The sequence below is a fragment of the Pongo pygmaeus genome, chromosome 19 (genome assembly GCF_028885625.2).
Source record: "Pongo pygmaeus isolate AG05252 chromosome 19, NHGRI_mPonPyg2-v2.0_pri, whole genome shotgun sequence".
In the NCBI taxonomy this organism is placed as follows: domain Eukaryota; kingdom Metazoa; phylum Chordata; class Mammalia; order Primates; family Hominidae; genus Pongo; species Pongo pygmaeus.
The window spans coordinates 12,516-276,565 of NC_072392.2; the positions used below are offsets into that span (position 1 = coordinate 12,516).

General features: G+C 52.5%; 3 protein-coding genes across 15 annotated transcripts; 1 reads left to right on the plus strand and 2 right to left on the minus strand.

Moving 5' to 3' along the window:
* Positions 1-2,842: 2,842 nt before the first annotated feature.
* DOC2B (double C2 domain beta) lies at positions 2,843-38,904 on the minus strand. 3 transcript variants are annotated; one of them, XM_054457154.2, is made up of 9 exons: positions 38,352-38,904; positions 29,994-30,073; positions 24,253-24,327; positions 22,172-22,281; positions 21,505-21,631; positions 15,749-15,906; positions 8,166-8,247; positions 7,199-7,295; positions 2,843-6,603 (listed from the first exon to the last, which is right to left on the minus strand). In XM_054457154.2, the coding sequence occupies exons 1-9, from the start codon at positions 38,722-38,724 to the stop codon at positions 6,467-6,469; spliced, it is 1,239 nt and encodes a 412-aa protein (XP_054313129.1). In that variant the 5' UTR covers positions 38,725-38,904; the 3' UTR covers positions 2,843-6,466. The 3 variants fall into 3 exon arrangements, with proteins under 3 accessions (XP_054313129.1, XP_063512262.1, XP_054313130.1); XM_063656192.1 differs by having other exon boundaries at positions 7,199-7,298; XM_054457155.2 differs by lacking the exons at positions 2,843-6,603; positions 7,199-7,295 and adding an exon at positions 13,983-14,114.
* Positions 38,905-70,083: 31,179 nt separating this feature from the next.
* Positions 70,084-231,126, minus strand: RPH3AL (rabphilin 3A like (without C2 domains)). Of its 10 annotated transcripts, none has more exons than XM_063656193.1 (10): positions 230,960-231,126; positions 166,508-166,620; positions 160,572-160,715; positions 157,790-157,919; positions 126,103-126,189; positions 105,603-105,785; positions 97,080-97,254; positions 75,751-75,864; positions 73,358-73,503; positions 70,084-71,640 (listed from the first exon to the last, which is right to left on the minus strand). In XM_063656193.1, the coding sequence occupies exons 2-10, from the start codon at positions 166,582-166,584 to the stop codon at positions 71,569-71,571; spliced, it is 1,128 nt and encodes a 375-aa protein (XP_063512263.1). In that variant the 5' UTR covers positions 166,585-166,620; positions 230,960-231,126; the 3' UTR covers positions 70,084-71,568. The 10 variants fall into 10 exon arrangements, with proteins under 10 accessions (XP_063512263.1, XP_063512266.1, XP_054313136.1 ...); XM_063656196.1 differs by lacking the exon at positions 105,603-105,785 and adding an exon at positions 201,176-201,340 and having other exon boundaries at positions 230,960-231,003; XM_054457161.2 differs by lacking the exons at positions 105,603-105,785; positions 230,960-231,126 and adding exons at positions 201,176-201,340; positions 203,581-204,354.
* Positions 231,127-253,206: 22,080 nt separating this feature from the next.
* LIAT1 (ligand of ATE1) lies at positions 253,207-257,582 on the plus strand. 2 transcript variants are annotated; one of them, XM_054458315.2, is made up of 2 exons: positions 253,207-253,752; positions 256,289-257,582. In XM_054458315.2, exons 1-2 carry the CDS (start codon positions 253,440-253,442, stop codon positions 257,134-257,136), a joined length of 1,161 nt encoding a protein of 386 aa, XP_054314290.2. In that variant the 5' UTR covers positions 253,207-253,439; the 3' UTR covers positions 257,137-257,582. The 2 variants fall into 2 exon arrangements, with proteins under 2 accessions (XP_054314290.2, XP_063511424.1); XM_063655354.1 differs by having other exon boundaries at positions 253,431-253,752; positions 256,286-257,582.
* Positions 257,583-264,050: the final 6,468 nt, after the last annotated feature.

Genomic DNA, 264,050 nt, shown 5'->3' on the forward strand with positions numbered 1-264,050 from the left:
CCCCTTTTCCTCACGTCCCTCTGCAAATGATGAGATGGGAGGGTAGGCTTAGTGAGGCTCCGTCCGGGTCCCAGTCTCCTTCCCAGAAGGAAAGAGCAGCCCTGCTGGCTGGAAAAGGCTGTTGCCACGGGGCCATCCAAATATTCTTGCTTTCTTGGCAGGTCTTTGGTCTGAACCAAAAATCCATTACTACCAACCCAAGACACCCCAAATCCTGGTGCTTGGTTCACCTCTCAAATATACTCACTGAACCCTCCTCTGGCCACACGATGCCCTTGTCTCCAGCTCAGCTCCTGGCCCTGCCACACAGTGACCTCGAAATGCAAAGGGACAGCCACAGCTCTGCCTTCCAGCCGGGCTGGAGGTTTTGTTGTTTGGGGGCAGGGGGACTTGCCCTTCAGATGAGCTTGACAGCTAAGCAGGTGTGCAACTGGTTTGCCAATCGCTGGTGTTGCCAAACATCCTTTTCCCAGTGCATGGAGCCAGCCCAGCTTCCATTCCTTGAGCACAGGAGTGCGCAGAGGCGGCTCTGACAGCTCATTCCACCGAGAGAGGGAGCGGGAGCCCAGCCGAGCCTCTGTGCGGACAGCGGGGATGGCACTCGGTGCACGGTGCCCTGGAGTCCGGAGCAAATGCTCGGGGAGGCAGAGAGCGCTCGGTGTGGGCGGGACCCGCAGGCACTGCCTCCCCAGGCTGCCCCCATCCCCGGCCTGCGCGGTGCCGGCGGGGCCATTTGTGCAGCCGCCCGCACACGTCCCGCCGGGCGGGCCCTTGCTCCACCCAGACAAAGCGCCCAGGGCCACCCTGAGTCCCTGCAGGGTCAGGGTCTGCGGAATCGCGCGGCCTTTGCCCCACAAAACCACTGTGTGGCGGAAGAGCACTTTGGCCGCGTCGCCTCGAACCCTTGCTCCACCCAGACAAAGCGCCCAGGGCCACCCTGAGTCCCTGCAGGGTCAGGGTCTGCGGAATCGCGCGGCCTTTGCCCCACAAAACCACTGTGTGGCGGAAGAGCACTTTGGCCGCGTCGCCTCGAATCTGGACACGCACATCTGAGCCTGCGTTTCCGTTTCCTCGAGAGACCCCGGTCTCCCTCCTCCAAGGACAGGAACGCAACGCACTGGCAGAGCTCGCTGATTGGATGGGGGAGAGAAGTGGGTGGGGTGAGCACTAGGAGGTCCTGTCATTGGATAAGAAAGAGAAGTGGGCAGGGTAGGCACTGGTAGAGTCTACTGGTTGGATAGGAGCGAGAAGTGGGCGGAGCTAGCACTGAGATCCTGCAATTGGACAGGCATGAAGTAGGTGGGGCGAGCACTGAGGAGACCCTGCCAATTGGACAACAGAGAGAGGTGGGCGGAGTAAGCGTTGATAGAGCCTGCTGATTGGGCAAGAGACAGGAGTGGTAGGAGCAAGGACTGCAGAGAAGGCTGCTATTGGATGTTAGGGAGAAGAGGGCGGAGCAACAAGGTGGAGAGCTCTGCAGATTGGACAAGAGAGATAAGCAGGAGGAGCAAGCAATGAATGGAGCCAGCAGTGAAAAGAGCTCTAACAATTAGACAGGGGAGAGCAGTGGAACCAGAATTACGGTTACGGTCACGGTGACAGCCAGAAAGGAAATTCCAGCAGGGATGCCCACCGCACCAGCCCAAAACTATGACCCGAGTCCTAACCCACCCTAACCCAGCCAAAACCGAACTCCAAACCCTGACTAAATGCAAAACGCTGACCCGGATCCGGAACTGGACCTAGTGCGAACCCAAGCCTGAACCCAAACCCCTAACCCATACCCCTAATCCTGATCCTAGACCCTAATCCCGACCCTAAACCCTGACCCTGACCCTGAGGGGGGACATAGAGGAAAGAGATGGAGAGGTTTGCCCATTCAGTGACATACATTTTCTTCGTTAGTCGATGTTAGAAAGCAAAGGCTTTTATCTCTTGAGAAGTTTCTGACCTGAAGAATGATGTACAATAAACTATATTCAACAATTGATCAACATTTTCTAACAAGGTGGAATGAAAATATAGTGTGGAGATTGCTACTAGTCCTCATACACTTATCTGTTGTTAGGAAGGTTTATTTTTTTCCCCTCAAAACCTAAGCAGTACATGTCTTAAGTTACCTTCCAAAATGTAAGACTCTTGGAGCCTCAGACAGGCTGGCGTTAGAGTCAATACTCCACAGCTGTTTGTTGGATGAGTGGACAACAGCATGGCCGACAGGTCCTGGTGCAAAAAGTCTTGGGCTGCCTCAGTTTGAATCCTGCTTCTGCCATCGACCAGCCGTGTGATTCTGTAAAAGTATTTTAACCTCTCTGGGCCTTAGTTTCCCCATCTGTAACTTGAGGGCCTACTTCAAATGGGTTCTTGCTGAAGAGTAACAGGACTATATACGGAGTAGGTTTCAGTTGCCTTTTCCTCCATCTTTCCACCCTCCCCTCCAACCCTTCCAAATCTTTTTTTTTTTTTTTTTTTTTTTTTTTTACAGGGTCTCCCTCTGTTGCCCAGGCTGTAGTGCAGTGACATGATCTCGGCTCACTGCAATCCCCGCTTTCCAGGCTCAAGCGATCCTCCTTCTCCTACCTCAGCCTCCTGAATAGCTGGGGCTACATGTATGTGCAACCACGCTAGGCTAATTGTCATCGTGTGTGTGTGTGTGTGTGTGTGTGTGTGTGTGTAGACGTGGTTTCTCCATGTTGACCAGGCTGGTCTCGAACTCCAGGCTTCATGCAATTCTCCCACCTCCACCTCCGAAAGTGCTAGGACTTACAGGCGTGAGCCACCGCCCCCACCCCCTTCAAATCTATTAAAAGGTGAGAGTCTCGCCAAGGCAATGAGATCGCAATATGATGTTTCCATTTACTTTGGATTATATGTCATTATAAATATTAACAAATAAGACTTAAAAAGGACACCTTCGGGTAGGTCAGACCAAAGTACAAAACTTGTGTGTGGGACTGCAGTTTGAGGACAGTGTCTGCAGCCGTCACATGGCAGCAAAACGGTGTTAAGCAGTGCACGAGAGTCTGCGTCGACGACAGCCAGAGTCCATGCATCGGGAGGTTCACTCGGTTTGCGAAGGAACAATGGGCAGGTCATGCACGGCCCGGGCTCCGCGGGCGGACAAGCAGTTCCCCGCGCTCGCCACTAGAGGTCAGGAGGTGACCGCTTCGGGGCTGGAAGACGGGCCCGTCGGGGATTGGCGCTGGCGGCGGGCGGGGCGGAGAGCGGGGCGGGGTTGGATGCAGCGCCTGGTTACTGACACCTGGAATGAATTCTGTTGTTTTTTTTTTTTTTGCATCAGATTTCCTGTCTTTGTGGGGCTGATGGACCCGAGTAAAGATGCCCATTCGGGGTCAAAGGCAGAGCCGCTTCTCAAAGCGTTTTGTTTTTTTGTTTTTTTCTGAGACAGAGTCTTGCTCTGTCGCCCAGGCTGGAGTGCAGTGGTGCGATCTTCGCTCACTTCAACCTTCACCTCCCGGGTTCAAGCGATTCTCGTGCCTCAGCCTTCCTGAGTAGCTGGGACTACAGGCGTGCGCCACCATGCCCGGCTAATTTTTGTATTTTTAGTAGAGACGCGGTTTCGCCATGTTGGCCAGGCGGGTTTCGAACTACCGACCTCAGGTGATCCGCCAGCCTCGGCCTCCCAAAGTGCTGGGATTACAGGCGTGAGCCATCGTGCCTGGCCTCAAAATGGTTTAACAGAAAGACAATCTGCTTGGGATCTAGAAGGGTGCTGACATCCTGGGGAAGGAAGGTTTCCAAACTTCCTGGGGAGTTCCTGCCCAAGTGCCCGTGCTGCCCCTGGGCTGGCTGGCCAGTAAGCCCGCCTCCCAACCTGACTGTCCCCATCTTTCGGGCCCAGCCACATTTGCACAGCCTGGGCAGTAGAGGGCCCTGGACTGGGGGGCTGGAGTTCTGGGTTCTTGTCCCAGCTCTGCCCCTTCAGGCCCCTTTCGCCCACAACGCCCCACATTCCCCACGTGCCTAATAAGGAAGTCATGCTAGGTGGAGGGTACAGCCTCTTCTAGCTTTGCCATTCACTTCTGTGTCTTCAGAGAGGCTGTCAAGTCTCTTCTCTGAATGAGCCCCCAAAAAAGCAAAGCTAAGAAGATACCCAGAGCTTACCTAGACACCAGGCCTTTTAGAAATAGACCACCTCTTACCTTAGGCCCCCAAAGGGTGCCCATTCTGTGTGGAGAAAAGAGGAGCCCTTGCCTCAGCCCCCAGAGGCTAGGGTGGGGTGGCTGAATTTTGGGGCCGGGTTAGGCACCTCTGGGGAAGCCTGAAGTAGCACGGATGGTTTCAAAGCCAGCGGACGAGGTGGCAGGACAGTGACAAGACCCCAGGTCTCCATCATGCACCTGAGCTTACTGAGCCTTCACCTGGGGTCACTGCTGAGTCTCCGACAGACCAGGAGGGAAGAGACTGGGGGTACCGACCCCCAGGGAGAGAAAGTGGCAGTCAGAGGACCTGGGTTTGAGTCCTGGCTCACCCCTTCCTGGCTGTGTCACAAACTACTCAGACTCTGGGAACCTGTTTCACCTGCAAGATGGGGATGAGAATCAAACCCACCGTGCAGGGCTGTGAACATGCGTTCAGACAAGTGCATGAAAAAACTTTCACACAAAAACCCTTCCTGAAGGTGGGGAGACAAGGCTCCACGAGCAGCAAGTGGCCAGGGACTGTGTGGGGGCTGGGATCCTGTTTTCCCTGCAACCTGGGAAAGGCCTGATGGGCACTTGGTAGGATTCAAATCATGACCCTGGATCTCAGGTGGTGATGTGCTTTGCGTCTGCAGTGGAAGGTCCCGCCGTCGTGCCTGTGAGTCCCTCTATCGGTGTTGAAGGGGTGGGCAGCAGGCAGGTGAGCCCCAGGCTGGCAGCTAGCAGGACCTCTCTCATGTGAGCGCAGCATGCCAATTCCCCTGAAGTGTGGTGTCCAGCACTCTGGGCTGGGGGCTGTGGATCCTGGTTCCAGCTGTGTGGGGGCTGGAAGGCCCTGGGCAGGTCACCTGACCTCTCTGGGCCTCTGTTTCCATCACACACTAATGGGCTGAGCACACTGGGACTCTGGCTGCGCAACTCCTTGGCTCCGCATTTGTTCACCCAGCGTTCCTGAGGGGCCCCTTGGTAGGCAGGGAAAGTCTGCGGGCTTCAGGCATGGGCCCCAAGATTCAGATACTCTCAAGCCTCCTGGGGAGTCTCACTCAGGGGAGCAGACAGGCCCACAAGGCAGGGTGATTCTTGCTCAGCTCCTGGGGGTTGGAGCCGGCCCCACAGGCCTCCCCAGAGACAAGGCCCTGGACTGCCACTGATTACTCCCAAAAGGGACATCTGTGGCGGTAGTGGGACCAAGATGCCATGAGCAAGCACCCAGAGGCCCCCAGTGTGAGCCACGGAGTGGAGGGTTAGGGAAAGGGCAGAGTCAGGATGTGCAGGAATGCTTGCTTTTTTTTCCAAGCACAAGGGACCCTTTTCTCCACTGCAGCTGACCTGATGCTTATGCTGGAAAGGAGGAGGGGCGGGCTCCATCCTCGAGGTCCCTCAGTAGAAAGAGATTCCTAACACACCCTCCCCCGGAGAGGAGACCCTGGGTCCACAGCACCCCGGCCCCATTGGCTTTCTCTCTCCAGGCCTTTTTAGACCACTCCCACTGCCTGGACTGCTTTTAGAACCCTCCACTCACCCTCCAAGGCCTTACAGAAACAGTGCCTCCTCCAGGAAGCCTTCCCTGACTTCCCGGCAGAGTCAGCAGAGCCCACGGTACTTGCAGACTGGCCAAGCTGGTCTCGGTATTTCTCACCCCAGTTGGAATGGTTGTTCCCAGCTTCCTGACTAGATGGGAACTCCCTGAGGGCAGGCCCTGTGTCTCATTCACCCCCAGGGCTTGTGGAATCATTGAGTGAAGCATGTGCCAATTTACCCGTCATCAGGAGCCTCCGGGAACTCTGGCAGACTTTCAGCCAGCAGGCCCGCTTCTTCCGTCTGCCCAGCAGCGAAGGAGATGAGGGATGCAGTCAGCCTTTCTTGGGCTGGAGCAGCCAGTCTTCAAGGTCCCATCCTCCACCTGTCTGTCTGCTTACCACCTCCCTCCTCTGTTCCTACTGTCCCCCAGGGCGCCCCCACACTCCTGTCCTCTCAGCCTGGGCTGACCTCTAGAAGGGTCTTTGCTCCTAGATGGGCCTGTCCCCTTCCCCTGGGCAGGTGCTGAGGTCTCCTTCCACCACCGGCCTCTTGGGCCCAGAGGGCTGAGAGCCTCCCCCACCGCCCAGCTCCCCGCCCTCCCCGTCCCAGAGTAGCTGAGCCCTCCACGTCCTCTGAGCGGGGACTGCAGTGGCTCTGTGTCCAAGCAGGGGTTCTGGATCTCCCCCAGTGTGGGGGCCACCGGCCTTGGTGGCTGCTGGGGAAGCCCGGGGCCGGCCGTGCTGGGCGCAGGTGGCGGCAGGGGTAGCAGTGGCGGGCGGGCGTCAGTCGCTGAGCACGGCCCCCGGGAGCTCGCTGGTGAGCGTGTGCCAGCGCTCAATGCGCTTGTCCTTGTTCTTCAGGCAGTCAAACCAGTGCTTCAGGCGCTCCCCCTTGGCGTTGATGCCCAGAACCACGCCACCTGCGGGAGGACAGGAGGGGCAGCTGGGGCACAGGGACGCGCGACTCCCAGGCGTGGGGCCCGTGCCCCTTCCCAGGTTCTGTGCTCCAAGGCCAGACTCTCCCACTGCCCACTGGGTTCAGAGCATGAACAGGACCTGACCTCCATGCCACACTCTGCCCCCATCAGGGCCCAGCCATCCTGACTCTCTTCCACCAGGGCAGGGATAGGGGCAGGGTGCAGAGGCAGCATCAGGGGTCAAGGAATGGGGACCTGAAGAGGGGAGAAAGAGCCAGGCAGCCCCACTATGCACAGCCACCAGGCCCACCAGGAATCTGGGGCCTCTAGGGCTCAGAGTCCAGCCCGAGGCACTGCCCATCATCGTCTCTTGTCTGTGCTCCACCACAGAGTTCTGTGTGACCCTCCCAGAACTCCTTCCGTCTCTGGGTCTGTCTCTTCCTGGGGCACAAGGGTCAGGCTGGAGAAGGTCTGAGGCCCCTGACCTGGGGGCAGGTGGTCCGTGGCTCCAGCTTTCCCCAGGGGACAGGAAGGAGGGGCTGTGGCCTGATCCAGGACAGGCACACAGCAAGACAGCGTTCCCACTATGCCCCCTTACCAATGAAATCGTTGGATTTTCCAATGTCGTAATCCCAAACGGTGACCTCCAGGGACTTCTTGGCCAGGTCCCCATGCTTAATCTCGTAACAAAACTCCTGCTGGCAAGAAGGGAGTGTTAAGGCTGATGCCACGAGGCCTGGGCCTCGGCCGGGGGCCAGGAGGGGTATGAGGTGTAGGGAAAGAGGAGGGACGGGGTGATCGGTGCTCAGAGTGGATGATGGGTGAATGCTCACATGTCTCGCCCACTTCTCCCTGAGCTCCACTGGGGTCTTCAGGGCCCCTGTCCCCTCGCCCGCTTGCTCCTTGTCCCTGAGCCTGCTCTCTCCACACCCCGGGAGCCTCCTGACTGCAGAGGCACTGCACGCCCCACAGTCCCTGTCATCCTGGGCCTCTCTGGGGCCTGGCTTTGCTGACCCCTCCCTTCTCTGTGGGTGCCTCTTTCTCGCAGCTTCTGGGACCCTCCCTTCCATACGGGGTTCCCCTCACTCTCTGGAAGCATCTTCTCGACCTCCCCTGCCTGCCTCTGGATCACTGGTGTGGCATGGGCTCTACCCAAGGCCCCTCTGCTCTTCTCTCCTTCTTGTTCCTTGGGGGGAATCCGCATTTCCAGCCGTACTTGCCACCTTGGGCTGAAGACCTTCCTGGGGCCCCGGGGTGTCTCAAGTCCCCTTGCCCCACAGAGAGCTTCTCCCCATCTTCCTCCCTCCCTCTTTGCCCTGTTGCCGCCAAGAGGAACCCAGGATTCCCCTCAACACTTCCCTCCCCCCAGCCCTACATCCGACAAGTCCTGCCAAGAGCTTTCCAGGGGTCCCCCAGCTCCCCTGTGTCTGTGGCTTGGTGCGGCCCCTCCCCACCGTCTCTGACCACCCTCCCCATTCCGCCAGGACCTTTTGAAAACCCAGCCACACCCCCACTGCCCTGGGGCAGAGGAGTGGCCTTCATGAAGCTTCCCCAGCCCCTCATACCTCATTAAACTCTGGGTTCAGGGTTTTTTTCTTCACCGCTGTCTTATGTTTGGATTTCTTGTCCACATCTGGCCTCAGGTATCTGGAATTACACCCAAGGGACAGGCAGAGGATGGGGACATGCTATGGGGTGTAGATCAAGCCAGCAGGTATTCGAAGAGCTTTCTGTCCCTGGAGAGAGATTCCTGGGCCCTTCTTTTGTCCTAATCATTGGATTATCCCAACGCTATTTTGGGTCAAAGGCGAGACGTTGTTTCCGAGAAGCAAGTGGCCCCTTCATCCACCGCACTTCTGCTCACACGCACATTCCTGAAGTTAACCCTGGGGGGCGCCCTCCCTCCCCCTAGGAAAGGCGTTTTTCCTCATTTCTGGAAGTCTAATTTTCATAAGGCTCATGTTTCCCACCAGAACAGAGTTTTTAGCAGAGTTGGTCTCTTGTTCAAACTTTTTTTTTTTTTTTTGAGATGGCTCACTGCAACCTCTGCCTCCCGGGTTCAAGCGATTCTCCTGCCTCAGCCCCCAGAGTAGCTGGGATTACAGGCACCTGCCACCACGCCCGGCTAATTTTTGTATTTTTAGTAGAGACAGAGTTTCACCAAGTTGGCCAGGATGGTCTCGATCTCTTGACATTGTGATCCACCCACCTTGGCCTCCCAAAGTGCTGAGATTACAGGTGTGAACCACTGCGCCCAGCCATTTTTTTTTTTTTTTTTTTTTTTTGAGACGGAGTTTTGCTCTTGTCACCCAGGCTGGAGTGCAGTGGTGTGATCTCGGCTCACTGCAACCTCCACCTCCTGGGTTCAAGCGATTCTTCTGCCTCAGCCGCCCAAGTAGCTGGGATTACAGGCACCTGCCACCACGCCCGGCTAATTTTTGTATTTTTAGTAGAGATGGGGTTTCACCATGTTTGCCAGGCTGGTCTCGAGCTCCTGACCTCAGGTGATCCACCTGCCTCAGCCTCCCAAAGTGCTGGGATTACAGGCATGAGCCATCACCCCCGGCCTCAAGCTTCTTTTATAAAATAGCAGATTTACTGAGATATAATTCACATACCATAAAATCCATCCTTCTGAAGTGTAAAACGCAGTAACCTTTAGTAGACTCCCAGAGTTGTACAACCATCACCACTACCTCCATTGGAGCTTTGAGGAAGGACAAGACCTTTTGTGCAGTAACAGGGAGGCCACCTAGATGTTCTTCCCTCCACAGCCACTAAGGCCTTAGACTTTGATGCAGAACAGCTGTCTTCCTCTGAGGCTCAGAGAGGTGCAGTGACTTGCCCAAAGTCACACAGCCGGCAAGCACAAGTGTGGTGCTTGGAAGCCATGCTCAGGCTCCTTTCTCTATGACAGAGAAGTCATGTGCAGGCTGGAGAAAGGGACAAGAGGTCCCCAACTTCTTTGCAAAGCTTCTCACCCTGTTCCTGCATAGATAATTGCATGACAATTGCCTTGTCCCTGCTGAATGTGCTCTGGGGTCTCTGGGGTCTCACCTACTACCAACTCCCTGGGCCTGGCACCAGGGAGCTTAACAAACATCTGTCCAATGAATACCTGCATCCCTAGAAGTGAAGGCACCGCCCAAAGGCACACCCATGTCCAGCTTATTCTGCCCAGTTCCTCTCCAGAAAGGCTGCATGATTGACACACAGTGCCTACGACAAAGCTGAATGCTATCATTTAAAAAATCCTTGCTGGTTTGAAAGGCCGAAAATGATATCTCATAGTTGCTTTACTTTGCATATTTTAAAATTGTGACTTTCATGGCATAAATATTACTGGTTAATTACAGAAGCACTAGAAAATGCATATGAACAAAAGTTGGGATTAGGAGAGAGAAATGAAGACATATGTCCACACAAAAACCTGTTCATTGCAGATTTCTACCATCACCAAAAATTGCAAACAACCACACGCCCTTCAACTGGGGAACTCATCAACAACAAACTTGTGGTTTACCCACACAATGGAAGACCACTTAGCAACAAAAAGGACCAAACTCCTGGTACATGCAACTGACAGATGAATTTCAAACGCATTCCTCTGTGTGAAAGAAGCCGGACTCACAGGGCAACACACTATCTGACCGTTTCATGGGAAAGTCTGGAAACGGCAACACTATTGGGACAGAAAACAGGTGAGTGGTTGCCTGGGGCTGGGGAAATTTCTGGGCTCATATTCTCTATGTTGATTGTGGTGGTGGAAACAAGACTGTACCAGCCTGGGTGATACGGCAAGTCCCTATCTCTACCAAAAAATTAAAAATTAGCTGGGCATGGTGGTGCATGACTGTAGTCACAGCTATTCACAGTGCTGAGGTGGGAAGATCGCTTGAGCCCAGGATTCAAGGCTGCAATGAGCTATGATTGCACCACTGCACTTTGGCCTGGACGACAGAGCAAGACCCTGTTTCTAAAAAAAGAAAAGAAAAGCTCACTGGATATGAATGATACAGGTTGAGTATCCATTATCTGAAATGCTTGGACCAGATGTTTTGAATTTTGGATTTTTTCATATTTTGTAATATTTGCAGTATATTTACCAGTTCAGCATCCTTAATTCAAAATTTCAAAAATCTGAAATCCCAAACACTCCAATGAGCATTCCCTTTGAGCGTCACGCTGGTGCTTGGAATGTTTGGGGTTTTGGATTTACGGATTTGGGACGCTCAACCTGTACCTCAATAAACCTGATTTAAAAAAAAGTTTGGGGGGATGCCCCTAAGCCTGCCACCCGGAGACAGCGGATTTCCTTAGTTACTTACTATGCTCCTTGGCCATTTCTCTACATATTGGTATTGTGTCTGCTGTGAATTGTCCTTGGCCTGTTTGGTGACGGGTGAGGAGCAGGGACAGAAGGGTCCCGCATGCCCTGCCTTCACAAGCCCCTGGAAGGAAAGTTGTTTTGGGATCTCTGTGCCCTCAGCCTGGACAACTTGTGCCCATCTGCTGACCCCTCACTCAGCCACCAGACTTCCACGACAGGCACCAGCCTCGGCACCTTCAGCCATGGACAGTTCCGCCAGCGTTGCCCTCTGTTCTGCTGTTTTCTCTACCAGAAGTGCCCTTCCCTCCTCACCTGACCACTCTGGGGAGATCCCTGAGCACCCTCCCTGAGCACACCCTGCTCTGGCACAAGCCCACCCTGCAAAGCCCCTGAGGCCTGCCCTGTGGCGTCTCTCCCTCCCTTGCTGTCAGGACAGTGGTCCTGGCCACCGGGGCTCATGGAGCCACCCTGTGCCATGTACCTTTGGGCCCTCTGCACAGTGCCTTCTGCTTGCCTGTGGCTTCGAGAAGAAACCCCTTCTGGTTATACATAAGAGAGCCAGAGAAGGGAGACTGAACATGCTGCTGGGCGTGTCACACGCAGTCATCGCACAGCTCAGGGATATTACGTGTAACTCGACATGTCAGTGATTGTCACAGGCACTGTTACTCCTGGGGTTTTCCATCAAACCCTCAAGAGCTGGGCCTGGGGTCAACTTCCAGCCTGGGGAAACCGGGGCAAGTATCACCAGAGATGAGGTTTATAAAAATAATGGTGCACAGCTGGGCATGATGGCTTGCACCTGTAATCCCAGCACTTTGGGAGGCCGAGCTAGGAGGATTGTTTGAGTCCAGGAGTTTGAGACCAGCCTGGCCAATATGGCAAAACCCAGTCTTTACAAAAAATACAAAAAACAACTAGCCAGGCGTGGTGGCGCACACCTGTAGTCCCAGCTACTCAGGAGGCTGAGGGAGAAGGACTGCTTGAGCCTAGGAGTTTGAGGCTGCTGTGAGCTGTGATCGCATCACTGCATTCCAGCCCAGTGACAGAGTGAGTCACTGTCTCAAAAAAGAAGAAATAAAGAAAACAAATAAATAGTGCAGACAAAAGGCCTCGACCCGTCTAGCTTTGGCCCTCAGCATCAACCGCTGGATACGTCCCTCCCTCTCTTCTGGGGCACAGGTCACACTCTCTTCCAGGTCTAGGATGCAGCTGAGGGGTGCCCCTCTTACCAACTAACCTGTGCCCTTATTTCCTCTGCTTTTAGTGAGGAAGAGGCCCCTGGTCCATGAAGGGGCCTTTCAGAGATGAGGACCCCTGAGGAGACCTGAGCAGCAGCCCTCGTGTCTCACCCAGGGAGTCTGAAACAGACGTGAAGTCTCAGGTGAGGTGTGGCTCAGATATAGGGAGTGGCCCACAGCTCAGCCTGTCTTTGAAAGGCCACGTGACCTGGCCCACGGCTGGCAGGTGGGACCCAGCTGCATGGGTCCAGCGGCACCCACAACAGCCACCTGTGGCAGGGAGGAGCCTGTGGTACAGTGGACAGACCCTGCCCAGATGGCCCCCCGCCTGCCTGTGGAAGTCGACCAGACCATCTGTCACAGCAGGTAAGACTCTGCTTTCTGGGAAACCCAGCAGATGACTCTGCAATTCCTGTCCATCTGGCAGGTGGGCATTCAAACTGGTTTAAAAATTTCACACCATAGGCCGGGCACAGTGGCTCACGCCTGTAATCCCAGCACTGTGGGAGGCCAGGGTGGGTGGAGGAGTTCAAGACCAGCCTGGCCAACATGGTGAAACCCCATCTACTAAAAATACAAAAATTAGCTGGGTGTGGTGGCGCATGCCTGTAATCCCAGCTACTTGGGAAGCTCAGGGACAAGAACTGCTTGAACCTGGGAGGCAGATTTTGCAGTGAGCTGAGATCACACCACTGCACTCCAGCCTGGGCAACAGAGTAAGACTCTGTCTAAAAAAAAAAAAAAAAAAAAAATGCAGGATTGCATATCCTCCTGCAAGGACATATACGCATGAGATTCAAGTCAATGAAAAATCAGAAGAAAAAACATATAGACGCAAACCAGTATCCTACTGTGTGTGTCGTTTGGTGTGTTTTCGACAGCTGTCCATGTTATAATAATTCATCTAGTTCTACTTTATTCCTTTTCAACTGCATAGCACCACATTCTACACATATGCCACATTTTATTAATCTATTCCTCTGATGATGAATGTTTGGCTATTTCCAGTTTATAGCTATTATAAGCAATGCTGCGATAGTTACCTGCCTGTGCCCAGGTTTCTAGGAAATAAAGCTGGAAGGAAAGTAATGTGGTCACAGGGCACACACATTTTCCACGTCGACTGGATATTGCCAACTTTCTCTCCAGTGGTTATTATGGGAGTCTCCTGAGTACCTTCTAAGCATTCACAGAGCTTCCCCCAACACTCGGGTCTATAGTGCACTGGGATACTTTGTTTTGCTAAATTGTTGAGGCTGGGGTCCACTTTAGTGTTTTCCACATAGAAAACCAGTAGTCCCTGCACTCTTTGGGAGACTAACTTCTCCCAAAGATGGAGCAGGTCCTGGGCTCTCCTCCTGGAGCCTGGTGTGATTGGATTTTTTAAAATAACAGATTTTTTTCAGACATAATACACATACTGTACAATGCACCCTTTTAGGTGTATAATTAGTGTATAATTTTGGTATATTCACAGAATTATGCAGCCAGCATCACAATCAATTTTAGAACATTTTCATCACCCCAGAAGGAAACCGAGGACCCTTCAGCAACCACTGCCCACGTCCCCTCAAGCTTCCCCCAGCTCCTGCAACCACAAATCCACTTTCTGCCTCTGTGGGTTGGCCTATTCTGGACACTTCATAGAAATAGGGTCCTGCAGTATGAGGCCTTCTGTGTCTGGCTTCTCTCACTTAGCATCTTGCTTTCAAGGTCCTCCCACAGTGTAGCACGCACCTGCTACACTCCTTCTTAGGGCTGATATTCCACGCACCTGCTACACTCCTTCTTAGGGCTGATATTCCACGCACCTGCTACACTCCTTCTTAGGGCTGATATTCCACTGCAGGGACAGACTTCATTTGTGTATCCATTCATCAGTGGATGGACGCTTGGGCTGTTTCCACTTTTGGCTGTTGTGAATAGCGCTGCTATGAACATTCCTGCACAAGTTTTAGGATGGACATGTTTTTCTTATCTCTTGGGTATATAACCAGAAGAGGAATTGCCAGATCAAATGGTGACTCTGTGTTTAACTTTCGGAGGAACTATCAGCTGCTTCCCAAAGTGGCCATCCCATTATTATCACATTATTTTTATTTATTTGTTTATTATTATTTTGAGACAGTGTCTCGCTCTGTCACCCTGGCTGGAGTGCAGTAGTGCGATCGCGGCTCACTGCAATCTCCGCCTCCCAGGTTGAAGTGGTTTTCCTGCCTCAGCCTCCCAAGTAGCTGGGATTACAGGCACCCGCCACCACGCCCAGCTAATTTTTTTATTTTTAGTAGAGACGGGTTTCCCCATATTGGCCAAGCTGGTCTCAAACTCCTGACCTCAAGTCATCCGCGTGCCTCGGCCTCCCAAATTACTGGGATTACAGGCACGAGCCACTGCACCCGGACTAATTTATTACTATTTTTAACTGTAGAGACAAGGTCTCAGTATGTTGCCAAGGCTGGTCTCAAATTCCTGGGCTCAAGCAATCCTCTCAAGTAGTTAGGACTACAGGGACACGCCACTACGCCTGGCTAATTTTTAATTTTTTTGTAGAGATGGGGGTCTCACTATGTTGCCCAGGATGGTCTCAAACGCCTAGCCTCAAGCAATCCTCCTGCCTTGGCCTCCCAAAGTGTTGGGAATGTAAGTATAACTCACTGCACCTGCCACATACAATTTTTAAAGTGACAGAAATATGATCATGGCCATGGGAATGGGGCCCCTTGAGCTGTGCCACGAGGAGTACTGGCCTCTTCATGGTGCCAAGATGTCCCTGAGGCCTTAGTCACCTGGGTCCTTGGTGTCCCCTAGGTCAGGGCCATCCCTCTGTCATTCCCCCTCCCTGAAGCACCTGCCCCTCCTTTCTGCTGAACTAAATTCCTCCCCAAGTCTCACTTTTCCAGAGTCTCCCTGTGAGCTCACACTCATACCTACCTAGTTTCTGAAGAGCCCCGAGCACTGATGATAGTCACTGTGGCACCTGTGGCACCCCTCTCCAAAGGGTCGCCAGCTCCTGCCTGGCTCTCAGAGCTACACAGCCTCTCCTGACCAGGCTCACAGGTCCCCAGCTCTGCGGCCCAGGCCACCTGGCATGGCCCCCTGAGTTAGTGTCTCTCCCCAGGCTGGTAGAGCTGGGTGGACTCTTATCCGCATCTGTGGCCCCAGTATAGGGCTGGGCACATGTGGGCAGTTGCTAAGGCCTGGCAGAGTTCCTCTGCAGCCTCTCCCAGCCTCCTGGCTACCCCCGGCACTGGCCCTGCCTTCTGTCCCCTCCTCTGACTCATGGCCCCTCCTGGGCCCCTCAGTCACAGAGAGGCCTGGACATAGCATCAGGTGATAACGATTATCTGCATGACCCTGGGAAGCCATTCAGCTTCTCTGGGCCTCAGTTTCCCCATCTGTGAAGTGAGCTGGCCATGCTTAACCCCTGGAGTTGCCAAGGTAGCCCATCAGGGAACACGGCGCCCCTGTACCTCAGGCACTCCCTGGGTGCCTGCCACCTGAGACCACGGAGCCGGCACACAGACCTCGTCCTTGGAGGTGAAGAGGTGGCAGGTGGTCACATGCACGGCACACTCACGTTTTCACGTAGGGGTCCGAGTAGCCATTGGCGTCCATGGCGGCCAGGTGTGCGCACCGCACGATGCCCACCAGCAGGCCCTGCTTCTGCGAGCTGTACTTGAGGGAGATGAGGATGCGGCCCCGCTCCTCCAGGGACTTGTCTTCAGTCTTGTCCACCTGTCGGACGGGACGGTCACTCAGTCCTCACCTGCTCCCACCCCTGTCTTGGCCGTCCTTGGCCTCCTCTTCCTGAGGCCGTCCACTCCGGCTGCTGCAGCCGGGCCTGGTCAGGGTCCCTGGTGAGTGGTCTCCCTGTGAACTCACAGCCCTTCCCTCCCAAGGGTTTTTCCAGGGGTGGATCTGACCCTCACCCTCCCTGTTCTTGGCTGCATGGCCTGGGGTGGACTTCACAGCCCAGCAAGGGCCAGCCCAGGGGTTGGCAACTGCAGCCCGGGGGCCAGATCAGGCCCAACGCCTGGCTCTGTGTGGGATGTGAGCTAAGAGTGGCTCTTGCCCTTATTTTAAACAATTTCTTTTTCAAAAAAATAGAGACAGGGTTCTCACTATTTTGCCCAGGCTGATCTCAAACTCCTGGGCTCAAGGGATCTTCCCACCTTGGCCTCCCAAAGTGCTGGGATTACAGACATGAGCCACCGTGCCCAGCTGGTTCTTACTTTTTGGAATAGCAGAAAGAAAAATGAAATGAAAAATATTTTGTGACACATGAAAATGATATGAAATTCACACTTCAGCTTCCGTTAACACCCTGTTATTGGAACACAGCCTTGCCGGCTCCCTGATGCTTCTCTATGGCTGCTTTTGCCCTAATGACAGAGCTGCGTGGTGGCCACAGATCACGTGGCACACACAGCCTAACATTAGTGCTAACCGGCCCTTCTCAGGTCTGCAGCCCCCAGCCTGGCGCGCTCGGCTTCTGCAGATGGTCTTCCGCCAGGTCCCCCTCACAGCCTGCCCTGACTTTCTCTGCAGTCCCTCGGCTTTGAAGCCGGGTCCCACCTCCATACCTTTGCGCACGCGTAATCCATAGCTCCAGCACCCTCCTCTGACCTCCTCAGTGTTCACCGCTGATAAATTCCTGGTCCTTCTGGGCCTGGGGAGCTTTTCTGACCCTCAGGGTGGGTTGGCCAACCCCTCTGTGCGCCCACTGCCTCGGGTTTATCCTGTCATGGCCGGGTGTGGCCCCCTGCTTCCTCAGGGGTCTGCCCCACCCTTTAAGTTCCTTGAAGTTGGAACCCTACCTGTAAATTTTGATTTTGAGACAGAGTCTCACTCTTGTCACCCAGGCTGGAGTGCAGTGGCACGATCTTGGCTCACTACAACCTCCGCCTCCCAGGTTTACGCGATTCTCCTTCCTCAGCCTCCCTGAGTAGCTGGGACTACAGTCTAACTTTGTATTTTTTGGTACAGACAGGGTTTTGCCATGTCTGCCAGGCTGGTCTCAAACTCCTGACCTCAAGTGATCCACCCACCTCAGCCTCCTAAAGTGCTGGGATTACAGGTATGAGCCACCGCATCCAGCTAATACCTGTGTAATCTTTAATACCTCAGGGCTGGGCAAGGCCTGGCACTAAGGGCCCACTGGAGGCTTGTACTAGTGAAGGCAGGAATGGAGGGACAGATGGTCCCCTGTGTGTTCAACCTCATACAGGCAACTCCAGCCTGGGGGGTTCAAAGAAAGGCAGAAAGGTCTGCCCATGCCAATGGAGCCTGGTGGATGGAAAAGAGTCACCCTGTCCCCAGTTCCCTGAAGGTGCTACCTGGAGCCTCTCAGGGTGCTGGATGTGGCTCCCTCAGGAGAACCCCGAAGACAGAGTTCTGGTACATTTCTCACCCTGGAGAAGCTGGGAGCCAGGTAGGGAGCCCATCCAGTGCCTTCCCCTGCCTCAGCAGCTGCCCGGTGCCTGCGTCTCAGGGTAGATCTCAGCTCCAGGCCTCCCCATCCCCAGCCAGCCTGATGCTTCTCCATTCCTTGCCCTCCAGAGACTACCCAGCTTCTTCCTTCTGGCTGCTGCACACCCCAAACCCTCTCTCCTAGGCCCTCAGCCCACCCAGACATACCCAGCTTAAGGCCACCCAGACACACCCAGCTTGAGCCCTGTGTCCCCCTGGATCCCCTTAGGACTCTACCGGGATCCTCTCCTAAGCAGCCCCAGCCACCTCCTTTTACTCACAACTGTGTCCCCTAATCAGCCCTAGCCACCTCCTTTTACTCACAACTGTGTCCCCTAAGCAGCCCCAGCCACATCCTTTTGCTCACAACCGTGCCCTGCCTAACACCAAAGTGAGTCCCTCTGGCTACATCTAACCCTTTCTGGAGATGAGACTCCTGTGAGGTGGGCAGGGATGTTGAGCAGGGAAGACATACATGCCCTACCGGCCATCTTCGCCACCTCCCACGCCCAGAGCAGACATGGCTAATCCATCCTAGCATTTGCCCTGAGCTCCAATGCCACCTCAGAACCCTTTTCAACACAGTGCTCAGGCAGCCATTCCTGGTGGATCAAGCCAGGCCTGCGAGATCTCGCTATCTGCCCCTCAGGCAGAGCTTTGTGTGTGAGGGCCTCGATGCTTGTGTCAGTGTGTGTGGTGTGAAAATTAAACAATATAAACCAGCAGGGGCCGGGCACAGTGGCTCACGCCTGTAACCCCAGCACTTTGGGAGGCCGAGGCGGGCAGATCACCCGCCAGGATCATCCGTCAGGAGTTCAGGACCAGCCAGGCCAACATGGTGAAACCTTGTCTCTAGTAAAAATACAAAAATTAGCTGGGTGTGGTGGCATGCACCTCTAATCCCAGCTATTGGGAGGCTGAGGCAGGAGAATCACTTGAACCCAGGAGGCAGAGGTTGACGTAAGCCGAGATTGCACCACTGCACTCCAGCCTGGGCGACAGAGACTCCATCTCAAAAAAAACAAAAAACAAACAAAAAAACCAACCAGCAGGCATATTTTTAGCTCTTTTTTCAGGGGTGGGATATTGTACTTCAGGTTGTTTCATACGAAGACCACTGGGTCTTGCTCAGTATTGACTTAAAACAGATAATGTTCGCAGACTGTAAATTCTAAAACATACCACCAGAGGCCTGGCACAGGGGCTCATGCCTGTAATCCCAGCACTTTGGGAGGCCGAGGCAGGAGGATCACTGGAGGTCAGGAGTTCGAGACTTGCCTGGCCAACATGGCAAACCCCCGTCTCCACTAAAAATACCAAAATTAGCCAGGCATGGTGGCGCACACCTGTAATCCCAGCACTTTGGGAAGCTGAGGCAGGTTGATCATTCGAGGTCAGGAGTTTGAGAAACCTGGCCAATATGGTGAAACCCCATCTCTACTAAATACACAAAAATTAACCGGGCATGGTGGCGCATGCCTGTAGTCCCAGCTACTCGGGAGGCTGAGGCATGAGAATTGCTTGAACCCAGGAGGTAGAGGTTGCAGTGAGCAGAGATTGTGCCACTGAACTCCAGCCTGGATGACAGAGCAAGACTCAGTCTCAAAAAATAACAATAAAAGTACCACCAGAATGTGGCTTTACTGCCAGGGGTACATCCCAAACTGCACTCCTGCGGTCACTGTGAGTCCCCGAACTGCACCAATGAGCTGGTAGCGCATCCAGCAACGCCCTGATCATGGCCACGCACAGGGACGCACAAGCATGCACATGCGTTCATGAACACACACCACACATGTAGACACACACACACTGTCGCAGACGCGCACTGACATACGCTCTCATACACAATTCACACACGAGCACCGCACATGCAGACACACACACACTGTCACAGACACGCACTGACATACGCTCTCATACACAATTCACACATGAGCACCGCACATGCAGACACACACACACTGTCGCAGACGCACACTGACATACGCTCTCATACACAGTTCACACACGAGCACCGCACATGGAGACACACACACACTGTCGCAGATGCGCACTGACATACGCTCTCATACACAATTCACACATGAGCACCACACATGCAGACACACACACACTGTCACAGACACGCACTGACATACGCTCTCATACACAATTCACACACGAGCACCGCACATGCAGACACACACACACTGTCGCAGACGCGCACTGACATACGCTCTCATACACAATTCACACACGAGCACCGCACATGGAGACACACACACACTGTCGCAGACGCGCACTGACATACGCTCTCATACACAATTCACACATGAGCGCACACACACACGCTGACACCCCACGTACATACCCACGTGGTTGTTTATGCCAGTGATCAAAACTCAGGAACACTACGGTAGGGCTAGTGTTGCCTTTTTTTTTTTTTTTTTTTGAGACAGAGTCTTGCTCTTGTCACCTAGGCTGGAGTGCAATGGTGCAATCTTGGCTCACTGCAACCTCCGCCTCTCAAGTTCAAGCAATTCTCCTGCCTCAGCCTCCTGAGTAGCTGGGATTACAGGCACGCGCCACCACACCTGGCTAATTTTTGTATTTTTAGTACAGACGGGGTTTCGCCATGTTGGCCAGGCTATCTCGAACTCTTGACCACGTGACCCACCTGCCTTGGCCTCCTAAGATGTTGCCTTTCTTAAGTGACATAGATCATGTGGAAAAACTGGGTTACCTGTGGTTAGCGACTAATAATAAAACAGAAAAGGTTATATCCATCACACAAATCTCTGAGTGGGAGAGAATGTGACAAGGGAATAAAATCGCATCAAATTCTGCAAAAGTAACGGGGATTCTGGGAAGAAGCCGTGGCCTCAGGCTGATTTGCCCCCGGGGCTTGACTTGGGCTAAGCTGGAGGTGAGTCCACGTCCCCAGGCCCCACTGGGGCTGGGTACACTGGGGACAGCCACCGGGCTTTGTCCTCCTGAACTTGCCCCTTGCCAAGCCCTCTTAGGGGACAACATGCCAGCGAGGGGACCATGCCTCCGCCTGTGTCCTGAACACTGGGAGGCTGAGGCCCCAGCATTTCTCTTGACCCCAATGGCACTGGGGACTCCTGGCTCCACCAGCCCTATGAACACTGAGAGGCTGAGGCCCCAGCATTTCTCTATGAACCAGGCGAAGGTGAGGACAGAGACAAGGCAGGATGGGGGAGGGAAGAGGGAAGAGGGACATAGAGACCAAGACTCGGGAGGGCACAGCTGCTGGAGCAGGCCGGGGGCAAATCTGTTCTGACATAATGTCCAGACAAATGCCATTTCTAGGAAAGGATACTCTTCTGTCTCCTCTGCGTATCTCACAGGCACTCAGGTCTAACACGTTCCAGGTGTGCTCCTTGCGCGTCCCATCCACCTGTGGTCCCTGCTGAGTCCTCTGAGCGCAGCAAACAGCCCCTCAGGCTTCAGTGGCTCAGGCCCCAAACCTCGGATCTGCCCTTCCCTCACCCAAGGACGTCCTATCTGCTGCCTGCACATCCGGTTCAGAATCAAGCCCTCCTACCGCTGCCAAGGTCAGGCCAGGGCTGCGCCCATCTCTCCCCAGCCCCCCGGGCCTCCTGACCTCTCCTCCCTCTTCTTCAAGCCGTCCTGAGCCCAGGCCAGCGAGCCTGGTAAAATGTCATCCCCCGCGCTCCCTCGGCTTAGCACCCTCCCGTGGCCACTCAGAGTGAAAGCCAGGGTCCTTCCTCACCTCCACCCCCTTGACTCTCCACGCTCACCTCCCCCTCATTAGCCCCATCGCAGGCAGGAAGTTCTGCCTTCCCAGCACCTGCCACCGAGCCAGGTACACAGCAGGTGCTCAATCAATCCTCTCACCGGCAGCTGCTTCTCCAGGCAGATGCTGAAGGTCTTGGTGTGGTTGGGTTTCAGCTTCTTCAGGGGCACACGTGTCTCCCCGATGAACTCATTGTGTCGGAATTTGTCCTCGTCGCACACAGAGATCCTAGTGGGGGTGGTGGTGAGAGGCAGAGCCAGCGCCTCAGACGCACTGGGCGTGGTGGGGATGTGCGCGGGTAGGGCCAGCCCTGGCTTGTCCTGCCCCAAGCCCTGCCCTGGTCTGGGGTGGGAGACGCACAAGATGCCTGGGCCCTGACAGGGCCAGAGTGTGGCATGATGTCAGGCACTGTCCTCATGGACAAGTGTCCTCAGGTTGGAAGAGGGGACAGGAGAAGGCAGAGCCAGTGCCAGGAATAGCCAGGAGGCTGGGAGAGCTGGTTCTCTGGAGGGAACCACCTCCAGCACCCTGAGAGGCCCCAGGAAGCACCTTCAGGGGACTGGGGCTAGGTTGCCCCTTTTCCATCCACCAGGCTCCACTGGCATGGGCAGACCTTTCTGCCTTTCTTCAAGGCCCCCAGGCTAGAGTTGCTGGCATGAGGTTGAACCCACAGGGGACCATCGGACCCGCCAGTCCTGCCTTCATTAGGACAAGCCGGGTGGGAGTGGGGGTTGGGGAGGGAGCAGGCGGCCCGGGACTCTCACCCACCGCAGGGTCTTGCGGATCATGTCTTCATCTGTGATCCCGTAGTAAGTGAGGGTCTCGTTCCATGTGGGGTTCAGAGTGTTACGGAGAGTTTTTGTTCTGAGCTTATTTGCCTGGAGAAGAGAAAAATGATCTTATTAGCATCAAAGGGTGTGTCAGACAGAACAATGGCCCCCAGAGATGGCCACGTGCTCATCTTGGAGCCTGTGAAGGTGTTATCAACATGGCCAAGCGGACTGAGGCTGCAGGTGGACTTAGGGTTGGTAACGAGCTGACATTAGAATAGGGAGATTATCCTAGATTGTTGGGTGGCCCAATGTAGTCACAGGGTTCTTGAAAGCAGAAGAATGGGCAGAGAAGAGAGTCAGGGATGTCACCAAGGAAGGGGGCCAGAGAGATGCAATGGGGCCCAGTGTGAAGGTGGAGGAAGGGGCCACGAGCCCAGGAGGGCCGATGGCCTGTAGAAGCTGGAAAGAGCTAGGAAACCGTGGGCTCCCCAGGCTCCAGAAGGAACGCAGCCCTGCCGACACCTTGATTTTAGCCCAGAGAGACCATGTTGGACTTCTAACCTGCAGAGCAGTCAGAGAGTAAGTGTGCTGCTTTAAGCCACGAAGTTTGTGGTCATTTGTTGCAGCAGCCATAGGAGGCTCATCCAAGGAGGACCCCACCTCCAGCCCGATGCCACGGGGTAGGTTCTACAGGAGGCCTGTGTGGAACTGGAGTCTCCTTCCCAGGGCATTCCCTGCCTTTGCGGACTGTCCCCTCTGCCTGGAACCCGTCCTGTCCTCGGGCTTGCCTCGGGGGTGGCCTCTCCGAGCTGGAATATTGCCGCCACTCCCTCCTCCTGTGCCAGCGACTCTGAGCTCCTTGTCTGAATCGGTCTGATGCCTGCCACACCCGGCCCAGGCTGGGAGGTCAGACAGCCTGGGCTTCCAATTCCAGCTCTGTGGCAGCATCAGGTTCCCCACTGTGGAAAGGGCACAGGAATCCCTCTCTCCCATTGCTTTTGGGAGCTTGTTTATAAGGAGGCTGCTTTTTCTAAAACACTAGGGAAAGTCCTGGGGACTTCCTACAACTCGGCAGCCAGGCACTGCCGGCTCCAGTCCCACAAATGAAGGGTCGCTGAGCTCCCGCGTGGGGCACACTTCCCTGGTCATACTCGCCCTCGGCCCTCACATCCCTGAGCCCCTCTTGCAGCATAAGGGCATCAAGGCCCGGTGTGGGGAGCCCATTTCTTCCCCAGGAGTAGGTGGTGGGGCACTGCCCTTTCTCCTACAGCCCTGCCTTCCCTAGAGAAGGGGGAAGGGCCCCTTCTGGGGTGGTCCTCCTGGGCTGCTGTGGGCCCCAGGCCTACCCATTTAGGCCCCCAGGTAAACTCAGACTCTGCCCCATGAAATTAAAAATAAAACAGCACTGAAGTGTAGGATGCACACAAGGAAGTCTAATTAAGTTCTGATTTTCCATGGCTCAAGGTCACCTTGATGCTTTTATTTAACAGCAATTTTTCTCTCTCCTCTCCTAGATGCACCTGTTGTGCTGGTGCCCTGAGCACATGTGCGGTTGGACGCTTGGGTCATCGGGCGTAGGAATGAGCATCCTGTGGTCAAATATATGGGGCAGATTCTGCCCACTTCATCCCCCTTACAGAGAGTCAAGGAACAGCCCATCAACACATTAAATGCTCTGATAACTCCTATGGTACAGAAACCTGTTTAACAATGTTTCCCAATGTTATTTAACCACAGAGTCCTTTGTTTGCACTTAATAGTAACTTCCAGATGAGAATGCTTCTTATAAAATGCTGGCCTGGAAATTCTCCAGGGGTTTTCCCAGATCAGCAGGTAGGTAACGCTGACTCGTGAGGTCCCCAGGAGGCAACAGGGTGTGGGGCAGACTGGGTGCTCTGTGTGCAGTTGAATGGCTGAGGTCCCGTCAGCTTGCTTGGGCTCTGAGGGGAGTGGCAGCTGTGGGCCTCCCTGGGTGCCCCCAGCCCAGTCCAGGCCCCAAAGCAAAAGGACCAGAGTGCATTGCCTGAGGTGGTGGGTGGGTGCAGCTGGTGGGCAGGCCTGGGTGAAACCCCTCACCTTACTGGCTCCCGGCAGCAGGTGCAGCTTGACGTAGGGGTCTGCCAGCCCATTGTGGTCCATCGGCTTCAGGCCCTGGGCAGAGAACAGCAAAGGGTGTGAACTGGAAATCGGGGAGGTGGGACTGACAGGGCCGGCAGGTGCCCTTGTCCCCTGGGTCTCCTGGCTGGGTCCCTTCATGGCCCTTTCACAGAAGCCCCCAGGCCCCACACCTCCAGATGGAGGGAGTGAGGATGGCTCAATGCCGGTGCAATCTCCCCTCCCCAAAACATCCTGGCCCAAGGCAGCTGTCATGCGGCCTCCGTCAGGACAGACTTTCTCCTCTTCTCCTCATCCTGGAAGCCAGGTGGCTCCCCCTCCTCTGAGCCTCCCTCTCCATCCCGCTTTGCTCAGGCCCTTCCATAACCCTGACTCCCCTCCCCCATCTTCCAAGCATGGCCTCCTGAGTGGCCACGCCCCTCACTGACCCTAAATCCCTGTAACCCCGGGACACGGTCCCAGACTAGGCCCCATTTCTGGCCATATTTGCCACAACTCCCAGTCAGTCCGCAGAGATCACACAAGCAGACTGGCCACAGAGGGTCCCTCCACAAGATGGCACCCCTCTCTCACTCTGGTTCTTTTAGAAAACCCAGCCACGCGTGCACAGCCAGAGGCACACAGAAGCATGGACAGAGAGGGGCTTTGCTGACCTCAGCAGGCTCTTGTCTCTGAAAATTGCATTTGTTTCCTTCTGGGATGGTGCACAGGGATGCAGGGAGGCAGCTGCGGCATCTGTGGGGGTGCAGCCAGCAACCCCAGGACAGTATTCAAAGGTGCACCACAAGGCTTCTACCCAGCTGGGTCGGGCAGGCAGCGTGGCGGCTCACACCAGGCCCATCTCCAAGGGGAGGCTGGGGCTCCCTCCCAGGCCCACCCCACCTTGGTTTGACGGAGCTCTGGGGGATGTGGCAGGGGCTTCCAACCACCTACTTTCCTGCCATTGCCAAAGGGCAGAGGTTTGGGGGCCTGGCTGGCTTGGGTTCCAGGCTCAGCTCCTGTGTTCACCAGCTGGGAACTGGATGAGTTACTTTGCACACTAAGCCTCAGCTTTATCGTCTGTTAAAGGGGTTGCCCGGGCACGGTGGCTACGCCTGTAACCCCAGCGCTTGAGCCCAGGAATTCAAGACCAGCCTGGGCAACATGGTAAGACCCTGTCTCTTCAAAAAACTAAAAAATTAGCTGGGTGGGGTGGCACGTGCCTGTGGTTCCAGCAACTAGGGAAGCTGAGGTGGGAGGATCGCTTGAACCTGGGACACGGAGGCTGTGGTGAACCGTGATCACACCACTGCACTCCAGCCGGGGTGACAGAGTGAGACCTTGTCTCAAATTAAAAAAAAAAAAAAAAAGGGCAGGGGTGTAAAACTCTCACCTTCCTAGGGCTGGAGGGAGAGGGAGGGAGACTGTGTGGACACAGGGCCTGGCAGGCAGGGTTTACTCCCTTCCCTGCACGCCAGGCCCCCGTGAGACACCGGAGAAGTGGTTGAGGTCTGGTGGGTGCATCTGAGCTGTGCCCTGCACCGTGGGGCTGCCTCTGGGACAGGGCCTGGCTCAGTGGCCCAACACGTGCTCAAGGTGACAAGGCTGCTCTTCCAAACCCAACTCCCTCACCCTGGCCTTGCACCTTTCCCACCAAGTGCCTGAAGCGCAGAGTTCTGGGAATCTGGTGGCCCAGCCTGACCAGGCGGTGCCTGACTGCTGTGTCTTATTCTTACAGTTCTTATACATTTGTTTGTTGTAGCTTAAAATGTTTCCATTTGGGCCACGTTTCTTGACGCATTTCACTTACAAACCTTTGGGCCACCAGAAGTTCTGGCGTGTCTTTCCAGTGGCTCTGGTGGTCCCACCTCCGTACCCCGAGACACCCGTGGGAGCTAGGCTGGGTCGAGGGGCGCTGTCATGCTGGGACAGGAGTGATGCCTGCTCTGTCCTCCAGACCCCGGGACTGTGACGAGGCCCCTGCTGCAGCCTCTCTACTCCTCCACCTGGCAGGTCCCTGAGCACCCTGGGCAGCCACACATTTGGGCAAAAGCAAAAGGACCAGCAGGTACTGCCTGAGGCCGTGTCACTGTGCTGCTACCAGCTTCCGTGCCCAAACAGGCAGCTTCCCTGGCCCTGACCCGGGGTTCCGCCAGTGCCTCCACCCTCTGTGGGGCTGGCCTCCCACGGAGCCTGACCTCTGTCCACGGAAGGGGAAGGGCGGGAGGCCGTTTCCAGGGCAGGGAGCTGTTAGTGGGGCCCTTGGGCACACCCTCCCCAGCTTGGGAGTTGGCAAGAGACATAAACTGATCCCATGGTTTAGGGGCGGGCCTCACAGGAGGTGATGTGGTTTGGCGGTGTCCTCACCCAAATCTCATCTTGAGTTGTACTCCCATAATTCATACAGATTGTGGGAAGGACCCAGTGGGAGATAGCTGAACCACAGGGGCAGGTTTCTCCCAGACTGTTCTTGTGGTAGTGAATACGTCTCTCACGAGATCTGATGGTCTGATAAGGGGAAACCCGTTTTCCTTGGCCCTCATTCTCTCTCTTGCCACCAAACATGTGAGAAGTGCCTTTCACCTCCCACCATAATTGTGAGGCCTTCTCAGCCACGTGGAACAGCAAGTCCAATAAACCTCTTCCCTTTATAAATTACACAGTCTCAGGTATGTCTTTATCGGCAGTGTGAAAATGGACTAAAACAGGGGGGATGGGCGGAGGCGGCCCCGGGGGAGGCCCTGGCTGGTACTGGCACTGAGGGAACAGATAGGGGGTCTGGCTTTGAGAGGAGAGCCTCTCCCCAAAACCCTAGCCCTGCCCTGCCCTGGGCCTCTCAGAGGCCGTTGCTGGCGAAGTGTTCAGAAGAAGAACTTTCTAGTCTGAAGTATCATTCAGCCTGAAAAAGGAAGTTTTGACACGTGCTGCAATGGGGATGAAACCTGAAGACATTCTGCGGAGTAAAAGAAGGCAGACTCAAAAGGACAGATCCCGGGGACCGCAGGCTCAAAAGGACAGATCCCGGGGACGGCAGACTCAAAAGGACAGATCCCGGGGACCGCAGGCTCAAAAGGACAGATCCCGGGGACGGCAGACTCAAAAGGACAGATCCCGGGGACGGCAGACTCAAAAGGACAGATCCCGGGGACGGCAGGCTCAAAAGGACAGATCCCGGGGACGGCAGGCTCAAAAGGACAGATCCCGGGGACCGCAGGCTCAAAAGGACAGATCCCGGGGACGGCAGGCTCAAAAGGACAGATCCCGGGGACCGCAGGCTCAAAAGGACAGATCCCGGGGACCGCAGGCTCAAAAGGACAGATCCCGGGGACCGCAGGCTCAAAAGGACAGATCCCGGGGACCGCAGGCTCAAAAGGACAGATCCCGGGGACCGCAGGCTCAAAAGGACAGATCCCGGGGACGGCAGGCTCAAAAGGACAGATCCCGGGGACCGCAGGCTCAAAAGGACAGATCCCGGGGACGGCAGGCTCAAAAGGACAGATCCCGGGGACCGCAGGCTCAAAAGGACAGATCCCGGGGACCGCAGGCTCAAAAGGACAGATCCCGGGGACCGCAGGCTCAAAAGGACAGATCCCGGGGACCGCAGGCTCAAAAGGACAGATCCCGGGGACTGCACTTACATGAGGTCCCTAGAATAGTCAGATCCATAGAGAAGGAAGCCAAATGGCAGCCTCCCCAGGGTCCAGGGGAGGAGGAAGGGGGAGCTGTTGTTTAATGGGTCCAGTTTAGTTTTGCAAGCTGAAGAGGGCTCTGGAGATGGGTTTCACAGCAGTGTGAAGGTAGAAGGTACTTAGCACAACTTAACTGTATGGTAAAAATGGCTGAGCGCTGAGGGGAGGAGTAAAAAAAAGTGGTTGAGATGGGAAATTTATATCTGTGTATTTTACCACAATAAAAAAAAAAAGTCTCCCAGAACCGGCAGTGCCAGTGGCCACGTGTTAACTCATTTAATGCTCACAACAGCCATGTAGGGCAGGGACAACCAACCCTATTTACAGACGGGCAAACTGAGACTGACCCTTATAAGGGGGGGACAAGCAAGGGTGCACCCTGGGGTGTCCAGCCCCCACCCTGGCCCTCCAGAGGCCAGCCCTGCTTCAGCTGGCCCACCCTGGGCCCCTCCCCACACCCCAGTCCAGAGCCCCAGCTCTTCCCCAGCTTGCACCACCCCTTCCCTACAGAACTGGATTTACACAGAGAAGGAACTGGGCCCCCCACCCCCACTTCTGATACCTGAGGGATACAGCCCAAAGTGGACACACACTTACATGTGTGCACGCACAGTACCACACATGTACACACAGAGACACACATACAGCTATGTATGTGCACACACACACGCACCTGGAGCTGGGAAGGGAAGGCCCTGGTGTCTGGCATGGAGAGAGGAAGGGGTGGGCTTTGGACAGACTGGCCTGGCAGCCAGCACCTCTCCAGTCCCCAGGCCTGGACCACCGCTACAAAGTTGGACAGAGGGAAAGGGGGAAGGGTCTAGCTTGGTCTGTACCGTGGCACAGCTGGGGTTTGACAAATGCTCAGTTCTGCTCCTAGGGGCGGGCTGGACATGCCCTGAGTCATAGCATGGGTGGTTCTAGAGGGGAAGGCAGGGGTGGGATGGAGCGTGCAGGCCTCTCAGTGCCCAACCAGGGCCCTGAGGCTGGCGTGGGTGGCACTCACACCCACCCATGGCAGTCCACATGTGGTGGCCCAGTCTGGGCTGGGGAGCAGCCTGGGGTGGCATGCAGTAGCCTGTCCTGCTGGGTGGGCACGGTGCCAAGGGCAGACCTCGCTGCCAGGCTGGGAGGAGGGGGTGGGGCCTGGGCCCAGGCAGCTCTGCGGGAAGCCGCTGGATCTGAGCTGGGCTGGCTCAGGCCCTTCGATGGCGCTACTAGGGGGACTCCACTGACCATGCAGGCCCTTACCTTGCGAGAGAACATCAATTTTGGCACCTTCCTCCCACAGGGAGCGATGGGGTGAGGGGGAAGGAACAGGACAGTTGACAACATGGAGCTCACACATGCTGGCTCAAGCAGCAGAGCCAGAGGGCAGCACCAGGGACCGGGCCAGGCTGCAGAGGGCAGCACCAGGGGCCGGGCCAGGCTGCAGAGGGGAGCACCAGGGGCCGGGCCAGGCTGCAGAGGGGAGCACCAGGGGCTGGGCCAGGCTGCAGAGGGGAGCACCAGGGGCTGGGCCAGGCTGCAGAGGGGTCCACAGGCACCCACAACCCCAGCCCACGTAGTGAGGCTCAGAGGGCCTCTGGGCTCAGGCCCTGGACGCCCTGCCTGGAGTGGAATAGGCCTCCTCCAATGGCTGAGCTTTCAGGGTGCAAAGTGGCGTCCCCACTCCTCAGGGCGTCTGGGAGGCCTGGAGACACCAGCACCCAACCCCCCCTCCCTTGGCTTGCAGGACAGACATCACCCTGCCCCTCTCTTTCCCTCTCAGCAGCCCCTCCCCAGGCTCGGGGGTCCTCAGTCCAGGCCTTCATCTTCCCATTCTCATCTGTTTCTTTGCTCCCCCCACTGCCTGACTGTCCAGGGCGTTTCTTGGGGTTGGGTATTCAAGAAGGTTTAAACAAGAATTCCTTCCTGGCCCCGCACCCCACACAGCACAGACATCCAAAAGTCTGGACAGGAACCTGGGGGCTGGTGTGGTCTGGCCTCCCTGACCTAGGGCAGGGAATTTGGGGGCAGGCTGGCGGGGCCTACCTTGGCCTTGGTGATGGTGCAGTGGAGGGCGTTGTTCTCCTGGTCGTACAGCAGGCTGAAGTCCAGCGTGCCCAGGGCGGCTGCGGACAGAGGAGGGCACAGGTCCCACCCTGGCCGCATCTTGGAGAGGCTTCGCCTGCCCCCGTGAGGCCGGATGAGCCTGGCCTGGGCAGGTGCCACCGTTCCATGGCGGCTGCCGCCAACCAAGCACCTGCTCTATACCAGACCCGCACCCATCCTCCCAGTCCCACCCAACCCTGGGAAGTCACAATATTCTCCCCACTTTCCAGAGGAGGAGCTGAGACCCAGAGAGGTCAGGTGGGTCACTCCAGTTCCCTGTCTGGCCCAGTGTGCGGCCCACCTGAGCTGGGCACCCAGCCAAAGGAGTTCCTGCCCTCCTGGTGCAACTGCCAGTCTGGGCCCCATGCCTCAGTTTCCCTCACCTGTGAAATGTCACAAGGATCACATGAGAAGGCAGAGGAGACGAGGCTTTGAGAGGGACAGGCCCTGGCCAGGAAGATCAGCTGATTTGCTCACCAGTCCCCCAGCCAACACACAGGACTGCAGCTCCTCTGTCTCTCTGGCCCCTTGGGGACCCCGAGCAGGCTGTGAGGAGCCAGCTGGGTCCTCATACTGCTGCCCCCAAGTCTCTCAATGGCAGTGGTAACTCCCAAAAGCCAGCGGGGAGGGTGCAGCCATAATTGGGTGCAGCTGCCTCCCTCCCCGGGGGCAATCACTCACAGCAGCTGTGGCTTTCCATGCAGAAGCAGCTCCCAGCATGAAGGCCGAGGTGATGGTGGGGGGCAGAGCTTGGGGGCAGTCCCCAGACAGCAAGATGCACATTCATAGATGGCTTCAGAAGCCCAGAGCCTGCTCCCAGGCTGCAGGGCTGGTCAACTGATGTCACATTCCTTCATTATTTACCAAGTGTTTACAAAATGCCAGACTCTAGGGGATGGACATCTGTGAGGCAGAGTCCCTACCCCAAGGAAAGCACAGCTTAAGGGGAGGAACAAATGGAAATAATTTGCCGCAGTAGAGTCTGGTGAGCCAGGAGCCATGGGGAGCCCATGTGAATTGGGACCATCAGGGAAGGCTTCCTGGAGGAGGTGATGCTTCACCTGAGCCTTGAGGGATGAGTAGGAGTTGGCCAATGGCACAGAGGGGCTGGAGGAGGTGACGATTCCAACCACAGGCCAACCAGCATGTGCGGGCTTAGTGGCTGGTGTGATCCTGGGATAAAGGAAGGCCAAACTTCAAAGACTCTGTTCTTCAGGCTCTGAGCTAGGCTCCCAACATGGATCTAGATCCAATTATGGCCACACCTGACCGGGCCCATCATTTCCATCTCGTCTGCGGCTGCTTTCCTACTTCAGAAGTGGACCATACGGCCTGCACAGCTGAAAATATTTACTATCCGGCCCTTTATAGAACAAGTTTGCAGATCTCTGGGCGAGTGCTGGGCCCAGGCATAACAAAGTTTCTTGGATCTGCAGGGAAATTGGCTAATGACAGGTCACGAGTGTGGAGTGTCCTTTATTCTGAGCTGGTGATGGGAGTGGCATTTGTCTAGACCATCCCCTTCTAACACGGATCAGGCACATGTCTCTGTCTTGGCAGCAGTGTGGGGTGCAAGACCTGCCCTCTGACATCAGTCTCCTCGGTTCAAATCCCAGTGTGCACTTCCCTGCTGTGTGACCAGCTTATCTATAGTATCCACCTCACAGCACAGTGTGCCTGGGGTGTAGGAGGTGCTCAGCAGATCATTACAGAAGGAGCAGATCCCTGTGGTGGGTTTTCTAGCTAACAGTACTGGCTTCCATGACACCCATTCTGGAATGAAACCATCCTAAACGGGCTCATTTCCCTCCCTGCCTTTGGGAACAGAACATACAAATGGTCACTTAAACTTTTCTGAATAACCTGAGTCATTGCTATGGCTACGATGACTCTTCCGTATGTCACAGTCATGGTCCAGATGCAAAAGGGGACATGAAGCAACCCCTCCACCAGAGCGTCCCGGGTGGCCCTCTTTTCGGTTTTCTTCATTTTTCTGCCTCTTCCTTTGACATCAGCCTGAAACTCCTGTTAGATGACTTGTCTGTGGTGGTGCAGACAGCTCTCGCCTATTCAGTAATTGTTTCTCCCATGAGACCAGGTGATGATACTTGTTGGAACTGTGTGCAAACTAAGAGCCAACAGGCCTTGAGTGGCTGGTGTGGTGGCTCACGCCTATAATCCCAGCACTTTGGGAGGCTGAGGCGGGTGGATCACTTGAGCCCAGGAGTTCAAGACCAGCCTGGCCAACATGGCAACACCCATCTCTACAAAAAATACAAAAACAGCCGGGCATGGTGGCGCATGCCTGTGGTCCCAGCTACTCAGGAAGCTGAGGTGGGAGGACCGCTTGAGCCCAGGAGGTTGAGGCTACAGTGAGTGTGATTGTGCCACTGCATCCAACCTGGGCGACGGAGTGAGATCCTGTCCCAAAAAAATAAATAAATACTAGGTCTTGAGTGAAGCCTGGGGCATGTTCTCCTGAGCAGGGTATGTGTGCCTCAGCAATAGCTGTAGCTGGCCTTCAGCTGCCTGCATGCTAGTTGCCATCTCCACACCAGGCAGGTGAGGCTGCTGGAAGGGAGGTATATCCCACTGCTCCTGCAGCAATGAACACAGCCACACCCCAAGATGCACCAATCTGTGCTTTTGTAACAATATTCTCCAAAGCCATTGGCTTTACGTGATAGTAAATGGATCTGCTGTTCAGGTCAGGCCTACCTGGGGTTTGTTCCCCCAACGAATTAGCCTCCTGAGCACAGGGACCATGCCTTGGCCACACCTGTGAGACCAACAAACAGCAGATGCAGACACACATGGCTGGTCCATTCAAACCAACTTGCCCTCCAGGTGCTCCCAGGAGCTGGGATCTGGTGTGACATCCACGTGTAAAAATGCACACTCTGATTTCTGCCTGTTTACCAACCCCAGAGAAGGACAGCCAGAAGACAGAGCGGCTGCCTGCTCCCCGTGGGACACCCAGCTCCTGGAGGGGAGGAGCTCCTGCACTGGCTCTACAGAAACCCCTGTTCAAGGAGGGCAGCGATCTGCTCCAACTGCCTGGGGGGAAAACTGACACCTGTCACCACCTCCTGGGAAGGAACAGCACGCCCAGTGTGTCACCAGGAAGGGACTGATGAATTTCTTTGAACTCCACTGGAAGGTCTGTAAGAAATGATAGTTTATAAATAGAAGCTCGGTCACAATTTTGAGAGGCTGGTGAAGCTCTCTTATGGAGCACATGGCCCAAACTCTTCATTTCCCTTTAGAGAAATGAGGCTCAGAGAGGGGAGATGAGCTGCTCAGTGTGGCCCAGCAGACCCGGGTACAGAATCTAGGCCTCTTCACTTCCATCCTGATAGTTTCTCCCTTAAAGCCTAGTGGCTCCCAAGAAGTTTTTTTTTTTTTTTTTTTTTTTTTGGAGACAGGGTCTTGTTCTGTTACCCAGGCTGGAGTACAGTGGTGCGATCACAGTTCAGCCTCCCAGGCTCAAACGATCCTCTCACCTCAGCCTCCCAAGTAGCTGGGACTACAGGCGCCCACCACCATGCCCGGCTAATTTAAAAAAATATTTACAAAAAAAGAGACACTGGTGTGTGTGGCGGGGGGGGGGGGGGGGGCGGGTCTCACTATGTTGCTCAGGCTGGTCTTGAACTCCCAGGCTCAAGCAATCCTCCCGCCTCCACCTCCCAAAGTGCTGGGATTACAGGCACACAGGGGCCACTCTGCCCTGGTCCAAAAAGCTTTTTTTTAGCCACTTTGCTTAGCCGAAATCTTAGGAGGATGCAACTAAGAAACAAAAAGAGAGAAGAGCAGAGGTGCTCTAGGGGAAGGAGAGTGGGGGCTCAGCCGCTGCCCTGGAGACCCCTCCGAGTTGGAAAAGCACCTTGGGCTTGTGCTGGGAGTGAGGAGGGCCCTAAGGGCAGAAGAAGATGCTTCTCTGTGAGCCACAGCGCCCTGCCCTTGGAGCGCTCAAATCACATGACCCCACTGAAGTTTACATCTTCGGAAATATAATGAGGGTTGGTCACTAATGGGCCTTTGAGAGTTGTCACCCGCTTGTCGATAATTATAGAGCTTTAATGGGGCTAATTCAGAGAAAATCAAGCTCAAGCCCCTGTTGGCTCCTCTAAGGCCGAACACCCCCTGCTTGGCTGATGGAGGCCTGACAGCATCATCATAACCTTGGTTTGCGCCTGGACTTTCCTGACACCCTTGGGAATAGGAAATCTGCCCTGGTTTTTTTTTTTTTTTTTTTTTTTTTTTTTTTTTTTTTTTAAGAAAAATGTCAGGCTCTCAAATAGTTTAAAAAAAAAACAAAACAACTGTGGCAAGGACCATAGAAAATCATCAAGCTTGTGTTGAAAGCATTTTATAGTTGGGGAAACCAAGCCATTGAGCCAGGCCGGCACTGCAGGGGGGACGGAGAGAAATGAGCCATCATCCTTACTTCCCAGGAGCTTAGAGACGAGTGTTAAGATTTTTATAAACATCTTCATTCACCTGCTTTAAATTGTTGAAAGGTTCTCCATTAACTCCCAGACTCAGTTCAACCTCCTTGGTGTGGCATTCAAGACCTTCTGTGATATGACCGCTTTGGCCTCCTCATAGGTCTCTTCCCCTTCTTTGAGCCACTTGACTCTATTGTTTTGCCTACACTGGGCTGAGTTTCTGACACTTCAGGACCTGTGTATGCAGCTGTCCCTCTGCCAGGAGCACCTCCCTTTCCTCTTTCCCCTCTGCCAACCCACCTCCTCCCTCCTCCCAGTCTTAGAGCTGAGCCCTCTCTGTGAGTGACCTCTCTGTGAGTGACCTCCGCCAGCCAGAGCTTTCCATCTGGGTTCTTGCCTCCCTGTCCCTCGCTGTGGGGTCACCTGTTTGTCTTGGTTTTGATGAAGACCCTCAGGTCAGAGGTTGCCTGTCAGCATTCTTGTATCTCTGTGCCTAACACAGAGCCTGCCACATAGTTGGTGCTGTAACATTGAGTGCATTACAAATATCACAGGTCCAGGTAGAACATGACTGGGGCCAAAGAGGTTCTGGGGTCAAAGGAAGGGGCACCACAGCCAGTGGGGGCTGGAATATGCCCCTGACAAGGAGAACCTTTGTGGTGGACTGGTCCCGGGTGAACCACACGGGGCAGGTTTAACACGGGCATGTGATGCAATTCTGGCCAACAAGACAAAAGGACAGGTCTCCTGGGGACTTCTGGGAGAGGTTTCCTCGCTCTTAAACTGAGACACGAGAAAAGGAGTCGGTCCTTACCCAGTCAAGGACCGATTACTTGTGATTGTTACATGTGATGCCTGGACCTGCTGCAGCCACCTTGGACCTGAGGGTCCTGCTTGGCTGATGGAGACTGACAGCCTCATTCTGACCTTGGTTTGCACCTGAACCTTCCTCACCTAGACACCCTTAGGAATAGGAAACGGGCCTTGATTTTGCTCTATAAGGAAAAGCGCACAGCCACGAGCAAAGATGGACAGAACCATCACCCCTGACAGTGCTGAGGGGCTGCCGCATTGGTGCACCTGGTGCAGCAAGACCTCAGCTGTCCTCATTGTTTAAGCCACTCTGAGTTGGTTTTCTGTCACTTGCAACCCACAGCACTCTAGTGATTACAGCTTTGAAGAATGGACTGGGCTTCCACAGGTGGGGGCCGGGCAGGAGAGCATCTCAGGTAGGGGCAGTGTGTGGGGTGTGTGGCCCACAGCCCACCTGGAGGGCAGCACGCCACAGAGGCCACCCTAGGAGAACTGGCAGGGCCGACACTGGGTCCTGCTCCTCATTGGGACATTCACTGCCTTTCCTCCCTGTCATCGCCCCTCTGCGAGATCTGCTGGGAACATGCGAGTTGTGTGCTTGTGCTTTGACATGACTTAATAAAGGAAGGGCTTTAAAGAGCCAGGAGAAAAGGCTGAGTAAATAAACAGCACTTCACTCTCTGCCTTGGACAACAGAGCAACCGCCCTCATTTCTTTTTGTCAGAACAGAGATAATCCAATAATTAGGGCAGCAAATAGCATAACCCTGGCTAAAGCCATAATGAACCATCTGGCTTGAATCATTTAGGCTTATTCTAGGGATCTGGTTGTCACAGCCCAGAGGGGGGCACGGCCTGGGGTACTGGGTGGAAGGCAGTCCCACCCCAGAACCTGTTCCCCCACCATGGACAAGAGCCAAGATTTCTGGGCTCCTGTGCCTAGGATGTTTGTCAGCCTCCCATAGGATCCAAGCCTAGGGTGGGGCCCCCCTCGAAGGGGGCGACAGGGGCCCAAGCTGGCCCTAGCTCAGTGGCACACCGTCCTCCTTAGCTCCTCTGAGCCCATTTTCAGAATTTCTTTGGCGTGTCCTGGTAATATGGGTGTGGCCAGCCCACAATTCAAGCTGGCAAAGCTGCATCCAGCTCTGCCCTGCACTGCTGACCCCATGTGAGTCTGGCCCCTGTATGGCATGTATCTCAGGCCAGGGACCCAGCCCTGCTGCCAGGACATGCTCCGTGAACGGCTGCTGAGCTGATGGATTGGAGATGGGGCTGGCTGGCCTGAGTTTCTAGTTTCCTGGTCCCCTCCTTGCTTTGTGGGTTCAGAGACAACAACAACAACAACAAAACAAAAAGCCTCTTGGCCATTCGCCATCCAGAGGGGCCTCTGTGGCACCAGGAGGGTGGCCTGAAGCTCTGCCCTCCCCTCTTACTTCCTTAGTGCAGCAGCAGAGATGCCGGAAATGGGAACAACTTTCCCATCCGTTCTTCTGGGGGAGGCTTTGGATTCAGGGCAGCCAAAGCAGTGACTTGGGTCCCACTCAGGGACTACCCAGGGGATCAGCAAGTCCGGGGTGAGCTTCGCACAGGGTGCCAGGAGCAGAGGGGAGAGGGGTGGATCCAGGGCACAGCCCTGAGGGCAAAAAACTCTTCCGACCCAATTTCCCCCAAGCTGGCAGGAAAGTGGAGGGACAAGACTGCTCCCCAGCCCCCACGCCCCAGGGCAGGGCCTTCACATGCCAGGCGCTGGCCCGAGGGCCGTTGTCCAGGCCTGGAGAAAGTGTATAGCAGGCAGTTTCCCCTACAGGGGCCCTGCTCTAACCGGCCACTGCTGATGGGCCTCCCCATGTGGGGCGATGGGGGGGGGTCTGTGCCCAGGGGGGCACTGGTATTCCCTACCTTCAGCTTCTGGTGGCACATCTGATGCTTGGGAAACTCCAGGCCCGCAGCCCACAGGCCCCGGTGAGTGCCCAAGCCAGGCGCAGACATCCCTGCTGCGCAGGGGAGGGGCAGCCCCAGCCCGGCAAGGGCCACATCCCGGGAAGGGCTGGGGTTTGACGCTGGTTTTCCAGGTCTCAGTGACGAGTCTGGAGCTACAGCTGGGCTAGGAGGGGGTTCTCACATCCATCCCCACCCCGCGCAAACCGATTCCTCACTGGACTGCGACCTCTTCTGGCCTCGGTTTCCCAGCGAGTCCCGGCTCGGGCCGGACAGGCACCCTCGGGGACGGGCAAAGGCGCCAGGAGCGCCCACCGGCCGGGCCTCGGTCCCGGGACTCCGGCGCTTGCCTGCTCCCAGGGGCTCAGGGCTCAGGCCGGGAGGAGGGGGAGCGGGCTGGGGGGCCCTCTCTGTCTGGGGGCCACAGGCGTAACAGGTGGGCGAAGGTGCGCGGCCCTGGCGAGGGCTGCGGCGGGGTCCATGGACACCGGAGGAGGAACCGCCAAGGTTTTTCCAAAGGACAAGCGGCCCCGCGGTCCTCCTGGTCCTCGGCCCGCGCGCCAGCAAAGCAGCTGCGCTCTGCGGGCCGCCGGGCCCACGCGGGAGGCCGGGCCGCTCCCAGCCTCGGGCCCCTCCCCAGCTCGCCCCAGGCCCGACCCTCGGCCGCGAGGCCCTCCCGGAGCGGCTGGCAAGCGCGGAGCCACCGCGCGGCCGGCAGCAACTGGTGTCTCCCCGGGACGCAGCTCCGCCCTTCCCGGGAACAAAAGCAGCCGCCCGCGCCGGAGCTCCGGGAGGGCGGGCTGGCAGGGAGGGGGCGCGGCGCCGGCTCCGGGGAACCCGGCCCCGGAAATGGGACACCCCGAGGGGGTGCCCCCAAACTTCCCTCCTCTCCGGTCTGGGTCGGGGGAGGGCTCGAGGCCGGTGGGCAGGGCGCGGAGAGCGCACCGAGTGCGCGAGGGGCCCGCAACCCCGCGGCGGGGTTGTGAACCGAGGGAGAGCGCGGCCGCGCGAGGGGGACCGGCCGAGGGAGCCCGCGAGGCCGTGGGGGGCCGAGCCCGAGCCAGGGGAGGGGGCGCGAAGTCGGCGAGTTGGAAACTTACTGCAATCGTCCGACTCGTAGCCGTCGGCGTCCGGCTCGTCCTCCGGCGGCTTGGCTGGCGGCCGCGCGGGGCTGGGACCCGGGCTGGGGCCCGGGCTGGAGCCGTAGGCTCCGAAGAGCTGGTCCGCATCCTCGTCGTCCTCGCGGGCGCCGTCGGAGGGGCTGCGGCGGCCGGCACCGGCCACAGCCGGGCGCGCGGGGGCGTCCGGGGGTGCAGCGGCGCGGGGCCCGGAGTCCGGGGGCAGGCCCCGCGGGAAGCGGGGGAAGTAGTCGGAGATCTGCTTGATGGGACGGATGGGGCCGGGGCACACGTCGATGGCCATATGCTCCTGGATGCTGATGGTCGCCTTCTCCCCGCGCCGCCGGAGGGTCATGCAGGCAGCGCCGCCCCGCCCCGGGCGCGGCCCGGCCCGGCGCGACCCCGGCCCGGGGGCGGCTCAGCAGGCCCGGCGGGGCGCGGCGGGGGCTGCGGGCATCGCGGGCCGCGCCCCCGGACGGCCCCGACTTGGCTGCTGCCCGCTCCGCTGCGGACGGCGCGAGTGAGTGCCAGAGGCCGGCAGGCAGGGGGCGGGCCCAGCCGCGTCACCCGGCAGCAACCAAGCAGGGTGAGTGTGCGGGCTGCGCGGGCGGCGCGGAGCGGAGGGAGCCGCGCGGCGCCACACTCACTCGCACTCGCACTCACACCGGCGTGCGCGCCGGCCCGGGACCCCGCGCGCGCACACTCGCGGCCAGGCGGGGCCGCCGGGCGCCTTCCGCTCAGGCACGGCCGCGGTGGGGACCCGCAGGACGCGCACCCACACGTTCCCGCGCGTGCCAGCCCACGCAGGGCTCTGCTCGCTCTCTCGGGACACGCAGGTGTGCAAGTGCACACCTGCGTGTGCAGAGACACGTGGTGGAAGCATCCGCTCGCTCGCACCGTAGGACACACACACAAACGTCTGCATGCGCACATACAGGGTTGGTTTAGGATGCTGTGACACGGTACACCCCCAATGCACAGGCGCGCACACCTAATGGAGCACACACACAGGTGATCAAGGGCACCCAGGGCACAGGCTTCCATACCCCCAAGCAGCCCTAACAAGACGCACAAACATGCGCCCATAGAAGTGATCAGGGGACCCTGGGCACAACTCCTTCTCTCCTCCCCCATCTAGCAGGACATGGAGTCACACTCCTAGCGTGTAGGGACAGGCTGCCTACACACGGGCAGGACATGTACACGCTCAACTGTACAAGGACACCAGGGCACAGTCTGTGCACACATGTTCTCAGGTCACATAAAACACAGCACTCTAACGTCGAGTCAGTCCCTCACTTGGTCAGTGAGTAGTCTGAAGGACCCACCGGGGCAGGGTGGCTGAGAACCTGCACAGGGCCTGGTCAGGAGCGGGTGAGGGCAGGGCCTGGGCGATGAGTGATGCCATGAGGCTGGGCGGCACCCTCCCCCCACCCCCACTCCTACTCTAGGCCTCACACATGGTCAGATCACTAAACAAATCCCAGAGGGCCCAGCCCTGGCTGTCCGGCTTTCCAGGACCAGAGCTCTGTTGGGAACTGCTGCTGCTTGGACAGGTGTGTTCCCGGAAAGCCCTGGGCATGGATGGAATCCTGTTTACCCTCTGGTTTCCACTGACGTGTAAGACACTTAGCTTCTTAGCTGGGTGCCTTTGGTGAGTCTGAATGAGGGGCTCCAAGCCTCTCTTTTTCCCCCACCATAACCCCTGCAGAGTGATGGGGAGCAGAGGAAAGAGAGGCAAAGCCTTGCCCTATGGCTTCCAGCTGCACAGTTCTGGCAGGCTATTTGACCTCTTTCAGCCTCAGTTTCCTCATCTATGAAGTGAGGCTATTTCCAACCGCACAGCATTGTAGCAAGGCCCCATCCAGCACAGAACGACAGGTAAGAGGTGCTCAGCTGGCTTTCCCTTCTCCCTTCCTTTAGAAAGACAAGACTCATGGTGAGAAGTGATGAGAAATTCATGTTTTGTGGTGAGTTCTGAACTGGGTGGTGGCGGGCACTACCGGCCTTTGAAAACACTGGAGAAACACATGGCATATGTTGTACTGCGCCAGGAACATTCACAGCTGTCATCTCATTGATTCCTTAAACCACCCCAGAATGTAGGCAGGGCCTGCTGTTCCCATTTCACAGGGGAGAAAATTAGCGCTCAGGCACAAGGATGTGCCCAGGCAGACTGCTGGCTGGCGGCAGAGCTGCAATGAGAGCCCAGTGTCCTGGCTTTTCGATGCTTGCACTTTCCCTCCCTTCTGCCTTTCCTCCCCTCCACTACAGAGCTCAGGGGCTCAGAGCAGAGTTGGAAACACAGGTAAAACCTTGTTCCCAAAGCTCATCCTGAGGCTTCTTGGACAGGGGAAGCCCAAACTGAGGAGGAGGAGAAGGAGGGAAAAAAAGGAGGAGGAAGAGGAGGAGGGGAGGAGGCCAAGAGCCTCAGGGGGTACAGTGGGAATGAACCGGCCGGGGTTCCCTAAAGATAGTCTCAGGTCCTGGTGGGAGAAATATTCAGCCTTCCAAGAGCCAAAGGCCAAGGGAAGGACAGAAGAGCCTGGAAGGGCAGCCTGGCACAGAGGGGTTCTCATTTCCAGGAATGCTTAAGGGGATTAATCCTTAAATAGGCACAGAGTGACTTTTTCAGTGCCAGAGGTGGCTGCATCACAAAATGATTATATAATGATGCAGACATTAAAATACAGATGCTGAACCGTCATTTTATCATTCCTTTACTAAGGAGCTAGAGGGGGTGTCGTCATCATCTTACAGATGGGAAAACTGAGGCTGCAGGAGGTCAAGTGACTAGCAAGAGGCAGACTGGAGATGAGACCTGGACGTCCTGACCTCTGAGCCTGCGCCCTTTTAACATCAAGGCCCTGTGCCTGTGTTCACCAAGAGCTGGCTGCTCCCTCCTGGCCTCTTGTCCTGTGGGTCTGGTTTTTGGAGGATCAGCTCACGGCTCTTGGCTCTGCAGGAGCTGGCTCTTGGGGAGGGTTCTGAAGAAGTCAGGTGGAGGGCCCAGCCTCCTAAGCGTGGAGCCAGGGAACCCAAGGATGCCCACTGGAGAAACACATGGCATGTTGGGGTCTACCCTTTGGCAGATGGCAGAGTTGAAATCCACTCTAGGTCTGAATTTGCCCAGCTCTGAGCCCAGTTGAAATGGGGTGGGGCCTCCCCAAGGGATAGAAGTGGATAGAAGTGGTGTTATCTGGGCAAGTGTCCACTTTCTAGAAACAGCATAGGTCAGAGAGTAGGCAGACGTAGAGTCAAAAGTCAGGTGTGCCTCCTCCTAAGGGTGCTGGACTTTGGGCAAGTTGCTTAACTTAGGCCCTTGGTCTCATCTGCAATGGGGGAGAATAAGAACAACCTTGTGTGAGTTAAAGGTGAGGATGGGTATACAGTGCTTAGCACAGTGCCCAGTGTGCAACTGGCTCTCAGGGAATTGTGATTCTGTTGCCCCTGCCTTCCTGGTGCAACCCGTCCCAGTGCAAAACTTCCTGGTGCAAATCGTCCTGGTGCAAACCTTCCTGGTGCAAACTGTCATTGCACTCCCAGTGCCTGCCTCGATTTCTCTACCAGTGACATGTGGTTGGCTGCTCCCTGTCTGCTGCCAGGACCAGGTGAGAAATGGATGCACTTGCCAAGGCTGGGCGCTGGCTGGCATGTGTGGGCATCTCTAAACAGTTGGATATGTCCAAAGCCTCATCAATCATGTTGCCTTCCATTCCGCATGCTGAGGTGGGCAGCTGGGCAGCTGGACCAGCCTCTGGCAAAGTTAAGTGGATGGAGTCTGCCCTTGGTCACAGCCCTCAGAAGCCCTGTGCCCTTGCCTCTCTGCCTCCTGCTTTTCCCAACAAGCTTCTGAGCTTTCTCCCAACTCCCCACAGACCCTCTCAAAGGCTCCTGTCAGATGAGATAAAGTGGGTTCTTTAAAAAATGGTCCCGGTGTCTGTAGCACTAGCATGCCTATTTACTTTGTCACTGAGGCTGGAGTGCAGTGGTGCGATCATGGCTCACTGGAATCTCGACCTCCCGAGGCTCAAGTGATCTTCCCAACTCAGCCTCCCAAGTATCTGGGACCACACGCATGCACCACCATCCCCAGCTAATTTTTAAAGTTTTTGTAGAGACGGGGTCTCGCCATGTTACCCAGGCTAGTCTCAAACTCCTGGCTTTAAATGGTTTTCCTGCCCTGGCCTCTCAAAATGCTGAGATTACAAGCATGGGTCGCCACACCCAGCCCAGGATGTCTATCAATAATGCAGATTCCAGGCCCTCACCTCACACCCACTGACTCAGAATATGTGTGTGCATATTCAGGAAGCATCTTAACAAGTTCCCCTGATGATTCTGGTGCACAATGAAGGTTGAGACTTGCTGGGTTAGAGGGTGCTAATGGTTTAACAGTGATTTTCAACCTACTGGGCTGCCTCTATGCTGTTCACATGTGTAACATATGCCCATCAGTGACATCTCTCAATATTTAGTGATTCTTCACTGGGGAAGCGAGTGCCTAACCCAAGGCAGGTGCTGGAATTTCCAGAGAGGTTTGGCAAAGCCACACTGGGGAGTCTGATCTCCTCCTGTTTGGGTATTCTGACCTCTTTCCTGGTGGGGAAGTGTTAGGAGTAGGCCCCCCAAAATCTAGCCATAAACTGGCCCCAAAACTGGCCATAAACAAAACCTCTGCAGCACTGTGACATGTTCATAATGGCCTTAACGCCCACAATGGAAGGTTGTGGGTTTACCAGAATGAGGGTAAGGAACACCTGGCCCACCCAGGAAAGAAAACCCCTTAAAGGCGTTCTTAAGCCACAAACAATAGCGTGAGCGATCTGTGCCTTAAGGACACGCTCCTGCTGCTGTTAACTAGCCCAACCTATTCCTTCAATTCAGCCCATCCCTTCGTTTCTCATAAGGGATACTTTTAGTTAATTTAATATCTATGGAAACAATGCTAATGACTGGTTTGCTGTTAATAAATATGTGGGTAAATCTTTGTTTGGGGCTCTCAGCTCTGAAGCCTGTGAGACCCCTGATTTCCCACTTCACACCTCTATATTTCTGTGTGTGTGTCTTTAATTCCTCTAGTGCTGCTGGGTTAGGGTCTCCCCGACCAAGCTGGTCTCGGCAGAGAAGGACCAGTTAACGGCTCTTCTTAGAGTAGGTAACGTGTGTTTTTGAGGAAATGCCCTCTGTGCAGCACTTGGCTGGATGTTCCTTGGTTGGCATCTTGGCTGGTGTCCATGTGCCCGGAGAAGAAGGGCCCTCTCTGACCCAGGCCTAACATGTGTCCCCCGTTTCCACCTTCCCTGATTACCGGAGGAGATCTTGTCCTGCTATGCTAATAGAACGTTCTCTGTATTAACAGAAAATTTTAACCCAACAGAGGCGCTTGGATGGAGGAAATCCAAACAATGTTGCTGGTTGATGGAGAGGGGCCTTCCAAGGTCTCTTGTCCATTCATTTATTCATGAAGCCACATTCCAACAAATATTTATTGTGCACCTGCCCTGTAACAGGCCCCGTGCTGCGGTCTGTAGGGGGCCCAGTGATAAACGAAGCCCATTTTTCTTTAGATTCCAGATGATGGAGGGGAAGTCAGGACGGGAGGTAGGAACCACCACTCTGGGGTCCCCTGCCTCCGTCTTGGCATACACTATGGCCTCAGCATGGAGAGCATGAGGGAGCGCTGACACCAGCAAGTCAGTTCAGCATTTGCAATATAGCTTGTGGCTGCTTAGAGGCCAACTTGATATATTAAGCGATATTAAAAATGCAGCCTATTTCTGATAATTTATTATGCACATTTTCATAAACACATTACACTCGTCACAGTCCATTTACGAGCACCAGGCCTACCAGTGGGGAAAAGTTAACACCTACCTAATGATGTTGTTTTGCAGATGTCAAATGCTCTGGTGCTGCAGTGATGGGCTCAGCGGTGCAAAGAAATGTGAGTCTTTTTTCTATCCTGGGACACCAGAAGGCTGCCCAGGGCTGGGCGGAAGAAGCAGGCTCTCTCCCTCCACACTGCCAAGGTCTGTGCTGTGGGATTTGAAAGAGGCTGGGTGAGAGCTTCCCCTGCCAGGAGAGACTTAGCCCAGGATCAGGCTGCCTAAGGCAGGAGATTAGATGTCACAGAGGGATAATGCTGAATCCTCTGGGGAAGCTCTAGAAATGACCTCTGGGAGAAAGAGGGGCAGAGGCTGAGGCTTATATCACAGCACAGACGAGCCTCCCTCCCACAGGCCTAGGGACCACTAAAGCCCAGGGTCTTCATGATTGGAGTGCACTTCTCAGCATTATACGTGAATTAGAATGGGTAGAAACTCTAACCAGCCCAGGGCTGGTGGAAACCCAGGGCCAACAGCCACAAATGTTCCCTCCAATCGCTTTGAATTCATGATGCAATTCAAAGGTATTAACAATGCAAGTGGTAGCTTTCAATGATAACGTGTTCCACCTTTTGTGTTTGAGACAGAGTCTCACTCTGTTGCCCAGGCTGAAGTGCAATGGCGCAATCTCGGTTCACTGCCACCTCCACCTCCCAGGTTCGAGCAATTTTCCTGCCTCAGCCTCCTGAGTAGCTGGGACTACAGGTGACTGCCACCATGCTTGGCGGGCATAGTTCTTTGTATTTTTAGTAGAGATGGGGTTTCACCATGTTGGCCACGCTGGTCTTGAATTCCTGACCTCAGGTGATCTGCCCACCTCGGTCTCCCAAAGTGCTGGGATTATAGGCGTGAACCACCACGCCTGGCACCCCCCCACCATTTTTTTTTTTTTTAAGAGTCTGGACCTTGCTTTGTTACCCAGGCTGGAATTCAGTGGAGTGATCATGGCTCACTGCAGTCTTGAACTCCTGGGCTCAAGTGATCCTCCCATCTCAGCCTCCTGAGTAGCCAGAACCACAGATATGCACCACCATGTCCAGCTAATTTTTTACGTTTTATTTTTTAAAGATGGGTCTTGCTATGTTGCCCAGGCTTACATGAACTGGGTTTTACATTTACTACAAATGTGTGTACCTATAAACAATATATGGTATTGTTTTGCATGCTTTAAAACTTTGTAAAAACGGCATCATACTGTATGTAACCTCATTAAACTCATTTTTGACTTATTGTTTGTGAAGTTTTTTCCTGTTGATGCATCTAGCTATAGTTTGTTTTTATTGCTGTCTACTGTTCCACTATGTGAATACGCCATAATTTCTCTTTTCTCCTATTGTTGAACATTTAAGTTGGTTCCTATGCGTAGCTATCATCAACATGCTGCAATGGCTATTCCTGTTTCCTGGTCCATATATGGGATTTTTTTTTTTGAGACAGGGTCTCACTCTATTGCCCAGGCTAAAGTTCAATCGTGCCATCTCGGCTCACCACAGTCTCAACCTCCCTGGGCTCAGGTGATCCTCCCACCTCAGCCTCCCAAGTAGCTGGGACTGCAGGTGCACACCACCACATCTGGCTAATTTGTATAATTTTTGTAGAGAGAGGGTTTGCCAGGTTGCCCAGGCTAGTCTGAAACTCCTGAGCTCAAGTGATCCTCCCACCTCAGCCTCCCAAAGTGCTGGGATTACAGGCGTGTGCCACAACACCTGGCCAGGGAGAGTTGCTTTAGAGTTTCTTGGATAGGAAATTTACTGGGCCTAGGGTCTGTATATCTTTAGCTTGACTAGAGAGTGCCTAGCTGCTCCCCAAACTGGTTAGAACCATCGCCATTCTCACCAACCATCTGTAACAGTGCCAGTTCCTCCATGTCCTTGTCAACACTTGGTATTGCCAGACTTGAATTTTCGCTAGTCTGGTAGGTTTTTTTTTAAGTTTAATTAGTTCTCCTTGCTAACTAGGTGCTACTTCATTTCTGCTGCTAAGGGTGGGCATGTGCTATCAATAGATAAATGCAACAAATTAAAAATTGAAGAGCTTCTATCAATAAGGGATTGGCTAAATACAGTATGCCTCACCTATGCAATAGAATACTGCATAACCATTAACAAAGATGTGTGTGCCGATATGGAAGAGATATTGATATTCTGATGTACTAAATATCTTTTCATCTCCCAGATTTATTGTTAAATAAAAAAGCAAGAGGCATAAAAAGCATATTCCCTTTGTAAATAAATGAAAAGATATGTATACACATGAATATTGGTATGTATATGCACAGAATACCTCTGAAAGAATGAACAGGAAACTGGTAACAACAGTTCATCTGGGAAGAGCACTAGAGGACAGGGAAACTTTTCTGCTCTGTGAATTCTTACCAGGCATGTGTATTAGCCTGTTGGAAAAAATTAGCCCTAGAATAGGCAAATTCACAGAGACTGAAAGTAGAATAGAGGTTGCCAGATGTTTTGGGGTAGAGAATAGGGGGTTTTTATTTGATAGCTGCAGAGTTTCTGTTTGAGATGATGAGAGAGTTCTGAAATGGATAGTGGTGATGGTTGTACAACATTGTGATTGTACTTAATGCCACTCAACTGTACACTTAAAAGCGGTTGAAATGGGCTGGGCACGGTGGCTCACACCTGTAATCCCAGCTCTTCGGGAGGCCGAGGTGGGCAGATCACCTGAAGTCAGGAGTTCACGACCAGCCTGACCAACATGGTGAAACCCCGTCTCTACTAAAAATACAAAAATTAGCTGGGCGTGGTGGTGGTCGCCTATAATCCCAGCTACTCAGGAGGCTGAGGCAGGAGAATCCCTTGAACCTGGGAGGTAGAGATTGCAGTGAGCCAAGACCATGCCACTGTACTCCAGCCTGGGCAACAGAAGCGAGACCGCATCTCAAAAAAAAAAAAATGTTGAAATGGCCTGGCACAATGGTTCACACCTATAATCCCAGCACTTAGGGATGCCAAGGCAAGAGGATCACTTGAGCCCAGGAGTTTGAGACCAGGCTGGGAAAGATGGTGAGACTCTTTCTCTACAAAATGTTTTTTAAAAATTAGCCGGGTGCAGTGGCGCACACCTTGTGGTCCCAGCTGCTGGGGAGGCTGAGGCAGGAGGATTGTTTGAGCCTCGGAGGTTGAGGCTGCAGTGAATCATGTTCTCAGCACTGCACTCAATCTGGGCAACACAGTGAGACCCTGTCTCAAAAAAAAAAAAAAGAAGGAAAGAAAGAAGGAAGGAAGGAAAGAAAAGAAAGAAGGAAGAAAGAAAGAGGGAAAGAAAGAAAGAAAAAGAAGAAAGAAAAAGAAAGAAAGAGAGAAAGAAAGAAAGAAAGAAAGAAAGAAAGAAAGAAAGAAAGAAAGAAGAAAGAAAAGACCAAGTACAGTGACTCACACCTGTAATCCCAGCACTTTGGGAAGCCGAAGTGGGAGATCGCTTGAGGCCAGGGATTCGAGACCAGCCTGGGCAACACAGTGAGACCCCATCACTACAAAAAATTTAAAAAAAAGCAGTGGGGTAAGGTAGCATGCACCCGTAGTCCCAGCTACTCGGGAGGAGCGGGGAGGATCCCTTGAACTAGGGCGATCGAGGCTGCAGAGTGTATACCAGCCTGGGTGACAGAGGAAGACCCTATCTCAAAAAAAAAAAAAAGGAAAAGAAAAGAAAAGAAAAATGGTTGGAATGGTATATCTTAGGTTATGTCTATTTTACCACACTAAAAAAAGCAGGTAAAAATAAGCTCACAATAAACAAATTTAAATTGCACCGGGGAGAGCACTTGGTCCATGAGCAGCTTCCTCATGCTCCCCTGGAGAGCAACTCTGACCCCTCTCCCACCCCCTAGTCTGTGCATCTCTGCCTGCCTGGAACCTTCTGGGACTCCCAGGGTCTGGGGAACAGTTCGAAGACCACTGGGTCTAAGGAAAACCCCAGCTGGCATTACCTTAACTTTCATCACTTACGAATCAGCTTCCCAACTGGAACCTGCACCATTATTTACTTAGTACTTTTCTTTAAACAGACTTACTTAAAAATCCCTTAAATACCCAGGTTAGCTTTGTCCTAACAATAATATCTATGATGGGAATTGATGTGCTGATTATGTCTCTCTATGGCACATTGAAATAAACATATAATTATTACCGTAAAATAGGGTGTGTTGAGTCAGTGAGGGTTAAGCAAATGGCCAAGTTCTCATAACTAGAAAGAAGCAGGCTGGCCCTGAGGCTTGACAGTCTGGCTCCAGAATTGACACCCTTGACCACTGTCACCTACCCCTGGCCTGTGACAGTTACCTGTTCCCCTGCCCCCGTGACAGTTACCTGTTCCCCTGGCCCCGTGACAGGTACCTGTTCCCCTGCCCCCGTGACAGGTACCTGTTCCCCTGCCCCCGTGACAGGTACCTGTTCCCCTGCCCCCGTGACAGGTACCTGTTCCCCTGCCCCCGTGAAGGGGCATGCTTGCCCAACATGTTAAGGCTGCAGGTGGCAGAGCATAGTTCTTTGTGGGTGAGTAGGGAGGGCGAGCTGAGCTGAGCTTTGCTTACCATCCTTGGTGGCACCTGCCAGTGCTGGGCCAGTCCTCCGCTCCCTTGAACCCACAGGACAATGATCCAGGGGTCCCGGACTCCCTACAAGGCCTGGCCTTCAGGCTCATGCCCAGCCTTCCTCAGAGGGCTGGGGGTCTGCATCAGGGTGACCACACGGCAGCCCCTGCCTCTGCAGCCCCACCCGCTGTCTCCCTAACCCCTCTTCTGCCCTAAGGCAAGAGCAAGAAGCACTGTGTTGGCCTCAGTCCTGGAACCTCAAGGCTGAGAAAAGGTTAGCCCAGCAAAGAGCTGCAGGAAGCAGGAAGGGGTCCGGGCAGGGGGAACAGCACATGCTGAGGCCGGGCATGGGGAGGAGTGTGGTGTTTGGGGAGCTGCTTGTGGTTGAGCCTGGCTGGAGCTCTTGGTGGGAAGGGGCCCTACGGGGCACAGGGTGGAGGCCCGGTGGCTCCTGTTGCACCCGTCCTGTGGCCTTGGCATGTGGTCACCCTCCTATCACACTCCCCTGCAGGCTACTGATGCTGTGGGCTCCACCTGTCTTATGGGTCAATGCAGGGAGCCCTTTGCTGTCTGCATTCAGAGTCAAAGACTCAGGGATGAAGTGTCCTTATAACTCATTCAGTACCCCCCATCTCCCCACTCCCACCACAGCCCAGCGCCCAAACACAGCAGTGAGCTCCAGCCACCACGCCCCTGCTCGATCGCTCTGCCTGCTGGGCAGCCTCATTCACCCTTGACCGCCTGGCACACGCCTATGCTGCCCTCAACACCCTACTCAGGTGTCGCTTCCTCCAACGAGCTTTCCACAATGGTCCCCTGGCAGGGCCACATCTGTGCCACCCTTATGGGCCTTACCACACTTGGTGATTATTGTTCAAGTGTGTCTCCCCAACAGTGTTGAATTTCTTGAGGACGTGAATGGGGCATCACCATCTTTGTGGCCCTTGAGCTGTGGGGTCCAACTTGATTGCCTTGGGACCCTCTGGGAGATTCACAGGACCCATTCCCAGGGAGCCCAGGCTTCCGGCCCAGGGTAGGGCCCAGTATTCTGAAGCGGGAGTTCCAGCAGAGCTTTCACCAGCTTTGCGAATGTGGAAATGGAGACCGACAGGTGGCCTGAGCTGTCCAAGGTCATACAGTAACGGTGAGGCAGGGCCAGGGCTCCTGGCTCCCTCTGGGGTTCTAGCTCAGGGCTCGAAGTCTACACCAGTGCGGCCAGCGGGGAGACTGTTCCTACCCCACCTGGCTTCCAGCAGCCCCGGTGGTGACTGTGGCTAACCCCTCCCACAGGGCCTTGCTAGAAAGTTCTTAGTACTCAGGAAGAACCCATTTCATGCTTTTGTCCTACCCTCCCCACTTTCACACCTGCCCAGGCTCACAGCCACACCTATCTCAGGGCCTTTGCACTGGCCAGGGCCTCCTCCTGGAATATTCTGGCACCAAACCATCCCATGGGGGGCTCATCCTCACTGAAGTTCTCACTCGAGGCCAACTCCTAGAGAGGCCTGGGGAACCGTGGAAAGCAGCTGTGTTCAGGTCCTGCTCATTTCTGGTCTGCAAGGCTCCTTGGAGGCACAGGCCTAGCCTGGTGCCTGGCTCACGGAGGGCAAGCACTCAATTCACGGAGGTGGAAGGGAGGCAGCCATGGGGCCGACCACCGGGTGACGGGACAGCTGGGTGGGAGGAGGGGGGAGGCCAGCCCGGCTCCTCCCTGCCTGTGCGGCTCCCACTCTGGGCCTGTGGCCTTGGAGACAGCAGCGTTTAGAGGGAGGAGGGAGGGCGAGGGGAGGGCCAGCCATCAGCGGGGAACGTGTAGAGCCTCGTAAATCAGGGAGGCTGTCTGAGGCCCCTTTGCCAAGCATCTGATGGCGTCTGGGAGCCTGGGGGGGCAGGCTGCTCCTCCGGGGAATGGAGACAGCCACGCCTCGGGGCTCCCCTAGTTGAGGAGGGCGGGCAAGCCTCCCTCCCTTTCCCCAGGCACTTCAGTGTGTTATCCCAAATACCCAACAGCCCCCACCCCAACCTGCAAGGCAGGCCATAATTTTGTTTTAATTATTTTGAATTTTAATACACAAGACTGTAGAAAATAACATAACAAATCCCAAAACATATCCACCCAAACTAACATTTTTATTTTTTATGGAGGGTTTTGTTTGGTTTGCTTTTCTTTTAAGAGTCAGGGTCTTGCTCTGTCGCCCAGGCTGGAGTGCAGTGGCGCAATCACGGTTCACTGCAGCCTCCACCTCCTGGGCTCAAGTGATCCTCCCACCTCAGCCCCCTCAGTAGTTGGGACTACAGGCACATCCCACCACAACCTGCTAAATTTTTTTGTATTTTCTTGCAGAGACGGGTTTTCACCATGTTGCCCAGGCTGGTCTCAAACTACCGGGCTAGAGTGATCCTCCCCCATTAGCCTCCGAAAGTGCTGGGATTACAGGTGCGAGCCACTGCTCCCAGCCTGAGATTTTTGAACTCATAAGATTGTGAACGACAGCATATAAAACTGCATAAAACACAGTTGCCTAAAATGATTAAAGCAGACATCAGCACAGTCACCACCCAACTCATGAAACAGGAAGTTGCCAGCCTTCCCCACCCCCAGCGTGTGTTTCTCTCATTAGGCACCTCTCCCTGCCCCCATGATTATTTATTTTTTTAGAGGTGGAGACTTGCTATATTGCCCAGGCTGGACTTGAACTCCTGGACGCAAACGATCCTCCTGCCTTAGCCTCCCGAGTAGCTGAGACCGCAGGCCCACGCCATTGTGCCTGGCTTTGCCGTTTTTATGTTATGACTTTATGTGACATCATTGCCCAGCTTTCCTCGTCTTTTAAAAGTATAAATACAATAAAACATTAGAGATAAAAATTCCCTTCTTGTGTCTCAACCCCATCCCAGGGGCAAGCATAATTATGAAATTTACATATATTATTCCAGGCTGCATTTGATATTTTTACGACATATATTTGTATTAGAGAAGTATTGTTTTACATAGTTTAAAACGTTTCATAAATGACAACAATACTGTGTATATTATTCTGCAAGTTGCTTTTTCACTAACTCTAAATGATTTTAAAAAACAGCTGTATTGAGGCACAATTTATACACCATAAAATTCAACCATTTTAAGTGCACAATTTAATGATTTTTAGTAAATTTAAAGACTTGTGCAACCACCAGCACAATCCAATTTTAGATCATTTCCATCCCTCCTAAAAACTCTAAATAGGCTGGGCATGGTGGCTCATGCTTGTAATCCCAGCACTTTGGGAAGGCAGGGTGAAAGGATTTTAAGAGGAGTTCCAGACCAGCCTGGGCAACTAGTGAGATCCTGTCTCTACAAAAAAAATTTTTTTTCAAAAATTACCTGGACACAGTGGCTGCACCTGTAGTCCCAGCTACTTGGGAGGCTGAGGTGGGAGGATTGCTTGAGCCCAGGAGTTCCAGGATGTAGTGAGCTAGGATCTCGCCGCTGAACTCCAGCTTTGGGTGGCAGAGCAAGATCCTGTCTCTAAAGAGAAAAAAAGTCCAAATGCTTTTTTGCTTTCTCTCTTTTTTTTTCCTAAGTGCTTTTGATACACATTTTAATAACTGCCCCTTATAAAGCTCCTGCTATGTGCCAAGCACTGCTGTAAGGTGTTAAATATGCCACCACATTCACTCCTCATAGCAGCTCCACAGGTGACAGTCTTAGGGATGCTGACACGGAGGCACAGGGGGGTAACAAACTGTCCACGGTCACCCTATTAGAAACTCACACAGCAGGTGGCTGCAAACCCAGTCTGACCCCAGAGTCAGCCACTTAGCCACCCACTGCACAGCCACCCACTCTGAATTCACGCACTCTTACTGTCGTGTGCTATGTCAGGCAAATGTTTTTATCCCACGGTATGAATGAGAAACTGAGGCTTGGAGGGGTTAAGTGACTTGCTCAGTATCACTAGACAGAGAATAACAAAGCTGGGGTTTGAATCTAGGTCTATGTGACTTCAAGCTCGCTGGCCCTTTGCTCGTCTCCTTGGCTGCCTTTCCTTTTTTCCATTACAGCAAAGGAATAAAAGAGAGAAAAGAGGAGGATGGGTGGAAAGGGGGAGAGAGAGATGTCAGAGAAAGCTTTTTTTTTTTTTTTTTTTGAAACGGAGTCTGGCTCTGTCGCCATGCTGGAGTGCAGTGGTGAGATCTTGGCTCACCACAACCTCTGCCTCCTGGGTTCAAGTGATTCTCCTCCCTCAGCCTCCCAAGTAGCTGGGACTACAGACGCCTGCCACCACGCCCAGCTAATTGTTTGTATTTTTATCAGAGACAGGGTTTCTCCATGTTGGCCAGGCTGGTCTCAAACTCCTGACCTGAAGTGATCCACCATCCCAGCCTCCCAAAGAGCTGGGATTACAGGCATGAGACACTGCGCCTGGCCAGAACAAACTTTTAAATTCTTTTATGCTCAGCCTATATCCACAGATACTTACATATATACATGTGCAACACAGGATCTCTGAACACCAACTCTAGTCACTTGAGTGTGTGCACAGTTCTGTGTGTGTAGGCTGTACATGTGTGTGCACACACATGCATATATGTACCCAAGACCACATGTGTGTTCACACACCATTCCAGATGCACACCCACGCAGGTGTACACACCCTAAAAGGCACACCCACACAGGCACATACAGGTGCACACCCACACAGGCACATACAGGTGCACACCCACACAGGCACAGGTGCACACCCACACAGGCACAGGTGTACACACAGAGGCTCATGTGCACATGCACACACACACACACAGCTGTACACACACAGCTGTACACGCACACACAGCTGTATACACACACAGCTGTACACACACTGAAATGACTAGAATTGGTGTTCACAGATCCTGTGTTACTCAGGGTGAGGAAAATGTCACTGTGTATGTGTGCTTATGCGTGTGTGTGTGTACGTGTGTGTGTGGTAGGAGACAGGAGTTCAGTCTTCCGGGGTCCCCTGGTGGCCCATCTGTCAGGGTGCAGATCTGAGAAATGCTCCATCAGGGACAGACCCCTTCTCCAAAAGGCACTCTCAGCCAGAAGGGCCCCATGCCCCACCACCCTCTCTTTATGCTACCAAGTACCTGCTGAGGTCCTTAGATAAACTTTCAGGACCTGGAAGACGGAGCTGGGCATGATCTCTGGGGACTGCCTGGCCCCGTGTGGCCACGTCGAATCCGCCGCGTCTCTTTTCACTGGCCTGGTGCTTCCATCCCCAAAGCTCCTTTCTGCCCCCCGACTCCTCTGAGTCTACACAGACCTGCAAGGGCCTGTAGGAGCCACATCTAACAAGCAACCACAAGCAGCAGCCAGTGAGCAGACACGAGAGCCAGACAGGGGGACTCACCACAGGTCCATGAGCAGGGCACAGCAACTACTGCCATTTTACAGATGGGGAAACTGAGGCACAGCGGCCTTCTGCAGGGCCCCGTGGCTAGATTCAAACCCAGGCTGTGTCTGCACAACTTGGACTGCACAACCCAGCACAGAGAACACCCGATCCCCGCTCACGCAACACAGCAGGATCCCGAGCCTGGAACCCAGGCGTCCACAGCAGCATCCCGAGCCTGGAACCCAGGCGTCCACAGCGGGATCCCGAGCCTGGAACCCAGGCGTCCACAGCGGGATCCCGAGCCTGGAACCCAGGCGTCCACAGCGGGATCCCGAGCCTGGAACCCAGGCGTCCACAGCGGGATCCCGAGCCTGGAATCCAGGCATTCTAGTATCCGGCCTCCAAGTCTTGGTCCTACCCTGGTGGTTTACAGAAGCCGAGAAGCTGACAGCTTTACTCACCCAGGACAAAATAAGAAAAGCACAGGGCAATGTAGGAAGTTTTTCGTAAAGTTAAATCCCTTTAATTAAAAAAAAAAAAATCCTTTTTTGTTGACTTTTCCCCTCTCTTTTATAAAATAAGGGTGATCTTATCCAATGGTTATTATTTTATATTCTTAATTTAGCAAGATAAAAATGTGAGCAGCTGCACGGCAGCCCCCAAACTCTAGGGGAGGTTTTTCTGGTTTATAGACTGTCTCAGGTTCGAGCCTCCTTAGGGCACCCCCTTTCCGTCCACCTTAGCCTGGAACTGAGACTTCTTTTTCTTTTGTATCTGTCCTTCTCAGATGTCATATTTGTGTTTTCCAAAACAATCTAGTTGAAGAAATCCTATTCAGTATGTTTGAAATCTTTATGCTCCCAGCTCAAACTCTGGATTGAGTTAACAACAAAATAGAGGAAAACTCTTTTTCTTATTCAGCAGTCAAACTTCAAGGCAACTTCAGCCCTGGGAACTCAGCCAGTTGCTGGGAAGTAAAGGAATCAAAGGCTTCTAAACAGTAAAAAAATGTCTTTAGAATAGAGCTTGGCTCAGAGAGAGCTTTGGCCTTCCTGCAAATTAAGAATAATGATTTGGTGAGCTTGTTTATCTCCCCTCCACCAGCAAGGCTTGGTCTCCCCAGGGGTAACTGGCTGCAGATTCAACAGGAAGCTGGGAGAGCTGTCTGGGGCTGCAGAAGGAGGCAGCTCCAATATGCCGGGGTCAGGCAGTGTGGGGGTAAAGAGGTCTCCTTACTTCCACAGCACCGAGTCATCCAAGTTTACAAGACGCTTCTACGTTGATCCGGAAAAAGGAGGTGCTCCTAGTACATCTTAGAAAGAGTTCCATAAAACGGGCTAAAAAGCAATCATAAAACCACAACAAAACACAAACAGGCAAGGGAAAGGATAAACTTCCATTATCTGGAAGCCTCAGAGAGAGGAGAGGGTGCCCAGGTGAGGGCCTTGGCTGGGTGGGAGGTAGGGGTCAGACTGGACCCTCTGCAGAATTAGCAGTGGTGTGCGCTTACCTCTGGAGCTGTTCCTCTGAGATGGGCCTGGCCCTCTAGATAATTGGAGGGTCCTGCATCTCATGGCAGTTTCCACCGTGCCCTGAAGCAGCTCACACCCAGAGCCCTCTGATCACGGGAGTGGGCAGCTGCCATTTACTGCTGCACCGTTCTGACTATGTGCCCCACATTATTTCATGTAGCCCTCGCTACTGCTGTGTCCAGGAGGCTCAGAGAGGTCACGTTACTTACCTAAGGCCACACAGCTGGTATGTGCCAGCGCTGGGAAGAGAACGTGCCTTTGTACGACTCCAGGATGTTGGCTTTCTGCCTTGACGCCCCAGCCTCTTCAGCCGGCTGGTGGCAGGTCCTGGGCCTCTAGGGAGGACGTGCCTGCTCGTGGCCGGCTGGGAGCCCAGCCTGGGATTGACCTCACACCCTCTCTCACACCTGGGGCTGCACTGACAGCGGCGGGCACAGTGCCTTCCTTTCTCTTTCCCTAGACACCAGCTCTGACCCCTCCAATTTCCACCACGATCACAGTGTTCTCAGAGTCAGGCAGCAAAGGAGGAAAATTACCCTTTCCCTGGAATAATTTATCCCCTTGTTATTTCCATTACCTGACCCTGTTGGAGCCTATTCCGTGCCGAGCTGTTTGAATTTCCAGCTTGGAAATCCCCAGGCTGGATGGGAAATGCTGTTTCCTGAGGGAGGAGCAGACGAGGGAGGTGCTGCCTGCAGGCTTGGCGGAGGGTCAGGGGGTGTTTGGGACAAGGACCCAGTGGGGAGGTGGCTGAGGACAGAAACCAGGCAGCATCTGTGATTCTTCTGAATCCAGAGGGGGTTGCGTGATGAAATTCCACAGGGCTCTGCCGGGCTGATACGTGGGAAGGGTGGCAGAGGGCCACTGCGACCTACAGCCAGGGGGTGGTCCTAGGAAGGCAAAGGCATTGGTAGGAATGCAGAGAGGGCTACAGAAAGCGAGGGGACTCCTGGGCCAGGCCCTGGACCAGGGCACAGAGTAAGGCTGTTGAGGGTGTTGATTTCGGTTTTTGACAAGTGGAGGATCCTCAGGATACCACGTGGCAACACACGGCTTAAGAGCACGGGCCTTGGGCTCAAATCCTTGCTCTGCCACTCGCTGTGTGCGGTCGTGTGCAAGCTGATGGACTTCTCTCAGCCTCAGTTTTCTCCTCTGTGAAGTGGAGGGAATGGTGTCCACCCCCCATTATTCCTTTAATGTGAGAGCTAACTCAGGAGAAGTGTGTGAAGACCCAGTCTGGCCTCCAGCTGGGCTCCATCTGACCCTAGTGGTGGCTGTTTACAGTGATCAACTCTCTCCAGTTTGCTGGAAACTTTCCTGGTTTCAGCCCTGAAAGTCCCGCATCTTGTGAAACCCGTTGGTCCTGGAAAACCTGGATGGTTGCTCACTCTGCCTGTGGTCTCCCGCTCCTCACTGCACTAAAAGTGCCAGGTCACGTCTGTGTCCTGGGGAAGCCTGAAGCCCTTGCTAAGGTTTCTGTAATATCACCTGTGGCTCTGAGGCCTGCTTTGGCTGAGTTAATTCAGTGTTGAGATGGACGCGTGCGCTTGCACACGTTTCTGAACCACAGAGACTCAGATGTGACATTCGGCCCCCGTTCCCCCCCAGATCCATAGGCACAAGGCATCCGGGTGTGGGAGACACTGCAGACGTTTGTGTTGGGATGGGGGCGCTGAGATCACTGTAGTGCAAACAGCATCAAATGGAACATGACACACAAGTCCTTTGGCCGCCCCCTGAAAGTGTGGGGGATGCAAGGGTGGAAGGGAGCTTCACTCAGGGACCTCCTGCCTCAACTCCTCGCTCTGACCTCTGCTCTTTCCTTTAAATTCTGTTCGTTTCTAACGTCTCTTTTGTGGCCTTGGCCCCAGGTTGAAATGTGCCCTTTAAAAGCATTTTTCCTAAACGAAGACAATTCCTCTCCAAGAGGAGCTGCTCTCTCCCCAAGAGGAGCTGCTCCCTCCCCAGCTGTTCAGAAATGGCAGGTGTGTTCTACCTGCAACAATGCTGAGCTATCAGCTTAGACTTGGAAGGCCCTAAGAGCTGGGGAAGGCCACATTTGGGGTCTGTTCCAGGCCTTGCAGGTCACCATCCCTGGCTGTATCAGTCCTTTCTTGCACTGCTATAAAGAAGTACCCAAGGCTGGGTAATTTATAAAGAAAAGCAATGTAATGGGCTCACGGTTCCTCAGGCTGTACAGGAAGCTTGATGTTGCCATGTGCTCAGCTTCTGAGGAGGCCTCAAGAAATTTACAATCATGGCAGAAGGCGAAGGGGGAGCAGGCATGCCACGCTGTCAGAGCAGCAGCAAGAAGAGTGAGGCGGGAGGTTCTACCCACTTGTAAATGGCCGAGCCCGTGAGAACTCATCAAGGCGGATGGTGCTAAACCAGTCATGGGAAAACCGCCCCCAAGATCTAGTCGCTTCCCACCAGGCGCCACCTCCAACACTGAGGGTTACAATTGGACATGACATGTGGGTGGGGACACAGATCCAAACCACATCATCAGCTCTTTCAGAGGGAGATGGCTCTGGACCCCAATTAGAGTCTGGCTCATTTGCTCCCCCAGGTGGGCCTGGCACAGCTCTCAGGTTCTGCAGGAGCCGCTGGGCTTGGATGAAGGGCCCTCCCCCAGTGTGAGGAGCCTGGCGACCTGGCCTGGTCTCACCCCATAGCCTAGGGCAGAGATGCCACAAAGTCACAGACTTTCAGGGCCAAGAGACCCTGGAGTGCATCTGACTCAATCTCGTATTTAACAGGGAATCTGAGGCCCACACTGGCCAAGTGACCTGTCTGTACTTACACACTCTGGAGGCGGCGAGTGCAGGAGAGTGGTGCTCTGGCCTATCTGAGTGATTTATTTTAAAATACAGTCATGCATTGTATAACGAAGTTTGTCAGTGACAGGCTGTATATCCAGCGGTGGTCCCATAAGATTACAAAGCAGCTGAAAATTCCCATTGCCTAGTGATGTTGCAGCTGTCGTAATGTCACAGTGCAACACGTTATCACTTGTTTGTGGTGACGCTGGTGTAAACACACCTACTACACTGCCAGTCACATAAGAGTGGACAGTAACGTCCTAGGCCCTCACACTCACCACACACCGACTCTCCCACAGCGACTCCAGTCCTGCAAGCTCCATTCATGGTAAGTGCTCTATACACCTGTGCCATTTTAAAAAATCTTTTATACCGCATTTTTACTGCACCTTTTCTATGATTAGCTAAACACATGATTCCACTGCGTTGCAGTTGCTACAGTATTCAGTACAGTCACATGCTGTACAGGTTTGTAGCCCAGGAGCCACAGGTTCTCCCACATAGCCTAGGTGTGCTGTAGGCTCTGCCATTTAGATTTACGTCCGTGCTCTCTATGATGTCTGCACAATGATGAAATCGCCTGAAGACACATTTCTTGGAAGTATCCCTGTCATATCCTGGTTGTTAGGTGACACATGCCTATACTTCTGTGTGAATGAGTTTGAGTAAGATCTAATCTGCACACACATTAAGGGCTGGCTAATTAACAAGTCAAGTAAATCAGCTAATCCTCATCTGTAAAAACACTTTAGGGTTGCCTTATTAGCATAAGGAATGTGGCAGTGAGTTTGCTTTCATTTATTTACTTTTTTTGAATAGGGTCTTGTTTTGTTACCCAGGCTGAGTGCAGTGGTGAGATCATGGCTCACTACAGCCTCCAACTTCTGTGCTCAAGCAATCCTCCTGCCTCAGCCTCCCAAGTAGCTGGGACTACAGCTATAGTGATTTTGATAGGGGGGAATTTGTTGGGGGTCACTGAGGCAGGCTGGGGCACACAGACAGGCTCCGCACAAGGGCCCTCTGAGGCACACAGACCAGGCTCCGCACGAGGGCCCTCTGAGGCACACTGACCAGGCTCTGCACAAGGGCCCTGGGACCTTTCACAGCCCCACTCTCCTTCACCAGTGGCCTGGCCTGGGCAGTGAGTGGGCAGTTAGAGGCTGGCAGGCCAGAGCTGCTACTCCCTCCCTGGGTGGTGGCTGTTCGGGGCCTGGAGGCCTGGCCTGGTCCCCAGGCAGGGCACTAACTGAGGCCCAGAAGACAGTCCCCAGCAGCTGGCGGGCTTCAAGAGCTGCTCTGCCCAGGATTCCTGTGGCTGCTTTGAACTGAGTGTCCCTGGCCGAGGACCCACAGCTTGGGGGAAGTGTAGGTTGGGGCTCCCGATCTGCTGGCCCCTCCCTAGGGATGCAGAGCACACAGGCCCTGGGCCTGGAGTGTTTCCATCCATCCACGCATCCTTCTTCCCATCAGGACAGCAGTCCATCCTCTGTTCATCTGTCCATCGTCTCAGATGTCCTTCAGCAATCGGTCCATGCAGAATATCTATATCCTCTGTTCATCTGTCCATCGTCTCAGATGTCCTTCAGCAATCGGTCCATGCAGAATATCTATGCACCTGTCTCTCCATCCATCTGTCCAATGATCCATCAGTCTGTCCACCATCCATCCTCCCATCTCTCCTCCACCCACCCACCCCCACCATCCCCCACCCAATCATCATCCATCCATCCACCCCCTATGCCCCCGTCACCCTTCCCCCACCCAGCCATCCGTTAACCCCTCCCCCACCTATCCTTCCCCCACCCATCCCCCACTCCTCCACCCACTCACCCATCCATCTCCTCACCCATCCCTCACTCATCCATCCCTCCATCCATCCCCTCACTCACCTGCCATCCACCCATCCCCCAACCTTCCTCACCCCTCCACCACCCACTGACCCATCCCCTACCCCTCCATCTACCCATGCATCCATGCGTCCATCGATCCAGCAATATTTCTTGACAGCTAACTAGGGACCTAAAGGTGAATAAGCCTTGACTTCGGCCTTCAGGAGCCGGGCTCTAGGGAACCCAGCCTTGCCATGCCACGTCTGGAAGCAGAGCCTGGGAAGAAGGTGCAGCGACTGATCTGGGCAGGCCCCTGCTGTGGGGGCAGGGATGACACGGCCCAGCTTTTGGTTCCCTTTTCCCCATGAAAGAGCCTGGGCAAAGGTGGAGGTGATGGCAGTCAGGAAGGAGGGAGCGGGGAGGGAGAAGCTTCACTTGTCAGCTGCTCAGCAGGTACAGACAGACTTAAAACGTCTCCAAAGAGCAGCCGCTGAGAGGCAGGGGGTAAGCACGCTGAATTATTTTCTGGTAATTGGCACTGAAGAAGCTGCAGACATCCTGGGGTCTGCATCAAAGGCTCAGAGCTTTGGCCCGTCTTGGTGGAGACTGGGGGCACCTTGTCGGGGGCTCCTAAGGCTCTCTGAGCTCCCGCCTCCTCCTCCTCCTGCCTGCCTGCTCTCCTCGGTACTGTGGGGTGAGGAGAGGCACACTCTGCTTTGCTTTCTGCACAAGACAGCCCCGGGGGTGGGGCCAGGCGCTGCAGGTCAGAGCCCTGACCATTTGCAGAGGAAAGGAAACAGACAGGAAACTGGAGCGTCAAGGCCCTGCTCTACAGGGGATGCCAGGACTTAGCCATGGCAGGGGCTCTGCCAATGCTCTTCACACATGGCCTGTCAAGGTCCTTCTCCTCACATACTCCGGGCAATGCCAGTGCCAGGTTTTCCTTTGGTCTCATCCCTCCCCTGTGCAGAAGAGCATTTGCTGGCACTTGGATGAGCAATTTAAACTCACTGGTCCTCCACATATATTCGAGACAGGGTCTTGCTCTGTCAATCAGGCTGGAGTGCAGTGGCACAGTCACAGCTCACTGCAGCCTCAAACTCTTGGGCTCAAGTGATCCTCCCTTCTCAGCCTCCTGTGTAGCTGGTACTACAGGCATGCACCACCACGTCTGGCTTTTTTTTTTTTTTTTTAATTTTTGTGGAGATGGCATCTCTCCATATTGCCCAGGCTGGTCTCGAACTCCTGGGCTCAGGTGATACTCCTGCCTTGGCCTCCCAAAGTCCCGGGATTACAGGCATGAGCCACCGCACCTGGCCTCCTACGTATTTTGTAAACAGGTGAACCTCTCTGTGTTTGTACATATTAGTGCATGCACACGTGTGTGTGCGTCTGTGTGCCGTCCATCTCCCCTGGCGAGGGCCCCTTCTGCCTACTACCTCCAACAGCTGGACCCTCCAGCTGGTCACCTTATGTAGGAGGCTTCTCTCCCCCATGGGCGGAGTGCAGGGCAGGGCAGCCTGGGGTGGAGGCTGCAGGCAGGCCAGTTCCCCACCCAGCCTCAGCCTCCTTCCTGCTGGGGAACCAGTCATAGGGGAGGAAACTGAGCTTTTTCCTTGTAGCCACCTCAGGCTCATTGGCTGGGCCCCCTGTTAAAAAAAAAAAAAAAAAAAGGGCAGATTAACCACAGAAAAGTCTGAGCATGTATTTAGCATGTGTTACGTCACACAGAAGCGCCATGAAGAAGTGAACACCTGAAGGAACCACGCGGAGCCCGAGTGTTTCTTACGGCAGCTCGATGGGGAAACGTGTTGGGCGAGTCTTTCTTACGGCACCTCAATGGGGAAACATGATTGGGCAAGTGTTTCTTACGCCACTTCGATGGGGAAACGTGATTGGGCGAGTCTTTCTTACGGCGCTCGATGGGGAAACATGATTGGACGAGTGTTTCTTACGGCAGCTCGAGGAAGGTAGAAGGTGGCGGGGAAACGTGATTGGGCGAAGAGAACAAGGTCGGTGGAGTGAGCGGGGACCTGAGCCAGGCATGTTGTTCCGACCCCACTCCATGGTCTCGCGATAAGATGCTCCTTTCCTCCAGGTACCAGCAGGGCGCTTCTCGCACGAGGTGTTTCCGGTCGACCTGCTTCAGGGGAAGGTCAAAAAGTCCTTCCTGCGCATGCTCCTTCTCTTTCTCAGGTTTCTTCAGCTGAAGGCATTCAGTTGCCAAGGTGCTGTGTTTTGGGGTAGTGTGTCCTGAACCCATCGCAATACAGCGAACAGGTCAGCGGCAGCCACTCTGTGGGCGGCATCCCAAACTGCCCTCCGGAACTTCCTATCTCCCACCCAGGGAGCTCTGGGGAACACAGCGAGGGACTCTCTCATCTCACAGACGGGGAGTGACAAACACGGAGGGCTCGAGGCAGGGCCAGGATGTGAACCTGTGTCCCAGACGCCCGGTCAGGCACTCCTGCCACCTCCCCAGGCTGCCCCTCCACAGAGAGTCAGAGGACTCATCCCAGGCGGCATGGACTGTTGATCTGGCTGCACTTACAGAGTCTGCGCCCAGAAGGACAGCCAGGCCAGGCAGGACCCGCTCTACGATCACAGGGCCTGGTGCAAAATGAAAATGGGGGGACCTCGTTATTCAACATAACAAAGCATTTCCAGATGGCGACAGCAGATCACTGAACCGAGCCGAGGGCCCTGTGTGCTTGCCCAGGGCGCATGCCCATGCGGCCGGCACGGAGGCCAGGAGGACTCCAGACATCACGGGAACAGCTGAAGCTCCTGGGGCAGGGGATGGTGCTGGGGGCCAGTGAGGGGCTCAGGAGGATGGCATCCTGCATTCAAAGGAAAGGCAAACCCTTGTGTATCGCTAGTGGGAGTGTAAAGTGGTACGCCTCAGTAGACTATGGTTCTAAAAGCAATTCAACTTAGAATTAACATATGATCCAACAATTCCTCTTGGGTATTTTTTTTTTTTTTTTTTTTTGAAGACAAGTTCTGGCTCTGTCACTCAGGCTGGAGTGCAATGGCATGATCATGGCTCACTGCAGCGTCCACAAATATCATTCAGCTGTAAAATGGAATAAAAATCCGAGGGGTGCTCCAACAGAAATGGGCCTTGAAAACACGATGTTACGTGAAAGACACCAGACAAAAAAGGACAAATATATGATTCCACTTATATGAGAAACCCAGGTTAGTCATCAATAGAGACAGAAAGTGGAAAGGTGGTTACTGGGGCTGGGGGAGGGGAAACGGGTAGTTGTTTATGGGATCACGGAAAGCTCTGGAAATGGATGATGGTAATGGTTACACACTGTTGTGAAGGTACTTCATGCCGCTGAACTGTACACTTAAATCTATGTAATTTTGCTGCAATTTTTAAAAAGGGGAGGCAGGTGCTTGTGGGAAAATGAGACAACTGTGGGAGCCTGTGAGCGGCGCCGGGGGCCCAAGGGATCAGCTCCCCTTCTTGGAGTTCAGGTGCCACGTTCCATGGCGCGGCTCCCACACCCTCCTTGAGGTTGAAGGTCAGCCTAGAGACAGGCTCTGGGCTCCAAAGGCCCTGAGAGCCCACTTGATCCATGGAAGCTACTGGAAACTCTCCCAGCCAAAGCCACCCCTGCACCTGCAAGGGCGGCTGCTTCAATGAACCCACCCCCAAGTGCCGACAAAGGAAGGCTGAGATCAGAACCTGGGGCTCGCAGCTGGGTGGGGCCACGGACATGAGACCGTTTTCAGAATGGGGGCAAAATCTCTGCATTGACTGAGACTTACTCTCATTTGTTACATTAGCATTGGGAAAATACCCCAGTGGGACAAGGGGCTGACTTTCCCACATTCATCTAGAAGTTTCCACCTGTGCTGCCGACATAGCTGGCTGTCCTCTGCCTGCATCCTCTGCCCTTGGAACCCTAACTTTTTTCATATCAAGCCCTGGCCTTGCAGTGCAGCCTGCGGGGCGTGGTCTTTGACATCCGACTACCCCGATTCCAATTCGGGCCCTCTTGACTTCTCTGGGCCTCAGTTTCCTCCTCTTAAAGTGGGAACAATAAATGTCCCTGACTCACAGGTGGGCGGCGATTCCCCAAAGCTCATGCAGGTGCCTGACTCCACAAACGGTGGCCGTGATGGTGATGGTCATCCCCGCACAGCAAGATGCTTCCTCTCTCCCCGGCCGTGGCTCCGTGGAACTGAGGCTCTGTCTGTTGTCAGCAAACAAAGCCCAGTTGGTGAGAGGAGGTGGGGGCCGCGGCGAGGGAAGCGGGGGACCCAGGGAGGGCGTGGCCTGGAGTCCTGATAGGCCTCCCTCCCGGAGCCAGGCAGCTTCCCTCTCCACAGCCTGCTGCGCCCTGCCCGGCAGAACACGCCGCTGCCACCGCCGGTTCCCAGACAGGCTGGAACAGGCAGGACAGATACTGCCGGCTTTTGAGGACCGTGAGAGGCAAGGGCAGAAAGTGGGCGTTTTCTCATGTGGGAAAGATGCCAGCCCCCACTGTTTGGGGTGGAAATCCTCTAACCCTCTGGGCCTGTGCGCCAGGGCTGAGCAACAGCGCGGAGCCCTGCATCTGTCGGGGGTGGGACGCGGCAGCAGGGCTGTGAGGGCTGCGTTTTCTCTGCCAGCCGGATCCTCATCCCCTGCCCCTCGGTCGTCTGCCAATGTCCGTGTATCTTTTGCCCCAGCTGGTGCGGGTTTAGGGATGTCAGCCCCAGGAGTCACAGGTGAGCTGGTTCCAATGGGAACCTCAGCATCACCTGGGAACTGAAATATGCATTGTCAGCCCCACGGCAGACCTCTGAATCAGAAACTCCGAGGTAGGATTAGCGTTCTGTGCTCTAACAAGTCCCTTGGGTGGTTCAGATGCAGCGGGGGGGCGGGGCCATGTCCGTTTTGTCCGCTACCAAACCCAGGGCCTAGAACACTGAACCTGCACCAGCAGCTGCCCGATTAATGCTCGACAGAGGAATGAATGTGGATAAGCACCATTATTCCAAAGCCCCAAAGGGAGGAGCGTGAAGGTTTACTGTGCCCCGGGTACCAGGCAGCCACCCTGCTCACGTTCTTATGGCATGTTGACCACTCCTGAGACACGTGCCTCACTGAATTCTACCGGAGAAACAGCTGGTAGCTGTTGACGTGCTGGTCACGGTGGTGGGAGCTGTACTGGGGCTCTCATGTTTTAAATTTCCAGGCATCCTGGGATGGAAGTGTTATCCCCATTTCACAGATGAGAAAACAGAGGCACAGAGAAGCACCCATACTTTCAGGCACTAAGTAGCAGATCTGGGATTTGAAACCAGGGTCCAAAGTTCATGAGCTCTCCACTTCCTGCCTCTTTTAGGAACCACTTGGGTTATCTGGTATCTGGGACAAATCCAGTCCCTTCCGTATGGCCTGATTTTTATGGATGTCACAGAACACCTTCCACCTTCTACCAGGAAAGGCTCAGTTCTGAAAGCTAATTTGTAAGGTGGTTGCTTGGGACTAAGAAAGCAGTTTCATAAAGAAAGGATTTCTTGGTTCCCAGACCAGCCCACAAAGAACTCTTGACTCCAAGGCAGCCGCAGGCTCCCGTGAGGGATCTTTATCCCACCTCAGCTCTGAAGCTGACACTTCCACAATGACGTCGTCTTAATGAATGCCTTCCAGGAAATGCATCTGGAATCCACCCTGGGGCTGCAGGGACTGGGTCTGGCCCAGTCATAGGGTTCTGGTGGGGGCTGAGTGTGAGGGCTCATCTGCATCAGGTCTGAGAGGGCTTTGGTCCCACAGAGGCATGGGGAGTGCACCTGCAGTTTAGAACTTCGGGCAGAGGCCCAAGCCACTCCCAGGCTGGTGTTCCCAGGTCGGGTGTGGACCCAGGGACTGCGGGGTAGCCCATAGGCTGTCTTTTCTCTGCCAGGCAGGTGTTTACTCACTCATCTGCTATGGCCTCGGGCTCACTGCTGCCGCCCCCACCCTATGGGTTTGTCAGCAGTTTGATGTGTATTTTTCCATAAAAATTCATTGTTATACATGAAATATAGTATATTGTTTTAAAAGGGTAACTGTCCTACAAAGTTTATAACGTAAAGTAGGAATCCCCTGCTCACCTCGAAACACCTTAGAACTCTTTTAGTTCCCTGGTATCTAAAACCTCATGTGGATTCCATGTCTTGATTTTGTAATTTTATAGAGCATTATGTATTATAAAATATGATGTAGCTCTCATATACGATCTCCCTGACACACATATGCTTCTTGTATATCCTCGTGCACCTCCTCTGTCCTCATCTGGGCTGGCTGGACCAGCCACCCAGCTCCACCATCACCCTGAGGATTCTCTCCTGTGTCAGCGCTCCAGTTTTGTGTGCCCCCCTCTCTTGGTTTTCTCCCTTGTTTGGTTGGAGCACATCCTACAGTAGCTGCCTGAGAAAGAAAGCAAGGGAGGTGATATTTTTCAAGAACTCACATGTCTGAACATATCTTCATTCTACCTTCACACTTCACTAAGTTCTAGCTGGATAGATAAGTCAACTTAGAAATTGTTTGCCCTCAGAATTCAGAAGATCTTGCTTCTCTGCTCGGACTTCAAAATTTGCTTTGAGAATTTCAGCGCCATTTGAATTCCTGATTCTTTGTATCTGACTTTTTTTTCTGTCTTTGGAAGGCTTTGGGATATTTTCTGATTATCCTGGTGTCCTGAAATTTCATAAGAAGGTTTGGTGTAGTTCCTTAATTTACTTTAAAATATTTCTGATATATAAAAAATACAAATCTAGGCCGGGCGCAGTGGCTCATGCCTGTAATCCCAGCACTTTGGGAGGCTGAGACAGGTGGACCACAAGGTCAGGAGTTAGAGACCATCCTGGCCAACATGGTGAAACCCCATCTCTACTAAAATACAAAAAATTAGCCGGGCATGGTGGCACATGCTCGGGAGGCTGAGACAGGAGAATTGCTTGAACCCAGGAGGCGGAGATTGCAGTGAGCCAAGATCGCGCCACTGCACTCCAGCCTGGGTGACAGAGCAAGACTCCATCTCAAAAAAAAAAACAAAAACAAATCTATAATAAACATATAAATATACAATATGAAGTAAAATATAAATATTACAAACCCATCTACCTATCACTGAGCTTAATAAAACATTAAGATTCCTCTTTAATTGTATTTCTCCTCTTCCCAAGATGTGTCCTGAGTCTGTTGTTTTGTTATCCTTCCTGTTTCTGAATTCTCTTGCTGCATAAAATATATTTTAATATATAATATTCTTGCATGTTTGTGAAATCTCTATATAGATGGTGTCACGTATTTTTTTGCCACCTGTCTCTTTGTCAGCATTATTGGTGAGATACACATACTCTGAGGGTGGTGACTGAATTTCACCACTGCATAATATTCTATTGTTTGCATATATCACAATTTATGTACCTATTCTTCTGTTGAACGCTTTTTGGTTGTTTCTAAATTTGAGCTGTAAATATTCAGTGCATGTCTCCTGGAGCCCATGTAGATGAGTTTCTGGAGGGAAATAGTCCTGAGACCTCCCAGCACATTGGAGTCATCTGGAGAGCTTTACAAATCCCGATGCCAGCCAAGGATACATGCAAAATCGATTCAACCAAAATCTCTAGTGGTGGGTCTGCCAGGAGTACTTTTAAAGCTCCCCAGGTGATTCCAGTGAGCAGCCAAGGGGAACAACCACTGTCCCAGACCAATGCTACTCAAGGAGTGGCCCTTCAACCATGTGTCACCTGCCAGTGCGTTAGATGTGCACACTGGGGTCCCGCCCCAGAGCTGGCGAGTGAGCATGTGTGTTTCAGGAGGACCTCAGGGATGGATGCAGGCCGCGCCCACCTTCGCCTACTGGGCATCACCAAACTGCTGCTCAGGATGGTGGCGGGGGCCACACCAGTGTGGAGGCTTCACATCCCTGTGCTGGGAACTTACAGGCTTTCTCTATGGAAGCCCATTCCCTTCAGTCCTGGGAAATATTCTTGTGTCATTTCTTCAACAATCTCCTCTCCTCTGTTTTCTGTTTCTCGGGTTGAAATTCCTATTTGATGGAGGCTGGATCTTCTGTGTTGAGCTGATCTTGTTGTTGTTCAATGTTATTGACTTTTTCCTCTTTTGCTTTTATGCATTTTACTTTCTGGGAGATTTTCTCTCCTCTTCCATCCCTTCTCATGCATTTTAAATTCCTGCCATTATATTTTTAATGTTCAAGAACTTTAACACTGCCTTTAAAAAAATAACATTCTTTTCTCATTTCACAGGTCTAATACTTCAGGGGATTTTCCTGATTCTTTTTTTCTGTGTACTGGAGTCTCTGTATTTTCAGGTATTGGATTTCATCAAACGTTGGGTGCCCTTGGCTGTCCCCACTATGAGTGAAACACAGCAAAGCTAATAGGCAGCACTGAACATGTGGGTGAGGCTTGTGGACTGGAGGTCTCACAGTGGACTGGGCAGAGACCCACTGTTTGGGGAACCCCCAGTGTCAGGATCTGTCCATCTGTTCTCTTTCATCAGTTTCCCAGAGAGAAATTCAATAATGTCCTGCCAGCCAGGTGCAGAGGCTCATGCCTGTAATCCCAGCACTTTGGGAGGCTGAGGCAGGTGGATCACAAGGTCAGGAGTTCGAGACTGGCCTGACCAACATGGAGAAACCCCATCTCTACTAAAAATACAGAATTAGCCAGGTGTGGTGGCATATGCCTGTAATCCCAGCTACTCACTTGAAGCTGAGGCAGGAGAATCTCTTGAACCCGGGAGGCGGAGGTTGCGGTGGCCGAGATCATGCCATTGCACTTCAGCCTGGGTGACAAGAGCAAAACTCCGTCTCAAAATAATAATAATAAATGTCCTGCCTTGGGGGTGGATGGATGGGGACTAGGCCTGGCTTTTATCAGCCTCCATCAGGAATTTTAAAGGGGTATGAGGGCTTCCCCATTTACATCCTGATTTCAGTAAGGCACCTTGTCCCAGCCTTTGGCTACCCTTGGGGTCCCCAATCCAGGATCTTTTCAGATCACCGTTGGCCGGCAGTAAACCTGTCTCCTGCCATGGTCAGAGAAGGGCAGTCACCAGGCCAGGAGGGGACCTGAGGGTGTAAACACTTCTTTCAATCAAGACAATTCTCAGACCCACCCTGAACTTCTACCTTCGGGACACCTGGCCCCTCCAAGTTCTGTGCATTTGGGGGATTCTGCAGAGCAAATGGGCTTGTTCATGCTTGGCTTCCTTCTTTGTAGACATTTTGGGGCTGACACTAAGCAAATCATACTGTTCCAGCTTCCAAAGCTCTTCAGATATTTGCATTCACTGCCATCTTCTTTCCTGTTCTTTTTGTCTTTGTGGTTTATGTCATTTTCATTCCTTTATGTCATTCTAGTAGGGTTTTGAGGGACAGAGGAAAATATGAATATATTCAATGCACCATATGTAACCAGAAGTCCTCGTGCATTTAAAAGACATTTTTGCATACATACATGTATGTTTGCAGAACTCATTCTGATTATTTGTGTGTACTTCCTTTTGTATGTAGATGGCCTTGCTTATCCGTTCAGCATCAGGTGTGTGAGCTGCATGAACACACACAGCTCCAGCCCCTCCTTTCACTGCGGCTTAGGAAGTGTTCCAGCAAGTCAACGCACCACAGTGTTTTCCATCCATTTTTCCACTGATGCATCTCAGAAACACAGGCAGTTGGGGTCTTTTGATCAACACACTGGCTCAGTGCAAATTTTAATCTTCATTGTTTTAATTCTGAAGCATAACGTGCCACAGGGAAAGTGAGTTTCTTTACTGTTTGCCAGCAGCAAGGACAAAAAGTGAATGGTGGGGGCCCAGGAGCTCCCAGCTTGGAGAGGAGGCCCTTCCAGACCCAGGGACCCGAGGGTTGGGGCAGGAGGCAGGAAGAATAGGAGGGTATGAACACCGACACACACACACACACACACACACACACACACACACACACACACACACACACACACACACACACACACACACACACACACACACACACACACACACACACACACACACACACACACACACACACACACACACACACACACACACACACGTTCTCTCTCTTCACGGAAGGGTTTTCCAGAAGCATTTGCCCATACTCTGAATGAAGTGTTTTCATGCCAAGCCAAGCCTCCGGAAGAGAAGTGAATTCATGGCTGAGGGAGCCACGTGCCCTGGCCGGGGATGCACCTGAAGGCTGCTCTTCAGCGAGTGAGTTCATAGCATCCACCAGAGCTTCCCAACTCCTCAAGCTGAAGACAGGCTGAGCAAAAACCAGGAAGGCCATGAGGGGATTCAAAGAAACCTAATAGGGCTGGGTGTGGGGGCTCACACCTGTCATCCCAGCACTTTGGGAGGCCGAGGCAGGCGGATCACTTGAGACCAGGAGTTCAAGACCAGCCTGGCCAACATAGAGAAACCCCATCTCCTCTAAAAATACAAAAATTAACTTGGTGTGGTGGCAGGCACCTGTAATCCCACCTACTCAGGAGGCTGAGATGAGAGAATCGCTTGAGCCCAGGAGGCGGAGGTTGCAGTGAGCCGCGATTGCGCCACTGCACCCCAGCCTGGGCAACAGAGCGCGACTCTGTCTCCGAAACAAACAAACATACAAAAACCAAAGAAACCAAACAGAGCCAGGTTTCACCCGCGGTCCTGGGCCAGCCCACGGGAGGGGGGCACTGCTCCCGCCTCCCAGAGCTGAAGGGAGAGGGAGAGGGTGGGTGAATCTCACCCTCACTGCTCTGGCTCCGATGCTCGCCTCTAAGGGGCCACACGCAGCTTTGGAGGCCGTACCCTAGGTTTCATTTAGTCTTACCATTAATACAGCCACGGAGAAAGCCCCGCCGGGCAGCCCCTCTGACACTGCATGTGGGAAACCCCCCCAGCCCAACCCAAGACACACGCAAACTTAAAATCATCAGCAGGTAGATTGGGGGTGTGGGAGGAGGGCAATAAATAAGGTCAGGGGCTGAGGGCAGTGGGTGGAGGGGATGGCGGATGCAGACAGCTCCCCAGGAGAGAAGGGGTGCAGAAAGGCACTGAGTGGGGGAGGCAGACAGCTCCCAACACTGGTTTGTCGAGTCATGGCCAACAGGGTGTCTCACGAGGGCACAAGGGCCGGTCAGGGAGGAGCCGGGCAGGGTCTGGCAGGAATCCTCCACAGGGAAGTCTGTTCCAGGCAGCAGACACCTCAGCCCAGGCAGCTGGAGGGGCCTGCTGGAGCTGCGTCAGCAGCGGGGGCTCGTCCAGGTGCGTCTTTTACCTTTGGAGGAAAGAAAAGGTCACCGCGTGGTGAGCAGGGGTGGAGTCCCTCCTTCCCCGGTGACAACTTGGCCTTTGGGAATGAGATGGAGGAGCGGGTGGGGAAGGCAGGCTTCTGCTGACAGCACCCGTGCCTCAGCCTGAGCTCGAGACCAGCGCCGCTCTGCTCTGCTGTGTGATGGCAGGAAAGTCACCTGCCCCTCTGGGCTTCAGGCCCCCCTCCTAACCCAGGTGATCAACATGGCAACCTCAGGATGCCGGAAGGAGCAAATGGGCACGGAAATAGAACATCCTCCTCTAAGCCAATCCTTCCCAAGTTGTTTCTTAAGCCCAGGAACCCTCTCTCTGCACTGGGCCACACAGCTTCCCCCTTTATTACCAGACATTTACTGAGGACCTCCTAGGGGAAGGCAGTCCATGTGACACTGGATTTTGTCTCCCCGGAACCCTGTGAAGGACACTGTACTGATAATAGAACTGGGCGCAGAGAGATCAAATATAAGGGTGAACCATATTGAACTGCTGGTATTTCACTGTTTTTGAACCACAAAAATGCAATTTCAACTGGGCGCAGTGGCTCCTGCCTGTAATCCCAACACTGTGGGAGGACTGTTTGAGCCCAGGAGTTCGAGACCAGCCTGGGCAACATAGGGAGACCCCGTCCCTTTGAAAAATACAACAACATTAGCTGGGCATGGCAGCACTTGCCTATAGTCCTAGCTACTTGGCAGGCTGAGGCAGGAGGACCGCTGGAGCCCAGGAGGTCGAGGCTCGGTGAACAGTGATCACACCAGTGCACTCCAGCCTGGGCTACAGCATGAGATCCTGTCTCAAAAAAAAAAAAAAAAAAGCAATTTCATATGGTTCAACCTGGGGGTCTGCTCAAGGTCACATGGCTGTGGGTGGCAGGGCTGGGACAAGAACTCAGGGCTGCCGGATTCCACACTGTCCTCTGTGGAGGACCTTCAGGAGGCTAGAGGGAGGGGGCAGGGTCCGCTCCACAGCCAAAGATGCCTCCCGGATGCTCTGCAGCTCCTGGGGAGCTATCGAGTGGGGAAGGAGAGAGGTGGGGCAGGCGTTCCTGTGGGTGGCTGCCGGGTGCCCTCCACACCCCGGGGATGGGGATCAGCTGCCGCCCTGGTGCACGCGTGTACCCATGAATCCTCTGGCCAGGGAGGGGCCCAACCTGCCCAGGGCTTCTTTCTTGAAGGAGACAGGGCTGATCCTGCACCTGCGCAGTTTTCTCTGGCTTCAGTTTAAGGAGAACCCTCACCCCCACCACAGGATGATCCTGAGCCAACCAGGGCTGGGCCCAGCAGGTGCAGGGCAGGGTGGGAGCCCAGGATTCTCCCCTCACTCTCTCTCTGTGCCTTGGTTTCTACACCCATCAAATGGGGACAATAAGCCTCCCAGCCACTCTGCCAACAGAATGAAAGTTCGCCCCAGGGGAGCCCGGCACATTTTATGTAGCAGAGGATGGTAACCACTGCTGTGATTACCGAGAGTAGCTAGGGATGGTTACCAGTCCCATTCTGGGTCCCTCTCTCTGTTCCTTGCGGGCAGGGATGGGGTCTGGCTCACCTTGTTCCCCCGCACAGTGCTTGGTAAACATGCAGAATTGAAAATGTCACCGACCAGTCTCCAGTTTGGGAGGAGTGAATGAGACAGACACGGCCGTGGGGGCAGGAGAGGGGAGAAGGCAGCAGCTGGGTACTCACCGGGGCCCTTCGGGTCAGCACAGGGCAGGGTCCCCCCCGCGGGTCGGCGGAGCCCGTCCCCGTCTCACCGGCCAGGCTGCTCTGGCTCCCGGAGAGGTGGCCCAGCGGGTGGGTGAACCCCATCCTGGGGGCCTCCACGCTGCCACCTGTGGGAAATCACGTGTGGGCCCCGTGGATCTCCAACCGAGACGGGGTGATCTCAGTCCAGTTCCTCATTTAGAACTGTGTAGGTCTCTGTGGGGTGTCTGCTCCCCACCCCACCCAAATGGCTGCCAGGCTCTCGCCCGACCTCACCCACATGGCTGCCAGGCTCTGGCCCGACCCCACCCACATGGCTGCCAGGCTCTGGCCCGACCCCACCCACATGGCTGCCAGGCTCTGGCCCGACCTCACCCACATGGCTGCCAGGCTCTCGCCCGACCTCACCCACATGGCTGCCAGGCTCTGGCCCGACCTCATCCACATGGCTGCCAGGCTCTTGCCCGACCCCACCCTCTGGCCGTTGCTGGTGGGTCCAAGAACGCGCCTGCAGGTCGTTTCACTAAGTCACAGATCACCAACATGAAAGTCCACAATTATCACAGAATGGGGGTGGGGGTGGGGGATATATTTTGGTTAACCTAATGAGAGAGAGGTGTTGACTGCTGCCTTAACTCACTAAAGGGTCTTCACTCAAACACAGTTTCTGGTTCTTGCCTGGCCAAGAGAGCAGACGTGGAGCCTGCTACTTCGCTAACCTTTTCTTGTCTCCCAGTCCTGCTTGGCCAGAGCTGAGGGTAGGTGTGGAGAGAGGGGACAAGAGCCTGCGGTGGGAGGAGGAGGGGAGTATAAAGCCTGCCCTGGAAACCGAGGCTGGCAGGTAAGTTTCCTTTATGCTCTTCTAAATTTTCTCTAGAATCTTCAGCCTGAAGGAGCCTGGGAAGTCACTGGTCCGGAGACAGTTTTCATCTCTTGCACCATCTCTACCTACTGACATTGGCCACTTAGAAAACTGCACTGAGGAGGATTCTGAGGGCACATCAGGGCTCTGTGGAAAGAGTATCATGATCACCTAGTAAGGTCTGCCATGGTCACAGGAGAGGGGGGTGTTGGTACGTGTGCCAGGCCTTTGCCGGCTCTGATTTAGCTCAAACTTCCATTCCCAACCCAGTCTTGGTCCCAAGACAGGACCCCCAAGGCATTTCATTCCCGTCTGGGGCAGTTATTACAGAGCCCTTCTTCTTCTGCACTAAAATTGGCCTCGCTGAAATCGGGACCCCCAAGGCATTTCATTCCCGTTTGGGGCAGTTATTATGGAGCCCTTTCTTCTTCTGTACTAAAATTGGCCTCCCTGAAATTTCTTTCAAGGGTCCAGTTCTGACCTGTGGAGTGACCGAATGAAGCTGGCCCTTTTTCCAGAAGTCCTTCGTGTGTTTGAAGGACAGGAAAATGTCTTTCCTTTCCTCTCCCAGGCCTTCTCTGTACCAGTCTCAATGCCCCCGTTAACCCGCTTTCCTACAGCAGTTTCCCAGAGGGTGAGCTCAGGGATGTCCAAGTCAGAAGGGGCTTTGGGGGCTGCCTGTTCTGTCTCACCTGCTAACGAGAAGGAAATGCAGGCCCAGAGGTCACAGCAGGTCCTGGGGACCCCATGGTGGTTTCATGACAGGACTGACCTAGTGCAGGGAGGTCTGCACCTGATTTTCTCAGCTCTCATGATTCAAGAGGCAAACTCTCAGTTGGGGAACACTCACAGGTGGGCACGGGTGGAGTCCCAAGTGTGTGGGCCAAGGGCACGGGTGGCCTGGCTGGCCCTGGCTCCTGTCCTTTGCCTGCCCTCCTTCCCCCGCTGTGTGTACAGAGGAGCCTCAAGGAGCCTGTTGTCCCATCCCTAGGCCTGCTCCTCCTTCCAGATGCAGAAGAACTCCTTGGACACCCACTGGGAAGCAGCAATCTGAGGAGGCAGCAAAGCCACTCTGTCCCTGGAGCTTCGGAAATAAACAGCACTCTTTTTTTTTTTTTTGAGATGGAGTCTTGCTCTGTTGCCAGGCTGGAGTGCAGTGATGCAATCTCAGCTCACAGCAACCTCCACCTCCTGGATTCAGGCAATTCTCCTGTCTCAGCCTCCCAAGTAGCTAGGCTTACAGGCACCCACCACCACACCCAGCTAATTTTTGTATTTTTAGTAGAGGTGGGGTTTCACCATGTTGGGCAAGATGGTCTCAATCTCCTGACCTCATGATCCGCCCACTCCGGCCTCCTAAAGTGCTGGGATTACAGACATAAGCCACTGTGCCCAGCCTAATAGTTTCATTTCATTTCATTTCTTTTTTTTTTGAGATGGATTTTCGCTCCTGCTGCCCAGGCTGGAGTGCACCACGCCCGGCCAGTAAGCAGCATTTTACTCCCGACCTTACCTGACCCCCTCCAGGGTTTGTCACCTTTCCGGTCCCTGACCCCAGTGGGTGGGAGTCCGTCCTCTAGGCTGGAGGAGCTAAGATCCGAGTCACTGTCACTGTCGCTGGAAACCACTGGAAGAGACAGACCACAGCACGGGAGGTCACCCAACCAGCCCCTGCCTGCAGGCATGGACGGAGGGGCCAGGGCAGGCCTCCCCAGCTCATGATCAAGTGGCGTAGCAGCTCAGCTGGCCCTTTCGCTTTGGGCAGAAGAAATAATGGCCTCAGGATGGGAGGACACGCATTTCTGCTGGCCAAAGAGGGGAGTCCTGGTGTGAGGAGGCTGGGACTTGGGCTCAGCGTGACCAGCAGAGAAGAGTTCACCTGTTGGCAAGCCACCTCCACATGCCACCCCCATTCTAGTTCCTCTGGTGGAACAAGGACCCACTTGCCATGGTGGAGGCCGATTATCACCATGGTGCAGACGCGACAACTCTGAGGCCTCCACTCGGTGAGACAATAGACCCAAGCACGACAGCTCTGAGGCCTCCACTTGGTGAGACAATAGGCCCAAGTGCAACAGCTCTGAGGCCTCCGCTCACTGAGACAGTAGACCCAAGCGCAACAGCTCTGAGGCCTCCAATCGGTGAGACAATAGACCCAAGTGCATCAGCTCTGAGGCCTCCACTCACTGAGACAATAGACCCAAGCACATCAGCTCTGAGGCCTCCACTCGATGAGACAATAGACCCAAGCGCAACAGCTCTGAGGCCTCCACTCACTGAGATAATAGGCCCAAGTGCGTCAGCTCTGAGGCCTCCATTCGGTGAGACAATAGACCCAAGCACATCAGCTCTGAGGCCTCCACTTGATGAGACAATAGACCCAAGTGCATCAGCTCTGAGGCCTCCACTCACTGAGACAATAGGCCCAAGAACAACAGCTCTGAGGCCTCCACTCGGTGAGACAATAGACCCAAGCACATCAGCTCTGAAGCCTCCACTCAGTGAGACAATAGACCCAAGCACAACAGCTCTGAGGCCTCCACTCACTGAGACAATAGGCCCAAGCGCATCAGCTCTGAGGCCTCCACTCGATGAGACAATAGGCCCAAGAACAACAGCTCTGAGGCCTCCACTCACTGAGACAATAGGCCCAAGAACAACAGCTCTGAAGCCTCCACTCAGTGAGACAATAGACCCAAGCACAACAGCTCTGAGGCCTCCACTCACTGAGACAATAGGCCCAAGCACATCAGCTCTGAGGCCTCCATTCGGTGAGACAATAGGCCCAAGAACAACAGCTCTGAGGCCTCCACTCAGTGAGACAATAGGCCCAAGAACAACAGCTCTGAGGCCTCCACTCACTGAGACAATAGGCCCAAGAACAACAGCTCTGAAGCCTCCACTCAGTGAGACAATAGACCCAAGAACAACAGCTCTGAGGCCTCCACTCACTGAGACAATAGACCCAAGAACAACAGCCCTGAGGCCTCCACTCACTAAGACAATAGCCCAAGAACAACAGCCCTGAGGCCTCCACTCACTGAGACAATAGGCCCAAGCACAACAGCTCTGAGGCCTCCACTCGGTGAGACAATAGACTCAAGCACATCAGCTCTGAGGCCTTCACTCGGTGAGACAATAGGCCCAAGAACAACAGCTCTGAGGCCTCCACTCGGTGAGACAATAGGCCCAAGAACAACAGCTCTGAGGCCTCCACTCGGTGAGACAATAGGCCCAAGGCAATGCTCTGCAGGGATGTGGGGACAGTCAGAGCTGACCCTTAGGGAGCATTCCCTGCACTTTCCAAAGATACATTCACTTAAGTTTCAGAACAACTCTGTGAGGTAGGAAACAGCATTAACCCCATTTAACAGGCAAGAAAATAGGGGCACGTGCCCAAGTTGTAAATAGAAGAGCCGGATTCTCATCCCGGCAGGCTGGCTCCGCGGCCCCTGCTCACAACCCTCTGATTTCACTGCAAGAATTGAACTGGGAGGCAGCAGGCAGGCTCTCATCCCAGTTCATCCAGTAATGCACAGTGGGGTCTCGCAAATGCGGAAGGGAACCAGACAGATGGGGCTGGAATCCCAGCAAGTGGAGGTGAGGGTGTTGTCACAGTGAACACCCACCGTGGGAGAAACTCTCTTTTCTGGACTAAATGGAAACCGTATTTGGCTGGGTAATCAACAGTGAGAGTCATAATACAGGATATAGCTACCCTTTAAACATTCTATTTTAATTTTAAACACAGAAATGTACATCCATTTGCCAATCTTTCGATGCCAGGCTTGGGTACTTCTGCAAGATTGGCCCACACAGTCTCTCAGGTATAAACTGCACCCGTATTGCATTGTCTGCGACCCCAGGTGCAGTTTCTCTGAATTGCAGCGGGACCCACAGACCCTGGCCAAGCAGGACAACTGCAGAATCCTCCTTTTTCCGTTTCTTCCTCTTGGTTTCCACGGTTGTCCTGCCCGCCCCTAATTCCATAGATTTTTATAAAGCAAGTTGTTTCCATCAAGACTTTCCAGGGCTGGGCGTGGTGGCTCACGCCTATAATCCCAGCACTTGGGGAGGGCAAGGCGGGTGGATCACTTGAGGTCAAGAGCTCAAGAGCAGTCTGGCCAACATAGTGAAACGCCATCTCTACTAAAAATACAAAAATAAGCTTGGCGTTGTGACGGGCACCTGTAATCCCAGCTACTCGGGAGGCTGAGGCAGGAGAATCACTTGAACCTGGGAGGCGGAGGTTGCAGTGAGCTGAGATTGCGCCACTGCATTCCAGCCTGGGTGACACAGCGAGACTCTGTCTCAAAAAAGAAAAAAAAAAAAAAAAGACTTTCCAAAGTCTCGGTTTTCATGAAACAATTGTCTCTTTTCTGCCTCTTTCCGTCAATTCGCATAACATTTAATTAAGTGATATCATTGCAATACCGAGTACAACAGCACAGAAAGGTCTGGATCAAGGGTAACCAGCTCTCACAGGCGAGAAACTCAGCAGATGGGGCAGGAGTCAGGGGCGCCTGTCAGGGTTTTCCTTGGGGAATGCAAAACGCTGGTGGTTACGGAGGAAGGTTAGGGCGGGTTGAGCTCTTATGCCAGGCACTGTGCTGGGCCCTTAGTGAGCATCGTCTTCCAAACAACCCTGAGCCACGGTAGCCGCTGGTGGGAGGTAAGACTGGAAACAAAATCCATCTATACTGAGGTGGCTAGCACGTTTCATGTGATCCAGCGAGCCCTTTCTGGAGCAGTGTGTAGGGAAGAATTCAGAGACCGCATTGAAGCTTAGTGGGAGGAAGTGCCTGGTCAGTTAGGGAAATCCACCGTGGGCACTGGGGTGGGGAAACGGAAGCTTCCATGTAGATCCAGAGGCTTCTGGAAAGTCTTCATGGCTCCAGCCTCTGTCACCTTTCAGCTAAGGGAGCCACAGGAACAAGCAACCAGAGGCTGGAGCTGGCTGCCGTGAAGACCCGGAAGACTCTCAACCCTGTGCACCCCCAGCACGGCAGCCAGCACACAGTGGGTGCGCCCTCAGCAGACTGGCCAGCACACAGTAGGTTCACCCCCAGCAGAGCGGCCAGCACACAGTGGGTGTGTCCCCAGCAGAGCGGCCAGCACACAGTAGGTTCACCCCCAGCAGAGCGGCCAGCACACAGTGGGTGTGTCCCCAGCAGAGCAGCCAGCACACAGGGGTGCACCCCCAGCAGAGCGGCCAGCACACAGTAGGTTCACCCCCAGCAGAGCGGCCAGCACACAGTGGGTGTGTCCCCAACAGAGCGGCCAGCACACAGTAGGTTCACCCCCAGCAGAGCGGCCAGCACACAGTGGGTGTGTCCCCAGCAGAGCAGCCAGCACACAGTAGGTTCACCCCCAGCAGAGCGGCCAGCACACAGTGGGTGTGTCCCCAACAGAGCGGCCAGCACACAGTGGGTGCGCCCCCAGCAGACTGGCCAGCACACAGTAGGTTCACCCCCAGCAGAGCGGCCAGCACACAGTGGGTGTGCCCCCAGCAGAGCGGCCAGCACATAGTAGGTGCTTCATGAAGGTCAGGGACTCGTGGTCTTGCCTCTTTTCTTCTCATGTCTTGCCAGTTTCACTCAAATGGTTCTTAAATCAGTCACTTCCTCACCATTGTCACTGCCTTGTTTAACTCGAGGTGTCAGCTCCTCCAACCTGGACTCCTGTGACAATGCCCCACCAGAGCCTCACCTGCACGCACTCCACTCTGTGTTCTCTGCACAGCCAGGGGATGCTCCAGCAAAAGCACAGATCCCAGCTTCACCCTCTTTAAAGGCTCCCCACAGCCCCAGGACCACACTGGGCTCCTGCCCTTTGTCTACTTTTCCACCTGTATCCCACGCCACCTGCTGTCTCACCCCGGGTGCCTCCAGCCTCCCACAGCTTGTGGCTCCTGTCACCACCTCCCGCTGGGACCGGCTTGCCTCTGCCCAGAATGCCCTGCCCACCCGTCTTCTCTTGGCTCAGAAAACTGCCTCCTTCAGGAAGCCCTCCGTCTCACCTGTGCCCTGGCTGGCTGAACGCCCTGTGCTGTCTGCTACCCCTGCACCAACCACTTTCTGCTCTGTTTGCGTGTCTGCTTCCTCTAGCGGGTCGTGAGGCTCCTTGAGGGCAGGGACCAAATTGCACATGCAAATGAGGCTGGTGTGGCTCTCCTCTCTGTGGACCTGACCTGTGCACTGAAGCAAGAGTGATGAGCATGGACTATTCACAATAGCAAAGACTTGGAACCAACCCAAATGTCCATCAATGATAGACTGGATTAAGAAAATGTGGCACATACACACCATGGAATACTATGCAGCCATAAAAAAGGATGAGTTCATGTCCTTTGTAGGGACATGGATGAAGCTGGAAACCATCATTCTCAGCAAACTATCGCAAAGACAAAAAACCAAACACCACATGTTCTCACTCATAGGTGGGAATTGAACAATGAGAACACTTGGACACAGGAAGGGGAGCATCACACACCAGGGCCTGTCGTGGGGTCGGGGGATGGGGGAGGGATAGCATTAGGAGATATGCCTAATGTAAATGACGAGTTAATGGGTGCAGCACACCAACATGGCACGTGTATACATATGTAACAAACCTGCACATTGTGCACATGTACCCTAGAACTTAAAGTATAATGAAAAAAAAAAAAAAAAAAAGAGTGATAAGCATGGGATCGGGCCTGGCCTCTCCTTCCTCCATCTGCTCAGAGGCTCTGCCTTTTTCTGTCCTGCTCTCCAGGAAGAGTTCTGCTCTAGCTCCTCGGACTTTTGTGATGCAGCAGCAAGAGGAGATAGGGATGGGGCATGGTTGTGGTCCGTGTGCCCTCTTCATAGTATTTGAGAAATGCAAGGAAAACCTGCCTTATTTTGCATTGTTTTTTGGGTCCTGGACTGAGCTGCTCTGATCATGAATCCACCAAGACTGGACCTCACGGGCATCAGTTTTATAAGCATTTATGTAGTTTTGACTCACTGATTAGATGCCAACCTCATGGGCCCTGTGAAAAAGGGAGAGGAGGTGGGAAGGAGCCAGGGATTCCTGCTAGGCTCCTGGAGCAAGTTGTTCCCATGTTGCCCTTGGGGCAGCTACAGTGAAATTAGAGGCCTGTGGCTCATACTTCCCAGGAGCAGGGAGGTGTCCAGCAGGAAGACAGTCCTGCGGAGGGCGAGGTGGCTCGCCTGCACACCGGTTTCCGCCTCTCTCTGGCAGAGATGCTTACGGGAGGTCTAGTCGTGCTTCCTGACTTGGAATGTCCCATCTCCCGCACGGCTAATATGGAAAATCTACACAGTCTGGGGCTGGGGGTGGGCATGGGGCTCCGTGATGTCACACAGTGCCAGGCTCCTTTGCTGCAAAGGGGCAGATGTCAAAGGACTCGGAAGGAGACGAGGGGATGGGATGTCCCAGGACTGGGGTTAGGGAGGCGAGCTCACCCTCCATCTCCCCACGCTTCCCTGTTCTGTCATCTGTCACGCATGGCCACGGAGTTGGGCTGGGGGCAGGCGAAAACCGAGGACAACCGTGAACCGTGCCGTGCCATGGCGTGAGGATGGCATTTGTTATGAGTTGTACATTTTATCCAAAGCAGCAACCCTGGAGGTGGGGTTAGGGTCAGGGTGCCACCTGGCCTAGTCCCCATTTGGTGCCCGTGTGCACAAGGATTCACAAAAAATAGGTAGAAATCCTCCCTGAGTTACAGTCACCTTGTTCTTCATCTCCGTTTATAGACCCCAAAGGGCCACAGCTGTCAAGAAGGGGGAAGAGCCTCTCGTGACTGGACCCTTTCTGCTAACTGTGTCGGAATTTCAAGCTGGGGCTTAGAGGTCTTTGTGGTACAGACCCAAATCCCATTTCTAATCCACTCTAATAAACACCACTCGAAAGAAATAAACCAAAGGAGGTCAGCAGTGCCCGCACCGGCCTTGGCATTTACTGGCAGGGCGGAAGGGCCACACCGAGCAAACCCTGCTGAGAAGCCCTGGGCCCAACACAAACACAGTGTCCCCAGATGTTCCTGGCTTCCTCAGGCTGCAAAGGAAGAAGCCTTTTCTTCTTCCTCCCTCCATTGAAATGTCACCGTAAAACCCAAACCTCGGCTAATTTGCCATTTGATTGCCGTTGCCACCTTTCTCCCTGCACAGCAGCTGTGATTGTCAGTGTTCCAGGTCTATTAACAAAGCTTTCAGGCTCATACATCTTCTGGCCCTTGCTTTTCCATCCTCAACATAACACTCTGTGTGTCTGAAGGCTGATGTTTTTTTTCTCTTTAATTCCCCAAAGGCTGAGTCTGGGATGGCTCACCGACGAGCCCTGTATTCTGCCCACGCCTGATTTTTTAGATGGAAGATGCGAGTACACCAGGGAGAAGGCTGTCCCAACAGCCTTTCGGAGGAAGAAGTATCATGGAGTTACCCGGGTGCCACTGAGAGGCAGGGGTGGGGGAGAATCTCCCCTCCTGGGCCCCTCCACAGGGGCCTGAGCCACTTGCTGGGGACCTGGCATCCCTGAGGCTTCCCCACCGCAGCCCAGAAGGGCTGCCTGCTTGCCTGGTGCTCATCCTCAGCAGTGGCCAGCCCCAGCACCAGCCGTGCCCACTTCTCTGGGGAGAGGCCAGCTTTTCTCTCCCCCTGCTCACTCTTGGCTGGATTTGCAATTTGACTGTCACCATGGAAACGCAGGGTTTTGGTACACGGAGCGGGGGGAAGAGTCTTTCCTTCTGGAAACTCTTTCTTGACTGCCTCAAAGGACATGGGTGGCAGCTGTCCTGTGGAGAGGCCTGGCCTGGGATGGTCCAGGGGACAGGTGTCATGCTGGCCGTGTGGCCTCACAGCACTGCGCTAGGATGTGGGGGCCCTGCTTCCAGGCTCTGCTCAGCCACCACCTGTCTGCATGGCCCCAGGCATCTCTCCAGGCTTCACTACAAAAACACAGGGGCTGACCCGGGCACCCACTCTGGGTATGAATCCTGGGATTCAACCTTGGGACAGCCCATTGGTGGAGACAGCCCTGGTGCCCCTCCCTGGTCGGGGGGGGGGAGATGCTCCTGCTGGGCCACACAGCATTGCCGCCCGGCACAAGGACAGCCAGCAGCCTGAGTTTGGGAGGCACTTGTGAGCTATGGCCACTCTGTTTGGAGGCTCCCAAAGCCCCTAGAAATTATGGGAATTATAGAGGAAGCGAGATATTTTCAGCAAACATTCTGCCAAGGCAAAGCAGATGGTGGAAAATTTTGCATACTAAAAACAAAAAAAAAATTCTCTAATGTAAAGGAACGATGATAAGGCCCCCGGGAGTGTAGACACTCCCAATTAGCCGTCTCCAGCCCACCAGGCAGGCACAGCTGCAGAGACGCAGGGCTGTCTGTCCCTGCTGGGACAGGGGACGGCTGTTCCACCTGCACACAGGGTAGGGTCCGTGGCCTGAAGTCCCACTGAGATGCCTCCCAAGGCTGGGGCTCCATCCTGGTGGCAGCTGGAGGGAAGCCTGTGGTGGGGGAGTCACCGGCTCTGAGACTTGGGTTGGTGTCCTGCCTCTGCCACTTCCCAGCGGTATGACTTTAGGCCAGTTTCCTATTTTTTATTTTTATTTTTTGTAAAGACATCATCTCCCTATTTGCCAGGGCTGGTCTCTAACTCCTGGGCTCAAACAATCCTCCTGCCTCGGTCTCCCAAAGTGCTGAGATTACAGGTGTGAGTGCCCGGCCGTGGAGCAGTCCTTTACCTCTCTGTGTGCTCAGGGGCTCGCCTGTGGAAAGGGGGATGGGGACTCTCACCCAGGGTTGTCCTGAGGGTGAAAAGAAGTAACGCGGTCGGCATCTGGCCTGTGGTAGGTGCTTGACAGGCAAGAGCTGTTACACTGGAGATGGGGTGCCCAGGCCAACCTCGCAGGTGGACTCACCCCTTTCGAGGGAGTGTGGATTCCCAAGCTGGGCTTTGTAGGACACCCAGGACACAGGATGCCTTCAGAAGCCATTCAGAGGCAGAGCCGGGATTTGAATCCAGGCCTTTCTATTGCCAGAAACATCGCTTTTCCATCTCACCGAACACGCAGGACGCCCCAGGGTCCTGCCTGACCCTAACGGCTCTATCCTCTCAGAAATCCTCCTCTCCAGGCGGCCAGTCCCCTCTCAGTCTCCCCACCATGCTCTTCTGTGCCCTCTCTGGACCCTTTTTCTGTCGCAGCAGAGGCTGCAGTGTGGGAGAGAGCTCTAGTTCACTCTCAGCAGCTAGGGTTGAGCTCTGGTCCTGCCTTGGATGCTCCTGGGCAAATACCTTAATCTTTTTCAACCTCAGTCTTCCCATCTATAAAATGGAGACAAAAATAACTACTAAGTAGGACAAACAGCTTTGCAAATTTAAAAGGCTATACAAGCCTATACATATTTTTAAAAATTAGAATCTAATCCACCCCCTCCAGGAACCCATTCAAATCATTTCTCCACTGAAAAGTCTCAATCCTCACGGGCAAAATGCCAATGGAAAGAAGCAGGGAAGATGCAACCTCCCTCCTCTCCCCACCCAGATGCTGTCTGACTTGCATTTCAGCTCCTACCAATGCCTGCCTCGACTTCCTCAACAGATTGAGGCACCACTCGAGGGCAAGGCCATACCTAAAGGCACGTGTCCCTTCCCTCAGCCCCACTGCTGGGCTTTGGGCAAAGCGGGTATTCAGGAAATACTTGCTGACTGATTTCCTGAAAATCCTCCCCAGGGCAGGAAACTGCGCTGTACAAAGACAGCAGGGCTGGCTGGGGTCAGCAAGGGGTGCGCCGCAGAGGGAAAGGAGACCCCAGACCCCATCTGTCACCTCCATCTCCCCCAAAGAGCTGAGGTTTCCCCCAGGACAAGCGCTGAGCAAGCAGCCCTTCTGAGCCACGACGGAGGCACCTCAGGGATGCCAGGAGCCTCTCCCAGCCTCCCCCGAAGGGACACTCGGGAGGATGCTGGTGGCCTCAGCCTGGGCAAAAAACAGCTGAATGGGGAGGGGCTGTAGGAGGCTGCTTCCATGGCCACAGATGAGTGGGTCCTTGGGGAGAGTGTCCGGTTCACGCAGCCTGCTCTTCCAAACCCACCTCCGGGTCAGGGTGCAGGGTTGGGGGAAACACGCTCTTCCTTTGGTTTGGAAACTCCCTGCAGGGTGTGGGTCTGGAAAGGGAGAAAGGGGGCTCTGAGGCCTAGAGAGCCTGTCCTCTTAGGGAGGGGTCCACTGGCAGCCATAAGAGGCTCAGAGCCTGCCCCTCCCTCCCTCCCTCAGGGACCCTGGAGCCAGGAGATATGGGGTGTGCTTCTGGCCCTTTGCTGGCTACCACCTGACCACCCCTGACAGCCACAGGACTACCTCAGAGGGCTGGAGAGGACGTGGTACCTGGAGAGCGCTGCTCCCTTGGTCCCCCTTCCAGGCTGCCATGGAAAGGCCCCCAAGGACAGCCCCAGGCCCGGGAGCTGACGGGCACAGACAGGGCTGGGAATCCAGGTCTGGGGAGTGGAGGAGGGCATCCTGCACTTGCTTATTCATTTATCATCGATTTTCATTTATTCCCTCCTTCAGGCCCAGAGACAAACAGGAGGCACCGGATAATGAAGACAAATCCTCAAATCAATAGATGTGGTCACCAGCATTGAAATCTCGTGGTCCCTGCACTTGCTTGAGGAGCTCCAGATAGAATGAAAGGTGGATGGATGGAAGATGAGATCAGCTCCCTCCAGAGAGAACGCGAAGGGCGGGGGACCATTCAGGGAGAAGGATAGTCAGAAAGGGCTTCCTGGAAGAGCTGGAATTTAAGGATGGGCATAATTTAGATACAAAAGCTGAGGCCGGGGCGTGCCAGGCATCCTGGACAGAGAAGAGGAAAAGCAAAGGCCAGGCAGTGGACTCCTCTGGCTCAGGAGAAAGGCCCCAGGCTCTGGCATGCAGGGGACATGGCCTGGTCTGGGTTGCGTGTGGTCTGTACTGCCAGGGACAGATGATGGCTTTTGGTTTAAGAATGAAACACAGCAAGCCCATGCCCCCTGCCCATGACTTCGCTGGGGTGCAGGATGTGCTTTTGGGTGCATCCTGACTCCAGCCTTTCTCTCCATGTGTCTCTGGGCCTTCATTGTTCTTTCACCTCATCTCTTTGTGCCTCCCTTGTTTTTTTGTTTTGTTTTGTTTTGTTTTGTTTTATGGAGACAGGGTCTCACTATGTTGTCCAGGCTGGTCTCGAACTCCTGGGCTCAAGTGATCCACCCGCCTTGGCCTCCCAAAGTGCTGGGATCACAGGCGTGAACCATGGCACCCGGCCTCTTGGTGATGTTTCTAAAATCTCCCTCTGCCTTTGAATTTCTTATCTTCATTTCCCTCCGTGTCTGTGTCTTTGTGTGTTCAGAGCCTTCTTGAGTGTTTCTTGGTTCCTCCTCCTGTCTATGCCAGCTCCTCTCACTCTCCAGGATCTGCCTCTCTGCATCTCTGGGCCTCCATCTCTGTCTCTCCCTCCCCAGGTCTCTCTGTCACATATCCTCAGGGCCCTGCTTTCTTGGCCTCTGGGTTTGTGCCTCAGTTTCCCCCACCTGGGCTGGAATCTCACTCCCTCAGGCCCACGGGGTCTGTGGTCAGAGCTTAGGTTTGGGGTGGGCTGCCTGCTTTGCCTGGATCTCCTGTCTATCCCAGGGGCAACCAAGGTAGGGAGGCCTGCCTGCCCCTTCCTGTGTGCAGGCCAGGGCCCTGCTGCCCGCTTCTGGACCACCAGCGGGAAATCAGCTCAGCCCCATGTACAAGGCCAGGCCTCACCTGTGATGGACAGGTGGCCCTGGGAGAGAGCTGAGAGCTGAGTGGAGCCAGGGCGGTTATCTCCCAGGCCTTTGCTGGAATCAGACGGGGCAGAGAGGCCCAGATTTATTCACTTCACTTAGTCCCCGAGACAGGTGAGCGGCTGGAGATGGATGTGCTTCACTGCACGAGGCAGAGACTAGCATGGGCCAGGCACACATGGGAGCTCTGCACACCAGAAGCAAGCCAGAGGCTGGCCCTTGGGGGCTGGGCCCCACTCTCCCAGTTCAGCTAAGACAGAGGCAAGGGGCCCACAGATGTCACCTTGCAGCTGGAATTGACCAATCAGCCAAGGTTGTCATTGGGTCTCAAGCAAATTAGAGGCGACAGAGATGCTCCTGACCTCCATGGTGTGGCTAATGAGTGCCTTCTGCTCTTGGAAATCCATCTGTAAGCCAGCAAGGAGGCCCACAATAGGCAGGTGGGCTGCTGGGGGAAGGGGTCAGGTGTAGCAGGTGAGGAAAGCAACAGCAGTTCATTTGTGCTCAGGACATCTGTTCAGGGGGCGGCCACTCCATTCACGCCCATCATCACTGAGCTTGTGTCTGGCTTAACCAAGGGCTCCAAAGGTCAAAACAAATTCGTGTGTGTGGGCTTCCGTTTCAAAACATTGCCATGCAAGACGTGGCCGGGCCTCTACTCCCCTGAGATTTAGGGAAAGGGCAGTTTCCTGACTGCTGCAGGTATTTCTCTGCCTTTCCATGCTGAGACTATGGTGCAAATTATTTGACCTCTCCGTGACTTAGTTTCCTCTTCTGTAAAATGCGACAACAGTACTGGCCCCATCACAGGTTGTTGGGGAACGACACAAAATAACAGAGATGCATAGCACCCAGCGCAGCCTGCAATGAGAAACCGTGTCATCTAGGGCAGCTACGGCTGTTGCTGTTTTTATCGGACTCCTCGGCAGCGAGGGCCAAAGCCCGTCCCTTTTACCTGCACAGACAGGCAAATGGTACCCAGGCCTCGGCTGACCCTGGCAGAATGGCAGCTGCCTGAGAAGACCAAGGCCGACTGTCAGTGTCTCTCCCAGTGGGACCCACGGCGGCCTCAGGCAGTGCAGCATCACCCCCTCCCCTTGCCCTGCCTCAGCTGGGAGGGATGACATTCATTCCCCAAATGTCTGGCTGGACCAGAGCCACACACACAACTGTCCATGACATTGTTTGATTGTTTATTTTCTTGACCCAAACAGCAGACCTGCACCAGGGAGATCTGAGTCAGTGGCTTCCAAGGTGCCACGCGGGGCCTGTGGTGCTGTTCTCGGGTGGTTCAAAGACAACTCCCCCCTTCCTTGTCTCTAAACAGTCCTTTCCGGCGCGTGCGCGTGCGCGCGTGCGTGCGTGTTTCTATTAGCTTTATATTTCAAAAATCCCAGGTACTTCCAGCTCCCCGGGACTACAGAATCCATGCGGGGAGGAAAATGAACAGAGACAGGGAAGGTGATAATTAAGCTTAAGAGGTCTTCCCGGGGCTAGGACTTGGGAAGGAAGCTTCAGTCAGTTCATGGCACTTAGTGAGTGCTTACCACAGCACAGTGGGGACGCTGGGTGGGTCTGACGGGATTTCATTTGGCAGCACATGCCTGTGTGGCACGTGTGCGTGTGTGTGCAGAGGGTGGGGCCAACGTGGAAATGGGACTGGGCTTTCCAGTAGAGGCTGATCTGAGAGCTGCCTTGCCAGCCACTGCTCTACCCCCGCGCCTGGAATTCCTCCATAAGTTTCATTCCCTTGGATTTAGACCTGTTTAAGACATGACTGCTGGGAGAGAACAGACTCTGTCCCAGCCCCTCATCCATTCTACTCATAGGGAAACCAACACCTAGAGAGGAAAAAGGACTTCCAACGCCAAGACTGTCCAAGCCCAGGAGTCCCCCAGGAAAACACCAGCCCTGTAGGGGCTGGGCCTGTAAGCCCTGCTGCTGACGTCACATTGGGCCACCTCCATGCTCACAGCAGCCACTAGGGGCAGGGTCAAGGGGTCAGGGTTAGGAGTACAGACACACAGACGTGACCTGGTCAGGCCCCTGCCTTCCACTGGCCAGGTGCAAAGGTCAGGGAGTGAAGTGAGCTGGACATGAGGGCCCTTCCCTTCCGAGAGAAGCATGCCCATTTTTCTTGCAACAGGTGTCCCTGTTGGTCTGTCTTCTATTCTTTCTTTTCACAGGGACGTGAAACAAGAACGGCTTCCCTTTCTTCTTAAAAACACTGCAATGGTGATGCTGAAAGTGTGTCAGAGACAATAGGGCCGGGTGGGGACTGCAGCGAACCACAGAATGCAAGCAGGGAGCGGCTACTCACCCTGACCAACTTCCCCGAGCGGGGAGCGGCTACTCACCCTGACCGACTTCCCCGAGCGGGGAGCGGCTACTCACCCTGACCGACTTCCCCGAGCGGCGAGCGGCTACTCACCCTGACCGACTTCCCCGAGCGGGGAGCGGCTACTCACCCTGACCGACTTCCCCGAGCGGGGAGCGGCTACTCACCCTGACCGACTTCCCCGAGCGGCGAGCGGCTACTCACCCTGACCGACTTCCCCGAGCGGGGAGCGGCTACTCACCCTGACCGACTTCCCCGAGCGGCGAGCGGCTACTCACCCTGACCGACTTCCCCGAGCGGGGAGCGGCTACTCACCCTGACCGACTTCCCGGAGCGGGGAGCGGCTACTCACCCTGACCAACTTCCCCGAGCGGGGAGCGGCTACTCACCCTGACCGACTTCCCCGAGCGGCGAGCGGCTACTCACCCTGACCGACTTCCCGGAGCGGGGAGCGGCTACTCACCCTGACCGACTTCCTCTAGCGGGGAGCGGCTACTCACCCTGACCGACTTCCCCGAGCGGGGAGCGGCTACTCACCCTGACCAACTTCCCGGAGCGGGGAGCGGCTACTCACCCTGACCGACTTCCTCTAGCGGGGAGCGGCTACTCACCCTGACCGACTTCCCCGAGCGGGGAGCCGCTACTCACCCTGACCAACTTCCCGGAGCGGGGAGCGGCTACTCACCCTGACCGACTTCCTCTAGCGGGGAGCGGCTACTCACCCTGACCAACTTCCCCGAGCGGCGAGCGGCTACTCACCCTGACCAACTTCCCGGAGCGGGGAGCGGCTACTCACCCTGACCAACTTCCCCGAGCGGGGAGCGGCTACTCACCCTGACCAACTTCCCCGAGCGGGGAGCGGCTACTCACCCTGACCAACTTCCCGGAGCGGGGAGCGGCTACTCACCCTGACCAACTTCCCCGAGCGGGGAGCGGCTACTCACCCTGACCAACTTCCCGGAGCGGGGAGCGGCTACTCACCCTGACCAACTTCCCCGAGCGGGGAGCCGCTACTCACCCTGACCAACTTCCCGGAGCGGGGAGGTATCGGAAGCCCTTCTGACTTCCACAAAGGAAGCCAGGGCTCCAATTTTTAAAAAACGAGAGTTCTCCACATTTAAACAAGTTGACAATGAATTTTAAGCAGTAGGCCAGATTGAATCACTGCTCCACCAGTCTGTGACCCAAAACACAGGCAAATGTGTGGCCCCGGAGGACAGACGGCACCCACCTCCCAACATGGCGGCTTCCTACTCCATTCCGCCTCCTGCAAGCTCCAGCCCCCGGCCCCGGTGTGTACAACACACATTCCCAGCTGCTCTGAAGGCTGTGGAGAATTCACGTACCGCGGCTGGTGTATGTGACAGAAATGGCAAATCCAGAGTCTGCTAGCAAAATACGGGGGTGGGGAGTGGGCTGGGGGTGAGGAGAAGGAGGCTGAGCTTCCAAAATGCAAATCTCTCAGGGACAGAGAGAAGGAAGGCGGCATAGCGGCAGCTGGCTCTGGGCAGTCAGCAATCCTATCTGAAAATAACACATTTTACAATCCACAACTGCACCTCATTAAGAATGAATGGCTCGGCTGGTATAAATAGCAAGCCGTGTGAAGCAGTCAGGAAACAGCATATGCGTTTGACGGAAAAACGGCAGCCACAGGGCTGCTTATTAGCCCCGTGGACGGAGGCTCCTCACTCACTAACAAGACGGGTCCGGGGTTCAAAGCTGGGGTCGGCCGAGGCTCTGCAGTAACAAGACGGGTCCGGGGTTCAAAGCTGGGGTCCGCAGAGGTTCCGCGCTAAGAAGACGGGGGTCCCAGGTTCAAAGCTGGGGTTGGCCACATGGCTTCCCTGATCTTGGAGCACAGAAGTCCTCGCCCTGTGCCAGCCCTGCTCCCAACCTGGGCTTAACTCTGGACATACACAGCCAGCCCACAGTGAGCTTCTCACGGCTTCTGACCCGCAGGACCCCCACTCTAATGTCCTACCTCTGGGCTTGAATGCTGCCATTGACAGGGAGCTCACTCCTCCGTCAGATGCAAAACACTCAGTTCTGTGGCTGGATGGCTGTTGATCAAGGAAACCTAAATGTCCCCTGCCCTGGCTATTGATCGAGGAAACCTAAATGTCCCCTGCCCTGCCTCAGCTCTGCTCTGGGTCTGGGAGAAGTGGCCTTAGCTGGCCAAGCCATCCGTTCTGTTTGACTATCGGACACTGGCCAAGCCATCCGTTATGTTTCACTATCGGACACAGAACAGAAATAATTGGACCAATCACTTTTTCTCCCAAGTATGGACGTGGGGTCCTGAGAGCAGGGTGGGGGTGGGGCAGATGGTTGGCTTGGAGGGCGGGCAAGCTGCAGAGCGGGCATCGGGAGCACAGAGCTGGTACAAGGAGAAGCAGCTCAGCCGCCCTGTCTGTCTCCTCATGGCCTCGCCAGCCTTCGTCTCCCGCCCTGATTCTAGGAGAACCTTCCTCAGTGGCTTGGCAGCAACCCCTGCCTCCTGCCAGCCTTGGTGGTCCCTGATCCTCACAACCAAAAATCCCCAACAGTCAGAAAAGAAAAAGCCAGTGAGCGTGGAGAACTGAGCGAGAGCCTGACTCCGCACGGCTTCCGCCACGGGCGGGGCATGTGCTGGGTTTTGGAAGCCGGGATCCTGGGTCCTCTTGGGCACAGCCTGGCTGCCTACAGGACCCTGGCCAGCCTTCCCTCCTCATCCATCATGAACCGTCCATTCCACCATCTGTAGCTGCCCTGGAGGCTGCTCTGAGCATCAGCTGGGTTAGTGCCCATGAGTCACAGAGCGCTGGGGCTAGTACAGCTCGGAGGGAACTCAGCTCTTCCAGGAAGACAGGTAGAGGGCGTGGGGTGGGGGCGGCAGGTTAGCCAGGGGGTCACTGGGCAAGGGCGGCCCCGGCAAACATTTGTGGCTTGAGCTGAACCAGACTGTTCAACCCACACAGAACCCTCAGGCTTGCTTTCACCCCACCACAAAAAGGACCACAGTTTGGAATTTTTAAAACCTGTCTAACATCAAGTGAGCCACTGAAGTGATCGTGAAACTCCCATTTTTCTTAAAACTCCCCACCTGGAACAAATCCAAAACCTGGAAGGGAACCGGCATGTCACCCTGTTCTGGAACAGACCTTGAAGGGAACCGGCATGTCACCGTTCTGGAACAGACCTTGAAGGGAACCAGTGTGTCACCCTGTTCAAAGCTACCCAGGAGGCCTGCGCTCCCCTCTGGGGAAGGATGGATGGTGGGAGGTGGCAGGATTCCTGCAGAGAGGTCTGAGGAGGGACAATGACTCAGGCCTCAGCGGAGAAGGGAAAAGGAATTTGCCTCACAGCCAGAGCTGCCTGTGTCCCAGCCTGGGAGCTTTTTGGTTCCTCTCTAAGGGCATGGACGTGAGGAGGAAATGCGTATTTACACCCTGTGAGCAGGGCTTTTGATGGTGCTGGGCAAAGTGGAGAGGCCTCCCCAAATCTAGCCAGGCCACAGCCCAGTGACAAGGCTTTCGATGATACCACAGGATCCCAGGCCGAGGTCCACATGGTAAAACCTCATGAATCCAGAGGTCCTGGCCCCCACCTGAGAGCCCTCTGCACACTGGCTTCAGGCCCCTGGTGTCAGGCACTCAGTCACAATTGAGAAAGGCAGGGAGAAATGACACAGCAGGCCAGGTGCGGTGGCTCACACCTGTAGTACCAGAACTTTGGGAGGCTGAGCTGGGCGGATCACTTGAGCCCAAGAGTTCAAGACCAGGCCTGGACAACGTGGAAGCACCCGGTCTCTACAGATACAAAAAAAATTAGCAGGTGTGGTAGTACATGGCCAGCTACTTGGGAGGCGGGAGGATTGCTTGAGCCCGGGAAGTCGAGTGTGCAGTTAGCTGAAACTGAGCGACTATACTCCACTCCAGCCTGGGTGACAGAGTGAAACCCTGAGAAAGAAAGAAAGAAAGAAAGAGAGAGACAGAGAGAGAGAGGAGAGAGGGAGAGAGAGAGAGAGGAAAGGAAGGAAGAGGAAGGAAGGGGAAAAGAAAAGAGAGAGGGACAGAAAGAGAGAAAGAGAGAGAGAGAGAAAGAAAAGAAACGAAAAGAAACTCCAGGGCAGACCTAGGCAGCGGTGCCTGCGGGTCACAGCTCTGGAGGTTGAAGAGAAGAAGAAGCCGCATCCTGTTAACTGTCCTTGGCGTTGGAGGCAGAGAACAACGTTCTGTCTGAGAATCGCTTCCGCGCGTAATGACTCCCGGCAGCCTTGCTTCTCCAGCCGCACCTTTATCGTTCTTCCTTTCTTTACAGTGACAGCTGGAACTGCAGCACCCATCTTGTAATTAAAAATTAACAAAGAAAGGCCTGGCATGGTGGCTCACGCTGGTAAGAATTGTTTGAGGCCAAGGGGTTTCAGACTAGCCTGGCCAACATGGTGAAACCCCATCTCTACTAAAAATACAAAAATTAGCCAGGTTTGGTGGTGTATGCCTGTAATCCCAGCTATTCAGGAGGCTAAGACTTGAGAATTGCTTGAATCCAAAAGGCGGAGGTTGCAGTGAGCCGAGATCGCACCACCACACTCCAGCCTGGGTGGCAGAGCAAGACCGTCTCAATAAAAAAAAGAAAAAAATTAACAAAAAAACTTTAAAGGAGGAAGAAAAAGGAACCTACCTCAGAAACATCAACCCTTTCACCTGATTGCTCTGTGGGTTGAAAAGTTCATGACTTGTAGTATCTATTGATGATTACCCTTCCTTTATTGATTACCTTCCTCTACTGATTACCTTCCTCTACTGATTACCTTCCTCTACTGATTACCCTTCCTCTATTGATTACCTACCTCTATTGATTACCCTTCCTCTATTGATTGATTACCCTTCCTCTATTGATTACCCTTCCTCTTCCAACAGGGCATGGGAAAGAAAATGGGGTGGGCTGGGATGCAGGGAGAAGAAGTTGGGAGCTACAGGTGCATGAGCCTAAGGGATGTGGGATGTAGGAAGAGAGGGAGCGAGGGAGATAAGGGAAGAGAAGGGGGCGGGGTGGAGAGAGAGAGAGAAATGGAGGTGGCAAAGAGGCTTAGAGGGAGGCTGAGAGAGCGAGCGAGCGAGCTGGTGCTGTGATCGGCTCCAAGCCAGTGAGAGGGACTGTGGGGCGGGAGAAGGATGCTGGCCCCAGGGCCCTCAGAGGCAGGGTCGCAGGAGGAGCAGCGTCTGGTGAGAGCAGGGTGTTTTTCACAGCCTCCGAGTATCTCCTGGGACTTTCCAGCAGACCCCAATCCAGAGGATCCACACTATTGCAAGAGCGTGGGGCCACTGCCCTCCTCACCCATGAAATTAAAAGGCCATCTTTTAATTAATTAAAAGGCCAAGTCTGCATGGCTGAGTAGGTGAGGGGGGCTCTGTTCCTCCCCACGGTGTGCACATGTGAATGGGAGTGTGTGTGTGGGCAACTGTGTGTGTGCGCAGAGTGCGAGTGTGTGTGCATGTGAATGAGCATGTGAGCTACTGTGTGCATGTGTGTAAAGCCAGTGTGTGTACATGTACATGTGAATGTGTGTGCATGTGTGTGTGAGCTTGTGTGTCTGCATGTGAGCAAGTGTGTGTGCATGTGGGTGTGTGCGTGTGGATGGTGTGTGCACATGTGTGTGCATATGGATATGTGTGCATGTGAGTGTGTGTGTGTGCATGTGGATGTGTGTGTGTACGTGGATGTATCTGTGTACGTGGATGTCTGTGTGTGTGAATGTGAGCGTGTATGTGTGTGCAAGTGGTGTGTGCATGAATGTGTGTGTGCAAGTGTAGATGTGTCAATGTGGATGTGTGTGTGCATGTGAATGTGTGTGTGATGTGGATGTCAGTGTGTGTGTGTGGATGTGAGCGTGTGTGTGTCTGGGTATCAGTGTGTGTACGTGGATGTGTGTGGATGTGTGTGTCCATGTGGATGTGTGCGTGTGAATGTATGTGTGTATGTGGCTGTCAGTTGTGTGTGCATGTTGATGTATGTGTAGGTGTGAGCGTGTGTCAGTGCGGTTGTGTGTGTGGATGTGAGCATGTGTGTGTGTGTGTGTGCCCTGACTTGGAGCAGACGGGGCAGTGGCAGCTCTTGAAGTGGGGCGTAGGCCACAGCTGCCCCCACAGGCCTTCAGTCTCTCTGGCTCAACTGGCTCCAAGCAGCATTTTAAACCCACAAGTGTCCACCAGCTTCTGCTCCCACTGTCTGAGGGACATGGACAGATCTCGATAGGGCTCAGCAGGAGAAGGCCTGAGGTCCGAGGGTGGCAGAGGGACAAGGTGGAGGACCGCCACTTCTCCAGCCAATCTCTGGCCACTCACTTCCAGGCTGGGCGGCCACAGTGCCCCTCAGGCCAGTGTCCCAGCCAGGCCTGCACCCCCTCCTCCTGAGGGACTCCCCACCTGCCCGGTCTCCACTGCATTGCATCCCACAGTCCCGACAAATGTCTGTCCGTGGCAGCGATGTTGGGGGGTGAACTCACAGGCAGCAGAGGTGTACGCAGCATCCGATAGGACCAGCGAGGAGAGGCTGCTATGAGGGAGTCGGGGTGCTGAGGACAAAGTGCCTGCAGGCTGCACACCAAGGCACAGATGCCGATCTGCCTGGCAGGTCCACGTATGGGGGATTTATACCTTCTACATATGTCATTGGACAACTTTCACATGTTCGTAATAAACATGCATTACTTTTGTAACAAGAAAAAAAAGCCCGAATGACATAAAGATGGTCAGATGTCAGGTCACAACCAAAGACCAAGATGTCCCACAGCCCCTGAGAAGCGGCTGCCAGGTCTATTGTCATGGGTCCACTTCCTCCAAGACGAGCCATGATCCGAATGAGCCTCCCTCACCCCTCTGCCTGCTCTCTCATCTAAGACCCTCAGACCCTGAGTATTTGGCAGAAACGTGAGCACTTCAGAGCAAAAGGACCCAGACACCAGAGAGGGTAAGAGCCTGCCCTTGGATCCCAGCTGGGCCACACACCTGCCGAGGAAGTCCCTCCTCTTCTCTGAGCCGCAGGTACACCCATCTATAAAATGCAGTCATTAAATAACTGCCCTGACCACCTTCCGAGCCTGTTGTGAGACCAGAAACTTTGAAAATAAGACCACAAACATCAAAGCATCATGAAAGCTGCGGAGAGTGGTCCACAACCAGGCGCCGCCATCATTGCCAAGTGGGGCGGCCACCTGGGACACACACACCTTAGTGTAGCCACCAGAACGCCCAGGGACACTGGGGTACAAAGTCATCATACTCATTAGGACCAGGGAAGCCAGGCGTCCTCCCTTACTGAGACCCAAGACAAGTGCCAGGAAGAGATGGTGAGGGCCTGCCTGGGAAAGATGCAGGTTTTATACCTTGCAAAATACCTTAATTGACGTCCCATTTCTGTGAAGATGCGCAGTGCTGCTCATGGCATCCTTGCCCCCAAATCAGTACTTGTATGTGAAACTGCCCCCCAGGGGCCCTCCCGCCGCACTCCTGCACAGAGCGAACAATCACCTGCTGGAGGTCCCCGCTGCTCACTCGGGAGAAGGTGTGGAGCTGAGGGCACAGGGAGGGATGCATCACTAGAATGAGCCTCGTGGATGGAGGGTGCGGGGGACTGGCCTTGTGCCTGCAAACTGCCGGGCTGGCTGATGACCCAAACTTTACAGGCCATCCTGGGACAGAGGCAGAGGGGACTTACCTCTTCCTCGGGCCCACGTGTAGATGCGGCTGGTCTCGGAGCTTCTGGGCTCTCGCTCTGCCGGTTCCGTGGGCAAAGGTCGGAAGTGGGGGTCATCAGCTCGGCCAGGGGTCTTCAGGGGCAAGATATACTTGGGGAGCCCTTTGTAGAACCAGGCCCCCGACCTCTTCCAGACCTGAGTGGGGGAGAGAGCTGCTTGGGGCACAGGACGCAGAGGAGCCTCCCCTCCTGCTCCTTGCCCAGATGATGGGAGGCAGGACGCGGAGAGCTAGGAGCAGAGTGGGAGTGGGAACTCTGGCTCTGCCCTCCCTGGCTGATGGGCTAGGCTGTCACTTACCTCCCCAGGACTCAGGACAACTAGGAGCTAAGCCCCATGAACTCTCCAAACCTTCTTTCTCTCCCTTATTTTAGAGTTGAGGACTTGCTCTGCTGCCCAGGCTGGAGTGCACTGATGCAATCATCATCTGCTGCAGCCTCCACCTCCTGGGATCACGCCGTCCTCCTGCCTCAGCCTCCTCAGCAGCTGGGACCACTGCACCTGGGTCTACACCTGCTTTAAAGACAAGCCCATGTCCTCCTGTTTCTCTCTTGCAGAGCGGGGATCTCAATACAGGCCTGGCATGTGAGAAATGTTTATGAAAACTGTCCTCTGTTACCGTCTGTATCCCCCACCACTCGGATCCTAGAGATTGCCTAGTCAGATTCCTGCCCATCCCCAGTCCTTTCCGGCTCCTGCTGGAAAACTCCTATTGACAGGAAGCCCACAAGCCACCAGGCACTGCTGAGTTTCCACTAGATCTGCCAGTGACTGGCACTTCCTTCCCGCCAGCTGACCTCCCGGGCACCTTCTCTCGCTGGCACATGGCAGACGGCTGCACGGGACGGACCCTCCCAGCCACAAGTACCTGCAGGCACCTCACCCAGCCCCCAAGCTCTCCTCCCTGCCAGCTGACCTCCTGGGCACCTTCTCTCGCTGGCCCAAGGCAGAAGGCTGCACGGGACAGACTTTCCCAGCCACGAGTACCTGCAGGCACCTCCCCGGGCCCCAGCTCTCCTTGGTGCCATGCCCAGATCCCCAGCTTCTCAAGGACAACACCCTGGTTCCTCAGCTGTCCCAAGTCCCCTCTCATCGAGCCACCCCTTCTCACCATGTTTGTCACTGCCCCTCGGGAGAGGGGCTCAGAAGTGGCCACAGAGCTCCAGACTTGTTCTGGCTGCCCCCAGGGCACAGCCACTGGCTTTCCACGCTCTTTCCTGCCTCAGTTCTGTCCTCCTTGGGTCCTGAGCCTCCCACGAGCCCCTCTTGACCTCATGTAGTCCCCCAGGGACTCTGAGAGCCAGGTGGGTCAGAGGGTGCCTGCTAGGGCCCAAGCAGGTGCAAAGCATCCCTTTATCACTGCCCTGGGGAAGTGGTGAGAGTCATCCTAAAGCTGGCCAGACAGACACCCCCAAAGGCTGGCAGAGCCCCAGGAATCCGGGGATGCCCACCCTGAATTCACAGGGTGGGAGGTGTTCTGGGTCTGGGACGCACAGCCTCTTGGGTTCTGAGGGGTCCCTCTGTTCCTCTAATACCCCCAGCTTGGAAACCCAGGCTCCCCACTCCTGCTGTCGCTGGAAGCTGAATCAATGGCAGCTTCCACACACTCACTGTATGGCTTTGAGTGAGTTACTTAACCTCTCTGAGCCTGAGTTTCTTTATTGATTAAATTGATGAAATGTGATAGCTGCTGAGAAAGTTGGAAGTGCTCAACAGAGCAAAGGGCACCCAGAAGGTGTTCACAAGATGCCACCTGCCTGCCTCCTTCCTGTCCCTTCCGCTCGAGGCTCCAGGGCAGAGCAACAGAGGCTGAGGGAGAGCCGGGCTGGACCACATCACAGCCTTGGAAGCTCTTCTCTGAGGACTTCTCAGATGGGACAGCCTCTCCAACAGGAACAGAAAGGACCGCCTCTTGGAGAGAGCCACCGATTAGAACTCAGAGCAGCTGCTGAGTTAGAGTCCCTAAATTTTTAATACCTCCTTCAGAAAACACCACATACTGTATAGTCTCTTTTCTGATGAAGGAAATAAATTCAGGGTATTTAGTCAGGAGGGGTGGGAGCCTGTAAACAAACACCTTGCAAAAACCTCAACTGACATGACCCTTCTCAGAGACGGGCAGGCCAAGCTTCCGAGCCGACGTCCTGAATCTGAATCCTGGGTCTGGCACCCAGCACTCGTGTGATTTGGACACACTGACCTCCCTGGCCCTCAGTTTCCTCATCAGTAGGCAAACACAGGAGCAGGGCTTATCTCACCGGGAGGACTTGAGGATCAGGCCCAAGAATGAACGTGAAGCCTCAAGGGCCAGTGCCAGGCACAGAGCAGCCTCTCCACAGAGGAGAGGCCCATGGGCACCACCGCCACCCCACCTCCTGCCACCTGGCAAACACAAACAGCTTTATCACCGGTGGGCCAATTCCCTACTAGAAGAATTCAAAACCAGAACCAGAATCCACCTGATTCTGAGACATTGCTTCCCACCCCCCAAACTTCCTCTGCACCACATTAATACTGTGGGATATTAACAAGAGCCAAGCCAAAAAAAAAAAAAAAAGTTTTCTAATCACATACACTTGAAAAGCACTAGGTTAAACCAAGCTCCATCGCTGCAGGACCTCTCGGAGCCTTTACTAAGCTCCGTCGCTGTGGGACCTCTCAGAGCCTTTACTAAGCTCAGGTGCACAGGGTTATCCCAGAGGACAACAGAACACACCATGCTCTCTACCCGCAATCTGCCCGGATGGTTTTCCTAGAGAAACGCGACCTTGGTAATGGGTCTGCGTGGACTTGGCACTTAACTGGGCAGCACTTACCGTCCACTTGTAGAGCAATGAGCATCTGCATCGCCAAGTAGACTGTGGGCACCTCCTTATGCTCAGAGTGCCAGGCACGGACTGCCACGTCCAGACTAGGTCCCTGGCATGAACCCCTCACTGCCCCTTCCAGCCACCCTGTGTGAAGGGCCTGCTTTTGTGTGGTTCTTGAACGGCCTGGAACCTGTCTGGTGGGATGTGTGCTTCATGGCACCCACTTTGGAAAACCCTTTCTGATCCTCTCAGAGCCTTCCTACAACACGCATTTATTTCAATGGGTAATGCAGGCACATGGTCTAAAAATCCACAAAGTGCAAAAGTAGCCAGTCTCCTCCCCCATTCCCAGAAGCATTGAAGAAGCTTGGTTATTATCTCCACTTTTCAGGTGGGGAAACTGAGGCTCCAACAAGTTCAGCAATTTCCCCAAAGCCAGTACACCCCTCTGTTGGCCTCTACTCCACACGGAAGGCCCCAGAGTCTCACCCAACAGTTTATAGATGCAAAGCAGATGCTCACTAAACTGCGGTTGAGTGGTGAATAAATCTTCAGTGGGTCAGACGTCAGTGTGGACTCTTAGTGTCCCACAGGCAGGACACCAGAGCGGAGGGGACTGCCTGACAGGAGGAAGCAGCAAACACACAGCAGCCACCAAGTCCACCCCATCTCGGGAGAGCTGCTGCAAGGCTCATTAGAGCAGGTACCCAAGTCCAAAAGGTCACGGGGGCCATGCGGTGCCAGCAAAGGGCTCGCTACGCCTCCCACTGATGAGCAAAGGCTCTGCTCATCCTGCCCTGAGCACGCCACCTCCCTGTCCTCCACCGTGGGCTGGGCCTGGGGGACCCCAAATGAAGCAGGCCCTTAAGAGCCAGCTGTGAATGGTGGGGCCTGTGCAGGCTTTGAACCGCACACCACACTGTCTCCCCTACCTGCCACAGAAGTTTTCTCTTTACTTTTTTTTTTTTGAGACAGGGTCTTGCTCTGTCACCCAGGATGGAGTGCAGTGGCACAATCGGCTCACTGCAGCCCTCACCTCCCCAGGCTCAGGAGATCCTCCCACCTCACCCTCCCGAGTAGCTGGGACTATAGGTGGTGTGCACCACTACACCCAGCTAATTTTTGTATTTTTTGTAGAAATGGGGTTTTACCATGTTGCTCAGGCTGGTCTCTAACTCCTGGGCTCAAGCGATCGGCCCACCTCAGCCTCCCAAAGTGCTGGGATTACAAACATGAGCCACCACGCCTAGCCTCTCCCTTTTTTTATTTTCCTGAAAAATACATACCTAGCATACAAAATTAGCACAATAACAAAAAAGTAAAATGAAACTAGGCCACCTATAACATCACTGCATGGAGACAGCCCTGCTGAGCATGGCGGAGTGAATTTTCTTACACCCTTGCCTGGGCAAACACACTATCTGTTTTTTGTTTTTTTTGGAAACTAGGCTAATGTAGAGGCAACCTGTTCCCACCCTCCCCCCAACACCTCACTACACATCAGAGCAGTCGTTCCAAATTCATAACTTCTCCATCATCATTTTTAATTGCTCCACAGTTTGGATTTATTAAACTTAATTAATCCAGCGCCCCACTGAGGGACATTTGTTTCCAATCTCTCATCCTCACGGGCAGCGCCGCAGCCATCACCCTGCACCCACCGCATCAGCCCAGTTGTCGGTTATTGCCTTAGGAAAGACGGGTTGATTTTGCCCTTTTCCAAAATGCTTGGGACAGAGGTGCTTCAGATTTTGATTTTTTTCGAATTTTAGAATATTTGCATTATACTTAACCAGTTCAGCATCCCAAATCTGAAAATCCAACATCTGAAATGCTCCAGTGAGTTTTGGATTTTGGAGCATTTCAGCTTTGGGTTTTCTGATTAATGATACTCAGCCTTTATTCCACAGAGCGGGATTGCAGGGTCGAGAACTGTGTGTTTGGATGATGACATAGAGTCAGGCCGCCCTCCAGGAGGAAAAGCCACATTCCCAGGAAGCTACAGTAAGTGTTTTCGGGGTGGGGACCTCGGCTTACGCTCCCTGGTGAAATCCAAGGCCCCCTCTATGGACCCTGATTGGGGAAGGTTCCCACGGAACCACAGTGGGCTTGGGGAGAGGCATCTGTCAGGGCATGAGGCCACCAGAGTGAGGGGCGTGGGGCGAACCATGGAGCTGCCCTGCCATCCCTAGGACAGGCCTTGGGAGCTGAGAGAGCTCCCCCACCTCACGCCCAGCCAGTCAAGGCCCTGTTTAATGGGGAGTGGGCAGGTTGATGCTCAGGGTGACTTGGCAATGAGGCTTCAGGGGAAGATACTAAGATGCCCCACAGAGCTGCATTCCCGCACACTGTGGGGCCGAGAAGCTCATCTGTGCCAGTGAGTCCTCATCTCACGGACTTCTGAGCTTCTCCTTTGTAGCACCGGACCACAGTTTAGGCCTCTGGGTATGCGTGGCCCTTTTTTAAAAAAATTTAAAATGTTTCCATTGTGTTAAAGTATTCATAACATAAAATGTATCACCTTAAGTGCAACCCATCTCCAGAACTCTTCATCTTGCAAAACTGAAACTCTATAACCGCTAAGCAATAGCTCTCCGCTGTCCTGGCCCCTGGCCACCCCTGTCGGCTGTCTGTCCCTAGGAATATGACTACCCTACATACTTTCTACAAGGGGAGCCACACGGTGTCTGGCCTTTTTTGGCTGCTTATTTCACTCAGCATCACTTCTTCAGGGCTCACGCACGCAGCAGCCCGTGTCAGAATGTCCTTCCTTTCTGAGGCTGAGCAACGTTCCCCTGTATGGATGGATCACGTTTTGTCATCTGTTCATAGGTACGTGGGGTGCTTCCACCTTTTGGCTGGTCCTTCTGTTTTCTTCTGTCTCCCCCACCAGGCTCCACCAAACAGGAGGAAGCATCACAGCCGTCTTGCTCACCACTGTTTCTTCAAGCTCCTAGCACACGCCTGACACATCGTAGGTGTTCAGTAAACGCTGGTTGAATGACTGTGCTGGCAGCTGTGGGTCGTTTGCTGCAACGCGTCTCAACCTACAGTCTGCCACCTTCCTGGGAAAGAAGCCTGGGTGTTTCACTCAAGTTCCTGTAATTAATCAAATGGACTTCCTATTTCAGATTAAAAGAGGGATAAAGAGGAGGGCTTGATGGGGTGTGCTCATGGGGAGGAAAGCGCAGTGAGCCTCCCTGACTGCCCAGGGTGCTCCCAGCCTCTCCTCCCCAGCTGCCCTGCCTCCCCTGGCATATCCCAGCCCCCGGCCCGTGCCTCAGCCTTGCCTCCTGCTGCAACAATCCGTCTCCCATCCCCACTCCACTCAAATCCCTGCTCAGTGAGGTTCTTTTGGAAGACAGATAAAGAGCACAGGATCCAAAGCATCAGGCTGAATTGCCATTGGTACTCAGCCATTTTGGGACAGTCAACCTTTTTTTTTTTTGAGACAGGGTCTCACTCTGTTGCCCAGGCTGGAGTGCAGTGGCACGACCAGGGCTCACTGCAGCCTTGACACCGTGGGCTCAAGCGATCCTCCCACCTCAACCTCCCGAGTAGCCAGGACCACAGGAACACGCCACCATGCCCGGCTAAGTCAATCATTTTTGAACTATCAAAAAAGCCCGTCAACTTCATACGATTCACCCCGATATTTATGCCCAGCAGGGGCAATGACCCCACAGGCCAGGCAGGCCACGTGCCTCCCCGGGGATCTGTGGGCAGGTCCACGAGCACCCGATGGATCAGTCATTCCCTGTGAGTCCATTGTAACGGGGCCTCTGCTCTGATTCTCTCCTGCTGTCACTGTAGTCCAGGTGGAAAGTCTAAGAGCTCACCCTGACCATCCAGCGTGGCTGGTGATCTGGACCAGCGTGAGGAGCAGCAGTTCCTAAGTCCCAGCGTCAGGGGACCGGAGCACACAGGTGTATCACCCAGTACGGGAGGTGTACCCATGCAGACGTGCATAAAACACACTGTCAGTATTTTGGAAAATGCCTTCCGCATGGGCGAGCAGGTCTGGTGAGGTGAGGTGCAAAGGACCCCAGCTGGGCTGAGCTCTGAGCTGCAACCCTCACCCCCATGCCAATTTATACACACCCACAGGCCTTCTCTCTCCTCACTGCCCGCCCCACTCTGCAAAACACACCACGGTAGTCTTAATCATGTGACTTCTGCTCTGTGCATCTGGGCCCATCACCCGCTGCCTGGCATCCACATCTGCCCCTCCCCCCCAGGAATAGTGGCAGGAAAAGCCCTCGTGGGAATTAACCCCACCCCACCCCAGGCCACCCCGCAGATTGAAAATCAGTTACTTTCTGGAGAAGCCGAGCAATTCTGCAAAACCCTACTCGGCTCCCCACGTGTGGTTTGCTGTGATAAGGCCGGCAAAGCAGCCAGCCTTGAAAATGCCATTTAATGAGAAAAGACCCACAGCCAGGCAGTGGCCACAGTGTCCCGCAGCAGTAAACGCTCCTGGTACCGCTGCTCGCCCTGCTCTGTGCTCCGCTTCCAGGTTTGCATTAGGGTTTCAGCTCACGGCCAATCTGACTGCAGATACTGATGGATATTCGCCAAGCTGTTCCCAGGGAATTTTAATTACCATGATAACAATTGCTAATCACTGGCATTTCCTAAATGGTTGTGGCTGGAGAAGGTGGTAATTGTCAGGCTGGTGCTGGAAAGAAGGGGAGTCTCACAGACCTGCCACTGGAGATGGTGGGGCGGGGGGAGCCTGAAGACCCCTCTCTCTGTCCATTGTCCACTGGAAAGAAGGGGAGTCTCACAGACCTGCCACTGGAGGGGGTGGGGCGGGGGAGCCTGAAGACCCCTCTCTCTGTCCATTGCGCCACCCCTTCCATGTGTCACTCCCTCTCCCGTGCCACCCTGGGAGTGCACCTGGCTTGAGCTCTTCACTGGCCCAGGCGTCCAACCTCTCTGCCCCAGCCCCACGGGTCAGAGCAGGGGATGGTCTGTGGCCTGTGCACCTGCTGTTCCTTCCCCACTGGAGTGCCTTTCATCGGCATCTCTAACAGGCAGTCACGCTTCCCCCTGGAGGCCTTCAGCGGGTGCCCCTTCGTGCAGAATCAGGGCCCCTCTGTCGTGCTCCCAGAGACCATGTGGTCCCACTGGTACAGCACGCCACACCTGGCCTGGAGCTCAGACGCGCCTACCTTCCTGAGCAGGAGGCTGTGAGCTCTTCAAGGGCAGGGCTGAGCCTGAGCCATCTCTGGATTCCCAGGACCCAGTGAGGAGCCTGCAGTGTTGCTGACCAACCACATGAACAAAGAAGGGAAAGCAGAGGCACCGTCTCCAGGGGACAGAAGGGAGACCTCGCCTTCAAGGGAGACTGTGTTCTCTCTGCCTAACAAGCTCCAGACTGAACCAGTCTTGGAGAGCCACGGGAAATGCCCTGTGACTGAGGCTGAGCGGTCTTCTCAATTATACTGCAGTTACTTTAAAGGTCTCTTCAAGGGTCAACCCTCTGGCAGAGGAGAGGCAGTACCTCTCCCTCCTCCACTACCTGACACACACTCACAATGCTGGTCTCCCAGGAGCCCTAATAGGCAAGTTAAACAACTCCACAGCAGGCCAACAACACCCCAGGACCCGGCATCCCTCTTAGCCTCACCTCTCACCTCCCGCACCCCCATCACCAGGCACAGCCACACTCACTCCCTTGAGTGAGTCTTCAAAGCTCTCCCTCTGAAGACGTTGCTCCTTCTCCCTTCCCTGGACCAGCTCGTCTCCAGCCTTTGGGAAATCACTTTTATCCAGAAGCTTCCAGACAGAGTCTTGCATGTTTCCACGGCTATGCACACTCCCTGGGTTATGATCACCTGTTTCCGTGTCTGTTTCCTGCTGGATGGAAGGCCCCATGACAGCGGGAGCCAGGCAGAGTGCCCAGCAGGTGCCAGCACACAGCAGATACCCAACAAATAGTCAACTGAACACACATCCAAATTGCAAGGCTTAAGTAACTCAGGTTACTTAGGAGAAGCGCGGGCTCCTCGAGGGTGCTGGGGGCTGAACTGTGTCCTCCAAATCCACATGTTGAAGCTCTAACCCTCATGTGCTTGTGAGTGATGATGGACCTTGGGAAGGGAATTAGGTTTAGATGAGGCCATGAGGGTGACTGCTGCCCTTACGAAGAGAGAGACACCAGGAGAATGTGCTTCCTCTCTCTCTCCGCCATGTGAGGGCACAGCGGGAACACAGCCAGTCGCAAGCCAGAAAGAGAGCCTTCACCAGGGATCCGAATTCACCAGGGATCTGAATCAGCCAGCCCCTTCATCTTGGACTTCCCCGTCCCCAGAGCTCTGAGAAACAAATTCCACTGTTTACGCCACTAGGCTATCTATAAGGAAACCCGAGTCAGAATCGCATTAGACTTATCGCTGGTAACAGTGGCTGCCCAAAGACTCTGGATCTAGAATTCTATCAGCCGAACTATCAACACAATGGGAGGGCAGAATACAGATGTTTTTAAACTCGTAAGGACGCTGAGTTTCCCTTACACACACTCTTTTTAAGAAGAACTTAGGACGGGTTCCAGAAAAACACAAGTGAAAAACAAGAAAGGGAAAACATAGGATCCTGGAAACAGTCTCCAACTCAAAAGGTGAGCTGAGGGGAAGTTCCTGGAAGGCAGCGTTCAGGAACTACTCTGGGGTCTGGAGGGCATCTCACAGGAAAACAGAAGGCTCCACACGATAGATGGTAAAATAAAAAAGCTGCATAGAAGAGGATGTAAAGTTTAATTATTCTGTTGTCAATAAGAAACACAGTCAATAAAAACTCTAGGAAAAACGAAAAGTTACACCAGAACATCATGGTCCAAATATTGGGTAAATTAAAATGTGACAGGGATGAAGAAATTCAGAGTTAAAAAGGGATGTTTACTCAGAATAGTGGGAACATTCTCCTTGGGGCGGTCTAGGAGTCAAGGTCATTATAAAATGTGATCCTCACATACGTTTGAGCCTAAGATGTTTAATGTTTACAATTTTTTCTTTTTTGAGATGGTGTCTCGCTCTGTCACCAGGCTGGAGTGCAGTGGCACAATCTCGGCTCACTGAAACCCCTGACTCCCGGGTTCAAGCAATTCTCCTGCCTCAGCCTCCTGAGTAGCTGGGATTACAGGCGCCCGCCACCACGCCCAGATAATTTTTGTATTTTTAGTAGAGACAGGGTTTCACCATGTTGGCCAGGCTGGTCTCAAACTCCTGACCTCAGGTGATCCGCCCGCCTCGGCCTCCCAAAGTGCTGGGATTACAGTTGTGAGCCACCGCGCCCGGCCTACAAAATAATTTCTTACAATGTAAATCCCAGCCAGCTGCAGCGGCTGATGCTCATAATCCCAACCCTTTGGGAGGCCGAGGTGGGAGGATCACTTGAGGCCGGGAACTCAAGGCCAGCCTGGCCAAGCTGTTTACATCTCCCTTGTGACCCAGCTCTTGTGGGCAAAAATCAAGAGACAAACCATCAAACAAATCCTAAGTCCATGCCCCGAGCCATCTCCTTTATCTAACGCCCACACACCAAGCCAATATTCCCCCTGCCCTAAATCAATGGAGAGCCAGGGACCACACAACTAGGGACAGCCCCTATGCCACAAAGCCTGCAGGGTTATTCAGACCAGCCCCACCTTGCTTTCCCCACAGAAGCCCCAGTAAAGGCTGTGGATGTGCTTTCCCCTCTCCTCTGCCCACCACTGGCTCTGGTGCTTCCCCACGTAGCCCTGCCCGACGTGGTGGTCCCCTCCTCTCAGGAACTGTGAGCAAGAAATTCTTCCAATGACATTAGCCTCTTTGTGTCATCACTCTGTCACGTGCATGAAGACCTGGGCACAAATCATAAAGCATGGAAGAATTAATTATAGCTAAAGAACAGAATCTAAATGTAAATTCTGGCAATCTACAAGTAAAGATACCATCTAGACAAGGAGGGAGGTGGGTGTGGGGGAGGAAGAGGCGGCCTGCATATCCACAGCTCACACAGAGGGAGTCAAGGGTACCAAAGCTGATGGAAGAAGACAGAGGAGAATATTATACAAAGTCACAAACTTAATCAAGGAGCCGAAAGTAATAACACAATGATCAACATCAGGGGAGAGAGGGGAAGCAGAGGAGTCCAAGCTAGCCAGCTCCTCATCGTGCATGGCCAGGAGTCAATAGTCTCCCAAGTTGGTACATCAAGAAAGGCACGGCAGGAACCAGCACGTGGACGAACAGGCAGCAGTGGGTGACGCGCTGGCAAGGAGCCGCCGGGCGACTGCCGTTCCCCAACGTTAGCTCTTCCGAACAATTTGATTTTTTTAAACCATATGATGTGTTACTTTGATTAAAATTAAAATGTAACAGATTGGTAATTGGATGTTGATATTATTAAATCCTCGGTCTGCACGGTAGGTCGACTCGTGGGGAGCTGGCACGGTCTGTGGCTGGTGTACTGAATCTGGATGTGGCTTAAGGGAGAAAAGCTGGTAGCTCAGGAAAGGAAAGGAATGCGCTAAGTACAATTTTCTGCTATGGAAGAGACTTTGTGAAGTTATGGTTAGTTTGAGAACGTCAGTATGAGTTGGGAACACACCGACACTTCTGTCCCTGAAGAAGGCCAAGTTCCTTCCGGCACATCGCTGAGCCCACCTAACCACCCGGAGTCAGATTTTTGGCCGTGGGCAACTCGACAGGTTTTCAAGGGGGAACCAAAGTTTCACTGCAGATGGGCAGGCAGAGCTGGGTCCAGCAGGAAACAAGGGCCTGAGGGTTTCGTGCTGTTAGCAGACGCAACGCTGCTTTCCAAGACGGCTGGGCGGTGATCTCTGATCAGATTTCAAAGCCACGATTTTGGCCACGTGTGACAAGCTGGACTCTCCAAGAGCCTTGGACCCACACCGATACTGAACAAGCCCAGCGAACGTGAGGTGTGCTGAGGTAACATACACACTTGTTTCTAGCATTGTTTTCTGCCGGAAATGCCATCTGTCACTCAAACCCGAATAGAACCGCCCTACCTCAAAGTTCTGGCTGACAGCAGGATTACCCTTCAGAGCCGTGCACGCTGAATGGAGACTCAGAATCCGCACCGTGGGTGTGACCACTGCATGGTGGTTTTCCGCTGATCGATGTGAGGCGTGCATGAAGCACGTCACGAAGCCTACTGGACACATTTTTGACCACACGGGACCAATGCAGGAAGAGGTCAGCATTTGCTCTTCTAAGGGTGGAGGATGACCCTTCCACCTGTGACTGGTATCAGCAAAAATTGAACACAGAGATGCAGCCATTCTTCCCCACACACCTGTTTACAGGTATATCATAGCTCAGGTGACCAATGGATGAAGTAAAATAAAAATCTCAAGAATGGGGAACTCGTGGTACCTGAAAATTCACAGTGGTCAATGAAAGACAAAATTCAGTCTAAATTACTAATGTACACATAACTACAAAACGTGAAAGTGTATAAGAAATTATGCTTTGAAAGTAGATATAAAAGAATCAGTTAACAAAACAAATCTGACCCAAAATTCCAGATTGTCTCAATAAAACCCAAAAAGTAGCTGGAAATAAACACACTGGGTCCCTCATACTTTATAAGAAGAGGGAATTAAGAGACTTTTTTCTTTGAGACAGGACCTTGCTCTGTTACCCAGGCTGGAATGCAGTGGTGCAGTCTCAGCTCACTGCAACCTCCACCTCCGAGGCTCAATTGATCCTCCCACCGAGGCCTCCCGAGTAGCTGGGACTGCACGCGCGTGCCACCGTGCCCAGCTAATTTTTTTTTTGTAATTTTTTTTAAGAGAGATGAGATTTCACCATTTTGCCCAGGTTGGTCTCAGACTCCTATACTCAAGCGATCCTCCCATCTTGGCCTCTCAAAGTGCTGGGATTACAGGTGCCAAGAGATATTTTTTGTATTGTAATATAAGTAATTAGATAAGTATAGCTTTGAATATTCAAAAGTTATATATATATGCATACACATATCCACCTAAGACAACCAGCAGAATTAAAACTAGGAAAAACGTTCGTCATCCTGAAATACTTGATCTGCTGACGGCTTTTTCTTTTATTCCCTCTTCCCTCTCTTGTGCCTGTTTATAATTTCTCCTTGTTGTTGTCCTTTTCCTTTCAGTAGGAATTAAGTTTAGAGTAACTCTTGCTTCATTATTTCCTTCCCCGAGCTCTGGAAAATGACACAAACAACATCTGAAGAGGGAGTCAGTGGATATTAATTCATCCAAATCACATTTATTAAGCATCTCGTGTACAGTTCTAAGACTGAGCTAAGGAAACAAAATCCAATGTTCTTGCAGACGGGAGGCCGGTGGCACAGATCCACAGTGGGCTCTCTTCTCTCCTGTGTGAGTGTTCACGCCTTGCCTTCGGGCCCTTCTGTTCTGGGAGGGTTCCGCTGACTTCCACCCCACAGGGTGAGTCTCTGCTCGCGGCGGATGTTCAGCGTGAGGGGACAAAGCACAAGCAAGCGATCCAAGCCCCCAAGAGGGTCTGAGCCACACCAGGGCAGCTGGGCAGAGCTGTGGGCAGCCTCTTCTTCCTGCCCCTCTCCTCACCCAGGCATCCATCTGGTCCAATCCCTTCTAAAGTGCTAACTCATTCCTAATTGAGGTGTGAGCTCAAAGCAAAGTGAGGCCCCTTCCAGGAGGATTCATGTATTTGTGTTTTAAAAGATGATACTTTAAGGCCCCAGTGGGGTGTGTGTGTGTGTGTGTGTGTGTGTGCACCTGTGTGCATGCTGGTGAGCCAGGGAGAAAGCCCCCATCATCCCTGTGCTCCCCTCAACTCCAGTGGGAATGCACAGATTCATCAAATTCATCCTGCCTGGAAAGTCTGCTGCCTCCCCATGCTGCAGGTGGCTGGCTGGCTCCCCTGTACCCAGTTGGAGGGCCCCGCCCTCATCAGGAGACGCACTGGAAATCACACCCCAGGAAAGACAGAGCATGCACCTGTACCTGTCCTTTCTTCCAAATCCCCCCCGGGGCAGCAAAGCTCCCCGCTCAGCCTAGGAGAGCACAGCTTTCTCCAGAGCCTGAGTGAGTTTCCTCTTCATTCCAAGTGGGTTTTTGAGCAACCAGGTCAGTCTGGGAGGCAGGCAACTGCCAGCACAGTAGAAAGGAAAAACAGCAGTGAGAAACAGAATTCTGAGGGTGCTGTTTTCTTGACAGATGATTTAAACACCTCGGCTAGATTATTTCAGAACCAGAGGAAATGCTTTGGCTTCCATTAACCCCTGGTGAGGGGCTGGCTCCTGTGAGGCTTCTACACAATTACCAGTAAGGAGCACTTGGCAGCTGCAGAGGGAGGTGTTGCCCAACACTGGCTCCCAATGCCTGCAGGGCTGTGCGCCCCTGGATCAGGGAGAACCCCGGGACAGGCCGCCAAGCTTCACCTCTGGCCTCGCCCTGCCTTGTAGCCCAGCCTCGGGGTCTGTGCCCCGTGGGCGCCCCGTGGCCTTTGCATCGTCTCTCACATCACCTGTGATGAGGAAAGGTCCCTACAAGCTGCTGAGAACAGGGGCCCCTGTCTTCTCTCTGGTCCTGCGCACCATCCTCTCCCTTTGTCCAGATGCTCTTGTAAGCTCAGCAAACGCATGGAGGCTAATGACACTTTCATCTGCTGCTCTTAATGACTTGTATTGTCAACATTTGACAGACTCCCCTCACTTTCGACTGGCACGCAGCATGAAATCCTTTCGAGCCCCGGTACTGAGGCTGCTCTGACACCGGTTTGAGAGAGGGCAGGCCTGTTACGATGGTGTTTGGCTGCGAAGCCGCCTCTGTTCCCAGATGGAGTGGGCTGCATGCAGGAAATGAATAGGGGCTGGAGGCGGAAAATTGGACAAGCCAATTAGACCGAGCCAGGTCTTTTCAGAGGAGCTTCATGATTTTGATTCAATTCCCAGGACAACAAATGTGCCTGTGTTTAAACACAGTCTCAGAAATATGCTCCCAAGCCAAAGTGAAACCCTGTCTGGGCTGTGACCCCAATCAGCAGGGCTCGAGGGTGGTGCAGCGTGGGGGGCCTGCATCTGGGGACACTTTTGATTACGTATTTGATTAGTGCCTCATTTCCGACGGGTCTTGTTCCCTGCTGGGGAAAGCCTCTAGTTCTGAAGTTCCATTGCTTTCTCTGTCTTCCACAGTCATCACTGTTTTCCTGAGCACGTTTAGCTCTTTGGTTTTTGCCTGCATTCTGGGAGATCCTACAGGTCTCTCTCCATATCACTGATTCAAGCTTCTTATTTTTTGCCCGATTTTGGCGACCTCCTCTCATCTTTTGGGTGTATGCCCATGAAAGCTAGCAAACCTACAAAAGTGTATTTCATACAGACATTTCAAAGAATCATATTTGAGTAAACACCTGTGAGCTCCTCAAGAAATAAAATGGTGCTGAATCTGAGAAGTTCCCGTAAATCCACCCTCCCTCTCAGAGGTAACCAACATCTAGAATTTTGTATTAAGCAATCTCTTGCTTTTCTAGTTTAAAAAAACCTCGTATGTATGTATGCATTTCTAAATAAATACAGTTGGCCCGTGAACTACGTGGGCTGGAACTGCACAGGCCCACTCCTAGCTGGATCTTCCTCTCCCTCCGTCACCCGTGACAACGAAAGCAACCCCTCCTCTTCCTCATCTCCCCGTCACCCCTGTGACATAAAAGCAACTCCTCTTCCTCCTCCTCCTCAGCCAACCCAACACGACGACGACGAGGGTGAAGAACTTCACGATGACCCACTTCCCCTTAATGAAGAGTAAATATACTCTCTCTTCCTTATGATTTTCTTAATAACATTTGCTTTTCTCTAGCTTATTTTATTGTAAGAATATAGTATATAATGCATATAATATACAAAATATGTGTTAACTGAATGTTTTTTATTGATAACTCTTCCAGTCAACAGTAGGCTATTAGTTAAGTTTTGGAGAGTTAATAGTTATATTAAGATTTTAAGTATGTTTTTGGGTTTTTTGAGGCAGGGTCTCACGCTGTTGCCCAGGCTGAAGTACCGTGGCACCATCTTGGCTCACTGCAACCTCCGCCTCCCAGGTTCAAGCCATCCTCCGACCTCAGCCTCCCAAGTAGCTGGGACCACTAGACATGCGCCACTACACCAGGCTAATTTTTAAAAACTTTTTGTAGTGACAGGTTTCGCCATGTTACCCAGACTGGTCTCAAACTCCGGGACTCAAGCAATCCTCCTGCCTCAGCCTCCTGAGTAGCTGAGACTACAGGTTCATGCTACCAGGCCCGGATGATTTTTTATTTTTTATTTATTGTTATTATTTTTTTGAGATGGAGTCTCGCTCTGTCGCCCAGGCTGGAGGGCAGTGGCGCCATCTCAGCTCACTGCAAGCTCCGCCTCCCGGGTTCACGCCATTCTCCTGCCTCAGCCTCCCGAGTAGCTGGGAATACAGGCGCCCGCCACACGTCCAGCTAATTTTTTGTATTTTGTATTTTTAGTAGATACGGGGTTTCACCGTGTTAGCCAGGATGGTCTTGATCTCCTGACCTCGTAATCCACCCGCCTCTGCCTCCTAAAGTGCTGGGATTACAGGCGTGAGCCACCATGCCCGGCCGATTTTTTATTTTTTAGAGACGAGGTATCGCCATGTTGCCCAGGCTGGTCTTGAACTTCTGGCCTCACACAGTCCTCTTGCCTCAGCCTCCCAGAGTGCTGGGTGTGAGCCACTGTGCCTGACCTACTTATTCTTTTTCCTATTCAGCATCTAATGTATGATACGATTTGCTTATTTCTTTATGCTTCATTGTCTGTTCCCCATCCCCAGCCCTGGCCCCCTTGCTAGAATGCAAGCTTGAGGCAGAGCTATTTCACCATTGCTGTTTTCCAGGGGCCTCGAACAGTGCCTCCAATGTTCCTCAGAGAACATTAGAGGAATAAGTGATTCAACAAATAGAGTTGTTAGAAGGTGTTTTGCAGGAAGACGCATCTGGCTTCATCCCTGGCTCCATCAATTACCACCCGACGTCTTTGGGTGAGTGACCTCCTCTCTCTAAGCTTCAGTTTCTCCACAACTGTCACAGAGGACAATGGGCTCCCGTGGGGATGAAGCGAGATGTTCATGGCCTGGCCCTTAGTGGGCACTCAGCTCACGTCTGCTATGAATGATGGGACTCCTTCGGTGTGCCTGGGTGTGAACGATGAACTCACGGACTGGAGCACTGTGCTGAAAAAGTCAGCAGCCTCTTGGATCTCTCGGTGCCTCAGAGGCAAACTTCTCCAGTGCACAGACATGGGCTCAGGTAGATGCCCCAGGCAAGGGGCAGGGGAGGATGGGATGGCTCAGTCCATCTGCAGGGGTGCAGTGCAGGAGTCCCCACGAGGCAGACTGCCCTGGGGGCTGGTGGGCACCAGGAGCCCCCTCCTCCTGCCACCACCCATGTGTGGGAGGCGACCAACACACTGAGGAAGTATGACCATCCGTGTCCCCCAGGGACGCTATGACAGCAGCCCAGAGTGAGCCAGGCACAGATGGTGGGGTGCTCAGGCAGCTGCCCGCCCCAGCACCAGCCACCCACTCCTGAATGCACTCACAGACCTCCGGAGGGGGCCCTCTGGCAAAGCTGTTTGCAGCAAAAATCCAAACTGCAAGTAACAGCAGAACCAGGAGAGAAACAGCATGGAGAAACAGATGGCAGCTTGCGGTGAGCACAGGCCGCCTGCCTGGGAAGCAGGTGCCGCAAGGATGCTGGGCTGGGGCTTGGCTAGCACGGCCAGTTCCCACCAGCGGCCGGGCTGGCTGCGGAGTTTGGGAGTCCCCGATGATCCTGACCTTCCGTAAGCCTGTGAGGCCCAGACTGAGGAAGAATCTCCTAGTTGGAAGACCCCAGTGGGCTGCTGGTCACCTCCAGGATAAGTGGGTTGGAGATTATTTAAAAACCAACCCTGCCAGGCATGGCGGCTCATGCCTGTAATCCCAGCACTTAGGGCAGCAGAGGCAGGAGGATTGGTTGAGCTCAGGAGTTTGAGGCTAGCCTTGGCAACATCACGAGATGCAAACTCCACAAAAAAAAAAAAAAAAAATTCTCCCATTCTGTAGGTTGCCTGTTCACTCTGATGGTAGTTTCTTTTGCTGTGCAGAAGCTCTTTAGTTTAATTAGATCCCATTTGTCTATTTTGGCTTTTGTCGCCATTGCTTTTGGCATTTTAGTCATGAAGTCCTTGCCCATGCCTATGTCCTGAACGGTATTGCCTAGGTTTTCTTTTAGGGTTTTTATGGTTTTAGGTCTAATGTTTAAGTCTTTAATCCGCCTTGAATTAATTTTTGTGTAAGGTGTAAGGAAGGGATCCAGTTTCAGCTTTCTACGTATGGCTAGCCAGTTTTCCCAGCACCATTTATTAAATAGGGAATCCTTTCCCCATTTCTTGTTTTTGTCAGGTTTGTCAAAGATCAGATGGTTGTAGATGTGTGGTGTTATTTCTGAGGGTTCTGTTCTGTTCCATTGGTCTATATCGCTGTTTTGGTACCAGTACCATGCTGTTTTGGTTACTGTAGCCTTGTAGTATAGTTTGAAGTCAGGTAGCGTGATGCCTCCAGTTTGTTCCTTTGGCTTAGGATTCTCTTGGCAATGTGGGCTCTTTTTTGGTTCCAAATGAACTTTAAGGTAGTTTTTTCCAATTCTGTGAAGAAAGTCATTGGTAGCTTGATGGGGATGGCATTGAATCCACAAATTACCTTGGGCAGTATGGCCATTTTCACGATATTGATTCTTCCTATCCATGAGCATGGAACATTCTTCCATTTGTTTGTGTCCTTTTTTATTTTGTTGAGCAGTGGTTTGTAGTTCTCCTTGAAGAGGTCCTTCACATCCCTTCCAACACCATGTTGAATAGGAGTGGCGAGAGAGGGCATCCTTGTCTTGTGCCAGTTTTCAAAGGGAATGTTTCCAGTATCCAGAATCTACAAAGAACTTAAACAAATTTACAAGAAAAAATCAAACAACCCCATCAAAAAGTGGGTGAAGGATATGAACAGACACTTCTCAAAAGAAGACATTTATGCAGCCAACAGACACATGAAAAAATGCTCATCATCACTGGTCATCAAAGAAATGCAAATCAAAACCACAATGAGATACCATCTCACACCAGTTAGAATGGTGATCATTAAAAAGTCAGAAAACAACAGGTGCTGGAGAGGATGTGGAGAAATAGGAACACTTTTACACTGTTGGTGGGACTGTAAACTAGTTCAACTATTGTGGAGGACAGTGTGGTGATTCCTCAAGGATCTAGAACTAGAAATACCATTTGACCCAGCCATCCCATTACTGGGTGTATACCCAAAGGATTATAAATCATGCTTCTATAAAGACACGTGCACACATATGTTTATTGCGGCACTATTCACAATAGCAAAGACTTGGAACCAACCCAAATGCCCATCAATGATAGACTGGATTAAGAAAATGTGGCACATATACACCACGGAATACTATGTAGCCATAAAAAAGGATGAGTTCATGTCCTTTGTAGGGACATGGATGAAGCTGGAAACCATCATTCTCAGCAAACTATCGCAAGGACGAAAAACCAAACACCGCATGTTCTCACTCATAGGTGGGAACTGAACAATGAGAACACTTGGACACAGGGTGGGGAACATCACACACCAGAGCCTGTCGTGGAGTGAGCGGAGGGGGGAGGGATAGCATTAGAAGATATACCTAACGTAAATGACCAGTTAACGGATGCAGCACACCAACATGGCACGTGTATACAGATGTAACAAACCTGCACATTGTGCACACGTACCCTAGAACTTAAAGTATTAAAAAAAAAAAAGCCAAACACACACACACACACCAAAAAACCATGTAAGACCAACCCTGTGAAGCCACTTTTCTTTTTTTAGTCAATCAACAAGCAGGAGAGAGGGGCCAGTAGAAAGAAATAAAGACCCAGCATCAGTGCACCAGTGGCGAGGTGAGACCCCAGCAAGGGCGACGTCAGGGAGGGTCTCCAGCAAAGGCGACTTCAGGGAGAGTCTCCAGCAAGGGCGACGTCAGGGAGAGTCTCCAGCAAGGGCGACGTCAGGGAGAGTCCCCAGCAAGGGCTACGTCAGGGAGAGTCCCCAGCAAGGGTGACTTCAGGGAGAGTCCCCAGCAAGGGTGACTTCAGGGAGAGTTCCCAGCAAGGGCGACGTCAGGGAGAGACCCCAGCAAGGGCGACGTCAGGGAGAGACCCCAGCAAGGGCGACGTCAGGGAAAGTCTCCAGCAAGGGCTACATCAGGGAGAGTCCCCAGCAAGGGCAATGTCAGGGAGAGTCCCCAGCAAGGGCTACGTCAGGGAGAGACCCCAGCAAGGGCTACGTCAGGGAGAGTCTCCAGCAAGGGCGACGTCAGGGACAGTCCCCAGCAAGGGCGACTTCAGGGAGAGTCCCCAGCAAGGGCGACATCAGGGAGAGTCTCCAGCAAGGGCGACGTCAGGGAGAGTCCCCAGCAAGGGCGACGTCAGGGAGAGTCTCCAGCAAGGGCTACGTCAGGGAGAGTCTCCAGCAAGGGCGACGTCAGGGAGAGTCCCCAGCAAGGGAGACTTCAGGGAGAGTCCCCAGCAAGGGCAACGTCAGGGAGAGTCCCCAGCAAGGGAGACTTCAGGGAGAGTCCCCAGCAAGGGCGACGTCAGGGAGAGACCCCAGCAAGGGTGACTTCAGGAAGAGTCTCCAGCAAGGGCTACGTCAGGGAGAGTCTCCAGCAAGGGCAACGTCAGGGAGAGACCCCAGCAAGGGCTACGTCAGGGATATCCAAAGTGCCCCACAGGTAAAAGATTCTGAAGAGATCGGAACACGAAATTTCTTTGCAAATTTCTCTTTCAATCCAGAAACGTTTCCCGAGCACCTTTGTATACAACACATTGCAGGAGACACACTGAGTGCTGGCTGAGGCCCGCGGCTGCCGGGTTATAATCAGGATGCAGCGGGAAATTGAGGAGGTGAGTGCTGGCTGAGGCCTGCGGCTGCTGGGTTATAATCAGGATGCAGCAGGAAATTGAGGAGGCAAAGCCAATGCTGAACAGAGAACACGCTAATTGTCTTAACCAGCTTTCAGCTCCTTAAAAATTGGTCTTCTTCACCCCTTTCTAGGCCACCCCCCCTCAGATGACCCCTGTGTCCTCCAAGAAGCTTTGTTATAGCCAAGGGAATGAATAGTTTGCAGAATCCTGGGGAATCTAGATTCCAGTGAACTTTTCTACTGATTACAGCATCACTTTGAGTGAGTCATTCTTTGTTTTCGTTTAATGGATAGGGATTCAAGGCTAAACAGTAAACGAAATGAATTTCTGGTTTGCAACATCCTGTGCTCAGAAGCCGCCAGTGCCGTTCCTCCCAGCCCCAATTAAGGCACCCATGAAAGCACATGAAAAAGGCACCGCGAAACCACAGCACGGGGCCTCTGACAGCTCAGCGCCAGGCTCCACATCAGGTGAGGGGATGAGGCGGGAGGCGTGCTATGGACCACCTGGGCCTCGCCTGCCTGGCTGGGGTAGGGGCAGCAGCTGAAGCCACCTGGGCAGCCTTCCTGGCACCGCAGGGCTGTCAGTTCCTGGGGCCACAGGGGCTGTCCTCCCTCCGCCAACCTTCTTGTCATCCCTGGGAGATACAGCTTCCAGAATCTAGCCAGGCCGGCAATGTGAGCTGCATTGGGGAAGGGGTATTTCCTGAAGCAAGGCTCCATCTGGGAGAGAAGGGAGAGGCAGGAAGAGCTGAGGAGACAGCACAAGCCAAGGGCTGCAGTCCCTCGTCCTCCCTGGTTCCCACCGGCCAGGTTGCAGGAGAGTCAAAGGTGCCTCCTGCGTGGGGCAGCGTCACAGGCACAATCTCGGACCAAGGGAGGGGCTATGAGGGGATGCCTCAGAGTCAATCCTGGGTCTGCAGGGCTTGCCGCATCAGAGGGTGGACAAAGAGGGAGACGGGGGCCTGGGAAAGGCTGCTGCAGAAGCGGGGAGGGGAAAACCTCTAAAGCGTTCAGTGCAGGTGGATGTGGCATGCTAGGGCTCAGGAAAATAATTAGACAATTGTTTGGTGTCTAGGAAACATAAAGACGGGCCTTACTAATAAAACAGAAAACCAAAAGAAGAAAACGAGCAAAATAAAGGAAATAATGGAGGACCGCAGGGAAACCAGAGAGTGGAGAGCAGAATCGAAACTTACACCGGAGGGGAAAGAGCAGACGTGGCCGCGGAGAAAACAGAGTTCCTTGAACGCTGTTCTAGGCTCATAAGAGCATCAGTTGGGATTAATACAAGTACTCTGGAAAATGATCAGGAATTACCCAACAGAGCTGAATGTGGACACACCCCGTAATCCAAGAGAAACCCTCAGGCCTAAAATCTGCAGAAACTCTTGTACATGTACATGTACTCCAGGAGACATGAATGTTTACAGCACAATTATTCATAACAGGAAAAAAAAAAAACTGAGAGTAACCAAAATGATCACCAATGGTAGAACGGACAAATAGGTATGTATTTTTTACAATGGGATATAGACCACGGTGATAGGAATGAATACAGCTACACGTATCAACGTGGGTGAATTTCAAGATCACAATGTTGAATAAAGAAGAAATGCACAGAAAAATACACACAGATCCACCTTGTTTATGTCACATTCAAACACCAGCAGAACTAAGCATGGGGACTTTTACAGTGTGGTAACAACTGCAATGGTAATTAGTGGGTACCTCTTTTATTATGATTCTTTAAACTGTACACAAGTGTTTTGAGTACAGTTTAGAACTGTAAGCTCCCAGGCTGGAGTACATTGGTGCAATTATGGTTCACTGCAGCCTCAACCTCCAGGGCTTAAGCAACCCTCCCACCTCAGCCTCCTGATAGCTGAGACTACAGGCGCCTGCCACTATACCTGGCTAATTTGGGGATTTTTTGTAGAGAGGGGGTTTCACCATGTTGCCCAGGCTGGTCTCAAACTCCTGGGCTCAAGCAATCTGCCCACCTTGGCTTCCCAAAGTGCTGGGATTGCAGGTGCGAGCCACCATGCCCAGGCTTATTCCCCTTTTTGTTTATCTAAATCTTGAACACACGTCACAGTTTATTAATCCACCAGCAAGAAAACCAGGCAAGGGACTACAGTGTGCCAGTCCACAGCGGGAATGGAATGGAGAGTCCAGAGCTGGGAAATGGAGCACTGAGCTAAGCAGCCAGTTTACAAAGGCAAGCAGCTCATTAGGAGAATGTCACGGTTCTGTGTGGTCTCAAGAACCTCGTCTCCAGGACAGTTGGTATAGAGGAAATCGGGGATGAGATAATTGGGAGCACCAATCAGGAATCAAATATTTAAAATAACCAATGAGAAGCAAATAATAAGGAAACATCTGTGGCTGTTAATAGGAATGACTAAAATATAAAATTCATTAGTGAGATCTCTCATTTTTAGGAATGAAAACGGTTCCTGGGGTTCTTTTTCAAATTTGCTTGTACTTTTCTCAAAGGTCTGGTTTGTTCAACCTGGTTTCTATTCCTTGTCTTAGATCTTTTGTTTTATTTTAGAGACAGGGTCTTGCTCTAAAGACCCCAGTGAGCCTTTCTCACTAAGGCTGGAGTACAGTGGCACGATCTCAGCCCACTGCCATCTCTACCTCCCGGGCAAAAGTGATCCTCCCACCTCAACCTCCCAAGAAGCTGGAACTACAGGCGCGCACCACGATGCCCAGCTAATTTTTGTATTTTTTTGCAGAGAAAAAGTCTTGCCATGTTTCCCAGGCTGGTCTCAAACTCCTAGGCTCAAGCAATCCTCCTGTCTCAGCTGCCCAAAATGTTGGGATTACAGGTGTGAGCCACTATACCTGGCCTGTCTTGTATCTTTTAATTAATTAATTGTTAAAAAACACATTTATCATCTCTTTCACCATTTCACTATTCGCTCTCATTTTCTGGGTACCAATTCTCCAAGCTGTTATATTTTCCATTTCTCCCTCTTTTCTTAATGTGGCTGGTGGACAACAGGAGTAAAACCCACAGAATTTTGAGTGGGAAAGATTAATTGCATTATCAGTAAAGTGGTCTTTTTTGTATAAAGGCAAAAATTCTCAGATAGCCAAGGACTCAGAAAGTGTATCATCCATGCACCCTTATTTTTTTAATTACATAAAATTACAGACCAGCTAATTATTAGAAAAACAAAATAACTCAAGAGTCTACAAGAAAATAATCATCGATTTTCCTCCTAGAAATCCATTCTAAGGATAGAGTCTAAAATGTAGACAGAGAGCTATGCACACAGTAATAAGAGAAAGAAATGAAAACAATTTAAATGTCCTCAATTAGGAGAATATCTACATGACAGAATGTTTACAAAGAGTTCTTGATTACACCGGAAAAGACTTAAGATATTCATTTTAAAACATAGGTTCAATAATATAAAGAAAAAAGGCACAGAAAGATGGTTGGAATATACTAAATATTAACAGTGGTTGTCTCTGGTTCTGGATTTTTAGAAGGTGTATATTTCTTTATGCTTGTCTATAATTGTAAATGTTCCTCAATGATCCATATTAATTTTATAATCAGAAAAGAGTAAAATGTATAGAATATGTTAAAAAATGAAAACTTCCAAAGGTAACAACAGACAAGAACTTAAATATCTGGGCAATATTAAATAAGAAAAATAAAATACTATGCTACTGGCTTTGAGATAGTCTACAATTTATCCTCAGCACAGCAGCCAGAGTACCCTTTAAAAGAGGGGGAGATCGGATTCTGTCTCTGCTTTACTCAAGACCCTCCAAGGGCGCCTCATTTTACTGAGTATAAAACCAAAGTCTTGGCCAGGTGTAATGGCTCACGCCTGTAATCCCAGCACTTTGGGAGACTGGGGCAGGTGGATTGCTTGAGCTCAGGAGTTTGAGACCAGCCTGGGCAACATGGCAAAACCCCATCTCTACAAAAATGCAAAAAATTAGCTGGGTGTGGTGGTATAGCCTGTAGTCCCAGCTATTCAGGAGGCTGAGGTGGGAGGGTTGTTTGAGCCCTGAAGGCAGAGGTTGCAGTGAGCTGAGATCGTGGCACTGCCCTACAGCCTGGGTGACACAGTGAGATCCTGTCTCAAAAAAAACAAAACAAACAAAAAAACCCCAAAACCCAAAGTCCTTACAAAGGTCTCTAAGCACCAACATGGTCTGACCCACTCTATCATATCTCTGATGATACAGTTTGGCTGTGTCCCCACCCAAATCTCATCCTGAACTGTAGCTCCCATAATTCCCAAGTGTTGTGGGAGGGACCAAGTGGGAGGTAATTGAATCATGGGGGCGGTTCCCCCCATACTGTTCTCGTGATAGTGAATAAGTCTCAGGAGATCTGATGGTTTTATAAGAAGAAACTCCTTTCACTTGGTCTCATTCTTTCTTTGCCTGCCGCCATGTAAGATGTGCCTTTCGCCTTCTGCATGATTGTGAGGCCTCCCCAGCCACGTGGAACTGTGAGTCCATCAAACCTCTTCCCTTTATAATTACCCAGTCTCCGGTATGTGTTTATTAGCAGCATGAGAACAGACTAATACATCTGACAACCTCTCCCCAGCCCCAACTTAACTCCAGTCACACTGGTCTCCTAGCTGTGCCTCAAATCTACCAAGCACACACATCTGCCTCGGGGCCTTTGCACCTGCTGTACCCCTACTTGGAATGCTTTCCCTCCACATAGCCACAGAAGATGCTTCAGATCTCCACTCAAAAGTCATTTTGTCAGTGGGCCCCTCTCTTATCCCCATATAAGCCAGCAACTACCCCAGTGTCCCCAGCACCCCTTCTCCCCTTTGCCCTAAGGACTTGATCACTGTCTGTGACACTGCAGAATTTACTGGGTTTGTGGTCTCCCTCTCCCACTGGAAGAGCTATTTTGCCTGGCACATAGGAGATGCTCAATAAATGTGTCGGCTGCCTACATGAATAAATGCATTTGACTGCAGGCTCCCAAAGCAGATGGGCTGAGGCTGACACTGCTGCCTGGTGAAAATGCATAACACAGGCAGCAACACCACCCTGACAGCCCCAGGAACATCTCACCAGCACTCGACTCGCTCCAGCAAAAATACTTACAATTACAGCCAGAGATGATGGAAGTGAAGCACAAAAGGAAGATAAGAGGCCTTGGGCAGAATGCTCCAAGAGTTTTCATCAGAAAATCCAAGTTCTCCCATTAGGATTTGGCTTTTGCGGGGAGACAGAACTCCAAATTTTTATCACAGACTCAGAACCAGCTTAAAATCTGACATTTTAAATGGCCTTTCTAGTTAGTTATCTCTTCATTATGATTAGACATTTTTCTAAGAAGAAAGGGCATTAGGAAACCAATTACACCAGCCTTCCCACACCCCACAAGCAGGCAGAAAAATCCAGCACCTGGGTCTGGTACCCACAGGTACCCAGGCTCATATACCATGAACATGTTCCCAACCCCATCCATTCCTACTAACTGTGCACCATATGCCTGGTGCTGCAGAAAGGGAACATCCTTGATCTTTTAGAGGCTAAGTTTTATCAGCCTCTAAAAATTCAAGGACAAAGTGATAGCGTAACACACAGCCTCATATTCTCTGCCTTAGGAAAGATAAGAAAATTCATCCTAAGCTATTTCGGACTTTTCTGGGCACTGGCGTGCTCTGGAGATTAAGACAGGCTGGTGGTAGCTCAAGACTGTTACAGAGTGTGAGGGTGACTCAGGAGGGGGATGGGGCAGCCCTCGACTAAAGTATTAAATTTGCTAAATTTGTCTTTCCTTCCATTCACTTTCTTTTCCTTCAAAGATCCTTCACTTCTGCCCTGCCACAGCTCAGCTGTGACCATCTTTTCATCCCACAAAGTGGCTCCCCACAAGATGATGTTTTAAGGAATTTCCTCTTCCATGGACATCTGCATCGTCAAAGGGGTCCCCTGAAGATTAGAAGGATCTCAGGTTCAAAGGGGAGATTTCTGGCTGAGGAGGAAGGGAGGCCTCTAACAGTTATGGAATATCTATGCTGGAGGTTTTGCCCACTTCAACAGTCTTACTGAATTCTCGCAGCAACTCTGTGCAGCGGGCATTATTAACTCCATCTGGGGATGAGGAGTCAGGGACTTCCAACAAGACGGAATGCCAGCACACACTGTGAGGCCCTGCCTGCAGCTTTTCCTGTTCCAAAGACACAGCAGTGATAGAGGAAAATATTTTCACAACAACAGCAGCAAGTAAATGTGCGCAAAAACAAGATCTATATCTCCATGGATCAGAAATTCGAAGTATTTGCCATTTTGAGGGGTGAAGGCACAGCCGCTTGCTGAGCTCTGGGCTCAGAAGAAGACAGAGGCAGCTGGGAGATTGGTCTTCCAGGGTTCAGGGACTAAAAGTGACCTTTGGGAGGTGGGGGACCAGAGCAGGGTCACTAAAATCAGGCTGGTGAGGGGATTTTCCACCTGGGAAAGGAGGCTGAAAACAGCAGGGCCCTGCCCCGAGACTATAGCATACATAAGGAAATGAGCTCAGAGGAAAGCAAACCGGCAGCAGCAGGGCCTGGCCAAGCTGTCACGGCTGGGATGAGGGTCTGGGAATAATCCCAGTATCACCACGGATGAGCAGCTCGCCACAAACCCAGGATGCCTGGCTCAGCACTGGGCAACGTCAGACCCAGGTGGAGGCAGCTGCAAAACTATTCAGCTAGAAGAGCTGGGTGGGAAAGAGAGAGAAACGGACTATTATCACACAGGATGAGCGCACAAACCAAAATTCCAAAACATCCAAGGAAAACTAACCCTAAGAAAGACAACCCATGAAACCAACGGGGAAGTGATCTCAAGGAAAGACTTAGTGACTTGGAAGGCAGTACCGAAGAACTCACGCAGAAACTATCACAGAAAGCTAAAGAAATAAACAAGAAAGAGCAGTTGGGAGCTGTGAGGGATGGTTGAGGGGCTCTGAAATGTAGCCAGCGGGATTTCCAGAGAGGAGAGAAGGAATGGCAGAGGAACAATATTCAAAGATATCATGGCTGAGAATTTTCCAGAACTGAAGGTATTTTGTGGATCCTTGGATGTGACAAGCGAGATTTAAAAAGTAATAAATCCCGATCTGGAAGACCAGCTGCACCCTCCTTGCCCCTCACATTCTGTCCCAGCCCTGCCTCCCCAGGGCACTTCCCAGAAGCTACCTGCCACGTCCTGCTGTTTTGGCTCCAATCCGACCTGGCACAGGGAGGTTCTGACTGTCCCTGCCCATCTGCTACTCCCCAGAGTCCTTGCTGAGCCTCAACTTCCTTCCCTTAAATGGGGTTGGAACTAGAACCATAGAACTGTAGCAGCAGAAGGGGCTTTGGGTGGCATCGTGACAGCAGACGACGGCTGAGTTTGGTTTCCAGCTCCCCTACTAACTGGCTCTGCACTCGCAGGTTATTTAACCTCTTGTGTCTTTATTTCCCCATCAGGAAAAGGGGATAAGAATAGCACCACTGGGGTTGTGCAGGGATGAAATGAATTCATACATGCAAGGAACTTATGGCAGTGCCAGGCACACAGTCAGCGTTCACCCTGGGGTAGCTACTACTGTTCCCATAATAACAGCCCCCACAAACACCACATGCTCTCACACTCACAGTGCGAGGGGCTTCCCACCGAAACCTCAGACTCTCCCAGGTGTAGAACCTGCCACCCCTGCATGGGGGAAGTGGCCACAGGCTGTCCCTCCGTGCTTTTCTCCGCCGGGTGGTCAGTTCTTCCTTGACCTCTGGAGAAAGCCCTCCCAGTGACTGCCCACCCATCCTCATCTGAGAGCGCATCCAGCCCGCCCAGCCCTCCCCACCGTCACCCAGTGACCGTCCACCCATCCCCATCTGAGGGCACATCCGGCCCGCCCAGCCCTCCCCACCGTCACCCTGACCGTCCACCCATCCCCATCTGAGAGCACATCCGGCCCGCCCAGCCCTCCCCACCGTCACCCAGTGACTGTCCACCCATCCCCATCTGAGAGCGCATCCGGCCCGCCCAGCCCTCCCCACCGTCACCCAGTGACCGTCCACCCATCCCCATCTGAGGGCACATCCGGCCCGCCCAGCCCTCCCCACCGTCACCCTGACCATCCACCCATCCCCATCTGAGAGCACATCCGGCCCGCCCAGCCCTCCCCACTGTCACCCTGGACGCCCTACCTCTCTTTGCTCACTGCAGATCTTACACAGCCACAGGGGCCGCTTCTGGCCAGGGGAAGCCTCGATCCCACACTTGGTGCAGACTTTCTACAAGAGAGAGGACATAGGGTTGTAAAGACCGCAGCCACTTTCTCCTCTGCCGAGGGGCTCAGACAACCGTAACGAAGGGACACTTGGCATCTTCCAAGGAGCGTCTCATGCTTCAGGATAGAAGGACTCAATCACTCCAAAGGCACAGATCATCTAAAAATCCTTAGTTGGCTTTGGACATAATGGATGGCCCCATCCATGGAACCCCCCACCGCCCCCGAGTTAGGTTCTGTTACAATCACAGCAAAGAAACTAAGCTTGCTGACATTCACAGCTGCATCGTGTTTGATAGCAAAGAACTGGAAACAACCCAGACGCCCAACGCCAGGGGAGGGTCCAGGCAAACACGACAGCACGTGATCTGGCCTTCACACAGCAGATCACGGTGCTACCTGGAAACGGGGCAGGCAATAATGCAATTCAACAAAGAAACATACATTTGCGTATAACCCGAAACTCGCCTGCGTGTCTGACAGGTCAGAAGACACAATTGTGAGAAATGCTGGTAACAACGTGAGCACTCTTCCTTTACACCAAGCCCCATTTAAAGACCGTAGTACCCCAGTTATGTAAACTTCAGGCCCATGTTATAGGTGAGGAACCTGGGGCTTGGCAGAGTCTGAGGATCTGCTCAGGTTCACATGGCAACCATGGATTCAGGTCAGACTCTAGAGACATTTTATCATGTTCTCTGGACACAGAAATAGCCAGAATCTAGAATCTACAGTCTGCTGACGTGCTGGGCCATCAAAGACCTCACGCCTAGGAGCTTCATGAGAACTGGAAAGGGGCTTTGCTTTTTTTTTTTTTTTGAGACGGAGTCTCGCTCTGTCACCCAGGCTGGAGTGCAGTGGCGCAATCTCGGCTCACTACAAGCTCCACCTCCTGGGTTCAGGCCATTCTCCTGCCTCAGCCTCCCGAGTAGCTGGGACTACAGGTGCCCGCCACCACGCCCAGCTAATTTTTTTTTTTTTTTTTTTTGTATTTTTAGTAGAGACGGGGTGTCACTGTGTTAGCCAGGATGATCTCGATCTCCTGACCTCATGATTCACCCACCTCGGCCTCCGAAAGTGCTGGGATTATAGGTGTGAGCCACTGCGCCCAGCCAGAAAGGGGCTTTGCTTTAAGCAAGGTTGATTAAGCTCATAACTTATAAATACAATTACTGTTGCTTAAAAACAAGAATATGTCCTGAGAAAAGGCACAGTTAGGTGATTGCACCATTGTGCAAATACCACATAGAGCACACTTACACAAACCAAGATGGTATAGCCGGCTGCACACCCAGGCTAGCTGGTGTATTCTGGCTCCTAGGCTACAAACCTGCACAACATGTTTCTGTACCGAATGCTGCAGGCAACTGTGACACAGCGGAAAGTATTTCTGTATCTAAATATATCATAGAAATGGTACAGTAAGAATGTGGTATTATAATGGTGTGGGACATTTGTTGGCCGAAACGTCATTAGGTGATGCAGGACCAGACTTAGGTTGCTTTCCCTGAATGCACAGCAAGGCCAGAAGAAGCAAGCTGGGAGGCAGAGGTGGATTTGTTGGGGCTGAGACCGGCTCCAGGCTAACCCAGGTAGAGTCTGATTCAGCAATAGCTGGCGACTCCTCGGGACTGTTGCCCCAGCTCATCAATCTTTCTGCCACACGGAAGCCACCCGGTCCCTGCGTGGGTGGGTGCTCTCTGCAGCCCCCCGCCGAGGGAAGGCTGCATCTGTTGCTTGGCCTTTTCTGCAGGCTGCCAACTCAGCAAGGAGCACGTCTCTCCATGGAGAGGAAAAATGTCACCAACTTGGCTTCCATGTCGAGCGTGTCAAGCGTGTCGAGGTCACTGGCCTGATTGGGTGGCTGAGCTCAGTGCCCCCGGGGTGGAGGAGCAAACTCACAGGGGACGGAAGCTATGATACATTCCTGCGGGGGACAGATTTGCTACCATCCAATGCTCAGGTACGAGAAATGTCACCTCTCTTTTATTTCTCCAAATAAAATGCAATCTGCTCCAAGCTCCTGTCCCTCTGGGTTGGCAGGAAAATCTGCCCAAGCCTCAGCCACACTTGGGGCCCCTTTCCAGCTCTCATGAAGGTGCTAGGCTTGGGGTGTTCGACGGCCCAGCACATCTGCAGAGGGTCCCCTGACTGCTGTCCACACTCCTCACTGCTGGCCTGCTTGCTTCCCAAGCTCTCACGGGCCCTTGAGAGGGAGTGGGAGCATGTGGCCGTATCTGTGCCAGTCTTGGGTTTGGGATCATTGCTAGGCTGGGCTTCAGCCCCTCCAAGGACCAGTAGCCTGTCCCCCTGGAACCCTAGGCCACCATCCCTCAGACAGTCTGGTGACTCTCCCCTTCCCCTAGAGAGCAGCCTCTCTCCACCTCTTCCACCCTTCGCTCCCAATGTTTCTACCTCTACAACAGGGTCCCCCATCAGCCCATGAGGTGGGCTCCAGAACCACAACGTGGGCCTCTCCTCTCTGGGTAAAGGAGCAAGGAAGCACTGATGCTAGTTAGCTCTGTTTTCCTTGCAAATTCCCAGCATCCCTGTGTACACGGTAACAGGTGGAAACGAGTGTGGCCCTCAGAGACGTGCGCTCTCCCTTCTGCACTCTTTACACACGCATCGGTTGAAGGCAGCTCACCTTATAAACACCCAGAGTGCCCTGCCCCACGCGGCTGCTGAACGAGATGATGGTGCGGGAACAGGAGGGAATCAAACACCCACAGCTGTCGGACCAGGCACCACAGCCAGGCCACAGAGTGTGAGGGAGGCAGGTGTTACGATCCCCACTATATAGATGAAGAAACAAAGGCTCAGAGATGATTCGGGCTGCCTGAGGTCACACAGCTCGTTAGTGGTAAAGCAGGATTTTTGTTCAGACCTCAGGAGAGTCAGTCACACCCTCCCCTGCCCTGGTGCCAGGCTGGTGCGCACGGCTCTCTAGAGAGCTGCTTCTGCTCAGGTGGGTCCCTGGGGACGTGGCTGATGGCTCTCAAAACAATGGGCAGAGAAGGTGCCAGGGGCCGACCCTGGGACAAAGCTTTGCTGGGGTCGTGGGTGTGGCCTGATGCTGGCTCTAGGAGCAATGGCCCAGGCTGGGGAGTCTGGCCCTGTCCTCTATGCTCTCCCAGTGGGGAGGGGAGAGGTTTCCAGCTAGGTCAGCAGGAGGCCCAGCAGCCTCCCCATTGCACCCCACAGGTGCCCTCACAGCCTGGCCTCTCCCCCGGGGTCACCCTCCCCTACGCACACAGCCAACGGGGAGGGGACAGCCTCTGCCCCATCATAGTCAGCTCAGGCTGCTGTAACAAAAATACCATAGACTGAGTGGCTGAAACAACAGAAGCGTGTTTATCACTGCTGCAGAGGCCTGACGGCCGATCATGGTCCGTCTTTATCACAGCTGCAGAGGCCCGCCGGCCCCGGTCGGGGTGCCAACATGGTCAGGTTCTGGTGAGGGCTCTTCCTGGCGTGCAGATGGCAGCTTCTTGCTGTTTCCTCCCACAGTAGAGTGAGGTCTGGCCTCCTCCTCCTCTGATAAGGACGCCGATCCCATCACGGGGGCCCCACCCTCAGGACCTCGTCTAATCCCTCCCAAAGTCCCCATCTCCAAATATCACATCTGGGTAACGCTTCAATGTAGGTATTTTGGGGGTGACATAAACATTCAGTCCACAGCAGCCCCCGACCAGGACTGGGATCTTCTCTCTGCTCTTGTACTGGGGAGCCCTAGAAATGGGGGCGTCACCGTCTCTCTCAGCCCTGGAGTCGTCTAGAGCCCTCAGTCCCCCTGAGCCTGCACCTCACGCCATCCTGCGCTATCACCAAGTCCTGTTCCTGAAACATGGCTCTCAGCTCCTTCAGAGGCCGCACGGCACGGCGCACAGGTTTAGAGGGCGGCAGACCTGGGTGGGCTCTCGGGCAAGCTACCCAAAGCCTCTCTAAACCTCAGACGTTCTCATCTGTAAAGTGGGATAATACTTACACCCTTGGGTTGTTTTGAGGATCAACTGAGACACACGAAAAGCAACCAGCACGTAATAGCAACTCGATAAATGCCAGCTGCGGTTATTAGTGCAGCCCCTCGCGCCGTGTTCTACAGCCTGGCGTGATTTTCCTCTAGTCCCGCACTATCTAATACATTAGCCACCAGCTGCAGGTGGCTATTTAAGTGCAAACTGATTGTGATTAAATAAAATGAAAAACAGCTCTGAGGTCACACTGACCCCATTTCAGGCACTCCGTTGTCTCACGTGGCCGGTGGCTACTGCATGGGACAACAGAGAAATACATTTTCATCCTCACTGTGAGGTTCTGCAGGACGGCGCTGGGCCAGAGAACCCTGCTCTCAGTCTCCCCACTCAACCTGCCAACAGCCTGCTCGCCCTGCTGCCCCACAGCTTCCAATCAATCCGACTAATGCACTCATGTGCCTGCCCCTCAGCGTGGCTCTATCTCCACCCCTACCCCGTCTAGCGCTCACCTCCCCTCCGATTTACTAATCCACGTTACCATCACCTGCTGAGCAGCCGTGAGGGGCACAGGCCTGGCTTGACAGGACACGGATGAACAGGGTGGGCCCAGGCCCCACCGTGCACCCGGGGGTGCCCTAAACACTTGCTCCGACGTCCCCCTGCCACTGCTGGGGGGAGCTCGGCTGCCCTATGGGGGGTTTGAGGGACAAATGTGCACGTGTCTCACTGATGAAACAGTGCTGTGGGGGCAGAGAGCGAAACCAGGAGAGCGTCCACGGAACTGAGTCCCGTCCTCTACTCACGGACCACGAGGACGCGGAGCCAACGGATCTGGGGACAGGAGCAGCGTGGACCAGTCGCCCTCCAGAGGTTGGGTGAAGGGCTGTCCCTGCTGGGCCCAGGAACCTCTGCCTTCCCCATGGGGTCTGGTGCTGCCTGCTCCCCAGGCCCCAACAGGAGCTTGTGGTTGGGCAGGTGGAGAGAACAACAGTCCCATCCCGCCTTGGGCAGCCTGTTTTCCCGCCACCAACCATCACTGGTGGCACCTACGGTCAGTTCTCCACCTCTCAGTCATCCCCATGTTGCTTCAGTGTCTCTGGCTGGCAGGGGGCAGGGGGTGCTCCTAAGAGGTGAGGGCTGCGAAAAGATGACACACTCCCATTCAAATAACACATAATTGCTGCTCTAGTAAATCTCAGATCAATAAGACAGTAATGAGCCTCTTCTAATGGGCTTGGTCTTTGTTCCCAGGTTCCAACAAAGAAAACGAAACAGGTGGTATTTTTTAAAACCCATGAGAGAGCGAGCAAGCCAGCCTCTACATCAATGCGGTGCAAACACAAGACTTCACGATCTGTGTCAAGGACAGTCCCGGGGCCCAGGGGCGGCCACTCACTTCCCCGCCTGAGACGGGCTTCCTCGGAGTGGATTGGCCCAGGGCAAGCGAGTCCTGGCTTCCTGGGCTTGGCTGCCTCATGCACTCTGCAGCCTAGAACCGCATTCAAGCATTAAACGATGAAGCTTCTGGGCCTAACTAACCCAGGGCAGAAGCCACACAACTCCAGGCCTTCAGACCGCGCACCCTCTCTCCCCACCGTCAGACCTCACCCCCTCTCCCCACAGTCAGACCTCACACCCTCTCTCCCCACAGTCAGACCTCACCCTCTCCCCACCGTCAGACCTCACCCCCTCTCCCCACAGTCAGACCTCACACCCTCTCTCCCCACAGTCAGACCTCACACCCCCTCTCCCCACAGTCAGACCTCACCCCCTCTCCCCACCGTCAGACCTCACCCCCTCTCCCCACCGTCAGACCTCACACCCTCTCTCCCCACAGTCAGACCTCACACCCCCTCTCCCCACAGTCAGACCTCACCCCCTCTCCCCACCGTCAGACCTCACCCTCTCTCCCCACAGTCAGACCTCACACCCTCTCTCCCCACAGTCAGACCTCACACCCTCTCTCCCCACCGTCAAACCTCACCCTCTCTCCCCACAGTCAGACCTCACACCCTCTCTCCCCACAGTCAGACCTCACACCCTCTCTCCCCACCGTCAGACCTCACACCCTCTCTCCCCACCGTCAGACCTCACCCCCTCTCCCCACAGTCAGACCTCACCCCCTCTCCCCACCGTCAGACCTCACCCTCTCTCCCCACTGTCAAACCTCACACCCTCTTCTCTCCCCACTCCTGTCTCAGTCCCTCCATGCGCTTCTTTTGCAAAGAAATGTATATTCTCTCTACCCCCAAGAACACAGGGAAGGGGGTTCCCCAGGAACCTGCCCACGGGACACAGGCTTTGGGGCAGGAGAGAGCAGGGTGTGCCGTTTAGAGGCACCTTGGACTTGGTACTCACCTTCTGAGCCTCACTTCCTCATCTGTAAGTTGGTGGTAACAGCCCCCCCACCCCAGGTTGCAGATGAGGGGATCAAAGGAGATGGTCATGAAAGTGCTCAGCACCATAAAAGGTCAGGCAGGCGGCAACCTCAGACCTTTATAGCCATGCCTGTCTCAGTGAAGGCGGCCAGCATCCATCAGTCACGCAAGCCACAACCCAGCACTCATCCTGGGCCCCCATCGTCCCTCCCTCCTGCCCAGATAATCCGTCTCCAAGAACTCAAATCTCTCTCCAACCTGTCAATCCCCCTGCAGCCCCGTCTCCGATCTCTCTACCCCACTGCTGTCCTCCAACTGGTTCCTGACACGGCAGCCAGGCTGATCTTCTCAAGATGCAGATCTAATCATGTCACCTCTCCCATCCCTCCCAACCTAAAAGCCATCAGAGGCTTCCTGCTGCTCTGGGGTGACCACCGCCCCACTTCATAAGGCATTCGGGCTGGCCCTGCCTCCTCCTGCTCCACTTCCTCGTCCTCCACCCTCTGAGCTCCAGCCGTGTGGGCCGTTTGTCAGACCCTGGTCCTTCTGCCACAGGACCTTTGCACGTGTTGCCCCCTCTGTGTGGGAGGCACTTGGCCGCACTGTCTCTTCATTAACCTACGCACCCCTCGGACCTCAGCAAAAGCACCACATCTTCAAGGAAGCCTTCTGCAACTCCTTCCACGATGAGAGCCTCCAGAATGGGCTCCTGCCTCTTCTCCGCTGTCAGGGTTGTGATTTTACCCTCCGCTGTGTGGCTGTAGGGCTCCTGTGACTTCCCCTGCTGGGCTGTCAGCTTCCCAAGGGCAGAGGCCACGTCTATTTCTGTTCACCTTCCTGCTCCCTGTGCCTGGCACAAGGAATACTTGCAGAAGAACGGATTGAACAAATGGAAGCTACTTAAGATATTACAGTTGAAAAGGCAAATCCCCTCCCGGAATATGCCGACCTGCCGGGAAGACAAGCTGCACGGAGGCGTGAAGGCGCTCGCTCAGCGGCACGAGGCAGGGTCCAATCACGTCCACACTGAGTGATGCTGACCAGCAGGATTGTGGGAGGCCAAACCAGGGACAGCCACACAGGGGGTGAGTGTCCGAGGAGGTGGGGTGGTGGCTAGGTGGGTCTCATTCTCAGGGTAGGGAGCATAAACGCAGGCCGGCCCGTGGCCACAGGGGAAATGACTCCGGGAATCCTTCACTGAGGGTGGGAGGCGGGGATGTTTACCAGACCCTTCCCATGACGGTTCCTGCCTGCCTCCCCCGGGTGCGTGCTGCGGCCGCCTATGTGTGCAGACCCGTCCCAAGGCCCGATCAGGCAACTTCCTCAACGTCCTTCTTATCCAGGCCACTTCAGTGACGTTTCTGCTTCCTGCAACTCCCCATCCCACCCCTTCTCCTTCCCAGATGGCACCCAAGAGTCACGATACGACAGAAGCTTCTGCGGGGCCACTCCAAAGTTCAGGTCCTTCATGCCCAGGCTGCCCTTTGAGTCCTCACCGACCCATTTCACGATGCGGAATTCCACCACGCTCCGCGGCGTGGCTCCCACACTCCCGCAGATCAGAAGATGGGAAGGGGCTTAGTGCCAACGTCGGGGGAGGGAATGAAACTGCTCTGAAAGCAGACGCCGCCGTCTCACAGCACCCGCGGTCTGGAGTCAGTCACCGGCAGCCTCACACTCCTGGACGGGCCGGGACAGCTTCACAGTGTCACCATCCATCACAGAGAGGGCTGTTCACGAGGCTCACTCGACCGAAAAGGTTGAAACTGTGCTCAAATGTCCTGTACAAGGAGGCCTGGACCATCCATGGCATGGAGAGGGCTGTTCACGAGACTCACTCAACTGAAAAGGGTGAAACTGTGCTCAAATGTCCTGTACAAGGAGGCCTGGACCATCCATCACACGGAGAGGGCTGTTCACGAGGCTCACTCGACCGAAAAGGGTGAAACTGTGCTCAAATGTCCTGTACAAGGAGGCCTGGACCATCCATCACAGAGAGGGCTGTTCACGAGGCTCACTCAACTGAAAAGGGTGAAACTGTGCTCAAATGTCCTGTACAAGGAGCCCTGGAAAACGTACGCTATGCTGTGGAAATGAACACTGAAGATGGCTGGTTTAAACGTGTGGAGCTTCAATTCACAAACACGTTTTCTATACTGTAGGGAAGACATTATTCTAAGAATGCTAAAAACAAACAAGAGAGTGTGAAAGAGTGTCCCATTGAACAGAGTAGTTTATCAACTAGCAAAACTTAGGGCCAGGTGCCTGTAATCCCAGTGCTTTGGGAGGCCGGGCTGGGAGGATTGCTTGAGGCCAGAAGTTCAAGACTAGCCTGGCAACACGGTGAGACTCCCTATGTCATTTTAAAAAATAATAAAATAAAATAGCAATCTTTTATCTGGAAAATTACTTTCCTGAGAGTTCCAGTGAGTTCAAATTGGCAGGTGAGCTGGTTTCTCATTAGGAACCGTGCTGCAGACGGTGCTTACAGAGGGGTCATCCCCCTGCCCGGATAAAATAGGATAAGAAATAGCTACGTCTGAATGGCCTTGGTGTGCACAAAGCAGCATGATGAGAGCCTCCACGTGTGTGTTTCATGCCACACAATGTGCTCCTGATGCTAGAAATCAAATCTTCAAAGGGAAAATTTACTAGGTTTAGGGGAAAGCTTTGCAGCGACAAAGACGATGATGATGTAAATAGAAAAGTGTCGAAATGACGACGAAGCTGTGTGGGGCAATATTCACCATAAGTTGTTAAGTTAAAAAAAGCACGTTGGAAACAGTCTGCATAGCAGGGCGCTCCACCACGTAGATATGTAGATGTGCCTATATCTATGGAGGAGTCTATATATACACAGAGAACTATCTAGAAAGATATCAGCCCAAATGGAAATCAAACTGTGCAAAGTCAAAATCTATTTTAAATGGATAAGCAGAATTCCTATTTAAAGGAAGCTTATGCTAAAAGCTTTGGAAAGTCACTTGCCCCGACTTCATTTTTTGACCAGGTCTGGATTTTTGCAGGTCAGGATGGATTAAAGCAGCTGAAAGTGTCCACAGTGGCTGCCTGTGGCTCAAGTGTAATCCGGTCTCTGCACCCCCAGAGCGGGGCCTCCGATCATAAGCTCAGCCCTGCTCAGCCCCTGAAGTGCCATCCGCCAGGCTTGGAGAAGCATCACCTGCCCCAGTGGGCCAGCAGCAGAAAGGCTGGATACAGCTCTGTTGCTATAGACGCTGTCTGGAACCCAGGCCCTGCTGCCAAATGACTTTAAACATATATACAGTTCAGATATTGATGTATATAATTATAAATATTTATATACTTTCTCGGGTACTTATGCTTACACCAGGCACCAAGCTAGCTGTTTTATGCAGAATCTCATTTAATTTTCACAACAGCCCTATGGGGTGGGTATGACTGTTCCTGTTTTACACAAGGGATCTGAGGCTTGAGGTTAAGCAACTTGACGCGGGGACCTAGGATGCGAACCTTGTTCTGTCTGAGCCTCGGACCTGGGCTCCTGCTGCCCCAGCCGGGCCTGGCTGCCTGGCTAGCACACTCTGGCAGGCCCTCATCCTCCCGCCTGGACCCAACTTCACACTCCCCACCCCGAGGTAAGGCAGGGCTGGCTCCCTGGGCCCTGGCTCCTCTTCCAGAACAACAGATGAGGTCAAGCCTCAAGTGGGAGGGGCACAGCCAGGCCCCTCTTCCCATTCGTTAGGACACAGCCCGGGGGCTAGCAGTGCTGGGAGCACGCAGAGCCCTGGACCTTACCCTAACTACCCACAAATACCAAGTCACAGAAGGCCCCAACGAGGCACAGCCTTAACGCCAGCCACCTGCTACTGGGTCTGAGACAGAAGCCAGAGGCAAATGGAGAAACATTTCAGGAGGAAGGCAAGTCTCCCTGGACTTCCCACCCCACGTCCTGCAAAGGGACCGCGGGCCCTCCTCCATCCTGGCTGCTGGCAGCTCCCAGGGGAACCGGCCACACAGGGCCGAGCCGCCTCTCTTTACCAAGGCTTCCGGCAGGCTGCAGCACCACCACCGAGCAGGCCCTTCCGCTCCATCAGAAGAGCCTCTGACATGGCCTGGGGACCACCTGCAAGCCCCAGGCCTGTGCCAGCCCCCAGCCACCTCTCCCAGTTGAAAGCAAGCACCATCATTTCCTGTCGCTTTCAAGCTCAGCTTCCAAGACACCAAACACCTCCTCCCTCTGCCTGCCACTCATGCAGTTACCACTGCGTCCGGAGTGGAGAGGAGGGTTAAAAAAGGCAACAGCATCAGCTGTTGACTATTAACATTCACAGAGCACATAATAAGAAATCATGACTTGGACGGGGCTTCGGATCATTTCTGCACTCGTGCCTCTGCGAGTGTCAGTCGCAGGGAAATCGGGATATTCAGACAAGATGAAGCCGCCAGGCTGGCTGGAGGCCGGGGGGTCGGGGGACAGGTGGGACAGCATGAAGCCGCCAGGCTGGCTGGGGGCTGGGGGCTGGGGGTCCGGGGGTGGGGCCGGGGGTCCAGGGGCGGGCAGGGGGGACCACGCCTCACCTGCCCGTCCCGCGGGGCCTCAGTTAACCCCTTCCCGGTCCTGGTTAACCTCTGCATCCCCTCAGTCCCAGAGAGGTTTCTGCATCTTTTCCGGCAGGACACGGGAAACAGGAGGTTTGAGCCGTCTAGAGCTGGGCTGAGGGCTGTGCAGCATGGGTGACAGGAGCACGACACATTCAACAGGAGCTTCGGCCAAGGGGCGGATGGGGTGGCTAAATCAGAAGGTGGGAGGAGGGTTTTTCAAAACCAACAAATCTGGCCACGCGCAGTGGCTCACGCCTGTAATCCCAGCACTTTGGGGGGCCGAGGTGGGCGGATCATCTGAGGTCAGGAGTTCAACACCAACCTGGCCAACACGGCGAAACCCTGTCTCTACTAAAAATACAAAAATTAGCCAGGCGTGGTGGTAAGCACCTGGAATCCCAGCTATGTGGTGGCTGAGGTAGGAGAATTGCTTGAAACCAGGAGGCAGAAGTTGCAGTGAGCTGAGATTGCACCACTGCATTGCAGCCTGGGTGACAGAGCAAGACTCGGTCTCAAAAAAATAAAATAAAAATAAAACCCAGCAAATCTAATAATGTTCAATCAAAGGGGGAAGCACAGGACGTGGGGCTTGGTCTCCAGGGGTTCATGAGTTCATTCGGCATCTGTGGAGGACACAGTGCGTGCCAGGTACGAGCCCAGTGCAAGCTGTGAGGAGTGCTAATGGGATGAAGAGACGTACAAACGCCAGCATGGGATGGATCACTTGAGCCCAGGAGGTCAAGACCAGCCTGGGCAACATAGCAAGACCCCGTCTCTACAAAAAAAAATACAAAAATTAGCCGAGCATGGTGGTGCACACCTGTAGTCCCAGCTACTTGGAAGAATCGTTTGAGCCCAGAAGGTCGAGGCTGCAGTGAGTTGTGATTGCGCCACGGCACTCCAGCCTGGGTGACAGAGTGAGACCCAGTCTCAAATTTTATAAAGGCCAACCTGAGTGGACAGAGCAACAAGTCTGACCAGGACTGAAGAACACCTGTGCAGAAATGGATGGGCAGAGGGAATGCACATCAGTGTGGGAGGGACAGAGACGCTGCAGAAATGGACGGGCAGAGGGAATGCACATCGGTGTGGGAGGGACAGAGACGCTGCAGAAATGGACAGGCAGAGGGAATGCACATCAGTGTGGGAGGGACAGAGGAGCTGCAGACATGGACGGCAGAGGGAATGCACATCAGTGTGGGAGGGACAGAGATGCTGCAGAAATGGATGGCAGAGGGAATGCACATCAGTGTGGGAGGGACAGAGATGCTGCAGAAATGGATGGCAGAGGGAATGCACATCAGTGTGGGAGGGACAGAGACGCTGCAGACATGGACGGGCAGAGGGAATGCACATCGGTGTGGGAGGGACAGAGATGCTGCAGAAATGGACAGGCAGAAGGAATGCACATCGGTGTGGGAGGGACAGAGGAGCTGCAGAAATGGACGGGCAGAGGGAATGCACATCGGTGTGGGAGGGACAGAGATGCTGCAGAAATGGACGGGCAGAAGGAATGCACATCGGTGTGGGAGGGACAGAGGAGCTGCAGAAATGGATGGCAGAGGGAATGCACATCGGTGTGGGAGGGACAGAGATGCTGCAGAAATGGACAGGCAGAAGGAATGCACATCGGTGTGGGAGGGACAGAGGAGCTGCAGAAATGGACAGGCAGAAGGAATGCACATCGGTGTGGGAGGGACAGAGACGCTGCAGAAATGGACGGGCAGAGGAAATGCACATCGGTGTGGGAGGGACAGAGGAGCTGTCCTCACGGGGCTGGAGGGCACAGCCTGGAGCAGCTCCTGGACCAGCTCCACCTTGGTAATGAGACTGAGGATGGCAAGCCCAGAGGCCAAGCAAGTCCCTCACGTGCTCGTTTCCCCCGATGGCTTGCCATGGCCACCACCGGTCTGCACCTTCGCCTCTGAGGGGCTGTGGGGGGCAGTCAGAACCTGCAGGGCCCAAAGACGGGCTATTCAATGTCATGCCCACTTTTTTCAAACACACAATATTGTTTTGAAACTTCAAATCACATATGAAAAAAAGGGTGTGGAAGGGTTCTACGTGTATCAAAAGGGAGCCTGGGTTTTGAAACGTGGATCAATGCTGCTCTAACGTCCTGCCGGAGAAGGAAAAGGAACCCACCAGCTCCGCTCAGGAGGCCTCTTGGGGGTCTCCAGAATCATCCCCTTCAAGCATCCAAGGGGACAAGGCTGGGTCTCATGGGGCATTGTGTGAGGACAAACCGTAACACCGATTTTCCCCAGAGAGTGAGTGAGGACTGGAAATCAACATGCATCCGTAGCCACCCCTCTGAGGACAGTTCCATCAGGAGCTCTGGAACACAATCCTCTCCAAGCCTACGTGATGAAGACTCCACAAAAACCCAAGAGGATGGGGCTTAGGGCGATTCCAGATATAGCTGAACACGGGGAGGTTCCTGTGGGGAGGCCCCAGATGGGGTCCGAGAGCCCCTCGCCTGTCCCCACATGTCCCACCCGGGGCACCTCTCCCATCTGGCGGCTGCCTTGTTCATCTGTGTACTTTGTAATATCCTTCGTAATAAACCAGTCAACATAAGCAAAGTGTTTCTCTGCGAGTTCTGTGAGCCGCTCTAGCAAATTATCGAACCCAAAGTATGGGTTGTGGGAACCCCGGTTCACAGCCAGCTGCTCAGAAGTTCCAGAGGCCTGGATGTGTGACTGGCATCTGAGGCGGGGGACAGTCTCCTGGGACCGAGCCCTCATCCTGCGGGATCTGATGCTATCTCCGGGTAGACAGCGTCTGAATTGAGCACAGCCCACTGTAGAATCTGCTGTGCTTTGGGCGTGGGTGGGAGAAATCCACACGCATCTTGGTGACCAGAGGTCCCAGGAGTGTGCTGTGTTGAGTGACTGTAAGAGAATAGGAAAAACCACTTTGCTCGGTGTTTTCCTCTATTTTTAGGGCCTGATGCCCAAGACACTGAAGTCCTGTGCTTCTGGAAGGCTTAAAACCTCCCAGGAGGGTGAGGCAGCAGCCTCGGTTCTCTCTCCGCCATCCCATTCCCTAGAATTTGGTGAAGAGCAAGGTTGGTCACAGGTCAGGGCCAATGTTGCCAAGGGCATTCCACAAACACTTCTAAGTCCCTGTTACTCCCGGGTCCTGGACTAGCCAGAGGACAGGGAGGCTTCACGAGCTGATGGGGAGAGAGGCAAGAAAATGACACACGGACCCACATGCAAACTTCCCTCCCTTGTCCCCGCCTCTCTCTAGTCCCATCCCCACTGGCCTTGCCAAGCCCATCACGCCAGCCCCACACTTTGCTGTCTGCTCCCAACCCTCTAGCCACCTCTCTGCCTCTGTGCCCAGTGACTCACACCTGGCAAACTTCTACACATCCTTCAGGAACCCTGACGTTTCCTCCTCCATAACCCAGTGCCAGGGTCCACCAGAAACTGAGTCAGCACAGACCACCCGGCCAAAGTCAGGAGACTGTCCACGTCCTCCAGCTCTGCCCCCACCAGCTCAGCGTGGGGTGCTGGGGCCCCTCGGTAGCCCTCCCCCCACCCCAATCTCAGGGGTAGAGCACCGGCCTCTCTGATGTTCCAGGATTATCATAACCCTTAAGAGGTCAGTCCGCAAAAATACCCTCTCCCTTCCCCGTGTTCATTCCCATGCCTGGGATACAGTCAACAGTCTCCAAGCCAGGCTGGGCACAGTGGCTCATGCCTGTAATCCTGGCATTTTGGGAGGCTGAGCTGGGCAGATTGCTTGAGGTCAGGAGTTTGAGACCAGCCTGGTCAATACAGCTAAAGCCCATCTCTACTAAAAATACAAAAAAAAAAAAAAAAAAAAAAAAAATTAGCCAGGCATGGAGGCATGCTCCTGTAGCCCTAGCTACTCAGGAGCCTGAGGCAGGAGAATCACTTGAACCCGGGAGGCGGAGGTTGCAGTGAGCCGAGATCAGGCCACTGCGCTCCAGCCTGGATGACAAAGGGAGAAGCTGTCTCCAAAAAAAAAAAAAACATAAAACACTCCCAGCCAGCAAATACGTGTTATTGGAACTTATCTTTTATTTGAAAAATACAGCAGACTAGACAAAGATCGTAGGATTTCTTAATATTCTAACAGCAACAGCACTAACGATCCCTTAGGGACCCTGGTTATGCACAGAACGGAGCTCCAAGGAGGGGGACGGCAGGTCGGGGCTGGGGGAGCCAGGCCTGGCCCTGGGCCTTAGAAATCCCAGCTGGGGATTTCACTCACGCTGCTCAAGTGAGCAGGCTACAGCCAGGGAATGAACTGAGGGCCTTGGATACCACGTGGGGGTGTTTTCGACTTTATGCTGCAGGCAGTAGGGAGCCATTGAAGACTTCGGGGGGAGGGAGGGGGACAGTGACCTAATCAGAGCTGCACTTGAACAAGCAGAGGAGTAGGGGATGGACTGGAAAGCGAATGAGACTCATCCACAGTCTGGAACCCACTGGGGGCCCTGCAATGGCCCAGCAGCCCCTCCCCTGGGTTGACAACCCAGGTGCTCAGGCCTCACTCCCTGCAGGGCCCAAACGCTGCTGCTGTCTGAGCCTGTATGTGGTTCCTGGGCAGAAGGGTCTCACCCTTCTCAGCCTCAGTTTATCCATCTGTAACCTGGGGCAGAATCCTCCCTCCCTCCCTCCCTCCCATGGAAGACAGGACAAGGGTAAGAGGAGAGTCTGGAAGGAGAGGGCTAAAGAGGCCTCCAGTAAAGGCCTGATTCTCAGTGTTGAGGCCCAGGCTAAAAGGAGCCTGGGGGAAATGAACCAGGTCCCTCTTTTCCACTCAGCTCCCACATCAGCAGAAGAGCTGCCCCCCGTGTCCTCCCACAGGGAACCAGATGGGCTAAGTCCTTCCCGAGTTAAGGCCCATGAACAGCAAACAGCTGCATGGAAACGTCCCAGCAGGAGGCACAGGGGCGACTGGAGGCCCGTGAAGAATCGCAGGCCTCCCGAAGTGTGCCAGCTTGCAGGGCACGGCCAGCGAGGTGTGCGGCACGGGGCCACGCCGGACTGCAAATGTCATTATCTGTTATTTACCACAACAGAGGACGAGAGGCTGCGCAAAATTACGGCGCTTGGCAACGGCCACTAAGTGGATTTGCCAACGATGCTTCTTCCTGCTGCCAGAGCTCTCCCAAGGCTACACTGACCAGACCCAGGGAAGACAGCCACTGAGCCTACGTGGCAGGTGTACTGGGGGAGAAGGAGTCCCTGCAGGACAGCCCTGACCAGTGTCCCATGTACCCAGCCTCGGCCTGCAGAAGCTCTTACCCACTCTAGCAGGGGCTGGCCTCACAGTGAGGCTGGGCCGTGACTCCTCCACGTATCCAACTATTGTCCAGCCAATTCAAGGGTGGGACAGACCAGGGCAAGGCCTCAGGCCCGCTCTGTAGGGGGCGCTGCCTCAGGGGGGCCCAGGGCTGGGTGCTACCTCTCACTCTGGATGCTCCGCCATCGGGGCTGCAATCCCTTCTCCAGCATCGGGGGCACGTAGCCGTCGGCCACCTCATTTCATCAGCCACCTCATTCGCAAGTGGGACTAGACGTCACCTTCATTTGGGAGTCTCCTGCTCACCTTTAGATCTCTTTACATCTTAAAAGGTACATAGGTAAAGTTCTCCGGGCTTTTTTTTCTTGAGACAGGGTCTCACGCTGTCACCCAGGCTAGAGTGCAGTGGTGGGACCACGCCTCACTGTAGCTTTAACCTCCCAGGCTCAAGCAGTCCTCCCACCTCAGCCTCCCCAGTAGTCGAGATTATGGGTGCACACCACCATGTCTGGCTAATTTTTGTGTTTTTTTGTAGAGATGGGGTTTTGCCATGTTGCCCAGGCTGGTGTCAAACTCCTGGGCTCCAGTGATCCTCCTACCTCAGCCTCCCAAAGTGCAGAAATTACAGGTGTGAGCCACCGCGCCCAGCCTGTAGGCAAAGTCCTGAGCCGAGCTGTAGGAGTAATTGCAAGGCACTGGCTGTGTCACCGAGAGGGAGTCATCCCTCTGAGCGTCAGTGTCTCCATCTGGAAAATGAGTAAAAACACTACCTTGCCTTTTGCCTGCCCATCTCCTGGGGGCCATGAGGGACACATGACATCGTAGAAATGTCAGGCACAGCGGCTCTCAGAAGCACCCCCCACCCTGACTTCCTCCCGCTCAGAGGGCACAGACTCACTACGGCCTGAGCCAAAGCGAACTGGGCGGCAAACCTGCTACGGCTTTAAAATAACCATAATCGAGCTGTGTCCCAGAGGCGCAGAGGCAAGAGCTTCGGCTCCCAGCCCAGCTGCTGCCGCTGCGGCATCTACAGACGGCGAGGCTGCAAGGCCTGGACTGAGCCCAAGCTGCCTGGGAGGAAACCGCAGGCAGGCCCGAGAGATTCTCTCGTCCAGCCTTTGCCTGTCACTGGAAGGCCAGAGAGGGGAACAGATTTTCATCTGAGGTCACGCAGGAGGTTCTGAGCACAGCTGTCCCCCGACTCTTGCAGGTCTGGGTGTAGCAGGCCAGGCAGGTACACGGAGGCTCAGATGTGTTTTACCTGTGAATTTAGGCAGCACGGCCTCACCCTCCCCGACCCACTACATCTGTCCTTCGATTTACACAATGTCCAAGGAGCGGTGGAAGGGAATGAACGTGAGCCACGCCTTCAGCTGGATTTCAGACGTGGGCAGGTGTGTCCGTGTGCGGTGGGGGGAGTACAGAGGAAGCCATCAGAGCCGCACTGCAGAGAGGGCCGTGGCCCCAGGAGAGATTCGGACCCCAGGACGAGGCTAAGCTCAGCGGGAAACAGGATGGGAGGCGCCCGCCGTCGAGGGAGGGTGGGTCCAGGCCCGGCCCTCCCGGCTGCCGCCCACACTCACCCCAGGCCTGCCCAGCAGGTGTGCGAGCCGCCTGGAAAAGGGGGGCTACAGGGAAGGGTGAAAAAGCCCCGAATACAACACAGCTCCTAAAACTGGAATTCAATTTATATGTATAGTCATGGGACAATGTTTTTGATATATTAAAGTGGAAAAAGAAGATGAAAAAAGGGAATTCCAGAATAAGCAATGTATTTTGGTCCCATGAAGAGTGTACATACGCACCCACCCTGCGAACATTTGTATGAGTGTGAGGAGACAGAGAAGACAGGAGAAGGACAAATACCCAGACCCCTAAGGTCAGGGATGGGAGCTTAACATTTCACACACACCTGTGTTGTTTGACTTATTTTTTTAGGGTTGGATTATCCTTGATATGTAATGTCTACGAGGCATCCAAGTCAGAAAATAAACTTGGCAGTTCTCTATAAGGTTCTGGGTGGAGATAAAATCTGAGGCTTATAAAGTTAAGAACTAACAACCTAACTTTATCGTTAAGGTTGGCGGCTCATGCCTGCATCCCAGTAGTTTGGGAGGCTGAGCAGGAGGATCCCCTGAGGAGTTTGCGGCAGCCTGGGCAACATAACAAGACCCAGTGTCTAAAAAGATAAGAAATTAGCCAGGAGTGGTGGCGCACACCTGTAGTCCTGGCTGCTCGGGAGGCTGAGGTGGGAGGATCACTCGAGCCCAGAAGGTTGAGGCTGCCATGAGCTAGGATCACACCACTGCACTCCAGCCGGGGCAGCAGAGCGAGACCCTGTCTCAAAAAACAATGATGAAAAAAAAAATAAAAGATTTAACAACTTAGCAACGAATTAGATCACCCAGCAGTTATAAGAAAGAGGTGGAGGGGGAGGGAGGAACGCTGTACTGACGTTTTAATAATTATTGAGCAGTGACCATATTTCAGGAAAGAGGTGGGGGGGAGGGAGGAAGGCTGTACTGACTTTTTAATAATTATTCAGCAGTGACCATGTTTCAGGCACCGTTTTAAGAGCTTATCACATGCTTTCCTCATTGCAATCCTTACAACCACCCCCGAGATAGGTACTATTATTATTCCCAACTTCCAGGTGAGAGAGCTAAGGCAGACAGAGGTGAGGGAATGAGCCCAGGCCCGGAGAACGCAGGGAGCCAGAGTCCAGCGTTCTAAACCTCTGCACAGTAGTGTCAGTTACTTTTTAAAATTCCGGGGAAAGAAAACTAGTAAGACCAAGTGAAGCTAGCTCATTAAATTCTGTAATCTGCTGGGGCTCAAACAACTGAGGCACTGAGGCTGGTACCCCAGGCCACCCCCATCACCAACATAACCAGAGGGGAAGGAAGTCAGGCCCCTTCTCACTCTGAGCAGCTGGGTGCCTGGGATTTTAGGCTGTCACAAGGATCCAACCCAGCCAGGGCAGGGCCGAACCAGCCGGAGGCTACAGGAGAACCAGTGAGCGTGGCTGGGCTCCTGTTAACCTTGAGGGACGCTGAGATTTACATTCACTGAATTTTCATGCCACGTGATACTCTTCTTCTTTTGTTCCCTCCCACCCCGCCGAGCCATTTACAAACGTAAAACCATCCGAGCTCACAGGTGGTATGGAAACAGGGGCCGCCCCCGGTCCAGCACCACGAGCTCCTGGGGCCAGAGTGCAAGAGAGGAACAGGGCAAGAGGGGAACAGGGTCATCAGGGTGCTTTGGGTGGGCTCTGGGGCGTCTGCACCACCAGGCGCACAGCCCAGGAGGTGGCAGGAGTCGTCCGTTCTGGAAACAGCCAGAGGTACAGCCTCGTGTCTAGGCACCGGCCGAGTTGGGGCTCAGGGTCAAAGCCAAGCTGAGGCAACGTCGAGATGGAGCGTAACAGCCCTCAGCCTGCACCTACCACACTGCGGAGGCCCCACGGGGACAATCCGGGAGGGTGGGGTGGTGCCTGCCTCGCAGCTGAGGGGGCCGGGTAGGGAAGGGCTACTCCACCCTGGAGGCGCAGCTCACACCAACCTCCTAGCCCCTGACGTCCCACCGGGGAGCTTCACGAGGTTACAGGTCGGTTCCTTCTCCATTGGATTCCTCCCACATCGGGTGACCTGACCACACACACGGCAGGTGCCCAGCGGTGGTCCCAGCCCCAACATCTCAACAGCAGGACACCCGCATGGAGATACTAGGTCACAGGACTGTCTCCACACAGACATTCAGGCAGGTTCGAGGGAAGAAGACAGCCACCCGGCCACTCTCCCACCACACCCCACACCTGGTGGGCTCCTCTCCTCAACCTGGGCCCACGTTCTCTCCCAGGTTACTCACATCACTCAGTCACCCCCATGACATCTGCCTCTGAGCTGCCAGCCTCCCTCCCTCCTTTCTTTCTTTTTGTTGAAACACGTCACCCAGGCTGGAGTTCAGTGGCACAATCTTGACTCACTGCAGCCTCCGCCTCTGGGGCTCAAGCCTTCCAGGCTCAAGCAATCCTCAGCCTCCCAAGTAGTTGGAAATGTAACTGGGCACCACCATGCCCAGCTATTTTTTTTTTTTTTTGGTAGAGATGAGGTCTCACTACGTTACCCAGGCTGGTCTCAGACTCCTGGTCTCAAGCGATCTTCTCACCTTGGCCTCCCAAAATGCTGGGATTACAGGTGTGAGCCACTGCGCCCAACTTCCCCAGCCCCTTTCTAACCCACAGCCTGGGATCCAGCCTGGACTACCTGGAACACATACACAGCCCCCCTGGAACCCCAGCCCCACCTCCAACATGCCCCACGAGCCCCCTCCCCACATCTGCTCCCACCCCAGACCAGCCCTCCACGCAGGCCCCGTGCACGTGCGCAGCCCAGCCGGTAAGGCCATCAGACCCAGCACTGGCCCGCCGTGTGACCCCGCAAGGGACTAACCTCCACCTCGCCTCCGTGTCTTCTCCTGCAACGCGGAGACCGGGACCTCCCAGGTGGTTTTGCCAATCAGGCGGGTGCGGGCTTGGTACCCCTAGAGTGAGCTCTCCACCGCCGGCAGCTTTAGCGTGGCTAACTCCTGTCTTCAGAATCTCCATCTTGGCTGCTCCTGCCTTAATTCAGGCCTTCATTACGGCGAATTGGATAATTAGTATCCACGAATCCTCTGCATCTGGACTTAACCTCCCCACGGGCCCACGAGACTGTCATGTCCCTGCTTAGTGCCCTTCAATGGTTCTGCTGCCCACAGGACACAAGCGCAGCCCCTGTGCCTGGCACACACAGCCCTCCCGATCCTCACGCCTCTCTCCTTCCCTCCGTCCCCATCTGCTTCTTACCCCTCAAAGCCTCTTTTCCTCTCCCCTCTGCCCTCCTCTTCTTCCCTTTTCCTCTCTTCCTCTCCTCATGCCCCAGCATAACCAGACTCCCAGCTGCGCCCGATGCCCCACACTTCCTGGGCACCCTGCCTCTGCCAAGCTGTGCCCTCTCCTGGCACCTGGTCACCCACCCTCCAGGTCCGGCTGCCACATCTGCTGCACTCTGCAGCCCAGGGACCTCCCCCACCTCCCCAGGTGCCACAGCTCACCCACGGCAGGTCCTCCCCGTGGCAGGCCCGTCCCACAGCAGGTCCTCCCCATGGCAGGCCCGTCCCACGGCAGATCTTCCCCGTGGCAGGTCCGTCCCTCGGCAGGTCCTCCCCGTGGCAGATCCTCCCCCAGCAGGTCCGCCCCACACTCATCCCTGACTTCTACTTCTACAGCACTTCTCACACTGCACTGCAATAGCTGACACCAACTATGAGCTCCTGGAGGGCAGGGGCCGCATCTCCACCTCCTCAGCCCTGGGGCCTGGCACGAAGGTAAGCTGAATGCACACAGGAAATGACCAGGGGACAGGTCACACAAAGCTCTGTCCAGAAAGCTCTGGGCCTTGCCAGGGATCCGTGTGGTTCCCCAAGTCCACCCTGGGTCTCTGCAGCCCCTTGGCTGCCTTTGTGCTAATGACCCTGAGCTGAAGGTCAGCAGTGTGCTGGGGTGAACGGAAGGGGCTCAGCACTGCACAAAATAGCTGCTCTTTCTTTCTTTGGAAGAAGAAAAGCCACACACAGGCCTCAAGACAGCAAGAGAAAAGGAGGCCTCAGTGGAGATGTTCCGCTCGCCAGACTCCGAGCAAGGCAGGTGTTCCAAGATGCCGTGCAGTGTCTGGTCCAATCCTCCGATCCCAGCGACTGGAGCCAAGTCTATTCCTGCCAGACAGCCTCGGAGATGCAAGAGCAGCCGGAGCAGGCCCCTCGGGGCAGAAGAATTAAGTGACTTTTTCCGGGAATTTAGGAAGCTTCAGTCGCTGAATGAAAAAATCCATCTTTGTAATGAGGCGCAAACACACGTCTTCCACGTCTGAATTAGGTCGAGAGGAGAAAGGACATCGTGAGGCCAATTTGCAGGCGACTCAGATGAAATGGCTCAAGGAGGGTGCTGCTTCTACAGCTCCACCGATGGACGGGCACTGAGGATTAACTTTGGAAAGGCAGTAGGGGACGGGGCTGCAGAGGACTTTCGCCGCACACCCATTTGGGAGGGAGGCTCTGCAAAAAACTGACTTCTCCTAAGCCTTATGCTTGTGGGGATGTGAAATGGTGCAGCTGCCATGGAAAGCAGGGTGGAGGCTCCTCAAACAGGTAAACACAGAACTGCCGTATGATTCAGCAATTCCACTGCTGGGTATAGACCCAAGAGAATCGAAGGCAGGGTCGCAGAGAGGTGTGCACGCTCGTGCTCACTGCATTATTCACAACAGCTGCAACATGGAAGCAACCCAAATATCCATCAAAGGTGAGTGGATACACAAAGTGGGGTATGCACATACAATGAAATGTTCCTCAGCCTTAAAAAGGATGGAAATTCCTACACATGCTACATCATGGATGAACCTTGGAAGCATTACGCAAAGGGGACCTGGTTAAACTGCAGCTTCTAGTTTGGGAGGTCTGTGGGGGCCTGAGATTCTGCATTTGTAATGAACATCCAGGGGAGGTCCTCGGCCCACACTTTGAGTAGCAGAGACCCCATCAGCACCTGAACTCTCTCCTAGCCCTAAAGCCTCCACCTCCAGGAGGAGCTCTCTGTAAACTGGATGGGGCCAGGACCCCCACAGCTTCCCAAGGCAGAAGGACAATACTTCTCAGAGGTTAGCAGACTCTCTCTAGGCAGCTGCTGCAGGCAGGTCACAAATCACCACCATCTCTAAGAGTGGAGGGCTGGCTGCTGGGAATAAAACAGTGATGGAGGCTGGCTGCTGGGAATAAAACAGTGATGGAGGCTGGGTGTGGTGGCTCACACCTGTAATCCCAGCACTTTGAGAGGCCGAGGCAGGAGGATCATTTGAGCCAGGAGTTTGAGACCAGCCTGAGCAACATAGCAGACCCTGTCTCTACAAAAAACAAAAAATTATCCAGGCGAGGTGGTGCATGACTGTGGTCCTAGCTACTAGGGAGGCTGAGGTGGGAGGATCGATTGAGCCCAGGAGTTTGAGGCTGCAGTGAGCCGTGTTTGCCACTGCACTCCAGCCTGGGAGGCAGAGCAAGACCTTGTCTCTTAAAAAGGGAGCGCACTGATGGAGAGGGTCGGGCTCTGCAGGCAGAAGAGCAACAAGGACACTCCTCCTGCTCCGTCCATGGCTTCCAGGCCTCGAGTCCCAGATACTGAACAGAGAGGGAAGCTGAAGACTTAGGAAAATGGCATGTCCCCCGCCCAGCCCAGGGCTCCTGCCAGGCCCCCTGCCGGGGGTCCAGGATGACTCTCAGCAGGACACATCCCCTCCTCGGTGCAAAGTGGGCTCAAGCCAGGTTGGGGGAAAGGTCAGGTTCTGGCCCAGCCCCTTCCCTCCATGCTGGGCTGGGTGATACCTGCCCCCAGCCTGAGCTGGACCTCCTCTAAGGGACTTGGGCAAAATATAAGACTGCCCAGTCTTCCTTCATTAAGATTCAGGTCATCGTTTCATAGGCAGGCTCCCCTGCACCCACACTGTAGGACACCTTCAGCTGAGACCAGAAAAAAAAACCGATTGCTTCCCTCAAATGGTAACAATGCATCCCAGCCTCAGGCGGGCTCTGCTGTGGCCCTGCCCAGCCTCCCCATCGCTGGCTGGACTCTCAATGAGACTCAAAGCTGGCTGACTCAGATCCCAAGCAATTAGGAGCACCAGGCCTCTCTAATTAACCAGCCAGCCCCTCTCCCTCCCCACCATGGCCCTCAGATAATAAGGGCAGGCAGCCGAGGCAAGCAGGCCCAATTACGGAGGGGACGCAGCTCCGAGGACCAGCATCTCGGCTTCCACCCGCAAGCTCATTAGCTTAGCTGCTGAACGCTGCCAGGGCTCTTGCTGGGGACGCCTGTGTGTGCCCAGGAGCACCTGAGGCTCTGTCCTCCCCAACCATGCCTGGGCCTGGATGCTTCCCACGGTGGGGATCTCCCCAGCATCCCTTCTCCAGCCTGCCCCAGCCCACACACCTCCCAGGGCCCTGGGCTGCAGCCGTCCACAGAAGGTGAGGAGGCGGAATGTGGAGATGGAGATAAACAGGGAGGTGGCCCAGAAACCGGCAGTCCCAGAGGGGAGGGCCCATTTCCTCACACTGTGTTAGAACCCTTCCAGGCCTCCAGGGCTACCGCCTTAACCCCAACCCCAGCTGTAATTAACTACCCTTAATGGTCTCACACCTCCCTCCCAAGCACTGGGATCCGCATGGTGGCTCCTGACACCAGTCGGTGTGCAATAAATATTTGTGGGATAAGGAAGGGATGGCGTCGTCTCTCCTCCCAGACATGAGAGAGCCCTGCAGGGCCAAGGGCTTCACAGGGGCTATGTCTGGGCCTCCCTGATTCTCCAGCAACACAGGTTCTAGGCGACCACCTGCTACAGCAGGGCCCCCAGGGGGGCAGTGCCTCTGCGATCATCTCCCTGGAGTCCCAGGCCCTCTACACCTGCCCATTCACTGCTCAAATGCAGCTCATCCCCAGAAAGACTTTACCCTCTTACAAGTCCCCTACAGCTCAGCGTCCCAAAGATCTCAGCTCTGCCCTGTGTTTTCAGGTCCCCAGGATCTCAGCCTTGGAGGCAGCTGGAGCATGCCCCGTCCCTCCTCCTCGGTCCACTGTTCCTAAGTCAAATCTGCCATTGCATCCTGCGTTCCTTTTTCCTTCAGCACACGCCTCTGTGCTCCCCAGGCATCATCCTCACAGTTGAGCGCTTGCCCAGCCCGTTTCCAGCTTCCAGCCTCAGCCTGGATGCCCTTCCCCTCCCCGGATGCCCTTCCCTCTGCCCTCAGCCTTGCAGAAACCTGCCCAGCCTCCAGAGGCCCACTCCTCCAGGCAGCCCTCCTGGCTGCTCTGAGTCCTGGGAACCCCAGTCCCAACCACGGTGCACGTCACACTAGAGAATACTGTCTGCCCATCTTGACCTTCAGGACGTGAGGGAAGCAACCATTCTGAACACCTTTTTGGATCCCCCTAACCCAGGATTGGCACACAATGGGCGAAGCGATTGAGAGAGACATTTATACGAGGAACGAGACAATTATAACGAGACATTTATACGAGCACAAACACTGAGGGGTTTCCCTGCCGGCCCAGGACATCCAGTGCTGGAGAGCTACAAAAGCTTCCAGAGGCTTTGATGTAAATTACAGAAAATATGGGACTAGCTGTGGGAGCCCCAATTTTAAGAAAATAAGAATTCCAACGAGGAGAATGTGGGTGCTATGGACTGAACTGTGCCCCCTCAAAATTCCTATGTTGAAGCCCTGACCCCCAGAGTGACTGTATTTGGAGACAGGGTCTTTAGGAGGTAATTAAGGTAAAATGAGGGTGCAAGGGTGAGGCCCTAATCCGATAGGACTAGTGTCTTTATAAGAATAAGGGAGAGGCCGGGTGCTGTAGCTCACGTCTGTAATCCCAGCGCTTTGGGACGCGGAGCTGGGAGGATTGCTTGAGGGCTAGTTTGAGACCAGCCTGGGCAACAAAGCGATACCCTGTCTCTATAAAAACTTAAAAATTAGACAGGCGTGGCGGCGCACATCTGTAGTCTCAGCTACCCGGGAAGCTGGGGCGGGAAGATTGCTGGACCCCAGGAGTTGGAGGCTGCAGTGAGCAATGATCATGCCACTGCACTGCAGCCTGGGTGACACAGTGAGACCCTGTCAAAACACAGAAAAGCAAGAGGAGGAGGAGAGACTAGAGCCCTCTCCTCTTGCCACACGAGGACACATGGAGAAGGCAGCTGTCTGCAAGCCACGAAGAGGGCTCTCACCAGACACAGAATCAGCCAGCACCTTGATCTCAGAATTTCGTGCCTCCAAACTGAAAAATAAATGTCTACAGCTGAAGATGCCCAGTCTGTGGCACTTTGTTTTGGCGGCCTGAGCTGACTATGACACGGGGAGTCACTCAGCCTCTTCTGAAATGTCTGGGATCTGCTCCATCGTTGGTAACACGTGTGTGGCCTCAGCAGGCAGGACCCTGAAGCGGATTCATAACAATCACAGGCATCCTTTACTGCATGCTGCCAACGGGCCAGGCTGTCCACTAAGGGCTTCTCCTGCACTAATGCATCCATCAGTGATGACGGAAGCTTAATGACCCCATTTTACAGATGAAAGAACAGAGGCCCAGAGAGGTTCAGTGACTTGTACGAGACCGCGCCACCGTGGCCAAGCTGGGACCTCGACTCAAGTCTGTCTGGTCCTGCAGCTCCGTGCACAACCACCTCACAATCCCGCAGGGAGGAGGGAAGCTGGCCCTGCCCGGTGCTTGCGGGAACACGGAGGCACTCCTGAAAGTACAGATGAGTCCCTCCCATCTGGGCAGGAGCCCCCAGCACTGCGTGGCGTCTGCGTGGGGACAGTCCTCACCAGCAAGTCCAGGAGCACCGGCTGCCCCCTTGCTGCTCAGGGTGGACCAAGCGACCTCTCACCCCGGCTCCCTGAAGTCTAGGGCTCTTTCCTTCCTGGAACCCTCCTTCACCCCCTCTAATTCCTCTTCATCTGCTTAGAATACTCTGAAGAGGCTGACGCTCTGTCTTAGCAAACGGCCTCAGTCCCTACGTTGCCTGTCCCCAGCCCTATCGTCTCCCAGTGAGAGCCATCAACGCCTAACTTGTCTCCAGCACTAGGGTCATCTCTTAAAAACACAGATCAGATCACACCCCTGCTTAAAATACTCCACTGGCATCCCATTAAACTTAAGCGAAATCTCGGCTCCTGACCTGGACTGGCGAGGCTCCGTGATAGGCCATCCTGCCGCTCACTCTCTGCCCCAGATGCCACCATGTGCCCCTTGAACATGCCCAGCTGGTTCCTGCCTCAGGGCCTTCAGGACTGTTCAGGGGAAGCTTGCCGTTCCCTCTGCCGGGAACACTTTTCCACCCAGATCTTCCCAGGGCCAGCTGTTGCTTGTGTTTGGGCCTGAGCTCAGAGAGGCCCCCTAAGCCTCTCCCTAGGTGCTCTGTGTTAATTCAACAGAGTCCTCGGTGTACCTAGTCTTGCTTCATGTTTACTCATTTGTCTTCTCTATGCCCCGACCCTGGAAAGTCGTCTCCACGACAGGGTGGACTGTGTCCATCTTGTTCACGGCGTCGGCAGCAGCCAGAACAGGGCTTGCACAAAATGGGCTATTATTTACAGAATGAATGAATATGAACGAACGAATGACACCACCTTCTCCAAGAAGGAAGAGTGAACCCTCCAAAGCCCCTAAATGCCCACCATCCAGCTGTGTTCCCCTAATACCCTCCCCTCCCACCTCAATCCTGGAACAAGCCCCTCAGAAGCTCAAAGTTTCCCCAGCCTCATCACCCAAGCCAGGACCAAGTCCTCAGCCTGCTGAACACCAAGAACCATTTGCAACAGAAACGCCCGGACCAGCCCAGAGCTCCAGAGTAGCGTGGGGACCCACATCCAGCTGAGGTCCTTCCCCGGGACGGCCAGTGTTGCCTAAGACATGGCTCCAAGGAGCAGCTCCAAGTACTCACCGTTGCACAGCCAGACCAGCAGTGGCCTTTGTGGCACAGGCCCTGGACTGTCCCAGGGGAAGTAGGCCAGGCTCTGTGCCCCTTCATGGTCCCCTATATCTGGAATATTTACCACAGGCCAGGCTCTGTGCCTCTCCACGGTCCCCTATAGCTGGAATATTTACCACAGGCCAGGCTCTGTGCCTCTCCACGGTCCCCTATAGCTGGAATATTCACAGCAGCTGTGGAGTTGAGAGACAGGAGGAAACAGGCTGCCAGGTCCCGTTATCCCAGGCAGGAGTCACTGCCCGAGTCCTGCAAGTTGGCCATTCCCAAGTCTCTGTGCTCCACCTCCATTGACCTGTAGTCCCTGTGCTCCACCTCCATTGACCTGCTGTCCCTGTGCTCCACCTCCATTGACCTGTAGTCCCTGTGCCCCCACCTCCATTGACCTGTAGTCCCTGTGCCCCCACCTCCATTGACCTGTAGTCTCTGTGCTCCACCTCCATTGACCTGTAGTCTCTGTGCCCCACCTCCATTGACCGGTAGTCCCTGTGCCCCCACCTCCATTGACCCGTAGTCCCTGTGCTCCACCTCCGTTGACCCGTAGTCCCTGTGCTCCACCTCCGTTGACCCGTAGTCCCTGTGCCCCACCTCCGTTGACCCGTAGTCCCTGTGCCCCACCTCCGTTGACCCGTAGTCCCTGTGCCCCACCTCCGTTGACCCGTAGTCCCTGTGCCCCACCTCCGTTGACCCGTAGTCCCTGTGCCCCACCTCCGTTGACCCGTAGTCCCTGTGCCCCACCTCCGTTGACCCGTAGTCCCTGTGCCCCACCTCCGTTGACCCGTAGTCCCTGTGCCCCACCTCCGTTGACCCGTAGTCCCTGTGCCCCACCTCCGTTGACCCGTAGTCCCTGTGCCCCACCTCCGTTGACCCGTAGTCCCTGTGCCCCACCTCCGTTGACCCGTAGTCCCTGTGCCCCACCTCCGTTGACCCGTAGTCCCTGTGCCCCACCTCCGTTGACCCGTAGTCCCTGTGCCCCACCTCCGTTGACCCGTAGTCCCTGTGCCCCACCTCCGTTGACCCGTAGTCCCTGTGCCCCACCTCCGTTGACCCGTAGTCCCTGTGCCCCACCTCCGTTGACCCGTAGTCCCTGTGCCCCACCTCCGTTGACCCGTAGTCCCTGTGCCCCACCTCCGTTGACCCGTAGTCCCTGTGCTCCACCTCCGTTGACCCGTAGTCCCTGTGCTCCCATCTCCATTGACCTGTAGTCCCTGTGCTCCACCTCCGTTGACCTGTAGTCCCTGTGCCCCACCTCCGTTGACCTGTAGTCCCTGTGCCCCACCTCCGTTGACCTGTAGTCCCTGTGCCCCCACCTCCGTTGACCCGTAGTTCCTGTGTCCCCACCTCCGTTGACCCGTAGTCCCTGTGCTCCACCTACATTGACCTGTAGTCTCTGTGCTCCACCTACATTGACCTGTAGTCTCTGTGCCCCACCTCCACTGACCTGTAGTCCCTGTGCCCCACCTCCACTGACCCGTAGTCCCTGTGCCCCACCTCCATTGACCTGTAGTCTCTGTGCCCCACCTCCATTGACCCGTAGTCTCTGTGCTCCACCTCCATTGACCCGTAGTCTCTGTGCTCCAACTCCACTGACCCGTAGTCCCAGTGCTCCACCTCCACTGACCCGTAGTCCCTGTGCTCCACCTCCACTGACCCGTAGTCCCTGTGCTCCACCTCCATTGACCCGTAGTCCCTGTGCTCCACCTCCATTGACCTGTAGTCTCTGTGCTCCACCTCCACTGACCTGTAATCCCTATGCCCCACCTCTATTGACCTGTAGTCTCTGTGCCCCACCTCCATTGACCTGTAGTCTCTGTGCTCCACCTCCGTTGACCTGTAGTCCCTGTGCTCCACCTCCACTGACCTGTAGTCTCTGTGCTCCACCTCCACTGACCTGTAGTCTCTGTACTCCCACCTCCATTGACCTGTAGTCCCTGTGCTCCACCTCCATTGACCTGTAGTCCAGGGCCTTGGCAGGGCCAAAGGAGGAGCCAGCACAGCCTGACACCCAGGCCTGCATCTCCCAACCAGTATTTCTGGGCCAGTTAATCCACCTTCCTCAGCCCAGTTTACCACATATGACAAAAGCAGGAATAAAAATGAGATAGCTGAAATCCTGGCTTTCCTACTTATTAATAGGGCAGATTAACCTCACTGTACCTTTGGTTTTCTTATCCAGCTTTTGAATGCCCCTGAAAATGCCCTCAAGGTTGCCAATGGCCTCCATGTTCCACGTCCACATTTATTTCTTTTGACTTCTCCATCTTTCCCGGTTCTCTCAGCACTTCCCACCCCACCCCACCCCATCCTCCATCCTCCATCTTCCACCCTCTGTTATTTCTTCCCAGGATTTATTATTTCCTGACATCATCTTGTTTATTTGATCATTACTTGTTTTTTAGTTCCCTTGCCCAATATCATCTCAAGAAAATTCCTTCTCTGTATTCTTCAGTATAATAACTCCAGTCTTAAAACCATGACTAGCAGCTGGGCACAGTGGTTCACGCCTGTAATCCCAGCACTTTGGGAGGCCGAGGTGGGCAGATCACCTGAGGTCAGGAGTTCAAGACCAGCCTGGCCAACACGGTGAAACCCTGTCTCTACTGAAATACAAAAATTAGCCGGGTGTGGTGGCGTGCACTTGTAATCCCAGCTACTCGGGAGGCTGAGGCAGGAGAATCGCTTGAACCTGGAGGCAGAGGTTGCAGTGAGCCAAGATTGAGCCATTTGCACTCCAGCCTGGGGGACAGAGAAAGACTCCGTCTCTGGGGAGGGGGGGAAACATGACTAGCACATGGAAGTTACTTGAAGATGGGTTCCAGCAAAACTAAGGTGAAAACAAAAAAGAGGAAGACATGGTCTCTTGAGATCAGTGTTTCTCATCTAGGAGGGCAGCAAAGGGAAGTCCCATTATAATAGCTGTGCAGCTACCAGCTTAGGAGGAGCAGGAGTAAGAATCTAGAAGGGTTTATGCCAGGAAAAAAAAATAGCCTCCATATGATAGTAAAATTAAGATGCTAACTGTCTTGAGGATTAGAAGGCACATTATTCTCTCAGCAATAAGAAAAAGAAAGGCAACTCAAAATTCCAGAAAAAACTAAAAGTTATATTTAAAAAGTCCTAGACTCAATACGAAACAATTTAATATGTGGCACAATTTAGTATAAGGAGAAAATCAATTTGATCTCCCTGCAAAGATCGTTCTTCTTTGAGTAACCAGGGATCAAGAGAAGCAGACCAATGGAACAGGAAGTGTAATCCTAGCATACTGCTTGGCCTTGAGGAAGACAAGATTTATCTGATAACAACTAAAAACATTTTTTTCTTATTGCCTTAATATATTCTGGAGATGATAACATTTATTGAGTGCCTATGTGCCAGGCAAGGTTTTAAGAGTTTTGCATTTAAGAATATTTAATCCTCATAGCATGGTGAGGTACATGGTATCATGACCATATTTTGCAGATGAGGAACATCAGGTGTGAGATATTAAACAAGTTTTCTGAGGCCATAGAAGAAGAGCTAGATTCGCACCCTGACTTCTAACACCAGCTCTGGGTCTCGTGACTCGGGTGTGAATCTACCAGAAGGGCTAGAAGATACATCCCAGCTGAGACCCAGAGCTGGCCCTAGACATCAGTCCATTTGATTTTTAAGTCTTAGTGCTTCTTGCCAAGAGGCAGAGGATACCACATGCCCAGTGCAGACATACACACTCCTGGGAGCCAGGCTGCAAGGCCACAGCACAGCGGGGCTGGTCCAGGCTGGGAAGCCAGAATGGCAGGGCCAGAGCAGGGTCTTACCTTCCTGCAGTCTTTGCAGAACACCGACGAGCTGCCCAGGAAGCCCAGCACCTCCCCGCAGAGCAGACACTGGGACAGGCCGTTCCCCATCACATTCCGCCTCATGGTCTCCAGCCGCTCCACCAGCCGCCTGCAGCACAGGACACAGAGTCAGAGGGAACGTGCTTCCTGCCTGGGCACAGCTGCACTGAGGCCCAAAACCGTACCATGCCACATGCGCTGTCCCCTCACCTGGGATATTGTTCCTTGCCCCGCCCTTCCCCTGGATAACAGCGAATCCTTCATTCACTCACCATCTATTCATTGAGCACCTGTGATTCATCAGACACGGAGAACACTATAGTAAACAAGCCAGAGACAGACAAGTTCCCTGTTCTCATGGAACTTACGTTCAATAAGGAAGAAAATTCATAAGCAAGAAAACAAGCAAACTGGTTTCAGATAGAGAGCAGTGCTATGAAATGGAAATAGTTGGGGGAGGGAGGAAGAGGGAGACTGAGGGGAGGGAGGGGGAGGGAGATTGAGGGGAGGGAGGGGGAGGGAGACTGAGGGGAGGGAGGGGGAGGGAGATTGGGGGGAGGGGGGGGAGGGAGATTGAGGGGAGGGAGGGGGAGGGAGACTGAGGGGAGGGAGGGGGAGGGAGACTGAGGGGAGGGAGGGGGAGGGAGACTGAGGGGAGGGAAGGGGAGGGAGATTGAGGGGAGGGAGGGGGAGGGAGGGGGAGGGAGATTGAGGGGAGGGAGGAGGAGGGAGACTGAGGGGAGGGAGGGGGAGGGAGTTTGAGGGGAGGGAGGGGGAGGGAGATTGAGGGGAGGGAGGGGGAGGGAGACTGAGGGGAGGGAGGGGGAGGGAGATTGAGGGGAGGGAGGGGGAGACTGAGGGGAGGGAGGGGGAGGGAGTTTGAGGGGAGGGAGGGGGAGGGAGATTGAGGGGAGGGAGGGGGAGGGAGATTGAGGGGAGGGAGGGGGAGGGAGATTGAGGGGAGGGAGGGGGAGGGAGATTGAGGGGAGGGAGGGGGAGGGAGTTTGAGGGGAGGGAGGGGGAGGGAGACTGAGGGGAGGGAGGGGGAGGGAGACTGAGGGGAGGGAGGGGGAGGGAGACTGAGGGGAGGGAGGGGGAGGGAGTTTGAGGGGAGGGAGGAGGAGGGAGACTGAGGGGAGGGAGGAGGAGGGAGACTGAGGGGAGGGAGGAGGAGGGAGATTGAGGGGAGGGAGGGGGAGGGAGACTGAGGGGAGGGAGGGGGAGGGAGACTGAGGGGAGGGAGGGGAGGGAGACTGAGGGGAGGGAGGGGGAGGGAGATTGAGGGGAGGGAGGAAGAGGGAGATTGAGGGGAGGGAGGTGGAGGGAGACTGAGGGGAGGGAGGTGGAGGGAGACTGAGGGGAGGGAGGTGGAGGGAGACTGAGGGGAGGGAGGGGGAGGGAGATTGAGGGGAGGGAGGGGGAGGGAGACTGAGGGGAGGGAGGTGGAGGGAGATTGAGGGGAGGGAGGAGGAGGGAGACTGAGGGGAGGGAGGGGAGGGAGATTGAGGGGAGGGAGGAGGAGGGAGATTGAGGGGAGGGAGGGGGAGGAAGACTGAGGGGAGGGAGGGGGAGGGAGACTGAGGGGAGGGAGGGGGAGGGAGTTTGAGGGGAGGGAGAGGAGGGACATTGAGGGGAGGGAGGGGGAGGGAGATTGAGGGGAGGGAGGGGGAGGGAGTTGGAGGGGAGGGAGGGGAGGGACATTGAGGGGAGGGAGGGGAGGGACGTTGAGGGGAGGGGCATGTTCCACGGGACCAGCGAAGGCTCTGGGAGAACACGTGGACTCACAGCTGAAGAATGAGCCATGCCATCTGGCCTGTCTTTCCCACTGTAAAGATAAGAAGGCCGGGCAGGGTGGCTCATGCCTGAAATCCCAGCCATTTGTGAGGCTGAGGCAGGCGGATCGTTTGAGCTCAGGAGTTCGAGACCAGCCTAGGTAACATAGTGAGACCCTGCCTGTACAAAAAAATAAAATAAAAAACAGCTGGGTGTGGTGGTGCCCACGCACAGTCCTAGCTACTTAAGGCTGAGGTGGGGAGATCGCTTGAGCCCAGGAAGTTGAGGCTGCAGTGATCTGTGATCGCACCACTGCACTCTAATCTACATTGCAGAGTGAGACCATCTCAAAAAAGAAAAAAAGAAAAGAAAAGAAAGATAAAAGATACGTAGGAGGCCAGAATGAAATCAATTCCTGCCCAGTGCATTTGTGTCTTCCTACTTGTGCTTTTCTGTGTTTTTCAGATTTTCTAGGAAGTATGAATTGCTTTTGTAATTAAACACAGGACACGATGGGAGTGCTGGAAGACTGAGCTGTGGTCGACACTGGAGGCGGGGGCCAGGAGAGGCACATAGAGCCAGCCGGGGAGCGGCTCCTGCTGGAGCCTTTGAGGGGCGACCTGTGGCTCGGCCTCCACCTGAACCCCTCCCTTGGCTGAACCACAGCTGACCTGCAGGTGTGCACAGCCGAACAGCCCCTGGGACGCTTCACCAGGCTCATTCACGCCCTCAGCATGGGGTGCACACCTCAGCTAGCAGCTAGTAGCCCCGTCTGACAGAGGGGTATGCTGAGGCCTCAGCAGGCTGGGTTACACTCCCAGTGTTCAGGCAGAACACCCTTCGGCAAGGGCTGGAGTCAGTGACCTCCTGACCCACTCCCGGAGGTGAATAGCAAAACCAGGACCCGGAGTGCCGGCCTCCCAGTCCCCTGCGCTTGTGCCAAAGCCCTTGCTGTCCTCCCACTGAGCTGGGCCCAGCCCCGCCTCACCCGATTCTCTGCTGCTCCAGGATGTCGAGCCGCTCGGCCCTCTGGATGACCTGCAGGATGATCTCCACCTCCGCGGGGCTGAGGTGCTGGCTCCTCCTCTGCTTCTCCGTCTGGTAGGTGTGCACAGACCAGCCCGTCTGCAGCCTCGAGAGAGAATAACACAGACGGCGTTGAGGTCTCCCGGGTGCAAACTCCGGCAGCCCCTACCACATCCACAAAGCCCCCCCCCGAGAACAGTCAGTGGACAGCCCAGGTGCTGTGCCGGGGGCGAGGAGCACGGACAACAGAGACGGGGCAGGTGCCGTGTGCCGCGGGCAAGGCACGCGGGCAACAGAGACGGGGCAGACACAGGCTCCAAGCGCCAGCCCTGCCATCTGCCAGCTCCTGGGCCTTGGCAAAGACGGTGGCACCACCTTAGCCCGGGAGGCGGAAACACGGAATACAACCCTCAAGCACACAGAGAAGGCCAAGGTCACAGCACATGAGGTGTCCAGGGAGCAGCAGGAGAGATTATCAAGAGAAGAAAAAGGGAGCTCCGTGCTCCGTAAGGTAGTGAGACGGAGTTCACCAGGGGACAGGAAAGCAATGTAATTAGGGTAAAGACACAGCTGTTGATATGAACACTTTGAAAACAAGCAGGTTCGAGGCGGGGGGGAAAGCGTGTTTCATAAGAGGAGCCCAGGTGAGGAAAGGCAACTGCGAGGGAGGGCTGGGAGTGGGTCCGGAGGTTGAGCTGTCTCTGCTCCACTGGGCTGCAGGACTGACGCCTCCTGAGGCTGCACCTGGGGCGGGGGAAGAACTCAAACTCCTTCTATTTTTCTGGACAGGGAGAGAGTGGCGGCAGCAGATCAAACCCCAGAGCCCCTGCCCTGGGTGGGTGCCAGCTTCCCCGAGACATTCCGTGCCTGTGACATTACTGTGTGCAGAGATGAACGAGACGGGAAAAGCCACTGCACCCTGAAGAACTACAATATGGTGGGGGAGGCAGATGCCAAATCAATGACACAGATACCTATTTAACTAACGGGTCTAAGGCGTTTTCATTCTACGCATTATCAAGTACCCGCTGGGACGCCTGGCCTCTTAGGTGCCAGGGACAGGCTGCTTGGTGGGACGTGCAGGTGGCGTCAGGAAGTGGATAAATAAGAGAATTACCCAGCAGGGAGGGCATGAGGCTCTGGAAAGGCTCACTTTCTTTAGGGAAGTGTCAGAAGGCAAGAGTCCTGGAGGCAGGACCCAGGGCAGCAGGCTGAGGGAGGCAGACCCTTTCCTGGGGGCTCCCTGACACAGGATGGGCCCTGGTGGTCTCATGTCCTGCCTGGTCCCGGCTGTTGCAGCTAACGGTTCTCTGTGGCCGACACAAGAGGAGTTTGGAAAGCTAATAAGCATATCCTTTCTCTGTCAGGGGGAGCTGGGGGCTGATGAATGTGAAGATGTAGGGTTTGGAGTCCACTGGACGGTCTTATCTTCTGGTCCCATCCCTTCCCAGATGCGAGACCTCGGATGAGGGTCTCACCCTTGGTTTTCTGATCTGTCTCTTTAAGGGGTGCTGTGAGGATTAATGAGGCAGGGTAGATAAGGTGCTTTTACATAGCAAATTCCCAATTGCCTACAAATGGTCGTTAATGGTGATAACTGTAATTATCATGGGGAGGGCTGTCAGGCACGGCTTTACCATGTGTGAGCTTTTACAGGATGAACAGGTGCTTCCCTGTGGAAGGAGGGAGGCGGATTCAGGTGGAGGAGATCGCACAGGAAAGGCAGGGGGCGTGGGTGGTGTGTGGTATTTCAGGGATCCATACTTCTACACTGCCTGTTTTTCCAATTTAAAAAAAAAAAAAAAAACTGCAATGCCCTAGACCAACACTTTTCAAGCAGTGTTCACGGCGCTGGGGAAGGAAAATACCGGGGCAGCAGGGCAGGGCTGGAAGTGGGGCAAAGCCAGTCTCTGGAGTGGGCAGCCTCTGCCTGGACCACCTGCCTTGCTCCTATGAACTGGACACATTCAGGGGTTCAGGCCCCAAAAAGCGATATCCCCTCCCCAACCCCTACCTACTGGGTTGTTCCATCTGAGCATTTCAGAGGCTCCAGGGGTCAGTGATGGGCCAGGACACACTTCGTGTGGTTCCCGGGCCAGGGGAAGGGAGTTGGAAGTCAGGGCCCCCAGGTTCAGGGAATCACCACCCCCTCCGCCCTCCAGCTAATGGAGAGAAAGGAAGGGTCCCAGGAACACACAGAAGGAGGGACAGAAGCATCAGCACCACCACCGCCTGTCCTGATGGACACGGGTCCCACGAGCTTGTTCTGGGGCCGGTAATGGCACAGGACACTACAGATGTCTTCCATCGGACTCTCACAGTCACCCCGAGGCAGGCCTGGACCCTCCATCACCCCGTGAGACAGTCCAGACCCTCAGTCACCTTGCAAGGCAGGCCTGGACCCTCAGTCACCCCCCAAGGCAGGCTCAGACCCTCACAGTCACCCGGCGAGGTGGGCCCAGACCCTTAGTCACCCCGAGAGGCAGGCCTGGACCCTCACAGTCATCCCATAAGGCAGGCCTAGACCCTCAGAGTCGCCCTGTAAGGCCCAGACCCTCAGCCACCTGGCGAGGCAGGCCTGGACCCTGAGGCACTCCGCGAGGCAGGCCTCCCCATTTCTCAGGGGAAATGAGCTGTGGAATGCAGCTAACTAGCAGGAATCTGGGGTTGGCCTCCACCACCGACTCAAGGCCTGAGCCCTGACCTGCCGAGTTCGTGTCCAGCAGCTGCTGACAGCCCTGCTTGGGAGCATTTCAGTCTCCCCCAGGGCTGCCTCCGCACCCACGTTCCTGCCTCCATCTCCTCTGCCTCCAGGCCCCAGCCATCCACGTCCTCTCATCTGACCTGCTGCTCCGGGCCAGGTCCTGACGCCCGCCTACGGCCATAGCTCCACTGAGCATGCTGCCCACCCCCTCGCAATGTCCCCTCCACACAGCCGATGGAGGCCGACTTGAGGGCACATGACATCGATGGGCTGCAACCTCCAGGAAGAACCTGCACGTCTGGTTCTTCCCTGGCCCCTGCCTACCTCTCCATCTTCCTTCCACACTGTCCACCCTTCACACTTTGCACCCCGGTCTGGAAGCCCCCTGTCCTTCCCCCGCACGTTCCCCGCACGGCGCCCTCGTCTCTCAGCTCACCAGTGACTCCCTTGTGTTCTAGGCTTCGTGCAGTCCCCAGACCTTTGCTCATGCTGCACCCTTCACCTGGGGCCCCTGTCTCTCTCCCTAAACCCTCTGTCCACCTCTCACTCCTATTCTTTCTATCTATCTATCTATCTATCTATCTATCTATCTATCTATGTCTATTTTGAGACAGAATCTCAGTCTGTCGCCCAGACTGGAATGCAGTGGCACGATCTCAGCTCAATGCAACATCCGCCTCCCAGGTACAAGCGATTCTCCTGCCTCGGCCTCCCGAGCAGCTGGGATTACAGGTGCCCGCCACCACACCCAGCTAATTTTTTGTATTTTTAGTAGAGACAGGGTTTCACTATGTTGGCCAGGCTGGTCTCAAATGCCTGACCTCATGATCCACCCACCTCAGCCTCCCAAAGTGCTGGGATTACAGGCGTGAGCCACCGCGACCGGCCTATTCTTTTTAAAGACTTCTTTAAACATGACCTTCACCTGGAGGCTTTTCCTTGATCCCCTCCAAATCAGGTAAAGAATCTACTCTCAGAGTTCCTGGAAGGCCTGGGTATATGTCCTTCATTGGGCTGATACGTTATTACGAGACAACGTGAAACCGTCCATCTCCCCTCCGGAACGTGAGTCTCTGGAGGACCAGGCCCTGCCCCTGGCCCCTGCCTACCTCTCCATCTTCCTTCCACACTGTCCACCCTTCACACTTTGCACTCACAACACACTGACCTCCGGCCAGGGCCTCCACATGCCCTGTTCCTTCTACCTCGGGGCCTTTGCACGTGCTGTTCCTTCTGCCTGGAAGTGCTTCCCGCCTACTCCCATCTAACATTGATCCATCTTCTGGGTCTCAGTGCAGGCAGCACACTCTCAGGGAAGCCCCTCCTGATCCTCAGAGTAAGTTACACCTTCACCCACGTCCCCACTGCCTGTTATCACCGTCAAAGCAACTTACCTGGGTAACTATTCAAATAATGCTCACCTCTGCCCACCTGTGCTTTAAGACCAAGGACCGTGTTGGTCCTGTTCACTGCGGTGCAGTCAGTGCCTGGCACATAGTAGGGGGTTAGAAAACATCTGGTGGCAGCTGGAGGACTGAGGGGAGCCCCGAGCTGCAGCCCAGATGTCCCTGAGGGTCCCACGGGACACAGCTCCCAGCTCCGCGGCTGGAGATTAGTACGCCTCTCCTTTCCAGAGACTGTGCCAGGTACTACAAGGCAGTGCACCCCAGGGGAGGGGATAAAAGCATTCTCTCTTCTAAAGGGGCTACAACAGCATTTGGCTGCTGCTGAGCGAGAGACAAGTTCAGGCAGAGCTGAAGGGAACCCTGGAGGGTCAGGAGTCTTGCTGGGCCCTGTAGAGAGCACGGTGGCGGAGCTCTTCTTGGAAACTCCTACCCTGCCCGGGAGGACACTTCATCTGCCTGGCATCAGAGGATAGAGAGGGAGAGGGACCGACCTCACCCACTGCAGGGGCCGCGTGAAGGAGCCGAGCCCTCCTGGCGAAGGGGACAACTTAACTGTGGTGCAGATTCCTGCAAATCACGCATGACTCCACTCTTCTGGGGTGTTTCGAATTAATCTTTCCATCCCCCTTTGATGTTTCAGCTCTGTCCCCTGCAGGCTCATAACATCTAATTGCAGATTTTTTTAATTTGGTCCCACTTGGGAAATGCTGGCTCCCGTAATTGGCATGGGTTGAAGGATGAAGGGGCCCTTTTGGACTTATCAGACGCCAGAGACACCCAGCCCCTCTGAGGGACAGGGAGGGACTGGAAGGCAGGCAAGGCATCTGAGAACCCCCATCTCCAGCCACAGTGCACAGTCAGTGGAGCTGGCCTGACCTACCCAGAGCTGAGAGGTCACTAGGACGAGGGATAGCAGGGAAACCAGGGCCAGGCGCAGTGGCTCACGCCTGTAATCCCAGCACTTTGGGAGACCAAGGCGGGTGGCTCACTTGAGGTCAGGAGTTCGAGACCAGCCTGGCCAACATGGTAAAACCCCCGTATCTACTAAAAATACAAAAATTAGCCCATTGTGGTAGGGGGCACCTGTAATCCCAGCTACTCAGGAGGCAGAATTGCTTAAACCAGGGAAGCAGAGGCTGCCGTGAGCTAAAATTGTGCCATTGCACTCCAGCCTGGGCGACAAGAAAAAAGAAAGCAGGACCCCCAAGGGAAGAAACTGGAGGCAAAGAACTAGTGAGATTCTCAGGAGAGCACGGAGAAGGCCCTGGGGCAGCTTGGGGCTGGTTGTGCTTCCGCCTGAGGGGCAGCTCCTCGTCCATTGCAACAGACCTTTGTTCTCCTGTCTGACAGTGCCAAGCACTGGGCTATGACTGGACATCCAGAGATCAAAGGCTCCCTGTATTAAGGGACTCGCAGTCCTATGGCTCAGTGACAAGAGAGAAGGCACATGAGGGGGTGTGGGTCCCTGCAGCCTGTTGATAGAAAGGACACAGGCTTAGGAGTCAGCTGGATCCAGGTGTGGGTCGAAGCCCTGCCACCCACAAGTTAAGTGACGTGGGCAAGGAGCTCAGCCTCACTTTTCTCATCTGGAAAATGGGGATAAATTCTGCATGGCAGTTAAATGAGTGAATGGCTGTGTCCAGGGCCTGGAGTGTGGTGTGCATCCGACAGGCACCTCTCTCCAAACATCTCTCCTTCTGGGCCCCTGGGAATGAATCTTGCTAAAGACAGGAGAGGAGCAGGGAGGCAGAAGGAAGGGAAGGCCTGGGGGGCCCCAGAGGTACTCACTTGGCTCGAAGGGCAAGCTGCCGGTCATTGGGGCAAACCCACTGATCATTCCCACTGCCGAAGATGGTGTCGGCCATGGCTCGGAGCACCCGGCTGGGGGTGGGGAGTCACATCTGAGATGAAGGAGGGAAGACAAAAGAGTGTGCATCACTGGCTGGGGTACAGATGGCAGACAGGGTCTCTATGCCCTCGGGCCCCTCCACCCCATCTCCAGGCACGGTCCCCACTGATGCCTGGAATCTCACTGTGGGAACCGTCTTCTCCAGCAAAACACTCTTCCCTCAAGTCTCCTCTTCAGAAGGCTCATGATTCTAGGAGGGTGACCAGGTGGCTCGTGCGGCCGAGTGACAAGAGTGAACATGACCGGCAGGGCATCAAAGGGTTAGAGTCAGAAGGGAGAGAGCAGGCACACCCTTAGCAGTTTTCAACTCAGCTCTGGAGGCCATCTGCCCCCCGCCCGCTCCCCGTACAGCAGGGGCCGAAGTGAGCACGTCACCCAGCAGGAGGGGCTGGGCCGGGGGGCGACGGCCAGACAGCCTGGGAAACCCTACTCCTCTCCCAAACCTGGGGACCTGGCTCTCCTTCCCAACAGATTCACACCCATGATCACAATGCCCTCGAGGGCAGGCAAGAGGGCAGGGGGTGGCAGCTACAGCCAGGATTGCCACCCAGCACCATGCCAAGGGGTGCCGTCCATAGACACCGCCATGAGCATGGCACCTGGGGATCCCGCAGAGAGGTGACCCTGCTCCAGGACCCCCTGATGGCTTCACCTGTGCACTGTCTAGTGTGCCGGCTTTCTCCTTGCCTCCAAGGACGGGATTGTCTTTGGTGGTCTATTATGAGGATGCCACGCGTGCATTCTGAAGGGAGTGTGGGATGAGGCCGAGAGTATCTCAATCCCAGAGCAAGGAGGAGGGGCTCTCCGGAGCCATCCACACTCCCCTGGTCTAATCCCAGCTAGGCCAGTGGTTCTCAAACCCAGGGCCCCTTTACACTCTTAAAAAAGATCCAGGTTCGAAATCCGTTTGACACTTCCTCAAAATGTTGAACACAGACTTACCATACGACCCAGAAACTCTACTCCTAGTTACACACCCAAGAGTACCAAAAACATACGTCCTCACCAAAAACTGTACACAAACGTTCTTAGCAGCATTATTCATAACCGCCAAAAAGTAGAAACAACCAAAATACCCATCAACTGACGAATGAGAAAAATGTACTATATCCATACAATGATTATTATTTACAATGGATTATTATTATTTACGACAATTAATTATTATTTACAATGGATTATTATTTACAATGATTATTATTTACAATGGATTATTTACAATGGATTATTATTATTTACAATGGATTATTATTTACAATGATTATTATTTACAATGGATTATTATTATTTACAATGGATTAGTATTATTTACAATGATTATTATTTACAATGGATTATTATTATTTACAACGGATTATTATTTACAATGGATTATTATTATTTACAATGATTATTATTTACAATGTATTATTATTTACAATGGATTATTATTATTTACAATGGATTATTATTTGGCCATAAAAAGGAATGAAGTGCTAATACCAGCTAAAACATGGATGAATCTTTAAAACATCCTAAGTAAGAAAAGCCAATCATAAAAGACCACGTATTGTATGATTCCGTTTATATTGTGTGTCCAGAATAAGCAAATCTAGAGAGATGGAAGGTGACGAGTGGTTGTCAGTGGTTGCAGGAAGAGGGGAACAGACTCCCAGTGGGTTCAGGACTTCTTTTTGGCGTGATAAAAATGTTCTGGAATTGGACAGTGGTGATGGTTACACATTTTGTGAATACACTAAAACCACTGAATGGCACCCTTTAAAAGCGTGAATTTTATGGTATGTGAATTACAACTTCAGCACAAATACAGACCATGAAAAAAAATGAATTATAACTCATTCACAGGCCAGACATGGTGGCTCAGGCCTGTAATCCCAGCACTTTGGGAGGCTGGAGTAGGCAGGTCGCTTGCGCCCAGGAGTTCGAGATCAGCCTGGGCAACGTGGTGAAACCCTGTCTCAACAAAAAGAACAAAAATTAGCTGGGTGTGGTGCATGCCTGTGGTCCCAGCTACTCCAGAAGCTGAGCAGGAGATTGTCTGAGCCCAGGAGGTCGAGGCTGCAGTGAGCCATGATTGCACGACTGCACTCCAGCCTGGGTGACAGAGCGAGACTATCTCAAAAAACAACAACAAAATGCCATAAAAAATTCTTGAGGCCGGATGTAGTGGCTCAGGCCTGTAATCCCAGCACTTTGGGAGGCCAAGGTGGGAGGATTGCTTGAGGTCAGGAGTTCAAGACCAGCCTGGCCAATGTGGTGAAACCCTGCCTCTATTAAAAATACAAAAAAATTGCCTGAGCGTGGTGGCGCATTCCTGTAATCCCAGCTACTCAGGAGGCTGAGGCAGGAGAATTGCTTGAACCCTGGAGGTGGAGGCTGCAGTGAACCGAGATCACACCATTGCACTCCAGCCTGGGCAACAACAGCAAAACTCCATCTCAAAAAAAAAAAAATATATATATATATATATAATATATATGTAATATATATATATTATATATATAATATATATTATATATATATTATATATATTATATATATAAAATATATATTATATATATAATATATATAAAATATATATTATATATATAATATATATATAAAATATATATTATATATAATATATATATAAAATATATATTATATATAATATATATTATATATATAAAATATATATTATATATAATATATATTATATATATAAAATATATATTATATATAATATATAATATATATATAAAATATATATTATATATAATATATATAATATATATATAAAATATATATTATATATAATATATATATAATATATATATAAAATATATATTATATATAATATATATATAATATATATATAAAATATATATTATATATAATATATTATATATAATATATATATAAAATATATATATATAATATATATATTATATATATATTCTTGAGAACTCCAAAATACATGGGCTATGACCATTAATAGTTACCATACTAGAAATTAAAACTGAGAAAATCTTTAAAATGTTAATTCATTAAAAAAAAAACCCATTAGACATTCACATAATTTACATATTTTATGAAAAACTACACTTAAAAAGCAATTAGACAAATGACACTGTTTTACATTTTTAGAACTCTTTTTAACGTTTGGCTTCACAAAAAACAGCTGGACCTTCATATCTGATTTTTCATTCCCGCATTTGTGACAGGTTGTTTCGCTGAAGTCCTTGAAGGACATCCAGACCCTCACAAATATGTATGATGGCTGAAAAGAGGAGGACTTTTTTTACTTTCCAGAAATTGTAAATATTTTTCTTTGATATTGCACCCAAACTCAACAGATGGTAATTTCTTAAAGATTAGTTCCAATGTGACATCTGAAACCACATCAATGAACTTCTCCTTTTCTGTACATTTGTGAGAGGATAAAACCCAGAGTCCCATTACTATTCTTATGAAAACATTTTTGACCCTGTGGATCTCTGGAAGGGTGTTGGGGGATCCCCAGAGAGGCCTGGGCCCAGCTTGGAGAACTGCTTTTCTCGGCCAGTGCCACCCATTTCCATAATGACCAGCAGAGGTAACGTGCAGACCGCCACCACCTGACCACACAGGGGCCAGGCCACGACCTTAACCACACTGGTCCCTCTACCCCATGGACACGTCCAGGCACCTGCTCTTCCAGATCAGACCTGACCCTCCCCAGCGGGCTGCCTCAGCAAAGAGACCCGGGCAGCCCCAGACCCCAAATAGCCAAGTGTGGAAACCCCATGGCCAGGCCCAGATCACCTGGGACCTCCTCAGATGTAGGCTCAATCTTCTCCCAGATGAGGCTGATGGACAAGCAAGGAAAGACAGGTCAAAAATGACACCGTCCTCAAACAACTTTAAATCCGTGCCCCATCCCAGCCTTTAGAGCACTATGGTTTGCTTTGCTTTTTAAAAACTTCAGTTATCTTATGCAGTCACACTGCTCCACATGGGTGTGTGCAAAGCATTATTCTGTTCAATGTAAACATTAAAATACACTACAGGCCACGCGTGGTGGCTCATGCCTGTAATCTCAGCACTTTGGGAGACTCAGGTGGGTGGATCACTTGAGCTCAGGAGTTTCAGACCAGCCTGGGCAACATGGAGAAACCCCATCTCCACTAAAAATACAAAAATTAGCCAGGCGTGATGGCGCGCACCTGTAATCCCAGCTATTCGGGAAGCTGAGGCAGGAGAATCACTTGAACCTGGGAGGTGGAGGTTGCAGTGAGCCGAGATCGCGCCACTGCACTCCAGCCTGGGTGACAGAGCAAGACTCTATCTCAAAAAAAAAGAAAGAAAAAAAAATCTGTGAAATTTTGGCTTTTATGTAAACTTACTAGAAGTCCAGGAACAAGTCAACTGTCTTCCTGAGCCTCAGTTTCCCCACTGGTACCCAACAGAGCTGTGAGACAGGCCGGAGCAACCGCCTCGTGCAATGTCAATGCCTGATTTGGACCCTGCTGAGTTACACGAGGGAGGCGAGGGAGCCAGGCAGCAGGCAGCGGGCAGGGAGGCTGCTGGCTGCTCCCACCTGGGAGGTGGGAACTGAGCCCCTCCCCAGCCCAGTCGACAGGGCAGAGAGGAGGAGGCCACAAGAACTGCATCCTCCATGTCCCCACCCTTCTCACTGCTGTAGCTTCAGGGTAGAGGAGCCACAGAGCCAAATGCTGCACAGACCAAGGGAGATGAAAGGATGTCGCCTCCAGAGCTGGGGCCACGGGCAGCGTCAGGGCAGGTTCATCACTGATGGCAAGTCTGTGACTGACCACGTTCACAGGGGTGGCCCCGAGCAAAGGTCGGACATGAGAACCCAGGAGAATTCAGGCCCTGGCTCTGGGACGGCTGTGCACCCCCACCCTGGCTGTGGCTGGCACCTCAGAAGGCACAGCTGTCCTTCACTCACAGAGGAAGGGCAACTCGAGGAGGCACATTTTAGGAAACTGCCCATGGAGCCAGCTTCGATTCTCCAAACCTCATCAGCCTGCACTGGCTGCCAGCTTCGATTCTCCAAACCTCGTCAGCCTGCGCTAGCTGCCAGCTCCCTGACTCGGCAGCAAGGAGGGCCTCAGCAGCCGACCCCCATGCCCGGCACCCCCTTCACCAGTGGGTAAACTATGCTCACCACCACTCAGCACTCACCTCTTGGGCTCAGAGGGCAGGGAGTCTGACCCTTCTCTCTTAAGAGCAGGGTCCTGAAAACTCCAAAGAGCAGTGCCCTGTGCATTAAACACAGACTGCGCCCTTGTACTCAGGTACGACCATTTGTCCTGGACAAAAATTAAACTGATGAGGGAACAAAATAGGGCCTTATAGAAGGTGAGTGGAAAAGCAGGGAAGGCAAACCCCCAGATTTAGGAGAGAGGATGGAAGTGGCCTGGGGAGCAGAGGCAGGAGGTTTTGTGGACAGGGCTGGTGGAGCTCTTGGGGGAGCACAGGCAGGAGGCTTTGTGGAGAGGGCTGGTGGATCTCTGGGGGAAGAAGAGGCAGGAGGTTTTGTGGACAGGGCTGGTGGAGCTCTGGGGGGAGCAGAGGCAGGAGGTTTTGTGGACAGGGCTGGTGGAGCTCTGGGGGGAGCAGAGGCAGGAGGTTTTGTGGACAGGGCTGGTGGAGCTCTGGGGGGAGCAGAGGCAGGAGGTTTTGTGGACAGGGCTGGTGGAGCTCTGGGGGGAGCACAGGCAGGAGGTTTTGTGGACAGGGCTGGTGGAGCTCTCGGGGGAGCACAGGCAGGAGGTTTTGTGGAGAGGGTTGGTGGATCTCTGGGGTGAGAAGAGGCAGGAGGTTTTGTGGACAGGGCTGGTGGAGCTCTGTGGGGATCAGACACAGGAGGTTTTGTGGACAGGGCTGGTGAAGCTCTGGCCACTTCCTCAGTAAACTAGAGACGTGATCCCCAGGGCCAGGTCTGTCTCTGAGGTCCTACCAGCTGGGACAGGTAAGAGGCTGGAGGAGGAGAGACGTGTGTGCGTGTGTGCATGTGTGTGTGTGTGTGTGTGTGTGTATACAGGAGCATATTCAATGAGCACACAGGTCAAGGCTGCTGATGTGGAAGGCAGGCCCATCGTGGGGAGGGTGGGCATTCCACCCAGGAGCCCGCCCAGAAGTCTTCAGTTCTATCGACATGAAATTTCCATTTCTCCTTCCCTGCTGGACTGTGGGCGCCCTAGAGGGGTCCCTACATCCTCCTCCTTCCGTCCCTCCCTGATACCCAGGACAGGGCCTACTGCAAAGTAGGTGCTCAGGGAATATCCATTTAATTCAACTGTATTTCATCAGAGAGATGTGGTTTCCCAGACAAGGAAGAATTCAGAAAACAACCCAGACATGCTCAGAGCAGACAGCTGGGCTCTAACCAGGCTCTGTGACTTGCTGACTCACAGGCTGTTTGTTCCTCAAGATTCCCCACGGGGTAGTCAGCCTCAAGGCAGCTCCACCTGACAGCTGAGCTCGCTCCTCGCTGAGGGGCTGGTGCCCCCAGGAGCCTCCTCTGGGAAGCTGAGACCTCCTGGTGCCACCTCGACCCCGCCAGGCGACACACGCTGAGCAGAGGCTGCACTCGGGCTGGCCGGCCCAGCAGGCAGATGTTCCCAAGCCCTTGTAAAACCCCGCAGTGCAGGGACTAGGAGGACCCCGAGGGGAACAGGGAAGGGAACAGGAGTTGCCTGGTGATAATTTCCTGAAAAATTCCTAGGGGACAGAGGCTCATCAGCCCCAGGCAACTTCCTGAGACAGATCTGTAAAAACAACCCCTTCTTCCAGGAGGATGCAATTCTCTCTCTAAAGTCGAGAGCTCACCACCCCGGGCATTAGTCACTGCAGACATCACTGCAGACATCACTACAGACATCACTGCAGACACAGAGACACCCATCAGAGCTCACCACCCTGGGCATCAGTCACTGCAGACATCACTGCAGACATCACTACAGACATCACTGCGGACACAGAGATGGCCATTATGCAGCCTCACGTGGTCGCTCCTGGGGGCTGTGGGATATTTGATCCTAAAGAGAAAACACCTTAAATTCACGTGTCATCCACCCCCATGGCGACTCTTAACACTTTAATGTAGCACCTTCCAACTTTTCCTGGGCATTTATGTACACATTTTAAATAAAATTAGGTTCTTACTGCATACACTGCTTGCTGGTTTTTAAATAAAATTGGGTTCTTACTGCATACACTGCTTGCTGGTTTTTTAAACCACATTGTGCTTTCCCATATTATTAAAGTTCTTTAAAAATATGATTTTAAACTATAACTTAGTATTCTGAATACAATACGTTTTACCATCTTCCTGTTTGGGAGCACATGGATTGTTTCCAATTTTGCTGTATTATACGCAGCACTAAAATGGACATCCTGGGAGATAAATCTCTGATGACTGCTTTAGGATAAGTTCCCAAAAGGGAAATGAAGTACATGTTTTAAGTGTATTTTTTGAGATACCTTTTCCATAGTCATGTTCTCAGCCACTCAAAGCCGTCAGCTGCAGGCCTCATGCTTGTTCTCCCCAAAGTGCACCTAAAATTGTCCACTACATAAATTCTGCTGGACGCAGCTGTGTCTTGGTAGCCTAATCTGTAGATCTCCAATTAGATGGTTTCAATAAGGTAGACGATCCTCTATTCGCAAAAAAAGTAAATAAATAAATAAAATAAAGGGCCTCTTCTTTGCAAACAGATGCATCTACTTAAAAGAAGGCTTCTATCTCCTTAACAGCATTTGTGGGCTCAGAAGCTGGTAAAGCCAGCACTGGCTTGAGAGCCCTGAGCGACCCGGTGGCTGGGACCGGTCACATGACATCCCTCCAGCCGACTGTTCTCCACCCCGACTGACTGCCGGGTCCCGTAAACGGGCCCTGGGAGCTCATCCCCGTACCTGCTAGGAAGCAGCGCGCATAATCATCACTCCAGGAAAACTGCGGCTCGACTCTGACCTTCCAAAACTCACAACAGCCACAGCACAGTGAAAAAAAAACACCAGCCGCCTGCAGCTGTCTGTCTCTAACGTGTATCAGACTTTGAAAAACATACCTGGAGGCAAAACAACCTGCCTCAGAGAAGCCTGGCAAACACCCACGGAGTCTCCAGCCCGTCCACTGCGGGGGGACAGGGACAGGGACAAGGCAACCACCCCAGCAAGTGTGGCTCCTTCTCCCCATGCCTGCCCCCAGGGCCAGCCCGTCCACTGTGGAGGGACAGGGACAGGGACAAGGCAACCACCCCACCAAGTGTGGCTCCACCTTCTTCCAGGGCCGTGATCGCTCCCCACCTTACACCCTGGCATTTTCACCTCTTCGATCTTGTTTCAGGGACACGTTCACTGATATAACGGAGCCTTCAGACCCCCGAGGGTGTGGCACGAAAGAGCGCTTTCATCCAGCCACAAAGTCCGACCCACAGTGAGCATGGGCAGCAGATCCGAGCTCCTGAGACCAGCGGATTTGCTTGGCTGGGGTCTGCCTTGAAGTCGTGAGCATGAGACACCCCCAGAGAAACGCATTCCCAAGAGCGCGGCCACACCGTGACCCCCGAGCGACTGTGACAAAGGAGGCCCCGGGTATGAGGGTGCGGGTGTCCAGGTCAGACCATCTCTACGGTGAGAATAAAGGAAATGATGCAGGGCGAACGGTGCGAAGGAGGCGGCGGATGGTGGGAAGGAGGCGGCGGATGGAGGGGCTGGGGGAAGTCACTGTGCCTAGGAGGGACACCCACGTGCAAAGGCCAACACGGGCCACCAGCAGCTGCAGGACGCCAGTTCGTGTCGGCCACAGAGAGAGGGCTCCAGTGCATTTTCCACACCGGGGGTGGCTGGTGCCCTCTGAGCCGCTGCATCACGATGCTTAGAATGAAATGCACGGTGCGGGCAAGAGTGTCAGAACTGCCCGGCCGGCCTGTAGACTGAGGAGGGGTAATAAATGGTGGTCGTAAACCCCCAAGTTTGGACAGGTGTGCTTGTCATGCGGTGTTACCGCAGCAATACATAACGGATAAAAATGGCATCTGGCAGATAAAACCCCAACCCTGACCTCAATGTCCAGAACTATTCAGAGTTTGATTTTCCACTTGTGGTGGAAAGGCCAAAAGACCAGACGAGGGAGGCAAACAGGAGACACAACAGGCAAGCAAAACCCACTCCCCTCCCCTCCCGGGTGCCAGAGGAAGTACCCCGGTACCCCATGGAGAGGGCCTGGAGGGTTCGCAGGTGGCCGCTGCAGGGCTGGAAGAGAGGCTTCATCCCCAGTGCTAAATCTGAGCTGGCGCCCAGAGGGCTGGGTTGAAAAGGGGTTGGAGGCTGCCTCCAGCCTCCGTAGGAAAGGGTGCTGTGATCTGTTAGTCACGTCTGCCCCCAGCGTGGAGGGCGACAGGGAGAGAGGGGGTTTAAAGGAGGGAAAAGAAGCTGGGACAAATATAAAAGAATACTTGCCACCAAGCCGGTGCTTCCTGAGGCCTCGAAGACACCGTGTGGGAGCCCTTCGTTCAACACAAGGTATTAATATCCAAGGGAACCCTTAGCAACAGCCCTGACATCTGCTCTGTTACTATGATACGGGAAACACGAGGAGAGCAGCAAGATAAGGTGAGCCCAGACGTCAACATTTCCTCCACCTGTCAGGCCGCGCTGGGAGGATTAAAGACTCAGAGAGGGAGCCTCAAAGGCCTGTCTAAACGCCAAAGGAACCACTCACTCGGAAGCATTGCAGGCTCGAGTGGATTCCGGAGTTGAAGCAGGAGCCCCGGGGAAACCAGTGCCTGACAAACCTCCCTCAGACTCCACCGTCCCCGGGCACCCTGCCAGGTCTGCCTGCTGGGGCGGCTCCCCCTCCTCCCAGCTCCGATGCTCCTCCTCTGTTGCCCGGACAGTGGCAAATCTTCCTCATCTGCCTTGGAACCTGCTGGGGCTCCCCGTTGCAGGTTCATGTGCAGCCAGAGAGGTCATCCTTACAGCCTAGGTCAGGCCGTGTGATTCCCCTGCTCACAAACCTTCAGTGGCTCCCCACTACTAAGGAAAAAAGCCCAAGCTGCCCTCAAGGTCGTCCATGATCTGGCACAAACCACCCTTGCATTCTGCCAGCCACCCCTCTGCAAAACTGGTGCTCCAGCCGCCAGGACCTTGAGGCATCGCAGCCGCCCAGCCTTGTCTCCGGCACCCTCTCACCTGGAACATCTTTGGTTCACGCTGTCTACCTCCTCCACCTGGGGGTGGCCCAGCACCACCTCCCCTGGGAATTCTCCAGCTCCTCCCATCTCCACCGCCCTCCCATCAGCATTTCATTCTGCCTGCATCCTCGGGGGCCTTTAACTGTTACCCCGATCCCAGACATGGTGGGTCCAGTACTCCTTCAGGGGACTAATTTAACCATCAAGAGTTTGCCACTCACTGGAACTATGTACATTGGTTATGCACCAATAATTTTTTTTTTTGAGACAGCGTCTTCCTCCGTTGCCCAGGCTGGAGTGCAGCCTCCAACTGCTGGGCTCCAGTGATCCTTGCATCAGCCTCCCAAGTCGCTAGAACTACATGCCTGGCTAAGTATTTAATTTTTTGGTAAAGACAGCGTCTTGCTCCATTGCCCAGGCTGGTCTCAAACTTCTGGGCTCAAATGATCCTCCTGCCTCAGCCTCCCAAGTAGCTGAGACTATGGGAGTACACCACGACACCCAGCCTGCCATTAACATTTTATCTTAAAAACCACCTCACGGCATAAGGCCCAGCCTCGCTGGCCTGGAATTTAAAGCCCAACAGTGTGAACCCCTCGCCTCCTTAACCTGCCGCTTTCCCTCTGCCACACATGGGCTCTCTACGGACCCTCCAGCCCCTGCTAAGACTCCTGCAGCTTTTCTTGCCTGTGTGCTTTGAGGAGCAGCAATCCTAGACATGCCACCCAGGACCCCGACCAGGAGGCACCCCAACTTGGTCACAGAGCTAAGTGTCTGCTCCTGTCCTCGGCAGGACCAACAGCAGCACCTTTCACTTTCCTTGGCCTCGTTCATTCAACAAACACACGCTGGATGCTGACGAGGCACCAGGCCCGTGCCCAGCCGCTCAGTCCTCATTTAACAAACACATGCTGGGTGCTGACGAGGCACCAGGCCCGTGCCCAGCCGCTCAGTCCTCATTTAACAAACACATGCTGGGTGCTGACGAGGCACCAGGCCCATACCCAGCCGCTCAGTCCTCATTCAACACACACACGCTGGGTGCTGACGAGGCACCAGGCCCATGCCCAGCCGCTCAGTCCTCATTTAACGAACATGCGCTGGGTGCTGACGAGGCACCAGGCCCGTGCCCAGCCGCTCAGTCCCGCTGCTCGAGGGCCGGGCAAGGGTTTTCTCTGTACCCCCGCAAGGCCCCGCATGGGGCACACGTAGGAGGTTTCACTTAATCCTGTGGGTCTTTTTTAACCTAGGAAAGTAAATCCTTGGGCATCTTTAATGACCGGCAACTCCCGCTCCAGTGGACCCCAAATCCCTGCTCGTCTCTTCATCTGACGCTGTTCTCATTCCCAGGCAGAAATGCTCTGCAAAGCCTCCAATGCAAATGAGATGTGAAATAACCTACTTCTCCCCCATCTCAAGTGCCAGCCCTCAGATTTTAACAGCCACAGCTCTGCCTACATGTCCCCAGAGGCATAGCTTGCTTTTATCTTTTCTGAAAGGCATGAAACAGTGTAGGTAGAACTGCTCTATCAAGGCAGTCACAGAGCTGAAGGTGGTGACAGCAGGGAAATCAGGCTGGGCGTGGTGGCTCACACCTGTAACCCTAGTACTTTGGGAAGCCAAGGCAGAAGGATCGTTTGAGCTCAGGAGTTCGAGACCAACCTGGGCAACAGAGCAAGACCACATCTCTACAAAAAATTTAAAAATTAGCTGGGCGTGGTGGCACGCACCTGTAGTCTCAGATACTCAGGAGGCTGAGCAGAAGGATCACTTGAGCCCAGGAGACGGAGGCTGCAGTGAGCCATGATCGTACCACTGCACTCCAGCCTGGGTAACAGAGCAAGACCCTGCCTCAAAAAAAAAAAAAAAAAAAAAAAAATTTACAGGGTAACCACACAGAGAGAGAGAGAGAGAGAGAAGAGAAAATGAAATTCAAACTTAGTGCAAACGTGACCAGAATAATACGTAGGTACCTGTGGCCCCTGAGCGCTCCCTGCCCAGAAAATGCCCAAATCCTCCCGGGCTGCTGAGCACCTGGCTTGGGATGGGCAGTGTCAAGCATTCATGCTATTTGTCCTTTAATGCAGAAATACAGGCCTGCTTCCATTTATGTGATTTATGTGGGTCTGGAAAGTCCCAGGGAGGCAGAATCTTTGCATAGGAAACCTGATTTCGGCTTCCACCTGGGAGCTGCTTGTTGAAGGAGCCCGAGAAACCTCTCCATGAAGCAGAGAAGCTTCTGGGGAAAAAGAAGGCTCACCCCTCCTCACCCGCTTGGAAAAGTCCCAGTCCTCAGGTGTGCTGAGGGCGGTGCTCCAGGCCCCGGGGGGCAGCGTCCCACACCCGCCTCCGCCAACAGCCTCTGCACAGCCCAGCCCAGACTCCAGCTCCCAGGTGGCTCTCCATGGGTCCTGCCAGGTACTTCTCCAACCTTCCTCCCCCACCTCACCAGAGCCAGGGTTTGCTTACAGCCAGCAGCCAAGGCCATCCCCGGCTGACCTCGCCTGCTATCTGTGGGCCCAGCTGTCTCCTCTTGCTCACAGAAACACAAACAGACGTTTCTCTGTTGCAACTCCAGGGTTAGGCACTGCCCTGCCTGGGAACAAGCTGTCCGGTTCTCTGCACACTCCCCATTCTCCTGCCAGAGGCTAAGACCCCAAATAAGTGACAGTGCCCGTAAGGGGCGAGCGGAGGGCTCAGGCGACAGTGGGGGCCAGCGGAGGGCTCAGGCAACAGTGGGGGCCAGCGGAGGGCTCAGGCGACAGTGGGGGCCACCCCAGAACATGGCTTGCTACAGAGAAGACAGACAGGGGGAAGGGTCAGACAGAACCACTGGCACTTAGCTAGGAGTTTTCAGGGCCTCTAGGAGGGGCCCCCAAGTTAACAAACATCCCTACACGTGCTCAGCCTGACCCTGCACTACCAAACTGGGAGAGGAAGAAGACGCCTCCATGGGTGCTGCCCACCTGCCAGGTGCCTGCCACTGGCTGACCAACTGGAATCATCACAAGCCCCAGAGGACGATGCGATCATCACTCCTTCCAGAAAAGAAGAAACCAGCTCAAGAGGGGCAGCCACTTGCCCAATGCCCCGTAAGCCGGCACCAGGTGCCCAGTTTGGCCCAATGGAGCTGGGCTGAGCCCAGGTGCTTTCTATCCCCCTCCTCCTCCCAAGGCGTCGGGTTGCAGGTGCGGTGCCTACAGGTGTGAGGCCTACAGGTGTGGTGCCTACAGGTGTGGTGCCTACAGGTGCAGTGCCTACAGGTGTGAGGCCTATAGGTGTGGTGCCTACAGGTGTGGTGCCTACAGGTGTGGTGCCTACAGGTGTGCCTACAGGTGTGGTGCCTACAGGCGTGGTGCCTACAGGTGTGAGGCCTATAGGCGCAGTGCCTACAGGTGTGGTGCCTACAGGTGTGAGGCCTATAGGTGCGGTGCCTACAGGTGTGGTGCCTACAGGTGTGCCTACAGGTGTGAGGCCTACAGGTGCGATGCCTACAGGCATGGTGCCTACAGGTGTGAGGCCTACAGGTGTGGTGCCTACAGGTGCAGTGCCTACAGGCGCGGTGCCTACAGGTGTGCCTACAGGTGCGGTGCCTACAGGTGTGCCTACAGGTGTGGTGCCTACAGGTGTGAGGCCTACAGGCGCGGTGCCTACAGGCGTGGTGCCTACAGGCACGGTGCCTACAGGTGTGCCTACAGGTGTGAGGCCGACAGGTGCAGTGCCGACAGGTGTGGTGCCTACAGGTGTGCCTACAGGTGTGAGGCCTACAGGTGCGGTGCCTACAGGTGTGAGGCCTACAGGTGCAGTGCCTACAGGCGCGGTGCCTACAGGCGTGCCTACAGGTGCGGTGCCTACAGGCGTGAGGCCTACAGGTGCAGTGCCTACAGGTGTGGTGCCTACAGGTGCGGTGCCTACAGGTGTGGTGCCTACAGGTGCGGTGCCTACAGGTGTGGTGCCTACAGGTGTGCCTACAGGTGTGGTGCCTACAGGTGTGCCTACAGGTGTGAGGCCTACAGGTGCAGTGCCGACAGGCGTGGTGCCTACAGGCATGGTGCCTACAGGTGCAGTGCCTACAGGCGTGGTGCCTACAGGCATGGTGCCTACAGGTGCCATGCCTACAGGTGTGGTGCCTACAGGTGTGGTGCCTACAGGCGTGGTGCCTACAGGTGTGGTGCCTACAGGTGTGCCTACAGATGTGCCTACAGGTGCGATGCCTACAGGTGCGGTGCCTACAGGCGCAGTGCCTACAGGTGTGAGGCCTACAGGTGCAGTGCCTACAGGCATGGTGCCTACAGGTGTGAGGCCTACAGGTGCGGTGCCTACAGGCGTGGTGCCTACAGGTGTGAGGCCTACAGGCTCGGTGCCTACAGGTGTGAGGCCTACAGGTGCGGTGCCTACAGGTGTGATGCCTAATGAAAGCAATAAGCCGGGTATTCTCCGAGCACCTGCCATGCACCCAGCAGTGCGGAGCACGGAGTTCCTGGAAACTGTGAGTCGCGCAGTAATTTTGGCCAAACAGGAGTTCTGAGAAGAACTGGGCCAGGACAGCCTGAAGGGGATTGCAGAGGAGACAGGTTGGCTGTTTCCCGGAGCAGGCAGGGGCTGGGATGAGAGATGCAAGGCCTGTGGGACCTCAGTCACCAGCCCCCAGTGCCACTATTGTCCCACCCTAGGCCCTCAGAGCAGAGGCACAAAGGAGCTGATGTCTGAGCCCTGGGGCATTTTCAAAGACAGCCCCTGCTCCCCACCAGACCCACTGCCTGAACCAGGTGTCACCCAGACCTCCTCAGTCACCCCATAGTCCTAAGGGGTCCCCCTGGCTCCAGACTCCCAAGCTCAGACCCGACCAATCCTGCCATCAGACAGGCTCTCCAAAGGCCCCACTCCATCCAGACACCTCAAAATCAAGCCCAGGGTCCTCACCCGGGAGTTCATGGCCATCCATAGACTCCACCCTGCCTTGCCAAGTTTGTCTCACACCTGGCATCATCCCTCAGGCCCAGGCCCAGGCCTCCCCACATCCACACTTACTGCCCGGGGCTGAAGCAATCGCTGCCTCATCCTCATAAGCACACTGTTTTTACCTCTTCCCAGAACTTCCCAGTTTCTGGTGAACGTGTCTGACCTCTCCTACTGGACCAAACACTCCCTCAGAGCAGGGTGCCTCCTGCCCAGATGGTAGTGAAAACATGTGGCACTAGAATAGAACTGAGACCCCAGAAATAAACCCATACATCAGTGGTCAACTGACTTTCAACAAGGCTGCCGAGACCATACAATGGGGAAAGAACAGTCTTTTCAACAACATCTGCTGGGACAAGTGGAGGGCCACGTGCAGAAGGACGACGTGGACCCTGACATCACATCATTGCAAAATTTAACTCAAACAGATCAAAACCTAATGCAAGAGCTAAAACTATGAAATTCTTACAAGGAATGTCAGGGTAAATTTTCATGATTTCAGATTTGGCAGTGATTTCTTAGATGACACAACACAACAAGATTTCTTAGATGACATACACAACAAGAGAAAAAAGAGACAAATTGGACTTTTTATCATAATTTTTTTGAGACAGGGGTCTTGCCGTGTTGTTTAGGTTCATCTCAAACTCCTGGGCTCAAGTGGTCCTCCCACCTCGGCCCCCCAGGTAGCTGAGATGACAGGCATACACCACTGTGCCTGGCTGACTTTATCATAATTTGTAAATTTGTCATAATTTACAACTTTGTCCATCAAAGGACACTATCGAGAAGGTGAAAAGACAGCCCATAGAATGGGAGAAGATATTTGCAAACCATGTATCTCATAAGGGTCTAGTATCTACACTATATAAATAACTCTCACAACTCAACAACAAAATGACAATTCCATTTAAACACGGGCAAAGGATTTGAAAAGACATTTCCCCAAAGAAGATACGCAAATGCCCAAAAATCACATGAAAAAAGACTCAACATCATTAACCATCAGGAAAACACAAATCAAAACCACCGTGAGATACCACTTCACATCCACTAGGATGGCTATACTAAAAAATATGAAAAATAACAAGTGTTCGTGAGGATGTGGAGAAACTGGAACACGTGTGCCTTGTTGGTGGGAATGGAGATGGTGCAGCCACTATGGAAGACAGTTTAGTTCCTCAACAAGTTAACATAGAATTATCATCTGACCCAACAATTCCGCTCCCAGGTATAGACCCAAAAGAATTGAAAGCAAGTGTTCAAATAAAAACCTGTACACCGATGTTCATAGCAGCACCATTCACAATAGCCAAAGGGGGAAACAACTCAAATCTCCATCAACTGGAAAAAGGACAAACAAAATATGGTGTATCCATACAAAGGGATATTATTTGGCTACAAAAAGGAATGAAGTATCGATTCATGCTACAACACAGACAAACCTTGAAAATCTGCTAAAAGAAGCCAGTCACAAAAAGCCACATATTATATGATTCCATTTATGTAGAATGTTCAGAATAGACAAATTTATAGAGACAGAAAGTAGATCAGTGGTTGCCTAGGGCTTGTTGGGGTCGGGGAAGGGGGACAGCAAAAGGGAACAGGGTTTCTGTATGTGGTGATGATTGGTGATGGTGATTAGAAGGTCATCCATGACCTTCCCCATTACTCTGGTGAATGAAGACCATCTATCCCAAATTAATATGTTATTAATTTATTCTCCTCATAGAGAATTTATAGTGTCTCATTGACCAGCCAGCCAGACATGATGCTAATCTGGGTTCCAAAAACAAGAAACACCATGACAGAAAAAGGAAATTGTTAGTGATGGATTCCAAATGTCAGGCATGTAAGTTTCACTATAACATTTGTTCCACTTTTCTGCATGTTTTTAATTATTCATAAAAAATTATTATAAAAGTAAAATTACAAGTAGATATTTTGGGCATTCAACCTGTAAAAACCAGGTTCACAACATTAGGAGGACACAGACAATGACCTTGCGAGGTCCCACTTGCAAAAAACCACATCCATGCCTGTTCCTGCTCCCCACAGATGTCCACAGGTGACGCACCAGGTGACATGGCTGCCTGAGGGAAGGAGAAGATGCAGGACTTCCCTATCGTGGCACAGGACTGTGGGCTGTGGAGTCAGTCTCTACATAAACACATTCAGCTCTCTGAGTTCAAACCAAGTCAGAAAATGGGCAGAGCCACTATTTTTATTAGCTCCAAATGAATCTGGCAAGGGATGCTGGGACTGACCAAGCAGGCGCTCAACCCCGTCACGCACTCCAGGTAGCCCTGCCAGCAGGCTGATGAATTCTCTTCTTCTGCCAGGTGACAAAGGGCAGTGGTTACAGGTCGGGGCTCAGGGTCGCGTATCTGAGGTTTGCATTCTGGCTGTGAATTATGAGCTTGCTGACCTTGGGCAACTTCCTTCATTTCTCTAAGCCTTAGGTGCATCGTCTATAAATGAGTAGCTGCCTCCTGGGGCTATTGGGAAGAATAAATTCAACCGGTGGTTCTGAATCAGAGTGATTTTGTCCCCCAAAAGATATTTGGAAATATCTGGAGACATAGTTGGGGGTGCTACTATCCATCCAGTGGGTAGAGGCCAGGAATGCTGCTAAACATCCCTGAGGCACAAAACAGCCCCCATGACAGAGCTATCCAGCCTAAATGCCAAAGCACTGGAGTTGAGAAAACCTGATAGAGGTGGTGCAGGTAACACAACCAGCGCAAAGCCTGTCACAGTGTGCATTCTCAGGGTAGGGCCATCATGGCCGTCCTCATCATCACCATCACCATCATCATCATCATCATCATATCCACCATCATCACCATCAGTCATCATCATTACCATCACCATCACTGTCATCTCTGTCATCACCACCATCATCATCACCATCATCATCATCGTCACCACCATCACCATCATCATCATCATCATATCCACCATCATCACCATCAGTCATCATCATTACCATCACCATCACTGTCATCTCTGTCATCACCACCATCATCACTATCATCACCACCATCATCATCACCATCACCATCATCATCATCATCATCATATCCACCATCATCACCATCAGTCATCATCATCATCACCATCACTGTCATCTCTGTCATCACCACCATCATCATCATCGTCACCACTATCATCACTATCATCGCCATCACTGTCACCATCATCATATTCACCTCCAGTCATCATCACCATCAGACATTGTCATGATCACCATCATCGTTATTACCACCATCATCACCAACACCACTATAATCACCCTCATCATCCTCACCATCATTGTCAATCACCATCACCATCATCACTGTCATCACCATCACTGCTACATCATCATCATATTCACCTCCATCAGTCATCATCACAACCATCACTGTCATCTCTGTCACCATCACCATCATCATTATTACCATCATCGTCACCAACACCACTATCACCACCCTCATCATCATCACCATCAGACATCATCACCATCATCACCCACATCATCATCACCCACATCATCATCACCATCAACACCATCAGACATCATCCTCATTATCATCACCATCACCCACATCATCATCATCATCACCATCACTGTCATCTCTGTCACCACCACCATCATCACTATCATCATCACCATCATCACCATCATCATCTTCATTAACATCATCAACACCACTATCATCACCCTCATCACTATCATCACCATCACTGTCACCATCATCATATTCACCTCCATCAGTCATCATCACCATCAGACATTGTCATCATCACTGTCATCATCACCATCATCATTATTACCATCATCATCACCAACACCACTATAATCACCCTCATCATCATGACCATCATTGTCAGTCACCATCACCACCATCACTATCATCACCATCACTGTTACATCATCATTATATTCACCTCCATCAGTCACCATCACCACCATCACTATCATCACCATCACTGTTACACCATCATTATATTCACCTCCATCAGTCACCACCACCACCATCACTGTCATCTCTGTCACCACCACCATCATCACTGTCATCATCATTGTCACCATCATGGTCTCCAACACCACTATAATCACCCTCATCATCATCACCATCATCACCATCACCACCATCAGACATTATCATTGTCATCATTACCATCACCCACATCATCACCATCACTGTCACCATCATCATCATATTCACCACCATCAGTCATCATCACCATCAGACATTATCATCATCACTGTCATCACCATCATTATTACCATCATCATCACCAACACCACTATCATTGCCCTCATCATCATCACCATCATTGTCAATCACCATCACCATCATCACTATCATCACAATCACTGTTTTTTTGTTTTTTTTTACATCATAAGTTTGTTTTTATTTTTATTTTTTTATTTTATTATTTTTTTCTTTCTTTTATTATTATTATTATTATTATTATTATTATTATACTTTAGGTTTTATGGTACATGTGCGCAATGTGCAGGTAAGTTACATATGTATACATGTGCCATGCTGGTGCGCTGCACCCACCAACTCGTCATCTAGCATTAGGTATATCTCCCAATGCTATCCCTCCCCCCTCCCCCCACCCCACAACAGTCCCCGAAGTGTGATGTTCCCCTTCCTGTGTCCATGTGTTCTCATTGTTCAGTTCCCACCTATGAGTGAGAATATGCGGTGTTTGGTTTTTTGTTCTTGCAATAGTTTACTGAGAATGATGATTTCCAATTTCATCCATGTCCCTACAAAGGACATGAACTCATCATTTTTTATGGCTGCATAGTATTCCATGGTGTATATGTGCCACATTTTCTTAATCCAGTCTATCATTGTTGGACATTTGGGTTGGTTCCAAGTCTTTGCTATTGTGAATAATGCCGCAATAAACATACGTGTGCATGTGTCTTTATAGCAGCATGATTTATAGTCCTTTGGGTATATACCCAGTAATGGGATGGCTGGGTCGAATGGAATTTCTAGTTCTAGATCCCTGAGGAATCGCCACACTGACTTCCACAAGGGTTGAACTAGTTTACAGTCCCACCAACAGTGTAAAAGTGTTCCTATTTCTCCACATCCTCTCCAGCACCTGTTGTTTCCTGACTTTTGAATGATTGCCATTCTAACTGGTGTGAGATGGTATCTCATTGTGGTTTTGATTTGCATTTCTCTGATGGCCAGTGATGGTGAGCATTTTTTCATGTGTTTTTTGGCTGCATAACTGTCTTCTTTTGAGAAGTGTCTGTTCATGTCCTTCGCCCACTTTTTGATGGGGTTGTTTGTTTTTTTCTTGTAAATTTGTTGGAGTTCATTGTAGATTCTGGATATTAGCCCTTTGTCAGATGAGTAGGTTGCAAAAATGTTCTCCCATTTTGTAGGTTGCCTGTTCACTCTGATGGTAGTTTCCTTTGCTGTGCAGAAGCTCTTTAGTTTAATTAGATCCCATTTGTCAATTTTGGCTTTTGTTGCCATTGCTTTTGGTGTTTTAGACATGAGGTCCTTGCCCATGCCTATGTCCTGAATGGTAATGCCTAGGTTTTCTTCTAGGGTTTTTATGGTTTTAGGTCTAACATTTAAGTCTTTAATCCATCTTGAACTGATTTTTGTATAAGGTGTAAGGAAGGGATCCAGTTTCAGCTTTCTACATATGGCTAGCCAGTTTTCCCAGCACCATTTATTAAATAGGGAATCCTTTCCCCATTTCTTGTTTTTGTCAGGTTTGTCAAAGATCAGATACTTGTAGATATGTGGCATTATTTCTGACGGCTCTGTTCTGTTCCATTGATCTATATCTCTGTTTTGGTACCAGTACCATGCTGTTTTGGTTACTGTAGCCTTGTAGTATAGTTTGAAGTCAGGTAGTGTGATGCCTCCAGCTTTGTTCTTTTGGCTTAGGATTGACTTGGCGATGCGGGCTCTTTTTTGGTTCCATATGAACTTTAAAGTAGTTTTTTCCAATTCTGTGAAGAAAGTCATTGGTAGCTTGATGGGGATGGCATTGAATCTGTAAATTACCTTGGGAAGGATGGCCATTTTCATGATATTGATTCTTCCTACCCATGAGCATGGAATGTTCTTCCATTTGTTTGTATCCTCTTTTATTTCCTTGAGCAGTGGTTTGTAGTTCTCCTTGAAGAGGTGTTTGTAATATTCTTTCACATCCCTTGTAAGTTGGATTCCTAGGTATTTTATTCTCTTTGAAGCAATTGTGAATGGGAGTTCACTCATGATTTGGCTCTCTGTCTGTTATTGATGTATAAGAATGCTTGTGATTTTTGCACATTGATTTTGTATCCTGAGACTTTGCTGAAGCTGCTTATCAGCTTAAGGAGATTTTGGGCTGAGACAATGGGGTTTTCTAGATATACTATCATGTCATCTGCAAACAGGGACAATTTGACTTCCTCTTTTCCTAATTGAATACCCTTGATTTCCTTCTCCTGCCTAATTGCCCTGGCCAGAACTTCCAACACTATGTTGAATAGAAGTGGCAAGAGAGGGCATCCCTGTCTTGTGCCAGTTTTCAAAGGGAATGCTTCCAGTTTTTGCCCATTCAGTATGATATTGGCTGTGGGTTTGTCATAAATAGCTCTTATTATTTTGAGATATGTCCCATCAATTCCTAATTTATTGAGAGTTTTTAGCATGAAGGGTTGTTGAATTTTGTCAAAGGCCTTTTCTGCATCTATTGAGATAATCATGTGGTTTTTGTCTTTGGTTCTGTTTATATGCTGGATTACATTTATTGATTTGCGTATATTGAACCAGCCTTGCATCCCAGGGATGAAGCCCACTTGATCACGGTGGATAAGCTTTTTGATGTGCTGCTGGATTCTGTTTGCCAGTATTTTATTGAGGATTTTTGCATCAATGTTCATCAAGGATATTGGTCTAAAATTCTCTTTTTTTGTTGTGTCTCTGCCAGGCTTTGGTATCAGGATGATGCTGGCCTCAGAAAATGAGTTAGGGAGGATTCTCTCTTTTTCTATTGATTGGAATAGTTTCAGAAGGAATGGTACCAGCTCCTCCTTGTACCTCTGGTAGAATTCGGCTGTGAACCCATCTGGTCCTGGACTTTTTTTGGTTGGTAAGCTATTGATTATTGCCACAATTTCAGCTCCTGTTATTGGTCTACTCAGAGATTCAACTTCTTCTTGGTTTAGTCTTGGGAGGGTGTATGTGTTGAGGAATTTATCCATTTCTTCTAGATTTTCTAGTTTATTTGCATAGAGGTGTTTGTAATATTCTCTGATGGTAGTTTGTATTTCTGTGGGATCGGTGGTGATATCCCCTTTATCATTTTTTATTGCATCTATTTGATTCTTCTCTCTTTTTTTCTTTATTAATCTTGCTAGTGGTCTATCAATTTTGTTGATCCTTTCAAAAAACCAGCTCCTGGATTCATTTATTTTTTGAAGGGTTTTTTGTGTCTCTATTTCCTTCAGTTCTGCTCTGATTTTAGTTATTTCTTGCCTTCTGCTAGCTTTTGAATGTGTTTGCTCTTGCTTTTCTAGTTCTTTTAATTGTGATGTTAGGGTGTCAATTTTGGATCTTTCCTGCTTTCTCTTGTGGGCATTTAGTGCTATAAATTTCCCTCTACACACTGCTTTGAATGCATCCCAGAGATTCTGGTATGTTGTGTCTTGGTTCTCGTTGGTTTCAAAGAACATCTTTATTTCTGCCTTCATTTCGTTATGTACCCAGTAGTCATTCAGGAGCAAGTTGTTCAGTTTCCTCGTAGTTGAGCGGTTTTGACTGAGATTCTTAATCCTGAGTTCTAGCTTGATTGCACTGTGATCTGAGAGACAGTTTGTTACAATTTCTGTTCTTTTACATTTATTGAGGAGAGCTTTACTTCCAAGTATATGGTCAATTTTGGAATAGGTGTGGTGTGGTGCTGAAAAAAATGTATATTCTGTTGATTTGGGGTGGAGAGTTCTGTAGATGTCTATTAGGTCCGCTTGGTGCAGAGCTGAGTTCAATTCCTGGGTATCCTTGTTGACTTTCTGTCTCGTTGATCTGTCTAATGTTGACAGTGGGGTGTTAAAGTCTCCCATTATTAATGTGTGGGAGTCTAAGTCTCTTTGTAGGTCACTCAGGACTTGCTTTATGAATCTGGGTGCTCCTGTATTGGGTGCATATATATTTAGGATAGTTAGCTCTTCTTGTTGAATTAATCCCTTTACCATTATGTAATGGCCTTCTTTGTCTCTTTTGATCTTTGTTGGTTTAAAGTCTGTTTTATCAGAGACTAGGATTGCAACCCCTGCCTTTTTTTGTTTTCCATTTGCTTGGTAGATCTTCCTCCATCCTTTTATTTTGAGCCTATGTGTGTCTCTGCACGTGAGATGGGTTTCCTGAATACAGCACACTGATGGGTCTTGACTCTTTATCCAATTTGCCAGTCTGTGTCTTTTAATTGGAGCATTTAGTCCATTTACATTTAAAGTTAATATTGTTATGTGTGAATCTGATCCTGTCATTATGATGTTAGCTGGATATTTTGCTCGTTAGTTGATGCAGTCTCTTCCTAGTCTCGATGGTCTTTACATTTTGGTATGATTTTGCAGTGGCTGGTACCGGTTGTGCCTTTCCATGTTTAGCGCTTCCTTCAGGAGCTCTTTTAGGGCAGGCCTGGTGGTGACAAAATCTCTCAGCATTTGCTTGTCTGTAAAGTATTTTATTTCTCCTTCACTTATGAAGCTTAGTTTGACAGGATATGAAATTCTGGTTTGAAAATTCTTTTCTTTAAGAATGTTGAATATTGGCCCCCACTCTCTTCTGGCTTGTAGGGTTTCTGCCGAGAGATCCGCTGTTAGTCTGATGGGCTTCCCTTTGATGGTAACCCGACCTTTCTCTCTGGCTGCCCTTAACATTTTTTCCTTCATTTCAACTTTGGTGAATCTGACAATTATGTGTCTTGGAGTTGCTCTTCTCGAGGAGTATCTTTGTGGCGTTCTCTGTATTTCCTGAATCTGAATGTTGGCCTGCCTTGCTAGATTGGGGAAGTTCTCCTGGATAATATCCTGCAGAGTGTTTTCCAACTTGTTTCCATTCTCCCCGTCACTTTCAGGTACACCAATCAGACGTAGATTTGGTCTTTTCACATAGTCCCACATTTCTTGGAGGCTTTGCTCGTTTCTTTTTATTCTTTTTTCTCTAAACTTCCCTTCTCGCTTCATTTCATTCATTTCATCTTCCAGGGCTGATACCCTTTCTTCCATTTGATCGCATCGGCTCCTGAGGCTTCTGCATTCTTCACGTAGTTCTCGAGCCTTGGCTTTCAGCTCCATCAGCTCCTTTAAGCACTTCTCTGTATTGGTTATTCTAGTTATACATTCTTCTAAATTTTTTTCAAAGTTTTCAACTTCTTTGCCTTTGGTTTGAATATCCTCCCGTAGCTCGGAGTAATTTGATCGTCTGAAGCCTTCTTCTCTCAGCTCGTCAAAGTCATTCTCCGTCCAGCTTTGTTCCGTTGCTGGTGAGGAACTGCATTCCTTTGGAGGAGGAGAGGTACTCTGCTTTTTAGAGTTTCCAGTTTTTCCGCTCTGTTTTTTCCCCATCTTTGTGGTTTTATCTACTTTTGGTCTTTGATGATGGTGATGTACAGATGGGTTTTTGGTGTGGATGTCCTTTCTGTTAGTTTTCCTTCTAACAGACAGAACCCTCAGCTGCAGGTCTGTTGGAGTACCTGGCCGGCCGTGTGAGGTGTCAGTCTGCCCCTGCTGGGGGGTGCCTCCCAGTTAGGCTGCTCGGGGGTCAGGGGTCAGGGACCCACTTGAGGAGGCAGTCAGCCCGTTCTCAGATCTCCAGCTGCGTGCTGGGAGAACCACTGCTTTCCTCACAGCTGTCAAGACAGGGACATTTAAGTCTGCAGAGGTTACTGCTGTCTTTTTGTTTGTCTGTGCCCTGCCCCCAGAGGTGGAGCCTACAGAGGCAGGCAGGCCTCCTTGAGCTGTGGTGGGCTCCACCCAGTTCAAGCTTCCAGGCTGCTTTGTTTACCTAAGCGAGCCTGGGCAATGGCGGGCGCCCCTCCCCCAGCCTCGCTGCCGACTTGCTGTTTGATCTCAGACTGCTGTGCTAGCAATCAGCGAGACTCCGTGGGCGTAGGACCCTCTGAGCCAGGTGCGGGCTATACTCTCCTGGGGCACCGTTTCCTAAGCCCGTCGGAAAAGCACAGTATTCGGGTGGGAGTGGCCCGATTTTCCAGGTGCTGTCTGTCACCCCTGGAAGGGGAACTCCCTGACCCCTTGCACTTCCCGAGTGAGGCAATGCCTCGCCCCTGCTTCGGCTGGCGCACGGTGCGCTCACCCATTGACCTGCGCCCACTGTCTGGCACTCCCTAGTGAGATGAACACGGTACCTCAGATGGAAATGCAGAAATCACCCGTCTTCTGCGTCGCTCGCACTGGGAGCTGTAGACCGGAGCTGTTCCTATTCGGCCATCTTGGCTCCTCCCCCCCCACAATCACTGTTACATCATCATATTCACCTCCATCAGTCACCATCACCACCATCAATGTCATCTCTGTCACCACCACCATCATCACTATCATCATCACCATCACCATCATCATTATTACCATCATTATCTCCAACACCACTGTTATCACCCTCATCATCATCAACATCATTGTCAATCACCATCACCATCATCATTATTACCATCATTGTCACCAACACCACCATCATCACCCTCACCATCATCACCATCACCACCATCAGACATCATCATTGTCATCATCACCATCGCCCACATCATCATCACCATCACTGTCACCATCATCATCGTATTTGCCTCCATCAGACATTGTCACCATCAGTCATCACTATCCTCATGATCAACCTCTTCTGTATTGTGAGAAATGCCCAGAGGGGCTCATATGTGGGCAGTAGGCCTGATGAATAGAAAGGATATATACTGGGAAGAGGAATCAGCATGAGGCGAAAGGCCACGTGGCCTTGCTGAGAGAGGCAGGAGGCCTGTTGGTGAGGCCATATCAAAAACCATCCTAGCCTGTAATCCCAGCATTTTGGGAGGCCAAGGCGGGAGGATCAATTGAGCCCAGGAGTTTGAATCCAGCCTGGGTAACATGGTGAAACCTTGTCTCTGAAAACACACACACACACACACACACACACACACACACACACACACACACACAGAAAAAATTAGCTGGGCTCAGTGACACACACCTGTAATCCCAGCTACTTGGGAGGCTAAGATAGGAGGGTCACCTGAGCCTGGGGAGGTTAAGGCTGCAGTGAGCCATGATTGTGCCACTGCACTCCAGGCTGGGCCACAGAGTGAGACCCTGCCTCAAAGGCAAACAAACAAGGAGAACACCCTAAATCCCATCCGCAAAGGTGGCAGTAGCTGGCAAGTCTACAGCCACTGCTGTGAGGACTCCGTCTGCCTGGTCACTTTCCCACCGCTCTAACTTCTCATTGCCATTAGCAGGAACTTCCTCAAACAAAACCACCGGGGGTTCATCCTCAGAGAAGCTGGAAGGGGGAATCACTGGGATTTCTACACCTGTATAGCCAGGCTTGGAGAAACAGAAACAGCCACCCAGGACTGGCTAGAGAACTGAGTCCTGGGGCAAGTGAGAGGAGGCTAGGAGCCGTGCCCTGAGGCTGAGAAGTGGGTGCCTGCTGGGGCATGCGTGCTCCCCATCTGCCCGCACACCCTGCTGGGGCATGCGTGCTCCCCATCTGCCCGCACACCCTGCTGGGGCATGCGTGCTCCCCATCTGCCCGCACACCCTGCTGGGGCATGCGTGCTCCCCATCTGCCCGCACACCCTGCTGGGGCATGCGTGCTCCCCATCTGCCCGCACACCCTGCTGGGGCATGCGTGCTCCCCATCTGCCCGCACACCCTGCTGGGGCATGCGTGCTCCCCATCTGCCCGCACACCCTGCTGGGGCATGCGTGCTCCCCATCTGCCCGCACACCCTGCTGGGGCATGCGTGCTCCCCATCTGCATTCACACCCCAACTGTGCACCGTAAGGACAAATGGGATGCTAGTGGGCTCTGAGTCTCAAAGACCAGGACATAAGCGAAACACAAAATGTCACACAGGGGAGGTGAAAGGTTTGTCTGTCAATGATCAATTAGGAGAACCACCATTGAGGGCTTACCATTTGCCAGGTTTAGTGCCAAGTGCTTTATGGAATCATCTCCTTTATCTTTCAAAGTAACCCTATGAGGCAGGTTTTAACAACCCCATTCTACAGGTGAGCGAACTGAGGCTCAGAGAGGTGAATGACAGCTGGTAAGTGACAAAGGCCCAGGATTTGAACTCCAAGCATAAGCTCGTAACCACAAGCGCAGTCCAATTTCTCAATACTTCATAGTACTCTTTGCTAGACAGAACCATGTGTGTTTGGGGCCTTTTCCCATCCCAGTTGTGTTAGTCCATTTTCATGCTGCTGATAAGGCATACCTGAGACTGGGCAATTTACAAAAGAAAGAGGTTTAATGGACTTAACAGTTCCACGTGGCTGGGGAAGTCTCACAATCATGGTGGAAGGCAAGGAGGAGCAAGTCACGTCTTACATAAATAGCAGCAAAGAGAAAGCTTGTGCAGGAAAATTCCCCCTCATAGAACCATCAGCTCTCGTGAGACTTATTCACTGTCACGAGAACAGCACGGGAAAGACCTGCCCCCATGATTCAATTACCTCCCACGGGGTCTCTCCCACAACACGTGGGAATGCAAGATGAGGTTTGGGTGGGGACACAGCCAAACCATATCATCAGTCATCCCGTGTACACACATCATCTTTTTTCCTTCTCCTTTCAGATAAGTCAGAGACAATAAATAAGATTCTAAATAGAAAAACGCTATTTTGTAAAAAATAAGAAAACAAACAACAGACGCTTCACTGAAGATATACAAATGGCAAACAACCCAATGAAAAGATGTCCAACATGATATGTAATTAGGGAACTGCAAATTAAAACAACAAGATACTACTACACACCTGTTAGAACAGCCCAGATCCGAAACACTGACAACACCAAATGCTGGTGAGGATCTGCGGCAACAGGAACCTCAAACACTGTAAAACGGCACAGCCGGCTGCGAGCGGTGGCTCACGCCTGTAATCCCAGCACTTTGGGAGGCCGAGGTGGGAGGATCACGAGGTCAGGAGATCGAGACCATCCCGGCTAACACGGTGAAACCCCGTCTCTACTAAAAATACAAAAAAATAGCCGGGCGTGGTGGCGGGCACCTGAAGTCCCAGCTACTTGGGAGACTGAGGCAGGAGAATGGCGTGAACCCGGGAAGCAGAGGTTGCAGTGAGCCAAGATTACGCCACTGCACTCCAGCCTGGGCAACAGAGCGAGACTCCATCTCAAAAAAAAAAAAAGCCAACCTGGGCAGCACAGTGGGACTCTGTATCTATGAAAAATAAAAACATGTCTAGCCAGGCGTGAGGGCACATGCCCACAGTCCCAGCTCCTCGGGAGGCTGAGATGGGAGGATGGCCTGAGCCCCAGAGCTCAGGGTGGCAGGGAGCCGTGACTGTACAACCACACTCACTCCAGCCTGGGTGACAGAGCAAGACTCTGTTCCAAAAAAAAAAACCAGTCAGCCACTTTGGAAGGTAGTTTGTTACAAAGTTGACTATACTGTTACCAAAGGATCCAGCAATTGCATTCCTTGGTATATGCAAATGAACTGAACATTTATGCAAATAAACTGAACAGTTATCTCTATTCAAGAACCGGCACACTCATGTTGACTAAATATTTATTCATAATTGCAAAAACTTGGAAGCAACCAAGATGTCCTTCATCAGGTGAATAAACAAAATATGGTACCATATATTCGTATGACGGAACATAACTCAGCGATAAAAAAATGAGCTAGTAAGGCTGGGCAGGATGGCTCATGCCTGTAATCCCAGCATTTTAGGAGACCGAGGTGGAAGGATTACTTGAGGCTAGGAGTTCAAGAGCAGCCTAAGCAAAATAGCAAAATCCCGTCTCTACCAAAAAAAAAAAAATTAAATTAATTAAAAGAAAAATGAGGCTACTCTGGGCACCCTGCCTATGGGGTAACCCTTTTCTGCAAGGAGCAGTTAAAAAAAAAAAAAAAAAGAGCTGGCAAGCCACAAAGAGACATGGAGGAATCTTAAATGCATACTGCTAAGGGAAGGAAACCAGTCTGAAAGGGCTACTTACAGCAGGGTTCCAACTACATCTATGACATTCTGAAAAAGGGCCAAACTATGGAGACAGTAAAAAGACCAGGGATTTGGGGGTGGAACAGGAAGAACAAGGAAATGGATTGCAGGGGATTTTGAAGGCAGCGAAGCTATTATTCTCTCCACATGTCCTTACACATCGGTTGAAGCCCATAGTACCTACACCTCCAAGATCAAACCCTAAGTGTACACTACACATTTCAGTTAATAATAATGTATCAGTATTACCACATTTATAGTAACAAATGTACCACACCAAAGCAAGATGTTAATCATGGGAAATTGAAAGAGGTAAGAGGTTAGACGGGAACTCTGTACTTTTTGTCAATTTTTTCTGTAAACCTAACACTGTTCAAGAAAAAAAAAAAGTAAAGTGCTACCAAATGCAATGAAAAAATTTTTAATTTTCTTCTTCATAGAGAAAAAAAAAATAGCACACCAATCGTCATCAATGGGGAAGAATCTTGCCACGCCACTAATATTACATTTGAGTGTCATACCCTCCCGAATGTTTTTGTGTGGATTAATCACCGGCGCTCATCATCCCTGTCTACTAAAGGAGGAAGGTACGTACTGTCCATGCCTGTGTTCCATCCCCACCACGCGGCCCTCCCTTGGGAGTGCAGAACACTGAAAGGTCAGCAAATACTGAGACCCGATTCTTTTTCTTCATCACATGCATCACAGTTGGAATCCGTGTTTATTTCTTTGTTTAAGTGTTAATCTCTGGAAGGTGCACGGGGAGAAGGGTCACCTCCATTGTGCTGGCTCTGAAGAGCCAGTGCATATTGCACAGTGCACGAGATGAATCCAAAATGAATCAGACAGTGGCTCCAATAAATGCTGAGGCCATGCAAAGAACACTGGGAGTGAAGAGAAGGCACAGTGAAGATTTTGCTCTGCGGCAGTCCTGGAGGGCTTCAAAGAGAAGAATGTGGTGCAGGGCTCAGAGGGAAAAGGAGGGACTTGGCAGGCAGAAGGCATCATTCCAGGGAGATAACTGTCCTCCCAGAAGAGGAAACTCACTCAGAGGGAAAAGGAGGGACTTGGCAGGCAGAAGGCAGCATTCCAGGGAGAGAACTGTCCTCCCAGAAGAGGAAACTCACTCAGAGGGAAAAGGAGGGACTTGGCAGGCAGAAGGCAGCATTCCAGGGAGAAAACTGTCCTCCCAGAAGAGGAAACTCACTCAGAGGGAAAAGGAGGGACTTGGCAGGCAGAAGGCAGCATTCCAGGGAGAGAACTGTCCTCCCAGAAGTGCCACAAAGGAAGAGGAAATTCACTCAGAGAACTAGGGTAGCTGGGGGAGGGAGACTGGCCTGGGCAGGTTAGTGACTGCCCTGAGGTCACAGCTCGCTGGCACCAACTTGGGCAGAGCTGGGAACTCCGAAGCTGTAGAAACAGCCAAGTGCACCTTGAGCTTTCACTGAAGTCAGGCTGAGAAGAGAGGAAAGTGAAGAGAGACCGTCCCCATTTCACCCACATCTCCCAACATCCAGGGGCCAGGAGCACGCCCAGAAATCACCAGCTCAAACTCGAAACGGCTCTAAGGTTAAATGCACTTTCTATCCCACCATATATTGATTATTTCAAAAATTAAAATGACTGGGCACAGTGGACCACGCCTGTAATCCCAACACTTTGGGAGGCCAAGGTGGGGGGATTGCTTGAGGCCAGGAGTTCGAGACCAACCTGGGCAATGTAGCAAGACCCCATCTGTATAAAAAAAACTGTTTAATAAAAATGTGTTAAAAATTAACTAATTAATTCAATTTAATTAAAATAATGCTTCTCCTCCACCTTAAGACATAACCTTCCAAAAATGTCTTCCAGTAAAATTGAGTCCAGGATTGTGCAACTCTAGTTTTATGTAGTAATAGCAGCAGCAGCTGACGTTTCTATAACGTCTTATCTATATCATCACTCACAATCTCCACTGCGGTCCCATCGAGGGCCATCAGCACCCCGATATTACAGATGCGCCTGGCACACCGCAGGGACAGCCCACACCCCCACAGAGGAGCACAGAGGCCAATTAGCTTCCTCCAAGTTAAACAGTGTGTCCAGTCTCACTACTGCAGACACGGTCTCCCTTTCAGAGGCGTAGGTTTGCAATTGGACTCTAAAGCTAACCAGCGGTTTAATTTGGGGCTTGTTACATTTCCCTACACTCCATCTCTTCCTCTGGACAACAGAGGTAATAAGTAATGCATTCCTCAACAGGTTTTGTCCAGAGTGAATTGTGGTAACAGAGTAAAAGTTCCAGGCTGGGTGTGGTGGCTCACGCCTGTAATCCTAGCACTTTGGGAGGCTGAGGCGGGTGGATGACAACATTGAGACCAGCCTGGCCAACATAGTGAAACTTCATCTCTACTAAAAATACAAAAATTATCTGAGCATGGTGGTGCACACCTGTAATCCCAGCACTTTGGGAGGCCAAGGCAGGCGGATCATGAGGTCAAGAGATCGAGACCAGCCTGGCCAACATGGTGAAACCCCATCTCCACTAAAAATACAAAAATTAGCTGGGCATGGTAGTGCATGCCTGTAATTCCAGCTACTCAGGAGGCTGAGGCAAGGGAATCGCTTGAACCCAGGAGGCGGAGGTTGCAGTGAGCTGAGATCGCGTCACTGCACTCTAGCTGGTGACAGAGCAAGACCCCATCTCAAAAAAAAAAAAAAGTTCCAAACACAGTATCTGGTACATAGCAGGCCCTCACAAAACAAAACCAAACAAAACAAACCTGTTTTTTAAACCAGGCTGGTCCCTGAATGCTGGTGAACTTCTCCGCACTAAAACGATGAAATGGGAGTTAAAAAACCGTGACCCCTGACCACAGACCCTGAGATGGATGAAATCTTGGCCTGGGCTGTCAGCCAAGGCTATCTGGGCCAAGCCATAGGGCAGGAAACAGCAGGCTTCCTCCTCCCGTCTGAACTCTGGCCCAGAGAGGAGCTTCCTTCAGCTGACCGCACCCACTTCCCCGAGAACATTCCAGAACATTCCATGCTAGGCCAGGAGACTCCAGGAAGAGGTCACTGAGTAGCTCTTACTCAGTGCCGGCCAGGAGAAGATGCTCCCCGCTTCTAGGACTCCATGCACAACTTCTGACCTGCACCCCTGCCTATCCCCACGGCCTCCACACAGAGGGCCAAGGCTCAGCTTGTCCACCCCCGACTGCCCCTCTCCAACGTCTCTAGGCTGCTCCCCAAGCCAGTAAGAGATGTCCTGGGTGGCTGGGTTGCTTGTCCTTGGCTATGGCCCTAGTTTGGCTTCTTCAACCCTCTTTACCTGGGCCCTTAACTGGTCATCTGCCTCCAGTCCTGGTATCCACTACGTATAAACGAGACTCTTCAAGGACTGTCAAGAAACACTCCCCTCCTCAAGCACCCTCAATGGCTCCCACTGCCTCCTGAAAAGTTCAGAGGCCACACCCTGAGACTGACGGTCCTCCACAATATAGTCCCACACCTACCCTCTGTTCCCTACACCAAGAATCGTACCCACATGTCTGGACCTGTAAGTACAAACTCACCTCCCATCTCCACCTAGCTGGGTCTCACTCCTCCCACACCCCGCCCGTCTCTTCCATGAGCCTCTCTTTTTCTCGTCTCTGAATTCCTCCAGCCTGCAATTTCCAAAGCACAGGCATCCACACGCCACCTGCCATCCCCACGTGGCTCCCGTACGATTCTTTACTTAATATTTCCCTTTAAATCAACCCACTCTTTTACTTGAACAAATTAATTTTCAAAGGAAACTGTATATCTCCACCATAAATAGAAAAACCCATCCCATATGCCATAAATAGAAGGCAGCTGAAAAAAACAAGTTATGCTCTAATACACATGAAAATAAACCATCAGGAAAACATTTTTAAATGCTTGTCTGTGTGCCTGACGAGGTAAACCTATACACAGGTTGTAAACGGAGCAGCACCTCAAGGGACAAGGGTCCTGATACGGGCCCCTGCGTGTGTGTACAGGCTGTGCTTACATCCTGACAACTGCAACTGCTCCTGACCAAGTCAGCTGGCCATGAGGCCTTCTACAACCTTCAAAAATCCCCTCCTGCTCTAAGACACGTGGCCTTGGCACTTTATGTTTTGCTTTCTTTGTGGCCCCTGGGTTTTTTGGCCCCATCTCACAGTTATCTGGGGACTTGTCACCAAATGTGAGTATCCCAGGGTAGGGAGCACAGAGCCTGCTGCAGCCCCTGAGCCAGTCTTGCACGCAGCATAACACGCAATACAAACAGCTCTCTAACAGCACGCTCCGGTCTGCTCAGATGCGTGGCCCCCATTCTCTGCCTGACCCCAGGCCCATCTGCTGCTAGCACACAACCCCTCTGCCCCGCACCCCCAAATCCACCTCTGTCCACTGGGGTGTTTCAAAGGACCACGCAGAAAGAGCAACGGAGGTACCAGTGGGGCATGAGGCTGTTCTCCGGCCCTGGCTGCCTCTTCTTTAGAAGCAGCAGGACCTGCTGCATGAGGCTGTTCTCCAGCCCCGGCTGCCACTTCTTTAGAAGCAGCAGGACCTGCTGCATGAGGCTGTTCTCCAACCCCGGCTGCCACTTCTTTAGAAGTAGCAGGACCTGCAGCAGCCTGGAAAAGCAAGTTTCCAGTCAACGATTAACCAGACGCTCTCCCAGCAAAGACACAAACCTTTTCCCCGGAAGTTAGCAAAGTTCTGTGAAAACCCCTGCATGAACTGGGCCCCTGACTCCAGGAAAACAGAGGCATCTTCCAATGTCCTTGGAGCCATGAGACCCCGAAACACCTACCGGGAACGGAGGGGCTTCACCCAGACAGGCCCCGCGAGGGAGGAGGAGGCTGCTCTCCCTCCCACCACCGTTGTCAGGGGTGACTCGAGGTGTTCCAGATGAGGAGCTGAATCACTGGGACTTAAGTCAATAAGTGGCAGCCACCAGGCAGGCCCAGCTGGAGCCAAACCAAGGCCTGGATTCTCCTCGTGGATGTCTGGCAAGGCCCCACCACGTCCCCCAGTCATGTAGTCTCTAAAACTGAACAGACTTGGGACGCTTCCTCTTAGAGGGCAGCCCTCTTTCGGAATGTTAGTCTGGCCACTTTTACACATTTCAAGCATTTTTTGGGTTAGAAAGGGCACATTTTCTGTATCCAAAACAGTCCTTACAGGCAGCGGTGGTGGTGCATGGGGCGTGCGTCAGCATCTCATCGCTTCCTGAAGCCCCAGCAGCCTGGAGTGGGGCCCCTTTTGGGTGTGGCTCTTCAGGAGGAAGGCAAACTGAAGCACAGAGAACTTGAGGGATGTGTAAACGGTACAGCTTCCCGGAGGTACCTCGAGGAGAGCAAGGGGAATGAAATGAATGAAATGAACCCTTGCACAGCGAGGAGCACTTACACCCCGACACCCTCCTGCAGGGAGAAGGAAGATGACAAGGATCTCTCTGTTGACCTTTTCACAGTGCAAACAAGCTACTGATAGAAAAAAAAGAAAATGTTTTGATGCTTAAAAAAAAATAAACACCATCAGCAACCTTTCCCCATGGGGAGCAGCAGCAGGTGCTACTGCGAGAGAGACAGACCGATGGATATAATCGCCAAGAGGCTCTCAAACTGGGTTCCAAGGAGCCAGGGATGTGGAGCCCCTCTTCAGGACTGTGCAGGTAGAAGCAGGGGCTGGGAACAATGGGGTTATTACAGCCCAACCTGGAGCAACTCAGCTTTTTCCTCTTCATCTATCAGGCTTCTAGGTAAGATTTCATTTGAAGAAAAGGTCCTGCAGTAAAGATGTTGAGAAGTGCTGATATGCGCTGCTGGTTATATGAAAGGGTGGAAGGAGGCTGGGCGCGGTGGCTCACTCCTGTAACCCCAGCTACTCCAGAGGCAAAGGCGGGTGGATCACCTGAGGTCAGGAGTTTGAAACCAGCCTGGCCAACATGGTAAAAACCCATCTCTACTGAAAATACAAAAATTAGCCAGGTGTGGTGGCAAATGTCTGTAGCCCCAGCCATTCAGGAGGCTGAGGTGGGAGGGTGGCTTGAACCCAGGAGTTTGAGGCTGCTGTGAGCTATGATCCAGCCACCGTACTCCAGCCTAGGTGACAGAGTGAGACCTCGCCTTAAAATTTAAAAAATAAAATAAAATTCACACGTAGGCCAGGCACAGTGGTTCACGCCTGTATCCCTAGCACTTTGGGAGGCTGAGGCTTAGCCAGACGTGGTGGTGGGCACCTGTCGTCCCAGCTACTCAGGAGGCTGAGGCAGGAGAATCGCTTGAACCCGGGAGGCGGAGGTTGCAGTGAGCCAAGATCACGCCATTGGACTCCAGCCTGGGCGACAGAGCGAGACTCCGTCTCAAAAAAAAAAAAAAGAAAGAAAGGGTGGAATGTGCTGGAAGCCACCTCTGAGTGTGCGGGACCACACGCCACACACCCAGGCCTGCGAGAATCAGCTGGTCTTCGTCCTGCTCGTGTGCTCCATGTTTAGAAGAAATGCAGAAGAGAAGCCTCCTTTCCCGGGGTCCACCCAGGCCACGCTGCTCTTCCCCTAGCAGGACCACAGGCCGGGAGGACCAAGCTCAGAAACGCAAATGACACCAAGTCAAGCAGAGCCTTGAGCCAAGTGAAGCTTCTGGAAAAGAGACTTGAACCCAGCAGGGACAGGGGCTCAATGCAGACATCAGAGCCAGAGGCGTGGATCCAGTGACCAGAGGCCAAAGAGACGTGATAAACTATGTCAGTGACTGGAGCCGACCTTGGTCAGTCCCTGGGGCAGGCATGGCAGCGAGAGGATGGTTTCCACGTGTGCCCAGAGTTTGCTTCATGGAAAGGCCAGCTCTGCGCGAAGGTCCAGGGGGGACCAGTCACGAAGGTGTGAAGAGGCCTGAGTGTTTGTCCTCCGTACAGCTGAGAACAGCAGAACGCCGCCACACTGCTGCGCAGACAGCACCCTCTACACCTTTACACCCCTCACACTGGGCTCCAGGATCCGGACAGCTGTGCACCTACCACCTTCAGCAAAGCGAAGGCCAGGGGCCCCTGCTGGCCTTCTGCAATGGGCATATATTTTGTCTACCCAGCGTTCCTTTCCTTTTTGAGAATAACTCTTCAGGTCAAAGTAGTCACGCCCAGTCCTCCCGGGCAAGAGAAACAGCCCCTCTTTCGCCTTCTTCCTGGGTGAATGTGATGAGGATGACCAATTAGAATAGCCCCACCCCCTAGGCAGGGTAATTGGCTCAGGGCTGGGCATGTGGCCCAGACCCAGCCATACTGAGTCCTCCTGGGGTCTTGCCAGAGCTCCTGTGAAAAAAACCCACTGTCTGGGACAGTAAGCACAGCACTAGCTCAAGATGGCCAGTAGCCACCTGGCTCCCTCTAGAAACAGCCTGTCTGCAGGTGCAGCTACACAGAGCTGAGAGATGAAGGTGAGTCATCTCAAACCCATGGTCAACGGCTGGATCCAGCCATGCCTGAACCACTGTTTTGATCCCCAGGTTGCCAGGCCCACAGAGCTCCCTTTTTGCTTATGCTACTTTGAATTGGGTCCTTGTCATTTGCCATCCAGAGCCCTAAGTCACCTGCACTGTGTGGGAAGGTGTGACCGCGCACCACACACGCTAACGGACGTGCCCGACGTCTTCACAGGCGACCGCGCACCACACACACTAACGGACGTGCGTGACGTCTTCACAGGCGACCGCGCACCACACACGCTAACGGACGTGCCCGACGTCTTCACAGGCGACCGCGCACCACACACGCTAACGGACGTGCCCGACGTCTTCACAGGCGACCGCGCACCACACACGCTAACGGACGTGCCCAACGTCTTCACAGGGGACCGCGCACCACACACACTAAGGGACGTGCGTGACGTCTTCACAGGCGACCGCGCACCACACACACTAAGGGACGTGCGTGACATCTTCACAGGGGACCGCGCACCACACACGCTAACGGACGTGCGTGACGTCTTCACAGGGGACCGCGCACCACACACGCTAACGGACGTGCGTGACGTCTTCACAGGCGACCGCGCACCACACACGCTAACGGACGTGCGTGACGTCTTCACAGGCGACCGCGCACCACACACGCTAACGGACGTGCCCGACGTCTTCACAGGCGACCGCGCACCACACACGCTAACGGACGTGCCCGACGTCTTCACAGGCGACCGCGCACCACACACGCTAACGGACGTGCCCGACGTCTTCACAGGGGACCGCGCACCACACACGCTAACGGACGTGCGTGACGTCTTCACAGGCGACCGCGCACCACACACGCTAACGGACGTGCCCGACGTCTTCACAGGGGACCGCGCACCACACACGCTAATGGACGTGCGTGACGTCTTCACAGGCGACCGCGCACCACACACGCTAACGGACGTGCGTGACGTCTTCACAGGGGACCGCGCACCACACACGCTAACGGACGTGCGTGACGTCTTCACAGGGGACCGCGCACCACACACGCTAACGGACGTGCGTGACGTCTTCACAGGCGACCGCGCACCACACACGCTAACGGACGTGCGTGACGTCTTCACAGGCGACCGCGCACCACACACGCTAACGGACGTGCCCGACGTCTTCACAGGGGACCGCGCACCACACACGCTAACGGACGTGCGTGACGTCTTCACAGGCGACCGCGCACCACACACGCTAACGGACGTGCCCGACGTCTTCACAGGGGACCGCGCACCACACACGCTAACGGACGTGCGTGACGTCTTCACAGGCGACCGCGCACCACACACGCTAACGGACGTGCCCGACGTCTTCACAGGCGACCGCGCACCACACACGCTAACGGACGTGCGTGACGTCTTCACAGGCGACCGCGCACCACACACGCTAACGGACGTGCGTGACGTCTTCACAGGCGACCGCGCACCACACACGCTAACGGACGTGCCCGACGTCTTCACAGGGGACCGCGCACCACACACGCTAACGGACGTGCCCGACGTCTTCACAGGGGACCGCGCACCACACACGCTAACGGACGTGCGTGACGTCTTCACAGGCGACCGCGCACCACACACACTAACGGACGTGCCCGACGTCTTCACAGGCACAGCATGAGCCCTGATGTAAGCTTTCTGCTCCTGTTCCTGCCCCTTTGGAGGCCTGTGCCAGTGGCAGCTGGCCCCAGAGACACCAGGCCGGCGCTGCTCTCCTTCGAGCCACCAGTGTTTGTGCTGATGCTGACTCTGGCTCCTCTGCAGCAGCCACGTGGCCCAAAGGCAGCCTCTCCACAGGGGCTCCTTCCACAGCCCCTGGACGGCACAGCAGCCTCTCCTGTCTGTCACCACGTGTGACCTGTCCCTTAGTCTTCAGCCGCTCATCCATGTCTGCAGGGGCATCTAACTCTGTCCCAGGGTATCCCAGACCCTGGCTCATGCCCCAGGCTCTCCATTCAGGCTCCATCGTCCACCTTGGACCATCTTGGGTTTGCTGGTCTTCTGGACTAGCACAGCCAGAAAGAACCCAGGAAGGAAGCCTCACGTCTGACACGAGAACCTTCGGTGCTAACGCGAGGGCGGTGTGTGCATCCTCAGCACCTGCCCATCCGGCACCATCCTCTGATCCAGGGACTGTGAGCAACAGGGCCCCGTGGCCGTGACATCTCTCACCCTCCAGTTAAAATCTCGCCAACTGAGTCTGCACATGAAAGTAGGTGCTGAATTGCCCAATAAATCCACAAGTAAGAGTTGCAACAAGGAACCAAAAAGGGCTAAGCTGAATGACTCATATATGAAATAATTTGATAATTAATATAAATAGGAAATTTAAAGTCTCCAGCTGAGTGACAGAAAACACCTTAAAAAGCTCAAGAGAGAGGAAAGGAAGAAAATAAACCTATAATTGCAAAATAAAAGCATTGAAAGAAGCTGTGCTCAAGATAAAATGCTACAGATGCGATAAATTCATATGTTAACATTAGCAATGTGTGGGCAACGGTGTTCCCTGGGGAACTGGCTGCATGAAGCCTTTCTGGAGAGCTGGGCCAGGCCAGTGGGAGAGCAGCTGGCAGGGCTGGGGCCGGTGTGGGGTCCTGGGGCCAGGGCCTGCCAGAGGGTGGTCTCCAAGGACCAACACGCATCGGAGAGGCAGGATATAAATGCAGTCAGGGAGTAAAGGCTGTGCATTCTCCCGGGGCATTCCCTCCACCACCCCCGGGCCACACTCGGGACTGCCCGGTCCCCCTAGCTCTTCTCTTTCCTGCCTTGCCTGCCCGAGGCCCCTCTCACCCTGCGCTCCACTCATATCTGCTTCTCCGCCTCCTGCCCAGTCGGCCTGCTGTGCAGAGCTCCTGCAGCTGCCTCAGATCCACCCTTCCTGGGTGGCTGCTCCTCCCCACTACCACCCTAGGAGCACCCCACATAAAATCTGGTTCTTCTCCCCTCCAGGTCTGCCTCTGCCTTTGCTCCTGCTATCCCCAGGGCCCCAGGTGCCCCTCCCTCCACCTCGTCCTTCTGGACCCAGCAAATGTCCTCCACCAGGAGGCCTTTCTTGACCTCCTCACCCTCCTGGAAGGAGCCTCCTCTCCCACTCCGAAGTCCTTTAACTATTTACCTGCCCCTCTCCTTCATACTGAGCTTATGCTGTATTTCTTTATGTGCTTATCTTCTACCGGGATCATCTCTGTAACCTTTTTATTCTTTTATTCATTCATTCCACAAATACTAATTGAGCACCTACTATGTGCCAGACCCCATGCTAGGACTGGGGACACAATGATGAGCAAGACAGACACTGTCCCTGCCACCCTGGAATTCCCATCTTGGAGAGAAAAAAAAAAAAAAAACGTGAAGCAAATAAACATTAGTAAATATGTCAGGATAAGCGGCGATATAGGCTGGGATAGAAGGGTGTAGGTGATGCGAGAGGCGAGTGTCCGTGCGGACGGAGGAGCTGGGGGAGGAGACTCTGAGAAAGTGACATTCAACTGGGGCCAGAGGGGTGAGCAGAGTGAGTCGGGCACGCTTTCCAGACACATAATTGGTGTTTGCTAAACGTGTGGAACAAATGAGTGGCTAACAAGCCAGAAATCCCAAGGGTGTGCCTCGTGTCGCTCCAGACACTACTTCCCCACCCTCGTCACCCTGATGGGTCAACTCCAACTGGCACCCAGACGCGTTTCCCAGCCCACACGCCTGCTACGGGGCCCACCTGTGTCACCCTCGAAGAGGCGCTTGCCAGGACTTGAGAGGATCTCCGCTCAGAACCCCTCCTGGCCTCCCTGACACCACCAGCAGCCCTCGGGCTGGACAGCAAGCGGGTTTTGTCTCGCCTGCAGACTCCACCCCCGGAGCACCACGCATGGAAGCACGGCGAGGCCGCCTCTGGGCTCGGTGGGAAAGAGCCCTGATCGATGGGTGGCGTCTGCCAGGGGACGGCAGAAGACAGAGAGGCACATTTGCCACGTGTTTTCCTCGTCACCCAGGGCTCCACAAATGACCACTCAGGCAAGAAATCTCCTTCAGGTCTAATTGCCTGGACGAGCTTTATGGTCTAATCCCCTTTATGGGGGCCACGTGAACCACAGCACTGATGTTCTTTTCCTGCCTTAACTGCTCATTGCTCAGAGCTAAATGTGTGGTTCAAACACAGCAAAGTATACACAGCTCGATGGCCTGAATAGGGGGTCTAACTCTCCCCCTGCTTTCAACCTTCTAGCTAATCTACATCTATGTCTTTCCTGATCTTATTTTTATGATTTCTGTTTAGTTACATGTACATATACATACACACATATATGTACAGACATATATAAACAGACATACATACATATATAAATATAAAACATCTACATATAGGTCTGGTATGTAATACCTACTTTATCTTTTTTCTATGAATGTATCTTTTAGATATATACATATATTATGAATATATCTTACTTTAAAAAATAGAGACAGGGTCTCACTATGTTGCCCAGGCTTGGCTCAAACTCCTGGACTCAAGCGATCTGCCTGCCCTGCCCCCTAACAAAGTGCTGGGATTACAGGCACGAGCCACCGTGCCCAGCCATTAACATGTCTTTTTATATTTATTTTTTATATTTATTCTCCCTTTTTTTTTTCAGAGACAGGGTCTCACTATGTTGCCTACGCTGGTCTTGAACTCCTGGGCTCAGGCAATCCTCTTGCCTCAGCTTCCCAAAGTGCTGGGATTACAGGCATGAGCCACCGCACCCAGCCTTTATATTTCTTATATAAATAAAATATATAGAGAGATATACATATATTCTTGTAAGCACCCTCAATTCATTTATGGAACAAGATAGAGGAATAAATGGATAGATGAATAGATGACAGACAGGAAATACCAATGAAGAATGGGACAACCTTTGCTGAAAGAATTCAGAATATAGTTAGCTGCACTCTGTCGTGAACAGAGTACGGAGTTAGAGATCAGAAGCCAGGCTCTCAGTCCCAGCTCGGACCAGCTACGTGACTGTGAAGGGAAACAAGTTACACACACACATCCCCGCAAGTCCTTACCCGGCCAGTCTGAGGCTTTATCAACTATTAAATACCTATCATCTAATCTGCGCTGCTCACTTCCCCCAGTGGTAACACAAATTACATGGGAGGTTCCTGACTGCGCCGTCAACACCAGCTTCGTGCACGACATTGGCTTCGTTATTAGCATTGGAGACAACACTCCAGGGAGCCCGCGTTCGACCATAAATAATAAGACACGAAGCCACATGGCCTCCTACTAAATGCTGCAGGAATTCAAAGAGAAAGGAGCCCTCAGAACCCACATCTGCGTTCAGAGTGTCCTGCCCCTCTGATGTCTGAGAGCAGCATCTGACTGAAGGACTTCGATCCCTTGCTTCTCCTAGTAAGAAGCAAGCCCCAGCCAAGATCAGTCGCAACCCTCAGGACTGGAAACGGCTGCCCTGGTATGGAGCAAAGGGCTGGGGCTCTGACAGCCCCCGGCGGTCCCCTGACCACACTGTCCCTGCAGAAAGGCCAGCACAGCACACATCACCCGTGGGCCAGGTAAAAGAGGACAGGCCAAGGCTGGAAACCGTGGGGCGCTGGGGAAGGTGACCCCTGCGTGTTCCTCCCACCAGACCTCACAGACGTCTCCTGTCCCCCATCGCAGGCCCAGGTACAGTCACCAGGGTTTCCAGGCACCTGAATCCACACCACTGGGCTTTAAATCACAGGAGAAAGTGAGTCAATAACAATAATGAGAATCTTTTTCAGCAAGTTTGTCAGGCGGGCATGGACCATCCTTTCTTTTCTGGGGGAAGTGACAGAATTCACAAAGGTAGTAAGATTAACTCTAAATTCTGGAATGTTCCCTGCCCAGTCAAGGGCTGAAAGTGAAGGCAAAAAAAAAAGGAGGGGTGATACACAGTCGAAGGGCTGAGTGTGCCAATCAGTTCAAGTGACCAAATAGGGTCTCTTGTGGTTTATTCCTAGAGGCAGACGGATCCTAGGCAGCAGGTTATCTGAAGAAAGTGGGAGGGGACTTTGAATACAGGTAACCTCGCCACACATCAACGATGTCCCTTCCCCTCCATAGCTGACCTCGCCAACCATCAACAACGTCCCTTCCCTCCCTGGCCTTCCTGTAGCTGTCCAGCCACCTTCAGGGGTGGGCTCCGGAAGCCCTGAGTTTACACTGCAGCCAGTCCCCTGGGGCCCAGCTGGCTCTTCCAGGGGAGCACCTAAGCCAAACTGGCACCTCAAGGTCCCTCCCTTAAGAATCTGAGAAATAAGGCTGGGCACGGTGGCTCACTCCTGTAATCACAGCACTGTGGGAGGCTGAGGAAGGAGGATTGCTTGGAGGTCAGGAGTTCGAGACCAGCCTGGGCAACAGAGTGAAACCCCATTTCTACAAAAAAATAAACATAGGTCAGGCATGGTGGCTCACGCCTGTAATCCCAGTGCTTCGGGAGGCTGAGGTGAGAGGATCGTTTGAGTCCAGGAGTTTGGGGCTGCAGCGAGCTATGATCATACCACCGCACTCCAGCCTGCGCAACAGAGTGAGACTCTTTCTTGAAAAATGTAAAAAATTTAAATAAATTTTTAAAAAGTAAGGCCAGGAGAAGTGGCTCACACCTGTAATCCTAGCACTTTGGGAGGCTGAGATAGGAGGATCACTTGAGCTCAGGACTTCAAGACAAGCCTGGGCAACACAGTGAGACACAGTAGAGCCTTGTCTACTAAAAATTTAAAAAAACAGCCGGGTGTGGTGGCACGTGGCCGGGTGTGGTGGCGCGTGGCCGGATGTGGTGATGCACACGTGTGGTCCTAGCTACTCTGGAGACTGAAACAGGAGAATCACTTTAGTCTGGGAGGTCAAAGCTGCAATGAGTCTCATTCATAGATAGATAGATAGAGAGATGATAGATAGATAGATAGATAGATAGACAGATAGATAGATAGATGATAGATAGATAGACAGACATAGAGAGATATATACATAGAGTTTCACTCATAGATAGAGTTTCATAGATAGATGACAGATAGATAGATAGACAAAAAGCAAAAAGAATCTGGGAAATGGGGTAAGAGACGGAGTCTCAACTCAACTGCCTTTTGCAGTAAGATGCACACTGAGGCTGAGGCCATTTTCCTCTCATGGAAATGCCCAGTTAACAGAAACAGAAAGGTGGCCTGCAGTGAGACAGAGAAGAGGGGAGCCGACATGGAGCCGAAGCAGGACAGAGAGAGGGGCCCCTCCCTCTAGCATTTGTGCTCCATCCAGCCCCTCCAGGGGCCTGAGCGTTGAAATCTTCCTCAGCTTCTATGAGATACTCCAGTGCCTTGGCAGTAAAGTTCCCTTTTCGTCCAGCCTCTACTGTTTGCAACCAGCCCCAGTGAGCCGCAAGTCCTAGCCGGCCTGAGTAAGATCATGTCCACTTTCCCACCACCCTTCCATCCAGCAAAACCACCTCACACCACGCTGAGCTGACCGAGAATACCTGAGAGTATTCAAATCAGTGGCCGGGGGAGAGCAAAGGTTTCAGTGGCAGAGGGACCCAGGTCTGGCTCCATCTAGCACAGTGACCTTGAATAAACCTCCCGAAATGTAATCTCCATCTGGGCTACTGCCGATACCTCCCCAAATCCACTCCCAGCCTTCCCTGTTCTCTTCTCCTCACTATCCCCACAGTGAGCTCCTCAAAATGTCAGCCCTTGCCAGGTAACTCGCATTTAAAACAGAAATAAATAAAAATAAAAAACAAAGCATCAGCCCTGTCACGGAACTGCCAGCCTGAAACTGCCCCAGTGGCTTCCTGCTGTTCTGATGATACAAGCGAAATCCTCCCCCGGGGACCTGAGGTTTCCTTTCCACGCCATGCGCTTTCCCCCGGGGACCCGCAGCAACCCTGATTCTTCTGCCTGGGAAATGCTTCCCCCAACTCTCTTCCCACAAACCCTTTTGCCTAATTAACTCTTTAAAATTCATTTTGTCAACATCATTATTCAGATAGAATTCACAAACCACAAAATGTACCTTTTCAAAGTTTACAATTTGGTGGTTTTTTGGTACATTCACAGAGTTGTGCCACCATTACCGCTACCTAATTCTAGAACATTGTCATCACTCCACAAAGAAACCCATCAGCAGCCAGGCGCGGTGGCTCACACCTGTAATCCCAACACTTCGGGAGGCCGAGGCGGGCGGATCACCTGAGGTTAGGAGTTCGAGACCAGCCTGGCCAATATTGTGAAAAATACTAAAATTACAAAAACTTAGCCAGGTGCGGTGACGGGCACCTGTAATCCCAGCTACTCGGGAGGCTGAGGCAGGAGAAAGGCATGAACACGGGAGATGGAGCTTGCAGTGAGCCTAGATTGTGCCACTGCACTCCAGCCTGGGTGACAGAGCAAGACGCCGTCTCAAAAAAAGAAAGAAAGAAGCCCATTAGTAGCCACTCCCTCCCCATTCCTCCCTTCTCCCCAGTCCCCAGAAGTCACGAATCTACTTTCTGTCTTATTAATCTGCATAATCTGGACATCTCATATAAACAGAATCACATAATAAGCGGTCTTTTTTATTCACGATTTCATTTTTTCAGATCTAATCTCTATTATTTCTTTCCTTTTGTTTGCTTTGGGTTTAGTTTGCTGTTCTTTTTCTAGTTTCTTAAGGTGGAAGATTATTTATTTGAAGTTTTTCTTCTTAACATAGGTTCTTACAGCTATACATTTTATAAGTTTTGGTAGGTTATATTTTCATTTTCATTCATCTCAAACTACTTTCTAATTTCTCTGTGATTTCTTCTTCTTCTTTTTAGAGACAGGGTCTTGCTATATTGTCCAGGCTGGTCTCAAACTCCCAGGCTCAAGCAGCCCTCCTACCTTGGCCTCCCAAAGTGTTGAGAGTACACGCATGAGCCACCGCGCCTGGCCTAATTTCTTCTTTGACCCATTGGTGCGTGTGTGTGTGTTTGTTTGTTTGTTTTGAGACACAGTCTCACTCTTGTTGCCCAGGCTGGAGTGCAATGGCGTGATCTCAGCTCACTGCAACCTCCACCTCCTGAGTTCAAGCGATTCTCCTGCCTCAGCCTCCCGAGTAGCTAGGATTACAGGCGCCTGCCACCACACCAGCTAATTTTTTGTATTTTTAATACAGACGGGGTTTCACAATGCTGGCCAGGCTGGTTTCGAACTCTTGACCTCAGGTGATTCACCTGCCTCAGCTTCCCAAAGTGCTGGGATTACAGGCGTGAGCCACTGCGCCCAGCCGACCCATTGGTTATTTAGGAGCATGTTTACTTTGGACATTTGTGAATTCCCAAATTTCCTTTATTGATATCTAACTTCATTCTACTACAGTCAGAGAACATACTTTGTATGACTTGAAACCTTTTAAATTTATTAAGGCCAGGTGCGGTGGTTCATGCATGTAACCCTAACACTGAGAGGCCAAGGCAGGTGGATCCCTTGAGCCCAGGAGTTTGAGACCAGCCTGGCCAACATAGCAAAACCCCATCTCCACCAAAAATAGAAAACTTAGCCGAGCCTGGTGGTGCAAACCTGTAATCCCAGCTACTCAGGAGGCTGAGGCATGAGAATCACTTGAACCCAAGAGGTGGAGGTTGCAGTGAGCCAAGATTGCACAGCTGCACTCCAGCCTGGGAAACAGAGCAACACTTCATCTTAACAAAAATCAGTCAGGTGTGAAGGCACGTATCTGCCGTCTCAGCTACTTCCGGGAACTGAGGTGGGGGACTACCTGAGCCTGGGGGGTTGAGGCTGCAGTGAGCCGTGATCATGCCACTGCACTCCAGCCTGGGAAACAGAGCAAGACCAGAAAAACTACCGAGTCTTGTTTTACGGCTTAACATATCGCCTCTCCCAGAGAACGCCTCCCGGGCACGTGAGAACCTGCATCCTGCGGTTGCTGGGAGGAGAGTTCTGCAGATGTCTGTCCTCCCGGGCACATGAGAAGAACCTGCGTCCTGCGGTTGCTGGGAGGAGAGTTCTGCAGATGTCTGTCCTCCCGGGCACGTGAGAAGAACCTGTGTCCTGCGGTTGCTGGGAGGAGAGTTCTGCAGATGTCTGTGCTCCCAGGCACGTGAGAAGAACCTGCGTCCTGCAGTTGCTGGGTGGCGTGTTCTGCAGATGTCTGTCCTCCCGGGCACATGAGAAGAGAACCTGCGTCCTGCGGTTGCTGGGAGGAGAGTTCTGCAGATGTCTGTTAGGTCCAGTTGATTTACAGTGTTTTCAAGTCTATCTCATTGTTGCTTCTCTGCCTACTCGTTCTATCCATTATTGAAAGTGGGACCTTGAAGCCTCCAACAATTATTGTTGGATTTTGTATTTCTTCCTTCATTTCTGTTGGTTTTGGTTCATGTATTTTGGGGGTCTCTTGTTAGGTACATACAGGTTTATAATTATTATTATAATTATAAACCTTATAATTATTAGGTTTTCCTGATAGGTTGACTCCTTTGTCATTATAAAATGTCCCTGTTCGTCCCTAGTAACAATTTTTGCCTTAAAGCCTATTTTGTCTGCTATTTGTGGAGCCACTTCACCTCTCTTTCGGTTACTGCTTGCATGGAATATCTTTTTCTGTCCTTTTACTTTCCACCCACTTGTGTCTTTGAATCTAAAGTGTGTCTCTTGTAGACAGCATACACAATAGCTGTATCATGTTTTCAAATTTTTATTTATTTACTTATTTTTGAGACAGGATCTTGCTGTTCACCCAAAATGGAGTGCACTGGTGTGAACACAGCTCACTGCAGCCTCAAGCTCCCAGGCTCAAGCGACCCTCCTACCTCAGCCTCCTGAGTAGCTGTGACTACAGCTGCATGCCACCACACCCAGCTAATTTTTGCATTGTTTGTAGAGATGGGGGTTTGCTATGTTGGCCAGGCTGTATCCTCGTTTTTTAAATCCGTTCTGCCATGCTCTATCTTTTTATTGGAGAATGTAGTCCATTTCCATTTAATGTAATTACAGATAAGATAGGATTTATGCCATTTTGCTATTTGCTTTCCATATGTCTTGTCTTTTTATTCCTATATTTTCCCATTTCTACCTTGTTTTGTGTTGAATAGGTATTTTCTAGTATAACCCTTAATGCTCGTCTTCCATTTTTTAAAGTTATTTTCTTAATGGTTGCCTTGGAGACTACAATTAACATTTTAATTTAAAACAATCTAACTTGGACTAATACTGACCTAATTGCAACAGTACACAAAAACTTTGCTCCAATATCGCTCTGTTCCCTCCACTCCTTTGTGCTATTATTGTTACACAAATTATATCTTGGTGCATTATAAGCCCGTCAACCAAGTTTTAACAAGCTTTGCTTTCCGCAGTTATCTTTTCAATCAGACAGAAGAATTACTAGCAGAATATACTCACCCCTTTAAGATGCTCCTTGTATTGTTATGTGGAGTTCAGTCACCGCCTAGTGCCCTTTCATTTCAGCCTGAAGAATTCTCTTTAGTATTTCATATAGGCCATGCCTGCCAGTGACAAATTCTCTCTGTTTTTATTATATTAATCTAGGATGTCTTAATTTCTCCTTTTTTTTTTTTTTGAGACACAGTCTCGCTCTGTCACCCAGGCTGGAGTGCAGTGGTGTGATCTCGGCTCACTGCAAGCTCCGCCTCCCGGGTTCACAACATTCTCCTCCTGAGCAGCTGGGACTACAGGCGCCCGCCACCACACCTGGCTAATTTTTTTTGTATTTTTAGTAGAGACGGGGTTTTATCATGTTCGCCAGGATGGTCTCGATCTCCTGACCTCGTGATCCACCCGCCTCAGCCTCCCAAAGTGCTGAGATTACAGGCGTGAGCCACCGTGCCTGGCCTCTCCTTCATTTCTGAAGGATAGTTTTTTCTGGATCTAGAATTCTTTAAAGAATTTTTTAAATTCTTTCAGCACTTTGGCTGTGCCACCCACTGCCTCCTGCTTTCCAGGGCTTCAGATGAGAAGTCAGCTGTGCTATTAATCTTCATGAGTGTTCCCTGCCTCATTAACAGTCACCTTCAATTCTGAATTCAACCGTATCTTCCTCCCTAACCCAGGCCAGGCCCTTTGATACCGGCACCTCGTTCCTCTATAATTCCCCTTTGTAGTGATTATCACAGTTGTAATTAAACAATTAATGATGGACAGAGCTCTTTCCTGTATTTTCCCATCACTAGAATATAAGTTCCATAAGGCAAGAACCAGGCCTGCCTTGTTCACCATTCTATCGCCCGAAGCCACTCGATGCCTGGCACACTGTAAACTCTCAATAAATATTTACTGAGTGAATGAATGACACTCATCCTAGAGTGGGCTACATGACTGGTCTCAGCTTCTCATTCCCTGCAGTGGCGTAACAGCCACACCGTGCCAGGGCCTACAAGTAGGCAGTGTACGTCCCTGCCCTGTGTTGAGGTTGGCCGTGTACCTTGTGTTACCTAATGGGATGTTAGTGAATATGATGTGAAAAAACGCTGGAAATGTGCTTGTACGATTGAGCTGGTTCTCACTGTGCTCCTCCTGTCACCATGAGACAGAAAAGACTTTGGGTGGTCTCTGGTCCAAATGGGATCAGAGACACATGGAACAGACCTAAACCCACTTGCGGCTTGAAGTCAGCCAAGTCCTCCTGCCGGCAGCCTAGGTCAGCCAAACCTCACCCAACTCCGAGATACGTGAGAGGGAAATAAATGCTCACTGTCATATGCCAGTGGGTTTGGGGCGGCTTGTTGCACCACAATATGGTGGCAATTGATGGCTAAGACATATGCCCTCGTGAGTCTGAAGGCTGGGAGTGCTGGGGAAGGTCTTCATGTGGCCCACAATTGGGTCCAGATTAGTTCCATCGGCAGATCCACCAGCCTCCTCCGTACTTACAGAATAAAGTTCCCAGAATCCTACAGTCCCACAACTCATCTCTAGTGCCAGCAGCTCCTGGAGTAGCCCAGAGTGTACTAAGCATGGAGTACCATGCCAGGCACACAGTAGGCGCTTTGCTGAGTTAGGCTTTGTCCTTCTCCACCTTCCCCCTCACCAATTCCACCACTGGGCCTGAGTTCATCTGCACAGCCAAAAATCTGCAGTTCTTCCTCCGTTGTGGGGCTGGACTGGGTGGGAGGCGGGGGGAGGCACCCTCACCTGTCCCAGTTTCCCCCTTTGCTAAATTAGTTCCCAATCCCTCTGTCAAGGGTGACTGTGTTCACCATCTGATGCTGAAACCTGAAGAGGGGTTTGTGGGGAGTCTGAGGCCAGCCCAGCCCTCATGGTGCTTCTGTGCAGGATCAGAAGAGGTGCCCCTCGTGGAGGCACTTGTCTTCCACCTGGTTAAAAAGCACCATAATAAACCAATAATGTTAATTCCATTCATTAGAAAGTTACCAACAAACTGCACAAAAAGCTCCTTCTAGGCAGCGTCCTCGTGGGACGCTCAACCTGCAAAAATGAGTCTGGCAGACCCACCACATCCAGAACTATCTGCAGCTCTCGCCAAGCAAGACGCTCAAAGCAGTTACCTCCTCAGCAGTATGCCCGCGATAGGCCGCCGTGGTCTGAATGTTCGCGACCCCCGAAACCTCACGTATTGAAACCCTAACACCCCAAGGTATGAGGAGGTGGGGCCTTTGGGAGGTGATTAGGTCGTATGGGCAAGGTCCTCATAAATGGGATTAGTGTTCTTGTAAAAGGGGCTTTTCTACCCCTTAAGATTAAGGTGTTACAAAACCCAAAGGGAGGGACTCAAACCACTTTTGCAAAATTATGACTGAGACAGCGAAAGATCTAACTTAACTGACTCCATCTTGCTCCTAACCTCCAAGCTGTCCTTGTTCATTCCTGGGTGTAGGCTGCACTAACTTTAGGAGAAACTTAGTTTATAGTTTATAGTTTAAACAAAGATGGTAACAGCCCTTTCCCAAAGCAGACCTCCTTCTTCCCTGGGCACTAGTCTGCCTTTGCAGGACTAACTTTAGCCCCAAGATTAGAAATTATGGTTTAGGAGTCATGCAGCTGGAGGCTACAAGATTCTGACCCTCCCTAACTGCTCCTAAGATCAGCGCCTGAGATATTTTGGAAACCCTGCACTTGATGGATCAGCTGACACCACCCACATCGATAAACTGGCTCATCTGATCTTGAGGTCCCCACCCAGGAACTGACTGAGCGCAAGAAGACAGCTTTGACGCCCTGTGATTTCATCTCTGACCAATCAGCACTCCTGGCTCACTGGCTTCCCCCACCCACCACGTTTTCCTTAAAAACTCTGATCCCTGCATGTTCGGGGAGACTGACTGGAGTAATAATAAAACTCCGGTCTCCCACAGAAAAACAAATAAATAAAAGAGGCTTTTAAGGAAGCCTGTTGGCCCCTCCTGCCATGTGAGGACACAGAAAGAAAGCGTCATCTATGAACCAGGAAATGGGCCCTGGGCAGACACAGAATCTGCCCACACGTTGATCTTCAACTCCCCAGCTTCCAAACCATCAGCAATAAACGTCTGTTGTCTATAAGCCACCCGGATGATGGTATTTTCGTACAGCAGTCTGAATGGGCTAAGAGACTTCATAGCAAAGAACCATGTCTTGTTTCTGCTCAGCTCACGTCGGAAGTAGAAGGTCATAACAAGCCAGATGTTGTGAGAAAGGTCTTCATGTCCAGATGGGCATCACTGGACCCCGAGAAGTAGCTTCTGCAAATGAGGGAAGCCCCCAGCAGGATTGGAAGTGGCAGGTAGAGAAAGGACACTGCAGGAATCAGCTCTCAAAACAGGCGGTGGTGGTGGGGAGGGGAGGGGCGCACGCTGGGGAAATACAGGCAACTGAGCGGCTGCTTCGAGACCTGGCCTGGACGGATTTGGGGTTAGAGATAGTTTCCCATTCATCTGTGATTTTTTTTTGGCGAACCTCACCCATGGCAGCTTCTCCTTAATCAAACACTCCCCAGACCCTGACATTAACAAGGACATGGGCTGTGAGAATTCAGAGACTGGCTGAAATTGGGCCATTTCTTATCACTAATCTGTGTGAATGGATGACATTAAAAAAAGAAACCAGAAGAGAATTCATCTCCTTTTTTACTTTTAAATGAGGCCCCACTTAGAGCAGAAGAGTTTAGGTGTTAGGTCTTCTTAAGCAAACAGTCCCCAAGGGATGGTGTAAAAAAACATTGGATCGAACCCTTGTTTTCTGATCACTGCACCAAACACCCCCCTCACCTAATCCCTCACACTCTACATCAAGGAACAAGAGGAATGAACCTGGTTTCCAAAAATTAAGTCCAGAAAAGAACATGCATTCCTACATCTCACCTTCTAAATTAAGCCCGTGTTCTCCATTAACGTCCCACTGGGGATTGAGAGAAAATTGTTTCAAAACTGGGAACTAAATTTAAAGTTAGGAAGAAAAAAAAAAATAACACTTTACGAGTCCCAAATGTTTGAAGTAGTTTGTTACAAACTTTAAAGTCAGATCTAAAGTGACTGCCTGTTTGAGAATTCACATTGTCAGCCCAGGAATCCAACTGTCCAAATGGGGTCATGTACAAACTCAGGGATTGGTTAAAGGTCAATTACACCCTAAGTTTTAGCAATACAAGGGGTATACTCCACTAAAGTTTTGGTTCTCATAGTTGGCTGGGTGCACTGTATCCATCGGGGTTGTAAGCAACAGAAATCAAGTCTGCATGACTTAAGCAGAAAGGAATGTACTGGCAGAATACCTTGGGAATACCTCGTAGCTCAGAACCAATCAAATACCTTGGGAATACCTCGTAGCTCAGAACCAATCAGAAGGCTGAAGACCCTGATGGGGACTGCAACAGTTTAGGCCTTCAAGTCCCATCACCCTTCACTATGGAAATAAGTGGCTCCAAAATCCTTTCTCCCCTTGCTTCACTCTGCCAAGTTTCAGATCCCAGAGTGGACAGCCCAGCAAAGAACCCGGCATGGGCCAAAGTCCCACCCCTTGAGCTGGGTGATGACTACATGGGGTGTGTCCACTTGGTGAAAATGCAGAATACTTCTGATGCGTGCAGTTTTCTGAAGAGATGCTACACTTCCTTGTTTTTTCCTTTCGAAACAGGGTTTTGCTCTGTCACCCAAGCTGAAGTGTAGTGGTACAAGGGTCACTGTAGCCTTGACCTCCCACCTCAGCCTCCCAAGTAGCTGCGACTACATGTTCATGCCACCACACCTGGCTAATTTTTCTATTTTTTTTTTAGCGATGGGTTTTGCCATGTTGCCCAGGCTGGTCTCAAACTCCTGGGCCCAAGAAATCTGCCCACCTCGGCCTCCCAAAGTGCTGGGATTACCTGCACAAGCCACCACGCCAGGCACTATGCTTCAATTTTTTAAGAAAAAACGTTCACCTATCCCATGACCGAGCAATTCCACTCTTCAAAGAAGTAAAACAGGTAAGAGGGCCGGGTGCGGTGGCTCACGCCTGTAATCCCAGCACTTTGGGAGGCCGAGGAGGGTGGATCACAAGGTCAGGAGATAGAGACCATCCTGGCTAACGCAGCGAAACCCCGTCTGTACTAAAAATACAAAAAATTAGCCGGGCGTGGTGGTGGGTACCTGTAATCCCAGCTACTTGGGAGGCTGAGGCGGGAGAATCAATTGAACCCAGGAGGCAGAGGTTGTACTGAGCCAAGATTGCACCATTGCACACCAGCCTGGGCAACAAGAGTGAAGCTCTGTCTCAAAAAAAAAAAAAAAAATTAACCTCTGGTGAAAAAACTCCAAAGAGTGGCTGACTGCGGGGGGAGTGGGACAGGGATCGACGGGGACGGGGTGTGAGAGTGGCTGACTGCGGGGGGAGTGGGACAGGGATCGACGGGGACGGGGTGTGAGAGTGGCTGACTGCGGGGGGAGTGGGACAGGGATCGACGGGGACGGGGTGTGAGAGTGGCTGACTGCGGGGGGAGTGGGACAGGGACTGACGCGGACGGGGTGTGAGAGAATGCTCTGGGACGGTGGCCACATTCTCTATTCTGATAGCAGCCTGGGCTGCACAAGCCTGCGTGTCTATCTGAGCTCATCAGATGGAACAGGTAAGATTTGTGTATTTCATTTGCATGCATGTTTTACCACGGAAGAAAATACCATAAACAACTACTGACTGACTAACTTCATGGTAAAAGCTTACTGAAGCATTTGACTGTTTTGTTCAAAAGATGCATTAAGACAGATAAAAAGCAAGCCACAAATGGAGAGAAGTATTTGCAGCCTAATAGACATCTGATTAGTACCAGTACGTGGACATATGGAGATCTCCTACGAATCAATAATAATCTAAAAGGGAAAAAATGTGTAAAGAAAAGTGCAGTGTGCAGATGAGCTAATACTTCAAGTCAGTTAGGGAAAGAGAAGGGTACCTCAAATCTAGTAACACCAGTTCCTGGACCCAAAAGGCTGAGGGATAAAGGAGGAGGGAGACTCTCACCATTTGCCTTTTTGTACCTTTAGAATTTTAAATGACATGATTTTTTTTTTTGAGACAGAGTCTCACTCTGTTGCCAGTGCTAGGGTGCAGTGGTGCCATCTTGCTCACTGAGACCTCTGCCTCCCAGGCTCAAGCAATTCTCTTGCTCAGCCTTCAGAGTAGCTGGGATGACAGGTGCCAGCCACCACACCCAGCTAATTTTTGTATTTTTAGTAGAGATGGGGTTTCACCATGTTGGCCAGGCTGGTACTGGACTCCTGACCTCAGGTGATCCGCTTGCCTCGGCCTCCCAAAGTGCTGGGATGACAGGTGTGAGCCACTGCACCCGGCCCCTTAAATGACATGATTATAATGTATCTTCCAAAAATAAATTAAATTTAAGTTTAAAATACAGCTTGTGGGCAAAGAAAGTGAACTGAAATAATAGGTCAACAATTTGGAAAGAAAGAAAATCAAGGTCTTCCCTTCCATCATAAAACAAAATAAATTTTGATTGGATTAGCACTGAAAGTCAAAGAGAGCTGAATGGAAAGGCGGAAACCAAAGAAGAACCTGAAGAAAACAGAGCTGAACGTTTATCTGACCTTGGGGTGAGGAAGACCTTTCAAACCCAAAAACAGAGGGTTTTTGAAAAATCATAAAATGAAAAGACTGATGGACTTAATGAAATGCATTAGTCAGCTCAGGCTGCCATGAAATATTCAGACAGGGCGGCTTACACAGCTGGCATTTCTTCTCACAGTCCTGGAGGCTGGGGAGTCCAAGATCAAGGTGCCAGCTGGCTCCGATTCCGGCGAGGCCTCTCCTTCTGGCTTGTGGACATGGTGAGGGCCCAGGGGAAGGGAGAGACAGAGACAGAGAGAGTGGGGAGAAGAGGGGGAGAGAGAAAGCGAGAGAGAGAGAGAAGGAGAGAGAAAGGGAGAGGGAGAGAGAGATTGAGAAAAAGAGAGACAGAGATTGAGAAAGAGGAAGATATTGACAAAGGGAGAGAGAGGCAAGGCGCAGTGGCTCGTGCCTGTAATCCCAGCAAGTTTGGGAGGCCGAGGTGGGAGGGTTGCCTGAGCCCAGGAGATGGAGACCAGCCCGGGCAACACGGCAAAACCCCATCTCTGTTATAAAAAAATTTTTTTCAATTTAAAAAGAGAGAGAGAGATTGACAAAGAGAGAGGTTGAGAAAGAGAGAGTGGGCAGTGGGAAGAGAGGAGGAGGATGGGGAAGGGGAGGGAGAGCGCTCTCCAGCATCTGTGTTTATACGGACACTAATGTATCGCATCAGGGCCCCACCTTTCTGACCTCATTTAATCTTAATTACTTCCTGACTCCACACACAGCTGCACTAGGGGTGAACGCCACAACCCAGGAATGTTGGGGAACACAAATGTTCAGTCTGTATTACCACATAAACATTTAAACCTTCTCTATGTTTAAAAATAATCATAATACTTGGTATGCAACAAGATCTTTAAAAAGAGAAAAATAACCAAACAAAAATGCCTAAAGGAGGGAAAAAATGTTTGTTACATATGTCAGTCGACATAGAGAAATCAACGCAGTTTATCAAATCATGTCTGTAGTATCATCTTCATTTTTAAGCAGTAAACACTGGCTATCTCTGGAGGCTGGGAATCATGGATTTTTATTTTCTTCTTTGTGCTTTCTGTATTTTCTAAATTTTCCATAATAAACATGAATTACTTCTATAATTTAAAAAAAAGACTTTTTTTTTAAGAACTGTTATGTCAAAGTCAAGCCACATCCAGGCAGACAGTCCAGTTCTGCGCAGACTTTAGGGGACGGCTGGCGAGCCTGGCAGAGCGTGAGCAAGGAGCCGGCACCGCAGACCCAGGAGGGCATGGGCTGTATTACCCTATAGAAGACAGGAAACCCTGGAGGTGACCAGAGGAGGAGGGCACGAGAGGGAATGTAAACCAGTGAAACTCTTGCCCCATGGAAAAGGGAAGGTGTAGGCTCCAGAGGCACAACAGAGGCAGATTTCAGCTCAAAAGAGGGAAGAATTTCCACCTCCTGAGCTGCCCCTGAATGCAAAGCATTATGCAGTGAAGCTCTCTGTCTCAGTCCACCCACGACTCAGGGACTGATGGAGTGAAGAATCTCCACTCAGCAAGGGGTTTAGACTAGACATTACTTTTTGTTTGTTTGTTTGTTTTTTTGAGACAGAGTCTTGCTCTGTCGCCCAGGCTGGAGTACAATGGCACAATCTCAGCTCATGGCAACCTCCACCTCCCGAGTTCAAGTGATTCTCCTGCCTCAGCCTCCCAAGTAGCTAGGATTACAAGCGTGTGCTGCCACACCTGGCTAATTTTTACATGTTTAGTAGAGACAGGGTTTCACCATGTTGCCCAGGCTGGTCTTGAACTCCTGACTTCAGGTGATCTGCCCACCTTGTCATTCATGTTCTTATATAAAGTTCTAATTCCTTTTCAATGTTGCGCAGTAGCCCAAGGTATGAAAATACAAGTTTACGGAGCTATCTCAGCACGAACAAACATTCAGACTGTGTTTCACCACCATAAACCGTCACAAAGGCTGTCCCAGAAGTTGTCACGTGTGCACAGGTGCCAGCATTTCTTTAGGGCAGATCCTGAGAAGTAGAATCACTGAATCACTATGTCACAGGGCAGCTGCATTTATTTTAACAGGTCTTACCAAACTGCATCCACCATGATGTTCCTTTCCAAGCCTCGGATCCCAGAGATTTACAGACCCCATCTCTATGATATATCTCCTTGTCAGTTTCATCCAGGCATCATACCTCCCTGGGATACTCCAGGCCTCAGTGTAGCTCTGTGGCTCCTCCTTACTATGAAAACCATCACCCACCCCTGAGACAGGCTGCCAACATCATCCGCAGCCTTGGAGCATAGCCCAAATGGTCGCCCATCCGGCTACTGGTGGAGAAGACTCTCGGATGAGGAAGGCAGGCCTCCTAACTCTCAGATGCTGCACCTCTGTGAGTCAGGGGGTACCCCACCCGTGAGTGAGAAGGAGGGGCTGCGCAAGAGGAGACTAAATCCTGGCATCACTCAACGGCCTGGATGGGCCAGAACCAAAGATGAAAATGCACCAACATGTAAATTTAGCCATGAGCACAGCTGGGTGATAGAGACAGGACCGGATCGTCAGTATCCAACACGCAACTGATTAAGTGTCCATGGTAAAATAAGTGCTCTTACACGAGGTGCTAACGACGTAATTGCGGTCTTACATAAGGTGCTCTGGTATTTTTAGCAGCAGATAACCGCCATGTGAATGGAGGAGCCGCCCTGCCAGTGAATGCTGCTTACTGTACGGGCTGGCGCAGGCCTTGAAACGCCAGTGCTTTGCAGGCAGCCAGCTGCTGTCAGAGGGGTGGGATGTCTGTGCCCGGGGCTGCAGCTCCGCCCGTGTTCTGCAGTTTCTACAGAACTGCTGGCCGGACTCCCCACAGCCAGCCGGGGGTACACACATCCCCGTGCTTATACCCTCAAGCATCCCAAAAGCAAGAAAAGGGCCACTTCAGGGGCTAGCCCAACCCAAGCAGCCACCTTCTAGCTAAGAGAGCTCTCCCCAGACCCAGCGGGGTGGAGGGAGACGGGAAGAAACCAGAGCCGGCCTGGGCTCAGCTCCCTCGTTCCCAGAGCTGACCCCTCGGGAGCCTGGGTGCTCACCCTCATGTCACCTCCCACCCGTCACAAGAAACCCAGGGCTACAGGCACAGTGAAGTCAAAGTGGCCTCTTGGAATGGTGTGTCTGTATTCACGTCCCGGGTTTAGGATCCCTGCAGCCTTCTTTCCTGTTTCGCTCCATTGTATTAAGTCTAACACATACACAGAGGAGCACACACATGGAACGGGTAAGCGTTAGCCTTGATGGAAGGAACACAGCCCTCTGACTGACACCCCATTAAAGAAACCAGGCAGTACCAGCCTCCCGGAAGCCGTCCACATCCCTCCCGGAAGCCCTCCTCATCGCTCCCGGAAGCCCTCCTCATGCCTCCCGGAAGCCCTCCTCATCGCTCCGGGAAGCCCTCCTCATCCCTCCCGGAAGCCCTCCTCATGCCTCCCGGAAGCCCTCCTCATGCCTCCCGGAAGCCCTCCTCATCCCTCCCGGAAGCCCTCCACATCCCTCCCGGAAGCCCTCCACATCCCTCCCGGAAGCCCTCCACATCCCTCCCGGAAGCCCTCCACATCCCTCCCGGAAGCCCTCCTGCCTCCCGGAAGCCCTCCTCATGCCTCCCGGAAGCCCTCCTCATCCCTCCCGGAAGCCCTCCTCATCCCTCCCGGAAGCCCTCCTCATCCCTCCCGGAAGCCCTCCTCATCCCTCCCGGAAGCCCTCCTCATCCCTCCCGGAAGCCCTCCTCATGCCTCCCGGAAGCCCTCCTCATCCCTCCCGGAAGCCCTCCACATCCCTCCCGGAAGCCCTCCACATCCCTCCCGGAAGCCCTCCACATCCCTCCCGGAAGCCCTCCTCATGCCTCCCGGAAGCCCTCCTCATGCCTCCCGGAAGCCCTCCTCATCCCTCCCGGAAGCCCTCCTCATCCCTCCCGGAAGCCCTCCACATCCCTCCCGGAAGCCCTCCACATCCCTCCCGGAAGCCCTCCACATCCCTCCCGGAAGCCCTCCACATCCCTCCCGGAAGCCCTCCTGCCTCCCGGAAGCCCTCCTCATGCCTCCCGGAAGCCCTCCTCATCCCTCCCGGAAGCCCTCCTCATCCCTCCCGGAAGCCCTCCTCATCCCTCCCGGAAGCCCTCCTCATCCCTCCCGGAAGCCCTCCTCATGCCTCCCGGAAGCCCTCCTCATCCCTCCCGGAAGCCCTCCACATCCCTCCCGGAAGCCCTCCACATCCCTCCCGGAAGCCCTCCTCATGCCTCCCGGAAGCCCTCCTCATGCCTCCCGGAAGCCCTCCTCATCCCTCCCGGAAGCCCTCCTCATCCCTCCCGGAAGCCCTCCTCATCGCTCCGGGAAACCCTCCTCATGCCTCCCGGAAGCCCTCCACATCCCTCCCGGAAGCCCTCCACATCCCTCCCGGAAGCTCTCCTCATGCCTCCCGGAAGCCCTCCTCATGCCTCCCGGAAGCCCTCCTCATCGCTCCGGGAAGCCCTCCTCATCCTTCCCGGAAGCCCTCCACATCCCTCCCGGAAGCCCTCCTCATCCCTCCCGGAAGCCCTTCACATCCCTCCCGGAAGCCCTCCTCATGCCCCCCGGAAGCCCTCCTCATGCCCCCCGGAAGCCCTCCTCATGCCCCCCGGAAGCCCTCCTCATCGCTCCGGGAAGCCCTCCTCATCGCTCCGGGAAGCCCTCCTCATCCCTCCCGGAAGCCCTCCACATCCCTCCCGGAAGCCCTCCTCATGCCTCCCGGAAGCCCTCCTCATCCCTCCCGGAAGCCCTCCTCATCCCTCCCGGAAGCCCTCCTCATGCCTCCCGGAAACCACGACCCCGACTTCCAACACCTTCCATGCATTTGGCCCTTTTGGCACTTTATAGACGTGGAATCAGGCAGGACATGCTCCTTTCTGTCTCGTTCCTTTTACTCGACATTGTGTTTGTGTAATTCATCCACGTATGCTGTGTGCTCAGATTGTTCCTTCTCACCACAGTGGGGTGCTCCATTGTCTGCCTTCACCCCAGTTTATGTGTCCATTCTACTGCTGATAAACATCATAGGATTTCCGTGGGGGATGGATTTGGCTATTACAAACAGTGCTGCTATGAACATCCTAGTATATGCCTTTTCACTGCAACCCATCCTAAAATATACATCATTGAAAACTACTGCTTTAAGCCTCAAATCTTGGGAAAGCCAGTGTGCCCCACCTCTCCAATTTACCCTTTCATTCTTTAAACATGGTCCTGCCACTGTCTACAGAGCACCATGTAAAGGGTATTGGCCATCTCCTTGAAGTCTGGGTAATAAAAAAATGAAAAAATAATAAAAAATAAAAAAAAATTTTTTAAAGAAGACTATTGGCCAAAGGAGTCAGACTTTCTAGGACTAAAGTCCCCTCCTTGTTGTGTGTCTTTGGACAAACACTCAACCTCTCTGTGCATCAGTTTTCTTACCTGTAAAATGGGAATAGTACTCTAACATCATTTGGCTAAGGTTTAAACAAGGGAGCAGCGTCTGCATAAGGTGAGCACTCATCAGTGTTCATAGCAATGATTCCCGCTGAAGGTATCCTGTCTTTCTCAACACCCCTGCGGTACCCTGCTCTGGGCAGCCCCTGCCCGGATATCTGTGAGCAAGGTCCTCAAAGAAAAGGAGATCGCAACTGAGGACAAGCAACTCTACCACCTCCAGCTGGAGCAGAGCTCCACCAACAAGCCCTCCCTTCCACGCCAGATCACTCCTGTCCCTTACCCTCTCCAGGCATCAGAGATGCGTGGCGGCCGCAGCTACTGTCCTTTTACGCATGAGGCACTGGATGTCACTCAAAATGGGACCTCGACCACAGTGACTGTGCTGGGGTCATTATTAATGGTATGCCAGTGGCCTGGTGACAACCTGCTGGGGCACCCAAAGTACCCAAAAATCACTACTTGGGAAAAAATGTTTTTAAATGTTGATGCAAAAGAAGAATGAACTGGACTATTTTGTTTTTTTAGATGACAAAAATGGAAGAAGCCCCCTCAAAGCATACAGTGCAAGAGGCCCAGGAGCAGGAGATTCCGGCCTTGAAAGACTGGTTGCCATGGTAACCGTGTTTCACAGCAGGAGCTCGTTTTCATATGACAGTGACCCGCACAGAGAAGGGAAGGACGTCTCCTACAGAAACTTAGTTGAAGGCTTTCCCATTTGGGGTGAGGGGAGTTAGTTTTGTTTACCAAAAAAAGGGCATTTTAAGGTGCCTTAAGAGGCAGAAATGATCCCAGGGCCCTTGCAAGTTTCTCTCTATTCACAACTCTTACTTAAGACAAGACAGAAAAACACGGCCTGTTTCCAAGGCCTCCTGGGGCTGATGTCATAGCCTCCCTGGATCACTGGTCCCATCATTAACCATCTGTTTGTTACAAAGTCCTTTCCTGGAGTCCAGCAGAGTCCCAAGCAAGCAAGCAACCAACCGAGCCACGAGGAAGTCCTGCACACCTGGGCCAGGGGCTGAGAAGACACGGAAGTTAACACACACTCCCTGGACTGAAAAACATGCCTTCCTGAACAAACAGCAAATCCTAGCATCTAAAAACAGCCTTAGGAGTCAGACAGACTTGAGTTCCAGCCTCCACCTTGGCCACCTATATGCTGTGTGATTTAGGCAGGTCTCTGGCCCTCTCTGTGTCCTTATGAACAGAATGAGGACAATAATCCTAATGCTTACCCCTCTGGATGTTTCTAGGATAAAGGAAAACGAGGGACTACCTCGAATGATTAGCACACTGCCCGGCCCGGGACAACCCACTCAACAAACAGCTGCAATGATTAAGAGCTGGAAAAGTATATCTCGCACTCATGATATAATGGGAGGCTAATAGCAGAGAACAAAGTACTAAACTGTGTGGCACAGCCTGCAACCGATCCATCAACAAGCCCGGCAGGAACGCAGATGGACTGGAGGGACGGAACCCTCCGGGGGGGACGGAACCCTCCGGGAGGGAGGCGGTGCTTGAACTGAACTCTCAATTGTATTAAGGATGCCGGGGAGGTGTGCTTGGAGGTCTGAGGGTGGGAATGCCTCTATTGAGCGCTTGCAGGGCACCCAGTCCTGGAAGGTCTGAGGGTGGGAATGCCTCTATTGAGCGCTCGCAGGGCACCCAGTCCTGGAGAACCAGAGAGAAGGAGAACAAGCTTCCTGCTGCCATCAGGGACAGAAGGGGATGTGAGATCAGCCGACAGCTGCAGCTGGTGGCCTGAGGGCATTGTGGAGTGGGAAGCCAGGGAAGGGTCCCGGTGCAGCCAGGGAGGTGAGCAAAGCTTTTCCAAGGAAGCTGCACCTGAGCCAAGTCCCAGAGGGTGGGGTGAGAGGGCCCAACCAGGGCAGGAGGGAAGAAGCTGCAGGATTGGAAATTGGTTTGAGAGAATGAGGCCACGTGACTGAGGGCCTTCAAATGCGGGCAGGGGAGCTGAGCTTTGCCCGGGAGGACATATGGAGCCTCTGAAGATATCTCGGTGGGGCAGGGGTCGGTGACAGGGTGAAAGGGACCATCATTCTAGAGGGGACATGCCAGATGGATTGCCGCATGGGGCTGGAGGGGGTTCCCACAGGAGAGAGACCAGCTAAGAGGCCTCTGTACTCTGGACTGAGATGTTCAAGGCCTGTAGGAATCGATCACAAAGGAGAGGGGAGAGGCAGACACATTTCGGAGACCAGTGTAAATGACAGAGAATGAGGGAAACCCACCAGCGGGAAGTGAGTGAGGGCAGCTGCCTGGGAGGAGGAGGCGAGTCGGGTGCTGAGTTTGCGGTGACACCGGGGCACCCAGAGAGCAAGACAGGGTGGGCTGGAAGTCAGAGGGGGCATTCCCAGAGGACTCCTGGAGCCAGCTCCGTGAGAAGTACAACACAGGGCCTGGGAAAACAGTCCCAGGAGAGAGGGAAAAAGGCTCAGCAGAGGAGAAGGAGGCAGGAAAGAGGCACGCCCAGAAATGAGGGCGGGGAGGCTGCAAGCTGGACACCAGCGCGCAGGGGTCCGCTTCCCGGGGAAAGCGACCGAGGCACCACAGGAGAGGCGTGTTTGGAAACGAAACGACTTTTGGGTTTAGAAGTTTCAGCGAAGTGGCCGCCGGCAGCCAGGCTGCAGAGGATGGAGGGGGGCGGCTGCGGGGGAGGGGGCAGCAGGTGCCGAGCTCTTGTGGGAAAACGTGACAGAGAAGAGGAGACAAGCTGACGGCTCAGATGCCGGCTTTTGTGTTTTTCAGGAGATGGGAGATGGGAGGCCGAGGGGATGTCAGATACGCGGGGTGGGGGTGGGGGTGCGGGCTGGAGGCGGCCCGGGCGCGATCTCCCCCGGTGTCGGGCGGGGCGGGGCGGGGACGGGACTGCAGGCCTGGCTCTACCCCCCCCCCGCGCCCACCAGGGTCTGCAGGGGCGTCCCCAGGGCTCCCCAGGGCTCCCCCTGCCCTCAGTGCCGGGAGGGTCAAAGGCGCACAGGGTGACAATGACCATTCCCCGGAATCTCCATGGCTCTGATCTCCCCGGGGACGGGTCTCCAGCTGCAGCAGGACGACCCCCGAGGTGTTACGGACCCAGGCGACCCTCGGGTCACGCTGCCCTCTGAGCAGCCGGGCAGGAGGCACAAGCCCCAGACGCCCCGGCAGAGGCCTGTGTGCGGCGCAGGGAAGGAAAGGCGGCTCCACGGCGGGCCCAGCGCAGTGAGGCGCCCCGGACGGATGGAAGCGCTTCCCCGATGCCTCCGCCCGACTCCGGGAAGCGGCTCTGGGAGGCGCTGGAAGCCGACCCCGCGGGACTCAGGCTGGGAGGGGCGGGCGCGGCGAGTGGAGGCGTCGGTCTCGGCCGTGAGAAGGGGCCCCCCAAATCCTGCACGCGCGCCCCCCCTTCCGACCACCCAGCCGCGGGCGGAAGCCCAAGTGTGCAGGGCCCGGGGCCCCACGGTGTCCCCCAGTCTCGTGGGGCGCCGGGTCCCCACCCCAGGCGAGGCCGGGCGCAGAGGGGGCGGCAGCCTGGACCCCCGGGCCCCTCCCGCACGTGCGCTGGGAACCGCCGCGCTGTGGACTCGCCGCCCGGAACTCGCCCGGCGCCGCCCTCCCCCACCCCCGCCGCGTCCCGCCCCCACCCCCACCCCGAGCGGGGGGCACCGCAGGGTCCCCGAGGGTCCCCGAGGCCGGGGCGGAGCGCGAGCCGTTCGGAGTGGGGGGCTCGGGGCCCGGGTGCAGCGCGCAGGCTCCGGCCACCGGCGGGAGGAAAAACCCGGCTCCAGGCCCCGCCCGCGCCCCGCCGGCCCCGGAATCGCCCCCACCCGGGGCGCCGAGAGCTCCCGGGTCCCCGCCGCCGCCCTGCGCGCCCCCCGCCGGCCCCGCCGCTGAGCCGCGCGCACCCCCCGGCCTCGGCCTGGGCCCCGGACCTGGGGCGGCCCCACTTCCCCCCGGACTCACCTGGGGTTCGGCCCCGCGGCCCGCGCGCTCCCTCGCTGCCCTCTGGCGGCCAAAACCGCGAAACCGGCGCCCGCCCTCCCGCCCGCCCGGCTGGGACCTGTCGCTGCAGAGCCCGGGCCGGAGGGCACAGGCCGGGCGACCTCTGGATGGTGACCTCGCCGCGGGACGGGTCCCCACGGTCTCGCCGGAGGGTTAGGGGCGCGGCTCCCTGCAGCCTCCGCCTCCTGGGCTCCGGCGACCCTTTCGCCCCAGCCTCCCCGGCCGTCGGGACCGCAGGCACTGCTCCCGCAACCGGCTAATTTTTGTATGTTTTGTGGAGACGAGGTTCCACTATGTTACCCGGGCTGGTCTCGAACTCCAAGCCTCAGTTTCTTTGCAGAACAGAGACAACAATAGTCCTGTTGTGATGATTGAATGAGATTACGGCCCAAGGTCTCGCTCACTGTAGGCCCTCCACTGGAGAGCGTTATTAATGTTAATATTCCCTCCTCACCTCCTAACCCTAAAGCCTCAAGGGTGCAGGAATCCCACCGGCCTTAGCCCACCCCCCAGCCCCCGGGAGCTGCTCACACCGCCGCTTGCACAGACGGTGGTCGACCACTCGGTGCCTCCGGGGTGACTCGACCTTCCTTGGGATGGCCAACGTATAGGTGACCTGAGGCTGCCTCCCTGAAGCCTTCCTCTTGGCTATAGCTGTACCCCTGTGGAGCCCACACGAACCCAATCGCCTAACCTTCTATTCACCATTACAGCTTTCGGTAAACACTCGTTGCACCTCTGCTCTGTGCCAGCTCTTCCTAGACGGGATTCTCACACGTTTCACTTAACCCTTGTTTTCCCAGGTCTTACCACATAAGGTCCGAATGACAGTAACGAAACCACCTTTATCTGTCTGTGCCCTGGGGATAGCTAACGGGTAAACACAGGTGCAGCCTCCTGGCTAACTCCAGAAACCACTCCCTTCTCTCCTGCCCCAGCGTTTGTCCCCTTGGCCCACAAGGCAGCACACTCAGGATTGTTCCACTGCCCTCCCCCCGACCCAGTGTGAGGCAGCCTCATCCTCTCATGGCGGGTGGGGGGGGCTCCTGCACACTCACTGCAGCGTGGGGGCTGCTGCCACACAGGTGTCCACACGTGTGCACCCCACCCTAACCAGCCACCAGGCTGTACAGCTCCTCACTCCACACGAGTGCACCCCACCCTAGACCAGGCACCAGGCTGTACAGCTCCTCACTCCACACGAGTGCACCCCACCCTAACCAGCTACCAGGCTGTACAGCTCCTCACTCCACACGAGTGCACCCCACCCTAGACCAGGCACCAGGCTGTACAGCTCCTCACTCCACACGAGTGCACCCCACCCTAACCAGCCACCAGGCTGTACAGCTCCTCACTCCACACGAGTGCACCCCACCCTAGACCAGGCACCAGGCTGTACAGCTCCTCACTCCACACGAGTGCACCCCACCCTAACCAGCCACCAGGCTGTACAGCTCCTCGCTCCACACGAGTGCACCCCACCCTAACCAGCCACCAGGCTGCACAGCTCCTCACTCCACACGAGTGCACCCCACCCTAACCAGCCACCAGGCTGTACAGCTCCTCACTCCACACGAGTGCACCCCACCCTAACCAGCCACCAGGCTGCACAGCTCCTCACTCCACACGAGTGCACCCCACCCTAGACCAGCCACCAGGCTGCACAGCTCCTCACTCCAATGTCATGGGGAGGGGCTGGTGATGCAGCCCTTTTACTAACTCCTCTTCCCATAGTCTAGGCAAGAGCCTCATTCCCCATCTACTCAGCGACATTCAAAGTGGTCTCCTGTCTTCTCTTTTTGCTCCTTGGTCCAAGCAAGCTCATTTCTTCTCTTTCTTCAGATAAATTACTGGGATTACTAATAGACAGACAGACAGACAGAGAGAGACCTTGCTAGCTGTAAATCCAACGATTCTCTAAATAAGGTGGACTCCTCATTTACTCATCAACAGATAATTGTTAGGAGCTGGGGATACAGAGGTGAAGAGAATCCTTTGCCTCCAAGGAGCTTGCTGTCTAGAGATGGGAGCAGACTTCAAGTGAATAAATGAACACTACTGGGCACTTCCTATTGTCTAGGAATTTCTACTAGAACCGCTGCCTTAGTCTGTTCTCTGTTTCTATAACATAATGCCACCGACCGAGTAAATTGTAAAGAAAAAAAGTATATTCAGTTCATGGTTCTGGAGCCTGGGAAGTTCAAGAGCATGGCACCAGCATTTGGCGAGGGCGGGTCATCTCGGTGGAAGTTAGAAGGCAAAAGCAAGTGCGCGCACAACAGAGGGAGAGTCACCAGGGCCAGACTCACTTTAGAACAACCTGCTCTCACGAGACCTAACTCACTTCTGCCAGAACAAATTTTTTTTTTTTTTTTGAGACAGAGTTTTGCTCTGTCCCCCAGGCTGGAGTGCAGTGGTGCAATCTCGGCTCACTGCAAGCTCCGCCTCCCAGGTTCATGCCATTCTCCTACCTCAGCCTCCCACGTAGCTGGGACTACAGGCGCCCGCCACCACGCCTGGCTAATTTTTTGTATTTTTAGTAGAGACGGGATTTCACCATTTACAGGATGGTCTCGATCTCCTGACCTCGTGATCCACCCACCTCGGCCTCCCAAACTGCTGGGATTACAGGCGTGAGCCACCGTGCCCAGCCCTGCCAGAACAATATTAATCCATTCAAGAGGGCTCGGCCCTCATGGCCTAGTCACCTCATATCTGGCTCTTATTGAATATGTCCATCCCCCACCACTGTTACAATGGGATTCAGTTGCCAGCACATAAGCCTCTGGGATACATTCAAACATATCCACTGAGGTGGATAGGTGATAAGGACCTTCGCCTCTAAACAGGAGCTGCCAGACACCCTTCAAGACTTTCCAAGAGGGAACCAAGCTGGTCCTTTGCCCCTCACTGCCTCCCTACTGATACCAGAGGACCGTATTCCTTGGGAGGGGAGCTACCCAGGCAATAGGTCAACAGGTTATGAGAAGACAAGCTTGTCTTTAACCCCATCTGTGTTTTCCCCTTCACCCACCCCCCCACCCCGACCCAGAAGATCCTTCCAAGAAATCGAGGCTGCCTGCAGGATGGGTCTCTCCCTCCCCAGAAGCCTGGCTGGCACTCCACAGCTCCAGGAGCAGAGTGTGGGGCCCTGGAGTTCGGGAGCAGTAACCCTGAGCAGGGTTACTCAGCCACAGCACGACTGACTTTTTCAGCCAGGTAATCCTCTCGGGGGTGAGGGGACTGTCCTGTGTATGGTACGATGTTTAGCAGCATCCCTGGCCTCTGCCCCCTAAATCATAGTGGCACACATCCAATCCCCAGCTGTTACAATAAAAAATGTCTTCAGGTATTGCCAAATGTGGCCTGGGGGTCACCCTCCCACCCCCACCCCACCCCTTAACCCAAACCACGTGCCCAGAGCCTGTTACCTCTTTCTAGCCTGGAGAATTAGGGGTGGGGAAACTGCTCGGTGCTTGCAGCAGTGGGGCAAAACTGCGTAGAGACGGAGCAGGCCTCCTTCCCACTCTTTGACCAGGAGAGTTTCCCAAAAGCCAAGTAGAAACTGGAAGAAAGCGGGGGTCAAGCAGCCTTGAAGAAGCCCCGGGTGCAAGGGAACCTGTCACCAGAGGCTGAGATGCTCCTCTGGAGAGAATCAAGAGGCCAGCCTGAGGATGTAGTACAAACAGGCTCCTGGGAAACCCTCTGATGCCCAAATCTGGAGGGGATCGAAGCAGAAAGATGAGGGAGAAAGAGAAGAGAGCCCTCCTTCCACCTACCAGCACCTGCACTGCAGGGAGGGGAGGGGGTGGAATTGGAAAAAAGAAAGTTGGATTTAGGTCGGGCACAATGGCTCACGCCTGTGATCCCAGCACTTTGGGAAGCCAAAGCAGGAAGCTCAAAGCTCACTTGAGCCCGGGAGTTTGAGACCAGCGTGGGCAACATGGCGAGAGCCCTGTCTCTACTAAAAATTAAAAAATTAGCAGGCTGTGGTGATGCGTGCCTGTACTCCCAGCTACGGGGGCCGGGCAGGTTGGGGGGCTGAGGTAGGAGGATCGCTTGAACCTGGCGGGTGGAAGTTGCAGTGAGCCTTGATGGCGACACTACACTCCATCCTGGGGGACACAGCAGACCTTGTCTCAGAAAAAAAAAAGGAAAGAAACTCGGATTTATAGATCTAGTAGGTTAAATGACGGCCTGAAAAATATATGTCCACATCCTAATTCCCAGAGCCTGTAACTGTGACTTTATTTGGTAAAAGGGTTTTGCAGACATAATTAAATTGAGGCTGTCATGATGAGATCATCCTGGACATCTAGCAGGCCTTAAATCCAGTGACAAGCATCATTATAAGATGTACCTAGAGACTAGAAGGCAGCCCTAGGAAGATGGAGGCAGAGATTGGAGTGATGCAGCCACAAGCCCAGGGACACCTGGAGCCTCCAGAAACGGGAGGAAGGAAGGACGGATTCTCCCCTTCAGCCTCCAGAGGGAGCACCACCCTGCTGACACCTTGACTTCAGCCTTCCGGCTGCCGGACTGTGAAAGAATACATCCATTTTGTTTTAAGTCAGCCAGTTTGTGGTAATTTACTAGGGCAGCCCCAGGAAACAAATGCGATAGGAGACTAGAATTGGCTGTAGAGTGGAGACAGTCTTCAGCAGGTCTACTTTTCATTCTGACACTTTTATTTTTTTTGAGACAGAGTCTCGCTCGGTTGCCCAGGCTGGAGTGCAGTGGTGCGATCTCGGCTCGCTGCAATCTCTGTCTCCTGGGTTCACGCCATTCTCCTGCCTCAGCCTCCTGAGTAGCTGGGACTACAGGCGCACGACACCACGTCCGGCTAATTTTTTGTATTTTTAGTAGAGATGGGGTTTCACCGTGTTAGCCAGGATGGTCTTCATCTCCTGACCTCATGATCCACCCGGCTCGGCCTCCCGAGGTGCTGGGATTACAGGCGTCAGTCACTGCACCCGGCTGTTTTGTATGTTTTAAACTTTACAAAAATGGTATCATACTGTATGTTTTGTTTTATTTCGTTTCGTTTTGTTTTGAAGACAGGGTCTCACTCTGTTACCCAGGCTGGAGTGCAGTGGTGTGATCTCAGCTCACTGAAGCCTTGACCTCCTGGGCTCCAGCAATCCTCCCACCTTAGCCTCCTGATTAGCTGAGACTACAAGCATGTACCACTACACCCGGCTGGTCTCAAACTCCTGAGCTCAAGTGACCTCCCTGCCTCGGCCTCACAAACTGTTGGGATTACAGGCGTGAGCCACCATGCCCAGTCATGCTGTATGCTTTTAAAAATTGAGGCAAAATTCATATAACATACAATTAACCATTCTAAAGTGTATCATTTAGAGCATTCACGATGTTATGCAACCACCACCTCTCTGTAGTTTCAAAACGTTTTCAATCACCCCATAAGAATTGTGAGGGTTAATTTTGTGTGTAAGTTTGACTGGATAAGGGATGCCCAGGTGTCTAGTTAGGCATTTTTTGGGGGTGTGTCTGAGACGGTGTTTCTGGAAAGAAATTTGCGTTTGAATCGTGGACTGAGTGAAGGTCACCCTCACCAATGTGAGTGGGCACATCATCCAGTCATGTAGGAACACAGAGAGCAAAAAGGAGGGGACGGATGAACTTGCTCTCTGGTCTTGAGCTGGGGCATCCACCCTCTCCTGTCCTCAGACAGTGGAACTCCTGGCAGGTGGCAGATTGTGATACTTCTCAGCCCTCATAATCATGTGAGCCAATTCCCATAATAAACCTCCACATACAAGGAAGATAATATAAGAACATTCTTTCTCTCTGAGCACTGCTGACAGGGGTGGGGCAAGAATATCGTATGTCCATGAAATAATCACTCCCGGTGTCACCGTCCCTGCAACTCCTGCAACCATTAACCTGCCTTGTGTCTCCATGGATTTGCCCATTTGTATTCTTCCAAAACTTACAGGATTTTTGCTGCACATTTGAGGGATTTGTACGTGTGGTCACGTTAGACCATTGTTTGTTTTTCGTTGCCATATAATATTCCATCATGAAACTCAACCACTTTTTTTTTTTTTTTTTTTCTTGAGAGAGGGTCTCATTCTGTCACCAGGCTGCAGTGCAGTGGTGCATTGTGGCTCACTGCAGCCTAGAACTCCCAGGCTTAAGTGATCCTCTGGCCTCAGCTTCCTGAGTAGCTGGGACTGTGGGTGCACCACCACACCTGGCCTAATTTTTTAAAAAATTAGGCCAGGCACGGTGGCTCGCACCTGTAATCCCAGCACTTTGGGAGGCCGAGGTGGGCAGATCATGAGGTCAGGAGTTCGAGACCAACCTGACCAACATGGTGAAACCCGTCTCTACCAAAAATACGAAAATTAGCAGCATGATGGCACGCACCTGTAATCCCTGCTACTGAGGAGGCTGAGGCAGAAGAATCGCTTGAACCCAGGAGGGAGAGGTCGCAGTGAGCTGCGATTGTACCACTGCACTCCAGCCCAGGCAACAGAATCAGACTCTCTCTCTCAAAAAAAAAAAAAAAAAGGAGAGATAGGGTCTTCCTATGTTGCCCAGGCTGGTCTCAAACTCTTGTCCTTGAGTGATCCTCCTGCCTCAGCCTCCCAAAGTGCTGGGATTACAAGTGTGAGCCACCACGCCAGGCCTCAACCCCATTTTTTTTACACAGGTTCTCGCTCTGTCACCCAGGCTGGAGTGCAACGGCACAACCTCGGCTCACTGCAACCTCCACCTCCCGAGTTCAAGCAGTTCTCTTGCCTCAGCCTCCCAAGAAGCTGGGACTACAGGCGGGAGCCACCATACCAGTCTAATTTTTGTATTTTTAGTAGAGACAGGGTTTCACCATGTTGGCCAGGCTGGTCTCAAACTCCCGACCTCAGATGATCCACCCGCCTCAGCCTCTCAAGGTGCTGGGATTACAGGCATGAGCTGCCGTGTCCAGCTCTCAACCACTTTTTACGTTTTTCCTTCTGTTGATGAATTTGTGCAACTTAAAAAAAAAAAAATTCAGGCCAGGCATAGTGGCTCATACCTGTAATCCCAGCACTTTGGGAGGTTGAGGCGGGCGGATCACTTGAGGTCAGGAGTTTGAGGCCAGCCTGGCCAATATGGTGAAACCCTGTCTCTACTAAAGATAGAAAAATTAGTCAGGCGTGATGTCGCACACCTGTAATCCCAGCTACTCAGGAGGCTGAGCCAGGAGAATCTCTTGAACCCAGGAGGCGGAGCTTGCAGTGAGCCGAGATCGCGCCATTGCACTCCAGCCTGGGCGACACAGCAAGATTCTGTCTCAAAAAAAAAAAAAAAAAAATTCAAAATGAGTATTATATCCACGTGGCAACAAAATGAAGCATCACAAAAGAAGATAGAGTGAAAACGAAGTGTCTTTTCCTCTCCTTCCAAAGAGACAATCATTTTACCCATTTCTTATGTATCCTTTTAGCAGTGTTCCAGGCACATACATATATGCATAGATGGCACCTCTTTTACACACATGTGTTTATGTGGTAAGTATTAATTGAAAGATGCTGTATGCCAGGCACTACTTTAGGTGATGGGAGTACAGCTGGGAACAAAACAAAGTTTCCAGCTTTCCTGTTTCTAGTAGAAAGAGAAAGTGCTAGACAGATAAACAGATGTACACGTCAAGCGGTGACTCGTGCTGTGGAGGGGAGTAAGCACAGCAAAGGGACACAGGGGAAAGGTCAGGAAAGGCTTCTCTGATAAGGTGACACGTGAACAAAGCAAGGACAGCCAGGGCAAGAGTGTTCCAGTGGCAGGGAGCAGCAGGTGCCGGAGAAACAGCAAAGAGGTGCTGGGGTTGGGGTGGAGCACAGGGGCAGCAGATGTTAGCAAACCCCGCACATCGCGCCTCGCTCCCTCTCTGTGAACAGTCTTTGTTCCACATCAGCGTAAAATGAGCTGCCTCGTTCTTTTTAAGAGGCAGCCAAGTAGTCCACCATGTGGAGGTAGTACAATCTGCTTAAATAGTTGTAGAGTTTTTCTTTTCCTTTTTTTTTAAGGTATGAAGTGAAAATCAGGAAGCGGTTGGAGTGAGTTCTCAAAGGAGGAAAAGGGAAGCACAGACCTGCTCTTCACAGTTGCAAAGCCTGGGGCAAGAGCAGACACAGCGGCCCACACACCTTATGTCTAAATATTAAAAGCTATGACAAACTGTTAAGTAAAATATGTACTGTTCTCCTACCTTGACAAACATACTTTCGTAACAGCCTGGAAGGTCAGACTTAAATTTCGAATTTCAGATTCTTCAGGGTTCTGCAGCCTGCCCCAGGCCTGCACCTCCTCTTCCTACTTCCAGCTCCAGCACTGAGAAGGTCCCGTGAGCACTTGGGTGTGGACGCCTGAGCCTGCCCCGTGCAGTTTCCATCCATGCTGCCCTTGGGCCTAGGGGTGCTCCGGAGGAAAGACTCAGGAAAGAGGCCCACATAGGCCCTACAAGCAGGCTGGGGCTATTTGGGCAAGAAACTCCAAGTTCCAAGGTACTCGGATTGTGGGCCTGAAGGAAGGAGGGGGGATAGGCTCTACGTGGGTGAGACCCCTCAATTCCACGTGATTCCCGTCTCTCAGGGAGAGATACAGCTGGAGTGGAGCCAGAACAGGATCCGGTGGAGCAGGGGACAGAGGGCAGGGACTCCTCTTGCCCACATCGAAGGCTGGTGCTGCAGAAGTGTGGACACTGCTTGTCTGCCTTGGGGAAGACACTCACAGTGTGGGCAGGACAGAGTGGAAAGCTGGAATCAGCCGCTGGGCCAGCTGGAGGGACCCAGGCTGAGCACACAGCAGGAAAGGCATGAACCACAAGCCCTACCCAGGGTTTGCCCACATCAGCGCCGGCCAAAGGCGAAAACCTGATCCTTCTTGGGAAAGAAACTTCCACTCTGGAGAATGTTTGAAGAGCTCATAACAATAACAGTCGCTGAGACCACAAGGAGAAAGTATAAACGAGGAAGCCGACACCAACAGTGAAGATGCCACCATCTCACTGGTTGGTCAACAAATATCATTGTGAAGTCCACCGCTCTCTTGCAGGATTCCTGGAACTGGGAACATGGGTTCCAGCCCGTTTGGTGACTAATTAGCATTGTGAGGTTGAGCGATTCACTTTACATCTCTGTGTATCAGTTTCCTCATCTATCGAATAGGAGTATACTTGCCCAATCTCTTTCAGAGTTACAAGAATCGGTTCCATTCCCCTTGCTTTGCTCATTTAGCCACTCACAGAACGTCAGCTCTGGGCCAAGAGCTGGGCAGGGCTGCAAGAGCAGAAATAAATCGTACTTTCTCATACTTTCTGACCCCAGGGAACTTGGTCCGACTGAGGAGACAAACAGCTGTGCTCCAAGAGCTGCCCATTCCATGCGCAGTTGTAGGCTTAGAAGCATTTTCCAGATAAATAAATACAAGTTAAGATAGAATGAGGCCAGGTCTCACCTGTAATCCCAGCCCTTTGGGAGGCCGAGGCAGGCAGATCACTTGAGGCCAGGAGTTCAAGACCAGCCTGGCTAACATGGTGAAATCCTGTCTCTATTGAAAATACAAAAATTAGCTGGGCGTGGTGGCGGGCGCCTGTAGTCCCAGCTACTCAGGAGGCTGAAGCAGGAGAATAGCTTGAACCTGGGAGGAGGAGGCTACAGTGAGCCAAGATTGCGCCACTGCACTCCAGCCTGGGCAACTCAGTGAGACTCTGCCTCAAAAAAAAAGAAGACAAAAATGTTAAGATAGAAAGTTGTTCTTTTAAAGTAAGGGGGGAAGCATTTTATTTCTGTGCTAAATTACAGTTTTCAAAAAGGTCAAATCATGCCTTTGATGTAAAATTTTATTCAACACTTTGACGAAGAAACCAATAAGATGTTAAAACTGGTTCAAATAATTTGAAGGAAAGAAATGTATATATTATACACAAACATATATAGTATCTATAAACATATATATACCATATAAACATCTCTTGTATATATAAACATATATTATTTTTATACATTTGATATATGTATATAATATGTATTATGTATGTGTTTATATATAAACATAAACGTACACCCACACAAACACAGTTGACCTTTGACCAGCATGGAGGTTAAGGCTGCCAATCCCCGTGCCGTCAAAAATCCGTGTGTAACTTCTGACTCCCCCAGAATGTAAGTAACGATAGCCTACTATTAACCAGAAGCCTTACCAATGGCATAAACAGTCAATGAACATGTTTTTTGTATATGTGTCATATACAGTAAAGTAAGTAAAATGTTATTAAGAAAATCAGAGAGAAAACACATTGACAGTACTGTACAGACACTGACTGATTACTGTAAGTTTATATCATCTGTCTACAAGATGAATGCTCTGTCTGAAACAGCAGGCCGCCACAGCTGCAGACCTCAATCTATGGTACATATCAGGCAATTCAGCTTTTTCTTGTAATGTCAGGACTTCCCTTTGCTTTTTGGGAGCACTTCCAGCATCATTTGTAGCAGTTCATCTGAGTCCTAGGGTGTTGCTAAGGTTTAGGGCATTGCACTAAACACAGTGAAAGACACCGGAGAACTCCAGTCGATCACTTTTTCCTGCTGTTCACAACTTACCGGAGAGGCAAGCTGCTCATGTGGAGATAATTAGCCTCACACGGCGGGTTTGTTCATGTTTGGTTTTTTTTTTTCTTTTTATTATTATTATTATTATTATTATTATTATTATTATACTTTAGGCTCTATGGTACATGTGCGCAATGTGCAGGTAAGTTACATATGTATACATGTGCCATGCTGGTGCGCTGCACCCACCAACTCGTCATCTAGCATTAGGTATATCTCCCAATGCTATCCCTCCCCCCTCCCCCCACCCCTCAACAGTCCCCGAAGTGTGATGTTCCCCTTCCTGTGTCCATGTGTTCTCATTGTTCAATTCCCACCTATGAGTGAGAATATGCGGTGTTTGGTTTTTTGTTCTTGCGATAGTTTACTGAGAATGATGATTTCCAATTTCATCCATGTCCCTACAAAGGACGTGAACTCATCATTTTTTGTGGCTGCATAGTATTCCATGGTGTATATGTGCCACATTTTCTTAATCCAGTCTATCATTGTTGGACATTTGGGTTGGTTCCAAGTCTTTGCTATTGTGAATAATGCTGCAATAAACATACGTGTGCATGTGTCTTTATAGCAGCATGATTTATAGTCCTTTGGGTATATACCCAGTAATGGGATGGCTGGGTCAAATGGAATTTCTAGTTCTAGATCCCTGAGGAATCGCCACACTGACTTCCACAAGGGTTGAACTAGTTTACAGTCCCACCAACAGTGTAAAAGTGTTCCTATTTCTCCACATCCTCTCCAGCACCTGTTGTTTCCTGACTTTTGAATGATTGCCATTCTAACTGGTGTGAGATGGTATCTTATTGTGGTTTTGATTTGCAGAGAAATGCAAATCATGTTTGTTTTTGTTTTTGTTTTGAGACAGAGTCTTGCTCCATCGCCCAGGCTGGAGTGCAGTGGCACAGTCACAGCTCACTGCAGCCTCCAACTCCCGGGTTCACCTGATCCTCTCCTTCAGCCTCCTGAGTAGCTGGGACTACAGGCAGGCACCACCATGCCTGGGTAATTTTTTAATTTTTCTTTTGTAGAAAAAATTTCTGGTTTCAAACTTCCAACCTCAAGTGATCTTCCTTCCCCGGGCTCCTAAAGTGCTGGGATTATAGGAATGAGACACTGGCTAGATAATTTACTTTGTCACATGACATCTTAAGAGGATATTTGCAACAGTTGGGCTGATTAAAATAGCAACAGGAGGTGGCTACAAAATTATCACAGTAGCACAGTATGTGTTATAATGAACTTTACACAGTTACGATTTAACACTGCATCTTTAAATTATCACAGTAATGCAGTATGTGTTACAAGTAACTTTATACAGTTACGATTTGACACTACATCTTTAAATTATCACAGTAGCGCAATGTTACAGTGAACTTTATACAGTTATGATTTAACATGGCATCTTTAAATTATCACAGTAGCACAGTGTTACCGTTAACTTTATACAGTTACAATTTAACACTGCATCTTTAAATTATCACAGTACTACAGTATGTGTTACGGTTATCTTTTTTTTTTTTTTTTTTTTTTTGAGATGGAGTTTTGTTCTTGTTGCCCAGGCTGGAGTGCAATGGCGCAACCTTGGCTAACTGCAACCTCTGCCTCCCAGGTTCAAGCAATTCTCTGGCCTCAGCCTCCCGAGTAGCTGGGATTACAGATGCCCGCCAACATGCCCAGCCAATTTTTTTTGTATTTTTAGTAGAGAGCGGGTTTCACCAAATTGGTCAGGCTGGTCTGGAACTCCTGACCTCAGGTGATCCACCTGCCTTGGCCTCCCAAAGTGCTGGGATTACAAGCATGAGCCACCACGCCCGGCTACAGTGAACTTTATACAGTTACAATTTAACACTGCATCTTTAAATTATCACAGTAGTCCAGTATGTGTTACAGTTAACTTTATACAGTTAGATTTAACACTGCATCTTTAAATTATCACAGTAGTCCAGTATGTGTTACAGTTAACTTTATACAGTTAGATTTAATACTGCATCTTTAAATTCGTTTACATTTCTCTTGACTGCAGGCATGGTCTGTAAATGTGTGGGTAAGTTTTGATACATTTTAACTTTTTAAAGTGGATGTATGTATATTTTATGGTGGTAAATGATTTTTTAAAACTAGTATTGGCCTAGGTGCAGTGGTTCATGCCTATAATCCTAGCACTTTGGGAGGCCAAGGCAGGAGGATTGCTTCAGGCCAGGTGTTCAAGACCAGCCTGAGAAACATAGCAAGACTCTGTCTCTTGTAGAGAAAATTTTCTAGAATTTTCCTTGATAGGAACTATTCTTGACAGCTCCTGGTGCCCATGTCGTGGGGGCACCGTTCATTCTTTTGCTGATATTTGACATCCCACATGTGACTATATCTCTGAGTTCTTTCCCTTTGTTTTTTCTTTTTTTGAGATGGAGTCTCAACATAGTGAGACCCTGTCTCTACAAAAATAAAATAAAATAAAAGATGTAAAAATTAGCCAGGTGTAGTGGCCTGTGACTGTAGTCCCAGCTACCTGGAAGGCTGAAACAGGAGGACAGCTTGACCTCAGGAGTTGGAGGCTGCAGTGAGTGATTGTGCCATTGCCCTCTAGCCTGGGCAACAGAGCAAGACCCTATCTCTTAAAATAATACACTAGTACTACATATATTTTATGCATTCATGACCTAACTTTTTCTTCATTTTTTCAATATTTCCAGGCTATGCAGTTCATCTTCTAGTTTTTTCAAATTGTTACAAATCTCCAAAAAAGTTTCCAATATATGTATTGAAAAAAATCCACATGTAAGTGGACCCACACAGTTCAAACCCATGTTGTTCAAGGCCAAATATATTAAAGAAATGCTGAAATGAAGTTGCTAATAAATGCAAAGTGGTTAATACCCATAATATCCTACAGAACAATAAAATGTAATGTTTTGAGATTATCTTTTCTCTGGGATAGAAATCAATTGTATCTTTGCCAGACAAAATTCATTTGTATTCTTGTAGGTAAGAGTCACTTGCATTACTGTAAGTTTTTTTACAGCTTAGCTTTTATCCCTATGGAGTTGTAAAATAGCCTAGTTATTAGAAAGGTAAGTAAAGGTGCACCCCATAGAATCATAATCCCCAAGAGTTAGGAGGGCAACACCTGGCATTCCACAGAAAGGACACGCAGCATTCTCTTTTGCCCATTTCCAAAACTTGAACGACATTGCCCTTGATTGTATTGGCAACCTTTTTTTTTTTTTTTTTTTTTTTTTTGAGACAGGGTCTCACTCTGTCATCCAGGCTGGAGTACAGTGGTACAACCATGGCACTCCACTACTTGGGAGGCTGAGGCAGGAGAATCACTTGAACCCGGGAGGCGGAGGCCGCAGTGAGCCGGGATGGCGCCACTCCACTCCAGCCTGGACCTCAACAAAAAAAAGATCCAGGTTTTTTTCTTTCTTTATCTTTTCCTTAAACAAGCATGAACCCACTATCCAAACCAAGAAGTCAAACATAACCAACCGTCTCATCGTCCTGTGCGCCCCTCCCTTCCCCCACTCCCCGGTCCCCACCAAGAGGTCACCACTGTCCCTGCCCTATAGTTTACACTTTTTATTGCACTGTAAAATACTGTTGTATCATAAATACATGTATGTTAAACAGACTTCCTTTTTTTTTTTTTTTTAGACACTGAGTCTCGCTCACTGCAACCTCCCTCTCCTGGGTTCAAGCAATTCTCCTGCCTCAGCCTCCCGAGCAGCTGATTATAGGCATATGCTGCCATGCCTGGCTAAGTTTTTGTATTTTAGTAGAAATGGGGTTTCACCATGTTGCCCAGGCTGGCCTCGAACTCCTGAGCTCAGGCAATCCATCTGCCTCGACCTCCCAAAGTGCTAGGATTACAGGTGTGAGCCACCGTGCCTGGCCCCTTTTTTTAATTTAATACTGTTTCCAAGGTTCATCCATGTTGTGGGGGCATAGATCATCCTTTCGCTGATGTATAATATTCCATGTGTGACTATATCACTGAGTGGTTCCAGCTTTTTGCTACTATGAGCTTTGCTGATATGAACATTTTTGATGGCTCCTGGTGCCCATATGCAAGAATTTCACTTGGGTGTGTCTTTTTTTTTTTTTTCTTAAACATTCAGTTGGTGCCAAGCTTGGGTATATCTTAAGGATTGGGGTTCTCAGAGATCCTGCCATCCTCAGGACACTGGCTCTGCCTTCCAATTAGCTCCTGTCACTGTCGCGAGATGTTTGCCACAGACCCAGGCAACACATCCATGGCCGACCGTGCCCAGCAGCAGAAGAGGAGCGTGTCTCCTCCTCCCTTTGATGAAGGAGCAAACTTTTCCCTGGAGCCTCAGGTAGATGATCTTCAACTCTCATTGGCCAGGAGTGGGTAACAGGTTCTTTCTCAAACATAACATTGACAAAGAGAATGGGATGACCATAACAACTCTGGCCAATCAGGATTCTCTTGTGAAGATACGGGGCAGGCTGTCGGTGGGCACAGGGACCAGAACAAGATCAGAGCTCTGCAGGAAGGGGGCAAAGGTTGGGTGGGCAATTGCAGCTGACAATGTCTTCTCCACCTCCATCCCCCGCCATTCACCTCTACATGCAGAAAGCTTCTTCCTCCCGACACCTGTGACTCTGCCTGGGGCTTTTCTCCAGTTGCATGTTTGGCAACTGGAGGTTAGGACCTCCAGAAGCCACCTTTTCTGAGAGTTGGTGGATAATACCCAGCTTCTGAGGGGCGGCGGGTGACACCCAGCTTCTGAGGGGCGGCGGGTGACACCCAGCTTCTGAGGGGCGGCGGGTGACACCCAGCTTCTGAGGGGCGGCGGGTGACACCCAGCTTCTGAGGGGCGGCGGGTGACACCCAGCTTCTGAGGGGCGGCGGGTGACACCCAGCTTCTGAGGGGCGGTGGGTGACACCCAGCTTCTGAGGGGCGGCGGGTAATAGCCAGCTTCTGAGAGATGGTGGGTGATACCCAGCTTCTGAGAAGCTTCGTTGCCCCTCACTTGGGATCACCGGCATGCTTTGGCACCGCCTCCCAGAGTCCTCCCAGAGGACTGAGCTGTGGTTGTGCACAGAGGTAGCTGGCAGGATAGTGAAAACTTTATTAACTGTCCTGCCTTCCCTGTCTCACTTGTCCACTCCTCCACCCGTGTTTCCTAAGACCCTCTCCCAGATAAACTCCACACTCAATTCCTCGTCTTAGAGTTGGCATTTGGGGGAACTCAAACAAACACAACAACCAACACAGCAGCCAACAGTCCCTGTCCCAGGGATGTGTGAGCAAGATGGGAGGCTGAGTTGGATGTTGGATAGATGGGCTGTCGGCTAAGGATAGAAAATTAGAAGTCATCAGCATGTAGGACATGATCGTATCTGTGAGTGTAGATGAGAATACCTTAATACACAGACAGAGCTTCAAGAACAGAGTCCTTAGGCCAAGCTCGGAAAACGCCAACATTCAGAGGCTTCTCAACATTCCCTTGAGAAGGGAAGATTTATGTGCAAAGGAGACGGGATGGCCAGAGAATCATGAGGATGGTGTCCCAAAAGCCGGGCAGATACAACATTTCAAGAAGGAAAGAGTGGTCAGGAGTGTCAAATGTTGCTGGCAGGTCAGGGACAACAAGGACAAAGGTTGTCCACTGGACTCGATGACTCGGAAGGACACTGGTGACGCTCGATGACTTGGAAGGACAGTGGTGACGCTCGATGACTTGGAAGGACAGTGGTGATGTTGTAAAGCGGCTTTGATAGCACAACGGTGCCAGAACTACAACTGTAGTGGGCTGAGAAGGGATGGGTCAGTGAGGAGACAGAGACTGCAAAGGAGACCAAACGGAATGATGCACAATTAAAATACCTGTAAACATTTAGATTAGCTGTCCTTGCATGGCCTTTTTATGATTATTTATGAAACGCATTCATAAAATGCATCCCTTTGCTTGAGGTGACTTTTCTCTTTCATAGCTCACTGGCTGGCTCAACATAACCTCGACATAACCTTCACTAAAATCAGAAGAGAAATGATCAAACTGTCTCCTGCCAGCTAAGCACTGAGGCAAGAAGGACCAGCTGAGAGGGAAGATGGGAAGGAGGGCAGCCAGCCTTTCCAAGCACCTGTCTGCAAGTACCAGGGTGAGTATGAAAGGGCATCTGAAATGCAAACCCCAGACAGACCGATGGTAGCTGGTCATTTCCACAAAGGCCTTCTGCCATTTGTATTTCACTTAGCTCCTAAGGACAAAAGCAGACAGGCAAGAGGCAGATACTGCACACTCTGCATGCCGAGCTGTGCTGGACACATCAAGGAGCTCGCCAGGGGATGGGAAGACCAAGGACACACGTCCTACTGACAGAAGGGCCCCTTATAGAGCAATGCGTCCGCACACAGCAATGACTGTCATTTACTCAGTACTGACAGATTTATAGATTTGATGCAATCCCCATCAAAGTCTCAAAGGGGATTTTAAGAAGCAAACAAGAAGATTTGAAAATGTATATGGAAAAGCAATGGCTCTAGAATCGTCCCAACAATCTTCAAAAATAACACAGTCGGAAGACTTACACTAGGTGATATCAAGATTTACCATGGGGCTGGGCACGGTGGCTCACGCCTGTAACTCCAGCACTTTGGAAGGCAAAGGCGGGAGGACAACGTGAGCTCAGGAGTTTGAGACCAGCCTGGAGAACATACTGATAATCCATCTCTATTTTTCATTTTTATTTTTTTTAAAAAAGATTTACCATAAAGCTACAAGATGATAAGTCAAGATGATGCGGTATTGGTCAAAGGATAGACAGAACAACAGAACAAAACAGAGTCCAGAAATAGATTGACAAACATATAGTTAACTCATCTTCATTTTCTTTTTTTTTTTTTTTGAGACAGAGTCTCGCTGTCGCCCAGGCTGGAGTGCAGTGGCGCGATCTCGGCTCACTGTAAGCTCCGCCTCCCGGGTTCACGCCATTCTCCTGCCTCAGCCTCCCGCGTAGCTGGGACTACAGGCGCCCACCACCACGCCCGGCTAATTTTTTTGTATTTTTAGTAGAGACGGGGTTTCACAGTATTAGCCAGGACGGTCTCGATCTCCTGACCTCGTGATCCGCCCACCTCGGCCTCCCAAAGTGCTGGGATTACAGGCGTGAGCCACCACACCAGGCCAGTTAACTCATTTTCTACAAAAGTACCAAGTCAGGCTGGGTATGGTGGCTCATGCCTGTAATCCCAACGCTTTGGGAGGCCGAGGTAGGAGGATCACTTGAGCCCAGAGGTTTGAGACCTGCTTGGGCAAAATAGTGAGACCCTGTCTCAAAAAAAAAAAAAAAAAAGGAAAAAGAAAAGAAAAGAAAATCAGAAATGACCAGCCGCGGTGGCTCACGCCTATAATCCCAGCACTTTGGGAGGCTGAGGCAGGTGGATCACTTGAAGTCAGGAGTTCGAGACCAGCCTGGCCAACATGGTGAAGCCCCATCTCTACTAAAAATACAAAAAAAAAATAGCCAGGTATGGTGGCACGCACCTGTAGTCCCAGCTACTCAGGAGGCTGATTCTGGCAGAAGAACCACTTGAACCTGGGAAGTGGAGGTTGCAGTGAGCCAAGATCGTACCACTGCACTCCAGCCTGGGCCACAGAGTGACACTCCATCTCAAAAAAATAAAAAATAATAATAATGAAAAGTACCAAGTCAAGTCAATGGGTAAAGGAATGTCTTTTCAATGGAAGTTCCTGGAAAAACTGGAAATTCATTTGGGAAAAAATAAATGTGACTCCTATATATGACTTTATTCACAAAATTAATTTGAGGTAGGCCAGGTGCAGTGGCTCACACCTATAATCCCAGCACTCTGGGAAGCCGAGGCAGGCGGATCACTTGAGGTCAGGAGTTCAAGGCCAGCCTGGCCAACATGGTAAAACCCTGCCTCTACTAAAAATACAAAATTAGCCTGGCATGTTTGTGCACGCCTGTAATCCCAGCTATTTGGGGGCTGAGGCAGGAGAATTGCTTGAATCCAGGAGGCAGAGGTTGCAGTGAGCTGAGATCACGCCACTGCACTCCAGCCTGGGTGACAAGAGCGAAACTCCATCTCAAAAAATAATAATAATGATAAATTTGAAGTAGATCATGAACCTAACCTAAAACCAGAACTATAAAGCTTCTAGAAGATAGCATAGCACACTGTCTTTGCAATATGGGGCAGGCAAAGAGTCCTTGGACACAATACAAAAAGAAAAAACTGATCAAATGAATTGAAAATTGAAAAAAATTCTTTATCAGAATTTCAAATTTCTGCTTAACCAAAGACACCACATTCAGAAAATGGATAAGCTACAGACCTGGAAAAAAAATCTTTGCAGTCATAAAGCTGACAAAACACTTATATTCAAGTTGTGCAAAGACATCAACAACAAACAACAAATCAACAATAAACAACCACATTACAGAATGGCCAAAAGACTTCAAAAGACACTTAAAGATATACAAACAACAGGCCGGGCGCAGTGGCTCACACCTGTAATCTCAGCACTTTGGGAGGCCGAGGCGGGTGGATCACCTGAGGTCAGGAGTTTGAGACCAGCCTGGCCAACATGGTGAAACCCCGTCTCTACTAAAAATATAAAAATTAGCCGGGTGTGGTGCCGGGCGCCTGTAATCCCAGCTACTCGGGAGGCTGAGGCAGGAGAATTGCTTGAACCCGGGAGGCAGAGGCTGCAGTGAGTGGAGATTGTGCCAGTGCATAGAAGCCTGGGCGACAGAGTGAGACTCCATCTCAAAAAAAAAAAAAAAAATATATATGTATATATATATATATATATATATATATATATATACACACACACAAATGACCGGAACGCACATTCAAGAGTGCTTGACTTCATTAATCACCAAGGAAATTCAACTTAAAACCACAGAGAAATACAACTTCTTACCCACTAGAATGGCTAAAATCAAAGGCTGATTTTCAATGGGTAATGGGGGCTACTAGAGGGAGGAGGGGCTGGGAGGTGTGGACTGAGAAACTACCTATTGGGTGCTGTACCCACCACCTGGGTGACGGGATCACCCATACCCCCCAAACCTCAATGTACTTATGTACATTGTACTCCTGAGTCATGTACCATCACTCAATGTACTCATGTAACAAACTTGCACATGTACTCCCCGAATCTAAAAGTTGAAATTAAATAAAAGATAAAATACCATTCCATATCTTTTAACAAAGACACCTTCAGTTACCTACTGTTGCATAACACATCACTCCAAACATTTGTAACTTAAATAACTACAACCATCGTATTTTCTCTTACAGCTTCTTTGGGTCAGAAATTCAGGAAAGGCTTGTCTGCTTGGGTCTGGCCTGGGGTCTCTCCTGCTGCTGCTGTTGCTGCGGGATGATAGCTGGATGGGAAAAGTGGGGGCTGGAGAAGCTGAGGCATCTTTCTTCTCTCCATACATCTTAGAGGCTCTCCATGTGGACTAGGTGGGGATTTATCAAGGTGTGACAGCCTTGGGGTCCTCAGACTTCTCACTGGGAGGCTCAGGACTCTACAGCAAGCACGTTGTGGGCTAAGAAGATGGATGGATGCTGCATTCCCTTTAGGACCTAGCCTGAGAAGTCACACTGGGGTACTTCTGCCACATACTATTGGTTCCAAGCGAGTCGACAAACCCCTTAAATTGAAGGAGAGCGGAATGAGACTCTGTGTCTTACCACGGGAATGGCAAGATTCTCGAAGAGTATGTGGGACAAGAGATATTACTGCAGCCAGTTTCATTTTATTTTATCATTTTACTTTATTTTGAGATGGAGTCTTGCCCTGTCACCCAGGCTGGAGTGCAGTGATGCAATTTCAGCTCACTGCAACCTCTACCTCCGGGGTTCAATTGATTTTCCTGCCTCAGCCTCTCAAATAGCTGGGATTACAGGCATCCACCACCACGCCCGGCTAATTTTTGTATTTTTAGTAGAGACAGGGTTTCTCCATGTCGGTCAGGCTGGTCTCAAACTCCTGGCCTCAAGTGATCCGCCCGCCTCGGCCTCTCAAAGTGCTGGGATTATAGGCATGAGCCACTGTGCCCAGCCTCTGCAGCCATTTTCAGATAATACAATCTGTGGAGGATAAACCTGGAAAGAAAAGCAGGTGATGCATCATACCAGGCCTTGTAAGCCACACTTTTTTTTTTTTTTTTTTTTTTAAAGAGACAGAGGCCAGGCATGGTGGCTCAAGCCTGTAATCCCAGCACTTTGGGAGGCCGAGGCAGGTGGATCACAAGGTCAGGTGTTCGAGACCAGCCTGGCCAATATGGTGACACCCCGTCTCTACTAAAAATACAAAAAAAAAAAAAAAAAATCAGCCAGGCGTGGTGGCACACACCTGTAGTCCTAGCTACTAGGGAGGCTGAGGCAGAAGAATCACTTGAACCTGGGAGGCAGAGGTTGCAGTGAGTCGCGTTCACGCCACTGCACTCCAGCCTGGGCAACACAGGGAGGATCTGTCTCCAAAAAAAAAAAAAAAAAAACGGAGAGAGGAAGTCTTGCTTTCTTACCCAGGCTGGACAGCAGTGGTGCGATCTCGGCTCACTGCAGGCTCAAGTTCCTCCACAAGAGCCCCTCAGCACAGCTGGTTAACTTTTTGTAGAGATGGGGTCTCACTACGTTGCCCAGGCTGGGCTCAAGCGATCCACCCACCTTGACCTCCCAAGATGTTGGGACTACAGGTGTCAGCCCCGCACAGGGCCCCACAAGAGTTTAGATCTTGATGTGAATTGTGATGAGGAAGCACTGGAGGACTTTCTGGCTTTTTATGTTTTGTTTTTCATCACTGGAGACTTTTAAGCAAGGGAGTGAACGGTTTGGTTGTTTTTAAGTTTGTTCTAGCAGCTGTGCGGATAAAGAGTTCGTGGGGAAGGTTTGAAAGCAGAGACCGTTCAGGAGAGGACCCAGAAGTCCCAGTGCCAGACACGGCAGTCGGCCCCAGCCTGGGTAAGGGACAAGGGAGAGGGTGGGAGTCGTGGAAGCCCACCAGGTTTCCGGCCAGTCCAGCGGTTTTATTCACTGAAATGGAAAACCATGGAGAAGTAAGTTTGTTTTGGACACATTGGCTTTGAGAGTCCAGGGTAGATGTATGAGGCTGAAACTCAGGCAATAAAAATTGAGGGGAGAATACACAGCATTTAAAAAGGTACAGGAGGCCAAGCACGGGGGCTCATGCCTGTGATCCCAGCGCTCTAGGAGGCCGAGGCGGGAAGATCGATGGAGCCCAGGAGTTCGAGACCAGCCTGAAACCAAAAATCAAAACTCAGCCAGGCGTGGCGGTGGGAGCCCAAGGCAGGAGGATCGAGGCACAGGACTGGACGAGATGAGTGTCAGCCCAGGGATTTAAAACCTCTCTGCCCACCTCCCCTTCACGCGGTCAACTGTGCAGTTTCCAACAGACAAAAGCACACCTGGGAGCACCACTGTGCGCCGCGGTCCCCGACAGAAGCACGCATGCGCACACCTCTGTGTGCGGAGGTTTCCGACACATGCACGCCTGCGCACACTTCTATGCGCGGAGGTCTAACAGACAGAAGCACGCATGCGCACATCGCTGTGCCGAGATCACCAACAGATGGAAGCACGCATGCGCGCACCGCTGCGTGCCTAGCACGCCGACAGATGTACGCATGCGCACACCGCTATGTGCCGAGGGCCCCAACAGAAGCACGCATGCGCACACCGCTGTGTGTCTAGGTCTCCAAAAACAGAAGCACGCATGCGCACATCGAGGTCCGTGGGGCACCGCGCGGAAGCGTCCTGACTGCGCAGGCGCAGCGGGTGGTCGCCATGGAGACGCGTGGCCCTGGCCTGGCGGTCCGCGCTGAGAGCCACCAACTAGTCGGCAGCGGGTCTCCGGCGCCCCCGGGGCGGGTTGGGTTGCAACCCAGCGGGCGGATGGACCGCCGCGGTGGGGCAGGGACATTGGGGTATGAGGACAACGACGGCGAGGAGGAGGAACGGGAGCGGGAGGGCGGCGCCGCGGGCCCGCGGGGGTCTAGACTGCCCCCCATCACAGGCGGCGCCTCCGAGCTGGCCAAACGGAAGGTGAAGAAGAAGAAAAAAAGGAAGAAGAAGACCAAGGGGTCTGGCAAGGGGGACGGTAAGAGGAGCAGCTAGCGCGGCTGCGTCAGCTCCGGTTCCCTGGAGACTCTTTGGGGACCCCCCCCCCATTTACCAGGAGACCCTTCAGACCGGAAACAGAAGCTCAGTGGTCCCGGACCGAGGTCCTCCTGCTCCCCACACATGCCCGTCAGCAGCACGTTGATGCCCCAGCCCCATTCATGGAGACCATCCACCAACTTTGCGGTCCCTTAGCCCCACACAGAGACCCCTGCAGACATCCACCATTCCTAAGAGCCTTCCAGCCCCACACAAAGACACCCTCTCAACTTCCTAATCCCTCAGCCAAAACTGGCAATCTTAAACGTCTGCACCTTCCCCACAGAGGCCCTCCTTACAAGACACTTTCCCCACCCCAAACACATTGATGCCGCATGAAAGGCCCTCACGCTCATGCACAGAGAAGGGCAGACTCCTGCCTCCCCTCCTCACACCCGCTTGCGTTAAGGCTGCCTGCCTCTGGATGTGCGGTAGACACCCACACCCACAGACGTGTGTATTAAAGGTCCTCGCTGCATGGGCTCCCCCTCACACCCACCAAGGGGCAGCCTTGGACTGCACAAACCCCATCACACCAGTCACTGTGACATCCTCCGATAATCCCTGACACCCTCAACCACTCCCCGCTTCATATCAGTGTTAACACCAACAGTGAAACTAAAGGGCGGGGGACGCCCTCAGCCACTCCTCCCACCTTCCATCCATGTAACACCAACAGTGAAACTAAAGGGCGGGACGCAGTGGCTCACACCTGTAATCTGAGCACTTTGGGAGGCCGAGGTGGGAGGATTACTTGAACCCAGGACTTCCAGGCTGCAGTGAGCTATGATCGCACCATTGCACTCCAGCCTGGGCAACAAGCAAGACCCTGTCTCTTAAGAAAACAAACAAAAAAAAAAACTAAAGCACAGATCCCTGTCATGCACACACATTCATAGTCTACACACACAGACACAGACTGTTAATACGTTATACATTCACGTGTGTGGTCATATACAGGCAGGAATTGCAGTCTCTCTCAGGGACACCTTCACAAACACACACGCCCTACCTGCCATAAACTCCAGTCCCTACATCTCACCAAGCTCTTCTTGTAGAATCCCTAGATTTCTTGACAAAGGGACTGAGCACCCACTTTGAGGAGAGAGCACACAGCAGTGACAGAGAATGCAGGTGCCCGTGAGTGCTGTGAGGCCACTGTCGCCCGTGTGGTCCACCTCAGTGGCTTTGGCTGTCCGGGAGAGGGCCCTAAGCTCCAGTTCTGGGGCCTGGCCCTCTGTGGCAGAGCTGGCACCAAGACAAGCAGGAGGCAGAGTGGCAGCCTCGCCCATATGGATCGTGCAGTGTGGGAAGGGAGCAATGGGAAGATGATAAGTACTTCTCAGGCGGAATCGTAATACAAAGGCAAGAAAATTCTGCAGTTCAGGTCAAGAAGCCCTATGTGGCTGGGCACAGTGGCTCACGCCTGTAATCCCAGCACTTTGGGAATTCAAGACCAGCCTGGCCAACATGGTGAAACCCCATCTCTACTGAAAATACAAAAATTAGCTGGGCATGGTAGCAGGCACCTAGAATTGCTTGAACCTGAGAGGCAGAGGTTGCAGTGAGCCAAGATTGTGCCACTGCGCTCCAGCCTGGGTGGCGGAGTGAGACTCAGTCTCAAGAAAAAAAAAGAAGCCCTGTGTGTATCTGCAAAAAGAAATCTGGCAGTTCATTGTCCTTCTGGCGTAGCTTTTCACTGTAGAAATTACAGTGACATGTGCCTCATACCGTCAGCAGGGGGCACCAGATAGTTTCCAGGGCGTAGCAAGGGAGGGAAATGTCAAAAGATGATTTCTTTCTCTCTCCCCTAAAATAAAAGGACAAGCTGATGAAAGAACCACAATTTGTAGCATTTTATGTGCATGTTAAATAATTCTGAAGTGCTATTGATGTTTAAAAAAAAAAATCAGTACAAGCCGTACAGCAGAAGTATTTCCGGCTTGGCATAATACTGCTTCCATCAGTCAAATTTAGGAAGCTTTTCTGTTGTTTTCCGTTCCTTCCATCATAAAGTGTCTAGACTAGGGTAGAGTCACAGACTCCCAGACCTGGGGATGGCCGTGGTGAGCACACGGCGAGGGTGGATGGGGGCAGCACGGCCCAGTGGAAAGAATGGGGCATTGGGGGCCTGGCCTGCACTCAGGTCCCAGCTCTGCCACTCGCTCATGACACTGGCAAGTTCCTGAAGCTTTTGGAGCTTCGGTTTCCTCACCTGAAGAATAGGGCCGATCGCCTTTACCCAGAGGGCCTGGCTTGGACTGTGTGCTCAATGAATGGTTCCTCCTGCCCCAAAATGATTTCAGCAAAATCACACAGGCAGTGGGTGGGCACGAGGCTGGTGGGCTTGGCAGCCTGAGCCCTGAGTACGGAGAGGCCCCCATCCTCCTCTTCCATCTTGGGTGATTTTGGCACCATCCCCAGCAGGCCAAGGGCAGACATCACCACAAACACTAACCTGCTCATGTGCTCAGCAGATAAACATCAGAATCAGAGCCTGAAGAGCCAGCCACTTTCTTCCTCCTTTCATGACATCTTAAGTCCTTGCAAAGACCGTGGTCCGAAACCAGAGCACAGACAGAGCAAAGTGGAAAACAAGCACCTCCCTTCTGACTCCTCCACCGTCAGCCTCCCCGACTTTGCCGAAATAGAGAACCTTGCGAACCGGATCAACGAAAGTCTGCGTTGGGATGGAATTCTTGCTGACCCAGAGGCAGAGAAGGAAAGGATTCGCATCTATAAACTGAACCGGAGAAAGCGGTACCAGTGCTTGGCCCTCAAGGGCTTCCACGCCGACCCCGAGGCCCTCAAGGGCTTCCACCCGGACCCCGAGGCCCTCAAGGGATTCCACCCCGACCCCGAGGCCCTCAAGGGCTTCCACCCGGACCCCGAGGCCCTCAAGGGCTTCCACCCGGACCCCGAGGCCCTCAAGGGCTTCCACCCGGACCCCGAGGCCCTCAAGGGCTTCCACCCGGACCCCGAGGCCCTCAAGGGCTTCCACGCCGACCCCAAGGCCCTCAAGGGCTTCCACCCGGACCCCGAGGCCCTCAAGGGTTTCCACCCGGACCCCGAGGCCCTCAAGGGCTTCCACCCCGACCCCGAGGCCCTCAAGGGCTTCCACCCCGACCCCGAGGCCCTCAAGGGTTTCCACGCCAACCCCAATGCCAAGGAGACCCCTGAGGACTTACCCTACCTCTTGGACAAAGACAGCAGCTCCAGCCACAGGCAACCCACGTCGAAAGCCGAGTGCCCCAATCTCTATTTTGAAGGAAACCTTACCCCAAAGCTTCTACACTCTGATTTAGCTCCTACTCTGCTGGAGTAAAAATCTACCCACGACACTCACAAACTTATAATTCCTCCTCACCACAAGTTTATGTGTTAAAAACAATCATCATAAAAGGAAATGAGGCCTATATCTGAAGGAAACAGATGTGTGGTACACGGACGACACCAACTCTCCCATCACCAAGCTGTCCTCAGTTGCCCAGGAGAGCCACAGTGCCTTGAGAACATAAGCAATGTAGTGAAGAGTTCTTTTCAGAATTTCCTTTTTCTTAAATAAGCATCTCTGTTACTTAATTTTTCACCACAGCTAGATATCTATAATCTGCCCCAAAAAGAAAAGAAAGTATGTAGATAATTTACATCTTAAGTCTCAATCTCATGGTGAAACTCCTCACACAGTACCTGCTTCTGTTGGCCTGAGGACAATGTCCTGAACCTCTTGGAGCCTTTTTCTGTTTTAATTAAATGCATGGCCTGCCTTTACATGGCCTCAAAATAAGTGGGTTCCAGAACTCCATCCCTGGGAAGTTACCGTGGGAAGTCCCAAAAGGAATATTGCTTCTTTTATAAACATGGTCCTCTCCTAATCCTCCATTATAAAAAGCCTCGCTACACTGCGTCTCCTAAATACACATTCCTCCCTGCCACAAGTAGCCGGTGAGTGAGGGCCATGTGCTGTCGTAGTTTGTGCTCTCCCAGAAGCAGCCCCTGAGACGAGGGTTCAAATGCAAGTAGATTATCTGGGAGGTGAAGAAAGGATGAGTAGAGGGTGATACAGAGAAGAGAAGATGGCCAATCCTGGGACTTTTCTTTTTAGACAGGATCCCGCTCTGTTGCCCAGGCTGGAGTACCAGTGGCGAAATTATAGCTCTCACTGCACTCCGCCTGCTGGGCTCAAGCAATCCTCCCACCTCAGCCCCCTAAGTAGCAGCGACTATAGGTGAGTGCCACCACGCCTGGCTAATTTTTAAATTTTTTTGTAGAGATTGGAGGGGGGTGTCTCACTATGTTGCCCAGGCTGGTCTCAAACTCCTGGTCTCAAGCAGTCCTCCCTTGGCCTTCCACAACGCTGGGATTACAGGCACGAGCCACTGTGTCTGGCCCCTCTTCCAGGGACTATTAGGCCAGCTTTCATACTGGGCTTAATTCCACAGGGAAACCCACTTCTAGAATTATCCCACCTGAGGGTGAGGAAGCTGGGGTATTTATACTTCCCAAAGGCATTGGCCGAGGGCTGGTCCTGTGTGTCTGTGTGTGTGTGTGTGTCTCCTGGCATTTCTAGCTGAAAGGTCCAAAGGAAAAGGGTGGTCTCTGGGGAAGCCTCAGCTACCTCAGCAACACCGTGGGTCTGAGAGGGACAGCATGGAGGGCTAAGATGAGATCCCCGACCTTTGAGAGGTCACAGTGTTTTGGGGGAGACAAAAAGTGAATGTGCACTGTACACGGGAGAAGTTAAAGCCAATACAGACCTCACAGAACGCTCATTTGAAAAGTGAAAGTGGCTGGGGCGGCGTCTCAGGCCTATTATCCCAACACTGGGAGGCTGGGGCGGGTGGATCATCTGAGCTCGGGCATTCGAGACCAGCCTGGCTAATATGGTGAAACCCTGTCTCTGGTAAAAGTACAGAATTAACCGGGTATGGTTGCAGGTGCCTGTAGTCCCAGCTCCTCAGGAGGCCGAGGCAGGAGAATCACTTGAACCCAGGAGGCGGAGGTGGCAGAGCCAAGATGGCGCCACTGCACTCCACCCTGGGCAACACAGCAAGACTCTGTCTCAAAAAAAAAAAATTAAGTGAAAGTGGGCATCGTGGTCCCTGCTAGCCCTGGGCTGGCAGAGCAGCCCTCTTCTGACCCTTCCTTAAAAGGCCAGTGACAGTTTCCACATTTGCCCTTGCACCCTGTCAGAATATACTGAAGAGACGTTTGGAAGAGTCCTCTCCTGCCATGGAGAATGGTTAGCAGACAGGAACGGCCCTCCCTGTGCTGAGGCCAGGCCTGTCCTCTGCTCTCCGTGGAGAGGAAGGCGCAGGAAATACTCCAGTGGCCGCCACAGGACCTCGCTTGTGCACCAGGGTATTAAAAGCAGAGACAGAACAGGGGCAGCCACGGGGCTGGCATCTCGTGTACCCTCCGGGTCTACCACAGTGGCTGGGGCCTGGGGCACAGAGGAGTGTGAGGGTGCACTGGGCTGAGACGGTCGCTTAGCAGCGTCTTCCATGGCGGTGAGAGGCAGGGGCGGGGGCTGTGGTCATCTCCCAGCCGTGAGGTAACAATTCTCAGAAAGTAGCTAAGATGGTGAGCTTTGACACCAGAGCTGAATTCATCTCTTCCCCACCACATGCTAGCGTTGTGGCCCCTGGCAGATTGCTTCACCTCTCTGAGCCTTAGTTTCCTCATCTGAAAACCAGACTACAAATTCCTACCTTAGTGCTGTGAGAATCAAGTGCAATGAGGCATCTAGCATGGCGCCTGGCACCCAGGAAACAAACTATTGTGCGAGTTTTAATCAGTGGTATTTCAGGTTGGTGTGGCCACATGTCTGCTAGAGAGACTGTCCCGAGTAATGGTGTAGACCTTACCTCCTGGAAGGGTGAGCTTCACAAAAGAAATCTGGCTTCAGTGGCTGGCCAAGAGATGGAATTCACACACAGAGAACAAATGACGGGGGCCCGGAGCAGGAGAGAGTGGAGCAGGAAGGAAGCCGGGGCCCGGAAGGCCGGTGCTTAACGTATAATGATAGAAAGCAGGTGGGGTGAAGGCTCCTGGAGCACACAAGTGGCTTCAACTCAGAACACCTTGGGTTCGAAGTTTGCATATCTTCCTCACACCCAGGCTGTAGCAGTGAGGTCTCCTTCAGGGCAAGAAACAAACCACGGTGAAAACCGCCTTACAGACCAAGGGGAATGGTTGACTTTTTTTTTTTTTTTTTGAGACGGAGTTTTGCTCTTGTCACCCAGGCTGGAGTGCAAAGCACCATCTTGGCTCACCACAACCTCCGCCTTCTGGGTTCAGCGATTCTCCTGTCTCAGTCTCCTGAGTAGCTGGGATTACAGGCATGCGCCACCACGCCCGGCTAATTTTTGTATTTTTAGTAGAGATGGGGTTTTACCCTGTTGGCCAGGCTGGTCTAGAACTCCTGACCTCAAGTGATCCACCCGCCTCGGACTCCCGAAGTGCTGGGATTACAGGCGTGAGCCACCACACCCGGCCGGAATGGTTGACTTATAAAGCCAACAGTCCAGGGTTGCCTGTGGCTTCAGTCATGGCTGGATCCAGGAGGACACACTGTGTCATCAAAATGTCTCTCTCTCTCCGTATTTCACCTCTGCCTCCTCCATATCAGCTTTATGTTCAGACAGGTTCTCATCACAGGACGGCAAAGACAGCCACTGACATCCTTATAATTTTGAAAGGAAAAGAGAGTTACTCCTCGTCCCTATCCAGTGTCCATATCAGTCCCAAGAAGGTCTCTAGCCTGGCAGGGGTCATATGTCCATCACTGGACTAATCCCAGCAGCCAGGCGAATACAGTGTTTGATGGCTGCAGAGACCCAGAACGTGGAGCAGGGCAGGGCAGCCCAACAGGACGCATGAGCTAGACAGATTGTTACAGAATCTATCCAGAATCTGGCTGGGTGCAGTGGCTCACACCTGTAATCACAGCACTTTGGGAGGCCAAGGTGGGAGGGTCCCTTGAGTCCAGGAGTTCGAGACCAGCCTGGGCATTCTGGTGAGACCCTGCCTCTACAAAAAACAAAATTAGCCAGGTGTGATGGCACATGCCTATAGTCTTAGCCACGTGGGAAGCTGAGGTGGGAGGACAGCTTGAGCCTGGGAAGTTGAGGCTGCAGTGAGCCAGGATCACGCCACTGCACTCCCACCTGGGCAACAGAGCAAGACTCCCTCAAAAAAATTAACAAAATGTTTTAAAAAGAAACTCCCTTGCTAGTGGATCCTCAGGTTCTCCCTGCAAACCAGACCTACTGTATCAGAACCTGCAGTTTAACAAAGTCCCCAGGTAATTCCATGCACATTCACTGTGAGAGGCTCTGGTTGTTGGGACACAATTCCCCGTACGGAATTCTCACTCTACTTATGTTTCTCCTCGTCACCACTGACTGCCTTTGATTCAGACTCTCTTTCATAGGATGAATAGCCTTGGAAGATGGAGATCGTGTCTCCCTCCAGAGCAAAGGGCAGATTAGCTTCAATGATTACAGAAGATCCCGGTTCCTGGGCTCAGAGCTCCTCTGCTGTAACGTAAACCCTTATGTTCTCATGTCACCTAGAGCCTCTTCCTGTCACCCTGTGGGAAGTGATTCTGAGGAAACCAGCACAATTGCAAACACTCTGGCTACTGCTGTTGCTGTGACTAATAAACATCCTTTGTCTTGTCTCTGGCTGCAGAGTCTCCTGTCTTTAGCTAACATCCATGAAAATGCTGCGGGCGGCCCGGCACGGTGGCTCACGCCTACAATCCTAGCAGTTTGGGAGGCCGAGGTGAGGAGTTCGAGACCAGCTTGGCCAACATGGTGAAACCCCATTTCTACTAAAAATACAAAAACTATCCTGGCACGGTGTCGGGCATCTGTAATCCCAGCTACTCGGGAGGCTGAGGCAGGAGAATCGCTTGAACTCAGGAGGCGGAGGCTGCAGTGAGCTGAGACCACATCACTGCACTCCAGCCTGGGCAACAGAGCAAGACTCCATCTAAAAAAAAAAAAAAACAAAACATGAAAAGAAAAGAAATTGTAGCAGGCTAACTTGTTAGCTTGCTAACAGCACAAAATCTCATTCTTCCCAGTTCGCGATCCTGGTCTAAGGGACAGGCACACTAACCATTTAATTATCTGGTTTCTCTACGCTTAAATCAGATCACCAGAAACAATGTGATGTCGCTTAGATCTTACTTTTCAAGAAATGCATAGGTAGTGAGGCAAACTAGAAAATACAGAGAAGCAAAAAAAAAAAAAAATGTTTTAGGAGGCCGGGCGTGATGGCACATGCCTGTAATTTCGGCACTTTGGGAGGCCAAGGTGGGCGGATCGCTTGAGGTCAGGAGTTCGAGACCAGCCTGGCCAACATAGTGAAACCCCATCTCTATGAAAAATACAAAAATTAGCTGGGTGTGGTGGCACACGCCTGTAGTCCCAGCTACTCAGGAGGATGAGGCAGGAGAATCACTAGAACCCAGGAGGTGGAGGTTGCAGTGAGCCGAGATCGCGCCACTGCACTCCAGCCTGAGCAACAGAACGAGACTTTGTCTCAAAAAAAAAAAAAGTTTTAAAAACACCGACTAGTCCCACCATTAGGAGAGAGATAGCCTTATCTGTTTGGATTCATCCTTCCAGCCTTTTTCTATTAATATATCTAAGTACAGGAAAACAAAATTGCCAGGTGTGTTGGCTCATGTCTGGAACCCCAGCACTTTGGGAGGCTGATGTGGGAGGATCACTTGAGGCCAGGAGTTCAAGTCTGCAGTAAGCTATAGCTGCACCACTGCACTCCAGCCTGGGTAACAGAACAAGACCCTAGCTCTAAAAAAAAAAAAAAAAAAAATATGGCCAGGCATGGTGGCTCAACCCCTGCTCTTTGAGAGGCCAATACAGGAGGATTTCTTGAGGCCAGGAGTTCAAGACCAGCCTGGGCAACAAAAATGAGACCCTGTCTGTACAAAACATTTAAAAAATGAAAATGAAAATTAAGGCCGGGCGCGATGGCTCACGCCTGTAATCCTGGCACTTTGGGAGGCCGAGGCAGGTGGATCACCTGAGGTCAGGAGTTTGAGACCAGCCTAACCAACATGGAGAAACCCTGTCTCTACTAAACATACAAAATTAGCCAGGCGTGGTGGCGCATGCCTGTCATCCCAGCTACTCAGGAAGGCTGAGGCAGGAGAATCACTTGAACCCGGGAGGCAGAGGTTGCAGTGAGCCGAGATCGCGCCACTGCACTCCAGCCTGGGCAGCAAGAGCAAAACTCCGTCTCAAAAAAAAAAAGAAAACAAAAGAAAATTAATGGAATAACAATATATAAATTGTTTTTAAATAATTTTCTTAAAAATATGGCTTGGTGTCCAGGCATGGTGGCTCGCACCTGTAATCCCAGCATTTTGGGAGGTTGAGGCAGGCAGATCACTTGAGGTTAGGAGTTCGAGACCAGCCTGGCCAACATGGTGAAAACCTGTCTCTACTAAAAATACAAAAAAATTAGCCAGGCGTGGTGGTGCACAGCTGTAGTCCCAGCTACTTGGGAGGCTGAGGCAGGAGAATTGCTTGAACCCAGAAGGCAGAGGTTGCAGTGAGCTGAGATCGCGGCACTGCACCCCATCCTGGGTGACAGAGTGAGACTCCATCTTGAAAAAAAAATATATATATATGTGTGTGTGTGTGTGTATATATATATACGTGTGTGTATATATATACCTGTGTGTGTATATATACGTGTGTATATATATACGTGTGTGTATATATACGTGTGTATATGTATATACATGTGTATATGATGTATATATGTGTGTATATGTATGTATACGTGTGTATATGTATATACGTGTGTATATATGTGTGTATATATATACGTGTGTGTATATATATACGTGTGTATATATATACACGTGTGTGTATATATATACGTGTGTGTGTGTATATATATGTGTGTGTGTGTGTATATATATATATATGGCATGGATATCTTTCCAAATCACTAAACTGACATCTCCATCATCGTTTGTGATATTTGCTTAGTATTCAGTTCTCTATCTGTGGAAATCTAGTTTCTTTTTTTTTCTTTTTTTTTTTGGAGATGGTGTCTCGCTCTGTTGCCCAGGCTGGAGTGCAGTGGCAAGATCTTGGCTCACTGCAAGCTCCACCTCCCAGGTTCAAGTGATTCTCCTGCCTCAGCCTCCCAAGTAGCTGGGATTACAGGCACCCGCCACCACGCCCAGCTAAT

Coding starts and splice junctions, on each gene's coding strand:
- DOC2B (XM_063656192.1), bottom strand. CDS start 38,724: ATGACCCTCCGGCGGCGCGGGGAGAAGGCGACCATCAGCATCCAGGAG. Junction 30,074..38,351: donor CTACGAGTCGGACGATTGCA/GTAAGTTTCCAA, acceptor CTCTGTCCGCAG/CCGCCCTGGGCACGCTGGAC. Junction 24,328..29,993: donor GCACCATCACCAAGGCCAAG/GTAGGCCCCGCC, acceptor TTCTCTGCCCAG/GGCCTGAAGCCGATGGACCA.
- RPH3AL (XM_063656193.1), bottom strand. CDS start 166,584: ATGGCCGACACCATCTTCGGCAGTGGGAATGATCAGTGGGTTTGCCCC. Junction 126,190..157,789: donor TCTGCAAAGACTGCAGGAAG/GTAAGACCCTGC, acceptor TCTCTCTTGTAG/AAAGTCTGCACCAAGTGTGG. Junction 75,865..97,079: donor CACGTGGGCCCGAGGAAGAG/GTAAGTCCCCTC, acceptor TGTCTCTTCCAG/TGGTTTCCAGCGACAGTGAC.
- LIAT1 (XM_063655354.1), top strand. CDS start 253,440: ATGGAGACGCGTGGCCCTGGCCTGGCGGTCCGCGCTGAGAGCCACCAA. Junction 253,753..256,285: donor GGGGTCTGGCAAGGGGGACG/GTAAGAGGAGCA, acceptor TCATGTGCTCAG/CAGATAAACATCAGAATCAG.